At 39.6% G+C, this 288,358-nt stretch overlaps 13 protein-coding genes, 2 long non-coding RNA genes, 1 other non-coding gene and 1 pseudogene across 42 annotated transcripts in view; 9 read left to right on the forward strand and 8 right to left on the reverse strand.

Annotated features, from left to right (window-relative positions):
* Positions 1-12,862: 12,862 nt before the first annotated feature.
* On the reverse strand, positions 12,863-44,440 carry tbc1d4 (TBC1 domain family, member 4). Of its 7 annotated transcripts, none has more exons than XM_046844645.1 (21): positions 42,313-44,440; positions 34,927-35,472; positions 33,336-33,425; positions 32,878-32,982; positions 30,816-30,948; positions 30,585-30,676; positions 30,388-30,498; positions 29,749-29,859; positions 29,521-29,571; positions 27,801-28,006; positions 26,866-27,012; positions 21,775-21,923; positions 20,820-21,026; positions 20,147-20,149; positions 19,410-19,571; positions 19,134-19,292; positions 18,342-18,586; positions 17,686-17,845; positions 17,369-17,538; positions 16,811-17,017; positions 12,863-16,005 (listed from the first exon to the last, which is right to left on the reverse strand). In XM_046844645.1, the coding sequence occupies exons 1-21, from the start codon at positions 42,697-42,699 to the stop codon at positions 15,784-15,786; spliced, it is 3,663 nt and encodes a 1,220-aa protein (XP_046700601.1). In that variant the 5' UTR covers positions 42,700-44,440; the 3' UTR covers positions 12,863-15,783. The 7 variants fall into 7 exon arrangements, with proteins under 7 accessions (XP_046700601.1, XP_046700603.1, XP_046700605.1 ...); XM_046844647.1 differs by having other exon boundaries at positions 16,811-16,987; positions 42,313-44,436; XM_046844649.1 differs by lacking the exon at positions 26,866-27,012 and having other exon boundaries at positions 42,313-44,438.
* A 1,667-nt stretch (positions 44,441-46,107) lies between these two features.
* Positions 46,108-50,446, reverse strand: commd6 (COMM domain containing 6). The gene is made up of 7 exons (XM_046840729.1): positions 50,201-50,446; positions 49,712-49,767; positions 48,781-48,846; positions 48,614-48,690; positions 47,650-47,818; positions 46,451-46,603; positions 46,108-46,351 (listed from the first exon to the last, which is right to left on the reverse strand). Exons 1-7 carry the CDS (start codon positions 50,214-50,216, stop codon positions 46,301-46,303), a joined length of 588 nt encoding a protein of 195 aa, XP_046696685.1. The 5' UTR covers positions 50,217-50,446; the 3' UTR covers positions 46,108-46,300.
* A 975-nt stretch (positions 50,447-51,421) lies between these two features.
* grtp1b (growth hormone regulated TBC protein 1b) lies at positions 51,422-56,696 on the forward strand. The gene is made up of 8 exons (XM_046845668.1): positions 51,422-51,558; positions 52,242-52,393; positions 52,501-52,659; positions 52,757-52,881; positions 53,120-53,216; positions 55,513-55,685; positions 55,818-56,003; positions 56,170-56,696. Exons 1-8 carry the CDS (start codon positions 51,500-51,502, stop codon positions 56,263-56,265), a joined length of 1,047 nt encoding a protein of 348 aa, XP_046701624.1. The 5' UTR covers positions 51,422-51,499; the 3' UTR covers positions 56,266-56,696.
* Positions 56,697-57,713: 1,017 nt separating this feature from the next.
* lamp1b (lysosomal associated membrane protein 1b) lies at positions 57,714-61,434 on the reverse strand. The gene is made up of 6 exons (XM_046845669.1): positions 61,123-61,434; positions 60,439-60,623; positions 59,900-60,022; positions 59,706-59,772; positions 59,454-59,621; positions 57,714-59,370 (listed from the first exon to the last, which is right to left on the reverse strand). Exons 1-6 carry the CDS (start codon positions 61,178-61,180, stop codon positions 59,231-59,233), a joined length of 741 nt encoding a protein of 246 aa, XP_046701625.1. The 5' UTR covers positions 61,181-61,434; the 3' UTR covers positions 57,714-59,230.
* Positions 61,435-63,393: 1,959 nt separating this feature from the next.
* cd247l (CD247 antigen like) lies at positions 63,394-76,673 on the forward strand. The gene is made up of 7 exons (XM_046844867.1): positions 63,394-63,636; positions 66,934-67,031; positions 67,105-67,155; positions 67,325-67,354; positions 70,216-70,269; positions 70,356-70,385; positions 70,459-76,673. Exons 1-7 carry the CDS (start codon positions 63,573-63,575, stop codon positions 70,528-70,530), a joined length of 399 nt encoding a protein of 132 aa, XP_046700823.1. The 5' UTR covers positions 63,394-63,572; the 3' UTR covers positions 70,531-76,673.
* A 1,665-nt stretch (positions 76,674-78,338) lies between these two features.
* pou2f1b (POU class 2 homeobox 1b) lies at positions 78,339-92,203 on the reverse strand. Of its 12 annotated transcripts, none has more exons than XM_046844864.1 (14): positions 92,084-92,176; positions 87,435-87,500; positions 86,933-87,024; positions 85,085-85,267; positions 83,869-84,001; positions 83,693-83,784; positions 83,261-83,434; positions 83,015-83,156; positions 82,590-82,744; positions 82,262-82,444; positions 82,008-82,113; positions 81,510-81,852; positions 81,184-81,272; positions 78,339-79,189 (listed from the first exon to the last, which is right to left on the reverse strand). In XM_046844864.1, the coding sequence occupies exons 1-14, from the start codon at positions 92,127-92,129 to the stop codon at positions 78,909-78,911; spliced, it is 2,085 nt and encodes a 694-aa protein (XP_046700820.1). In that variant the 5' UTR covers positions 92,130-92,176; the 3' UTR covers positions 78,339-78,908. The 12 variants fall into 12 exon arrangements, with proteins under 12 accessions (XP_046700820.1, XP_046700810.1, XP_046700818.1 ...); XM_046844854.1 differs by having other exon boundaries at positions 81,172-81,272; XM_046844862.1 differs by lacking the exon at positions 92,084-92,176 and adding an exon at positions 87,757-89,518 and having other exon boundaries at positions 82,262-82,441; positions 82,590-82,735.
* A 2,666-nt stretch (positions 92,204-94,869) lies between these two features.
* On the forward strand, positions 94,870-101,228 carry gpa33b (glycoprotein A33 (transmembrane), paralog b). The gene is made up of 7 exons (XM_046845711.1): positions 94,870-94,992; positions 96,562-96,731; positions 96,875-97,091; positions 97,240-97,404; positions 99,334-99,450; positions 99,568-99,691; positions 100,006-101,228. The coding sequence occupies exons 1-7, from the start codon at positions 94,941-94,943 to the stop codon at positions 100,517-100,519; spliced, it is 1,359 nt and encodes a 452-aa protein (XP_046701667.1). The 5' UTR covers positions 94,870-94,940; the 3' UTR covers positions 100,520-101,228.
* A 90-nt stretch (positions 101,229-101,318) lies between these two features.
* ildr2 (immunoglobulin-like domain containing receptor 2) lies at positions 101,319-112,632 on the forward strand. 3 transcript variants are annotated; one of them, XM_046845709.1, is made up of 10 exons: positions 101,334-101,477; positions 101,688-101,803; positions 103,308-103,637; positions 104,478-104,597; positions 107,855-107,911; positions 108,394-108,540; positions 108,664-108,822; positions 110,512-110,710; positions 110,808-111,462; positions 111,920-112,632. In XM_046845709.1, exons 2-10 carry the CDS (start codon positions 101,782-101,784, stop codon positions 111,953-111,955), a joined length of 1,725 nt encoding a protein of 574 aa, XP_046701665.1. In that variant the 5' UTR covers positions 101,334-101,477; positions 101,688-101,781; the 3' UTR covers positions 111,956-112,632. The 3 variants fall into 3 exon arrangements, with proteins under 3 accessions (XP_046701664.1, XP_046701666.1, XP_046701665.1); XM_046845708.1 differs by lacking the exon at positions 101,688-101,803 and having other exon boundaries at positions 101,319-101,477; XM_046845710.1 differs by lacking the exons at positions 101,688-101,803; positions 107,855-107,911 and having other exon boundaries at positions 101,319-101,477.
* Positions 112,633-113,894: 1,262 nt separating this feature from the next.
* On the forward strand, positions 113,895-119,849 carry ildr1b (immunoglobulin-like domain containing receptor 1b). The gene is made up of 8 exons (XM_046839477.1): positions 113,895-114,183; positions 115,062-115,229; positions 115,389-115,538; positions 115,718-115,837; positions 116,240-116,386; positions 117,614-117,739; positions 117,843-118,726; positions 118,853-119,849. The coding sequence occupies exons 1-8, from the start codon at positions 114,078-114,080 to the stop codon at positions 118,889-118,891; spliced, it is 1,740 nt and encodes a 579-aa protein (XP_046695433.1). The 5' UTR covers positions 113,895-114,077; the 3' UTR covers positions 118,892-119,849.
* A 1,123-nt stretch (positions 119,850-120,972) lies between these two features.
* me3 (malic enzyme 3, NADP(+)-dependent, mitochondrial) lies at positions 120,973-131,007 on the forward strand. The gene is made up of 15 exons (XM_046845743.1): positions 120,973-121,091; positions 121,709-121,941; positions 123,198-123,331; positions 124,592-124,741; positions 124,847-124,922; positions 125,026-125,187; positions 125,357-125,460; positions 125,540-125,649; positions 125,731-125,828; positions 125,973-126,086; positions 126,321-126,426; positions 126,579-126,721; positions 126,891-127,064; positions 127,152-127,250; positions 129,986-131,007. The coding sequence occupies exons 2-15, from the start codon at positions 121,714-121,716 to the stop codon at positions 130,145-130,147; spliced, it is 1,860 nt and encodes a 619-aa protein (XP_046701699.1). The 5' UTR covers positions 120,973-121,091; positions 121,709-121,713; the 3' UTR covers positions 130,148-131,007.
* Positions 131,008-134,125: 3,118 nt separating this feature from the next.
* On the forward strand, positions 134,126-135,684 carry LOC124383302. Its single transcript, XR_006925251.1, has 3 exons — positions 134,126-134,312; positions 135,214-135,301; positions 135,420-135,684. It is a non-coding gene; the product is annotated as an uncharacterized LOC124383302 (long non-coding RNA).
* A 4,950-nt stretch (positions 135,685-140,634) lies between these two features.
* Positions 140,635-157,276, reverse strand: LOC124383305 (NXPE family member 3-like). 3 transcript variants are annotated; one of them, XM_046845841.1, is made up of 7 exons: positions 157,213-157,276; positions 155,527-155,693; positions 150,515-151,284; positions 150,195-150,265; positions 143,772-143,969; positions 143,479-143,672; positions 140,635-140,989 (listed from the first exon to the last, which is right to left on the reverse strand). In XM_046845841.1, exons 2-7 carry the CDS (start codon positions 155,617-155,619, stop codon positions 140,966-140,968), a joined length of 1,350 nt encoding a protein of 449 aa, XP_046701797.1. In that variant the 5' UTR covers positions 155,620-155,693; positions 157,213-157,276; the 3' UTR covers positions 140,635-140,965. The 3 variants fall into 3 exon arrangements, with proteins under 3 accessions (XP_046701797.1, XP_046701795.1, XP_046701796.1); XM_046845839.1 differs by lacking the exon at positions 140,635-140,989 and having other exon boundaries at positions 142,895-143,672; XM_046845840.1 differs by lacking the exons at positions 140,635-140,989; positions 143,772-143,969 and having other exon boundaries at positions 142,895-143,672.
* A 43,458-nt stretch (positions 157,277-200,734) lies between these two features.
* LOC124383307 lies at positions 200,735-224,538 on the forward strand. 5 transcript variants are annotated; one of them, XR_006925255.1, is made up of 5 exons: positions 200,735-201,929; positions 221,573-221,793; positions 223,275-223,419; positions 223,505-223,633; positions 223,950-224,538. It is a non-coding gene; the product is annotated as an uncharacterized LOC124383307 (long non-coding RNA). The 5 variants fall into 5 exon arrangements; XR_006925256.1 differs by having other exon boundaries at positions 223,505-223,629; XR_006925254.1 differs by having other exon boundaries at positions 200,735-201,677; positions 201,847-201,929; positions 223,505-224,538.
* Positions 202,865-215,300, reverse strand: LOC124383306 (NXPE family member 3-like). Its single transcript, XM_046845843.1, has 5 exons — positions 215,124-215,300; positions 211,948-212,717; positions 211,684-211,754; positions 203,760-203,957; positions 202,865-203,658 (listed from the first exon to the last, which is right to left on the reverse strand). Exons 1-5 carry the CDS (start codon positions 215,214-215,216, stop codon positions 203,105-203,107), a joined length of 1,686 nt encoding a protein of 561 aa, XP_046701799.1. The 5' UTR covers positions 215,217-215,300; the 3' UTR covers positions 202,865-203,104.
* On the forward strand, positions 212,780-212,851 carry trnae-uuc. The gene has a single exon. It is a non-coding gene; the product is annotated as a tRNA-Glu (tRNA).
* A 22,980-nt stretch (positions 224,539-247,518) lies between the features above and the next one.
* LOC124378986 lies at positions 247,519-263,377 on the reverse strand (annotated as a pseudogene).
* Positions 263,378-277,504: 14,127 nt separating this feature from the next.
* The window catches only part of LOC124382817 (NXPE family member 3-like), a 12,697-nt gene continuing 1,843 nt past the window's right edge, over positions 277,505-288,358 (reverse strand). Inside the window, exons 1-6 of one of the 2 annotated variants that reach the window (XM_046845086.1) lie at positions 285,780-286,165; positions 281,311-281,464; positions 279,656-280,425; positions 279,250-279,320; positions 278,234-278,428; positions 277,505-278,111 (exon numbers count right to left, since the gene is read on the reverse strand). In XM_046845086.1, coding sequence (XP_046701042.1) covers positions 277,558-278,111; positions 278,234-278,428; positions 279,250-279,320; positions 279,656-280,425; positions 281,311-281,400 — 1,680 coding nt within the window. In that variant the 5' untranslated portion in view covers positions 281,401-281,464; positions 285,780-286,165 and the 3' untranslated portion in view covers positions 277,505-277,557. Of the gene's footprint in view, positions 278,112-278,233; positions 278,429-279,249; positions 279,321-279,655; positions 280,426-281,310; positions 281,465-285,779; positions 286,166-288,358 lie in introns of those variants that run through there. The other variant, XM_046845087.1, reaches the window with a different exon arrangement.

Raw genomic sequence — 288,358 nt, forward strand, 5'->3', positions numbered from 1 at the left:
TTGTCCTTGTATCAGTTATAAGCATTTGTTGCTTCTGTGAGAAACATTTACTGCATTGAAGACTGCTGACTGATGCAGAAAAGTTACAGTGAATTTACTAAACTCAAATATTTGTGAGTTTGTAGGTTTAGTATGCACTAAACTAAAGATGTGATTGATCATTGTCAAATTGTATGAAATGCTGTCGACTAAAAGTCTACTTTGTGGGTGCAGGAAGGCCTGGGTGTCCCTCAGAACCTTCAGTGAGGCAACAACTAAAAACACAGCGGTTAGTTAAATACTTGAACAATGAGAACATGTGGTGGCCTGGGCTCAAGGCAGACTGGACTGCCGGGGGCCAGAACTCAAGTACAAACTAGCTAACAATAGAAAATTAGTAAGAAACACATAGCACACACAAACACACACACGCATACATACTGACCTGGTTTTAATCACCAAGGATTTTATGTAGCTTGTGTGGAAAAAGTAAAACAGCACTGTAATAATAATGTTTCATTTGGCTCGCTGCAGGGCAGAAGTATGTAGCCACTACGTCTGAGTATTTGGGCAACCTTCTTGAGATGTTTGCTCATTTTGCATAACATCATTACTAACAGTGTCTGCACATATTTGCCAGTTAAGTTTGGTTCAACTCTCTAGCTAAAATTCTAATATATAAAGCACAGCATTAACTGTAGAGCTACATTATTGGTCACTGCGTACATACAGTATATAAACCATTCTGGTTTTTGCAGCTTGGCTAATTATTATACACAGGAAGTGGATAAGTACTAAACAGTCACACAAAAGATAGAAAGCACATGAGCGATGCATAAATCAGAGCCATATGTTATAATCTTTCTATTGTGACATCATTTGACCAAATGTGAAGAAGGAATCAGCTGTCTGGTTGTTGAGAGTGCTCCCTAGTTGTTTGCCTGCTTTAATAAAAACTCTGAGCTGTTGACTAAATTCCTTAACTACGTATAAGGCTTAATTTGGGAGCGTAAGTGTTTGGGCAATATCATAGTTCTAACATTTGGACTGGCCTGTGGACATCTTAATCCCTTCCTAGATTCCACAGTGACAAGACACTTAAAACGTTTTTCCTGGCCACACTTAGAGGTAAGCATAGGATCACTATTACTATGCGCTCTACACTAATAAAAACCATCACTGCTCCAATTTTACATACCTATTTATGCTTGTTTTCCCCCACACCTCTCTCAATCCTATTACTTTATATCAATCTGAAAAATTTAGAGGTGGCATCAGATCAGCAGGTCTGAAACCCATCTTATGTTTTATACCATATTACTGTACAAAGGATTACTGGGGACTAGGAAAATAACCATTTTTACAGCTTCAGTGGCTTCATGCAGAGACTGAGCTATTTATTTTATTACTTTGGAGGTCCTTTAAGTCCTCTGGGGGAAGGTAGAACTGGAGGACAACGTCCATGTCTCGATCTCCCAAGTGTAAGGTAAGCCAAGACATCTGCACAGCTAGAGAGGAGGGTATTTTGGTAAACACTATAAAGAATCCAAGCAAGTGAAACAACAAGTTGGCAGATGGACCATATACTGTAGTTGACCTGTTTTTATTTTTAGGAACTTAAGACAGTTAAGTAAATATTATGATGCTATATTGATGAGGGACTCCTTTTCCTTAAGTTCTCCTACAGCCTGCGATAAAGTCTATAGCCAGGTGACATTGCTGAAACTGCCACATTAGACATAATCAATAAAATTGTGCTACATCACTTTTTACTATTTTTATTCTATTGTTTCTATTAGCAGAGTCCTTTGGCTTGCTAGTAATTTGTGACCATAAACATATATAGTACTAAATGTTTCTTTTTTTCTTTAAGTGGCAAAAACACATGCCAACACCAACAAAAAAACCTGTGTCTAAATATCTGTGTTGCCTTACCATTGGTATTCACTCTGTTATATTTGTATATTGATAATCAGTTTCTGAAATTAAATTAATTACTTTCCATTTTTTGTCATTTGTGCATAATTGAAGTGAATAAGTAATTTAAAAAAAAGTAGCTTTAAAATGGATACCTTTTCATTTTACAGCAATTGTCATGCTTGCATATGTGTTAGCAGTCAAATGATTACCAAACATAAAAAGAGGGTTAATGATCTTCCTGCATTCCTTGTATGTGAGACATGAGTGAAGATTGGAACAGCATTGTCTGTATTTGCAGCCTAATATATATTTCTTTGTCTGTGTGTGTGTGTGTGTGTGTGTGTGTGTGTGTGTGTGTGTGTATGTGTGTGTGTGCATGTGTGACCTCCCCTATCCTAGAGAGCTTGCCACCACACCCCCAAGCACTCACTGTGTATATTCGGCCTTACACTGAGCCAGGTTGCCAGAGCTACACAACTCCCACCCATTAGCTGCAGGAATCCAACATAACCATGGTAACCAGTCTCTCACCCCCAGGGAGACGAGCAGCAGAACTGAAAGGCTCCATTCAATTTCCACATCCTCAGCCCACTAGGGCTGACAGGCTCACAGTTGCTCTTGTTGCACTGGACAGGGATATGTGCTCATTAAAAAGCCAAAACACTCTCCCTCTTCCCTGCATACATGGGCACACATGCACTGATATACAGCCATGTGCACACATACATCAGGTAATCACTATATCTTATGTCCCACTTACCTTTCTGCCTTTCATGCATTCATAAGCTGCATCAGGTACACTTAGATACCCTCACAGTCAACATGCTTGATGTTTGATGTCTGACCTCATACACTAACAACCCTATATTGTGTCTTTGCCACTGGAATTTTCTGGCCCATTCTTCCATTTTTCTTCTAACAGAGAGCAGTCAAATAGCTGCATCATTGGTAGTGGCAGAGCAGCAAAGAATCAATATATGTTTTTCCATCAATTGGATGTCTTCTCTTCAAAAACCCTGCCCTGCATTCAGATATTATTTGTATTATTCTGTATGTGAAAATACATGCTTGTTGCTGTCTATTTCATGTGTAAAAGGATAAAACAAGATGGCTAACTAAGGGACAGAAAGAAGTACACCTGAGGCACACCAGTCTACTTTAAGTACACAAGACGGTATAATTGCAGGGCACATTATCAATCTGCAATTTGCATGTCCGCAATTAGTCACAGCGATATATCAAGAGGCTCCATCTCCTCCCTCATGTGGTGACGCGGTCTGAACCCTCGCCTCGACGCCACCATGATGAATCTGGTCTGATGAGCACCAGAAAAGGTTAATGAAGCACAATGGGAAATCAGTTCTCCTCCACCCATGTGCTGGAGAGATGCTGGAAGAGTGGGTGGAGTGGGAGACAACAGAGCCTGGCTCTCTTCAGCGAGTATAGGCAGTTCTGCCCACACAGGCAGCATTAAAGCCTGACCAAACCTCCTGGTGAAGCTCCAGAAATGGGAGAATCATTAGGCAAAACAGATCACTAAAGACGGTAGGCAAAAGATGGGCAGGAGCTGGTTATAGCTAGAAAATTACTCAGCTGATTAGATCACCTTTACCATAAGTACAGGAAACAATATCTAAAAGTCGAAGCCTGAATAAGACCCAGGTTTTTAATGGTCCTAGAGGGACACATTGTTTTTCAGACACACAAGGTGTTTCAAGACAACATTGAGTATCTTTAAAAACATATTTCTCCATATTACAGTGGAACCCGGTTATGTCGATGTCCTAGGGGGTTGCCAAAAAGCATCGAGATAACCGATGATCGAGATAAACGAAAATCAATATGGCGGCAGTATATTAACTAGCTTGAAATTTATGTACATGTTATGTGCGTTAATAAATGAGAATGTGCATGCACGTGTTTTTGGAGGGGTTTTTTACACAACGGCGTTGCCGCGATTTGTTTAATGAAGGCATGCTATAAAAATGTACATACAGTACATGTTTGTTAACTGTCAGGAAACCACCTGCCACGCCCCTTTCAGCGTGTCAGGTGCTTTCTCGGTTGCTTTCTCTGAAGCTCCCGGCTTCAATCACGTACATATGGTGCTCGTTTATCATCATCACCAGCTCCTATTTAAACTTCCACACTCTCACTGTCCGTTATTGTTGGTATATGTTGGTTCACGGTGGTTGTTGTTATCGCTCATGCGTATCCCGGTACGTGCCTTCCCACTAGCACTAAATAACAGCGGAGATTCACCAGTATACAATACAACACCTGTAGCAGCTGTAAGGCTTGATTTTTCTGCCACTTTCACAAGTTCTTCTGCGGCTGCACAGTACCGATCGACTTAACTGACGTTAAATGGCAAAATTTTCCCCCCTTGTGCTCGAGATATTAGGGTACGGCGACATAAAAAAGTCGACATAACTGATTAAAAAATGCTTAAATGCTTAGACAAAGCGAGAATTTGGCGGTTCCACTTCAAAAATGTCGACTTAATAGTGTTGTCGAGTTAACCGAGGTCAAGATAAGTGGGTTCCACTGTATTTCATTTTGGTATTTTTATACACATTTGCTCCAAACATATATTTATAAATAGACCCTTACAATGTATTGGTTTTAGTCACAATGACACATTTGTCCACATCCAATATTCATTTAACTTTTTCAAACCTCCATCCTAAGCAGTACTCCTCAGTGAACGATTCTGTTGTCTCACTTATAAATAGCTCTGAATTGCACTGGCCCTTTCTTCTGATAGAGGAATCGGTGGTATAGTGAGATGAGATGAGAGAGGAAGAGAGAATGAAAGACTGGGCCCCCAGCCAGATGCCTGAAACCTGAGGGAGCTTAAGCACCATTTCACATTGCCTCTTATAATCAGGTGTAGTTCACTCTCTCTCTCTTTTTTTCTCATTTCAGCAACTCCAATTGGTCTATCCAGAGAGGGCATTCATTCATTTCACTCTCTCCTAGTGCATCTAGTCACTTCAGACAACTGCAACAGGGAAAGGAGGCACTTTTCTTGCAAGTAAAGCAGGCTACACAATGGAGATGCTGGGGGCTGGGATGTGTGTTTTTTGTTTGAGGGAGGGCGTAGGCTGCATGTTTCTAGTTTAGAGGGTGTGATGGCCGTGGTCTAAGATGGAAGAAGGTTGTGAAATAAACTGTGGGTGTGCCCACAGTAGAAACACTGTGTGTGTGTGTGTGTGTGTGTGTGTGTGTGTGTGTGTGTGTGTGTGTGTGTGTGTGTGTGTTTCGTGTGCACGCCCTTGTTACAAGTAGCACAGTACATGCTGAATACTGTCAGAGTGAGTCTGTAAAGCAGCTCCACTCCTCCCAAAACAAAGTTCACTGAAGACTTGCAGCATAGGAGATGAGCAACAGTACATCGATGGTGCCACAGGCACCACTGCCAGGAATGAGGCAGAACAACAAATATTTGCCAGCAGCCTCCACCCCCACCCCCTATCCCCCCAAAAGCCCACAGGAGGGCCCCTTCCATCACTGGGTGTTTGCACTGCTTGTGTGGAATACTCACACCCATCACACTCTTTTCATTAAATTGCAATGTGTACATCTCACATCAGACCACCAAAGAGTCCCCCTGCTCTCACTCCACCACACCTAATCAGTGGCCATGAAGTAGCACCAGTGACTATAAGAAGTGCTGATGATCTCACATCCATAAACTTCTTTCACTGATAACCAACCTAATCCTGTGAGATGAGTCCTAGAAATGGCCTTCTCTGCTTTTCCTTTCTGTAAGTAATTGTGTTAATAATCCAATGTGGCCAAAGAATCACTTCATTATTAGAGGAGAATACCAAATTTACAATGATGTTTGTATCGATTAGGTCCCTTAAGTCAAGGAAGCTTACCTGAAGGGAAAAAAATAAGGTTTTGATCTGATGATGCCATTGTGCTGTAAATGCAATATTATGACTGGGAAGCTTAGTTATCAGCAGTTTGAGAGTACAATGTTGTGGAAATAATGTTACTTTATTGAATGTATATTCTTTCTTGTAAAAAGATGTGCTGTCTTGGTAAGAACTTAGTACAAAAACAATTACATTCTTAATAATAATAATCCTTATAAATCATAATCCTGTAAAATACAGTATATGGACAACATTTTGCGACAACCATTACCACAATATTGGAGGAACACAGGTGTATGGTTTATGTGGGTTGGAGTAAAATATCTTGAGTGGCCTGCTAATAGAGCTTTGACCTCAAATTATTTGAACACATTTGTTATAAATTGGACTCTGGCGGCACCCCAGGCCTCCTAACCCTACTAAATTCCTTGTGGTGATATGAACACAAACCTAAACACGCACAGTACAGAATCCAGTGGAACATCTTCTCGAAAGAGTGGTTATTATAACAGAAAACAGGGACTTAATTGTGGAATGAGTTTTTTTAAATATTCGGGCGGGCAGGCAGGTAGGTAGGTAGGTAGGTAGGTAGGTAGGTAGGTAGGTAGGTAGGTATGTATGTATGTCTATGTATACACCCTTTTTAGTCAAAGACTATCTGGCGCTATAACAATTATTCCACACATGTTCCAAAACAATATACTGTACTGGTTTGTATGAAATACAGTAAGTATGTCTAGTATATTGGTTTACTCTGAGCACTTGACATCCAGATCATACCAAACAATGGGATATGATCTGTACCTTTGCAGAGCACTATTTCTTAGAAGATCTTGGATTGTTTATAAGGTAATGAGTGGACAACTGGGGAGTAGTCTGGATGCCCCCACTAACCCCAGACCAAGATGTGCTTTGTCTTGGCCCCCAAAAGGGAAGCAGGTTAATTTAGTGCCAGATCAGGTAAAGCCAGTGATTTTTCCAGCTATGCTGTAGCCGGTCCTGTGGGATTAGTGCCGAGCTTGCCAGGCAGTTGGGGGATGTGAGAAGTATAGCTTGCAAATGGCCTCCAGGCAGGAGAGGAGCCTTGACAGGTACACCAGCACGAAGCACTGATTGCATTCAAAAATCTGCCTCTGGCCGCAAACCATATCAAGAAACATCTCTTGTTTGTGTGTCTTCCACGTCCATCCAATTTCCCTAGTGCCAGCTGTGACACAATGAACTGGACTGTTATTGTTAAATAGGTTAGACACTTTGTGTTCTTTATCCATTTGCCTTTTTCTTGCCTCTTGCTTCGATTGTTGCCTTCATGTGTTTGGAATAGTACCACTATACATAATTCATTCGCATTGTCCGTGTATATTAGTACATGAACTATCGATGGAGAAAGAGCTGAAGGCAATTGGGGGAAACCAGGATGGGAGGTTAGGCAGCCCCTCTGGGATGTAAGCAAACTTAACTAGTTGTTCTAGGTGAACAATTCACACCTGGGTCTCATGAATGCCAGTTCCCTACAGTCTGTGTCTATTACCTACCCTTTTTCAGTTCACCTATACTATGATGCAACTGTTAAACAAACAGGTCATTTAGTACCATGCACAGAAAATCTCGATCTAGAGCTCATTAATAAGCTTCTCCCTCTGAAACAACTCCCTCTTCTATATAGAACACCACAACAAAGTCAGATATAGCTAAGAAATATTAAAATGAAAAGCTCTGCACATTTAATAGGTTGATATTGATCTGTTTGTGAGGTGCATAGGAAACGTGTGTCATGTTGACATCATTGGGAGACATGCTAGGTCAGTTACAGTGTTGATTAGTAAGAGAACAATTTTGAATGATCTATGGAAACATATGCTGTTAGCGCCTAAAAACAATAGCAAGAGCTTCTTGGTTGCAATGATTTCATATCACTCAGAGATGCATAATTAAGACATCCAATGTAGACATAGGAGAGATATCTACATTTGTGCTGATTTATTGCAAAGACTCTTAGTTTGTTGACAAGTCTGGTAATGAATGATGATTGTAATATTGGTGTGAAGCTTTTGAACCAGGCTAAAACACAAAAGAGGTGCTGGATGGATTTCCCACTTGTGCCACAATTAGCAAGCATTTAACAGGCATTGTGGGTAATGTAGAAAACAATAATTTAAGTGAAACAAAAAAGTAATCTCGGAATGTAATAAATGTGTATCAAATCTGGTCTGATATTAATGCACTTATCATTAAATGGATAACTAAAGACCCACTGGAAAAATTGCCTTTTTGCAATATATTTGTTTCTTAGACACCCACAGAGCACTTTATCAGGACCACATTTGTACATCTACACATTAATCTAATGATCTAATCAGCCTATTATGTGACAGAAGTGCAATGCATTTTACAAACCATCAGAATGGAGGAAAATCTCTCAAGTGATTTGACCACAATATCATAGGCTGATTTGAGTATCTCTATAACTGCTGATCTGGAATTCTCACACACAACAGTCTCAAGTTAAATGGTGCAATAAAGAAAAATAAATCCAGCAAGCACCATGATGCCTACAATAACTCAGAGAGCCACTATGTACAAGGGTTTTGAGCAGAAAACCAACTCATAATTCACGTCAAAACAGGCTGATGATCTACAACAGCAGAAGACCATGTCCAAGATCACTCCTGTCAATCAAAAACAGTAAGCTAACACTGCAGTGGTCACAGGCTCATCACTCAACTTGACAAACATAGCCTAGTCTGATGCTGTTCTTTTTCTGCTGAGTCATGCAGATGATAGGGTCTGATTTTGGCACCAGTGGAATTAATCCATGGAACCGATTTCCCTCAATAGACCAGACTGGTGAAGGTGATGCAATTGGGTAGAGAATTTGTTTTTTGACACAGTTTGGACCTGTTAATATCATTCATTGCTTAAATTTCACAGGTTATTACTGTTGAAGTTGAATATCACCTGCATGATAATGCATCATATCACAAAGCAAAATTCATCTCAGACTGGTTTCATGATCATGACAATGAGTTCAATGTGGCCTTTCCAGTTACCAGATCTGAATCCAGTAGAACACCTTTGGAGTGTGGTAGAAGAGGAAATTCACAGCTTGAAATTGCATCTGAAAAATCTGCAGGAATTGCGTGATGCAACCCTGTCAACATGGAGCAGAAACACAAAACTATGCTTCCATCATCTTGTGGAAGATGCCCTGTGGAATCCATGGCACGAAGACCTGAGGATGTTTTGAGCGCAATTGGAGGTCCTACCCAGATTTAGCTTAGTGTTTCCAATAAACTGCTTTTTTTTTAAAGCATAGAAAGAAAGCAGCTATTCTCTAGTTCTTAAAAAGTACAAAAGCTCATGCTTTTTCAAATATTTATTATTTGAGTATTACTTTAAACAAAATTATAAAACGCACCACTTTTGTTTTTGCCCACATTTTTCATGAGCTGAACTCAAATATCTAAGACTTTTTCTATGTACACAAAAGGCCTATTTCTCTCAAATATTGTTCACAAATCGGTCTAAATCTGTGTTAGTGAGCACGTCTCCTTTGCCAAGATAATCCATCCACCTCACAGGTGTGGCGTATCAAGATGCTGATTAGACAGCATGATTATTGCACAGGTGTGCCTTAAACTGGCCACAATAAAAGGTCACTCTAAAATGTGTATTACTGTATTGGGGGGTCCGGAAAACCAGTCAGTATCTGGTGTGACCACCATTTGCCTCACACAGTGCAACACATCTCCTTCGCATAGAGTTGATCAGGTTGTTGATTGTGGCCTGTAAAATGTTGGTCCACTCCTCTTCAATGGCTGTGCAAAGTTGCTGGATATTGGCAGGAACTGGAACATGCTGTAGTATATGCCGATCCAGAGCATCCCAAACATGCTCAATAGGTGACATGTCTGCTGAGTATGCTGGCTATGCAAGAACTGGGATGTTTTCAGCCTCCCGGAATTGTGTACAGATCCTTGCAACATGGGGCCGTGCATTATCATGCTGCAACACGTGGATGAATGGCAGAACAATTGGCCTCAGGATCTCGTCACGGTATCTCTGTGCATTTAAAATGCCATCAATAAAATGCACCTGTTTTTGTTGTCCATAATATATGCCTGCCCATACCAGAACCCCTCCGCTGTCCAGGTGGCTGGTCTCAGACCATTTTGGAGGTGAAGATGCTGGATGTGGAGGTCCAGGGCTGGTGTGGTTACACGTGGTCTGTGGTTGTAAAGCCGGTTGGATGTACTGCCAAATTCTTTGAAACACCTTTGGAGACAATTTATGGTAGAGAAATAAACAGTCAACTCATGAGCAACAGCTCTGGTGGACATTCCTGCATTCAGCATGCCAATTGCACGTTCCCTCAAAACTTGCAACATCTGTGGCATTGTGCTGTGTGACAAAACTGCACATTGTACAGTGGTCTTTTATTGTGGCCAGTTTAAGGCACACCTGTGCAATAATCATGCTGTCTAATCAACATCTTGATATGCACACCTGTGAGGTGGATGGATTATCTGGGCAAAGGAGAAGTGCTCACTAACAGATTTAGACAGATTAGTAAACAATATTTGAGAGAATCTTTTTTTGTACATAGAAAAAGTTTTAGATTTTTGAGATCAGCTCATGAAAAATAGGGGCAAATACAAAAGTGTTGCGTTTATAATTGTGTTCAGTGTAAAATCAAGTCTTTAAGCTTGGAAGTTCAAGAAGCAAGAGAGTCATGTTAAGGCCTCACAACTCTTCTAAATGGGTGTGCAATTTTCCTTTTTTTCCATTTTTGCTTGCTGCTACCAGTCTGCCTTAACCCATGTAGTGCGAGTTGCCTTATAAGGCAGAAGAAAAACTTCTATTTCTCCTTCTCAGACACAGAACCGCCTCCCCAACACAGGCTGCTAGTTTCTAACTCTACTCTCATGACCATGACCTTGAGCTGGCTCTGCTCACAGGCACAGATTTACTGCTGGGGAGAAACCTGGCCCAGAACAAAACCTGAGATTAAAATGTATAGAATGTATCTCGCTTTTTTTCCTTTGTATAAAATGGAAGTAAATGTGTTTCCACATCATTCCTCCAGAAAATCATTGAAAACAATCACACAAGTCCCCCTCAATGTTCCTTATAAACAGGACAAACAGAAAAACCTCATCTAAATCAAAAGCACAGGTTTCTACTTTTATGCAATCAACCACATATAATTGCAGCTAATGTCACTTTTACTCTTTTAAAAAAAAAAAAGCATCCTTGTAAAGAAATCTCACTTCTCACAAGCCTGGATGATCCAACATGTTCCCAAGCACTCAACTGGCCTTTGACATCAGCCCTTATGCTGTATAACTTTAGGGTAGGGAGTGCAGACATGGTACCAAATAAACAGCAATGATAAGGCTGTGTAAAGGAAGTGCTGTGTACGGTAATTATTTGCTGCCTTGCAGCATCCGTCCAGGCATTTCCCCTCCGCAGGGAGCGCCGTCGATCAGGAATATGCTCGGAATGTGACCTTTTGTTTCTAGTAGGATATTCGTTAGGATTCTGCCCTAAGAGTAACGCTTTGAGAACTTTTAAATTCTTTAAAAAAGGGGTTTTGGAGTAGAAAAGCAGTCTTTATAAGGTGGCTGAATAGTGTAATGCCTTGATATATCAGGGCTGGTCTAATAACTCACACTGCGCTATTGGCAACCATAGATTTTGGTGGCAGAGGACACTATTACAAATGACAAAGCCTTGAATTATTCTTATGCTATAGACCATCTAATAAAAATGTAAATGTGTTGTTGAAAGTCATTAGCATACAGCAGCATGTTGAGCAGTGTTAGATGTACCTTGGTTTTACTTATCTTCAAGGTAATACCATTAACCAAAGTTGTCACATTTCAACCTTACTACTAAAAAGAAACACACTATAAAGTAACCACAAATGTGATCATTGAAAAAATCATTTATCTTTATTTATATATTTATCTATATTTGTTTACAGATATTATCCACTCCATAATCCCCATTTCCTTTCCCCCGTCTTTCCAATAAACCCAGCAAAAATAGCCCTGTACATCATAGACACACTGTCTGCACTTACACTTTGGCTTTTTTCAGAAATGTATATTCCAATGATTTTCCTTACACAAGATCTTGACAGACTGTCTTAAGCTAACCCAACCTAGCAACATTACCAGTCATTTAAATCATTAACTATTCTGTCCTTTGTTATTCCCACAATCAGGAGGCAGTGAGAGTTCTGCCCCAACTGGTCTCTATTAACTCTTGTTACAATTTCTATTTTTTAACAATAGGCGCATTAATACTTCAAGGGAAGTAGAAAGGTGAGCACATCATTGTCCATTAGGATTTATGTAGAATATATAAAATATATACATATATACATTATATATACATTATATATATATATATATATATATATTTCAATGTTTAGACGTGAACAAGAATCTTTTGATCATTGCCATTTGTAGTTAATTAACAATTAGTTAACTAACTAATAACCACAATTAGTTAATTAACTAATCTCATTATAGATTCCATGATGGAATAAGGAGCTCACTAAAATAAATAACTTTAATAGAAAAAAGCTAAAAGCAGCCTCACTTGTAGCTTAAAATGTTCTTTGCAAGAAACAGCAGCATATTAGAGGTTTTTGGGAATTGTTTTTGCCCAGAGTGAAAATCATCAGTCTATTTCCGAGCTTACATTGGTTTTAATCCAAAGTGGCTGGGTGATTATTAATAATAGCTTCATTTTAAATTGATTTTCATGCCTTTATTGAAATACTTGTATCAGTTCTGCAAGGAATTCACAGTATACTGGGGAGCCCATCATCACCCTGGGCATGTTTTTTAATTAATGTGTGTAGCAATGCAAATTACCCATGTGCAAATTATTTTCCAGTCTTACATGATCAAAAATGCATATACATTTTATATATATATATATATATATATATATATATATATATATATATATATATATATATATATATATATATATATATATATATATATAAAAATTCAAAATGTATCCACAGATTTAATAAAAATAGTCAAAAACTCAATGTATTAAAAAGCCAGTGAAGAATGTTTTAATAAGACATAGGCTCTTGATTTACATACAAGTGGACAAAAAGTCCAGACTTTTCTGCATTATTCAATAGAATTTAAATTCAAATTTAATTTAAATTTAAATTCTATTGAATAATGCACAATTTACAAAGCAATAATAATTAAACAGTGCGGACAGTACGGCAAGTCCCCAAGCATGATGGTAAAATATTCAAAATGTAACCTGGTGTTAAGTTTAATAAAAGACAACGATTGCTTTCTGGCATCTTCTTTAAAATACAAAAAAACAACAACAAAAAAATAAAGTTGTCATCATGTGCACCTTCATTGATATAGATTACTTTTATATGAATTTTAGATTTTATCTCCCATCTCATTTTGCATATTTCACTTCTTAAAGAGCACAAAGGTGTGACCTGATTAAAAACACAACGGAAAGTTGTGTACTCCACCCATAACAGCCTGACACAAGCACTACATGCATTTACTGAATGCTCAATGATTAAAGTCAAACCTAACAGACGAAATGGCATTGTGGATATTGTGCTTTGTGTAAAGAGTACACACAAATATGATATATTACATAACACTTCGACATAAAGGTGGTCGGTATATAGCGATGAAAATGTATTTCCAGCTGTTTAGAACAGCAGATAAAGAGACCAGAGTCATGAACAAGGTACAATAAGATGTTTCTACATTGGAATCATTTGCTGTTTGTATTTTCTTCATTTATTCAAATGTTGTTACGTTCTTTCTTATTGCTAGTCTCGAGATCTTTTACCAGCACGGTGGCATCGCACGCCAAAACCCTTTCTTTAAAAACTGACCCGAGTGCTTACATACACATGGACATGATTTAACACCAGCATAAGAGGCAATTTCTGTTCCAAGCTACCAAACAATAAAACAAAGCTGTTTTTGGCCTTTAGCCGTGCACAATTATCAGACCAATATAACCCACTTAACACCTACAGTGTCTGTCTGCATTTGACGTAGAAATGAAACACTGTCAAAATGTCACTGCTGGCCAGCACACCACTTTAAGACCAAACAAAAACAAATGGACTAAAAAAATAAGAGAAATCTGCTATGTTGAGCCAGAGAGTTTCGAAAGCCTAAAACAGTTAAATGCATTGATAAATGACTTGCTAAAAATTGGAAAGCAAATAAAACAGAACCACATCAGAACAGCAATCAGTAAACCCCCTGCAGGATTTCAGCTTTCTGGAAACAAGAGTAGGAGTAAGTTGCCCTTTGAGAGATGACCAGGAGGGAAAAAAGTTTGTCAAAAAGTAGACAGTGTAGTATCTGGCACATGGCCTGGAGAGCTTCTGCTTATTGTTCTGAAACGGAGAATACAGAAGTTTGCATTCATAAGTTCACTCATAAAAGTTATAATGAATAGTCATATATAGATTTTTATTTTTTTGGATTCTTGTTTTTATTTCTATTTTTTTTTTTTTTTTTTTTACATTTTGTTCATTATTTCAGGTTCTCTGCACTTTACATATCCAGTAAAGCACGTTAAAAATATCAGTAAAAAAACTGCACACTGCACCAGTCCACCACTGCAGACATTAACCAGCTCACGCTCCAGCATCTGAATCAATAAATCACTCTTTATATTTAATATAAGTGATATTCATTGCTCTTAAAATGGTATGAATTTTTTGTATCATGGAGCGCTGTTTATGCTGTCCTTTAAAGCATAATGAATGAGAAGCTTTACACACATTCGCTCGATTCATATCGTGTGAAATAGCAGCTTTTTACTGGTGGAAGATGTTTTTGTGTGACAGACTTTATACCGAATCACTTCTTCAACAGATGCAACGTCAGGTGCAACAACATTCTGCATAGCTGCAACAGTTACTGGGTGTTCTTTAGAAACGTGTGACATAAAACATTCATAAGGCTTCATTAATGCGCTATGTCTTATGGAAGGCTTTCCAGAAATTACTCAAATGGAGAGCTTGAGTGAGGGTTTGGGAGTTGGTTGTTTTTTGTTTTTCAAAATTTGTATAGGCCTATAAAACCTGCATGGCATACTTTTTAAACATTAAATGCCCTGTGCAACAAACTTTTCAGTGTGTAGCTTGCATAACTCATGAGCGTACGTTGCAGCATTGTGGTAGACAGTGTGTTACGCTCTTCCTGTCTTCAGCAAGCCTGATTTGGCTTGAAGCGCATTCGGTATCTGATGAACTGCCAGAGAGGTGTGGGAGTTTGGAGAGTAGGTTAAATTTGGACGGTGCTGCAAAGTCAGAGGAAATTTCAGAGAGAGTTTCATTTCCTGCTTGAACTTTGGGTTAAGCTCTTTGAGCAGAGTGTCGATCTGATAAGCTAAATATTTTGGTTTTTGGCGCTCGATGGCGTCACTGCCGCTTTTGTTGTGTTCCTTTAGGAAAAGTTCTCCGGCGAGCTCAAACATCACACTGCCTGCCGGTCTTAAAGCGTACGCTGACATCAATGCAGCAAACCTCCTTGCACAGCCATGAGTCATGCTGCACTTTGGAGGGGAAAAAAAAATACATTCATCTTGTTTTCAAGTGTTTTCAACACCGCTGACACAGAAGCAAAGTTTCTGTTCTATGCAGGAGCCATAATCTTTAAACCTGAAGTGAAGTTAGTACAATAGAGTAAAGCAAGACTGGCAGGATTTTCGGGGGACTTTTTCTTTGTAGGAATGGGAGCTCAGAGTAAATGGATGTGACCAGCAAGGTGAATTTTGCAGAAAGACAAATGTTTGTTATATTCCCCCCTGCCAGAATCTACCCTTGATCTTAGTCATGGTCAGTTTGACATGTGCCTAAAGTTCAACAGCAACTTGAATGCGATGCTAGAGGAAAATAAAATCCACAACCTCTTCATACTCCACCATGCACCGATGTAGGGACACGCTTGCTAACTCATTGTTATTTGTTGACTGCTTTGGTTTTGCTGTTGCTGGTCATCTTCAGCTGGGTCATCTCCACAGCAGCTGCGTCTGCAGGGAGGCTGCTGCGCATGCGCTCGATGGTCTTCTGGTAGTTGGCCTTCTCCTGCTCCAGCGAGCGGATCATGTGCTTCATTTGGCTCTCGCGTGCCAGGAAGCTCTCTACGCTGTTCTCCAGACTCTGGATTTTCACCCGTGCTGCCTACCCCACACACACACACACACACACACACACACACACAAAGTGTATATGCAGGTTACTGTATGCCTTAAAGTGTATTATTGCAGTATCCATCAAAAGGACAATGTGAGAGACTTTTTGATAGCCGTTAGCTACCACAGGGGGGACAGCACGAAATATCAAGATAGATGATGCCTGGCTGAAGAATGATTACCAGTCCTGAGCTTTTCTTTTACAGGAGACAAATCAAGCCTCACTCTCTTAATGGACACTGTTAGTTTTACATTTTTTAATACAAAATATACTATTTCTATCAAGTCTATTACAAATTCTATCCAAAAGATTTTTTATAGGTTTTTTTTTTTTTTAGTTCTTTTACAATTTACTGTCTAAGCACAAAATCCAAGCAGTGTATTAAGATAAAGAAAAATCTCCTGGTGCTACTTCCAGCATGGCAAAAGCAATAAAACACAAATAGACTACTATATCTGCAAGTGTTCTCAAAAGTCTAGTTAGAGTCTTGAAGCTAGAATCTTTGGCAAAGGCTTTTGCACAGCTGTTAAAAAGTTGTATTATTTTGCCATTTCAGATCTGAGTAAGGAAGTGAGATTATGGTGCCACCTACTGGCAGCCACCAAACTCAACCATAGGCATTTTCTAATGTGGTCTTTAAAAACACCTTTTCTTTTCAATTGCATAGGTTAACTACATCATAAAAGCTATATCCTAAAATGGTTGATAAGAACATGTAAATCATTTTGTAAAAACAAACAAACAAACAAACAAACAAAAACAAAACAAAACAAAACAAAAAAAAAAAAAACACCTGTAGTTTCTCTAGCAGATCCATATTTTGCTTCTTGAGCTGGGCATTGGTCTTCTCAAGTTTGTCCAGCCTGTCTGATTCCTCTGAAAGTGGAGCGGCATCCACCATCTCGTCCTGTAGGACGTGGTACTCCACCTCATAAGCGTGCAGTTGCTTGGAGATGTCCATCTCTAAAGCCTGCCGGACAAGAGTGCACTTCAGCCATTTCTAGAAATTATAAAATACCAGTAATATATGAACAGAACAAACGCGGAAATCCGAAGGTGTTTAAGACAAACTAATCCTCCTCTGCTGTAGGAGTAAGCTTAAACATATAGAGAATTGTGGTTGGTTCCTGTTATCAGCTCAGGCATGACTAACGTAACACAGGGCAGTAAAAAAAAAATAGGAAATGCCTGTGAATAACTGTTAAATGCCCTGTGTAGTGTAGTTCTCTATTTGTTCTGCAAAGTCACATGATATTGTATTGCCTCTCTGACTAAACCTCATGTTAACAGGGTGTGGCTTTCTGACTTATTCTTCTACTAAAATGCACAGAAATAAGATTTCTCTTTGTACCTTGGTGATTGTCTCTTCCATTTGGTTTTGTGTGAGGGACGGTATGGTCGTCTTAAGGTAGTCTACAATGGTCTCAAAACTGTCACACTCCAGTATCTCTTCCTCATGGCTGCTCAGCAAACACAAGGCCACCTTAAAAATCACCTCTGTGCCCTGGACAAATAGCAGGTCTGCCAAACACAATGCGCATACATTCAGAAAATGTACAGACAAAATCAATTAAGTGACTGCAAACAGAAGTAGCACCATAATTTCCACAAATCTATCTACAGTGTTAGTGAGTTAAACAGCACCATACACACAGAATGGACTCGTACCAAAGATGCGGGAGACAAAGCCGAGGGGGAACTGAGAGGCGAAGAGAGTGAGGAACCAAGGTGCAGCATACAGGCTGGGGCTGATCTCATGCTCCTCCAGGTGCGAATACAGACCACGGTGGTAGTCGTGCAGCAGCCGGGATAACTGGTACATCTGAATCTACACGGATACAAAAAAAAAGGAGGGTCAGGTGGGTGAACTCTGATCAGGAAGAAAGGCTTCACAGCATGTTGTGGCGGACAATTTTTTTCCCAGTTTGAAGGATTAAACATTAGCACAGCTGATGATGAATAACCAGAAAACAGGTAGGAGGTGTGGTCTAACGTACAAGCATATAAAACCTGAGAAAACACAGCCGAGAAGTAAACCCGGCATACCTAATGGATTAAACACAATACACCATTTGTGAGAATATATGTATATAAGCCGTTTACTAGAACACATCACATTAGAACGTTCTACAATCCTCAAATCATTTCTGCATTTTAGAGATCTGTGGTTCAGCTGAGGCAAATCAGTAACTAAGTAATCTATTGTACTATTGTTTAAGAAAAAAACCCTGTACTGCTGCATTCTTCCTGCACATGGCAAACATACTTAAATATAGGGTTAAGAGGTGTGGCATTAAGTAGAAAAGAAAGTTCACTGCTTTCACCTGCAGAGAGATCATGTCAGGGCGGTACTGGCGTCGAAATCCTAGATCGTACATTAGAAACTTTAGTGTGTCGAAGGCCTGCTCTTCACTCATGTGTAGCAGCAGAACTCCAGCAACGAAGCTGATACCCTGGCAGTAGCCCACCTCCGTGTCTAGTAGAGAGTAGGCCTTCAGCAGGTTATATAGTGAAAGCTGACCTGCGCCCAGCTGTGCACTGAAGTACTGGTGCGTGGGGAATGTGCGACCTGCAGAACAGAAGAGAAGAGAATAACCTTGTCACGCTAGAAGGAAGACTAAATGGACAAGGCAGACATTTATTTTGGCTTCATCCACACTATACAGAGAAACATTGACTCGCACTCCATCTTAGGCAAAGTGTGTACACTCTTGTAATTCTCATTACTCATGTCATTGTAGAGGAAAAGCAGTACAACTCAGTATAACTGCAGGTCAATGTCTCGTGTTATTTAAAAAACATGTTTGGCGAGAAATATTATAAAAAAACTAAAAAAATGTATATATATATATATATATATATATATATATATATATATATATATATATATATATATATATATATATATATTAAAATTCACATATTTAGTATTTTTCACATATGTAGTAAAGCACAATTTTAGCTAAATATTAAATTTTCTTAAATATGTGAATTTTAAAGGATCACAAAACAGCTCCAAATTGTTCAACCATAAATATCTCATGTAATTTTAGCCACAACTTGATTTTTAGCTTTATACTTTTTAGCAGTCAGAGGCCATGAGGCATATACAGTACCCAGGTCCACCAGGATGGCATGCTGCTGTGTGGTAAGCTGCTTAAGGAGGTCCTGGTAGGACGTATCAGGAGGCTGCTGCCGCTGAGGTAGACGATGACGCAGGCGGTACTGCTGAGAGAGGAGCAGCCACACCTCACCTCGCCGACTTTTTGGGACACCTTAACACAAATGCATTTATTAATGTTGAATAGACCAGCAACATATCTGGTGTTAATAGATGTCATAGATATTAAAACAGCTTTGCTGTGATATGAGTAGAGGGATATTGCAATTACCCTGGCAGATAGCAGTGTGGATCTCGTCTTTGTCCCACTGCACTTTGGTCCTGCATGGCACATTAAGCTTTTTCTCCCATAGAGTCTGCACCTCTAGGGGACACTCGCCCACCTCCTGGTAGTCCAGCTTCAACTTTCGGATGTGTAGCTCATCTCGGCTGGCTGAATATGAAGCATACACAAACGTCATAACGTGCATGGTTGTGTATGTGACAATTAAAATATGTAAAAACTCTAAGCTGCAAATCTCTCAGCCTAATTTCAAAGCGATGCTGGATAAGATTGCAGTAATGTAGAAAAGTCACTGAATTGATTAAAGAAGCCGCTATCCGATTGTCCCTACTGTCCTAATTACCAATCCTACTAAGTCCCTATACCTAAGTACCAATTATTAAACCCCTTGTGCTCTTGCTCTGGTATAAGCATCTGTACTTCCAAAAATAGCCAACAAAAATTAACCCCACAGCACTTAAGCAGCTACTGCAGTTTTATCAGCATCTACGATATTTACTGCAATTAGTATGCAGTAAGCTTCAGCGTAAAAATTTCAAGAGATGAGAAAAGCAATTGACCAAAATGCACTCCTATTAGGGCAACTCACATTCAAATTTTGCAGTTGGTTAACCTGCTTAAATTTGCAGTCATTCTTGTATCTGTGAGTTAAAATATTGCCATGCCATGGATTAATGTCGCTGCAAAATGTTCATACGTAGCCAAGGCGTTCCTCCCTTTCTTACCTTCTGCTCAAAACAAGCATTTTCAGTTTCTCCCATCCTTGACAATAGGCGACTCGGAAACAAACGCATGATGTGAGGCATAGAGAAGAAAGGAATGGAAAAAAGTTTGGCTGTCACTTGAGAAAAAAATTCCTACTGTGACCTATTTTTAGCCAACAGAGGGCAATATTTTGCACACACATTTAAACCGAAAAAAAATTATTTAACCTGGAAACCATAAACCATTACTTTTAATACATTTTCAATACTAAATCGTATTCTGTGAAAACCCTTTACACAAACTATATGACAATGCAGGTGAGAGGTCAATGAAAATGCTTTCCTAGAGATACCCAAGCTTTCTAGGCTATATATATATATATAAATATCCTTGTGACAGAATCGCAAGCAGATGCCAAAGCACTCATGCCAAAAAGAAAAAAGCCAAACAGCTGGCTAATTGTATTTTGGCCCCTGTTGTGCTGCACCTCATGAGGAAAAACAGACACTATAGTTGACATTTAGGTGTGTGCATGTCATTTGTATATGTGTGTGTGTGTTTGAACAATACTGACAGGAAACAGTTGGAAATAGTCAAGCACAGCATTTCTAGGTGCATATGCCAGTGATTACTATATATAGTATTGTGTAAATATGTGAGAGGTAGGTTGGGATGTGGCTGGGTGACACTTACCCTCCAAGCGCTGGTTCTCCTTCTCCATACGAATAAGAAGAATCTGTTGGTGGATGGCCTTCTTCCACAGAGCTCTATAATCAGCAGTGGTACGGCGCCCGTTCTCTCCTCTCATGCTTTGAGCAGATGACAGCAGCCCAGATATAGGGTCTTGCTCCTGTTGTGAGGCACGGGGTGAAAGTGGCAGCAGCTCACTGCCATCCATATCTACACAAAACACAACCATTACAAAACACTAGTTCATTGTAAAGTTATTCAGCATTTAATCTACAGCATTTAGCATGTATTTGTGTTTAACACCAACATAATCTTTCACATTGCTTCTCCTTACTAAAAAAAGATCCCTTGTTGGGGCAGTTAATAGCTTTTTTTTTTCTCTAAAGAAAGGGTATTGCCGAGACTTTACAGCCACTTCACTTTTTCGTAGTAAAAGGTTTGTGGTAATTGTGTGGTTCTTGTGTGTCACCAAATTATAATTAGTCAAAATTGCTTTTCAACAAATTGGCCCAATACTAAAAAGTGACAAATAAAGCACATACATTCTTTTTGTGACTAATCAATAAATTTATGTTCCTTGGTCATGCACGTTCACTGATTTTACAGCAACTACCAAATAAATGCATTTGATTTTAAATTTTTCTTTTGTTGTTCTATTTCAATTCCTTGAAACTGTGTCCATGAAAGCCTTCCAGACAATGCAAAAGAGATTACAAACTAACGCTGAAAAACACTGGAGGTATTGCTTTAGGGCTGCTCTAATAATCCAGTGTGGCTACATTCCTGTCCTTGAAGGGCTGTGCAGTGTGTCTAAGTTGATGCACTACTTTGAGCAGTTATACAAAAACAAAAATTCAACTACGACATAACGAAGCAAAATGAGCTGGCTGTGTTGTCTCATCACATTCCAAAGGCACGTTACGCCTGTTCACGCATTTGTTTGTGTATATTTACACACCAGCCTTTTGCATCGAGGCAGAAGCTTTGTTCATAGGTGACGCGACTCTCAGAAAAATCTGCTGGCGCCAAGATACTCTGCGTGCAGTCACCACAGTCACTGAGTCGGTGCTGCAGCCGGACAGCCTCCTGTTTCTCTCCTCTCCATTACTGTTACCAACACACACAAACAGTTAGTGAGTACACATTTACTAATCCCATTTTCCACTTATGTGGAAATCTGATTTTAAAAACTGGACACTGATATGATAAAGAAAAAGCAATTTACACTTTGATACACTTTCCGAATATTCATTTTGAAATGAATCCACTAATATGATACATTTTCATTATCATTCATAAAGTAAGAAGCAAATATTTAATTTGGAGTGCTTATTAAAATACAAATTGCTTTTCCCACGTATTTTTTCTTTTTTTTTTTTTTTTTTTTTACAGCAGACAGAAATGAGATTTTGGATCTTAGTAGAAAATGTTACTAGTAAACATAAATCCCAGAAGTCATGCATTATTTAAATGCTGTAAAGAAGAAGATTATTTCTCCATAATGTATTAGAAAAATAACACAAAGCTCATAATGTCATTCTAAAAAACATACAGCAAACAACGGCAAAACGTCATATTAGTTATCAGAAAAGGAGAAACAATTCATTATATGGTTTCATGTGTGATTGCCCACAAAAAAGCCCATAGTGGAAAGGAATACTGTAAGGATATGCTGACTAAAGCACATATGAAAATTTAAAACACACTATACGGACAAAAGTATTGTTTCTCTTCCAGCCATATAAGGTTCTTTCCCAAACTGTTACCACAAAGTTAAAGGCACACAACTGTGTCTTTGAAAGTGGTAGCATTAAATGTTTTCCTTTACTTGAACTCGGAGATTCAAACCTTTTCCAAGGTTTTACAATGGCCCTGTGCACAAGGCCAGCTCCATGAACATGTAGCTTACATAGGTGTGTGTGAAAGATCTTGAGTGTCCAGCTAATGAGCTGACCCCAAAACTACCAAACACAGTTTGATGAACTGGGAGGCTGACTGCACCCCTACTCACCCTACATAGGTACCTGACTTTACTGATGCCTTTGTGGCTAAATGAGCATAAATCTCCACAAGCACACTCCACAAACCTTTGTCCGTATTGTGCAGACAATGTTTAAGATCTCTACAGACAAAACACGTCTACTGTAAAACATCTTTAAATAAAAACACTCGCTGTTCAATTGAACACCTGTACTAATGCACCTTTATGCAAATATCCAATCAGCCGGCAGCAACACATTGCATAAACTCATGCAGATACAAGCAAACAACTTCAGACAATCCTTATAACAAACATCTGAATAAAGAAAAAAGTCCATCTCCACACTGATGAGTTTGAACATTTCTGAATCTGCTGAACCTTGTGATTTTGCTGCTTGTGTTTACACAAAATGATGTGAAGAAAAAAATTATCTAGTGAGCTGTGGGATAAAATGCAACAATGTTAAAAGAGGTCAGAGGCCATAATGGCTAGACTGGTTTTAGCTGACTCAATGAACTGATTTTCACTATTGTGGTGTGAAGATCACACCAAGCAGAAGATCACATGAGGTTTCAATCCCATCAGCTGAGATTCTGGAATTACTCAAAACCACCTGTTGGACAACAACAACGGCCATGTGTATTAGATCACATTTTTCTGTATGTAAAGGTGATGTAAACATAAACTTAAGCTCTTGATCTGTGCCACTGGATAATTGCATGGATGGTTTATGGGGACAGGTGTGTAGCTGGTGAGTGTATGTGTGTATACAATACAATACAATACAATACAATCAACTAACTTCATAAAAAATATCAAATAAAATACCAATAACCAAGTGTTCATGCTCAGTTCAAACTCCTTTACATAAATGTTTGCAAACAGATAACAGATATGTCTTTAAAATGAACTGTCATCATATATGTGCTAATGTTTTTTTATCTGAAAGTTCCAACAGTTCCCTGGCTTTTCTCTTACGGTCTTCCACGTACATGCAACTGTCAAAAAGACCCGAACAATGATCATAAAATAGTTTATAATTCACAAATACTGCATTTATGATAAAGAAATAAAGAGATTTAATATCAAAAAGTTTTGTTATTTGCAATTAAAGTTTCATGTCAGATATGCGAATAGGTTTCTTCAAGCCTGGAAATGTTACCTATGACACAAATACATTCTGCATTAAGCCTCTTATTATTAATGTCTTATTACTATTCTCTGCTGTATAATGAACTCATTACTGATATTTATACCACAGCACCATTGAACTCTCTGATTGTGCAGAAGATGAATATAATTAATTTTCTATTTATAACAGCATGGCTTTGACTGCAATCCCAGCTGCAAGGAAAATCACAGGTTTATAGTAATGCACTTATTCTTATATATAAAATGACATCTATACTGAACACATACTTGTTTAATGTGTGTAATTGGTGCTATGATGATGTTTTCAAATGACATTCGTCTGCAATTTTCTGTGAAGGATTTTCCTGTCAGTGCTTTGCAATAAGAGATTATACCTAATGCCTCCAGAAGGCTTTTAGAAAGTCTTGGGACAGTCTAGATTCTCAGCAACATACAAGCTAAAATATATAAAATTTTCCTGTAGCTCTCTTAGATGGTTTAATCATCACAATATGTACAGTATCTCACAAATGTGAGTACACCCCTCACATTTTGGCAACCATTTCAGAACAGCTTCTCAAGGGACAATATTACAGAAATGTTTACTACAGATTATATTTCAGTGTGGTCACTGTGCCAATTATACAGCAGTACAGATTTACTGTCCTCTGAAAATAACTCATCATACAGTCATTATTGTCTAAATAACTGGCAACACAAGTGACTACACCCTATATTTTGTGTGAGCACCATTGTTATCCAGCACTGCCTTAATCCTCCTGGGCATGGAATTCACTAGCGCTGCACAGGTTGTTGCTGAGATCCTCTTCAGATAATCCCAGAGCTTCTCCACCTTCCGCTTGAGGGTGCCCTACGGGTGCTCAATAGTTTTCCGGTGTGCAGAAGTACTTAGCCACTCAATCACCTTCACCTTTACGCAAGGCAGTTGTCACCTTGGCGGTGTGTTTGGGGTTCTTTATTATGTTCAGCCCAGTTTCTGAAGGTAGGGCATCATGTTCTTCTTCAGAATGTTGCAGAACATGTTGGAAAAGCCACAATTTTCTTGGTAATCCTCACCAGGACATCACCACACATGCTGGACACCATCTGAGCCAAACAAGTTTTTCTTAGTCTCATCGGTCTGACTTGTGTGGTCTACAGGACATGATTACAGTAATTCATGCTCTTAGACAGGTTGTCTTCAAACTGTTTGTAGGCTTTGTTGTGAGCCAACTTCAGAAGAGGCATCCTTCAGGGTCTGAGCAAAGACAAGCAGACCTTCCGCTTCTGCAACCTCTAAAGCAATGCTGGCAGCACTTGTTTTTTGAAGCCAGCTTCCCCACTTGACGCACAGCACAAGGACTCAACTTCTTTGATTGACCAATTGCGAGGTCTGTTCCGAGTCTTGGAAAACCCCTGTATGACCCTGGCCACTGTACTGTAATTTACTATCAGGGTGTTATTGATCTTATAGCCTATACCATCTTTGTGGAGCGCAACAATTCTAATTTTTCAAATCCTCAGAGATTCTTGAGATGCCATGTTGAACATCCAGTGTGAGTCAGTATGAGAGAATTGTACTTAAAGCACAGAGATTTACCTGCTCTAATACAAGATTTGTCTGTTAAGCAAACTAAAACATGAACATGATGAATAAGACGTGGCTTTGCATGGTTACATGACACAGCTGTTATTTTCAGAGGACAGTAAATCTGTACTGCTATACAAGCTGCACATTGACTACTCTAAAAAAAAATATCCAAGTTTATTTTTATAGTACTGTCCCTTAAGAAAATGGAATGGTTGCTGATTTGCTAAAAGTCCTAATAGACACAATTTAAATAATGCATACTGTTATAAGTCAGTGTAAGTAAGACATAACTAACAATCAGTGAATTACAAAATATTAAAAAAAAAAAAAATTACAAACAGGAAAAAACATTAAAATGGTGACTGAAAATATAGACACATTTATTTGCCATTTACGATAGTGACACTTGGGTGTCAGCATTTTTTTTTTAACAACCAGTAAGATGTTATCTTTCTCTAATCTTTTTAACTTCAAGAGAGACAAGAAATAAAGAAATAAAAGCTAGAGAGGAAACAACTGTTTACAGCTGCTAAGACCTAAATAATTACAGAAACTACATGGTTTCTTATTTATTGCAAATGGCCATTGTTGGCAAATTTCTGTGATTTAAGTGGAATAATACATTTTGGGTCGTGCCTCATAGTATCACATCGCTCTGTTGTGGATTATCTTCCTACAGCATTAACTACATAAGACAAATCAACTTAACAGAATCAAGGACATTATACTGCATCAGCATTAATTCATTACCTCACCATTACCTTCTTTAACATGTACAACAGTTCTGTAGTTCAACAGTGAACAGCCTTAACACAAATATGACCAGATATCTGTAATAGCACAATGATCTTAATGTAAAGTGTTAAATGCATTATGTTATATTTCATATGTAATCAGGTTATGAAACGAAAATGTTCACTTTTAACTCTTTTCATCACTAATATTTGAGGACAATAAATGAGAAACTTAGATTAGTAGAAAGCTGGAGCAATTTGTAATCTGCTAGTAATATAGTGCTGGAGTTAGGTGTTAGTGTTATAGTTATACTTCATGTTTAGAGCTCTATACAGCAGACTGGAAAGCTTCATGCGGTTTAACAAAGAGAGGCTTTGCGCCATCAGGTATCCTGGTTCCCTGTAGATGCCAACATGTAGTCCAGCCATGAGGTGCAAGAAAACAAGAGTTTGAGAGAATAGCAATTCCTCTCAAGAGAAAACGGCGGAAGGCTGACAAGGGGTTAAAGGACAGACGCACACTGGTGCCAGCCCAGTGTTACTGCATGGCATCACTGCCTTGCTCCTGTCCCAGGAGCATGTGGGGGGCTTACAGGCACTGCCCCCTCTCACCTCTTGGGGCTGTCCGGCAGGGAGGCCAGTGAGCTGAAGGAGCCCAGGTTAAAACTTTTCAGGAAAGTGGGAGTGGAGAAGGAGGAGGGAAGGCTGAAGGAGGACTCGCCCTCTGAGACACTGCGTTTTCTTGGCACACGCACCGGGCTGAAGAGAGATTACAGGAAGACAAGAACACTGCTGTGGCAGAACAGTTAAGTACAAAAGACGGTATAAGCATCAAATGCTCCAATTCACAAAAAAGGGGGATTTAAGTTATTCGGTTGAATATTCTTTAAAAGAAAACAAGTGGTTTTGAAGGCAGAATTAGTAAAATACCTAATATTCACATTTAAACATCAATCATTTCAAGAATCTTGTGTTCTTTTTTTTTTATAATTAGAGGTAAAAACAATCAAACGTTGATGAATTTAGTTACGAATCAAAGAGAATTATTTTTGCCAATGATGTGATCTATTATATGAATTAGTATTCAAATTTAGCAATACACAGCAACATGCCTCGTCTTTCATTAACAGTGTTAGCATGCATGCTAGAGACAGTCTTCTTATCATCCTGATCGTTGTAAGCAGACAAGCTTATTCGTCCTCTAACCAAAAAAATAAGGCTCTGCATTTTAGTATTACTGTCCAACATACCTTCCTAATATCTTTTGCGTTTTCCCCAATGCAGACTGTACGATGTAAATCAACGCAATGTAAATCTAACGAATAAAAATCTTAAAATTATATTTTTACACTGATCTTTCAGTTCACTTTTAAACTAAGAAATGGTGAAGCCCCTGAAAAAGGTGACAAAATGTCAAGAATACACCACAACCACACAAATTCTGAGGAAATTTTCACTCTGTATTTCTGATTAGACCACAAGTGCTGACTAGACTTGAGATGAGGCAGCCATGAGTTGATCATGTGAGACAGGAAGTGTTGTGTTACCTGCTCAGCAGCAGCTCTGGAGCAAGAGAATATTGTCTGTGCAGAGGAGCCTTGCTCTGTGTCGGTAACTCTGTGAAAGAGATCCTCTTCTTGATTGGAGGGTGGCTGAAGGTGTGCGCTCGGCGACGGAACAGAGGGGCGTCAGGGTCCTCATCCAAGATGGCAGGGGGAGTCCCTGGAGGAGAATCACCGGGAGACTCGTCTTGCTGCGTAGCCAAAGATTTCACAGACAACTTAGTGACTGGTTTATAAAATACACATTGTTAGTTCTCAAGTGCAGGCAGATGAAAGACAAGGTCCTGAAACTTAACTGAAACTTTACTAAATACTCAGCACTAACGTCTTTGAGAAACTATAAAAAGTACACTAAAAATACCATTAGGCACAATATTTTTTGCACAATTTCTGTCGTATATAAAAAAATAGAATAACACACACTAATAAATCCTCTACAGCACCGCTGCGTCACAGCCAACTCACAATCACACTAAAGCCAAATACCACGTGTGCCGTTGTGAACAGTGCACACTCACCCACAGACGTCTCTCTGCGCTCTCAGTGTGTATCCCAGACCTTTATCCCACTCTGAAGTGGCAGAACTGGAGGCAGCATGAATGCTGCACACATGCTTTTGAATCTATTGTATGCTAATAACCCATGTCCTGTGACTACAATCATCACACATGCATGATCTGGACAGGTTTACTACCCTGCTTATAGCAAAGGCTCATTCTGGCTCACTTCCTTGCTCTGTTTCCTGTCCTTACACTCTGAGGCCTAACCTGGTGCTCTCCTTTTACACATCTTTCAGCTGAGCCAGGAAACCAGCAACGGCTGCACAGCGCTCTCCAACAGTCTATTTCTGTGAGTCAACCCCTCCTCCTCCCATAATTCCCCTCTTAGCCTGCCACTGCCAAGGCTAAATTAGGGAAAAACACTGATCGTCTACGTGATGAAGGAAAACGAACTTGCTACAGTAGCAGCTTTCTTTGCATTATCCTTAACCAGACGAGACGAGACGAGAAGAATCTCTATGAACATTTAGAAATTTGCTTCTGATCAATAACAACTTCATTATGCTCTCTGACGATCTGAGATCTTATATTGTGTGTAGACTTTGTCTTAGTAACTACGTTTTCAAAACAAAGCACATGACCCGAGACAAGCGTGTATATGAAACAATCACCCCCACCCTCGATTCCAGGCGTGGTGAGCAGGACACACTGTGTGGCAGGACAGTTAAGCAGCGGGCCTCATGTCTGTGTGACAGGATAGCAAAGATATATATTTTTTTAGCCTAATGCAGGGGCCTCACAGCGATAGCACTGCTCGAGACATGTTTTGGTTCTCTAGAAGAAAATCTCTGTAGATCAGCAAAACCAGTGCAGGCAGGATGCATAGCCAGGGACCATCATCATACACACTTCACATTTCACACTCAAGTGAAGCAATCATTATGAAACATTTGCTCTAGAAAGGGAATGCAAACATCTTAACACAAGCTTAAGCTTTTTTTTTTATGTGGATGCCAGAAAAATAAGTAACACATCACAGAGAGCATTCACACCACAGGGTCAGTAGGTGTGTGTGTGTGTGTGTGTGTGTGTGTGTGTGTGTGTGTGTGTGTGCGTGCATGTGTACTCATTCTAATGAAATTAGGAGCCTCTTGGAATCCAGAAGGATTATGTGAGGGGGAGTAGAGTTCAGAGAGGATACTCACTCGGTCAAAGCTGCCCATGCTTCCTAGACGCATCCGCATCCGGTTAGCACCCTGCAACAAAGACGAAAAGAGACTAAACTGAGTTTCAGTTTGGATACAGATGCCTAAGGGTATTATTAGCTAATATGCATGCACCTGAAGTAGGTCACAAACAAACATATGAGTGGAATAAAAGCAAACTTGAAAGTGTCATGATCAGGCCCTTGGTTAACACACTCGCACACACACCCGTGAAAAGATGTTCTCAAGGGAGCTGGTGAGGGAGCTGCGTGCTTTATTCTTCAGCACGTCCAGCTTATTCCGTCCAGCTGCACTTGAGCTCTCTGAGCTTACTGCATTCTACAACACACAAAGAAATGAATGTTTGGGCGAATATATCAGATGTAACTCATATTTAAACAACAACAAATAATGTCCACTTAGCTCGGCAAATAAATAAAAAGAACATTACTCCAGCAGAATGTGATTTTAATGCTAAATGTACACTGGCAGTCAGTGTCCAGGGATACAAACAGGCTTTCGAACATGAAATGTTAAAAGGTGAAGCCTTAAATAAGTGTTAATCTGTGAACGAAAGCCACCTCAGAGCCCGAGAGTGCTAGAGTTACTCTAAAAATGCACTTTGTCTCCCGTGGGTGGACTGGAGCATGACATCAATGCTATGTTTGGAAAAGCTCTGAGTGTTCTCGCTCTAACGCATAACGAGATTCATTTTTTTTCCCTAAACGCAGGCCCTACAATCAGAATCATAACTGCCTAGGACATAATTCTAATCCACGCAGATTACAAGCTTTCTTATCATATTAGATACAGCTCAAGTTGTCCCTCAGCATAAAAGGGGGGCATGCTACGGACTGTGTGTTATACCTGCGGAGCCTCTCCCATATGTACATGTGTCTTCTGTTTGGTTTCACATAGCTGCCTGAGGTGAAGAATGACCAGCTCATTCTCCTCCTGATCACTGCTTGGTTTCATCTTCTGCACAGCAGAAAACGATGGCATGTAAGGCGATTAGAACGAGCATTATATTTTATGGATGTTAGAATTTCCCTTTCTGTGATTACCTGCACGCGTTCAAAAATGTCTGCCTGCTCATTATCGCTCAGCAGGGAGAGGTATTTTTGAATGGCCAGCTTTGCTCTCGGAGGGTACAGACCTGTGTTTACAAAATAAACAAAGCATTTATTTACCAAAATAAAACCAATGTGCATATGAGAGAGAGAGAGAGAGAGAGAGAGAGAGAGAGAGAGAGAGAGAGAGAGAGAGAGAGAGAGGGAAAAAAAAAGTGTCGGCACCTTCGATCCGCTCGCACAGCTTGTGCAGCTCGTGCATTGGACAGGCCTCGCATAGCTTGATTTGGGTTTTGGAGCTCTGCAGTGTAGCAGCTGTACTAAAGGCCTGCTTCAGAGTCAGCATAACCTCATCCACCTGAGAGGAAGATAATGGTCCCAACATAACGCCACAATACAGCATTGTAGCACTCATAATAAACTTTTTAAACTACAGTGGTGCTTTGCTTCACCACTTTTATGCAAATAGACAGCAATGGGAATACAAATTGATATAAAATATAAATGCTCTACATTCCTGCTAGTTAAATTCCAAATTACTTATTATTTTGCTAAATAACTTTCTATAAAATGTCCACCATTAGTACATAGTTCTTAGGAAATGTTTTTGGACAGGCAGCATAGAATTAAGACTATCTTGCCAAAAGTATGTGGACAGCTACCATGATTTTATTTCAAAGCTAGTCCCCACTTTGTTACAAGGATTGTGTCCCCCTTTTTGGGAAGACAATGTCCCATAGCAGCTTTACAGAAATAAATAATTATGAATATAATTTTTCATAACTCAGTCCCTATAAGTTTGTCTCTGACACTCAATTCAAGCTTCATTATTTTTGAGGTTATCATCTGTTCACTGATGGTCACAATTAAAATTTTAATAAATCTAAATAGGGAAGTCTTGGCTTAGACCATTCGAATTCTTCCACATGCCTTTTACTTTGCCAAACTATGTCATTCTGGAATGTGTTTAAGTTCAACCACTTAGTTCTAGCAAATTAGAATTTTAAAGCTAGAGCATACATCTAGAATACTGTGTGCTTTCAACTTAATGGCAACAGTTTGGGTATGAGACACACACACACACACACACACACACACACACACACACACACACACACACACACACACACACACACACACACACACACACACACACACACACACACACACACACAAGGATGGCAAGTGTGTACATATTTTTGGCCAAATGGTGTAACTACAAGTTGTTGTGCTTGCTATATTATCAAAACGAGATCAGACCAGTCTTCCTGTCTCAGCTCGAAACAGTTCACTCCCAAAGCTGATAAAATACAAATGTGGCCTTCAAACTTCCAAGTAAGAATGAACTGTGATCTATCAGATCCAAAAGTCTCAAACATATGCAAATATTCACCTTGTTCACCACTCACTAGTCTCAATATAAATTGTGTGCACAAGAACTGTAGTGATGAACAGGAAAGACTTTATGTTTATTTATTCATTCCTATTTGGTAGCTGCTTTATGTGAATTACAGTTGCAGTAAACAAAGTCGATTCTAGAAACAGTGGATGCGATGATTTAATACATCCTGGACGATATGCTAGTCCACACAGGGCATCAGGCACATTCACTCACGTGCACACACACACACCCCTAAGACGATTTAACGTAGCCAATCCGTGTTTTTGGCATGTGAGAACCAGAGAACCATGAAAAACGACAGACATGGTAGTGAACGCACGGCATGTCAACACAGCCCGAAAACATGCTCAGGAAATCGAAAGCTGTGAAGCCAGCAACGATATTCTCTACAACTGTATACCATAACAGTTTTCTACAACATTGCATGTCAGTTTGATAATGGAAGGAAATAAAAAGAGGAAATTAAGAAAGGAAAAAACAAACTCTTTCACTCATATATCTGAGTAAGTAAAATCAGCAACGTTCTAAACACAATAGGGAGTTCTTCCTGCTCAACTAGGTTTATGATGACATCCAGTTTTGTCGTGATTTTTAATCGTTTTCATTATTTGCCATCTTCAGACACAAGTATGATGAAGCTGAAAACGATTTGCATTTTTCCTACAAACACTGCAAAACATCTCGATAGAAACATAACCTTATAATGTAACAATGGTCTCAGTTCACTTTTGTGGGCCAAATATTATGTTCACACCATTAGTATGGCACAGGTATTGTTCTTTCTCTACCTGGTAATGAATAATAGATCTGTGGTGCATGTGTGTGTGCGTGTGTGTACAACTGTGCGTTTGTGTGTGTGGCAGAATAAAAGATTGAACTGCTCACCAGAGACTCAGTGGCACACTGGAACACGTAGCACAAGTACTGGCTGGGCCCTGTCTCTGACACATCACGACAGATGAACCCAAAGTGGTCAGTCTGCTTCACTCCCTGTGTGTGCCACATGTTATAAATAAATTACAAGAAGCATTACTCTGCATGCATGCATACATAAAGGACAAACTTGCAATAAATCAATAACTGCACATTTTTTGTGCAATAGGTATGAATATGGTGAAAGGTTTACAGAATTTAACACAAATTGAACAGAAAAGCTAACTTCTATATGGTAACTGGTCACAAGCCTGCTAAATAAAGTGAAATAAACTCTTCTTCTCAGACTTAAGCCCTAACGAATTCCACAGTGTAAAAAAAATAAAAAAACATACACTGGGAAAGCAGCTTTTGCAATGAACCTGGGTTATATATAAGATCAACATAATCGTTAATTAAAGGCTACAAACCTGGGAGCAAAATGAGATATCTTTGAAATTCTTCTCCAGCACAACTGTCTTGCTGTCAGGGCTGATCAGATTCACTTCAAACCGTCCAACCTGAAGGCACAAAAAAATAAAAAATAAAATAAAAATAACTGTTACTGTTACTGCCACAAGTGACCTTTCCTTGGAATTGGCATCTGGCAGACATAAACCTTTGAACACAATGGCTTCTCATCTCATCTTATGACGGGCCTGCTGGCTTTTGTGAGCGTGAAAACATGCACACACACACACACACACACACACACACGCACGCGCACGCACGCACACACAAACACACGTGTATATACACACACACACACACACACACACACACATATACTTGTATACACACACACACACACACACACACACACACACACACACACACGCGCACACACACTCACGCGCACACACACTCACGCGCACACACTTGTACACGTGCACACGCGCGCACACACACGCACACACTTGTACACACACTTGTATGCACACACACTTGTACACACACACACTTGTACACACGTATACACACACGTACAGAAGCAAGATAATGTAACATAAGCAAATGAATTCTCAGACCTGGTTTCAGAGAAAAATAATTTTTAGCCTTGGGTGGCCATTTAAAGACCGGTTCAGTGACTGCTTAGCTGGCATGTGCAGTAATTACTGAGACATATTAACATACAAAAGCTTACAAAAGTACATACAAAAGCTTAATTTTTTTAAATTAGTCTCTGAAAACGAGTGGATTAGGTGCAACTGGCAACTTAATCACTTCAGAGTGATTTAACACAGACTTGATTTGTACCAGATGGCATCGCTGAAGGGAGGAAAGTTACAAGACATTAAGTCCGATCAGTAAATATTGTGTTTTACTTAATGTAGCTATTATGGGCTACAAGAGCATTTAGAAAGTTTTCCACATTTGAAACATTTGCAATATTTGACACAATTGGTACAAAGTGATCCATATGGAACTTTTCACTGCCATAGCCTTTATATCAGGGGTCACCAACCTTTTGAAACTGAGAGCTACTTCTTGGGTTTTGATTAATGTGCAGAGCAACCAATTTAATACACACAATTCAAAATAACATAAAAATTTGCTCAATTTACCTATAACTATATGTTATTATTAATAATTAATGATATTCATCTATATCTAGTCATCTATATTTTAATATTGTCATTTTCAAATTCACACTAATGCAAGTGTGATTTAAAAAAGAATAGCAACAAAAAATTAGATGCAGCTCACTGGTAAGTACCACTATGGTGAGCTATTTTTAGAAATGGCCCGCGGGCGACTCATGTGGTCCTTGCGGGCGACCTGGTGCCCACGGACACCATGTCGGTGACCCCTGCTTTATATCTATTTATTGCTGCACATTTTCATTGCTATAGCCTTTTAGATTTATTTACTGTACATATATTTACATAATTTTCTGCAATTTGCACAATTGCTACTATTTGCACTTCTGGTAGATGCTAAAAAAAGCATTTAATTGCAGTGTATCTGTACTTTGCAATGACAAAGTTGTATCTATCTATCTATTTTGTCAGTGTGTCATACCTGAAACAACATGGTGCGGTTCTTGTCTGCATCAGAGGGCTGAACGTTATTAGGTGCGCTGGCATGTCTCCTGCGTGTTGGCACGTTGGCTCCAGTTTCCCTAGGAATTTTCTGCAAGCCACCCGCCAAGCTGTTGCAGCGAGTGCGGAACTCCTGCTGCTCGAAGCCTGAATCCTCCTGAATGCATTCGGGGAAAGCAGTGCGTGTAATGCCTGCCTTTTCATTTATCTCTGAGGTTGCAGCTTCAGAGAGCGAAGCGCTGAGTGGGTCGTCTCCCATGGTGAACACCAGTGGCGTCTCCACAGCGCGCTGACCATTGAGCAGGCGCAGACGTCTGCGCTCTGACTCGTGCTGCCGAAACATGTCGATGCAGTCGTCTATCAGGGATGAGGGTGCTTTCTTGTGGTTCACAGTCACCTTGCCACAGTAAAGCACCTCAAACTTTTGCGAGTTGTAAAAGGACTCCTCGGCCTCTTGCTTCGGCTTGCTTTCCTCTTTGAGTGCACTTTTGGAGGCATGCCGGATGCTGCTGATGACCTCAGACACCTGAAGATGAAAAACAGCCTTTGCTCTTTATTGCTAATAAAAGAAATCTGTCCCAGTATGACCATGAATTTACCCCAACATGCAAGTTCAGTAGAGAGTAACAGGGTGAATTTAGGGTCATCTGTCTCTAGAGTGGCGTGGATAAAGTGACAAAAAAAACCTTGAAGCATTAACATAGAGATTGAAGTGGGAAAGATAATACTAGCATAAAGGGTTGGGCAACTACTAAGTCTCCACCGCGTAAACAATTTCAAACGCATGATCAAGATACAAATGTTTCTTAAGTTAAATGTGACCTGTCAGATCTGTGACCTTCCATCTAATATGACAAGTGGAAAAAAAAACCCATGTCAACAATATGTCCTCATGACAGAACAGAGTGTTTTTTCCCTTTAATCTGTCACCCATTTGTAGAAGACTGGAGTGTGATTGTTTTGCCATCTAAAACCAAATGTCAGGCATTGTTCACATAAACCAAAAAATGTCTTTAAAACACTTTAAAACACACAGCCTCAGTAAAGTCAGTTATTCTGAGTAATTGAATAAAGAATGACAGTGCCCAAATTAAATCACAATATTAAAAAAAGACTAGCGACTAACATCAGGCTGATTTACACCCTGTGTTCAATTTGTACCATTTTGAAGCAGTTCCAGGTTTAAGCATTCAGGCTTAAACCTGGAACTAAAAGCTTTAAAAAATATATATAAAATATAAAAGACCCTGGCTAACTTATATGGTGTTATATGGTGTCTAGGTTGCCAATAGTTAAGCATAAATGCAATATTCAGATACACCTTAGAGCAGGGAACCCAGACAGATTTTTCCATAAAGAGAAAGTAAAGAAGACAGGAACATTATAGTAAAAGTGATCGTGAAAACAGACTTTCAATTAACTGTCACTTCTTCCAACATGAAGCACAGACAAAGGTTTGCAGACAAATAAATCTGGTTTACATTAGCTAGACATCAAACAGCGCTCTGGTGACAGATTTGGGCCAGGCACTGACTATACTTGAATGTGATAACACAACATGCTAGAGGCACCAAACACCAGAACAGCCTTCACACACACTGTACAGATGTCCATTTCATGGTCCTAATAATGATCGATGTGCAGAGCTGCCTTCTAATGTGCCAAATCCAGTGACTGGTAAGTATATCACATTTCGTTAAAACAAATTAAATGAGACTCTGTGATTTTAAATCACTCAGTTAATTCAGCAGCCTCCTGGGTAAATGTCAGACAAAACATTCATATTCTACTGGACATGAAGTTCCTGGAGCTGAGAAACACAGGGCTCCGGTCAACACCAAGGTCAAATGGATTACTTGTTCAAGGCGGCAATCGAGAGTAAACCAAACACAACTCCACGCTGTGCACACTCTTATTATCACTGCTGAAGATAACAGGCTGCAGGTTTGTTTGCCAAATGTATTTAACTTCATAAAAACCACACACATTCAGCTGTTAAAGGTAAAGCAAATTTTCAACGGTTAAAGAGTGTTATTATGACTCTCAGCAGCGTGACTATGACAACCTCTTGATCCATAGAACCCTGTTAGAAGCCATGCAGTGCGAGAGCTGATAACTATTACACCACGCCTTAGCAAGAATATTCGAGGCTACACACATCATTTCTAGGCAGGAAAACAAGCAAAACATGGCCTAAGTTCAATGTTTTATGGAGGCTTTACTTCAAATCCAAGAAAACCCTGCTGAAAATCAACATGCCAGAACTCTCACTGACTTGCGAGAGCAAGAGAAAGGGCGTAGCTTCTCATATTTAACTGACAGATGGCTAATATCCAGATATTACATAAAGATTTTAAACAAATATCTGACATTTAAAGCTCGGTAAAAAATGTGAAGGATGAAATATGAGTAACAGAAACATTTATGCAAGCCTGAATACAAAAAAAAACAAAAATACAGTTTTCATGCTGACTATTACTGCTGTTTCCTGAAACTTCATTTCCTACATAAAGTCATCATTAGCTTGTTTTACCCAATTTCTCCCTATCTGGGCATTAGGTCTCCCCAATCACACAACAGCAGAAATCCAGGGTTCAGTACAAGCTCTTAAGACATACACAACTTTTTTTGCTGCTCATGTCATAAGCAGCTGAACACATTTGAAGGAGCGAAATGACTGCCTATTCTGTAATGTGAACAAACAGCTCTGATTAGCTACACAAGTCATGGATGGCTATAGAATTGTCAAGACCATATATTAGCTATAGTCCTGTCTTCTGTATTAGTTGCCCATTATGTTTGTCATTGTTTAGCTTGTTTTTCAACAAATCCACAATAATACTAATAAAAAAATATTCTTTCTTTGCATATCATGAGGCTGGGGTCAGTGATGACACCCACCCCTGGAGCAGAGACAGTTAAGGGCCTTGCTCAAGCACACAACAGTACAGTTTGGTTGTGCTGGGTGCTGGAACCCCTGCCCTTATGATCAGTAAACCAGAGCCTTACCCACTGAATCACCATTGCCCCCACATTCCCCCAATGTAGAAATAATCACATGCTGCCGATTGGCTGCATTTAACAGTCCCTTTATTGTAACCATTATAGCTATCAGAAAAGTCAAATCATATATCAGAACAGTTTATAAGAATACACACAGTTTACAAACCTACACACAATGTGCCACATTTTACAATGTGTGTGTGACCAACAGATGTTGTTTAGGTGTCTAGGGCAGGGTTTTGGCCAAGTTTATTTCATGCTCAGTTGCTGCTGCTCATTGTAGTGTGTATCTCAAGTTTCTGGGCTGAGCACAGGTCCCGACCACACTGCAGCCGAAACAGAAATCCATGCTAAGGGTAATTGTGTAGACATGACTCAGATGGACACAGCAGTCTATTTATGGACACCAGCACTCTATGGGAACTCTGTCTCTCTTGCACATAGGAAACTGACAAATGCATTTTTTTACCAGATTTCTTTTATTTATTAGTATTCTGTTTCTAAGAAACAGATTCCAACTTGTGTCCAACTATACAGAGTCATGACACAGGTAACCTGATGTGAGCAAAATTCTGAGTGCAGTTTTATTCTTTTAGAAGAATACCATCAACTAGAAAGCACTGAAATCTGGTTTACTGCACTGATACATCACAGATGCCACAGTTCACTTTTATTGAGTATTGGATGCCCTGCTTTCTCTTCAACCACTGTATTACCAGTGTAATAAATCATTTTTATTTGACTCATGCAAACGCATTTACAGTAGAATGCGACACGATTTATGCCGATGTCCGTCAGCTTTTTTGTTGCATCAAATTCTGTCCTTGTCATTAATTTTAGACATTAATTTCCCAGATTTCTTATACACCACTATTTAAATTTTCATTATAATATGCTATATGGACAAAAGTAATGGGACACCATAATTTTTCTTTTTTTAGCCAGACTTCCCAATCAGTTAACACAAAGTTAGAAGCACACACTTGTATAGGTTGTCTTTGGATGCAGTAGACATAAATGTTCCCCTTCATTTGAACTGGGAGACCAAAACTTTTCCAGCATGACAATACCAGCTACATGAAGATATGGTTTACATGTTTTGGGTAGAAGATCTTGAGCTAGAGCTCTGGATTCAACAAACAAATTTGGGATGCACTGTATCACTGACTGCACCCCAGGCCTCCTCACCCTACTTTAGTTACCTTGTTGTATTAAATGCCCTTGTGGCTGAATGAGCACAAGTCTCAACAACCACACTTCACAAACTAGTGGAACATTTTCACAGAGGAGTGGAGGTTATTAGTGTAGTAGATCTGTATGATTATATATTTATCTTATATCTATATATACTATATCTAAGAGCTGTTCAGGCCCAGGGCTGGTGGCCACTGACATTCAAGATAAAACCTGCAAATCTAAAATGTTTATTTAATCAAACATGTAAGGCTCGACAACTTTTGGAACTTGATGATAGTCCATTATTGGTCATTATGATTGACATCATCATCATGACTCTCCAATAATAATAATAATAATAATAATAATAATAATATCTACATCTATCGCATTCACTTTTTTTTATTCCTGAATTTTTAAAGGAGAATAAATGAAAAACGATTTCGACCATCAGTGTGAGCAGGTGCATTGCCGCTGTACAAGTAAACCGTGCCTGAATTCAGAATGTGAGTGGACACAGGAGACACATTCATTCCGCCAAGTGTGAACAGCTATGCGTCTTGGCTGTCCGATTGTGATTTAAGACGGATGTCAATACCATGTGTGAAAAGGGCCCGTTGTAACATTTTCATTTACATCTATGATCAATAGATCGAGAAGTAGGAATAGAAACGATGCTTGGAGGTGCTCATTCGATAAATGAAATGCTTGAGCTTTAGGAAAACAGGTAAAAAATTAAAATACAGAAAAACAAGGGTAGTGTCTGAGAATATCGTTTTTTCGTTTTCACGTGTATCCACCAGTCGTGCAATACAGTGACACAAAATGTGTCTCAAACACACAAACGCAGATGCTTTAGTAGTCATGTTATAAACCTTCCGGGTGAGATGACAGCCAGGTGAACAACAGCAGCAAATACAGTTTGAGGTCACTGCACTGATATTGCACAAATATTCACTCCGTGCCTAAGCTTTCCTTCATTCCTCAGTCATGTGTTTATCAGAAAGAAATGTCTTGTGTGATTCACTGGGATCGAGGTGAGCATTTTAAGAGTCAGCATTTCCAAAAATCCTGACTAGTCATAAACACCTAAAATATGGGCTATACCCTCTTGATTTGAAAGGTCAGATCAAATCTAATGGCCATCACAATGTCAAAAAATTCAGAAGTGTATGGGAAGACAAGATATACATATATATGCATGTAGAAGCAGGCATGTACGAGGTATTTATGTGCTGTACATAATTGCAGCTTACTTTCCTGGAATAGGAACATTTGCATGGTTGTGCTCTTTACCAGGAGCAGGTCTTACAAACACTGCTTGCTTTATTTGTACATTTAGGGAGTGTGTAATGATTGCAAGCTGTATTTGCAGCCATTGCACCCAACGTGAGCTAGCAGAGCAACCGCAGTCTATGCAGCTCATTGAGTAGCCCAAGGATCACATGTTTTGCCAAATTCTTAGTTTTCTAAGAAACACTCAATGTGCACCTATTCACACAGTGGACAAACCTAAACACAGATTAACTTCTATTCACATTTAATTTTCATGTGATAGAAACATTACAGAAAAATGCTGTGACTTTTTTTTTTTTTTTTTTACAGAAACCGAATGGAAAGTCTGAATATTCCTTTCTTAATGCAGCTCTAAGGCTTCGTTTCTAATATTAAAATTAGGCATGATTGAATTGAAGTGATAAACTCCTCTGGCCCATGCTAAATGAATTTGGAAAAGGAAAAACAGAACACACCTATCAAATTTGAGACAGTTCAGATTCTGGCCAAGAATTCCATAATCCTTGAGCTTATCTCATCTTTCCAGTCTGTTCGTATTGCATAAATGAAAGCTGAGATGTTGCTTTCCAGCTCATATCTGTGCTGCTTTTTGAAAGCTCATCGTTTTGTGTTGGTTCCTTAAAATCAGATACAACAGGTTTTCTCAGACAAGTTCTGGATTAAATGGTTTTAGCCGTTGTACATTCAAAGTGTTCTTGATGTTTGAAGGGTTTTGCTACAACATAAAAGGCTTCTGCATGGCCACATGTCCAGTAGAAGCTAGGAACAGGGAAATTCCTCAAAGTCTATCTGGCATACAGTGTTATCCAGCCAGTTTTTCTTGCACAACGACTCGAGTTAGGGTTAGGGTTCTTGTGTGGTGGTGGAGTTCTGCATGCACTAACATGAATTAATTTTTACCGATCCTCCTGGCTTATATTCACCTACCAAATCGCTTCATTCATTTTCAAATCAATTTACCTGGCCTGAGGAATCACTACTGTTTCGGTCATTTGACAGTTGGATGTATTTGTTTCATCATTTTGAACAGTTACATGTATGAACACCATGTAAACACACCCCATTCATTTTTACACCACACTTACACTACATGTCAGCCTGAAATGGACACAAATCAATAGAGCAGTTGATGACATAACAGGTTGCATTATAGGTTGGCAGGTCTATTATTAATTTTGCTGGACACAAATGTCCACTCATATTCAAACAAAGACAACCACCACATAAGAGAAGAGGTTTGTTTGTTCATTATTAAACTCTCAGGACACAATGTTGTCTCCCCTCAGAAAACACATTCTGGGTTCACTCAGGACCTGTTGCTGCATTTAGTTAATAAAATGCACGCTTTTAAAGTGCACCAATGCACAAAAAAAAGAAAAGAAAAGAAAGACAAGCATTGCTTTGTATACTGGGTAACATGTTTTGACCTCGGACAGCTATGAATTACTAATCAAATTATAAAACAATGCTTCTTTCAAAAAACATATGCATTCTTGATCATAACATCTTAACATTTCATACGGTCTGGGACAGCAACAACAGTCTAGCAATCCGTACAAAAACACCCACAAAATGTCGAACAACGTGCATAATAATAATAAAAAAGGCTTCGGGCCTTCGTCAAATCCTGTGCAACCTACAAGGGTGTGCGCGAGCGCGCGCACGCACGCGTATCAAAGTTGTTGACGCGTGAATGAGAAGTGAAGCGTCAGAAGCACTCGGGGCTGATTTGTGCTTATCTAAATGCCATGTGGAAACACTCGCACGTGCAACGACCATCGTTTTTATTCGCCCTGATTATTAGGAATATATCATTATATACATATATATGCATGCAATGAGGACACACAACGGACTGGGGTATGGACAGATGTGTTTGGGGAACACGCACCTGGTCTGGGTCGCACGCCTTGAACACATGGCAGGCCATTTCACACTCCGGGTCGTCCGGCTGGTTGCGGATGAGGTAGGCGAAGTAGGCGAGGTCATGGCTGTTGTGGATGAAGCGGGAGATGCACTGCGCCTTGTGCTCGAATATAAAGACGGACGCGATGCTGCTGTTTGCAGGCACGCAGCGGATCACCGGGGGGCTCAGGGAGAGGTGGACCTGCCGAGCCTGGACCGGTCCGGATTCACTCTTCCGGCGAATTTCGGCCACCAGCCACGGAAGCATGGGCAGCGTGGTGCGCCGGTCCAGCGCGCTGCAGCCCACATACCACAGCGAGAAGCTCCTCTCCTTCTTCCCTCTCCCTCTCCCTTTGTCCTCTGCCGCCTCCATGTCCACTTCAAGATTCAACCAGGTCAAAAGGGAACTCTAAAACCACGCGACTCGACACCTGGATCTCTTTCGTGCAACAAATCACATGGAGTGCGTCTGTACGTGTGAGTGCGCGTGTGTGTTGTAGATCGTCCTGCAAAATCTTAGGATGACGGAGCCCCCAGGCGTCCCGCATGGAGCTGTAGCAAACTCTAGTTTTTTTTTCCCTAAAGAAATGAGTCTGTACACCTGGAGATATTTTTCACGCATGCATTGAGAAAGTCAGGAGTGCGAGCTGAAGTTGATCAAGTTCAGAGTCCTGAAACGTGGCGCCTAAAAAGCGCGTGTAAACACAACACAACACAACCGAGCAGCAGAAGCGCAGGCACTGTGGAGTCTCCTCATACACACCTACGGCTCGGAGACACGCCGCTGACAACTCTTTCACTTCAATCTTCTGTAGTCCATACTTTCTGTAGCTTGTTTTGCTTTAGTGTTGTAGGCGTCGTTCTTTTATTTATTCTTCTACCTTCGGTGCCATTGACAGCAGAAACAGCAGAAGCGCCGTGTCGTCCTCTTCGGCCAGGCTGCAGCTCCAGGAGGCGTGGCTCTGACTGGGGTATAGGCGGTACCCATTTACAAACCCATGTCCCAAATCACACTCTTTCCTACACTCATATTCATTCCAGTTTGCTGTATACAGGCTCACGTTTTGCATACTCGTCACTTTTAAGTATAAAAAATTCATTATAATGCAGCTATGAACTAAAAGTAAAGGTTTATGACGTGATCTTGGAGGCGTGGCCGCCTTAGGGCTCTGTAGCCTCTGTGGGCGGAGTCACGACCCAACAGCATTTTAATCTCATAATGAACTAGTGAATTAAAACGAATAAAATAAATGAACAATAAAATTAGTGCACTATATTAATAATCCCCATTATCTGATTTTTAGAACACAATGGTTCCATTGTTTTTACATAAATATGATTGTTTATTATTAATAACTCCATGGAGGATTTTATGGCGAAACATATCAAACTGATTATCTTTTTTCTATTTTTTGAGTTATTATCCATTTTACATCAGATTTAAAGTTACACTTCATTACCTGTATCATATTTATTTAATGTATATTAGTTGTCATTTTTTTCCTTTAGTTTACATGTTTGTTTTGTTTTGCAATTCCATATTTTTTTCTTTCTCCTTGTTTTCCTTCTGTTATGGTTACATGTGTCTAAAGCCAATATAATATTTGGCACTATTTGCCTTTGAATCTAACCTTTTTTTTCAAATCAGTTTTGTACCCTGGCTTCACATTTACAGGAAGAATCATTGCCTTTGATATGAATGAAACTATTACCACACTCAAAGTTATTAAATCTGGTGCTCTACAGTCAGGACCAAGTATCAGTAAAGTCATTGCATTTTTAGACAACTTTCATGAGACATGAAGGCCTCCACTCCCTTCCTCCTGCTCCAGGATTATGCCTAGGGATTTTATTAGGGTCAGGGTCAGCTTTATTTCCATCTACCATCATTCTGTTGAACTCTACACTACACCACTAGGACACTGATGGCTCACTGATGCTTTACTGAGCCTACTGCCAGTAATCATTATGTAGTTCAACTCCACTCTGCAAATTCAGAATCATCTGATTCATCCACTGTCCCTTTGAAATATCTCTGGATCATTATAACTGTATACAATCATATATTCTTAGAATATCCTAGATTATCCTTTATATGTTTATATATCTGTGCATACACCATGTATAACTATTGTATAGTTGTACATACAATATACATATCAATAGGAAAATGTAATATTTATTAAAATATTTCTGCACACTTTTATATTTCTACTTCCCACAGTCTTTATATTAATGTTTTACCTCAACAGCTTCTGCACATTTTTCACTGCCATAGCCTTTATATTTATTTGATGTACATATATTTACATATTTATCTGCACGTCAGTTCGCACAATGCTATTTGCACTAACTGCATATTATTGCTGTGTACCTGTACTATGCAATGACAAAGTTGTATCTATCTTTCTATCCAGGATCCGTAGTTTGATCATGAGCTTTGGTTAGTGTCTGTCCATAACTCTACTTGATTTGTCCTTGTCCTCCTGGTTCCTCCCAAAACCCCTGGAATGTTGATAATGTCTAAAGTGTATGTTTGGGAGCACAGAGCCATAGTCCCATCTTCACATCAGGTATAGGTTACAGATCCACAATTAACTAGGATAAAGTAGGTGCTGAGGATGCATGACTGAATCATTGTTAGTCATACAACTAATACATATAACCAAGATAAACACACTTCACAAAACCTATTTTATTTTAATCCTTCAAAGAAAAGATGCAAAATATTAAAGTAGAAAAACATTACTGGATAATCACTGGAAAATCAAATGCATATAAACCAGTTGGAAGGTGCAGCTGAAAAGGTGCTCTGACAGAAGATAAGTAGTTATCTATTTATTTAGCCTGTTTCTCTGTTGTGCAAGCATGTGAAATGTAAAGCATGTTGTCATGAACAGCACAGTCAAATAAAAAGCAGGGTCATGGCAAACAATGATAATATTTGTTTTTGCATTGATCTTGCTTACTATCAGCAATTTATTACTATATTCCTTCATATAAGAAATATACATTTGTTTAAAACTTTTCTTTTCATTCATATGTGAATGAATTAAATGTGAATATTTAATGTATTGTAATGTAAAGCTTATATTTAATGTAAAAATCTTGATGTTGTTACATAAAACATAGAAAGCATACTACGCTCAGCCACTAGAGCCCTATTTGTAACAAGATGCCATGGATGCAAGCTCTCTTACTCCCAGAAATAGATAAAATATGCAAGACATGTAACCCCATCAAAGCCATTCTGTGGCTGTGTGGCTTACCACACCGCAGGAGCTGCTCTGTTGTGTGCCCTTTTTTTTGGGGTTAGGACAACACCAGAATAGAAACACAACCAATTTGTTTGTTTTAATGTCTTATTCACTTTACTCCAGTGGTAAAACAGTAGACTGGCAGCATCAACAACCAATACAGAAGCGTACTTTGCTAAGAAAAACGTATTCATAATTCATTATATTTCCGTTATTTCAAATCATAAATTGTAATTATTTAAAATTATTTAACTTCAGTGAAACCACTAGCAAATATATTTATTTACAAAAGCTGCTTGTTTGCGAATCTGACATTAATCTGTCATTTTTTTTTATTTATTATTCTTTTAGCACCTTACTTTTTAATTAATCGGACTATAAATAAATATTTAGTATATTAGTTCAGAGTGACCTTTTTGTGAACCATTTTCCTGTTCAGACTGGACATTTACATGGTTTCACAGCTCCATTTTCACAGTTTTTTTAAGGTATCATTAGATAAATGCTATTACTAATGCAAGCAATTATCTTTATTCAAGCTTTATTCAGTGTTTATAACAAATTATTTTGGAATGCACATACAAAATGCAAATAGAGCACTGTTAAAAACCCCACTATGGGTTAGTTACAGAGCACAAAGACATATCAAAAGAGGTGTAAACAGTCAGTAAATAGTGAAAGGCTACAGAGAGCAATAGAACAATTAAAGCTGAACTTTTACACAGTTTCCAAAACAGAAGCAATTTCTTTGAATTGTCTGTAGAAATTCTGTAAAAAAAAAAAAAAAAAGAGATAAAAAGACAGCTGTAAATCATGTAGTTTATTATTTAATGAATTGGATTAATTAATAGAAGTAATTCAGCACACCTGGAACTGAAGAACTGTCATCTCAAAAGACTTGTAGGAAATCTCTCCAGATGTGTCTGCGATTTTCATCAGGACAGAGATGTACGGGGAGTTGAGCGAGCGACATGTGTCGGAGCTTACTGCCATCCCCAGCTTCCACTGGATGTCTACCAGCTACAACAGAACAACATTTTTTCTTACACACAATTTGTGTTGGCCTGATTTTAACTGATTTTAACTGATTTTTCACTCTAGTTCAGCAATATCACACCTGACTCTAGTCTGAAAACTTGAATCAAAATCCTGGAAATGTATCCAGTAACGAGTCCTACAAACATGTGGAAACTGTTGGACTGTAAACATAAGTGAGACAAAAAAAAAAAAAAACGAAACTTGCCTTAACACATGCAATGACTCGCAACAACAAAGAAACCAGAATCTATTCATTGGTGAATTCCGGCGACATCAGTCACAGCGCCATTAGCAACTCAATGCAGGCATGTTCATTGACGCAACAAGGTTAAGAAATGTTTAACTTGATGTATTATGGAGTGATTAGGTGCACAGGATTAAAGACAGTAGACTGAACATGATTTGTGACAGAACACATGACAGTCTGGTGCACACACTGTTGCTACCTTATCCGGTATGACATGATGCACGTATACATTGGTGAATTATATACATAAACGCTCTTCCTCCAGAAATGATTTGTTGTCAAACGTGGAATGCTAGTTGCGCCACCTAGTGATAAAAGTTCCTATAGTAACCAATAGTAATAAGCATACTTATGACTTTATAATACAGTGTCTGGTGACTTGCATTGAATTTGTCTGAGTGCAGGATATGTACTGTATGTTCTTAGAAGAGATATGTCAGGTCCACATAAATCTCTTTCTTAAAATATTTATTTCTTAATTTTTTTTTAATATAAAATTAAATCACGATTGATTGCGACATTAACTGCCATATTAACTGCCATAATGAATAATAATAATAATTATTCCTATATATTCCCTATATATTCCCTTCATAATGAAGGCTTTATTTTCATAGAACTTGCAGAATATATGTTACACTGTATTAATCAATAAAGTAAACTATTAACATAACATTGGTTTATAGTGCTTGAAGGACTCACGGTGTGCTGATGTGGCCCAGGAAGAATTTGAGGTTGAGATCTAAAGGGAATTATTATGTGATTTAAACCAGAGATGTACCTGACCAATGCTGGCCACAGCCTGCAACTCCTGGTGTGCTTGTACAAGAGAGCCATGATCTGTCCACAGCTGGTGCACGACTTGTAAAGCAGATTTGGACCATTTCATATTACACTCTCCTAATTTAGCAACCAGACCATCTGCAGTGAGGTTAGTCTTCGCGGCAGACCTACGAGAATTTTTTTAAATACAGAAAAGTTTTGCAAACAGACATGCTGAGTATAAGCAGGCTTTCAATCTACAGGCAATCTATCAATTTGTTACAAGCACCAATAAGGTAATTGGTCATGTTTTATAATCATTATATAAAATCAATATGAAATTCTGCCAAACATTAAATTCAAGCAAACAAAAACTATGATCTGTTTACTTAGAAAATCAGAAACAAGTATATATTGTCCTACTATATACCATTTAATGCATGATCCATCTATCATACCTTTTTAGAGACCCCATGGTATTGCTTTGCAAGCAGATAATGGAATACATTTCGATAAGACCACCTGGCCAAACCAGAGTGGCTCTTCGGATCCCACAAGCTTTCAGACTGCTTAATGCAAGAATGCCCTTCTAAACTATCCCATAATTATCTTATGCTCAGTTCTCCCTGACAATCATAGTCATGTTCATTCTGCCTTTGCACACAGGACCTTTTATTGCCATTGTTACTGTTTTTGGTTCGTTTTTGTTATACCTCATTACAAATTGTACTTCCCTTTTGCACATCTAAAAATACTTTATCATTATCTCATACATGTTCACATATCCTCTCTTAATTTCTATAATTTTCTAAAATCTTCTCATATTTTCTCTTATTTTATATATAGACCCTTTTATCTAATGCACAAATTTCCAAGTAAACGACCAGGTTTATATTTCAATGCAAGCTGTATTCTGCATATAACTATGTTTGTGACCAAAAAATCTTAAATCTTGAATTTTAGGGGGAAAAAAAATACCTTACCTAAAATGAAATGACAGCAGCCTAATAATATCCTGAACAGCTTTACAGTCAAGTTGTATCCCAGCTTTTTGACATTTCTGCCGAATAATAATAGAAAGTATGAAGGAACATGTATCGTTGTTGCAAAACAGTGCAAAACAAAGACGTACATGTAGGGCTCAACTGACCTGGTAATTTTCAACCACATCTACTGCACTGCATTTTCCTTCAAGATGAAGCAGGATCTCATGACACTGAAACAATTAACAATGAGGTCAGATGTGTAGTCAAAACACAAGAGTCTTTGTGTAATACAATAAATGTTTATGGAAATCTGACCATCAAACTGTGGACAGATAATTGTATAGAATATTTTACTATCCTGTAGTATATATTATAATATTATAATATTTATTTACAGTACTGGTACATATGTCTACACATATATATGACATGCTGTACATATACTTATATATTTGTCAGTTTGCACAAGTGCTACTGTTTGCACTTCTGGTAGATGCAAATCTGCATTTCATTGCAGTGTACCTGTACTATGCAATGACAGATGATCGATCGATCGATCGATAGATTTTTATCTATCTATCTATCTATCTATCTATCTATCTATCTATCTATCTATCTATCTATCATTCTTTTTTCTATTGTGTGCAAATCTTCTTATACATAAACCTCCTCCTTGGTCTTCCTCTTTTCCTCCTTCCAGCATTCTCAGCATTCTCCTACTGATATACCCCATGTCCCTCCTCTGCACATGTCCAAACCATCTCAATCTCACCTCCCTCACCTTGTATCCAAAACATCCTACATGCGCTGTCCCTCTAATAAACTAATTTCTAATCCTGTCCATCCTCGTCACTCCCAACGAAAAACCTCAACATCTTCAGCTCTGCTACCTCCAGCTCCACCTCCTGTCTTTTACTCAATGCTACTGTCTCTAAACCATACAACATCTCAGGTCTCACCACAGTCCTATAAACTTTCCCTTTCACTCTTGCAGATATCCTTCTATGACCTATTTATTGTGTGCAAATATACAATAAATAATTCTGACACATTTGAATAAACTGAGGGAAAAAACACAAAACATTTGGTGCTTACTGTTTCTTCAAACACTTCTGATGGCAGTTTTGCAATGTTCTCAACCACAGCCACGTCTGAAAAAAATATATATAATCATAATTTAAACAAATTACTAAAATACCAACTTGTAATATACAGCATTTTTATTAAATCTTAAAATGCAATGCAAGTAGCTGAGAGACCCAAAGACTAATGACTCTGTACAGCTCATTGTGCTAATATGGAAAAAACTTTAAGTGTAATTACATTACAGGTTATATAACTGTGGACATTATACCATAGAAATAACATTATAATAATATATTATATAGATCGATATCAAGAAATTGCTGTACAGAGATAAAGATGTTATGAAGTTGGAATGTATACGTTTAGTGCATTTAGTTTACGTTCAGTAAATTATTAATAGTTGCTAGATTATAATCTGCGGACAATTTCTAATTTACAAAGTAAGGTATTATACTGAAGGTATATTTTTAATACAAACTATTTTCTATACAAACTCACCAGTTGACAGCTCCATCCTCAAGACTGTAGAGAGCTGGCTTCAGACGACTGCATTCAACAAATCGATTCAGGATTGTGACCTTATACAAGTGCTTAAGGTTCTTATAAGCAAATAGCACGTTTTCAATGTTTAATAATATACAACATTTAATAAACAAATGTTCAGTTTTCGAGGTCTTCTTCGCTAACCGAAAACAAAAACTACTTCCGTATACGTCATCGCCTCCCCGTCGTTGATTGGCTGAAATTATAAACGGTTCCTACCTGCGTTTTGTATCTTATAATAATGGTATGTAGGATGTTATATACACGTCCTCTGTCTAAGTACAAACATGTGTTTTTATAAATAATGGAAATTATGTCAATATAAATTGTACAAAATAAATATAAATATAAAACAACCATGAACGTGTATGCTTTATATTAGGTTTGGTGGGTATACAGCGTCATCTGCTGGTTATTCTAAAAAAAAAAAAAAAAAAAAAAAGCATGTGATATTTTGTCAAATAGTTTTTGGGACGTTTTAGATTTTTTATCCGACATGTCAAACTAAAGGCTCCCGAGCCACTTCCGGTGCGCGGATCCATTATATCCGCCCTATAAGATAATATCATCATTATTTTTATAATTGTCAAAGTTTGACTCTGCATAGTTTCTACACTTTCTTCCTGAAACACTGCCCCATCAATTCGAACCTCTGCTGCTCGAAAGCTCTGAATGTTTAAATGTACATATCTCTGAGAGCTACTTCTGTCCATTCTGAGGCACACACAGGAGTGTCATGTCAGGCAAATGTGCATAAGAACAGAATGTACTGCTTATACTTGTGGTTTTATATTCACATGTTATTCTACATCCTGTCTGTCTTGTTCATTAAATTTTGATAGTTTGGCCCTCTACTTAGACTCAGTATTTGATTTTGGGCCCCATCCATGATTGATTTTTGAAGACACAGCTAAATTGTAATACTGAAATTCTGGTCTACATGAAAAAGTTCAAACTTATAGTACACCTAATCATAACAAAATAAGTTTTACATACTTTATATGGGTTAAACCCAGATCTGCTTTCCCATATATATTTAGAAACACAAAGTACTAAATGATGGCCTTGTCCTCTTCTGGAACAGTGTAAATCCAACATGAGATGAACCGTGAGTGTTATAGCAAGGCTGATTTTCTTATTTACATAATGGGTGGGGCTTTTTGTGTAATTATATACCAGGCATTGACAGGTAAAGGTTTATTATCATGAAGTGCTCGAGCTTGGAGAAGTATAATTCAGATAAAGTGACCGGAGATGAATCTCCAGGTGGATTATGACTCTACTGAAGGTGACATTTCCAATGGCAACCTGAGGTATATTTTTTATATATTTTTAGATCATTTATTTGAACGTTAATGTTTATATAGTCTTTCAAAGAGATAAGAGTCAGTATCACCTGTGCATCAGGTGATCATGAGTGACCATGGCTCGAGTGTTTCTCCCTATCAATTTTTTGTATTGATAATAAATGTTTGACATCTCAGTTGTTCATTATAATTTAGCACATCCTGGTGTTGTAGAAGTAGCAGTAGGTAAACACTACATTTACATAAGCTGAATAGTGTCATATGTGTGATTTGTCCTGAATAAACAAGATGGAAGAAATAATTTTAATTATTACACATGGTTTATGTCAGACCTTTTCTTTTTTCTTTTTTATTATAATTATTTTTTAAAGGAACTCTAATGAAAATGTCTATTCTAGCATGAAAATTTGTGTTGTGTTAAATTCTCGGTTGACTATGCGGGGAAAAAAAACACATTTAAGCCTTTATTTGTTTCCTTCTCTCTTTTTTTGCATTGCTTCTCTTTTTTTTATTATCCTTCCCTATTTGCATTTCTGTTTTGTTATACAGTATTTACTACAGTTTTGGCTTGTATAAAATAATTTATTATGATACATTCAATTATGCTTTCCAATCTTTGATTAAAACATGGGTATCAAATTAACTGGCATGACTGATTTTTTGTTTGTTTGTTTGTTTCACATCTGTAGTGTCGACAAGTATGGATTTGAGCATTCTGAAGATTTTAACCCTGAATCCTATGAGATAATTATGTCTGAGTATTTACCTGTGCTCACCAGAAGATCAGAAAAGTGGTCACAGCTTTTAAAAGAGAACACTAAAGTGCAAAAGAATCTGAAAGGTAGGCTTGGCACACCACCACAATAAGCTCTAATTTACAGTCCACACAGTTGACACATTATCTCTCATTATCGAATAACATGTTGCATGCATGTTCACTATTAACAGTAAAGAGGTATGTGAGGAAAGGTATCCCAAACAAACACCGTACTATGATCTGGATGGCTTCCAGTGGCGCACAGGAGCATCTGCAGATGAACCCTGGTTATTACCACTCTCTTTTGAAAATTCAACATGACCCTATGCTGGAGGAGTCAATACGCACTGGTCAGTCTTATCCTTTCCTCATTTAGACGTGTTACATTGTTGTACTTTTTTTTTTTTTTTTTTAAGTCTTCACTGACACACTCATGTCACCTGCCAGACTTACACAGAACTTTCCCAGACAACATTCAGTTCCATGACTCCTCCCAGCCTTGTTTACTGACGGCTCTGTTTAATGTTCTTTTGGCATACGGACACCACAACAAGGATGTAGGATACTGTCAGGTATAGTCCGAGTACACTAATGCATTTTTACATTTATTACCACAGGACATATATTCCTGATTCTTTGTTTAGTTGATGCATTTAAGAAAGTATTTACATAATTTACATCGATGTTAAACGGCTTCTAGACATGTATTCAGCTAGCTGACATAGTGTTTGCTCAGTCAATAATCTGGCTAAACGTGCTCCACTGCAAATAATTGCAGTGTCAATTCACCGTTTTATTTCTGTTTTCAAGGGAATGAACTTCATTGCAGGATACCTCCTTATTATAACTAAAGATGAGGAAAAGTCTTTCTGGTTAATGGATGCTTTGCTGGGAAAAATCTTACCTGGTCAGTCACTTTTTGCAATCCCTTAAACCAAAAGTTAAAATAACACAACAGTATTTTTTGACCATATTCAATCAATCACATCAGTCAAATTAAATATGAGTGACTATAAAAAGACAATTGCCAGACATTTCTGTTTGAAAAAAGAAGACATTTCTACCACAATTCCCCTTTTAAACCAAGTCTAAGGGCACTTATTCACTAATATAAATTACATTAATTAAAGTTTTTCTGTGGAACTTTATTTTTGCTACTCGTTGATTTTCTGGTCATTCTGTTCATGTTAACTGCACTGCTAAAAAAGTGTATCGTGGCCCACCTTGGGTGAAGTTATTAGTGTTTGGCATTACTATTCTTAGCACAGCTGCCTGTGTTTTTAGAACAGACCTATTGTTTGTGCAAACATATAGCTGCATGGGCTTTGACAACTGGGCAGTTCGATATGATTGGCCATATGCCTCTTAATACAAAGGAGCACATCAGACAGACTATGCAACCAGTGTATTGATAGTTCCATTTTGGCTAGAGCTCATGGTTATACTTTATGCTATTTTTAGTGATAGGTTCTCTGTCCTCACACTAGAGTGTCAGTGCCAAAACGATGGGTCACTGTGGCACAGAAACCACATATGTATTTTATGTAATTATGGGTCTGAACATTCAAGTATATCTGGCATGTTAACACTTTGGAGTACACATGCTGCAGTTGTATTCCGCATGTATAAAAGCAAGCATAGATCTTATTACACCAGTGTGCATAATCGTGGTACAGTGGTGCACCGCATGTTTTTGTGTAGCGTTCCTCATGTTCCCTCTTTGTTTCATCCTTCCATAAATATGGCAGAAAAAAGATTGGCCTTAATGTATGGCTCGTAGGTGTGAGTGAGTGTGTAAATGTGTAATCCATCCACAATGTGTTTCCACTTCATGCCCAGGGTTCCCAGTATAGATCCAGATCCATTGCTACACTTGTGATAACACAGTTACTAAAGGTCACAGAGTAATCAACATACAGTATATTTTAATATAGTGAATCTGATTTTGCAGAATAAAAAAATTGCCAAGGCCAGTTCTTTGATCAGGGCGCTTAAATGCTATATGTAAGTGACTGTAAGCTGATGACACACTGATTTACTGAAAAGAAAGTGGTAGATTAGTGGTTAAGGCATTAGATGTTTTCTCAGAAGGTTGTGAGTTCAAATCCAAGCCTCACCTGAGCAAGAACGAGCTGCTCGGTTGTATGAATGAGATAAATGAAGTTTACTCTGGATAAAGGTGTCATCAAATGCTGAACATGTAAATGACCATGTAAAAAAACCTGATTGCACAACTCTATACTATACTAGAACAAGTTAAGGGATGCCTTCTTGTACCAAAGGCCAATGAACATGCTTTTGGCTTCTTCCTGGGCGGCACAACGAGGAGTCACCTGTGGAGAAATGGCAGTATGGCTCATATTATTGTTTTTATAATCCCTAGATAACAGTGTAAGAATATTTCTTTCAGAAAGCAGTATAAGCACTTTGAACAACTGTCATCCTCAATAAAATATCTGCGCTATTGAGTGCTATACAAGTCTTTGTTCTTGTCTGGCAAGCTCCTTCCAGCAGTGCCTCTCAAATGGACCTCATTTGCCCTGTCCTTGAAAACTTCCTAGGGGACCCATTGAGGCTACAGTTTAAGGTCCCTGGATACAAAACAGGTTTTTGTTATCGCATGATAAATAAGTTCTAGTGCATTAGCGCCAGAAGAAAGTGGCCTGGCAGTCTGACATGTAAAATGGATGATGAAGAATGATAGAAGAATCAAAGAGATTACATTTGTAGTTGTGGTTTTAAGTGAAGGACATTTGGGTCAATCAGGCTGAAAAGAATGAAGAGAGGATCAATGAGGACATCTCTCACCCGCTACTAGGTCAGGTTTTCCTGGTTTCCGCATATTCTTAGAACCATATTCACATTTACATTCATTCAGCAGACTAGTGCTTTGAGCCTCTATTGCTGAATAAATCTACACAATACGTTCTCACTCCCAATGATCTACACTGGCACGCTAGATTAAGATAAATCAGCCCACAACAAAGAAAACCTGGAAACATGCTAGTTTAAATGTTTCAGGAAAAGGTAGGTAAAGGTATTTAAAATTTTATTTGCAATTAGAATCTTGAATCTTTTCTGTCACTACCAAGATTTGCTTATTTGGTTCATCTTGTTATTTTTTTTTTTTCAGGTTCAAAATATTGTAATATTTCAAAAAAAAAATTTGACTGAAATGCAAAATACTCTTGTCTGTAACTCAGATTACTACACACCCACAATGCTGGGCTTAAAGACAGACCAGGATGTTCTTGGGGAGCTGGTGAAGGCTAAAGTGCCTGCAGTGTGGCAAGCCATGACTCAGCACAATGTGATGTGGGGTCTGGTGGTGTCAAGGTGGTTTATTTGCCTTTACATTGACGTCCTTCCCATGGAGGTGAGGAAAAATCTGCAGATATACCTTGAATACTCATTAGCAAAAAGTAACTAATCATTTAAAACAAAACCGTCACTGAATATTGCTAAAATGAATCAAAATACCTGTGGACACTATGCTATGTCTTGCCAGACAGTGCTACGAATATGGGATTGCCTGTTCTATGAGGGCTCCAAGATCCTCTTCCGTGTGGCCCTCACTTTGATTCGTCATCATCAGAAACTTATTTTAGAGGGGCAAAATTTTCCAGACATTTGTGAGTGTTTCAAACGGATCACACATGGGGAGTTTGTAGAGAACTGCCATGCATTCATGCAGGTAACCATCCATAGATATTCTACAACCATATCCATGTGTAATATTTAGACTAATAACATGTTCTGAATGGTATAATCTTTTTCATGGCTATGCCTTCAATTAGCAGTCATATTCATAACATAAGCTGAGAATACATTAGTGGTGATGTGATCTTTTTTTACTTCAGAATATCTTTAAGGAGCCTGGAAGTCTTTCTACAGCAACAGTAACTAAACTCAGAGAAATATGTCGAGAACGCATACAAGCTCAGGATTCTGGATGATAGTGATGATAAGACTATTTCACATTCACTCCTCAGTGTGAATGCGGACAGCGTTCAGGACCGAATGCAACATGAGAAGGTCTTTTTTTTTTTTCTTTCCTTTGCTTTAAACTCGTATAGTTGTTTAGAATGTACTTCTCACTATGAAGAATGATTACCGCTGTGATTTTATGTCCTTATATCCCAGTCACTTGATAAGTACTTGCATTTTGTCACGTTTTGTAGCATTATAACCTGTGAAATTGGTCTCATAATTAAGGACATTAACTAGCCACAATTAGCGCTTTTATTATTTGTGATTGTTTAAGATCTTTCTCTTATTTTAAAAAGTTTGTTTATGGTGAAACCGATTGCAATCATATAATTAGTTGAAAACTGTTGGCCCTTGTGCAGTTTCGCATGGATGCAATATAAATATACCTTTTCTTAGATTTCTGATTCTGTTTCTGTTCCTCAGAATTTGCTAGAAAGCACACCAAAGCAAACAGCATCATGAAGACTAATATTTAAAAACATCTAGGACAAGGTTCTAGTAAATAATCAAAGTTTTGTTATAAAAATATCCCAAATTTTAAACATGACACAGCACACAATAAAATTTTTCACAGCACATCTATGATTCTACCAAGAGAAGGTAATCCAGCACAAGTCAGCATCCAAAGCCATAAGTCACAGAAGTAACAACGGAGGGTAACGATCAACAAGATGCTACCATGCGTCGCTATGTTATTTTCTCAGCCTAATGAGTAATATCAAACCTTAAATTTGTCTTATCAGACCAGCACCTCTTGCACACTCTTCCCAGTCATGTGAGGTGTCCATACAATGGTTGTCTCTCTTTTTTTTACTGTCTTTAGTTTTTAAAAATGGGTTAAATCTTTTTCCCTGGATGTCAAAGCATTTTTAATTGTATAAGGGTAGATGCTGTTCAACCAATTATATGATTTCTAATATCAGCTTAGTGCACCAGAACCAATATAAAGATTTCAGAGAAAACTGGCTAAATATTTATAGTAGGTGGCTGCTTTATGCGTCGCATGTACATTACAGAACAGTGAAATTCTTTCTTTGAATATCCCAGAGATGTTAGACGCTGGGGTCAGAGTGCAGGGTAAGCCATGAGGAATTAAGAGCCTCACTCAGGGGCCCTCTTGGTTATACCACGGCTTGAACTGCCAACCTTCCGATCAGTAAACCAGAACCTTAACCAGTGAGCTACCACCTCACCTAGTTTGATTCCTGCAAACTAGAAATCTAAATTACTTTGCAAATAATATTAATTCCCCACTAAAATACTACCACAGATTGTGTAGCTTCATGTCATATAATGTGATTAAGTCTATTTCAGTTATTGGCTGTACCATTATAAAATTGTGGAAAAGTTCAAGGAGAGTGAACACATATGCGAATGCACTGTACACGAGAAAGAGATGCCATTACACCAGTCAAACAATTTTTTCCCTTTTTATTTGTCACTGCATTTATGAAGATGCATATTCTCTACGGCTATACAACACCTGATAGATATGGATTGCAACCCATCATCCTCAGTCAAAACACATTATTCCAAAGCATTTCACATTAAGGAGAAACATCTTAACTGCATGAGCAAAAGCAGATAACATACATCTGTTCAGTCCACTGTATGTAAGAGTTCATTATAACACTCACTTACTCACTCAGTTGCTTATTTACTCACTCACTCACTCACTCTCCTTCTATAAAGCATTAAATGCTGCTTAGTCCCACACGCAGAATGAAGATCAGACTGGTAAATATCAAAAAGTCACCTTTGCAGTATGAAAATGATATCAGATCATCATTGTTATCATATTGTGAACAGTACTTTCATAGTGTGATATTAGTAATATATAAGAAATCCTCACTTGGCCACTGATTTCTTGCATTCCAAAACATGCTAACTGAGGGAAAGCAGCATTGATGTTTAACACTAAATGGTTTAAAGATTGCTAATAACAGTTGAGCTATGTGTATTGATGATTGGAAACTTGTTACAGATGAACTTCACTGTTGTCAGCTATCATGTCAAATACATCTATAAATATCAGGAAAATAAGCAACCGTGTTTCCGTACAGACTCTTCCATGCTACAAATAGAAGCTTGTTAGCTTTATAAATAAAGATAGATTGGAAAGAAAAGTACCAGTTTACTCATGTTTAATGGAACACCTTCAAGTGGAGGATAATAAGGTCTAAGAGTAGGTACTGAGAAAAATCTCAACGAAATGGATGCAGCCTTTTTCAGCAACTGCATATAAGCACACATCTTGCTTCAGCTGCTTCTCACTGGGTGGATATACAGTATATTTAGATTATTTACAGCAACCTGTGCAATTTCATACTGTTCCAAATAGGGGGCTAATATATAGGCTGACTACAATGCAGATTTAATCGTTCTGGATTTTCCATGGATCTGAATCTGACAAAATCCTTACAATCCTGATTTACAGTCTGAATCATTTCAGATGCAGGGGAAGTGTTATGTACTTCCTTTTATAGGTGACTAATAACTCATTTATACCAGCTAAGCAGTGCTCCTACTTGTGTGCTCAATTATGGCCATGCATTGCGGTAAGTTCTTTATTAAGTTTTCCAAACTTCGGGTTTGTTTAAGGAAACTCTTTCTTTCTAAAAGGAATTTCGTGTCAGTTTGAGAACTAGTCTGTGCTTTATCTGAGACCTAAGTCTTCCAGTGGCAGTGTTGCCAAGTGTAACCCACACCAAAAACAATGCCTAGAGTGGTGCAAGATTAAATATTTTTGTAACTATTTCCCAGTTCTAATTAAACTTAATGTCCATAAGTCATAGGATCACCTTAGGCAATGGGCATAATGGCATCATGAGAATAGCGCAGGGCAGGTAAAAACATGTGGCTTTAATGGACTAGAATCCACTGATTTAGCACTGACTGCATATTCTGGCTTGAAAGCTTACATGAGCAGGTTTAGATCGTCTGATAGCCAGCATGGCTCCTCTTCCTGCCAATCAGGTAGGCCAAAAACACAACTAACACAAGACCTGCTAGAGCAGCACCCACAGCGATAGGGATCAGCATGTCATCTTTATCCATGTCACACTCCTCAGCTGGGAAAGAGAGCATATTTATAAAGGATTTTTAAAAAGGTATACATGTTGGTAGTCAGAGTGTTAAGAGAAAAGAAAACTACCTGCTCCAAACTCATTTCCACTGACACCGAAAGGCTGCACCTGCAGATGGAACGTGTTCAGGGAGAAATTCTGCTCAATGGCCAAGATTAGCTCTTGACGGCACATGTAAGAGTAGCCCAAAGTACCCTGAAGGTAGCTTAGATTATGGTTAGTGATGATCAGGGGCTCTGGGAGGATAGAAAGTCAATTTTAATACATTTAACTCAACCTTAACGATACAAATATCATTCAGCCATATAATAATAACTTACGAGCCATATCTGGCAAGTTGATCGACAGCGCCAGTTCACTAAGGTGATACTTGTTAGTTGTAGAATTCTAGAGGGAAACAAGCACCATTTGAAATGCTATTCGACTGAGTAAAGGATGAGAATATATATTTTAGATGGTAAGTTAGGGTGTTGGGTAACTAATGGAAAGTGAGAGAGTTGAGGAATTAACTGACCAAAAAGAAGGTGAAAGTCAGGTTTGTGTTCCCCTCCAGGAGTACAAGCTTTGAATTGTCAGCCTCACAAGATCCAGAGGTTCTGGTCAGGTTTGGTTGCAGGTTTATGGTCTCCTGAACAGCCTTCAAGAAGAGCATTTGTAACATATCACAATTACCAAACAGCTACTGGGCACAATATATTTTTACAGAAAAGTCATGCATCGGTTACACTGAAATTCAGGAGGCCAACATTTCAGCACACCTGGCCAAAATGTGCAGTTACGAAATGTTAAGATGCGCTAAAGAACAACAAATAAAACCAGAAAAGCAACTTTGCTGCTAATTCTCGCATTACATATTCAAGTCAGCCCTTCAGTTTGATGACACAACAAAGTAGAAGGAAGGCAAGCTCACATTCTGCACCTGCTTCATGCATGTGTTTTTGCCTAACTGATGTGCTAAAGCAAAAAAAACAGCCAGCTAAACCTATACTCCCAGATAGACTTACTGGTTTTATACTGTTCTGTGTCAGCACAAGGTTTAGCATGTGTGAATACCTTTCCCTGTGAGCGAGAGTTGTAAGTAATGTTGAGCTGCAGTCCCATGCTGGCCAACAAGCACACAGTGCCATTGTTGGTGATGTTGTAGGACCCTCTTTCGGGGACACTGGTGGGTAAAGGGGGACTCGGAGCTGAAGTGGTGGACGTTACATCACTGGACAAACTCTGGGATAATGTTACAGCTGTAATGACACAAAAAATGTATAAACATATTTTTTATAATACTCAGTAGACCAAATTTTGGAGCGGACAAGCAGCAGGGTGAGATGTCAAGCAATGGACTAATTAGTTAGATTAATGTTTGAGGGAAATTGCAGAGCTGTGTTTTCTCCTAATGCACATAGAAATGGATAAACAAAAACAGGACAAAAAGAAAAACGGTTTAAAGGATTAAAAAGCAAAATCAAATACAACAATGATAACAATAGTTCTAAATAATAATATATATAATAGAATCATTCTAAAAAATAAACCTTAAAATAGTATGCCCTTTTTTTAATATATATTTTATTAATAGTAGCAGTGTATGAACATGAAAGTCAGCCTGTGAATAGATTTGTTGGTCTGCATTTGTTTAGTGTCAACTATAATAGGTTAATATAACAATAAAATCGTTTGCTATTTTGAAATAATGTTATTCTCTATTTTCCTACAGTGTTGGAGGTTATAATCTAACCTTACCCAGCAGCAGAAGAGTAAATCCAGAAGGCAGAAGGTGTTGTGGTGTGTGAGGTTTCATGTTTCCAGGCCAATGCACAATCCAAATCTCTCTATTCCCTTAGTGATGACACTCTAACCAACTAAACACTCGTTTGCAAAAAAAAAAATAAGGCATTTAATTCCGTAGTTTAAAACCTGATTATAGACTCCTTTTCCCGCATTCGTTTTGTTTTGCTAATCCTCTACACCCTGCTCGGATAAACACGCCAGCCCTGGTGTTTTTGTCTCATTGCCCGAACCGCCGGGTCTCCTGATCGCACCAGGAAGAAACAACCCACGTGTCATGTGATTTGCGAGCACTCACGGGCCGTATCCCAAATACCAACATTCTCTAATATAGTCCACTACACAGAGCATGTAAGCCACTGTTTCCTGCCACATGTAGTGCGCGTATATAGTGAGAATAAGAGCTTTTAGACATGCACCATGCGCATGCGCAATTCAACTCAATCGTAACTGGGCATGATGCAAAATAGGTTAATAACAATCTGTAATTTTTTTCAGCCGATTTTCCAATTCGGGATTTGTGCAGAGGATCAAGTGCTTAAACCTTGCATGCTTTAGGTTTAGGCTGAAATGCCATGATGCTTCAGATGTAACAGTCAGGCTTGGTTTTATGTCTGAAACATTTTATTCATTGCTACACCCTTGACAGGTCTCTTTGAGTCTCATGTCTACTCATAGAATCATCTCTGCCTTTCCTAGTTTATATCTCACAGGCACCCTATGTAACCCTATCCCAACTCAAATGGTTGCCTAAACCCTTTCTAGCCATACTGGTATGATGAACCTATTGAACAGGACTCATTACTGCAGACAAACCAAAAACACGAAGGTATGAAGCTGTATCAGATCGCATGAACAATTTACAAGAAGGTGCCAAAGGTTTGAGGTAGAATCTCCTTGAGCTCCTAATGCTCTTCACAGGATTGTGCCATATAACCTTTCACTTTATGAGGTTGGTGGAGTAGAATGAAGCTGCAAATATTGACTATGGGGCTCCTCAGCCTTTACGGTAGCATACCAGCCCTGTGGAGCACGTGTGGTAAACAGACCATTTCAGAAACCACTATATACACACTTACTTTCAAACACAGCTTTGCTGAGTTTAAGGGAAATGAAGAATGATGGAAAAAAAATAATAAATTGTTACCGAAAGCATTTACATATTTCATTAGTATGAGCACCTGGCAAATGGGAGAATGTGAATTGTTACTCTTATCAGATTTTCTTCATCAGATAGTGTTATATTAGAATATATTTACTGCACATGGTTTAACCATACATTTTTCATAGCCTGCTGCATTATGAATATGCTGGGGTTTAGATGCATGTTGGAGCTAATGTTCCAACATTCCAGATCATTACCACCTCCTTTATTACATCATCCTGCATGCTTGGTGTGTTATGAACACTGGTGCACTACTTACATTAAACAACTATTAAACATGGTCAAGAAAGCTAACTGGAATTGCATTTTGTTGGTTTGTTTTATATGTTTAAAAGTAAATGTGGCTGTTGTTAAAATGTAAACACGGCTGTTTTTTATGCATTCATTTTTACCACAGGGTGGTGTGTGATACTCGTAAACAAACAGTGGTGTTTACTGTGCTGTTTATCAAACCTTGTGATATTTACATAAACAGCATGTGTTCGTTAACTCTAGATTTTAGCATTATATTTGATGATACTGTTTCTTTAGGCAAAGTCATCTATTTTTTCTTTTATGTTGTATGCATCATTATCTGAGTAGAAAATATTTCAATACATTATATTTTCAACGCATTAACATTTTTAAAAGATCATTTCCAAGTATCGTGTTAATTATTAGATCGTGCTATATAAATATTAGACCACACACACAAACACACACAACACAAGTTATGTTTGAACAACCTACTAGCCAATTTCTTTATTTAAACTGCATAACTGTCAAAGGCTGATCACACCAAAATTGTATCTGTTAGTTTCTATATTTAGTATATATTTTCATATATATATATATATATATATATATATATATATATATATATATATATATATATATATATATATATACACACACACACACACAATAAGATAAACAATAGCTATGTCAAGATGCATACAGTATTTAAATGACATGGTACAATACCTTTCAGAGAGTCACAGCTTTTATGTGTATGGTGGTCTAAAAATAAACAGGATGTGCTTGTGAAAAAGGTGTTGAGATGAGAGGACAAAAGATGCTGAGAGTGAAGCTTTAAGATCACCAGACAGATCTGAGCACTGGGGCCATTTCCTGTTAGAAGGGGGCTTCTAGAGACAGGCAAATGTGCAAAGTATAGTGCTACACAACTTTTTGGTGAAGCTAAGAGAATTACAAACAAGAAATAAGGCTTCGACAAAAAAAAATTTCTGGAGTCTCACCGATGGAAATGGCAGTGTTGAAGAAGGATACCCTGCTTGTCCTGGCCCTAATGTTTTCCTCTGCAGGTGAGTTCTATTTTCTCTCCATTTCTATTTTTATATAAAGAGTTATCTTGTCTAAATTTAAGTCATATAAACCAAAGCTTACTCATTCGTTAAAAGAGATAAATTATCATGATTGAATTGAATATAATGACGGAATTTATAATTAAGTACAAATGTATAATTTGGGATTATACATCATAAATTTTTTTATACATTTTATAGATGACTGTCAAAGCTTCTCAGTTTAACCTGCGAAATAAAGAGGCAGTGCATAACACACATTTGTTTCAATTTAGCACTTGCACTTATCTCTTTTCACCCGTTTCACTGATAGCATAGACTTGCATTCTTACATGTGCCTTTTTGTTTTTATGTTGTCATTTTGTTACAACCATGTTGCATCAGTGATGTATTTATTTTTTTCACAATGAAGTCAGGAACGTTAAGTCTGACTGTTTGCGTAAATCTTAAATCATCACACGGTGGATGCTTGATTGGTGAAGTTACATGCAGTTTTCATACTCTGAAAACATAATTCTTTTTAAAATCACATACTTTCTTAATTACTTCATCACATTTTATCAGCAATATAATTCTACTATTATTATTAATATTATTATTATTATTGGTTCACAAACTTGTAGTAGGGCGATTAAAACCCATAATGTGTTTATAAATATTTTATAATATAAAAAATATTTTTTTGTCTACATGATGAATCCATTGGTACACATAATATATATGTATGTAATATATATATATATATATATATATATATATATATATATATATATATATATATATATATATATATATATATATAAAAAAAAAAAGACACATATATATGTGTGTGTGTGTGTGTGTGTGTGTGTAAAATATCTTTGTGCTTCGTATTTTGCTTTTAAGTGTAAAACCTATTGTGTTTACACTACTAGGCTCAAATTTACAAATGATATTGTTTATATTATTAAACTTCTAAAGTTATCTACCAAACTAAAGGTTGCAATCTCACCATTTATCCCTTTTTCCACAAGACAACAACATTTTTTAAAAATAAATTAATGAAACATGCTCAACATAAGACCAACAGAAATGATCTTTCTATACATATTTATGTAGCGTTTCATTTAGATACTCTAGAAGCAAAACCGTTATTCTAAATAAAACATTAATAAAACATAATTTAGAAGACATAATAGCCAAAACCAAAATTGTTTTTGTGTGCATTCAAACAAATACAATGTGAATTAGTGACAAACGGTTTCGTGTATTAATGTTATATTCGATAATTATTTATATGTTAGGACGTTCTTGACATATGATTTACAGTTAGCAACTGAGAAACACATTTAATCCTGAGTTAATTGGGCAAAAGATGCTTGAAATGATAAACACTGTTCTATTCATTTTATAAAATACATTTTGTATTCAAAGAACTCTCTTTTCTAACACAATCAAAATAAAATTTCATACATTATGTTTAAATTAGTTACAACACTAGTTGTAGTTGTTTTTTTTCACTGCAACTAGATGCTTTATCACTTAATATAAAATAAATACAAAATGCTAACTTATTTTAACATATATATTGTATTTAACATGTATGTTAATACAAATAATACTCAGCTAAGAAATGTTGCTCTGCTTTTGTCCTCCTTATTTTCCTGTTCATTACCAATTGTATTGCTGGCTAATATAGTTGTTAATTAGAATCCTTCTACTATAAATAACCTTTACTGTAGTATCTGAATCACTTTCTCCAACGTATATGTGCAATTTTAATTAATTATGGTGCATGAGAAAATGTACTTAAATGCGTGTGGGTTCTACCGTATTACTAACCACTAACCCCAAGCCCTCATTAGCACTTACTTCGAAAGGCAGTGATGCACAGAAACTATCAGCATCTATCTTTCACCTATTTATGAGAAACCATTCTACATTCTAAATTGCACACCATAGCGTGTAAATACTCCAGCCACATCTCTGACAGGAAGACTGAGTCAAGTCTTTAGTTCATAGTAACACCAAGTGAAATTAAACCACCTGGCAGTCAGTGTCCTTGGAGTTGCGCTACAATACTATTATTTTCAGTAAAATGTTAGTAGATATTCTCTCTACGATCACTTTTTACTAATGGTACATGCCCATTTATTCTTGACCTGTAAGAAAATATATTAATCATTATTTCTTCCTGGGAAGAATTCAATATTTTGATTCAAAACAGCAGACAAGTGGTGGATTTGACTCTACAGTCCAGCGCAGTATCTCATGCCACGAGCTCAAGGGCAAACCCTCAATTAACAATTACCTCTATAGTGTTGTTTTCATAATTCTGTTGCTAAGAAAAAATGTTGATCTCTTTTTGAATTAAATAATTTTGTCTTCACAAAGGAAAAAGCAATACTGATTTGAATACTACATATACTTCTTATCATCACAGAGGCCATTAGCGAGAAAAGAAGTTGTAATCCTTGATTGCTACAGATAGAGTGCCAGAGATTGCAAAATGAGGTGGAACAAATCAAGACCTTTAATAATTTAATACATTTTTCTACATAATCTCAATGAACACAAATGTTGTAAACAGTCTGAAAGTTACCGATTCTGATTAATAACACTAATGCTGAAAACTTTGGAAACGTTTCAGCGCAGTGTAATATTAACGATTTCTAACAGCTTGGATGGCTTTCTTTATAAATGCCTCTGCCTCTAATCCTCTCACCAACTTTTAGATATTCATTCTTTAAAAATTCACCCTCTCGCATTGTTCTTGATATATTGTACCTGCCGTAACTCAGCTCGATGCCATACACTGGAGACTAAGAGAATTGTAGCAGTTTAAGATTTTTTGTTTGATTTTAGATCATGTTGCAGGAAATATACTGCATCTTTGATGTCGAAAGAAAGAAAGAAAGAAAGAAAGAAAGAAAGAAAGAAAGAAAGAAAGAAAGAAAGAAAGAAAGAAAGAAAGAAAGAAAGAAATGGTCCTAGTTTGTTTGTTAATAAATACATTTCCTATTTCCATTCAGAGCTATTAGAACGCAGACTAATAAAAGATTCTAATAAAATATTGTAATAAAAGATTAAAACAAAGAATAAGAGAATAACAAATTATAAAAAAAAATAGCTTTTTTATCATTTGTTATTCTTCCTTATAGTTTAATGTCACACTGTTTTACTGTTTTTTTACGCTTGGTTTATGCTGCAACCTTTATTGTTGCTTAAAAATTTATTTTTTTAATTATTTATTTATTCTTGATTCATGCATTCTTGTTCTTCCACCACCTGTAATAGCTTCCTCTTCATTCTTTGCAGAGGCCACAAACTTTAGTGACCCCATCATCTGCTACGTGCTGGATGCAGTTCTGCTGTTTTATTGCATTATATTTACGGCACTGTATTTTAAACTTAAGGTAAGATTATTAATTCATTAATTCATTTATTTGAAGTGCTTTTGTTTAAACCATCTCCTAATTGACTTTTTAGTTTGAAAAGGTGAAGACCTTTGCCATTGTACATGACAAGCCTTCTAATGGGGTAAGTTACTTTGTTGTATTCTATTTCTAAGTGTATTTGGGCAACATTTCTGGAAGAAAAAAAGTATCAGTGTTTATGCAAGCACAATTATTAATTAATAAATAAATTAGTAATTAATTACTATAATCTTTTACAATATCTGGTCCTGGTCTGGTCTTTTCAAATTTAGGCTCAAGCACCGGAGGAGGGGCAATATGAGGTATGTTTAATTTAATGCAGATGTGACAGATGTAAGAGAGAAAATTATTTGAATGAGTACACACACAACATTACGGTACATGGTCTAAGATAATAACAGTAATATAATAATAACAGTTGGGCGAAGAACAGAGTTAGGTTTTCTTTACATGAAGAGTCTTACATTACAGTGGAAATGCTGGAGGTGATGTGGAGTAATATCAAAGTGTTAGACAACATAGCAAAATAAGTGCATTTTTAAAATAAATAGCCTTAAATTTAATACCAAGCTTTTGTTGACTAGATGAATTCCATGACTAGAGTTTAACTGAATATATGCAGTTTTAATGCACTTTACTTATATTATTATGAGAATGGCATTATTTATATAATACATTAAGTACCTTTCATTTTACTCTATGAACAGCACTAAAATACTACTACTACTACTACTACTAATAATAATAATAATAATAATCATCATCATTATCATCATTATTATTATTATTATTATTATTATTATTATTAACCATGCTTTTAAGAATTAAAACAATTGAAAATTGTCTTATTATTATTACTATTACTATTATTATTACTATTATTATTATTATTATTATTATTATTATTATTATTATTATTATTATTATTAACCATGCTCTTAAGAATTAAAACAAATGAAAATTGTCTTATTATTATTACTATTACTATTATTATTATTATTATTATTATTATTATTATTATTATTATTAACCATGCTCTTAAGAATTAAAACAAATGAAAATTGTCTTATTATTATTATTACTATTATTATTATTATTATTATTATTATTATTATTATTATTATTATTAACCATGCTCTTAAGAATTAAAACAAATGAAAATTGTCTTATTATTATTACTATTACTATTATTATTATTATTATTATTATTATTATCATTATTATCATTATTATTATTATTATTATCATTATTATTATTATTATTATTATTATTATTATTATTATTATTATTACTACTACTACGATGTTACAGAATTTTGCCTCACCACTTTTACCACTTGTTCGATAGGCAGCGGGTGTGAGCAGCAAACATTTTTTATCTGAAATCTTTTTTTGAGCATATCCAACAATCAGTTTACCGTGGAAACTGTTGTAAGAGCATAAAGGCATTTGAAAATCTATATTTTATTGAATCCTAAAAATCACATCACAACATGATTTATTGTTGAAATCTTTAAATAGGTGACTAAAGTACAACTTATTATGTATTATTTGAGTAAAAATATTATTTAAATACCTTTTATTTATCACATGTACACCATAATAATAATATTAATAATAATAATAAATCTTGAATTTAACATATACAGTATAGAACATGTCTATGTATATAAGTCTATACAAGTACAAACCATTAATGCATTTGAAAATCATTCAAAGAGATTTTTTAAACCAATAGTTAAACATAACCAATGCAGTTGTTTAAGGGCATGTTTATTGTGATCTCGCATTCTACTGCATGCAAAGAACTGTGCAACAGCATATTGCACTCTGTAACGTTGGGTTAGAGCTCCTGGCATCTATACATTTCTCACAATCAGAAGCTGAGAAAACTTCATCAACTTGCATTTTTCTAAGATGTTAAAATGCTGTCAATGAACAAACTACAAACTTGTTTAATTATTCAATTCTACTTGTTGCGTTATTGGAATAATGATCATTATACATTATCATGTTACATTTTCATTACAATTTCAAACAGTTTATTTCAAGTAGATTCCTTTTAACTGTCAAAGCATGGATTCTGCACTGGTGTGGCTTGATTGCCTTATTCATGACTAATTTATGTCTAATTCTTTCTCCTAGATAAAATAACAAATGGTAAATGGTAAATGGGTCTAGCAAGCCTCATTACTTTTATTGGATGAGCCCTTGTGTTTGTTTTTGGATTCCCCTACTGCACTATTAGGCTGTAAAGAAACAAGTTACCCACTGATGTCTCATATAGCCAGATGGTGCTCTCTCTCATGATTACCTGCTCTCTGGCAAATTACCTAAACTACTGAGAAATTTTACAGAGCACAAAGCATATAAAGGTTCCAATCATAATTATGCCAAGACTGCCATATACTCTTCCCTGTCAATCAGAGCGACACCAGCCAATCATGGTCATCTGTGATTTCACATATGCAGAAAAGGGTGGATAGCACTTAACCCTACCCTGTCACACTGAGTGTACAATAAAAGATGATGTTGGCTGACTTCATGTGTTTCAGAGGGTACACGTGTACATTTATTGAATTGGATTAATTCATGTATAAAGTGTGAATCAAACACAAACAGAGGCATTAAACCTGGTCATTAAACATTAGTAGTTAGTTACAATTAGTTATGAATATTTTAACTATAAATAAGGTTTTCTTAATTTGGCAAAAGACATTTTTACTTGGAAACAGTTACTGCGCCGAATGTGTCACGGGACATCTGGTTTAGGAGTTGAATAATGTTATGTTCTGAGGATTTTAATTGCTTATAAAGTCTGTGGTTAATGCAAAAGAAAATAGCTTCTCTTTTACTTTTTCACCGTTTTCCAGTGTTTCCAGGGCAGGGCATACTGGTTTGGTTCACATTTAAAGAAAAAAAGCTTCCGGGTTTTTTTACCACAACCACTTCCGTTTTTTTTTTTTTTTTTAGTACTAAACACACATAGGCAGGTTGCATTACACCCTGGTTAAAAAGGCGAATGGTGTAGGCCCAGCTGTAGACCCAGATGTAGACCCGAGGCCCTCTGGTGGAGGTCTCTTTAAGCAAACTTAGAGTAAGTTATTTAAGCACATCTGGGATGTTTTATTAGTGAAATCAGCTTGGTTGTTTTTATCTGCAGGTACTGGTGGGCCAGTCAAATGACGATTACCAGGAAATCCAAAAGAAAAGCGAGGTATGCGGTCAGAGTTGCTATTCTTAGTCTTTCGTCATTAGTGTTTGGAAGAGACTTTTATAATTATGTCTGTTATGTTCCCACAGCCTCGCAAGAAAAAGAGAAAAGCCAAAGAGGTAAGTGTCTCTCTCTCTCTGCCCTGCATTACGCATAAAGTCTTCATTAACTGTTGCCTTCATTTTATTAAAGCCTAAAAGCAAGAGAAATGCAGCAGAAGCCATTGAGATGAAACCTACCCCTCCTGTACCAACACGTGACTGAACCAGTACACACAAGACTGCTGTAAAATGTTTAATTTTTTTTTCCTACATCACTTCATGAAAACATCTGCGTAATGAACCGGAGATCTGTACATTTTTTGCACATTTCACCCAGACGAAAATGCGCAATCTGTCTTTTTTCTTACCTAATAACCCTATATATTGTAGCTTTAAAAAAGTTTATAGTAGCTAAAAAAATGGATTTCATAAATATTTATATATTGATTGGTCAGAAGGTGTTAAGTTTTCTAAATGAGCACACCTCTGGGAGTAGTGGCAGTGAAAAGAGAAACAATGGGTTTCTTTTATTTATATTAATACATTATAGTGTGCGTAGTAACAATTAATTTGCAGGGATGTAAATGACATATGACGGATACTCCGCATAATAACCCATAAGATCCCATGTGTAATATAATAAATAAGACATCTAATTCTTGATGTGGTGACGTGTTCTGCAAGGAGTGTTGAGTATCAGTGCTTTATCAGATTTTTCCAGCATGGCAAAGTAATTGGGCCAACTGCAATTTCTGCATTTCTTGGTGACATAGCCTTTGCTTTTTTTCTTCTTCTCTTTAATTTAATTATTTACACGAATGTTCAGGTATAAATCAAACAGTTTTAGAGCTATTTATAATTAATCGACATGAAGGAAATGACTTATTTATGGCCCTTTCAGACATATAATTATACATTTTAATAAATGCCCCTACTTTGTATAAATGTAACAGTTAAAAAGAACAATACATTGTTCATTAATACATTACAAATTGTAATCACTGGCATATATCAGTTGTTTAAAAAATAAAACATTTCATTTACAAGAATGTAAGTAAAAAATGGCACGGTGTGCTGCAATAGGAAATGAAACAACAGCAGAAAGGTACGAGGCCATCCAGATGTTGAATATTTTCGTTATTTTTAACACATTCTTGCCATTGTTTTCAATTTTATTATATTAAGATTGGTGCTTAACAGTTAAGTTACATAGATGGTTTCATAGTAAAGAGGACTGCATGGTAGAAAAAGTGAAAATGCTTCTGGTTGTTAATCATGGTACTTACCTACCATCTATTATAATATATATGAATTAGATTTTTTTTTGCCCAACAAATGGTACTGTAATTCAGAAAGCATGTCCTGAGGGATTTTTTGGCGTGATATAGAAATATTAATCACCACTTTTTGTGTCTGCAAATGTGCTTTTCATGGTCATTTGCAGTAGATTTCTAGTACAGTACAGCTAATGTATATGCAGTAGAATAGTGGATTTTCATGTAATGATGAAAAAAAGGAAACCCATGTCTCAGACACTGTAGATTATCATATAATTAAAACAAGAGAAACAGCTTCTTATGCCAAAGCGTGAACATGAGACACATTAAACACAGTTGTGTCCAGCAGGCCTCAGGACAGGAGTGTCGTCCTATTGGCTTTCCCAAATAAAGAAGTATACTGAGTAACAACTGTCAATTCAGTGCATTATATTATATATATATTTTTTTTACCTGTACAGTAAAGTCTACATGCATAGATTTTTCCATACCATAAAAAACTGTATGTTCTAAACCTAACTGGCAGAAAAGTAGGCTATATTTTGCTAATAAACATGCCCCCCCGATCTTTGTTATTAATCCATCTTGATTTTATGTCATGCTGATAAAATCAAAGACTGAATTAATGCAGTAAGAGCTTATCATTGAATGGATAAGATCGTAATCTGTAATACTTTCTCACAGAGTTGGTGTTTGTACATCAGTAAAAAAAGGCACCCAAACCACGACTCAAGACTTCTTACAATATGAAAACACTTGGAAAATGGTTTAATGATGTTTACAACAAAAGAGATCTGTACAGTTACAGTAAAGATTATCTTTATATATTAAAAAAAAATAAAATACAGCAGACGAAAAAAAAAGAAAAGGTAATCTAATCTACCATATATCCTGATTCACATACTTATATTTCTACACAATCAGTTCTAAGCTACCGTGATGTAGCCGTTGCAGAGTCCAGTTAAAAGCTTGTGTTGAGCGTGAGAGCCATTGAAGCCCTGCTAATAGTGATACCCAAGGAACAAGAAATGAGCCTCACTATTACAACAGTGGCTTAGAGTTCTGATAAGACACACAGAAATACAATCTACTTTGACACTGGTGAAGGAAAAAAAAAAAGATTTAGCTGTAGGAAATGATAATGACCATTTACAGTCCTCGACTGAAACACTATGTACATTTTCCTATTTTTTTTTTTTTTTCTCATTTGTTAAAAAGAAGAAAAAAAAAGAAAAGCAATGGTAATTTGGGCAGTGAAACTGATAATCACATACACAGACAGACCCAAAACGTATAAAAATACTATTTGTTTAACCTACTAATAGTAAGACAGTTCTTCAGTTAACTCCATGCTGTGAGAAAAAAAAGAGCAATACATCCACAAATCAGAATTTTAAAATGCCACTTTTTTTTTTTTTTTTTTTTTTTCTTTTTTCTTCCCATAAGTATTTCAGAAAAATACCAAAATATACATCTAAGCTTTGGAATTACTGAGGTTAAAATTAATGTCAGAGCTGGGATCTGTTGTTTAATACACACGCTGAAGGGCTTGGAGAGGAAGAGAGAGAAACAGGACAAAAGAAAGTGTCATCTTTGGTATCTGCATGTGTCAAACATTTCATATTTGGATTTTTGCTTTGGGATAGAGCTTGGAGTGTCTGTCGACCTTACACTCCATAAAAAGCTGCTGAGTGAAGAGTCGAAGACCCATTTGGTTAAGAGCGGTGTTGCAGAGACACTGCTCCAGCGGCAAACAGGATAACAATGCATAGTTGCACAGGGAAATCAAGATGGCGGAAAACAGCAGAGACAAATTTGAAGGAGAGAAGTTAAAAACAGCACAAACGAAATAACGAGACATCAGTACAGAGCAAGTAACCTTAGAGAGGTCAGATGTGTGGTTTTTTTGGTTAGAGACACTCATAGAAACAGATTTACTTGGTTACATCTATAAAGACAAAAGGCATTGAGTCCAGAGAGCAGACAGTTCATCCTGAGCCAGTTGCAGTGTGCACAGGATGTCCTTCAGTGTGTAATAACTAACATCACCCAGTCAAAGAAGGGTTAATTTTTCAGAGTCCCTTGGAGAAGCCTGCCCTCTGTCCTTATCGTCATCTTATGATATCAGGAGGGTACAAAGGAATTACAGCTGAGTCCATATCTCCAATATCTCCAATCACTTTGTAAGTCTTTGGTTACCACGGAAAGGATGAGGGCTGGTGACTGTGAGGGCCATGAAGAGGACACACACACACACACACACACATACACACCAAATAAGCCCTGCAGTTACATTCATACAAATGAGGGACATTAAGGAGACGATTGTCAAATCATAAAAATAAACTTCAAGGTGAACTACAAAGACAAAGGTGCAAAATAAATATGCCTATAATATGCGTTCACTATATTTAAAAGTAAAATATAAAAAAATCAAAAATCAAACCACGAGTCATACTCTACAAGTTTGGCATTAACAAGTGTATGTGTGTGTTGTGTGTCTCTGGAGCAGCTGCTAGACCCTCGCCCCATAGACATCTGCAGGCTCCTCTTTCAGGACATTTTTTATTAGGTTTTATGTTTTCTTTGCTTGTTTGCTTTTCAAAATAGATTAAAGTAGGTTTTTTACTCTGTCTCGAGTTAGAAATGAGGTATACAACAGCTCCTTTACCCAGTCCAGCAAGCTCAGCCATCGGGTCCATGACTGCGACCACCGTTATCCTTTTCCAGCAATGGACTGAAAGCCTTCTGCGGCAATCTACAGGCCAGAAACTATATGACTACTGCTGTTCCACAAAAACCAAAATCTCTACCGGAGCACTTATCTACATTAACACTACAACAGAGTCTGCTGCAGAAATGCAAAGTCCCCATTCTATCAGTTGCATTTGGCTCTGGAACACCATTTAATCCAATCACAGGTTAAAAGCATAAAGCCAAGTGGTCAACATTGCCTAAATCAGTCATAAATGCTTTCGGAAATGGTGGACATCAAGATTATTAATATTTCCTATGTTTCCCAACTGATCATTAGCTAGAAGTCTTACTTCTAATCAGTTTAATCAAATTCAGAGAAATATTTTTTCCTACAATATGACCTCTGAAGTAGAATGCACAGCTACCAAGAAGAAGGACAACCCCGTTTACCTAAACAACAGCTGGAGTTTGGTTATTAGTAAAGCTTTTTGCAGCAGGTTTCACAACCTGGAAAGTCACACCAAAATAGCAACATTTTGTATGTTTTTAAAAATAAAACATAAAAAAGTCTAATACTCACAGCGTTATTTCAACGATCAATATGTGATTTAGACACAAAAACATGCGGGAATGCGTCCTCTCACTCATCAAAACACTAATATGCACTCGCCGACGCGCATACCATAGTTTGCTACAAAGCGTCAATCATCTAAAATAATAGTATAAAAGGCATAAATGATAATTTAATTTAGTCAAACTAAGAAAGCCAGTGATGTTGCTCCCTTACGCTATATATATATATATATATATATATATATATATATATGTGTGTGTGTGTGTGTGTGTGTGTGTGTGTGTGTGTGTGTGTGTGTGTGTGTAAAAAAGTTGAAATATTTTTTTATTGACTTGATATTCTTTTAACAATAAATTACAAATCAATAATCAACTGAAAGTATGGAGCAGGTGCTTTGTGGGTCCATTTCCCCAGGCAACTGTAAAAGCTAGGAGCACCATGGCAAGCCCCCTTATTCAACAAACTATAATTGTGAAGAGTGTAAATGACAGCTTGTTCCACATTTAAACGGTGTGGCATTACATTTTTGGTTTTGAGGGTTTTCAGTTTCAGTTCAATTGCTAGCATAAAAAGTAAGGTATTATTATTATTATTTTTTTTTGGTCGTTTTTCTTTTTGTGAATAAGCATGACAAACACTACATTCAAATCTTCAGAATAGTTGAATTATAAAATATGAGTATATTACATATGTATATTTATATATCTATATATAGAATTTAGGGAAAACAGTTCTTTCTAATTATTTAAGTCGTTCCTCAGATAAATATCTCAGTAACTCCCCACACGTCCCGGCACCACACCAACTGCACTAAAACAACAGAGATACACAACCATACATAAAACTACTACAGTCCAATAAGGCCATGTGGTAGCCTCAGGACAGAACCGGCTGAGTGAGCAGCAACAAGCCACAAAGACAAAGGCTTTTCACTTTGGCAAGTAGGACAAAAAAAAAAAATAAAATTGGAGGTACCCTATAAGTAGTTGTACATGAAACAGCAGTAGTAGTTCGGCTTAATGTTTTTTTGTTTGTTTGTTTGTTTGTTTTTATGCAGTATTGAAATTATTTAAAAAGACGATTCGAACATTAAAAGCTCTTGTCTGTTGGTGCCATTTTGCTTAAAGCGAACCTTCCATTTAAGTGCTGATGAGGTAATATAAAACAAAAAAATGAATAAAAAAAAATACAAGCATGGCTGTATTGGATAGCAGACTGAGACACAGAAAACGTTTGACAGTTATCCTCCAGCCCGTACATATGGGGTTAAGTGAAAACACATGAAAAAAGAATGATAACTGAGGCATTGAGCATTAGTGTTACACGATACATGTTTTTATAGCTAATGTGACCTGATGTCTGGTTGACAGAGCACGAACGCTTTAAATCAGACATTCTAAAAGTAAAGCAACTATTATTAATGAGCTGAAAGACCAGAATCATGGTTAAACCAAACATAAATTTAGATTTAAAACAATAAATGAATCCTGACTGCATATTAACTCTCTACATGTAAAAGTGGTTTTGGTATACCACAATATGTACCGTTAAAGCCTAATAAGTTTGTGTGTACCAGTGCTGCGCCAGGCTTAGAGGACAGTCAAACAGTGGAGTGGTTTCGGATTTTTCCACAGTCCACACAGTCTTATACACTACAGTCGCAAAAGTGTAAAAGCTAATGCCGCACAGTAGATTCCAGTGAACTCTACGGAGGATGGGAACTGATTTAGGAAGCCTCTAGGATGACAAGTAAATGACTGAAATGTAAAACAGTGGAGGAATATTCGGCACTTGAGGCCATTAACTACACTCAAACATTAAAAAAAAAAAACATATTTAAAAAGAAGTGAGCAGAACACAAGCGGTATTACACTTTTAAAGCTAAACAAGTCATTTAAGTATCTTTTTCTATGCGTTGTATTTAGTAAAAAATAAAAGAAGTAAGACATGAGGAAGCTTGTCAGTAGTGTAGAGTGGTGAGTGTGGCCAGCATTTAGCTGATCCCCACAGGCACAGCAGCTAGCAAGAAAACGACTTTGGTTCAAGCTTTACATCATGGCTGAATTACATTGGAAAGGGGAGAATAACAGATCAATCTGCTAAAGCTCCTAAATATTGACCCAAACCTGCCTAGCTAGTGAATATTTCAGTCTATTAAGAAACAAAACACTCTGGTACCTTAAAAGCACACAGAAAACAAGAACCAGTACAACAAAAAGCACCTTGTTTCCTTCTGCACACAGCAAGTCTTTGAAATATATTAGATTTATGGGTGGGGGAAGGGGGGGCTGCATAAAGCCTACCCTCTTTCACCTCTCACTCACAAAGTCCTCTCAACAACAATCTGGAAGGGGTCAGGTTACTTTGGGGTGTTTATGCTGCAGTGCATGGTCCTGACCACCTCCACCCTTTTGTCAAACCTCCACCCTCCCCATCTACTCGGGTTATTTGGTTAGCTGCACAAACAAGACGAAGCAGAGCAGGGAAAGCCATCTCAACCAAAATAAAAAATAGTTTCGTCTTTGGAAATGATCTTCAAAATATTGCATTATAATATTTCCTGTGGTTTACCAAGAGCTTCCACTCATAAATATTTTAACTTACCGCTACAATGGTAATATACAGCAACATGTTTTAACAAAGATTTTTGGTATATCATAAAGAGAGGCCAGCCAAAGACCTTGAAGAAAAAAAAACAAAAAAACAACCTCTTACTCACAACATGACATTTTTTTTCCCCGCTAAACAACCAGGCAGACCACAGTTCTCAAATCCAGTTTTTTGGTACAGGTACTGTGCACAAGTAGAAAAACAAACACCTTAAAACTCTCCTGGACAGAGGACAACCAGGCCATTCTCCCCAGGGCCAAGTTGTGTCTTGAAATGTTACATTTGCCACCAGATATCAGGTGGCATCCTCCTCACACACACACACACACACACACACATAAACAAAGCAAACTCCTATAACCTAACTATGGACACTACAGACAGCACACCCTGTGATGGGAAGACCTTAAGAGGCTGACAGACTTTGGGACAAATACAGGTCACAGTCTAGGCATCAAATGGTTATACCACTAAGCAGTAGCATAACAGTATCAGGAGCTCTCAGTGCACCATCTCCACATTCTTTAAAAGTGACTGAGGTCTATACTGCCCAGATATTGCAGCCTAAGACCTGTCACCTTTGTAAAGACTGCTCGTGCAATCATTTAAAGCTATTTGTCTTATGTAAATAAGCTCATATCGGGGTCCACACTTTAGACCCAGACTAGAAAGCGTTTAAAAACATTTGCTACCAGGTATTGAGAGTTTTTTCTGTTAAATCAGTGTTTCGAGACAGCGACCATACAAACGATTCCTTAAAGCAATGAAACCGTATCACAGCCACATATTACTCCTTTAAAGCCTTGAAACCACATGTGAGAATTATAAAGGATCAAAACTGCATTAGATCAAAGAAAACGTAAGCCAAAGAAATAAAAAAAGAAAGTGGATATGAAGGTTCCGAAGGCCTGCAAGGCAGCACCTCTGGCAAAAACAGTTGAAATCAAAAGGTGTTGTAAAAGTTCCTCAGTAACAACAATCACAGTAAAGGCTAATATGCTATTAATAAGGAGTAAGTCAACAGTTAAAATATAAACATAGGTATGTGTTTTGGTTAGGAGTGTTTTAGGATCAAATAAGAACGTATACATGAAAACGTAGAGTGAGTTAAAATCACTCAGTTAAAGCTGTCTTTGCATTACCAATTGAGCAAGCGCACAGCCCAAACACAGTTCATTTTTGGCCATCTTAACGCTTGACTCTCTTGTAACGCCAACATTCATGGAGTTTGTTGCTGAAAAATCAAAGCAGGCAACAAGGTCAAAAAACAATGTTTAAAAGAAAAGAAATGAAGGTATGAAAAATAAAACAAAAATATTAACATAGTAGAAAACTTCATTTTAGTAAGTTTCTTTTTGGTGGTAGCAGAGGGATTAAATAATGATTGATGAAAAGGAAAAGAGAAGGAAGAAGAAAAGAGGAGGACCAAGATGGGTGGGGCTTTCACTGGGCCTTGGAGGCGGTGCTGATGGTGGAGGCGGGCACTGTTGCCGTGGTGACGGCATTGTGGTCTGCAGCGACATGCAGATTAAGGGCTCCGCCAGCCCCTGCAGCTCCTCCGGCCGAGACCAGGCTCACCGGGTTGCTGGTGAGCAGTGACAGGTTCTGCGGGTTGAGGAAGAGTGGTGCTGTCACCAGGTTCGGCGTGCTGCCAGCGTTGGCAAAAAGCAAGTTCCCACTGCCATCCAGAGAGGTGATGGGTAGAGTACCGCTTGAAGCCAGAGCTACGGAGAATGCAAAGTCAACAGAATTATCTGACTAATTAGAGGTTACCTTTTACATGGAATTTTTAATTTACCAAATGGCAAGCATAGTGCAATGGAAAGCATTTAAGCTTTACAGAGATTAAATAAAAAGCAAAGTTCTGTGGCTCCGTGGCATTTGTCCCTTGAAATGAACAGTTATGCTCATACCTACTTAGAAATAACATGTTCTAAATGTATCAGTCAGATTAAGGCCTCATCATAGCACAGAGACGGTGCTGGTTAAAGTGATAAATAACCTGCTATTGGCCTCTGATCAGAGTTGTGTCTCCCCTTACTTGTTTTGCTCGACCTTAATGCAGCTTTTGACACCATTAATCATAATATCCTCCTTGCTAGGAAATGTTGTTGAAAAAAGGGAGCAGCTCTCTCCTGGCATAGGTCTTATCTGACTGAATGCTATCATTTTGTTGATGTATGGTGAGTTCTCCACACTCTCTGAGGTAAAGTTTGGTGTTCCGCAAGAATCTGTCTTTTATGACTGAAATTATATGTAAACATTATATTAGCTTCCATTGCTATGCTGATGATACACAATTTAAGCAAAGCCAAATGAGAGATCAGCTTAAAAATGTTGAGAAGTGTATAAAGCGCATTAGACAGTGGATGCTTTTTAACTTCCTTCTGCTCAACTCGGATAAGATGGAAGACACTTTTACTAGGACTACATGCAGCTAGGAGTAAACTTTCTGATTACGTTGCATCTCTGGATGGTGTTTCTGTCTCAGTGTGTACAGCAAAGACCGTGGTGTGATTATTGACCCTAGGCTTTCCTTTAAGGCTAATGTGAATAATATTACCAGGATAGGCTTGTTTCACCTTAGAAATATTGCTGAAAATATGCCGTCGTTACAGGATGCAGAAAAAATAGTTTATGCTTTTGTTGCATCTAAATTAGACTATTGTAACGCGTTACTGTCTGGGTGTTCCGGTAAGTGCATAAACAAGTTTCAGTTAGTCTGGAATGCAGCAGCAAGAGTCCTTACTAGATCTAGAAAATATGACATCACTCCTGTTTTAATCAAAATACACTGACTCCCTATTAAATCTCGCATTGACTAAAATACTACTACTGAGGTATAAAGCACTTAACGGTCTTGCGCCACAGTATCTGAGTGAACTTCTGTACTATTTCGATCCCCATGCCTACTTAGTTTAAAAGGTACAGGCTATTTGTTGGTACCTCAAATAATAAAGACTACAGCAGGCGGCAGAGCTTTCTTTTATAAAGCCCCTCAGTTATGGAATTTCCGATTGTGTTCGGGACTCAGACACAGTCTCAGTGCTCAAGTTAAGGCTGATAACATTTATTTAGTCAAGCCTTTTATCAGTAGGTTTTTCTTAGGTTAAAGAGCAGATCTGTATGAGTGAGTGTGTCCTGTGAACTGGGATATTTGTATGCTGTCATCCCCTCACTCTAAAGCGTTCACTCAGGTTTGTTGATGGTGGTGTGGTGGGTCGTCTCTTATCCCAGAGTTCCCTCATGTCTGTGTTAACTTCTGGCTCTCCCTTTTAGTTATGCTGCCATAGTGAGTCTTGCACAGTGCAGTGGACTTTAATTAATGTCAACAGTCTGCTACACTGACTCAGGACTACAGTTTGCATTTGATCATTATCACTGCACACATCAACATCGTTTAGCTGTTATAAATGGACATCCTGTGCCTCCCAGATCAGGATGCATTTCCTCTTGAGTCTGGTTCCTCTCAAGGTTTCTTCCTTATGCTATCTTAGGGAGATTTTCCTTGCCACAGTCAACACTGACTTGCTCATTAGGGACAAACTTACACACTTATAAAGAACAAACATTCATTCTTTCTTACCACATTATCTGTGTAAAGATGCTTTTAGGCAATCCATTGTTAAAGCACTATACAAATAAAACATAATTGAACAGAATTATATGTGATGAAGAGTAATAATAAAATATCAGGTGTACTTGCCATTCCACACACCTTGGATAGTGGCTAGAGTACTGTTGCTCATCAGTGCTGGACTCAATGCACTGCCCAGACCACCAGGACCCAGACTCAGCAGAGCCCCACTAATTAGCACACACATAATAGAAAAAAACCTTTTTGGATGACTGACAGAATCATTCGGCTTTATGTGTAAATTGTAAATTTAAAGAAATACTTTTCTATGCAGTACCTCCTAACGTTAACTAACTTCTGCTACGTAACAAAAGACAAATAAATTAGTCAGTATGACTTAAATGCACTTACTAATCTAGATGCAATCTAGAAGACATTATGTCAAAATATTTCATAATTCCACATACCCAGGAGTGAACTGTGAAGAGGCCATGAGGCCTGGGTTGAGGCCGGCGGCTGCAGCCATGGCGGCAAGGCTGGCGCTGGTAGGCAGCTGTGCAGGTCCCTGTAGTGCAGCAGACAGGCTTGACGCAGCCACCATTACCTGGCCCGTGCCCAGTGTGTTCACCAGCGTAGTGGGTGCCTGGGTAATGGTGCTTGCTGACTCCTGAGTCACCACCGACTCAGCCGACATGGCCTGTGGCACACTGGGGGAGGGGCTAAGCGAGGGCGAAGAGGTTGCCGTGGTCATCGCGGGCATGGTGTAGATAGCGGATGCGGTTTTAGTAGTTGCCGAGCCCACAGTCGTGCCTGGATAAAGAACAGGACAGTGAGCTAATGATAGCACCAAACATGACAACATAAACCTAAACAAGAAACAGAACAGAAAAACAGACATGCCTTTCTGTGTCCTATAACTTCAAACACAGATCTTTAGCCATTACCAGTGGTTTGGTAAAGCTTACCAGCGAGTCCAATGCTGGAAATGCTTGTGCTGGTGAGAGGCAGAACAGGATTTACAGTCAGTGGGGTCGAGGTGCTACTAGTCACAAGACTGGCTGTGCTAGTCACCTATTAAAAAAAACAAAGGCAAAAACAAGACTTAGGAATGTTTAAAAACTTCTTAGTTACTAAAAACATAATATTTCATGCATACTTTAAATATCAACTTTTTTTTTTAATTAGCAACTCTGATCATTTAATGTACAATTCAGCGCACCAGGGGTGTGGATGGGGAAAAGATTGCTTTAATAGGGGTGCTGGCAGCACTGCCACTGCTGGGTGGGTTGATCCTCTTCTCTTTCTGCCGACGGTTGCAGAACCACACACGGATCACCTCCTTCTCCATGTTCAGCTGATCAGCGATCATGGTGATCTCCTCAGAGGTAGGTTTTTGGTTCTGCTTGAAGAGGACAAAAAGACGCCCTTTCAGCATAAGATAGCCACTGAAACTTTAAACACTCTTCCCACATCTCCCCTATTATTAAAAATAATAACAATAATTAAACTAAGAAAAAGCAGTGCTGACCAATTCAAACATTCCTCACCTCTAGAAAGCTCTTTTCTAAGGCCACTCTGATGTTGGTCTCGATGCTGGTTCTCTTCTTGCGACGGCGGTTGAGACCCTCCATGCCCAGCCCAGGGGAGCCAATAGAACTGGGGCTGGACAGGCCTTGGTCCGACGTCTGGTTCTCTGCACACACAGCACGTACAAACACACACAGACGGATATAAGTATCTGAAGCTACTGTAGCTCTAAAGTCCCAAACAAGTTCTTTATTCACCATGAACAGTTAAACGATAAGTGACCTTTGGGATTATTGTATAAATTGTCACAAGATGCTGTTAAAATTTCACTAAGTATTATTTAAAAATGCTCAACAGTTCAAGCTAAACAATGCATTAACTACAATGTAATTCCTCCATACTCTATTCAACCAGAGCAAAAGGGGATGCCAGAGTAGAGAAATACCTGCATCATTTAGCCACTTCTCCAACAGAGGCTTCAGCTTGCACATGTTTTTAAAGCTTAGGTTCAAGGCCTCAAAACGTGAAATGGTAGTTTGGCTGAAGTCATTTCCATAAAGCTTTCCCATAGCAAGGCCGACATCCCCCTTTAAATGTGTAGCACAAATGATCATGAAGACATGTTTCATACAAGTAGTTCAAGAACCTCACGTACACAAAATGTAAAATGTATATTTATAAAGCGGTTTACCTGAGTGAAGCCTAGTTTGATCCTCCTTTGTTTGAAGGTTTTGGCAAACTGCTCAAGTTCCTCCAGGTCACTGGGTTCCTCCAGACTGGGTGTTTCCAATCGCTTTGGTGTCGTCTGGTTGTGAGAGAGGGTCTGGATGGGGGTAGCTGCTATCGTTCGGGTCGGTGTTGCTGGCTAAACAGTAGAGATCAAGAAGGATATATATATATATATATATATATATATATATATATATATATATATATATATATATATGGCAAGAGAAACACAACCAGTATGTCATGTGACTACTCTAGCTTTACTGTGACCCTCTTTTCTCATAGTTTAAAACCGGGCCCTATTAGTTGTACATTGGCTATAGGTATGTCAAAACCCTTTTAAACTTCCATAAGTGCTTGCAACATTATTTTTCAAGGTTTGGAATTTTCTGACCTGTGTGGTAAGAGTGATGCTTGGCTGACTCTGCAGGAGGTTGGCTTGACTTTGAGGTAGTTGAGTAAGAAGATTCTGGGCTTGCAAGAGGCCTGTTAAAAATAGTAGTAAAAATAATAACTGTAATGTCCAGATGAAGAGGGCAGGTTCAGAGGTTAAAATGGGTGAGCACTTACTTTGCTGGCCCTGTGGTGTCTGTGAGATGATAAACTGCGCTGGCTGCAACTGGGCGGCAATTGGATGGCCTGGCTGGACAAGCACAAACTGCTGCAAGTTGAGGTTCTGCTGCTGGTGCAGCTGCTGCAACTGCTGTGACACACAAACAAAGGGAAAAAAAAACTGAGAGACAAAACACTTAGTCACTAGGATTAATGCCTGGGCTACAAGACCAATGTAACTTTTTCAATGGGATTGCACAGAACAATACATGGTTATCTGCATATTTTAGGAACAGCTGGCTATAATATTAGAAAAAAATAAATTCAATCTAACAAATAATAGATTGACAATGAATCATTATTATATCATATTACAAGGCCACAGCAATAGCATATTAATAACGATCCAAATTAAAATCTTCTTGGTCCTCTACACGCCAAATATTGTGTAAGTCCCCCTTGTGCTACCAAAACAGCTCTGTTCCATTGAGGCATGGATTTGACAATAACACTCAAAGTGACACTAAAACATTAGTAGCAGATCTAGAAGTCCTGCAAGTTGTAAGGTGGGGTGGCTTGTATTCTGAGGAATATGGAGGACCAGACAACACCTTAAACTCTTGGTAATGTTCCTCACATCATTTCTGAAGATTTTTTTTTCAGTGTAGCAGAAAGCATTATCCTACTGAAAGACTAGGGCATATTGCTGTCATGGTGGGTGTTTTTGTTTGAGAAGGTGTTATATGTCACTCTTTCCAAATAATTCACTGGACCCAAAGTTTTTAGAGCATCAGAGTGCCCCTTGCCTTGCCTTCTTGCCCATAGTGTACCCTAGCGCCAAATCTTAAATGCACAAAACTGTATTTATAGAAGCTTTCACCCAGGTGTCTACCCTTCACAATTTGGTCCTGGTCGCTTAGATACTTTCACATTTTTTTCTGTTTCTAAAACATTAACTTTAAAAACTGTACACTTGATATTCAAATGAATAAATATTCAATGTATCACTGTAATTCACTGCACCGGTCAGTGGTTGTAATTCTACAGCTGACTGATTTAGTACGACAAAATTTCATATTCATAAATTGAATTTATATATTTCAATATTGAGAACCATGGTTTAACAACTTTTACACATCTTCACATCATGTTGGTCAAATCAATACACTTAAAAAATTGATTAAGAAAAATAACAGTACTATAGATTATTGTAGAGTGCTTTGGTTGTTCTTACAGGTGTGATCTGAATGGGCTGAGAAAGTGGGATCTGTGTGATCGGAGTAGCAGCGGAGGCAGAGATACTCGCTCCTGTGGTGCTGCTCTGCTGGCTGGCCGAGTGCTGCTGCACAGCTGCGGCTAAAAGCTGCGCCTGAGCCTGCTGCAGCAACAACTGCTGTTGAGCTGGAGTCAGAGTCAACTGTAGAATGAGAGAAAGGGCGAGATGAATATAGTCAAGGAATTTTAGCAGAAGTTAGCAAAAAAAAGCTAGAGCACTCGAATGTGCATAAGATCTGACCTAAAAATAAATCAGTTTATTCCACCTTTAAAGTTATTCATCTACTATTTTAGCAGAGGGAAGAATTAATACTATGTTCTTAAGTAAAACATTCTGAATGCCTAACCTGACTTAATCGCCCAATCTTACCCATCAACCTGCCTGAGCCTGACTGTATAGAAAAACTTGGTGGATCAACTAAGAATTAGGACACGATCATAACATCAGTATGTTGATGACTGTTCACTGAATTACTATGCATCGTATCATTCAGATATGATTTAGATTTTTTAATTATTATTAAATTTTAATTTAAATAGATTTTATTAAATACTGACTAATTGAACTTTAGCCCAAAAAGCCGCATCTGTCACATGTACGCACTATACAAATGACGAAACACAGACTTTTCTATAGGGAATAGAGGGAAACAACTATGTGTAAACAATAGCTCCTTGGGCAGCATGCCACTAATGCCAGCTAGCTAACACCGTCCCACCCCAACAACCTGGCAATTGGAGCTAGGTCTGGGGTAGTGTACCCTGCTGGCTAAAGGCTAGATGCTTGAAGTACCCTCTGAATTACAATAAAGTCAAAACTCTCAATGTGGTCAGAGCTTACATTATTTACCTGTACTTCGGTAACTACAAAATGTACAAAAATGTTTCACAATCCTTTAATAACGTAGACAAGACTTCAGAATATTGTCCACATAGTCAAGATACTAAATGAGTATATGATGTAAGGAATCTGTATAAAATCCAGAAAGAGAAAAAGGGTTGTTTTTTTTGCATTAGAAAAAGAGACACAAAACAGACCCTAGACAGGGGGGTAGGGGCAAAGTATTAGCTTAAAACTTTTCATATTAGTTTGCATTAATGATGATTAAAAATACACTGCAGCCCTCTGAGACTTGAAGGGAAAAAGGAGGTGGGGTATGTTAATTAAAGAAACAGTTATGCAGTGCATGCAAATTCTGCACTAATTTGCATATTCACCACCATCTGTTTCCGAGCAACTGCAGAGCAGCTAATTAGCATATAGGCACAATTAATTTCCCTTATAAAAAAAAAAAAAAAAAGAGATAAAATCTTTTTTCTACTTGCATGTCTGTGAAGTGCTAATTTTGCATTTTCAACAAATCAAACATAATGTACTGCAAGACTGCTTGCCCACAACCACACACGCTCACACTTATTGACATGTGACAATCATATTAGATGTGTGAGCAGAGAGTCTAAAGCAGTCATTGACACATAGGATAATAATAGAGTCGGGCAGAAAGCTGTTTAGTCACTCAGAAAGGATATATCATGTCAGCAGAGAACAATGACCCTGGGGACATCTTGACATTCCTATGAGTTTGTATGCCTGTGGTCTGTGTGACTTAAATGCTTCTTTAGTTAGCTTTCATCAGACACAATTTTAATGTTTTATGCATGCATGTGATTTTTAAGAGAGAGAGAGAGAGAGAGAGAGAGAGAGAGAGAGCAAGGGCGGGAGAAAGACAAGTCAAAGTGTGATAAATAAATAGAGCTTGATAAAGAGAGAGAGAGCAAGAGTGAGAAAATGAGAGAAAGACTTTACCTGTTGAAGCAAGGCTTGTGCTTGTGCATTGGTGATTGCATTTGTTGTTTGCACCGTCTGCCTCTGAAAGTCCAGTCCGTTTGTTTGGGCACCTGGAGAGAGAGAAATGGGCGTCTGCTGAATAGATCAAAGCCACAAAATCCCCTTTCAACTGACATGACTTGTGCTCTCTCTTTCTGGAACGAAAGGTTTTCTGTGATAAATATGCAAAGGCATTCACTACTCTTCCTATGTTAGTTGTAATAAGAGGAGCAACACGACCATAAAACCAAAATATTTCACTCTGACTTTACTGCATAGGAAGCAAAAATATGTTAAAGATAGATTTGCATATAAAGAGTACAGAAGCATGAAAGCTTCTCCAAATGACAAATATCAATAAGTCCAAGCAGTGCATTTTCAAACATAGTCAAATGAATAATAATTCATTAAAACATAAATACAAAAATAAATTTAGAGGCAAACCAATTGAGCCTTTAACTAGTTTGGGCAGGTAACTTACCTGTGTTTCCGTCCCCACTCTCCATTGCACATTTATTTGTTTCTGACGGATTACTCATTCTAGAATCTGAAAGAAACAGAGACAGGCTTGACTAAACCTTCCCCCTGTGTCATCAGCTCTGACCTCGAACTAAACATGCCATGATGTCATCATAAGTAGGTTCATCGTTGCAAACCCTTTCCGCATTTTATTATATAAAATTCAACACAGGGCTGTATTTAGTCGCCAGTTAAATGACATAAAGAACACTTAGTGTTGTGCATGACCTCCTCATATTGATTATTGCAGCACACACGTGCACACACACACACATCGCACTCACCAGAAACAGCTGCACCTGTTCTCTCAAGCATGGTCTCTGTAAGCATCCACAACTGTCTCACACGTCCCACGAAAGCAGAATACAACCCAGAACAGCACAGACTTCTCTTCCTGAGATACTTATACACCAGTAAAACCACCAAAAAGAATACCAACAGACAATTACAGACTACAGCTGTATAATGCACAGTCGAGTTCAGCTAAGCCTAAAGAGAAGACTGCACTTCCTCTCCTGATCTCTTTCTCTCACTTATCCCTCCTCACTCCCTCTCTCACTTACTGCCATGATCGTCACAACCAGACTGTGAAAAAAGTTTTTTTTTCCCCCAGAATATAGAGCAGAAACAAAGAGTGCAGCTGGCAGTGCCCATAATGAAGCGTAATCAGTATTCAGCTGATTAAAGTCGTATGCAAATTCGCCCCTGCCTCGTTAGCACAGCAACACTTTGAAGTCCTGCAAGCAATTCATTCCACACAGCACTCTGAAAGCTTTCTGCATAATTTACATTTTTCATAAATATTTATCATCTCATTAGCATATTAATTGGATGGCTTTTGGAGGGGAAAAGAAGGGGAAAGAAATAACCTCTACACATCAGCACAATAGCTCACTGGAACCCACACAGGTCCAATTACCAGCAGTGAGCTGCGTTTAGAATCGATACATGGCACATGGACTCACAAAATTAAAAGTGAGGCATTTTAATTATTTTTATATATAAAAAAAAATATACTACATATAGCTTAATTATAATTTACATTGATTTCCTTTTTCCCCCAACTGTCGTGCTCCAAGACAGAGAGCCTGCCTTAAGATCCTTCTTCATCATCATCACATTCCCCTTATAACTTTAACACACTTGACTGATCAAATCCCACCAATTCTGCAGCCTTAATTCTATCATGGGGCACTATGATTAGCATACCCAGATTAGCTTCAGCTCTCATTAGCAGTTCTTTTAAGAACTTAATTCACTTTTGTAAATTACTTTGCCAGAAGACTTAGTGAATGTTAATTCATATACTTTATTAAGCAAATGTAAGTGCTGAAAGTATGAAATGGTGTACCTGCAACTACTCCGATAACGCATCATTCCAATGCTGTGTTTGATTTGTACGGTCTAAATTAGATAACACGCCGAAGGTTAACAAATCCCACACTGCTTTACTTTGTCTGTAGTACTCACTTCAAAGTAATGGTGCCAAACTTCAGTCTGAAAAACATTGTTAAAAACAAGCGGAAAATAGCTCTCTCTCATCTTTACAAGCTGTCAGAGCACTGATATTATGCAAATATCTTAATTTGCAGAATTCAGAATTATGGAATTTTTAATATGGAACTCATTAGTCGTGTTTTATTGAAAGGCAGACTGAATGCCACAAAGAAGATAAACAGTGTTGAGAATTTCAGTATGAGTAACCATGGACACAGAATATTAATTGCATGCAAATGATCCATTTGAATTCAATTACAGAGACTTTCTAGTCGAAAAAATAGGGTGGGCACATCATAGCCATCAAGGACGTTCAAGCGTAATATGCATAAAATAATTAATATTGCAGAGTTTTTGTTGCACTTCACATGGCTCAAAAACACTATGGGTTGTACAAGGCGGTGTGACATTTGGTAACTGTAAATCCTACATTACATATAAAAACTTAAGATTGGAGCTTAAAAATAGGGGTAAATCTATAATTGGTGACTGTAATCACTACATTAACAGCAAGTTAGATTATCAACTTTAGATGTCAAGATTTGCAACGAGCTGTAGAATTACAAGACTATATGAAAATACAGAAACAATAAAAACGTGACTCATATCTTCATCTTTTCACTGCTTTTTAAACCCTATAAAAGAGAGCTAATATGCATTACATAGAATTACTGTGTAATTACAACAACTGGAAAATTAATAATTAAAATGATTGCCGTTTTAATTATAGAGCATTCCATTTGGCACCAAAAAACCCCCCAAAACTTTAATCTGTTTATCTGTGGAACACTTACAAACTTACAACTAAGTATTTTTCCACTTTGGAACAATAACATAGTCCAAACATACAATTATTACACTATCTAGCACAGTCTAATTATTAGCTTAAGATTTATGGTTTCTCTATTTGATAAACATATAACAATCTTTAATTAGTCTTGACAGCAAACTGTTTACCAGAAAATGAACAGAAATGAAATGAACGCACTCATAAGACATCCGTAATTTGATAATTTATTTTTGTTTGAGGGGGGGGACGACTCAAAAATATGCTTCGGAAATATTTGGATTGACTTTTTTCTTCTTCTTAAGGGATAAGTCTTTATTTGTTTTTTTTTTACCATATGGCCACACCTGATGCAGCTAATGAATGGCCTGATAAGCTCATACATTGAGGAAAGAGGATACAGCAAAAAAGAGATCCCAAGTATATGTATTTAATTCTTCCATATATCAACCTTATATATAAATCAAACCTTATATACATAATCATATCAATCAACACCTCATGCAAAAAGATTGCATTTTTATTTCTCAGTCCTGCCAGTGTTACAAAATGATCCTTCACACCAGAGCCCCATTATATCCCACTCTATAGTAAATTCATAATGGCAGCACAATTACCTGCTTTCACTCGACACTCATTCTACATGTCACAGCCTGCTTTTCACATTTTGGGGGAAAAAAAATATTTTTTATGGAATACACATTTTCCAACCCACCCCCAAAACACTGAGTGCCACTTGTTTCAAAGATCCTACAATGTGTCTCCTAAAACCAATCCTTCACAAAAGCCGTGTGTGAACACCAACGTGTTGTAGCACGTTCAAGCCAGAACTCGGCTCTGTAAAAAGAACAACTGTAAACCAGCGTCTCTCTCTCTCTCTCCTTCCTTTTCTACATTTTCGTGACACCTCCAGCAAATTAGACTTTCTAATGAGAACCCAGTTGCTAATCAAGTCGAGGTTTATGCATTTATTCGGGCCAATGGTAAACAAACGCCTCCCCTCCGGCAACCACACAACAGCCGACCGCTTTCCACAGCAGCGACTCTGGAGGGGGGAATAAACCTGTACCGGGGGAAGGGAGGGAGGAAGGGGGCATTTATGGTGACTATTGTTATTATTTAGATGCATTTTAGGGTTAATGGAACCAAACAAGCACTCAGTGTCGTGTCTGAAGAAAAATAAAAGAAATGCACAAACAGAGTGTCGGAGGCCTGATTGAAATCCTGGGCACTGGAAGGCGCTAGCTGGCCTGCTACATATGCAGCAGGAACAACAGCTGCGCATTATGCAGGCCAGCCGATGAGGGTTCAATGTCCACGGAGAGAACCCAGTGTCTGGAAAACGCCAAGGAAAAAAAATGGCTGAAATGTGCAACCAAACACTGAAACATTGTCATGCCTTCTGGATCGCGTTATAAGCTCGCAGTTATAGAGCGATCATAATAATAATATTATAACGCAGGATCAGAGGAACGTGAATAGGAGTGCTGGTTATCAGGCTTGCATTGTTCTTGTATTGTTGTGTGCGTGTATATGTAACATGCGATAATGCGTTTTGTACCACGGTGTGTGTGCGCGCGTGCGTGTGCGCGCTCTTATAGAATATGCTGAAGAGCGCATTCTCCTCCGGCAGGCCCGCATGAATAACGCACAAGACGGGTTTGCACAAAGGCACCCAAAAAAAAATCACAACCACACACACACACACACACACACACACACTGACTGCACTGACACGGCGCACGTTTTGACTAAACACATTACGCACAGTCGCCGGCTCATTGCGGCTGAATGAATATGCAAAGCTACAGTACAAAAACACACACACACACTCGCGCACACGCACACAAAGCGGCTGTATTAGCATTTAGCCTGCTAGCTACTCATAACATTGGATATGATCCTGACACAAGATGCATCCGATCGACCCATGCCGCCGATTGACTATTAATAAAATATGCTAAACTGTGGCGCTTTTGCACGCAGGCGCTATGAATATGTATAGTGCACCAGCAAACACGGCTCTAAATCATACACAATTTTTTTTTTTTTTTTTGGCAACGCAAAAAAACCCCGTCTCAGAGCTCTCGCACTCTCACACACATATGCAGGCGCGCACACACACACACACACACACGCTCACACACACACACACTGAATTAATCCGCCGGACGGGATAAAAAGCCGCCGCGGGTTTGGTCGTGAAGGCGCGGCGGCGGCGGATCCCCGACACGCTCGTTTTTGCGCGCCGGCTTTCGTGCTCGTGTGGCCCGCGAGAAAGAGCGTTTGAATACGAATATGAATATGTAAAATGCAGTAATGATTACCTGGTGCTGAACTCTCATCTTGACTCGCTGCTCCTCCGTCCGCCATTTTGAATATTTAAGGTGAAATCCCAACCCTACACAAACACAGTCCCGGTAGAGCGCCCCATTGAAGCGCAGAGACTCGACTCGCGTTTTCTCTCATTACATTCAAACAGCGCCGGGAATTTCCTTCCGCCTGATCCGAGCGCAGTATTTCAGCGACTTTCATCAACTTTCAGCTCGGCTTTTTTATTCCCCTCCTATTAGGATACATGAACAACAAATGCGTCCATTAAAAGTTGCCAGTTTATGCTGGATACAAATCTCCATTAAACTAGTCCATAGTCTATTAGAAATATTCATCTTTCAGAAATAATCAATATATTTTACATGATTTATTTTTAAACTAATAATAAAGCAGAATGAGTGCCTGTATTTAACCTCATTTACTTTAAGACAGGAAGCTGAATGTGCTTAACATCTATATTCAGTTATATAGATAGATAGATAGATAGATAGATAGATAGATAGATAGATAGATAGATAGATAGATAGATAGATAGATAGATAGATAGATAGATAGATAGATAATTCAGTTGAATATATATATTCAACTGAAATATATTCATATATATATATATATATATATATATATATATATATATATATATATATATATATATATATATATATATAGTGAGAGAGAGATAGATAGATAGATAGATAGATAGATAGATAGATAGATAGATAGATAGATAGATAGATAGATAGATAGATAATAATTCAGTTGAATATATATATATATATATATATATATATATATATATATATATAGAGAGAGAGAGAGAGAGAGAGAGAGAGAGAGAGAGAGGTAGAGAGATAGATAGATAGATAGATAGATAGATAGATAGATAGATAGATAGATAGAAATAGAAAGATAGATAGATAGAGTACCTTATTAATCCCAATTGTAATTTTTTACAGCAGCCAGTTCACAGACATGCAAAAAAGTAGAAGCAACCATGTATTGAAAATGTATTGATAGAAAATGTATTATTTAAAAAACGGAATTAACAAGGTAAAGCACTGCACATTAATAATATACTGTATCTAGGTAAAAGTTTCTATTTTAAATGTAAACACAAGATTTCCAGTCGCATGTGTGGATTCTGTGAAAGCTCTCCCCATCCCCTCCCCATGGGTTTTCTCTGGGTTCTTTGGTTTCCTCCAACCTCCCAAAACATGCCAGTAATCAAACTGGATAAGATAAACTGCGAAGGATTGTACACGTGTGGGAGTGCATGGTGCCCTGTGAAGGCCTGGCATCTCATCAGGTTATCTTATAACTGTTAAAATTAGGGACTATGTTGTTTGTTTGTTTAGTGGTATATGCAATTTCATCTTGTAAAATCCATCATGACCCCAGACACTCATTAGTGTACAGTATACACTCTAAATCTAATAAGCTGTATATAACTTCATTAAATATATTTTACCTGGAAATATATGTACATAGTTAAACCTTGAGAAAAGAACTCGACATGCACCTTTAAGTAATAAAGAGTTGCAGCCTGGTGGTACAACTCATAGTCAACTTTATACTATATCCTAATCTGGGTCATACTCTTTTGGGTAGCATAGGTTTATGACCATTAGCATTCCAATATACACTGTAAAGCAATCAAAAATATATATATTTTAAATCTCTCGTTGATTTCAGTGTTTGAGTCTGCTTTGATTGCCTTATTATTGTGATCAAGGACTGGATATTATCAATTTACAGTCTTAGAAATGCCAGTTTAAATCATGCCTGATTTTATTAATTAAGTAAGGACCAGTGTGCAGCAGAAGAGTAAAAAATCCCTCCTTAAACTTAATTTAAACTTCTCATTGTTAAAGATTTGTCCTTAGTCACACTAAGTAAGTCACACTTGCTTTATTAATTACAAAGAACACAAGTAATTATGGAAGTTTTTATTATTAAACAGTGCACACAGGATTAATTCCTTTTTTTTTTCTTTTAATAAACTTTTTAATTAAGTTTTTTCAACAGTATATGCCTGAGTCACAGCCACAGTGCTTCTTCATTATATTATAATTATATATACAATTATAATACAGTCCTACTCCGTTTCTACTGCATAGAATTTGTGCATTTAATGGTATTTTAAATGCAACTATATATTCATTGAAGACCAGTTCTATAAACAGAGATTAAGTCTGGTTTTATCATTTGGTTTATTATAATTATAATATTGATGAGAACCAGTAAAGCAAATCTCGTTGATGCTAAAGCTATATTGCCATCTGCTGGTTAGAAATGGAAATGCCACAATTTATTCAAACAATAGCTCCGACAGTGGCCTAACATTTAATACTGGACTGATTTCACCACTTTCTGGGATACCAAAACTACAAAGAAAAAAATCATTAATGAAACTGACAAAGTCAACTAATAATATGATATCCTCAGGAGCAAGCCTGTTAATTTATTTGATTAAAGACAATACTACTTTGGTGACTAATGATGACTAATTATAGTCTAATGTTTTGGTACCTTGACACAGAGCAGATGCAGCTCTAAAGCAACTGTGTATTTGTACATACCTACAACTCTGTAATGCCTACTTCCATATTTAAGTAAGATATGTTATCTTTATTTTTTCGATATCTTTGGTAAGATAAAACAGAAGAGCATAGATATGTTTGTTGACTAAAAGTCCAAAGGGTGAAAAAGGTGTGGTTAGAGTGCGGATGGAGCCGTTTAAATTAATGTAAATGTCACCTGCCGGTCATAAGGAAGTGAGCAGACAACAAAAAGGCATCTGTTCTGATAATAACTGTGAAAAAATCTACTTGATTGGAATATACAATTAAAATGGACACATGGAAATCAATATTTTGTGGCAATGGAGTACTACTGCTGTCAGGTACTTTGTAATATCATCATGTTATTCTTAAAATCTGTAAAGCTGCTTTGAGACAATGTCAATTGTGAAAAGCACTATAGAAATAAACTAGACTTGACATGTATCAGAAAAAGAATTAGCACTTTATTACTGGATATAAATATTATTATCATATATTTACCTTAATCCAATTTTTTATGGAGCCCTTAACCCTTTTATGAAGAATTAACAAGTATAACAACTATTGAAATGGTAGTAAATATTACATTATTCTTTATGGTAATATATTATTATTATTATTATTATTATTATTATTATTATTATTATTATTATTATATTAAATACATAATATTATATTATTTAATTAATTGTACTTTGGGTATGACTGGTTATTGTGATAGTTGAGAGACAACAGAAAATTCACTCATTCAAATGCATACAAAAAAATACTTTACTTAGGAGGTATACTATATTGCTTTGTAACACTCAGGACATGAACGACACAGGTAAATACACTCAGTGCATTATGAATATATTGTTATAAATATATTTTATATATCTCATATTAATGGATTAATTTTGTACATGATAATATATTCATTACAAATAATATATTTGTTATGAATTATATTGAATTTATATTGAACTTCTCTCTGTGCTGCACACCTTAATTAGCTTCAAAGACTTTTATAAGGATAATATTATTTATATATGCTATTTATTAAAATGCAGGAGTGACTGTGTAATGTGTGGGTGTTGCACTTGTATAGGTGTATTAGGTTTGTATTAACACTTTGTGCCTACTTAATAACTTTATTAGTTATGCATACTATGTTACCTTGGTATAATGGTATACCCTGATATATAATTCTGCATAGATATAAATATGCAAAAACAATATTTAAGGCAGTGTGTGTGTGTTGATCATCATCTAACCATTCAGCAGTAGGCCCTTTCTAACTACAGGACCAGTGCTGAAATTATAATATTAGTTGATGGATTGTTTCTCAACCAAGCAGTGACATATTGAATCCCCAACAACAATGTTGTTTTCTCATACAAGTGCCACATACTCTACTATAATAGAAGCCAAAGAAATTGTGGAGTGTTATAGATGGGATACAGTCAGTTATTAGATAACTGACTGCAACCTATGTTTGGTAGACATTTTAAATTATGTAAAATAAGAATGATAGAATGATATTATTGTACAATATATTTTAAAAGAAGTACATAAAAATATTTTTATATATTGCTGGTTTTATCTTGTTACGAATGCTACAGATGTGCGTTTGTTTAAATAACAGCTGATCGAATAGGATCACAAAATAAAATGTTGGTTGTTATACTGAAATTTTATACAAAAGCACTAGTAGACATATGCAAAAAAAAAGAAAGACAGTAAGAAACACCATGTGTCCTGTTATTTCCCATTTTCTGAAAAAAGGTCACCTTTTCTATTAAGAACATAAAATATAGTGGAGACTGATTCAGTAGATAATTTACATTTTTATAAACATATTTTCTGATAATCTGGCTACTGAAAATAAATGAGTCAATTTTTTTGCTGTGTGTTTGTGTTTTGTATAGTGATTTGTGCTACTCTTGGATTGCAAGTGACTATTCCACAGTCCATGTATGAAGCCGCTCGAGGCGATGAAGTGATCATAACGTGCAGTTTTCAGCCTAAAAATCCTGTGAACCGACTCATTATAATCTCATGGACTGGTGAAGCTGATGGGTCATTTGATGATGAAGGGGTATGAAACATCCTCTATATCTGTACAAGAATATAGAGGCAATTGCATTAATTAGAAAACAATTAGGCCTTTTCTTTTAGGCATACAGGGTGACATAAATGTACTTTTAAAATAAGACACATTTTTCTTTCTTTCTACTACAGATTTCTTTTGGGACTTTCTATTCTGATGATGGTCATGTAGATATCAATGCAATGTATGAAGGCAAAGTCCAGATTGAAAGTGATGTCAGCAAAAAAGTGTCAAATTTAATATTGAAGCAAGTCACTTTGCGAGAAAGCAGACGCATCAAATGTATTGTCCAGATTCCTGGTGACACAGAGGGACGAACGTCAGATTCCACCTCACTTGTGGTTCTGGGTGAGAAAGCTTTAATCATATTTGCCTAGTTTCTTTTTACAGCATTCATAAAGAGGGTATAAGAGCATACATGTTAAAATAAAAACACCGTAGCTATGAGCATGATGTGTTTTCCCTCATGTGCACTGTTGTTTTTTCTGTTCGACAGTTGCACCATCAAATCCTGTCTGTAAGATTAAAGGCACTGCAGAATATGGACAGAATATCAGCTTGAGCTGTGTCTCTGAAGAGGGATCCCCAACTCCCACCTACCAGTGGCAGAGCTATGATGTCAAAAACATCCCTAGATTATTTCCACCCAAAACCACTGAAAGTACGTGTTTGTTTTTACAAATTATCATGCCCTAGTTACTGCAACTCTCATACAGTGAATGTTTTAATCTACTTTTTATGTGATATAAAATGCCAGTTTTTGTGATGCAAAAAAAAAAAAATTAAACAAGATAAACCATATAATATATTTTTACCTTAAATGTAATATAACAAGCAACAAAATTCAAATAAAAACAAAAAACAAATAGAAACATTTTAAGGTAGAATAAAGAAAGAAAAATAATTTATAATCAATAATCTGTTTGCATAATCCATTCTTCTTCTTCTTCTTTCGCCTTCTCCCATTAGGGGTCGCCACAGTGGATCATTCGTCTACATACCCCCCTGTCCTCTACATCTGCCTCTTTCACCCCAACTACCTGCATGTCTTCCCTCACCACATCCATAAACCTCCTCCTTGGCCTTCCTCTTTTCCTCCTTCTTAGTGGCTCCATCCTCAGCATTCTCCTACCGATATACCTCATGTCCCTCCTCTGCACATGTCCAAACCATCTCAATCGCTCCTCTCTCACTTTGTTTTCAAAACATCCTACATGCGCTGTCCCTCTAATAAACTAATAAACAAAAACCTCAACATCTTCAGCTTTGCTACCTCCAGCTCCACCTCCTGTCTTTTACTCAATACCACTGTCTCTAAACCATACAACATCGCAGGTCTCACCACAGTCCTATAAACTTTCTTGCAGACACTCTTCTATCACAAATCACTCCTGCCACTCTTCTCCACCCACTCCACCCTGCCTGCACTCTTTTCTTCACTTCTCTAAAACACTCTCCATTACTTTGCATGTTTGCATAATCCACAATTCTAAAAATATATTTGGCACAAAACAGCTTTTCACCCAAAGAACACCATGTACATGAAGATAAATGGTGTTGGTTGCATCATACTGTGGAGCTGCTTCTCTTCAGCTGGGCCTAGGGCTATAATCAAAAGGGAATAATGGATAGTTCCAACCAGCTATTTTGGCATAAAACCTGCAGGCGTCTGTTAGACAGGGAAAGATGAAGAAAAATGCTTACCTTCCAGAACATAACAACCCAAACCACAAATCCGATTCAACACTGGAAAGGTCTTAACAGGAAATTATTGTTTTGGAACCGTCCAGTCAGAGCTCAAGTTCTCAAACCTGTGACTTGGGGGAAATAAATGGGAGATTTCCTCACAATGTAGCAAATCTGGAATGTGAAAAACGTCAAATCAAGATGTGCTACATTGATAGACTCTAACCCCAATAGACTGAGTGCTGTATCACAAACAAAATAGGTGTTAACAAAGTACTTTTTAAAAATAATCTCCACCTTCTGGGAAATATTTTTTTACTAGATTTTAGAGATATTAAAGGAGCATTAATGAGGTCAGGCAGTGATATTGGGTAAAGCATGTGGTTAGTGTTCCAGTTTATCCCAAAGGCATTCATTAGGGTAGAGGTCAGGGATCAGCACACACACCGCTTGAGTTCTTCTACTCCATCCATGGCAAACTATGTGTTCATAAATTTTACTTTATGCATAGTTCAATTGTCATATTTAAACAAGTTTGGGCTTGACCACTTAATTTAAGTAAAGGAAATTGAAATGCTACAACATACAAAGACATCCTATACAATTGTGCAGTCCCAACTGCAGGATCATTTTGGGGATGATCTATATATAAGTGTGATAGTGAAGTGTGTACAAACATTTGCCCCTTTAGTGCATTGGGTTATGATCACTAATCCAACCTGGTTACTGTACACATTTTCTTTTTCATCTGACTTTTGTTGCTGTATCCCATTTAAAAAAACAAATAGATAATTTGGATTCATTTTCATGCATCACAAAAACATATACTTTTTGCAGGAGTGTGTACATTGATATCATCCTCTGTACAATGTATACAGTTGTGAAATACTTTTATTTCCTCCAGAGGATGGAGTGCTTTCCCTGTTCAATGTATCCATGGACACATCAGGTTACTACATTTGCACGTCAACCAATAAGATTAATTCCGCAAAGTGCAACCTCACCTTGTCAGTCATGCCATGTGAGTGCTTTATGACTTCATAGATCTTTTCAGAGCTGCGTTTCCCAAAAGCATAAAACATACACATTTGTATGAAATTTGTTCACACTTACTATTAATGTTTATCTAATTCTGCAGCTACAATGAAAATTGGAGCTACAGCAGGAATTATTGGAGGCTGTATTGCTGGAGTCGCAGTGCTTGTACTCATAATTTACTGTGCCTGTAAAGACAAGCAGAAGCCAGAGGAGTTTGCTATGGAGTAAGTAAAATATTTAACTGCTTAACCAGTTATGTTTTTATCCACTCAAAAAAAAAAAAAAAAGAAACGACTGATTTCACAAAGTGTAGTTGAGTAAAAAATAAGATATTTGACTTTGAAATGTAATTAAGATAAAGTAAAAGTCTCCCCAAATGGAAATACTTTAGTAAAGAACAGATATGCGAAAAAGCTACTTAAGAACAGCAACAAATTACACTTAATTTGTTACTGTTCACCACTGCTGTTTTTTTTTTTTTTTTTTACAGGAACAAAGTTATGTGCTATTTTCACTTAAATATATCTCTTTTATTTAGACCACCAATGGTAGAATACCATGGCATTCCAGCAGAAGAGAAGAAAGGACATGAAAGGAAAACTAGTATTGAAGGTCACATTGACCAAAGAGAGAGGTATGAGATGAAGGCAGAAAAGGACAGCGATCGTGATTCTAATCATCGGTTTGATGATGATGATCAACCTCCTGAGATGCATGATGATCACAGGGAAAACTACAGTAGAGATTATAATGGAGACCGCAGAGATTATTATGATGACCGCAAACATCAATACAATGACCAGCATAATAACTATGATGATCGCAGAGGTCAATATGATGATTGTCAATATCGCTCCGATGGCCGAGGTCACTACCGCCAGAACCGATATGATGACCGAAATAGTTTTGATGACCGAAGAGAAGTTTATGATGATCGCCAGGGTCGCTATGACAATCATAGATACCGTTATGCCGATCGTGAGGATCACTATAATGACCACAGAGAGCGTTATGAGCGCCAAGGCCAATATACTGATTGCGATGAACGTTAGAAAGATCATCAGACTTGTGATCGTGACAACGACCAGAGAAATGTACGTCGAGACCTACAATAGATAGCACATAGGAAAATCGTTTACTATTTTCATAAATGGCAGTTTTTATTAGTTATTAATCACTGTAAAATATGAAATTACATTCATATAAAATTACAGGTCAAACTTCATTTGCATGTACTTATTATTGCGATATTAAAAAAGAGGTTTGAAATGTAGCTTTATATGAATAAACTTTTTGGGCTAATTGTTATTTTTGTTTAATTATTACATTAATCATTACTAAGCATTCATAGCTCTCCTCTCATTTTAATGCCTTTGTTGTACCCCAGAATAAAGCACAATATAGTTATAATATGATTATGATCATATCTTTATCTTTGAATTCATTTAGAAATCGTTCCAGTTAAATAGAGTAGATAGCAAGTTAAAAAATAAATAAATTATGCAATCATGCATAGCGTTGTAGATAACAATATAGCAGTACCTTTTCACATTGTTAGAATAATTATAAAGTATTTCATATACTTTATCTAAATGTATCAGCCTAATGATTCTTTGTAGTTGGGTGCGCCTATTTTAGAAGATGGGTGTTCATACCGTGATGTTTAAATATATCTTTTTTTTTTTTACAACGTTTCCCATATAATGTATGTCAATCAAATAAAGTGTGAAACTCTTTAAAGTGTGTAAACAGTCATATTTTATTTATAATCGTTTTCATTTAAGATTATTAGTAATCCCTATTTCTTTCCATGTTTACCCCGTTTGTAAAAATGGTACACTCCACTCTCTACTCAAACGTTAATCCATCTGCCTGGAGGACACGAGTATGAGGGGAACCACGGTGTGAGGAAAAAAGTCAGATCAGATCTATTAGCGGGATATTTATTTGTTTTTATTTGAACAATGAGATTTGTTTTAAATCACTGGATTCCAGTCGTGTTTATTTCGGGTAAGTCTTTCAAACTATTTACTGAAGAAGAGGTACAAGTTGAGAAGTGAGCAACAGGTTGATCCCAGATTTTACTGAGTGTTTTTATACTCATGGGTTATGTGTGTTTCTGAGATCAAGTCACAGATTTTGTGCTTAAGTTGGCTTATAATGTAATTGTAAAAACAACAATAACAACAAACTTTTTTTTGGTACACATTTCCATACCAGACACTCCTGTGCTGACCCTAAAGTCAATATGCTTTAGTGAGAATAGAGGAAGCAATAATGCCCCAGGCTGAGAGACTGCAGGAATGTGTCTCCAATGTATCACATCTGTCTTAGAGGTGATAAATGCAACACATGATACAATGTTTGATTTTGATTTCCTGTGTCTCTTGATAAATACATGACTTGCTTTCAAAAGAATGGAAAAATCTCACCTATGGGATATGGCTAGTACCCTGACCTACTTTGTTGATTTCAGTAGCCTGGTCAGATTATTAAAAAAAAGGGTGGATTTGAGTGTCATGCTGTTAGAGATTTAAAATGGTTATTTAATTTTTTTGAAGGTTATTATTATTTTTTGCTTGTATTAACAAGTGAAGCAAATCTGCTCGTTCTTTACTTAACTATTCTTTAAGTAACGGTTTTGTTCAAATCTCTTTTTTTCTTTCCCGGGTGCTCCCTGGGCGAGTTGGTTTATCTTATTGGTGGGTTTTAAATACCCCCCTTCCTTTTGCTTTCGGGGCTTATTGGGTGGGGGTTCTTCGTACTGATGAACAATGAATCAGGCTGACAACAAAAGGACAGGGAGATGGTCTTTACAGCCCTGGCTAGGAGTCTCTGAGAATGGTGGTTACTTCAGAGGTCAGCTGTAGTCTGATGAATGTTGAGTGGGGTTTTGACCGGTTCTTTTAAATGCAACAGAGCATTAAAAAAGACTGTAATCTTTATTCCAGGGTGCACCTTTTTTAATTGTGAAATATGGCTTCAGAGTTATGTAGAGACTGAGTGTAAGTGCCTTGCCCCTGTTATTTCCTCTTGTTTAGGAATGTTTAGATCTCAACAGCACCACTACACCCAGATGAACAGCAGACCGTGAACTCTTTTTAGATTGACAAACCCCCTACCTTACTCTCCCCCTACACACACACACACTCACACTCACACTCACACACACACACACACACACACACACACACACACAGGGTCAGGAATTTTACCGAATTTTACAGACAGGAAAAAACTGACATTCTCTCTCTCTCTCTCTCTCTCTCTCTCTCTCTCTCACACACACACACACACACACACACACACACACACACACACAGACCACCAAACAGATCCTCTTTTTTATTTTGTCCAGCTTGCTATAAGGTAGTCTCCCACACAGCTGGGCAAATACATGTACAGTTTCTCATGGTCTACACACACACACACAGTGGATGACTAGACCGAAATGTTATTAGGTATTTGTGCTTTCATGTTATCTTTTTTCATTTCTTTTGAAAAGAGGATTTAGTTTGAAATAAAGATAGAAGCCAAGCTTCTGTCTTATTTCAGCATAATGTATGGACAAGAGCAGAATCAGAGCACAGGATTCCCAGTTTAGTAGGTAATAGTTTATTATAGTAGTTTAAAAGATGATACAGGTCAAAAGTGTAAACTGAAAAGCTGATATTAAATATACTGGATATTTAAAATACATTCTCTTGAATTGTCGCTGTTTTTTTTATTTAAAGCAGTAAGCTTTTTTTTTTTTTACCATTCTTATGAATCCCAAACTACTTTATTTTGTTGTATTAAACTGCTACTAAATTTGACACTTCCACTCTTTTTTTTTTCCAGTGTTGACTTGCGACTGTGTTCATGTGACCATAAAGGATGATAAGAAGTTTGCCATGCTGTTTTCCTCTGTGGTCCTGCAGTGCCATTACAATACCCACTCCATCAATCCACCTGTGGTGCAGTGGTTATATAAGTCCTACTGTACAGACCGAACTAGAGAGTCATTTACCTTCTCTGAGACTCTGGGAGTCCATGGCTCTAAGCTGGGGCCCAAAAGCCACTTAGATTGCTCTGATGAAAGTCGCACTGTCCAAATCATGGCTTCCAAACAAGGAAACTCCTTGAACCTGGCCAAGCAATATCAAGGCAGAGATATCACCATTATCAACAGTAATGTATCCTAATCTTGCTATTTGCATCATATTATATTCGCAGCAAATATTTATAAATCAATAGCATTTTGGTGTTTCTATCATTTTAAAAAGGTTAATTTATACACAATGGCAGGTAAAGATGCGTGTTTAGTACCCAGGTATGGGTTTAAATTGAATAAGAATAAAACAGCAATTCTTACTATGTTCCAGACAGGATGTAATTTGTAGGGCAGTACTAAATTTAATGACTTTAAAGGAGAGGGCTGGCCTAGTCAGTGACTAATCATTGACATCCTGAAAGGGGAACTAATCAGCTAGAGGAGTTTTGGTTTAAATTCATTTTAGCTAGAATTGTGTACTATTAGCGAAATCTTTTGGTGAATCACATTTAATTTTCTATAAGTTTCAATATAAATATAATTCAAAACACATGTAGTGTCTTTGTCTTGATTGGGGTTGTGTGCGTAATCTGTCTTTGCAGGAAACACAGGCAATTGTGTTGTACTTTTCCTGTTCCCTAAATAGGGCACAGTTTTTTTCTGGGCTACACAATGGTCAGATGCTGGCCTCAATGAGGAATACTTCAGCTCTCCTGTTCCTCACAAAACAACCCCCACATAACTCCTTATCAAAAAACAAACACAATCCCCCATGCTCTTACTAAACAAGCATTTGTGCCACCTTCACCTAGCAGCAAAGCACAGGTCAAGTTATGCATAGGTCATGAGTTGAATTTGTACATTATAGCGTATAATAATATTTATATTTCAATTGAAAAATAAATATCAAAAATGGTGTATAAAGGATTTCCTCAGGGCTACAGACTAAAGTTTACCAAAATGCTCTTGTTGTTCAGAAGCAGACCTGCGTATTGGAGAGCTGCATTGGGGTGACAGCGGCGTGTATGTATGTCAGGTGTTCAGTGGTGATGACCTGGAAGGCAGGAATGAAGGCCAGGTGGAGCTTCTGGTGCTGGGTGAGTCATATCCTCCACAAAACTCACCAAAGCTGCAAATCCACATATTAAAAGTGCTACAGATTTAAATAGTTAGGTATTTACTGTAGGTATTTAAAATAGCTATGTAGCTTTGTTGCTACACCACAGAGCTGATGAATTCTCTAATTTTGTTGGTATAATAGTAAGAACTTGTTTTGCAGATGTTTCTGAAAGTCATCTATTAATGGTTAAATATAAGATATGGTGTTCTTGGTACATAAAATATTTTTCTATTATTATTTTTTTCATTTTCATAAACATATCACTGTGGTATAAAACAGCCTCTGTCATGTTTTATAATTTATATACCTTGGATTCAGCACAATAACAATTAGGTTATTATAAACTTAATATAGCTTACAAATATGTAATAAATGCATATGATGCTGCTGTTTTACTGTTGACTGTAATACACATGAAGATAAAAGTTACTAGGATCTCAACAGAAAAGCATTAGTCCTTTTATCTGAGTGAGCAAAATTCCTGCAAGAGTGGGAGGGTTATTCTCTACACTCTTTCAAAATCACAGTGATACTAACCAATAGTGGCTCCTGTATGCAGAACAAGGTAGATAGCACTGTACTGACTCTAGCACAATAAGCACATTTTGAAAGATGTGGTTAGTGGATTTTACACGCCAGAGGAAGCACCATAATAACCTCCACCCTCCTTTGTCAGCAAGTGTGGTTGAGTTGACTGGTGAGCAAAATGTACATAATGTTTGTGCAGTGTTACATAATAATCAATATTAAATATGGCATAGGTTTTTTTATTGGCCTTTTTAAACTTGAAATTGACAGAACATAGTATGTCTAACAGTATGACTCGGTAATTATGAGTCATGGTAAGCAATGATGGTTGAGAACAGCTATAATGAAGACCTTTGGGAACAACATTTTGCTAAATTAAATCTTGGGTTTCAGGCATAGCTTGTAAGCTTGTGTATTTTGGTAGTGTGTGTTTGTTGTGTCTAGATGTGTGTATAATGAAAACTGCTTGTTTATGCCAGGGTTTGAATTCCTAAGTGCTTTTTCAAGGGCTTCCATGGTAACGGCTGAATGGCGCATGCCTCTCAACAGGGATCTGTTTCTTAATAAGAGACTCCTTTGTTCATCTCTTTCCTCTAAGGTCACTCGTATCTTAAGTGCAAGACCATGTGCCAAAAAAATGAAAAACTGCAGGGATGCTTTGGTTGTTTGGTGCTATGTGACTGCAGAGGTTAAAATTCTGCCTGCTAAACAAAGGAAGGGTTCCAGCCCCCTTGCCAGACAACATACATATAATTTATAGGCATGAGTATTATAAGCCACTCTTAACTGTTGCTTTTTTTTTTTTTTTTTATGTGCAATGGGCATGTCATAACCTCTTGTTTATTGGCAAATGAAGAAGGAGATGATGGAGAAAAAGACTTACAGATAAACAGATAGAAAAAATAGAGCACAATGTAGTCTGCGGAGAATGCAATGAGTCTATTGTGGACGCTAAGTAAGATGATTGTAATGGGGTTTGGTAGAGGAGGGGAAATTGAAATATGTATCCAAGGAACGTTTCATTTGTAGTGTACAGATTAAGTCCAAACCTCAATAACTCAGAAACAACTAGGCTTATATACAATGTGTGGAAAAGGTTTATTTCTTACAGAAATAAAAAGCTATGTTGCCTCAATAAATATTCAAATTTAAATAGCTGGACCATGTTCAGAAATAAATCTTCATAAAATATTTTCCAGTAAAGGGAGTCTCATTAGTGAACTGCTGGACTAAAAGATTGGTCTGAATTACAGTCATTTGCAATGTGGTATCCCTGAGGATTCAACTTTGGACCTGACACTCCCTCATTCTTATCTGCCTACTTGTTTCATGCTTCCCCCTTTCTGTTCTGCTGCTTTTCTCTGACTCTTAAATCACTCTTCTGTGTGTTGGTTTTATAAAAGTGCCTGTACAAGAGAAATCCTAGTGCCTGAGTACTCCTTCAACGCTTCCTAACTTTGCTAAGTCAGCACAGCCAGTTTAACGGATTAAAATCTGTCCACCTACAGAGTCTTTGCATGCTCAATGAAGTTGTAATTACTTCTGCAACTGCATCATTTAAAGCAATATACTTGAAACATAATGGTTTATGTATATTTTACTGATGACATTTTCTTCTGTAATGTACAGTATATTAACCCAATTTTATTTTAAGTTGAGATTGAAACTTTGGCTACTTCAGTACGCCCCACATTTTTTAATCTATGCTTGTTGTAAACATGTTCTCATGCAGTAAGTTTGCATAATTTCCATGGTGCTAATTAGACAGTGATTCAAAAACCTTCTACCACCAAACCTAGCTTGCACTGTTACTGTGGCATTGGTGTACCCAAACCTCTTTTTTGTCTGATAGCTGCTAAGTCAGAATGGTTTATTAAATTAAACTTTGTTAAACTTTGCTAAGTTTTAATAAACTTAGCAAAGTTTATTAAATTAAACTTTGGCTTTAATTTTATAAATTTCTATTTCTAGTATGTTGTGATTTCTCTTACTAGTAATTGTACTTATGCCAGCTAAGAAAGTTTTACACATCTTATCATTTTTTGTATGCATATAATGTACTGTTCTGTATAAAAAAAAAAAAGAAAAATAATTATAGCCAAAGAAATTATATTCGTGTAAACTATTTTGAGTTTATGTTGTTAATGTCTAACAAACTTGTCATATAAGACACTCACGTGCATGTTTTGCTTAGCTGCATTCACTCCTGCATGTAATTATGTTTAAACTGTAAGGTAGCTGTAATATTGCGTCGTGCTATAATTAGCCACCTTAACAGAGAGTAGTGTCTGCCTCCTAACCTCCATTACATGACTACATTACACAATGAGCTTCCAAAATGGCATTAAAAGCATACTTTATTCACCTGACTGCCTTGCACTGCTTAAATACATGGATAATTGCAAACATTAATCGATCTCTCTTTATACCTACTTACTTTCTTTTGATTTCTGTTCACACATTTTTGATCCTATTCGTTTTTCCAAGCTTACATTCTTATTTTAGATGAAAAAAAATCAGATCTTGCATCCATATGATTGTAAATAGTTACAATAAAAAAAAAAACAGCTTTGCCTTAATTTTCCGCATTAGTAATCTCTGATCCTTACTCTTTCTTTAATCGCATTCCTTGCATGTATCTTAGCCTTTTGCCTAGACGTCTGAGCTTTCAGCTGCTGCTCACCTGTGCGCCTCTCATCTCTGCAGGTAAGACAGGTGTGCAGAATGACGTCCTACCTGAGTTTGAGCTGGAGATTATGCCAGGTAGGGTGGCTTTGTTGCTCTCTGTTCGTCTGCCATCTAAAACTCTATTTCCTTTTCTCTCTGGCACTGGTTCTGTTAGAACAATGTTTTCATTATTTCCTCTACTTTCAAATTGTTCAAATAATTGTACATTAGGCTGCATGCTCAATCAACCTGTAATGAACTGTCCTTAATCTAACTGATTGATCTGATTCGTCAATTGATTGCTTTCAGCTAAAGTCCAAAAACACTCCACATTACTTGTACCTAAGATACCAAAGCAGAAATGCTCCATTATTCACCAGTATGTGATCTGTGCAGAGCTTTTGCTCATGCCCAAAGGAAGTACATCATTAGTCCAGAGGCAGAGACAGACATTCGAGATAAGGGTCTGAAAGAGACAGTACACAGTCTAAATCATCTGCACTCGTTACAGATTAAAGTGGTAGCATTTGATAGCAATGTCTGAATGATTATACACATGCTTCTTTCTCTTTTTGCAGAGTGGGTGTTTGTGGCATCTGTAGGCTTAGGTAGCATTCTGTTTCTAGTTCTACTGGGAGTATGCTGGTGCCAGTGCTGTCCTCACTCCTGCTGCTGTTATTTACGTTGCTGCTGCTGCCCTGATACATGCTGTTGTCCGAAGCACTGTGAGTACCCAAACCCAGATCCCCCAAAACCCACACACACTTATGTACATGTACCATATACTTACTGTACATTTGCACAGCTGTGATTTTTAATACTCAAGACTATCTAATATATCTTTTCAGTATATGAAGCTGGCAAAAAGGCCAAAAGTGGACAGCCTCCTCAGATTGCCATATATCCACCATACTATGGTATTCCCATGCTTCCTCAAGCAGCACCATCTCTGATCGAGCCCAAGATGCTTTCAGTTCTCTCTTCTGTGGAGAACAATACAGCTAGAGGTCAGTGAATTTCAGCACCAATTCGGCTCCCTGAACATACCTAATAATAAGATGCATCAAAATGTTTGACTCTGACTCAGATCATTAAATTCAATTATGCATTCAGTGCTTGAAAGTTGTCAATGAACTCTCAATGATCCCATTACATTTTGGCCTATAATTGTTTCATAACTACTGTACATAAAGGAATGACAAGCATTTTGTAAATTTTATAATTTTTCTTCAAAGCGAAATGCAAAATAAAAGATAAAGATGACAATACATGAAGTAGATATACAAATATTTAGAATATACACCAGCAAGCAGAAATAAAGAAGATTAATAGGATAAAACTTGAGAGAGGAATAGGAATGGGATAAGGTGTAGGAATACTTTAGAGGGCTTGTTTCGTATGAATTGACCCTGGTAGTAATCAAGGTGTAAGCTCATCACACAGGGTGTTCATAGTGGGTGGTGACTTTTTGTCTCAAATTTAGCCCAAATCAGGATGCAAGGAATGTTGTATCATACATAGAAAGGGACTTAGGAAAGTTCCATAAGGCAAAGTAGGCAGGTCACACATGCAAGTCAGTGTGTTTTTAGCCATCTGTACAACCCCAATTTCTAACCAGTTGGGAAGCTGTGTAAAAAAGCACATAAAACATAATGCAATGATTTGCAAATCTCATAAACCCATATTTTATTCCCACTTGATCATAGAAAACATCAAATGCTTAAACTGTAAAAAATGTACCATTTACAATGTATTCGTTTTAAAACTAATGGCATCAGCACATCCCGAAAAACATTGGGACAGACCCATGTTTACCACATTGTAGCATTCCTTCTTCTTTTAACAACAGTCTGTAAATGTCTGGGAACTGAGGAAACCAGTTGCTGGGCGAGGAATGTTGTCCCATGTTGTTTTTGCAATTTTACGTTGAGGAACAGTATTCTGAAATTGTTTGACGATTTGTAGACGCAGCTTTTAACAGATTGGTAAACCTCTGCTCATCTTCTTTACTTCTGAGAGTCTCTGACTCTTTAGATGCCCTTTTTAGACCCAGTCATCTTCCTGACCTGTTGCAAATTAACCTAATTAGTTGTGAAACGTTCTTTCTTGTTAGTACCATTTACTTTTCCAGGCTTTGTTGTTTTGAGACGTGATTCCGCCATCAATTTAAAAATGATCTTTTTTTTTTTTCCCTAAAATGGTTAATTTTCTCACTTCGAACATTTGATATGTTTTCTATGTTCTATTGTGATTTGCAAAACAATGCATTCTATATTATTTACAATTTACACAGTGTCCCAACTGTTTTGGAATCAGGCTATCTGTTTCTGGGAGAAACAACAAGTGTCTATAAGTGTAACGTGTTATCATTAGAAATCTGGGCTATCCTATATTTCCTATATTGCCATCATCATGGCAATATGAATTGCAGTGACAGTGGCCTTGTAGCTTGCACATTTGCCCATATATTTACCATACATTTTCTGACCTTAGTATTATAAGTCCGGTTTTCAATTCATTCTTAACCCAGATTTTGATATTCTGCCTACCTGTGCCTTTTTTGCAACTGCCTTTTGCAGAATCACTCTACAGTACATTAGAAAACATTACAAGGAAATAGACATTTTTATTTGTTAATTGACTAAATAGTTTGTGATATTATTAGTGTGTTCTTACTAATCTTATATTGTTTACAGCTGCCAGTGTATCAGAGCTAAGTTCCTTGCATGATGGCGATGTGGACTTCAGGCAGACCTATAGGCAGGTGCAAAAGAAAGCTCTGCCACCAATCAGTGACCCCAGCAATGAGCCAAAGATCCACACAGCTTCCACAGCTCACAGACACCGGCCCACGCACTATCAAAGAAATAACACTGAAGATCAACATGATAGCCGGTATAAGTTTAATATAAGTGCAAGTGCTTGTGGTTATATTAATACTCTGTCATGTATTGAACTATGTATGCTAATTCTAATGACCACATTTATGCAGATGGAGCTGCCGCTCAGAGCACCTGCCCAGGAAGGCTTTTGACACCCGGGGTCGCACAGGATCTTTGGATGAACTGGAGGAGTTTGCAAGTAATTACGGTCACCGAGCTGGACGGAGGAGTGACTTTCATGATCTTCGTGATCCTGAGCGAGATTTTGACATGGAAATGAGGCGCCACAATCAGTACAGGCCGCGCGGTTTTCGAGGTGATGATTATGATGACGATGATGGCAACTGGCAGCGTCATAGCCCCACTTTGTCTCCACAAAGGAGAAATGAGACCAGCAGTGAACGGTATGCTACTCGTAGAAAGTCGTACAATGATGCCTACTTGACCGCTGTGCTGGAGCGCAAGACAAGGGGGCTGGGAGAATGCAGTGGGAGGGCTGATGAGGACAGTGACACACCATCAAAAAGCTCCAAGAAGAGCAGTGACTGTTACTACAGCAGAGCACCAACCAACCGGCCAGAGGAGGACGACTCCTTACCTCCCTACTGTGAGGTAGCTCATAGCCGGACCGAGAATTCTATGGAACAAGATCGCTGTCGGACCATGGACCCAGCCACAAGGCCATTTTCTTATACTCGTCCTAATCAAAACATGGCCCACACTCTACAGGAGCTCAGGGAGGATAAGAACAGACCCAGAAAACTGGTGAGTTATCTGTAAGGGTCTCTGCTTATGATGCCACTTAAGCTTTCACCGCTGAGAGCTTAAAAATAAATAGCACAATATGAAAGATGGTGTGTCAAAGTGATTTCAGTGAAATGTTTTCTATTAATTTTTGTAGGAACAAGATCCATAAAATCTCTAGTGTAATTATTAAGTCCAGATATTCACAAAGAGGTATCTCAGAAACAGGACATGATTACAATATAAAATGTTGTTTATTTGACATGTGCTTTCTCTGAGAAAAGATATACTGTAGTAAGTTTTGCGTAATAAAACGTACACATTTGAAGCCACTGTTTATAAGAAATGCTTTCTGAATTGTACTGCCATACTGTGCACTGTGCATATCACTAACAATGCATGCAATCACCCGCAGAGCCTCATACTAACTATCTTCTTTATGTGGTCTTTAATATGTGGCTATTGGTGTTTTCAACAGACCACTCATCTAAGCAGAGACTCCCTCATTGTCTGAAGCCCTTGAGTATCTACTGTGTTGAATCACACTGGACTCACATCGTACTATTGACATGAATCCACAGGGACATGCACAAGGCAGCAGGAATACATACCAAATAAAGAGAAATAATGAAGCTGGATCTTGAAATTAATCATGAAGAGACATATTTGCATTGGTGACCTGTACGTGTAAATGAAAATGCATGCAGGTTTTATTTGTGCCTGTATACGTGCTTCTGTCATGTCACTCATCTTTTTTTGACCTACCAGTGTTAATCTATTATTGCCCTTATAAGGGGCAATGAATCCTCTTAACTTTACAAAACATTGTAGACTGAAAAAACACCTCATAAAACCATTTAATTTCTTTCAAAATCCTTGTTATAAAGTACTGTATTTGTTTACCTTTTTGTTGATGGTCATTGTTTTAATATATGTTTTTGCACTATACATTGAGTTTGAATTTCAGTGTTAATCAATTCTTCCATGTGTGCAGTGTGGTTAAATTTTTTATGAGACCTTTTTTTGCATTTTACTTGTTTGAATTAAAACTTCTTTTGATGTAAACACTGCACCATGTCATGTGATGTTTGTTTAAATAATATGAATGATAACGTGTGTTATTGATAAAATATAAATGCTCTTTATCTCATATCATTGTAAAGCACTAAACACACACTTCTTATGTACACATACCGGAATGACAAGATTAATTAATTAATTAACACAACATGAATTATCTGTAATAGTACTCATTGTGTACTGAATCACTGCTCGGATTTGTACTGTGCAGTTGAAGGTCATATATTCAGCAATGCTTACTCAAAGCCAAGCAGGAAGCAGGACAGGACCTGCAAAGGAAAGGATGCTTCTTTTCCAGGAAATGAAATGACAATGGCAGGAAGCTATATCAAACCAGTGCTCACAGGTGTTCTGGAATGACACATTTATATACTCCTTAGTGGGACTTTGTAATGGTAAACACCACAACTCAAAAAATTAGGTTTAAACTTATTGGCTATTTTCTTTCGTCTGCATTTTTTAAACATTCATTTAATCTAACACATTACCAAAGTTATACTTTGCAGGCTTTATAAGACTTCTTGCATCAATACATATCACAGAGGCACTGCAATATGCATGCAAGAAAAATGATCAAGTAATTCCACAAAGCAATTCTTATTTAATCTGTCAACTTGAATGCATAAAACAGAGATAGGCCCATAGACCATTGAACTTATTGGACTATAAATTTTTATTGCTTCTGTAACTTTTTTGTACTATAAATTTACACTGAACAGAAAGGTTTTATAACTATAACTGCATTAGTTTACCAGATTACATATTTAAACTATATAGTTAAATATAGTTAAACAGTAGCAGATCTATTTATTTATTTTTGAAATCATAAAATAAGGGGAATCTGGCAACTTTAATTTGAATATAATACATTTGGGTATAATGCAGCATTTACTTTAAACATAATTTAACCCTGACAAGGGCCTAAAAAAAAGGTCTTTCATATGAAAAAGTTTAGCCACCTCAGGTATAGAGTATATTCAAATAGTATGAAAATTCATGTTCTTTTATGTTATCTTTTACAGAGATTAAAATAAACAGATCCATTGTCTCAGGAAAACTAAACCTGGGTCAGACTGGACTGTCCTGTGTGTAACCAGACTCAAACTTTATTATCTTCCAACAGCTGAGCGCCACCTTGTGGTGAGCATTCAAAGCAATTGCTTCATTGAACTTATATCAAAACAAACAGCGGTTACGGTGCCCAAAACTAAATAAATGGTGCCGTGATTTTTGACATTACACACGACAAATAGTATAGAGTTGGTTATATAGTATCCTAGATATAGCTTTAATGTAAGGAGTAAGTAGTTAATGTGTAACAGGGTTGCGGCCATGTTGTATGTGTGTACAGATGCACCTGTGCAGTGAAGGTGAGTGATGTCACTGTCTGGGGGAGGGGAAAGGAGGTATTCCGAAAGTCCAGCTTGACTTCCAGGGATCACTACTATACACATGGAAACCGAGGAAAACTAAATACAACATATTTAAAGAAAGAGTAATAAACTGTAAAATATGCGTAGTTCAGATGATTCACTGAAGCGGACTAATCGACTTGTATGATATTGTTTTGTGTGGAAAAACCCGGAGAAAACTTGTTGCGTGGAAAAACCATGGAGAGGCCGAAAATGACAGCGGCGCTATTTTGCTGTCTCTTATCTACAGGTAAACATGGCTGCTATGTTTATTGTTCAGTAGCAAAACAAACAAACAAGCAAACTCACTGGTCTGGTTTTGTCGAGTTTTGGGCAATTTGTTACGTTTGCGTATATTCATACGTTAAGTGCGTCAAAATGGACAAAGCTGATCACGTGACGCGTTGCACTAGAGTTGAGTTTTGTTACTTGTATGTGCATTTGGACCAATTAGGGTTTTATTCATTACAAATAAACACAGGCTATTTTATTTTGCCTTTACTTACAGAAACTCAGTTAGGCCTATTAGGTTTTTGTCGTGTTCACGAGCAGCAGTAACATAACATACAATAATGTATCATTGCATGCCATATTATAACATGGAATAGCATACCATCTTATACCATACCACGCCATGTTATAAAATACAACATTATACCATGCAATGCCATGTTATAAAATACAATATTATACCATGCAATGCCATGTTATAGAATACAATATTATACCATGCAATGCCATGCCATACCATGTATTTTTCTTTTTCTTTTTTTTTTCTTTATATTTAATAGTTTCTTTAACAATGATTATAGAGGTAACATTTCTGTACACGAAAAAGTCCACAAATTAAACCAAGCAATATTATACCATACCATGTATTTAGTTTTCTTGTTGTTGTCTTGTTCTTCCTCAAAAGTTTCATTTAAACTAATTATAGTGGAACTCTTTTGCCAAAAAAAAAAGAACAGACATGCCAATATTGCCAAATGATAACCTCCGATAGTTAATATCCTAATAGAATTGATGGTCCATTGGATGTACCTTTCCACTGATGGTATTCAATGAAGTGAGCATGTTTGTTATATAGGCTTAAGTGTTTTTAAAGGTTATTTCCTTTCCGTTTTAAAGGGCTTGCCATCCAAGTGACCGTTCCTCAGACAGAACGGAGCACCACTCTGTTTGCGTCAGTCATCTTACGCTGTGACTACTCTACTTCAGTCAACCAGCAAGAAGTGCTGGTTACGTGGCGCTACAAGTCCTTCTGCTTGGACCCTGTGCTGCAGTACTACTCAGCAGGTACGCTTACTTGTTGCAGTGAAAAAACTTTTGTGTTTTTGTTTATTTTTTCTTTATATATATATATATATATATATATATATATATATATATATATATATATATTTTTTAATAAGCAGAATAAGAGGTAGTTATATTTTTTTTATTCTGTGTTTCCAGCATACCAGGCAGCTCTGAGTCTGGGGCAAGACCCAGCAAATGACTGTCCTGACCGACAGCGCACTGTTCGTGTAGTTATCCAGAAGAGAGGGACCAATGAGCCCACACTGGGTTCAGAATACCGTGAACGCAAGATCACTATCCAAAACAGTGAGCAGTGCACTAGACAACACTCTAAGACAGACTCAGGACATGTATACATGCATTTACTGTACACACATATATTACACATATGGTCTTTGATTTAATCAGTAATCCAATGTAGCCCTCTACAGATTTATCTTTAGGTGAACTGTTATTAATTTGATTTTATTGTGCTTCTTTTGCAGAAGCTGATCTAGTCATCAATGAGGTCATGTGGTGGGATAATGGTATGTATTTCTGCTCCATTGATGCAGCTGGAGATACCATCGGAGACTCTGATAAGGAAATCAGGCTCATTGTGTACAGTAAGTAATATTGGCTCAAGTTCTTTGATAACATTTTATATAAAGTGGTGAAAGATAAACCAGTACAAATATAGAATTACAGTAATCCCCCGTTTATCTCGTACATAGTACGTTCAAAACCCGCTTGCTATAAACGGACGCCACCACAAAAATGCTTTTTTTTATTGTTTAAGCTGTAAAACATCCTTCCACACACTTTAAACACGCACAGAAAACATTTGCAAGAATATACCAAGATGAATTTTGTGCACATTTGTAGAAATACATATATATATATATATATATATATATATATATATATATATATATATATATATATATATATATACTGAGTGTGTCTAACACAAAGCTTTAAAAGATTTTTATTAATGAAATCCAATGTGTTGTCTATTACTTTCTCAGACTGGCTGACTGTGCTGTTGATCATTCTTGGGGCTTTTCTTCTGATCACACTTTTCTGTATCTGCTGCTGTCAGTGCTGCCCTCAGAACTGCTGTTGCTATGTTCGCTGCCCATGTTGTCCAGAAACATGCTGCTGCCCAGAGAAAGGTACAAACTACACACTCAACATCAGTGCTAAAGCTATTCAGACACTTCTTGGCAGACTACAACAAAGTACTGTATCACAGAAGTAAATGTAAATTAAAATACAGTGAAACCCGGTTATGTCGATGTCCTAGGGGCTCGCCAAAAAGCATCGAGGTAACCGATGATCGAGATAAACGAAAATCAAAATGGCGGCAATATATTAACGTGCTTGAAATTTCTTTATGTACATGATGTGCGTTAATAAATGAGAATGTGCATGCACGTGTTTTGAAGGGTTTTTACACAACAGCGTTGCCGCGATTTGTTTGATGAAGGCATGCTATAAAAATACATACAGTACATGTTTATCTGTCAAGAATCCACCTGCCACGCCCCCTTCGGCCCCCTTCAGCGTGTCAGGTGCTTTTCTCGGCCGCTTTCTCCGAAGCTCCCGGCTTCAATCGCGCACATATTGTGCTCATTTATCATCATCACCAGCTCCTATTTAATCTTCCACACTCTCACTGTCCATTATTGTTGGTTCACGGCGGTCGTTGTTATCGTGCATGCGTATCCCGGTACGTGCCTTCCAACCGGCACTCTCTCAACGGCTGCTCTTTTCTTCCCAAAGCGCACCGCGGATTCCCCCCAATCCTGCCGGTGTTCATTCTATGCTTTTGCTCATCCCACGTTCCGCGCCGCCAAGCGCGGCTTTCGCCTCCCGTTCATCGCATAACATTTAACAACAAAAGGCATATGTGCACTAACTAACAGCAGAGATTCACCAGTATACAATACAACACTTGTAGCAGCTGTAAGGCTTGATTTTTCCGCCACTTCCGCGAGTTCTTCTGCGGCTGCACCGAGATAACCGACGTTAAATGGCAAATTTTTCCCCCTTGTGCTCGAGATATTAGGGTTCGGCGACATAAAAAAAGTCGACATAACCGATAAAAAATGCTTAGAAAAAGCGAGAATTTGGCGGTTCCACTTCAAAAACGTCGACTTAATAGGGTTGTCGAGGTAACCAAGGGCGAGAAAACCGGGTTCCACTGTATACTGTATTTAAAATTGTTTGTTTGTTGCACACACTATATAGACCGAAGTTCATTGCTTTTTGAACATCCTATTACACATTTAGTTACACTATTCTTGGAAGATTTTCCAATAGATTTTGGAGTGTGGTTGTGTTAAGAGTGTTGAATCGTGGTAAAAAATAATGACAAATCTTATTGGCCCTCTCTGTAGTGGTGATGCAACACAAGATGATGCGCGAGGCCCAGAAAGCTATGGCTCCCTGGCTCCATGGCCAACCTGTTTATACCCACATTGGGTCTAATGGATCATCTCAGGCAAACCCTCTGCTCTATTCAGGTGTGCAAAGCAACTTGTTAAAAATTTGTCATGCACTTAAAAATTAGGCTTCCAATTATTCTAATTATGATACACATGATTTATTTAAATCTGTCACTCACAGGTTCCTTCTCAGACCATTCTTCAAAACACACTATACCAATGGCACAGATGGCTGGTCCTCCTCTGCAACCTGTCCCCCCTATGATGCTTTCAAATCATGTGCAAGCCAATGGGAGTGTGCATGGTAGTGTCTATAACAACAATCAGATTCTAGACTTTCTGGAGAATCAGGTGAGGGGAATAAATGGGGAAGCCCCAGTTCTCCAGCCTGCAACTCATTATGTGGCGACACATCTGCCTCCTCAACAAGTGGCCCATCAACCCCAGCATATGCATAATGTTCCACCCATGCAGCCAATAACACAATCTGTGCCTTTCTCCACCAGACCCCCTAGTATGCTTTCAGCTTTAGATGAAATGGGTGTGCATGGTGTAGAGCGTAGGGTTATCCAGTTGCCTCCCATTGTGGGCCGTGCACCGAGCTTAACCTCTCGCAGGGGCCCAAGGGAAACCCGTGCGGTACCCCGACACTCTAGTCAATCAAGTGGTAGCTCAAACCGCACAGGTCGTAACCGTGACAATTCCCGGTATCCCGGGACATCACAGCATGGGATCTTGCGCAGTTACAGTGATGAGTCTGACTGGAATGACAGACGGTTGGGCCGAAGCTCAGGAGAACACAGGGGGGATAGAGACTCGCAGAGGTCTCGCTCATATGTTCGCAGCAAAGCGGAGTTAATTAAGGAACTTGAAAGGCAAAACCCTCAACGAGAAAGGAGCTACTCGCCCACACCCGAGGGTGACTTCTGGAGCTCAGAGGAGGAGGATGATGGTAACAGAAGGGTGTCAAGATCACGAGACCGTGCATGGCCTGACAAACCACCTAGTTACTCTTCCATTGAAATCCAACCAAGACATAGCAAGAGGACTAGTGAGCGTAACTCGGTAAGAATTTTTGTCTAATGGTTGGATCTCTTTCTTCTTGTCTTTCATGTCCCTGTGCCACACCCGGAATGTATTTTTTTGTCTTTGTCCAACCATTATGCTCTTCTTACTTTCTCTTTGTCTTAGGACAAGAGCTCTCGAAGTGGTGCCAGCGTTATCATCTGAAACCTCTATGTAATGTATTTTTACAATGAGTGCCTAAGTTAGTGTATTTCTGTAATAGCGAGTGTTACAATATCATTATGAAGATTATTCTAAGATCATACAATAATAACTTTCACTAGGACAGTGGGGCTAGAAAAAAATATAAGTGAATCTTTGTAATTTTAAGATTCATATCTTACATTTTTTATATGGTTTTATATATTGTCTGTATTTTCAAATGTCTGTTTTTTTACACTTCAATAGGCTGCACTTTTTTTTTGACTAAATATTTGTAATTTTATAAGCTGATATAATTTTTTATTTTATTTTAGATTGCATTATTTAAATCCTATTTGTTATACATTAGGCTTTGTCTCATTTTTGGTGCTGTTTGTATATGTACAAAATGAAGGAAATCTTGTTACACACAGTTTATTTTAATTATACCCTTGTTGAGAATCTTTACAGTTCTACTTGCTGTACATACTTTTCCTCATAGAACACTCGGCTAGTTTATTTTAACGTTTTCTGGAACGTAATATTTAGTTTATTTGTTACTTGTACATACACTTTTAAAGAAATGCTCTTTTTCTATTGCTTATTCGGTAATAAAAAAAAAGGAATCACATGAGGCATGTTAAAGAAAGTTCAGAAGGTGTGCCACTAAGTAACCACATATTATATAGTTATCAAATTTGTTTACTTCTGTTAACAAAACTAATCAAACCTGTTCAGATTAGCATCTGCATCAGCATAATTATTTTTTTTTTTCATAAACAAATCCAGCAAAATGAACTATGTTATGCATAATTTACAATTGAACTAATTTTGTTCTTATTACATTGTAGGACACAGCCACATGAAATATGGTTGTGAGAGTTCTGGTATTTCATTTCTGTCTTTTGAAGATGGATTTTAATTGTCATAATGACAATGTCTGTAATTGCACATGGGTATATAATAAATCAATTTCAAATTACATATTGAGTGCACAGGTCATGTTGGTCTGGTTAAACACATTTCTCATCATGCGCATGTGGGTTTATCTTTCGTTTCTGCAAAAATGCCTAAATGTCGATTGCCCCCATGTCTAAATATGTGATTTTCTGTTACTCAAGTGTCCCATTCAGAGTGTATTTATTGATTCCACCAAGCTTTGTGTTTCTGAGATAGGCTCCAGATAAACAGGGTGAATATGCTGTATGTACAAATTTTTCTTATACAGTTTGTCCTACAAGGTAAAATAATTATATGATAAACAGTCTGGAGAAGTGGTCTTCAAGAAAGCAGTGGAGCCAAAAAGCCATACTGAACTATACAGTATGAAAAAGTAGGAAATGTGGTGCAGAACAAATGGCAGTAGGTGCACTGGACTGGCCAAAGCATGAGTTGTTTGCTGAAGGGCTGGAGAGGGGTACAACATTCTCCAGTGTCTGCAGGCAGCAGTGAAGCATGGTGGATGTGCCTTTTCAAGCAAATGGAGTTGGAGATTTGGTCAGGATTGATTAGGTCCTCAATGATGAGAAATAAATTCAGATACTTATCCATCATGCAATACCATCATGGAGACATCTGATTGGCCACAAATGTATTCTGCAAAAGGGCAATGACCCCAACATACAGCCAATGTCATTCAGTACTAGCTTTAGTTTCTTCAAAAATGGTGTGCAAGTGTACCTAAAAGAATTGGTGCTGTTTTGTGGTCACACCCAATATTGATTTGATTTGGATTTAATTTCCATTTCGTTGAGTGATAAAATAAATAAACTATTAAATAATAAAAATCGTCCTTTCTTTGCAGCATTTTCCACACCTGCCTGAAACAGTATTCTATTTTTGCATTATAGTTGTGCGAAAAAAAAACCTATGAAGTGGCTTAAGCATAATATTGTGTGTGTTTTCTTTGACTCGACCCCCATTTCTAAGAGGGTAAGGCTACAAATAATAGACTGTGTCCCAAACATGTGTTACCGTAGGAAATAAAAGGGCCTAATATTCTTGCATACTATGTAGTCCACTAGTATGCGCTTGAAGACGCACCATTCTATTTGGATATGCAGCCTTGTCAGCTTGCGTCCCTTGTCCTGATTGGCTGGCTTAAAGGGAAAGGGGGCGGGGCCAGATATTGGAGCTGTAGGAAGTAAAAGCGTCAATGTCAAGTCTGCAGTTTGAGCCGCTGCATCTTTGAGCAGTAAACAACAACAACAGCATCAGACCGGAGGTAATATCTATCTTAAATCTTATGTACAGTAATTGTAAGCTGTTTTGTACGATAGAAGACAGGATGATGGAGATTTCTCAGTTATTTTCTATTGTTCATTGTGTTTTTTTTGTATGGGCGTGTTTATAGTATCTAGACAAGAAAAGCCCAACGGCCATCTCGATGCAGGTCTGATATTTGATACACCGTTTTGTGTTCATTCTTTGTATTTTGATACATTATACCACATGTACTACTAAAAATGATCGTGTGTATAGCAATTTTCTTAAACCCAAGGTTGTTTTAAAAGACACCTCTAAACTGCATATTGTAGTGTCTTTATTGTTTAGGCAACGCCGGTGTTGTTTTCCAAAAACATACACACAAAGACACACTCATCATCTCTGCATTTGCGGTGGTTTTTTATTACAGGACAAGATTGCTGACATCACCTAAATGTTTTTATACTTCCTACATAGGTGGACTACATTGCATAAGAATAATGGTTTCAATCCCCCCAATGAGGTGCTTTATTGTGTCCAAAGGAAAGCACACTGGCATGCAGCTCTAATCAAAGTGCCGTGTAATGATCTATGGCCCTATGTCAACCCCAAATGTTTTCCACTATCTTCCTTTAGGAAACATGAGCGCTCTCTCTGGAAAGAGTGTGCTGTCTTTGTGCAGACGGACCTCCAGCTCCATCCGTGTGCTGACCAACAACACTCCTTCAGTTTTTCCTTCAGCTCATGGACTCGCCGGGTCATTGTTAGTTACACAGAGAGTGTGCCACTCAGCCACAAGCTCCAACCCTGGCAGCATCAAGACCAAAAAACGGGGTTATGACATTACAAGAAACCCCCACCTTAATAAGGTAATGGCTTAAATGCCAAGGAAAGTGCCCTAGACCCGTGTGTTAAGGCCAAGCAGGGTGCTGATGCTCTGATCCAAGTCATTTTTTCAGTTGTGCTTTGAAGAACGAGAAAACATTTCTAAGGAAATAGAATATGCGAGACAAAGTGCAATATAATGCGCTTTATCAAAGCACTGATAAGCTTTTGAGTGTTTACAAAAGAGAAAGCAGACTTTGCATAACACAGATCTGCAAAATCCGGATAATAATACATGAAGACTTAAGATCAAAAAAGCATTTTTGATTTTTATTTAGATACATCATCTGGATAAACATAGTCTGGTACACGATGTGGTGCGATGTACATTAATATGTACACATTAATACGCGTTAATATTATCAATAATGGTCAGTCAATTTGAAGAAACCTCTTTTCAAGGACAACTTGAAAAAAGTGCAAACAACTAAAGTTGCAACAATATGAAAGTACATAACATAATATAATAGTTCTTAGAGAGACTGCAAGGAATCATAATCTAAAAGAACAGATGCAATATTCAAAGCTTACTCAAACTCCAAGCCATAGTGCTAAAAGATAAAAAAAAGGATGCTTTATCCTAGATTTGGTATAAAAGCAGGTTTTTAGATCTTATATAAAACCATGATTAGAGCTTTGAAATGCACATGCTCAAGCACTCTGAAGCACTGAACTACAGAAATTCAGAGTTTTGGAGAATTTCCTTAATCCAGTATGGAGAAGTGAGAGTTATGCTGCAGGACATGACTCAGTGTTTTTGTGTGTGTGTGTGTGTGTGTGTGTGTGTGTGTGTGTGTGTGTGTGTGTGTGTGTCGTGAACAAATTTTTTAGAACCCTTTGTTTGTGCTGACTTTTTTAGTTTATGAAGCAGGATGATTTTTTATTTATTTTATTTTTTTTTGAGAGAACACATGAGTATAATACAAGCACAGTTAGATTCATTTGCGGCATTCACACAGGCGAGAGAAGGAGAGTGAGTGAGTGAGAGTGTAGGCAGTGTAACAGGGGTGGGGTGCTGAGACATAATTTCCATTGGTTAGGAATAAATAGACTCAATATGTGGTGTGTGTTTCCCTGCTGGTGGAAGCTTGCCCAGACTTAGAAACAGACTGTAAAGCAATGAGAGGGTTTAATTTGAAGCAGATAATTGGATGAATTATTTTATGTTGTGTAGAAGCAACATTTTTAGTTGTTTAGTTAAGTTTTTTAAATTAATTATGGTGTGGTTCTGGATGTGCAGGGCATGGCGTTTACTCTGGAGGAGAGGCAGCAGATGGGCATCCATGGCCTTCTGCCTCCATGCTTTCTCTCCCAAGATGTTCAGGTGCTTCGTGTCATGAAGAGCTACGAGACACGTACCAACCCACTTGACAAGTAATATTTAAATAACCCTATAGTTCTGAATTAAACATTGTTCCCATTGTAATAAAAATTTGGTGTGTTTCTACTTGAGTTCCTAAAACCTTTGAACTAAAAGTTCCTGGACATATTCCTGGTTTGTGTTTTGTTCACACTGCAGAAACTATAATTGTTAAATAACCTAAATGTATATCAACAAGGTGAGCTTAGAGGACATTGTGGTTGTGTCATGTCATTTTTATTTTTATTTTTAACCAAGTATTAAAAATGCATATAATAACATAAGATTTCCTTATTGTATTTGTTTCACTTGTATAAAGTAGGAAATTCTAAAAGTAATTACATTGCATCTGGAAAGTATTCACAGCGCTTCCCTTTTTCCACATTTTGTTATATTACTGCCTTATTCCAAAATGGTTTATATGAATTATTTTCCTTAAAAAATATACCCCATAATAACAATGTGAAAAAAGTTTGTTTGAAATCTTTGCAAATTTATTAAAAAGAAAAATCAATCATGCCTGAATGGTAGAGTGGCCAGACGGAAGCCACTCCTCCGTAAAAGGCACATGACCGGCCGCCTGGAGTTAACTAAAGCCACCTGAAGGACTCCCAGACCATGAGAAACAAAGTTTGCCTGATTTGGCCTGAAGCCTAAGTGTCGTGTCTGGAGGAAACCAGGCACTGCACATCTCCTGGCCAATACCATCCCGACAGCGAAACATGGTTTTGACAGCATCATGCTGTGGGGATGTTTTTCAGCGGCAGGGACTGGGAGTAATTGGTGCCAAAAGTGTTCTACAAAGTATTGAGCAAAGGCTTTGAATACTTATGTACGTGATTTTTTTTATTTGTTTTGTTTTTTGTCATAAATTTGCGAAGATTTGAAACACACTTCTTTTACGTTGTCATTATGACGTATCGTTTGTAGAATTTTTTGGAAAACAATGAATTAAATACATTTTTCGATTAAGGCTTTATAAAAAAAAAAAATCTGGAAAATAGTGAAGTGAAGTGAAAAGTTCTGGATGCACTGTATGTATTAGATTTTAAAAAATTGTGCATTAATTGCGTTATTGCTTATGTATAGCCAGTGTGTTCAATAGTAATGGTATGCAGAGTATGGTATTCACACAGAAATGTAAATAAAACTCCCACCTGGGCATACCTATATACAAATGGAAAAATTTAATAGATTATGTAGTTTTATCAATTGTGCACAAATGTAATTGTTTATAATTTCCTCCTTTCCTTGTTTTTTCCTTTAATATTCAGATACATTTTGCTGATGACCCTGCAGGACAGGAATGAAAAGCTCTTTTATCGTTTGTTGACCTCTGACATTGAAGAATTTATGCCTATAGTTTACACTCCCACTGTGGGACTGGCCTGCCAGCAGTATGGCCTGGCATTCAGAAGACCACGGTTAGACACATAACAATCATAACTCTATGTACATTAACAAACATTTTGCATTTGAAAAGAATAGTGTTTATAAAGATAATTCACAAAAATGTTTGTGTTTTCCAGAGGACTTTTTATTACCATACATGACAAAGGCCACATAGCCACCATGCTAAACTCATGGCCAGAAGACGACATCAAGGTATTTTATAAATAAAAATGATGTGTAAAGATCTAATAGGACATTTTCAATTATTTTATGTGTATATATGTGTGTTCACATGTGCATGTGTGTGCTTTATTAGGCCATTGTGGTAACTGATGGTGAACGGATCCTGGGGCTTGGAGACCTGGGTAGCTATGGAATGGGTATTCCAGTGGGGAAACTGGCTCTGTATACAGCTTGTGGAGGAGTGCCCCCTCAGCAGTGCCTACCTGTACTGCTGGATGTGGGTACTGACAACCAGGTATACAGTGCTTTTGCTTTTGTAATTGTATTTATCTAGCTTTACTGTCACTGTGCTGGTTCAGTTTAATAATTTCCGGCAAATGAAAATAAACATCACATTGGATAATATCTGATGCATCTCAGAACAAACTAGAACGTGTCTGGTTAAATGTATCTATTCTTGTCAGACTCTTTTGAATGATCCCCTGTACATTGGACTGAAGCACAAACGAGTGAGAGGAAAAGAATATGATGACCTTATTGAAGAGTTCATGCAGGCTGTCACAGACAAGTGAGTACTATGTCTATCAGAGTGCCAGTTCTAAAAGCTGATAGCTTAGAAAATGATTAACACTGGTCCTGGGTTACAGGTATGGGATGAACTGCCTGATTCAGTTTGAAGATTTTGCCAATAGCAATGCCTTCCGCATTCTTAACAAGTACCGTCACCGTTACTGCACCTTCAATGATGACATCCAAGGTAGATTAAAAACCCAAATTTAAACATCATTACATTTCAAAAAAACACTAAATGTCACTAAATAAAACATTACTCCTTCAGGAACAGCATCAGTGGCTGTTGCTGGCATTCTTGCTGCTTTGAAGATCACTAAAAACAAACTGTCTGATCACACTTTCGTGTTTCAAGGAGCAGGAGAGGTACAGTTTTAGACTAAATTCAATGTTGCATTTTTATAGATACAGTATAGAACACATCTTAACTTAATAGTCTATGTTAGAATGAGAATGTAATTAGTTGGATTCAGCGACTTTTGATTGGTTATTGTTAATCAATATGGCCAGGCTGCTATGGGGATTGCTCATCTGCTCACCATGGCCATGGCTAAAGAAGGAGTGTCCCATGCTGATGCTGTTAAGAAGATCTGGATGGTAGACTCTAAAGGACTGATTGTTAAGGTAACTCTTATTTAGGCAACCCTCTAAATAGTCTCTACACGCGTTCCTATTATCATTACGCTAAGATGTGGCTGTCCTCCTACACCAGACTTGGAAAATTATATTTATGGTGACTTAATTAAGGTGTAGAATTTAATTACATGACTCAAATTATATGGCACATCTAGTGACGACATTCATTCCTGCAATGTACAGAACATGCTTAACAATTATTTTATGGGTTGTGTCTTTTAGGGTAGAAGTCATCTGAATCATGAAAAGGAGGAGTTTGCCAATGAGCATCCTCACATAAAGACCTTGGAGGAGGTGGTGAAGACCATTAAGCCTACAGCCATTATTGGTAATTTTGCATTGTACAGTACTGCATTTAGACAACTGAACAGGATTTATACATTTTTGGTGAAGAGAAGGCCAGTCACAAGTTACATCCTATTACACAAATGGAACTATGACAGTGCGTTATTTGCAGTATGTTCGATTTTCTTTGTGCAGGTGTTGCTGCCATTGGTGGAGCTTTCACAGAGACTATTATAAAGGACATGGCATCCTTTAACGAGAGGCCCATCATATTTGCACTCAGCAATCCCACCAGTAAAGCAGAGTGCACTGCAGAGCAGTGTTACACACTCACAGAGGTAGCACTGGCCTGCCAGGTCTCGCACTATGTTAAAGAGTCAAAGAGTACATCCCTGATTAAATGCAGAGATAAAGGTCATATTGATCATATCATGCTTTATGACAGGAGTATGATAGCCTACGCTTTATAATGTTGCACTTCCTGATATAAAACTTGACTGTTGTCAGGGCCGTGGAATCTTTGCCAGCGGTAGCCCTTTCCAGAAGGTGACGCTTGCAGATGGGCGCACATTTTACCCAGGCCAGGGGAACAATGCGTACGTGTTCCCTGGTGTTGCACTTGGTGTCATGGCCTGCGGTGTGCGTCATATATCCGATGACATTTTCCTCACCACAGCCGAGGTAAATTAGAATTTTAAATAAAATGGTCAGACACATACCACTGTAAAGAAATTAGACTGAATATATCTTTTGATATGTGTGTGGCAGGCAATAGCTGGCATGGTTTCAGAGGAAAATCTGGCTGAAGGCAGATTATATCCCCCTCTCAGCACCATCAGAGAAGTGTCCTTCAAGATTGCTGTTAAGGTTAGTGACACTATCTAATCTTGCAAATTTCATGGCTGCTATCAACACCATTCCTCCTTTTGCTATCTCTTACATTACAGTGCTACATTACAGAATTACATTGGATATGAATAGTCTACATAGCCCTGTTAAAAATGCAGGCTTTTGTGATCTCCTATACATATACATATACAGTGCAACCTCTATACCCGTGGGGGTTACGTTCTCTGACGTTCTTAGGTTTTGACTCTCTCCTTTTTATGGTTCCTTTTTCAAGGGGAATTGTACATGTACTGTACTGTAAACTCAACAGAAATTATGAATTACTTGTCATAAATGTTTTATTTACTACTTTAAATGAATAATACAATAATAAAACAGTTTTTCAACTATTTTTATGTAATTTATTAGTACAAGCTCTGTTTTGACCTTTCAAGCCACTCGCGGCTTCTTGCGAACTATCAGATTTTTCGCGAGTTACACTTAGTCTGGTTCCAAATGAAAACTCGCAAACAAACGAGGTCGCAAGTGTCAAGGTCACAAGTATCGAGGTTCCACTGTACCTCTTCATGTCTTGTTTTAATAGGATTTAGATCTGGGCTCAGACTAGGCCATTGCAAATATTGATCTTTTTCTGAAGCCTGAATATTTGTTTACATGGCCCATTATTGTGCCTGAAGGTCATCTGTATCTGTTTGAGAGTGACCTACTGGGGTTTATGATCAAATAGATTGGTTTTTAGAATCCTGTTTCATTCTATTTATTAGGGATGCACCGAAATAAAAATTCTTGGCAGAAACCGAAAAAGAAGAAAGCAAGGCCGAAAACCGAAACACCGAAAGAAATTATGCCAATTATTATTACCATTGCATTTATGGCTATGACTGTGTACTAACCTTACTAAAATCAAGGCATTTCAATTGCATAAATTGATATTAAAGTTTCAAAGAATAAATAAATTACAAATTATGAAAATATTTATTTATAGCACATTGCAACAATGCACAGGATAAAATAAATTAAAATTCTAACTTAAATGTTTAACTTAAATGCACTCGTGTACATTAAATAATAATGTACAGGCCCTCTGGCCTGCTGAAAGGTTGTAAAATTAAATATGTTCTTTCATAAAAACAAAGTGCATTCAGAACCAGTGCAACTGCTTAAAGATACAACAATACAACAACATCACTGGGAAACTTCCTGCCTTTTCAAAAACGTCCGCCACAGACGGAGTGCGCATGCTCGGAGGGGTTTTGCTTTTCTGTGCCGCGTTTCTCTCATATTCAGCATAGCGATCAGGATGTTTGGATTCCAGGTGATAAATTAAACCCGACATGGAAAAAGTCCTTGCAGACGAAATTTCGGCATTACATGTTTTGCAAATCACTATCCGTGGGTCTTTCTCAGATATACTGAAACACGTCCACACCGCATACATGTTGCTTTAGACATGCACGTGCAGGCCGCGGTTTCTGTTTGCGTCATCACAACAAACTGTTTCGGCCGTGTTTTTTCGGTAATCAAAGTCTTTCAGTGAAAATTTTCGGTGGCCGAATATTCGGTGCATCCCTAATATTTATATTTTCATTTTGTTTAGAACCTTAGTGCCAGCTAATGCCAAGCAGCACCACAGCACGATTCTGCCACCGCCACGCTTCGTGCACCAAGCATTTTAGTATTATGTCTAAAAACTTCTACCTTGAGGTTATTAAACCATAACAAATTCTGCCACATTGCATCTGTTTAGTCACCTACCCCATATCCCAGAAATGTGAAGAATATGACACATTGTTTTTACATGGAGGGAATGGTCTGTATTTTATTGTTGCCATGTGTCTGTTGGAAGTATCATTTTGATGCTTTTATTCTTCTATTTGTTGTTCATGGCATCAGCAACCAGATGAAACCAAGAAGGTGTTAAGAAAATCCTAAAGAAACACCTAATATTCAATTGGGGTTAATCAGAATCATGTAATTGATGACATGCAGTCGCATGGCTCATTAAAAAAAAGCGTATAACACTGGTGCAAGCAGGATAGTGCTCTTATTTATTTTCCCCTAATCTCTTTCTATATGTTTTAATTTGGATTTTGTTAGTTGTTATATCACATCAAAAGTTATTTATTTTTGGTCATTTTTATGGGTATGTTATTTTTTTTAATATCAACTATATATTATATAATAGTGGTTATATGTGTAATATTAGATGTGGTTCTAAAGGGTTTTTTTTTTTGCTGATCCATGAGCACCCTGAGCTAGCACAGTGGTCTAAAGTGGTCTAATTTTATCCTGACTTACATCTGAGCAGTGGGGGGTTAAAGGCCTTGCTCATCAAGTCCCAACAGTTAGACTTTGACAAAGCTGGGATTTGAACTCATAACATTCTAATCAGTGACCCAAAGTCCTTACCAGTTCCTGACTATTTCTAAATGTTCAGTTAGGATGAATAAAGTATCTCTTTATCTACAGTATGGGCATTAATGAATAAAAAGAAAAGATGCATTTTGCCATTTCCTTTAATTTCCCCTTTAGATCAGTACAGTTGTTATCTCGAGAGTGTTCAGTTGCTTATGCAGCAATGCTTAAGCGATATGTTAGTATGTTAGCTGGTACTTCTTTGTAGGAACTGGACTGAAATTTTTAAAATAGAAATTAAGGAAGAAAAACCACTATGTGAGCAGTAAACTATGCATCTTGTAATATCTCAGCATTTATTACACCTAATGTCCTGCTCTTGTGCTTCTCTCTTTCAGATTGTGGATTATGCTTATAAACATGATATTGCTTCATGGTATCCTGAGCCCAAGGATAAAGAAGCCTTTGTGTTGTCACATGTCTACAACTCTGACTATGACTCCTTTACACTGGACTCCTACACATGGCCAAAGGAAGCCATGACAGTTCAGGATGTGTAGTTTCTCTGGCTCTTAGCTATTCCCTCATACCTCTCAAAGGGAGTGAAGTTCCAGCACCAGGCCTCAGCTTTTATATTCTTAAGATATATATTTTCTTTCTCTATATTTACACATTTGGCTAGTTAAAATGAAAACACCTGACTCATAGAACATTGCCCCTGGTTGCAGGTGCCAAAGGGACGGCCTGTGTTATGCTAAAGCTTGGAATTTGGCATCACAGCCCCCTAAAACAAGGGCACAATTATAATAAAATAGTTTTAAATAGCTAAGTATACATTTTATGTCACTCCATGATTAGCTCCTGACTGTTTTGTTTGAGCACTCCAGTTTATTGTGTACAAGACCCCTCTTTTTAAAAGCGCTCCCTTCTTAATATGATTTTCCTCAAGTATTATCTCCTGTTAATTTGCTGGTATCTCTTTAGGGCTGTCTTGTTTGTATATGGTTACTGCCAATAGAACAAACTAAATGCTGATATAATGAATTGAAGATTTCAATCAATAGAAATGTATTTTTGTTTGGATCAAAGATCAAAACTTTGATTCTGTTCGACTTTGTTGCTTTAATTGTAAAATCCATGTTCTATATTGTCTTATCAATATTACCAAATATCGGCTATATTTAAGAATGACTTATGTGCTGACATCAAACAGATTTCTGTTTATGCTATGATGTACCACATAAGTCCTTAATGGATAGTTCAGAAGTTTTAGTACTGTTCTGAGTTCAATTTAAAGGATTGTTGCAGTTTATTATAATTTTCTAAACATTAGTTATTAGCGGCACACTACAAAATAATTCTATTTTCAGATATTAAAGGAAAGGGCAAACAACTGTTTTGAATAAATAATAAAATCACACTTATTTTGTGTTGTAGTGATGGATGATCTTGAGAAAGGTGAGCAGGGCTAAAGCTAATGTTTTGGTTATTTAAAAAAAATTTAATTATTAATTGAATATTTTAAATCTTTAATTTATCACATATCTAAGGAATTGTTTATTTTACTGATACTATTACATAACTAAACTAGGCATAAATTAATAACAGGTCACTAACTACATTACCTATATTGTATTACAAAATGAGAATGTACTTATTCTAGCAATTGAGAAACACAAAGTAACACAACTATGTGTCCTGCCTGAATTTCAAGCTTCTGTGCTGTTTTGTTGTTGTAACCCTAAACATAAGCAGTAAGCAAGCAGTACTGAACGTGCAATGAGCATAAAAATTGAGCATTAACATCACTAATGGCTACTAAAGTCTACATGGTTTGCTTCAGCCCCCTCAGGTGGAAGAATATATAACTGCATCTATAAATTCTGCTCAAATGGGTTTCTCTATACATTACTTAGAGAAACGCTTGTGAAGACTTGTGAAGTGCTTTATAAACAAATCATTTTACATCTATTTCCTATTTGCTTCTATAATAACCTCCACTCGTCTGGAAAGATGTTCCACTAGATTTTGGAGTGTGCTTGTGGAGATTTTTGCTATGGTACTGATGAAGATTGAGGAGACCTGGGGTGCAGTCAGCGTTCCCATTCATCCCAAAGATGATCAGTTGAGTTGAATTCTGAGCTCTTTAGCAGGTCACTCGCACAGATCTTCCACTCTAACCTGTGTAAACCCTATCTTAATGGAGCTAATTTTGTGCACAGTAGCAATGTCATGCTAGAACAGGTGTGGTCTTATAGTTCAGTTGAAGGGAAAATTTGGTGCTACTGCATCCAAAGACATCCTATACAATTGTGTACTTCTAACTTTGTGCTTTGTGGTAACAGTTTGGGGAAGAAGAAATGTCAGATGTCCAAATACTTTTGTCCACATAATGCAACTATCTTCTTTTATTTATATATATTAGCAGTAACCAAAAACAACTTAATAAAATTTAATTTTACATAAATATGAACAGTGTAGGAATGACAGTACTTTATAAATGTGGTTGCTTCTTTTTATAAGGGACCAAAACTAAAAAGTTACTTGGCTGCTCAGGTATTCCATTGCCAGGTGTGTGTTACTCCCTTTTATTTCACATCACATTAGTAAAAAGCAGTTGGACTTACCTAAGGTTCAAGTGACTGACCACAGGAAATTGAAAACTAATTTCAGAATGTAAAGGCATACTAAACAGGTATGCAATTTGTGTATATACTCCTCTGGTGTATAAACAGTGTGACAACCTACACAACATTAACATAACCTTATTCTATGTTTAAGTAACTACAATGTATCAATTAGAATTGTGAAATTTATAGTTTATAGTTTTTGTTCTTGACACCAATTGTTCTATGAAGCTGCTTAATCTGCTTAAAACCATCATTTGTAAAACAGATTAGAAAAAGAAAAAAGAAAAAAAATGGTTGTTTCCGCCAGGGGGCGCAGCTGACTAGTGACATGACTCACTGATGAGAGTTGTTGAAGCATAATTTCTTAGGTGCTATAGAGAAATAATTTAATCAGCACCCATTCTTTTTTATTTTATACACTTTGCTTGTTAGGTGAGACAGACAGACAGACAGACAGACAGACAGACAGACATCTGGTGGATGAGTTAATGAGATTGATAGCAACACATATAAAACACATTTAGATCCATGGATTCATCAGTCTGAAGTTAAAGGTGCTCTACATTTCAATTCTAGGCAGTCTTTCAGTGTATCTTTCTATAGATTTAAAGACCTGGAGTCTCATTTATAAAACTGTGTGTAGGATCCTTACAAAAAGTGTGTGTACCCGAAAGCCAAAATGACATAGGCCAAAAATATTCAGACTTTTAACACACCTATAAGTAATGTTCCCCTTATAAATCACAGATCACCTGCAAGTGTCTGTACACTGTTGTCTTCAGCAAATCGTTTGTAAGCTTTCTTGAGCCATGCAAACCAACTGGTTGCAGTGTGTGCATTTAAATTTACATTTACATTTGCCGCATTTAGCAGACGTCCTTATCCAGAGCGACATACAAAAGTGCTTTGAGTCTCTAGTAATGAATAAATCTACAGTGGTATGCCAGATTACAAACTTAATATAAATATAACTCTCGAATTCTACAAAGCAAAATTGGAAAGTGCTAATTTAAGTGTTTCAGGAAGAGGTAGGTCTTCAATCGTCGCTTGAAGATAGTCAGGGACTCCGCTGTTCAGACATCTAGGGAAAGTTCATTCCACCTCGGTGCCAGAACAGAGAAGAGCCTTGAAGTATACTTACCTCTCATTCTGAGAGAAGGTGGTACCAGTCGAGCAAGCAGTGCTGGAGGATCTCAGACAGCGTGATGCAGTGCGAGATGTGATGAGGTCTCTGAGGTAAGATGGCGCTGGTCCATTTTTGGCCTTGTAGCAAGCATCAGTGTTTTGAATCTGATACGTGCATCTACTGGAAGCCAAAGGGAGCGCAGCAGTGGGGTGGTGTGGGACAACTTGGGGAGATTGAACATAAGTCGTGCAGCATTCAGGGGGAAGACCTGCCAGCAGAGAGTTGCAGTAGTCGAGTCTTGAAATGACAAGAGACTGAACAAGCACCTGGGCAGCCTGTGTGGACAGAAATTGTCAAATCCTTTGGATGTTGTAGAGAAGAAATCGACAGGAGCATGCCACATTAGCGACGTGGGAAGAAGGACAGTTCATTGTCCATAGTTACCCCAAGGTAACGAGCAGTGGCTGAAGGGGAGAGCAGAGAGTCATGAAGTGTTATTTGGAGATCTTGACCTGGAGATGAATCACCTGGGATGACCAGCAGTTCTGTTTTGCTGGGGTTGAGTTTTAGTTGGTGAGCACTCATCCATGAAGATGAAGATATGCAGTTGTAGCACTTGTCCTACAGTCTTAAGCATAAACGACTTTTTAATATCCTGGACCAGATCAGAAAACTATGTCTGCCCGTGAACCAGTTTAGCAGCAAGGCATATTATTATTGAAAGATACGTGTTTTCTCTATCTTTATTTATCTATATCTCTATGTTAAGTTGTATTTCCTGTTCATTAATTTTAGCTACCCATTATTAATTAATTATCTTGCCATTTAATGTACGTCACTCCCAGTTCACATTCAAAGGACAGGATTTCAATTGTTTAACTCAATAACCTCTGTATTGTTACTTTACAGAACAATTTCAACAAGGTGCAAAAAATCTAAATGAAACAGTATGGTGACAATAAACATCAGGTAAGCTACTCAATGACACACCAAATAAAAATGTCTTTCAATGAATTGTCCTTGGATAGAAATAACTTAGGTAAATATGTGGTAAAATCCAGGAAGAGAGAGGAAAAAAAGTAGACAAATGGTACACGTATGGTCCTAACACACAGATGAAGCACGAAAACTTATCCAGGTTTACGGTGGCTCGCCGATTTCCACCAATGTTGAGCACTCCTAGCTGATTGTAGAAAGTATTCTAATTCCAGAGCTCCAAGAATTCCTCATCCAGCATCAAAGAGAGATGTCAACCAAATTGGGAAGGGGGAATACGGAAAAAAATGTAATAAAAACCTTGCGAAGACAAGGCAGGAAAATAATTTATTGCAGTAAATTCTCATTTACCCACATTAGTATTCCAAATAATAATTTTCAATGTTAAAAATATTCAAAATGCATCAACACATTTACTGACACTCAATTCCTTTTTTTCACATTTTCCTAATTGAACATAACTATAACAATAATTACTTCTCTAATTTATCTGTGGAAATTCAATTTGCTGATAACTCATAACAGAGCATGAGACTGCATGGTTAGCAGAACTCCACGTGAGCTATGTTACACACACCACACCAATACAATTGGCAATGTACATGAACACTTAAGCAGTAAATCAACTGTTAATTTATCACTATCACTTCACATATTTCAGAGTAATTATCCACTACAGTATTATTTTAAAATGCCTGACTTCACAAAAGACTGAACAACTTACCAAGAAAGAGAAATGTTATGAAATAATCCGTTTCACAAAGATATCAAATCAGCTTGGGTTTTTATTTAGTTCTTTTGTCTTTTTCGTACTGCTAAAAGCATGTATCTGTGCTCTGACAGGCATCTTTTTTCCCCCTTTTTTTTGTTTAAGATTGCCATCTGATCAGCACCAGTGATGATGCAGAGCAGTGATTAAGGGCTAAGCTACTCTTAATTATTCAATTTCATAAAATGTTCTGGTTTGTAACATTTACTAATGACTTTTTCCAATATTTAATTCCCAAGACCTTAAAATAATACATAAAAAATATTATTTTAAATTATTGTGCATTTGAATAATTATTTTCTTTTTTTTAGGTTTTGATACAGCTCTTATGACCTTGGTGAAAGTCATAGGTGAAAAGAGAGTATAGAAGAGAAGACAATACACATCCATGAGGAACCCCAGTGCTAAGGGTGAGACTGGAGGAGGTGGCTGAGTTCAGTCAGACAGACTGTGGTCTGTTCATAAGGAAGTCCAGGGTCCAGTTGCAGAGATGTGTGCAAACTGTTGCACAGTCTGGGTGTGAAGGCCCAAATGCTTCGAAACCTCTTACCTGATGGTAGAAGAGTGAAGAGTGTGTGTGAGGGTCGTCCACAATGCTGTATGGCTTTATGGATGCAGCGTGTGTTGTAAATGCCCGTTATAGAGGGGAGAAACTCCAATGATCTTCTCGGCTGTCCTTAGAATCCTCTGTAGGGTCTTGCGATCCAAGACGGTGCAGTTCCCAAACCAGGCAGTGATGCAGCTGCTCAGGGTGTATCAATGGTCCCTATGTAGAACATGGTTAGAAATTAAGGGATGGAGAGGGAGGGAGATGGGCTTTCCTCAAAAAGTGCTGCTGGGTTTTCTTGGTGATGGTGCTGGTGTTGAGTGACCAGGTTAAGTTCTCTGCCAGATGAACACCAAGGAATTTGGTGCTTTTGACGATCTCCACAGAGGATCCATTGACGATCAGTGGAGAATGGCTGCTCTGTGCTCTTCTAAAGTCAACAACCATCTCTTTAGTTTTGTAAGTGTTCAGAGACAGACTGTTGACTCCACACCAGGCTGTTAATTGTTGTACCTACTCTCTGTATGCTGATTCGACGATCTTGCTGATGAGACCCACCATGGTCGTGTCATCAGAGAACTTAATGTGATTGGAGCTGTGAATTGCTACACAGTCGTGAGTCAGCACAGTGAACAGCAGTGGGCAGGGCACACAGCCCCGAGGGGCCCTAGTGCTCAGTGTGGTGGTGCTGGAGATACTGTTCGAGATTGGGACTGACTGAGGTCTCCCAGTCAAGAAGTTCATGATCCAGTTGCAGAGGGAGGTGTTCAGGCCCAGTAGGCTCAGTTTCTCAACCAGGTGCTAAAGGATGATTGTGTTGAATACTGAACTGAAGTTTACACTGAACTGAACAGCATTCGTACCTATGTGTCCTTATTGTCCATGTGTGTGAGGGCCAGATGGAAGGTTGTGGCGATGGCATCGTCCCTGAAACGGTTTAAACAATAGTCAAACTGCATGGGGTTCAGTGAGGGTGGTAGCTGGGTCCTGATGTGCCTCATGACCAGCCTCTCAAAGCATTTTATTATGATGGGTGTGATTTCAACAGGGACGATAGTCATTAAGGCAGGAGACTGTAGACTTCTTTGGCACTGTGATGATGATCGCTGTCTTGAGGCATGTAGGAACAATGGTGCTGCTCAGAGAGAGGTTGAAGATGTCAGCTAAGGTGTCTGGTGCAGCAGACTTCCGTTGATTGCACAAGGTTTTCCTCACTTCAGACAGAGCACCTGGTCGTTGAGAGGAAGGGTGGTCTTCTTTGCCACCATGTTGTTCTGCACCTCAAACCTGGTGTAGAAGTTGGTTAGTGCATCTGGGAAAGCTTCATGGTCACAAGCTGGTAAAATTGTCTTGTAGTTCATAATCATCTGGATGCCCTGCCACATGCACTGTGTGTCTCCGCTGTCCTGAAAGTGGCTGGGGACCGGGCTCAGCACGTTGCAAAGTCCACATACTGATGAAGTTTAGGGAGCACAGTCCTGAGATTTGCATAATTGAAATTTCTTCCGATAATAAACAGTCTTTCAGGTTGAGCAGGTCGCTAATAGCCCCATAAAGCTCACACAGTGCCTCCTTAGTATTAGTGATGGGGAAATGTACACTCCTTACAATCCACATTAGGCCATGTCCACAATAATACATTTTTGATTGAAAAGGCACATTTCTCTCTCGGTTTTGGCCCTCTGTACACACTGAGAAAGTGTTTTCAGTCAATGAAAATCTAGCCTTTTGAAAATCCCCTTAAAAGTTGCTAAATTTAAAAATGCCATTTCACAGTTCACAATGCGAGAGGAAAACAGCGCTTTCAGATGTATTATTAGTGTGGACATGGCATAATGTGGCCAAAACCAATGTCATAATGGTATACTAAGGACTTTGAAAGAGGCTTTCAAAAATGATGACACATTTTTAGTCATTGTTGCGACGTTTCAAATAATAATAATTATTATAATAAAAAAATTTTATTTAAAAAAGGATAAAATAAACAGGGCTATGGTTTATTCTGTAAATCATATTTTTCTATAAAGGACAAAAGATTCATTGCATTTTTCTTTTTAATTACTTTTGTGTGCTTTTGTGAATGTAATAAACTCATTATACTTCATGCAAAAAACGTTGGTTTCACTTTCAAGTATTTTCGATTTGTGTATTTAAAATCAGAAGTCTATATATTATTAACAAAAATAAAAATCATCTTTGTTATTCTTCATTACAAGTCCAAAGATAATGTCCTTCAATGTCAAATTTCTTAGATAGGGAACCTTTGGGCAAAACCATAAAGCATCAGTCTGTGGCAGGAAAGAGTTGGAACGTATATGTAAAAGTGTACAAACTAATCGTTATGTCATGATATACTGCAGCATCTCCAACATCAGTGCATATGAATGTCCTTTCTCAAAGTAGCTTTGAATTAATTACATTTTCTTCTTGATGGTCAATGTTTACTTCTGTTATTTTCTTATATTTAAAGGTGCACTAATCGAAATAAAAATGTTTAAAGTAAATGGAGAACTTTAGACATGTACAAGAAATAAAGTTTTAAGATTTCATACTTCCTGTATATCTTGACTGACAGGTGTCTCGTCCAATGATCGGTAAGTGTTCCATTCACAAACTATACCTACCTTTTCCAGTTTGTCTGAACTGTCGTTGTGTTTTCGGATTTGTTATTTTGTTTTCGGATTTGTTACTTTGCTTTCGCATTTCTTATTTTGTTTTCGGATTTGTTAACGCGTTTTGCACTTCTCGACCACCGTAGCTTTTAATTTATTTAGCACATTAAATTTCACATATGTGATTACCATTCTCTATGACCATTAATCTGAACTTGAGAACAATTACTCAACCCTCCCCCACCCATCATTTGAGAAGACAGATTATACCTCTGCTGTTCTCCTCCCTGCATACAAATATAAGATATAAACAGGATAATCTGGTTTGTCAAGGCAAGTCAATTCAAGTCAAGTTTATTTCCATAATACTTTTTACAACAGACATTGTCTCAAAGCAGCTTTACAGAATTTAAGAGTTACGGTGAATGATGTACATTTATCCCTGATGAGCAGCCATGGTGACTATGGCAAGGAAAAACTCCCTTAGATGTGATGAGGAAGAAACCTTAAGAGGAAACAGACTTGAAATTAATTAGGAATCCATCCACATTTGGGTGACATCAAGAGTGTGATTATAATCATACTCTTAATCACACATTTCATATTTTCTTTTTCATATTTTTTTCTTTTTCTTTTTCATATTTTTTTATATTCTTATTTTTATACCACACCATTCCGCACAAGGACACTTTACACCACACCTTACTGCACACGGACACTCATGGACAATCAAAAACCATGCCTAACTTGTTTACTGTTGTTTACTGGTTAACTGCACACTGCCATAAACATTTTCTGTGTACATTTTCTGTGTATGTGTGTATATATATATATATATATATATATATATATATATATATATATATATATATATATATATATATGTATATGTATGTATATATACATATATATTTATATATCTTTATATCTTTATTTATCTGCCTTCTTTTTCTTATTACATTTTTCTTTAAATTTTGTTATTATATTTATATTCTCCTTTTTACCCTATTTTATTCCCTCATGCTGGACCGTCGTTAAAAGCATTTCACTACATGTCGTACCCTGTATGTATGTGTATGTGACAAATAAAATTTGATTTGATTTGATTTGATAATCTTTAAACAATACAGAACACTGTTGAGTGAGAACTAACATGAGCACTGGAATGTAAGATTGTGAGTAACGTCCTTTCTACAGTCTTATACAGTCATTTGAGATTATGGTACCAGGAGCTAATGAGCAACTCATTAAATAGCTCAACATTTGAGATCATCATAGATCCAACACCAGCTTCTCCATGCCAGAGCCTTTAAACACACAAAGAGGTCTGATGTCCAACCTCCACATGTCCAAATGGTGCTGGTACATCTCCAGATTTTTCGGGAAGTTTGCGGGGTCGGCATCTATTTCTTTTAAGGTCCACAATCTTCATGAGGTGGGACGTGACTGGAGCCAAACAACCTCAGGATGCCTCAGGATTTGTAAAGAAAGAGAAGCAGTGGAGAGGAATTAGCGTAGCTGCTGTTCATAATATTAACAAGCACAAGTTAATAACGTGCATGTGATCAGATGTTCTGGAGCACAAGGTTATGATATGTGATGTGTTTTATGTGTAGGCTTTGCTAAAAAGATACATTTTTAAATCTGCACTTAAACTGGGAGAGTGTGTCTAAACCACGAACACTGTCAGGAAGACTATTCCAAAGTTTTGGATGTAATGTGAGAATGCTCTACCACCTTTAGTGGACTTTGCTATTCTAGGAACTACTAGAAGTTCAGAGTTTTGAGATCTCAAGGAGCGTGATGGATTGTAGCATGTTAGAAGACTGGACAGATAAATAAGAACTAAACCATTTATACCTATTCTATACATACTTTGTAGGTAAGTAGCAGTAGTTTGTAGTCGATTCGGGTTATATGGTCATATTTTCTCGACCTTGTGAGAACTCTGGCTGCTGCATTCTGGACTAACTGTAGCTTTTTTATTAATGATACAGGACAACCACCTAGTAATGCATTACAATAGTCGAGTCTGGAGGTCATGAATGTATGGTTGAGCTTCTCTGAATCAGATATAGACAACATGTTTCTTAGCTTACAAATATTTCTAAGGTGGAAGAAGACTGTTTTTTGTAATATGGTTGATATGATTTTTCAAAGACAAGTTGCTGTCTTAAATAACTCCCAGGTCTTTTACTGTTAAACTAGTAGTTATAGAACATCCTTCCAAATACAGGTTGAAATGCTCGAGCTTCTGTGTACTGGTTTTTGGGCTGAGGAGGAAAATCTCTGTCTTATCAGAATTTAATAATAGAAAGTTATGCATCATCCAATTACGATCAGACAGGTAGGATTTAAGCCAGTTTAATGCCTGTCCCCGAATGCCGATGTAATTTTGTAAGCGATCTAGGGGATCATGATCTATAGTGTTGAATGCAGCACTAAGATCGAGCAAAACTAACAGAGAGATGTAGTTTTGGTCTGAAGCTAAAAAACAGTTTACCAATGGAGCAAATATATCAGTAAACTGATCTAAACTGTACTGAAACTACAAAACAGAGATGTTCCAGATAGGAACATAAATGACTACCAGATTTTGTTAAAGCAAACATTAGTAAGCTTACCAATGGTATTGTTCCAAAAATCATAGATCACAGATGCCCTGGATGAATAATGGTGTCCCAGCCAAACTAAATTCTCAAAACTTTAGGAACCTTGTGGCCTACAAGAAGGCAGAATATGACTCTATACATTTAAAGCAGTTAAAATAGATAACAGTACTTTGCTGCTTATAAAGAGATCTAGACAGAGTCTAAACTAGACAGCAGAGGCAAAAATCATGAAAGTCACTTGTAAAGACTGCTCATTATTTTCATTCACTTTAGATTTCATCGAGTGATTTTTATACTCTGCATTAGTGATTAGACAAAGAGGCCATGGTGTTTACATACTGTTTGAGCAGCTGCTGTTTATAAAAGAGAGAACACCTACTCTATTGTAAATATTGTAGCTAGTTGATAGCTGTATTTATGATGTTATTGCCAATGGAAGAACAATGTTTAGACACAGCTGCCAGAGTTTTGAATTAGAAAATCTAGTTTGAACTTGTGGTTGTGCTTTTTGTGTAAAATGCCCTAAAAATATGTTATCAGTTTTTCAAACTTTCAGTCCTGGAGCAAGTGGAAATTTCTGTGTCTGAGCTAAAAAAAAAAAAAAAAAAAAACACCTCCCTCTTTGCATATGGACTCCTAGGCCAGGATATGAGGCAGCTATCCTGCGCCACTGAATCACATTGTAAAGTCCAGCACATGGATGGTCAAATGTATTGCAACAGTTCAGTGTTTTAACACTCATAAGGAAACAGAGAACAAGCCTTTCATAGTCAGGACCTCATGTAGGACTCAGTTGCTCATCTTGATCAGATCCAAACAAATAATGTTCTGTCTGACCAAATAATTTTGTTCTCTTATACAGAGGTTTGAATGACACCCTGCAGTTCAAAACAAGTAATTTACAGAACCTATGTTCTTGCTCAGAACAGAAGGTTTTCATCCAATTTTAGATAAGTTTGTCTGATTGTATTTTCATCCATGCAACATGACTAATGCACAGTGGTGAACCTTTGCAATATTTATTATTCCCATTAATCAGATGGGCCATGTAATTAACTGACATCTTTTGACTATGTTAAAATGGATGCCAACAGGTGAGTGAATCATAAGCCAACAGCTGGACCAGAAATATTACAAATATAAACATGCCCATGCCTCAAGAGGGACTAAGGCAGATTTACTTGCTAGAGATTTTTGATTTAAACTCCTGTAGAGGCTAGGAAGAATTATATAATGACAGGGGAAAAGGGGACCCGTTTATAATAGTACATATTCAGTCGAATATGCTGGTGTATTCAGACTTAATAACCATCAGTTACATTAGCTTTGAGTGCCTTCAAATGCATTTCTCTACAGTGATTATTTTTTGCTTTGTTGAAACAATTCTAAATGGATTTTTTCATGGATAGGTAGTAACAAAGAATTTAAATTAATATACTTCCAAAACTACAAATGATCCCACTTTAAATCACAAAGAAAGTTATTGACATGGTTAGGTATTTTTGTAGATTTCTTTTGAACAATGGAAAGTCAAAAATCAAAATATTAAAGCTTTGTGAGTTGTCAGTTCAAATCGCATTACCAAGATGCCATTATCCTTAACTGCTCAGTGGTATAAATTATATAACTGTAACTCACTCTGGATAAGGGTGTCTGCATTGCTGTAAATGTAAAATGTTATGTAAATTATTTGGTGCTGTATGTATAAATCATTGTTGAGCAGTTATTGCAATAACTGGATCTAGGTTTAGAATATTGGTTTGTTTAAAGTTTAAAAACCTGAAAAGATATCAATGCCACATATTATGAATAAGACAAAATAGCTTTTTCATTAGTAGTGGAATTCATGTGTATGGTTGCTAAACTATATCAGAACAGTATTTTAATGTCATTACAACAGCTCCAATAAATATTTAATTTGCCTTTCAAACAATTCTACAGATACCTCCCAATTAGACATTATACACAAAACTATTTAAATCTCTATATTATATATTAAAGACTTCATCTCTCGATTTCTTGTTAGGATTGCTGTTTATTTATTAAACAAATAAAAGTGAATGCTGCATAAAAAAGTTAAAGCCTAATCAAGTAAAAACATGTGCCCCATATTTTCGAACATGGCAATAAACTATATAAGGTTAACATTTCTTGATCCCCTTGAATATATAAAATGTGTATATGTTGCTGTGAAACTGATATACAATGAAACATATGTTAAACAACTTTTTAAACAGTTCTATGTTTTTTCAAAGTGGCAGATTTGGGAGAGGATCAGATCAATCATATTTCTGACAATGGGGCGGGGTGGATGTAAGTCATGAGGTAGATTGTGAGCCAGCGTCATCTCCCAGGCATCTAGTATGTGTATGTTAAGTCCATGGAACATAGCACGAAGTACAGTATCCTGCTGCTGAGAGAACCAGTCACTGTTTGACAGGCTTATCTGTAAGTTCAGTTTCCTCATGTTGGCAGAACGGATCACCACTAAAGTAGTAGGCTCACGTTTCAGCAACTGCAACAAGGCCCTGCGGATGTGCCGGAGGCGCCGTATATATATATCAATAGGGTACATGTTAAAGTGGGCCCCAATACTTACAAGAATTACAGTGTTTGGTCCACCCTCAATCCGATCAAGCTCATTTGCTACATAGCGCAGCTCAGAAGTGAACAATGTAGTAAAAAAGATGGGTGGTCCATGGCAACGGAAACTGATCATAATGTTGTTCTTGCTGTCCACAGCCACATATGGTCCTGCACTTTTAGGAATGTAAAGATTCCCCTGTTTCAGGTCTGTGAAAGTTGGACCGTGGAGAGAAAAAAAACTTAATGCTTTGAATGGAAAAAGATTATAAAAAACAAATCATTGACATTTCAATAATTTTCTCTTACTTGGAACAACTGCAGTGAGGTATTCAAACCACTGCCGTATAGTTGAGTCTCCAAACATGTATACAACCTTCCCTCTAAGACACTTTGTTATGGCTGTTGCGTTATTAAACTGGTGCATATCCTGGCCTTTTAAAGGTCTCCAAGTATTTTTATAGTAATATCCAGAAGCAGTTTGATTATTTTTTACCTGGATTTGTCCTTTGAGGGAAGAAAAATGATATAATGTAATAATATTACAATCATAATAATATAATAATATAATAGAATTTGTTCATATCCAATATTTTTTTGAAAATGTGCATTTACTTAATAGACTCATTCTTTTGGAAAATGCATTCTCAACCGACTGCATTTTAATTTTCACCACTGTTTACCTTTGAGTCACATGTCAATTGTGACTTTCAGTAGAGCCAATTCTTTCACTTGAGGCAAGAAATTGCCCCAAACCCCCAAAACAACAGTCACTGACATTATCAACAACCTCCTCTGGGCAGGATAAAGGTGTCACAATTTGAGGTCAACCTATAGTGGATTTTACTAATACTTGTATCTTGGTTTGATTGTAGTTGCCGATAACCAATTAATCAACCAATAGTTTTAAAAATGGAAAATGGATAAAAAAAACAAACATAACTCTCCATTTAAAATTTAACTGTATTACGGAAATAAAAAATAAAACAGTGCTGAATCATGAGCGTGATAAATGAAATAAATATAAATATATCTTAATGAATAAATATAGTGATATAATTAATTAATGATGAATTTTAAATAATAAATATAATATAGTGCTCTCTGTGCATTGAGTGCTCTCTGTGTAGCATGCAGTCTCTTGTGTAAAAACAAACAGCATGGGGTGTCCTTAATTGCTCTCATAATGACACCTTCTCAGCCGCTCCAGCAATGGATGCAAGCTGGAAAAACTATCAATGTTCTTTTTTCCCCGATAGCCAATAGTCCAGCAATCAACAGATGAATCGGTCTAGTCACAATTCCCTATTCAAAGAAAACATTAGGAACAGAAATATAGAGGCCATAACACAAGATGCATAACCAATCAGTAGCAGTAAGAATTGCCAGATTGGAATACAAACAGAAATACAAAAATGAGCCCCAAAAATTCTAAAACCAAAATTAACCTCTGATATTGATTAACATCAGTAGGGAAACATCTTTCTGACAACTTATTGAAAAGTCCAAAAAACAGCCGGCACTACAACAAAAACACCACCCCAACCAAATACCCACACAAACAAAAAAGAATGCAACAGTTTGATTGTCAGTGGATTACTGCCTTGCTGCCAAAAATAAAAGTGTTTATAATTAAAAAATGGAAAGTAAATGAAGATGAATTACATTTTATTAGTATTTAGTGTGGCCAACATTTGGCTTACAGTGTGAGGTTGTGGAAGACAATTCCTGCCATAGGCCAAAAGGTAATTATACTGCATCAGCAAAGTCTCTCCCAGGAAAAAATTTCTAAAACAGACTGTGGTTTAAAATTGTGCTGTTCAAGCTATTTTCAAAAAGTACAAATAAACTAGCAATGTTCTGGATTGTAGATGCAGCGATCGCCAAACTTTTTTGCGCCACAGACCAGATTAATGTCGGACAATATTTTCACATACCGGTTTAATGTCACACAATATTTTCACGGACTGGCCTTTAAGGTGTGGCGGATAAATACAACAAATAAACTTATACAACCGGCATAAAAACTGGTATTTTTTTAAATATAATGAGAGAATCCGGTAATATTCCAAAATAAAACATTGTTTAGAATCAGAGAATAAATAAAATGGAAATAATGTAAGTTATGTATTCTTTCTGTGTGTCCCGGTACCGATTGACCCACGGACCGGTGCCGGTCCACGGCCCGGGGGCTGGGGACCACTGATGTAGTGGATAAAGAATATATTAAGCTTACTTCCCTTTGACACTAAGATATCATGCAGTGCTATAAACATTGAACTGGTAGAAACCAGAGGGATCCAGGTAAACTAATTTACTGTCAGGAAAAATGTCTGGGCAGAAGTGGTTTTCATAGAAGAATTGCATTCATAAAGCCATACCTCCAACATGGAAACAGGGCTAAGTGACTCAACTATAAACAAAAACATAGGAACAGAAAAATGGCAGCAGTTACACTGGACAGAGTCAAAATCTGAAATATTTGGCCGTAACAAAAAACAAGTTTCCTAAAGGGCTAAAGAGAAGTACAATAATGAGTGTCTACAGGCAATATTGAAGCATAGTGGAGGTTCCTTGCAAGTCTGAGGCTGCTTTTCTGCAGATGGAGTTGGAGATTTGGCCAGAGGCAGATATTTATCCATCATGCAACACCATCATTAAGGCATCTGACCTTTCCAAAATGTATTCTGCACCAGGACAATGATCACAAACATACAGCTAATGGCATTAAGATCTATCTAACTTCAGCATATAGAACAACAGGTAATCCTGGAAGTAATAGCTTTGACACCCACAGAGTTCTTATCTCAACATTATTGAGTCTGTCTGAGATTAAATGAAGAGACAGAAGAATTTCAGGTAGCCTACATTCATAGAAGATCTGTGGTTAGTTCTCCAAAATGTTTGGAACAACCTCCCTGCCAAGTTCCTTCAAAAACTGTACATAGACATTCAAGCATACCTACACACATCGACAAAATTGTTGGTACCCTTTGGTCAATGAAAGAAAAACTCACAATGGTCACAGAAAAAACGTACTAATCTGACAAAAGTAATAATAAATGAAAAATTATATGAATGTTAACCAATGAAAGTCAAACACTGCTTTTCAACCATGCTTTAACGGAATTATTAAAAAAAATAAACTCATGGAACAGGCCTGGACAAAAATAATGGTACCTCTAACTTAATATTTTGTTGCACAAACTTTTGAGGCAACCACTGCAATCAGATGATTCCTGTAACTGTCAATGAGACTTCTACACCTCTCAGCAGGTATTTTGGCCCACTCCTCTTGAGCAAACTGCTCCAGTTGTTTCCGGTTTGAAGGGTGTCTTTTCCAGACGGCATGTTTCAGCTCCTTCCAAAGATGCTCAATAGGATTAAGGTCAGGGCTCATAGTAGGCCACTTTAAAATAGTCCAGTGTTTTCCTCTTAGCCATTCTTGGGTGTTTTTGCTGTGTGTTTTGGGTCATTGTCCTGTTGCAAGACCCATGACCTGCGACTGAGACCAAGCTTTCTGACACTGGCCAGCACATTTCTCTCTAGAATCCCTTGATAGTCTTCAGATTTCATTGTACCCTGCACAGATTCAAGACACCCTGTGAGAGATGCAGCAAAGCAGCCCCAGAACATAACAGAGCCCCTTCCATGTTTCACAGTAGGGACAGTGTTCTTTTCTTGATATGCTTCATTTTTTTGTCTGTGAAAATAGAGCTGATGTGCCTTGGCAAAAGGTTCAATTTTTGTCTCATCTGTCCATAGGACATTCTCCCAGAAGCTTTGGCATATTCCAGTCTAGCTTTTTAATTATTTGTTTTCAACAATGGTGTCCTCCTTGGTCGTCTCTCATGTAGTCCAAGTCAAGTCAAGTCAAGTCAAGTTTATTTGTATAGCGCTTTTCACAACAGACATTGTCTCAAAGCAGCTTTACAGAAATCAACAGTCAAGGTGAATGGTGTGCATTTATCCCTGATGAGCAAGCCATGGCGACTGTGGCAAGGAAAAACTCCTTTAGATGTTATGAGGAAGAAACCTTGAGAGGAACCAGACTCAAAAGGGGAACCCATCCTCATTTGGGTGACATCAAGAGTTTGATCAATACAGAACACTGGAGAGTGAGAACTAACATGAGCACTGAAGTATAAGATAAATAAGTAAATGTTCTTTCAACAGTCTTTGGTATAAAAGAAGGAGCTACTGAGCTCAACATTTGTGATCATCACAGATCCAGCATCAGCTTCTCCATGCCAGAGCCTTTAAACACTCCAGGAGGTCCAATGTCAAACTCCACACATGCAGTGGGATCCAATTGGCACTGGTACGTCCCTAGATGGTTCAAGATGTTTGCGAGTTTGGCATTTACTTCTTTAAAGTCCATAATCTTCATGAGGTGGGACGTGACTGGAGCTGGCCAAACCTCAGGAAGCCTCGGGATGGGGAGAGAAGGAGAAGCAGTAGAGAGGAATTAGCGTAGCTGCTGTTCATGATATTACAGCACAAGTTGATAATGTGCATGTGATCAGATGTTCTGGAGCACAAGGTTATGATGTGAGACGTATGTTATGTGTAGGCTTTGCTAAAAAGATATGTTTTTAATCTACACTTAAACTGGGTGAGTGTGTCTGAGCCCCGAACACTGTCAGGAAGACTATTCCAGAGGTTAGGAGCTAAATGTGAAAATGCTCTACCACCTTTAGTGGACTTTGCTATTCTCGGAACTACTAGAAGCCCAGAGTTTTGAGATCTCAGGGAGCGTGACGGATTGTAGCGTGATAAAAGACTGGAGAGATACATGGGGGCCAATCCATTTAGTGCTTTATAAGTGAGTAGCAGTAGTTTGTAGTCTATTCGAAACTTAACTGGAAGCCAATGTAGGGACGATAAGATTGGGGTTATGTGGTCATATTTTCTTGACCTAGTAATAACACTTGCTGCCGCATTCTGAACTAACTGTCCACTGAACTAACTAGTAAAAAACTGATCTAGTGTGGACATGCTGTGCTAGTTATGCTGTTGGTGATTTAGTCTAAATTGACACTTAACCAGCTTTACTGCCACAGCATTTCCAGGCGACATGCTTTCTTTTCTGTTTTGCCCTAAGACCATAATTTGTTTTCTAACAGGATCATGACCCCAAACATACAGGGTCATCTTAATAAATTTTAAAATCATGATAAAGTTGATTTATTTTAGTAATTCAATACAAAAAGTCAAACTTGTATATTATATAGATTCATCAAACACAGACTGATATATTTCAAGTGTTTATTTTTATTTTTTTTTATTATTATGGCTTACAGCTAATGAAAACTCAAAATTCAGTATCTCATACTCTCCTCGGAGGGCCATAGCAGAAGAACGGCTGCTCCAACTTCCTCCACAGTTCTGTGGGCATATATGTCCATTGCAAGCACTGGACACAGTCAGTTAAGCTTCTCCTTCTTCTCCTTCTTGGGGAGAGGAGATGACCAAGAGAAAGACAGTCTTAACTGTGAGGAACCTCACAGTACCTCCGTCAGAGGCTCAAAGAGAGGCAACCGAGCAACTTTAAATTCCGAGCAACTTTAAGTTTCGCATGCCTTATTGTGCTCTTGTCCACAATCAAAGCAGATGTTATGTTGCTAGATTGCTCAGAAAATATAATTCCAGCTTGTAAAGATGCGTGAAGCTGCGTGAAGTTATATGTGCCGCAGCCCTCTCGCTTACATTGTTATCTCTGAGCAATCATAACAGTTTCAGTCAAGTCTAGTTTGGGCTTAGATGTTCTTTCTCTGGGTTTGGTAAATACCTCATCCTTAGCAGAAATGTCAAGTCAAGTCAAGTTTATTCACAACAGACATTGTCTCAAAGCAGCTTTACAGAAATCAACAGTCAAGGTAAACAGTGTGCATTTATCCCTGATGAGCAAGCCGTGGCGACTATGGCAAGGAAAAACTCTCTTAGATGTAATGAAACTGGCAAACAAAAGAAGCAAAATTAGATGTGTGTGATCTGTAGCAATGCAAAAAGCTAAAGCTAAAGCGAAAATATCAGGGGTGCAAGTCAAAGTTTGTCCTTCTCGTCTCTGCCTGCCAGGCTGAGTGAGAGGGTGCTGGTGTAGTGTAGAGGTGGACGGGTGGGGGGGGTTATGGTGCAACGCAACAATGCTCCACCACTGCTACAACCCACCAAGTGAAGGAAAAGACAAGGACAGAAAGGGCTACAAAACCACTTAGTTGTACTGAATTTGCCCCCTTTTCCAGCCCCAAATGAGGCATCCCTGGCCCCCCAGGGGCATATAACTGGTATTTTTGAGGCTAGAATGTCAGTTTTCATCACAAGTGACATTAGCCAAAAATATGGTAGCTTTAACCAAACTAAAATTAATGACAAATTTGTCATTTTCAGTCGAAATTTCGAAAATTTTATTAAAAAATTCTTATAATGGTATTATCTGATTTGAAAAAAAAATCTAAAATCTTTAATGGCCATGTGGGTGGGCCACTTTTGCTGGGTATTACATTTCGTTCCAAAAATAAAAGTGGCAAAACGATGCACCCTGTTCTTAAGGGACAGTACTATAGGATTTAAACTTGAAAATATTTTAGAATAGTCAAAGTGCAGATACTGTATATTTTAGATAGATAGATAGATAGATAGATAGATAGATAGATAGATAGATAGATAGATAGATAGATAGATAGATAGATAGCATTACATTGGGACTGAAAAAAATAATTCACAACTTACCTTCTTCTGCAGGTATTACTGTTACATTGCCCATCCCTGATGAATGTATAGGAACTTTAAGATTTATACCACTAAAACAAATATTTAAGTGTTATTCTTATATAAGGATGGCAAATCTGTCTCATTAGTCATCAAAATAAAATTGTTGTATTTTCTTTTATAATTGCACTCTTTTTTGAACAAAACTAATTTCTCAAGTATTCACTATTTGACTATTTTTTTTCTTTTATTTAACTTATTTTCTTTTTCATTTACCTTTACTCTTAACAAAATGTGTATAAAACTAATTTATCTGTAAAAATACAGAAATGCTCTCTCACCTCTGAAAGAACTGTGCATCATAATTTGTTATAAGGTTTCCCTTCATGTCAGCTTTAAAATGTGTAACTCGTGCATCACAGCCTAGTGTTTTTGGCTTATAGCAGTACCAGGGTTCTCCAGTTAAAATGTCAGTGTAGTTGCAAAGTGGATCCTGGTTGAGCGGTAAGCACAAGTTGCACACAGTGGTCTCTGAGGCAGCACCAGCGCGGAACATACTCTTAAAAACCCCCCTATCAGGTTTCTCTTCTTGCAGCCGCTTAAGCACAACCACTGCTTCACTTGAGTGCACCATGGTGATTTGTACCCACACTACACCAACCCACAGCAGTGGGAAAATAACTATATAGTTACCATCTTGGTGGTCATGCACCTTCCCTGCAACTCCAGCACCCAGCTCTGGTGAATGGAGTCGAGCTATCAGAAAATCTCCACCATGCTTCTTAGGCAGGCCCAGAAAGTTCTGCATATGGACACTGACCACAAGCTGGCCACCTATGTGTTGCCTTGGTGGGCCATGAATCATAAAGTAGCTCTTGGCAGGGTCGCTGCTAACCTCCAAAGGCAGGCCTTGTACCGCTGGACCTGGCCATGCAATGGAATTGAGCAGATCTCTTTCTTCTTTGGCCTCTTCCGCTGTGGGTTCCTGGCCGAACTGTGCACAGTAGGGGTGGTTTACTTTCGCTGGCAATAGGATTTTGGGATGCTTAAAGGCTGAGTGAATGCTGCTCTGTATTTTGTAGAAGTTGGATGTTAGTTGATCATTCAAATCCTGCAAACATCAAAAAGAGTTTTTTCAATACACAAGAATAATCCAATACACAATTAAAGCAATGGACATTGTCCTCAGTATATTTTAGTATGGTTGCAGGCATACAAGTTGAGGGTGGAGCCAGAGGAAACGAGCTGATGTGAGTAATCAGTGTGCTCGGTTTCAGTGTCTGGTGACGTGGATAAAAAGGAGAAAGACACCAAGCAGAGCTGTCTGTGTATGCATGGGTGTAGAGATGTGTATGTGAAACTGGGTAGTCTACTAAAAAGTATGGTTGAACCATGGGAGTGTGTGTGCCTGGTGTGATTACTGAAAAGGAAAGTGCAGAGGCAAAAATTTATGTACACTTTTTTGGACATTGTGATTACAATCCTTCTGATTGAAAGATTTGGTGGACTGCTTTCATGAGACGTTCTCTAATCCGATATGGTGTTTACATGTGCTGGCGCTTTTAATTGGAAGGACTTTGTGATATGCGCACATTAGCCTATGTCCTGTCGACATGAAGTTCTGTTTTTCTTATGCACCTTATTTGTGTCTGAAGTGTTGCTCTTAATCAAGCAACAGGGTGAATTTGTAGACATACTACTGCTGGAAGGTACAAGCAAAAGACGGACACAGGGAGCTGAGCTTTTTCGTGGCTGTGCATCTCTAAGGATCATCTTAATTTTACCCCTCCCTCCTCCAAAAAGCATGTGGATGAAGGTCCGTAGCAAGGCTTGGTGGGAGTGGGTTGTATTGCTGGAATTTAGTGAACTGGATGAAAACTAAAGTTTTGCATGAGTCACCCGTCATTCACACGTTTGTGTGGACTAATAGAGGGATTTAAGGCCCCAAAAGAAGAGACCATCAGAAATCCAATTCCCCTAATTATGTGTGTCCCGGGTTTTTATACAAACTTGAAAGCTGTGCAAAATTCCGTGTTGTGGAAAATCAAGTGTTCATCAGAGCACAGTAAAAAAGTTTGTGTATATCTTCTATTTTCTGACATGGATGCCAGGTGAAGTGATTTAAGGAAGAGTATTTTGTCCCTCAAGTAATGGGTCTTATCAACTGCAGTAAACAGTTTAAAGAATTTAAATGGCAGAATCTTTATTCTGTTCAGTTTATAGAAAGGTTTATACCACCCCTCTTAAACCGATTGCAATTTAATTCGGTTTGGGCATATTTTTTTCGACTGAGGTCAAGTCAAGTCAAGTCAAGTCAAGAAGCTTTTATTGTCATTTTAACCATATATAGATGACGTATATAATGTTCCACCTGAACCCTGGTGTTACATACAACAACATTCACTGTAAGATATCCTTTATCACTAGTCCTAGATTAGGTTGACCCAGAACACTCAGTTCTTGTCTTTATCCTCTCTTCATACGCTAATGCTGTGAGAAAACCCAAACTGTCGCCTTTTGGTATGGCTAATCCTCGTTTTGTTGCTTCTGCTAAACAAATAACATGACCAGATGTGGAGTTATTATCATCAACCGTTTTATGTTCTTACAATATGTTAATATGTATCTTGTTGTCATTAGTAGTTATAGTAATTTTGTTGTATGCTTCTAGAATAACCTTTTTGTATGCTTCTGTTGACCATACCCTGAACTATCCTTTTGTGGCATGTGTTACTTTGCTCGTACACACAGTGGTTCCTGTATTTCTGTTTTAGGCTTATCTTTTGCAGGCTCAGCATAACCTTGTGGAGTTGTCTCTTCTAACTTTCTCTTCTGTTCACACACACACACACACACACACACACACACACACACACACACACACACACACACACCTGGCAGCCCACCCCCTTTCTTTCCATCTCTTTGGAAGTATATCTTCATGTGTGAGACAATAAACTTTGGAACTTGTGTGTTTCATTGAGATTTCCCCGAGCGCTTGTAAGAGAGTAAAGATCGAGAGGAAAGGCTAAATTCGAGGGTATCCTGTCCACGCGACAGATGGGAATCCTGTCCATGGGACAGAGGGTAAAACACTTCCTTACAATCACCCAGTAGGCATGAACAGTAGGCGTGATCGTGTTGAATGCTGAGCTGAAGTCTATGTGAACTGCATGGAGTCTATTGTGGGTGAAAGTTGGGTCTTGACGTGCCTCATGACAAGTGTCTCGAAGCACTTCATTACGTGTGAGCACGATGGGACAATATACATTGAGGCAGGAGACAGTAGACTTCTTCGGCACGGGAAGGATGGTCGTTGTCTTGAGGCACGTAGGAACATTGGCGCTGCTCAGTGAGATGTTGAAGATGTCGGTGAAGACATCCGCTATCTGTTGTGCACATTTCCTGAGCCAGGAATGTTGTCTGGTCCAGCAGACCTCCGTGGGTTAACTCTGCATAGAGTTTTCCTTACTTCAGCTGTGGTTAGACAGAGCACCTGGTCACTGGGAGGAGTGGTCTTCCTTGCCGCAATGTTGTTCTGCACCTCGAACCGGGCGTAGAAGTCATTCAGCGCATCTGGGAGGGAGGCGTCACAGTCACAAGCATGTGATGTCGTCTTGTAGTTCGTGATCGCCTGGATGCCCTGCCACATGCGCTGGGTGTCTCCGCTGTCCTGGAAGTGGCCGTGAATTCTCTTTGCGTGTGCGCACTTGGCCTCTATGATGGCACAGGACAGTTGTCGCGATCGCTGCGAGTCTTAGATCGCCGCGAGTCTTAGATCGCCACGAGTCTTACCGCCGCAAGTCTTACCGCACAGAGCTGCATTTCCTTCAGTATGAAACCTGGCTAGCCCGTCCAGCTGAATGGCAGAGTCCAGAACTCTGTCGCTCAGCCACGTCTCAGTGAACATGAAGACGCAACAGTGTCTTTACTCACGCCTAATAGCTTGTTGGAGTCTGATGTAGTCCAATTTATTCTCCAGGGAGCAGACATTTGCCAGCAGTAGAGATGGTAGAGCAGGACGGCTAGGGTTAGCTTTTAGACTAGCACTAGCCCCTGCTCACTTTCCCTGCTTCCTCGTGCAGCGCTTTTGATTCCCCCTCCTCCGTCCTTTCGCTGCAGGCGACGATGAGATCTGGATGCCTGGTTCTCGAAGCACACCGAGTTTGCGTAGCTTCTGCCACAGATCATCATTTATTGTGTTGTTGGGGTTGTTTTTGAGTTCCTTGAGTGTTCGGCGGTGGTACACAGGGACAGGGTTGCGTAAGGCAGGCAAAGTGAAAGTAGCACCATTTTGGGTCCGGAGCGACCGCTGCGAGCTACTGCCGTGCCGCCTTTTAGGATCCGTGTGTGACTCCATGTACAGTATGTGATACTTTGTGTTTGTCCATCACATAAAATCCCAATTAAATACATTTAAGTTTGTGGTTATAACGTGACAAAATGCATAAATATTATGGTATGAATACTTTTCGCAATGCACTGTAAATTGAGCAGTGAATGAGTGAAAGAAAGTTCAGTGGAAAGAACTTTTCAAATTCTACATTTTTGGCTCTAACCGAATAGATAAAGAAGACTGCCTCACACACACAGGTGATCTTTCTAGGTGGGATATTAATTTTTTACCCTGCAATCAAGTTAAACCCAGAGCAATTCAATACGATTTAATTCTGGGTAGTCCTCAAAAACAATAAATGTCTAGGTACTGTAAGTTACATGAAGTTATTAGCTTCTAAAGCAAAATTCTGAAGTTAAAAAATGTATGCAATTTCTAATTGTGTATAGAACATGCAGACTGCTTTTAATTGCATCCCATGTATGTTGTTCATACATTTATTTATTAAAATAAGCAATAGATAAGTAATGTCACAATAAAGATGTATCCTCTCTTGTACTCTTGAAAAAAATAGACTTAAAGGGGATGAGTAATTAATAAGGTCATCATTTTATGTATTTATAAAATCCAAAAATCATAGCATGACAAATTGTGGTTAGATCAAATAGTTGTATAACAACAGCAAGGTCTTTGCTTGTGTTGCGCTTTGCTTATGCTGATATCACTTAAAAATTGGCTCAATAACCATATGTCTGTTTTAAATAGTCCATGTTTATTCTAAGAAGATCTTACAGCTGTATGCAGTTGCATGCATTGTAAATATTATTCTAAATACTCACTCTCTTCACTTATCTCAACTCTGAATATTAACCCCATAGTTTTCTGAGAATACATTTGTTCAGTTTAGGTTCATTCACAAATCACTCACTTGAGACATCCTATTAAAGTAAGTAACTTATAAGAAACAAATCAGCTGCCTCTATAGACATATTGGGCTCTGAATGAAGTTGTACTCACCTCCAAAGATGTGATTTTTCCAATGAGCACTATAAATCCTGATAGTGCCAATAGAGTAAACACAAGTAGGTATCTGGGTATCTGGCCTTCCATGAATGGGTGCCCTGATCACACTGTACAATACCAGTAAGTTATCAGCAAATCTCACTGTGAACAACTTTACCAACCTGACAAAGAGAAACTTATATGAAACACACTGAAATATGCTGAATTGTAAACCTAGTCTTATTAGATATATGGTGAATAACGCATTACTCATTTTATTTATTAACTATATTTTATACAATAATAATGCTTCTGAATGATGTTAATGAGGGGGAGTATGAGTAAGTTATAACTTTATCATACTCATTAACTCACGACCAGAGGTGGCAAAAGTACACACATCCATTACTTAAGTAGAAGTACAGATACTCATGTTTTAAAATACTCGGGTAAAAGTTGAAGTACTGATTATACCTTTTTACTTAAGTGAAAGTAAAGAAGTCTTGGCTCTGACATGTACTTAAGTAAAAAGTAGTTATTAATTCTACCCATTTTAGCTGTTAAGTGGACCTTACGTCATATTAATATTGTTAAGTGGACCTCACATCATATTAATATTTGATAGACAGACAGACAGACAGACAGACAGACAGACAGACAGACAGATAGATAGATAGACAAAAAGTAGCAATCGTTCAAATAGTGCAGATAAATATGTAGCATATTTACAGCATGTGATATATATGTAAGCATATGTACAGTGATTAAATATAAAGGCTATAACAGTGCAGAGATGTGTGGACATCATTAAGAGCCTTTGCTATGTTTCCACACGGACAGCTAATGAGGTGATACCAGTCAAGAAGTCAAGAAGCTTTTATATATATACAGTACAGACCAAAAGTTTATATATATTATATATACAGTACAGACCAAAAGTTTATATATATTATATATACAGTACAGACCAAAAGTTTGGACACACCTGCTTATTCAAAGAGTTTTCTTTATTTTCATGACTATTAAAATTGTAGAGTCACACTGAAGGCATCAAAACTATGAATTAACACATGTGGAATTATATACATAACAAAAAAGTGAACTGAAAATATGTCATATTGTAGGTTCTTCAAAGTAGGCATCAAGAGAATGCCAAGAGTGTGCAAAGCAGTAATCTAAGCAAAAGGTGGCTACTTTGAAGAACCTACAATATATATATATATATATATATATATATATATATAGTTATTTATTTATTTATTTATCAGACATTTTACAGATTTGAATGATTTATTGTTTTTATCCGTACGATCAATAAAGACAGTCATTTATGTTCGTGTCGCCATTATGAGGGAAAAAACCCAAAACGCCACCAGAGGGTTAATTGTGTAAAACATGGTGGATTTGGTGTTTGACTTGAGACTTTGTGCAAAAATAATCCAAAAGTTTACTGATTAAAAATATTTTTATTGTATATCTAAGTAAAGAAGGGACGTTGTGAATAAGTGTATGTTTTGCTGCAGGTTTTATACTATAAAAATGGTAAAAACAGAAATGCGCGCTGAACTGATAACGTGTTAATAGCATCGAGTGCCGTTTACAATCATTTTAATTTTGACAGCCATATATATATATATATATTTGGCTGTAAAAATATTGTAATATATATATTAATACAAAACGAATTAAAAATGTTGTTACCTAATGAAGGTATCCAGGCTGAACATCCACATATAAAACACAAGCAGAGAAAAGATGATGTTCAGGAACTCTAGCTGCGTCAAAACGCTATGGGAACGCCCCTGCGTGACCACGCTCTGAACCACGTGTGAACTCTTAGTCAATAGGCAAGCCGTGACGTCATAGACAGGCGACGTCGCGTAAACCAGGAAGCTACAAGATGGCTGTGCGGTGGTAGCGACATTAGCTTCTGCTCGTTCAGGTAAGCGCTTTGAGTGTGTTATCTGTGCAGTCATGAGCTTATATGCAGGCAAAATTCCGTCTGTTGATGTGTTGTTTGCTTAGCTTAGGAGCGTGCTTAGTCGGCTCTCGAGGGTATCGGTTGTTAGCATTTAGCCGTGTGGCTATGCGCTCCCGGCTGCTAGCCGAGCTCCCGTTCCCCGGGGAAAGCGCTCGTTTGGTATCGGTTCTTTTCCCGGTGTGTGTGTGACGCGGTGCTCCGTATTTCTTCCTCCGCGGTGGATAAAATTTCGGGAAATTAGGGGAAGCATGCCTGGCGGCTGCTTCTTCTCCCGGTGCGGGCGGCGCAGCATTACATGCCTCTCTCTCCAAGGAGGATGAGCTGGTGGATGCTAGCGGGCCTGCGGACTCCTCACAGTCTGTGCTGTATATGGAGCTCCTTGAGGTCGTGGCACGGGCCGGGTCAGAGCTGGATTTAGCTTGGCCGGTCGTGTGGCAGAAGCAGCGCGCACCCAGTGAGCTGGTTGTGCGTTTCCTGCGCTGTGTCACAGCCTCAGCGCCTCCCCTGATCTGCACACCGAGGTGTCTGGGTCCTGGGAGGCCCGTGAGTGCGCATGCTTTTCCGATGTTCTTTCGCTGTGCGTGAATGTTATTGGAGCTAAGTGGCGAGGCTACGGGACGATGCCGCTTGTGGTAGAGACGCTAGCTAGTTATCTCTCCCCGAGTGTTGCGGCTGTGACGGCTATCGGTTTGCCTACAAAGAGCCGCTTGGCTCTGGTGGGTAGCGCTGCGCGGCAGGTCGTTGCACCCATGCAGCCGTCCTTCACCGCGCACGGGCGGTTCCTGAGGTTGCTTTTGGAGCAAAGCTTACCAAAATCGGTCCTTAGCCGAGCCCTAGCGCTCTCACCCCATGCCTTCACGGGGTGGGGAGCGGTCATGAGTGGCCACTCCGCCCAGGGTCTGTGGAGCGGCCCACGTCTCTTGTGGCACATAGGTTGCCGGGAGATGCTGGCAGTGTTGTTGGGGTTACGACACTTCCTCCCAGTCCTTAGAGATCGCTATGTGTTGATCCGCACGGACAATACTGCGGTGGTCTCGTACATCAACCACCTGGGGGGCCTCCGGTCTCGCCCTTGCGAGCAACTGGCACGGGAGGTCCTCTTGTGGTCCCAGGACGAACTCCTCTCATTTAGAGCCGGTTACATCCCGGGACGGTTGGATGTCTGAGCAGACGCCCTGTCGAGACAGTGGCTGCCGTGGGACGGTCTTGGCCGAGGCTACGCCTGTACGCATTTCCTCTGATTGCGCTGCTCTCGGGAGTTCTGGGATGGGTTTGCCGGTAGGGAGTCTGTCTCCTCCGGGTAGCACCTTGTTGGCGGGCGGGACACTGGTTCACCCCCGCCCGGTGTTGTGGAGACTGTGGCCCTTGAGGGGGCACGGTTTGTAGCGGCTGTTCTCTCTACCGAGGTAGTAGAGGCCCTTCTCCACTCCAGAGCTCCCTCCATGAGGAGGTCGTACGCCGCACGATGGCGACTGTTCACGTCACGGTGTGAGCACCATGACTTGGATTCAGTTAAACTGCCCGGTCGGTTCAGTTCTGGTGTTTTTGCAGGTACAGTTTGCCGCAGGGTTAACCCCTTCGACCCTGAGGGTTTCCGTGTTCATTTAGTAGGTCCCATTGGTGACACGTTTCCTCCGCGGTGCCTGGAGGCTTGATTTGGACACTCGTTCCCATAGCGTTTCGACGCAGCTCGAGTTCCTGAAGGGGAACATCTCAAGGTTACGAACGTAACTCTAGTTCCCCGAAGGAACGAGACGCTGCGTCTCCGTCTCACTCCTGCATCCCTGCGGCGCTTACCTTCTCTCTTTGCAGAAGCTAATGTCGCTACCACCGCACAGCCATCTTGTAGCTTCCTGGTTTACGCGATGTCGCCTGTCTATGACGTCACGGCTTGCCCATTGGCTAAGATTTCACCCGTGGTTCAGAGCGTGGTCACGCAGGGGCGTTCCCATAGGGTTTCGACGCAGCATCTTGTTCCTTCGGGGAACTAGGGTTACGTTCGTAACCTTGAGACGATCATCATGAATGTGTCTGTCTCATCCACATTAACCCCAAACTTCTTACTGCCTTCTGCCTGCTGATTCTTAGCTTCGTAAAGAGTGAGAGTCAGGACTTTTTACACCAGCGGATTGAAAAAGACGCGCAGTAACAGGAAATCGGTTGTTCGGCTGAAATCGGCGCGCAGTGAAAATAAAAAATATATATTTCACCAAAATCAATGGATTAAAACTAAAGTAACGAGCCGATTTTGAAAATGTAAGAAGTAAAAAGTACAGATATTTGTGTAAAAGTAAAAAGTTGTCTGAAAAATAAATAGTGGAGTAAAGTACTGATACCAGAAAAATCTACTTAAGTACAGTAACAAAGTATTTGTACTCCGTTACTTCCCACATCTGCTCACGACCTTAATAAGGAGAAATTAGGTTACAATATATAGTCAAAATGTAAAAATAAATAGTGGCATGTGTATTTTAAGAAAATATTACTGCTTGTCGATTATTTCTGTTTTTAAATTTATTAAACAATTAATCCTTAAATAATAGGCTCAAATGAAATACCTAATGGTTAAAAGCAACATATATATATAGGGTATGTTATTATCTCAAAAGGATCTACAGAAACCCTCCAATAACAATTTCCCTCATTTTAAATGTGTTCATCCACTCTTAAAATAATTAAAATTAACCTAATGCAAAATTAACAGCTGTTTATTAGAAATCTGTTTATCTATTTCTTTTATTTGTTTAAAGGAACATGTTCAGGGAAGCTGCAAACAATGGCGATTTCATCAACTTGAAGGAGTACACGTCAACAGTGACCAGTTACATCGGCAAGTGCATTGATGACGTGACTACCTCCAAGACCATCACTATACGCTCCAACCAGAAGCCATGGATGACCGCCAAGGTTCGTGCGCTGCTAAAAACAAGAGCCTCTGCCTTCAGAGCAGGGGACAAGACGGCCTTAAAAACAGCAAGGGCCAAACTGTCCCGTGCTATCAGAGAGGCAAAGCGCGCACACACCAAGAGAATCCATGGCCACTTCCAGGACAGCGGAGACACCCGGCGCATGTGGCAGGGCATCCAGGCGATCACGAATTACAAGACCACATCACCTGCTTGTGACCGTGACGCCTCCCTTCCAGATGCGCTGAACGATTTCTACGCCCGGTTCGAGGTGCAGAACAACGTGGTGGCGAGGAAGACAATCCCTCCTCCCAGTGACCAGGTGCTCTGTCTAACCACAGCTGAAGCGAGGAAAATTCTATGCAGTGTCAACCCACGGAAGTCTGCTGGACCTGACAACATTTCTGGCAGAGTGCTCAGGGAATGTGCAGAACAACTAGCAGATGTCTTCACTGACATCTTCAACATCTCCCTGAGCAGCGCCACTGTTCCTTCGTGCCTCAAGACGACGACCATCATTCCTGTGCCGAAGAAGTCTTCTGTGTCCTGCCTCAATGACTATCGTCCCGTTGCACTCACACCCATCATGATGAAGTGCTTCGAGAGGCTTGTCATGAGGCACATAAAGACCCAGCTTCACACTGAGCACTGGGGCCCCTCAGGGCTGTGTGCTCAGTCCACTGCTGTTCACTCTGCTGACTCACGACTGTGCACCAAGGCACCGCTCGAATCATGTCATCAAGTTTGCTGATGACTCGACCGTGGTGGGTCTAATCAGCAAGAACGACGAGTCAGCATACAGAGAGGAGGTGCAACGGCTAACAGCCTGGTGTGGAGCCAACAACCTGTCTCTGAACGTGGACAAAACCAAAGAGATGGTTGTTGACTTCAGAAGAGCACGGAGTGACCATTCTCCACTGATTATCGATGGATATTCAGTGGAGATCGTCAAGAGCACCAAATTCCTTGGTGTTCATCTGGCGGATAACCTCACCTGGTCACTTAACACCAGCTCCATCACCAAGAAGCAGCGTCTCTACTTCCTGAGAAGGCTGAGGAAAGCCCATCTCCCTCCCCCCATCCTGACCATGTTCTATAGAGGGACCATCGAGAGCATCGTGAGCAGCTGCATCACTGCCTGGTTTGGGAATTGCACCGTCTCGGATCGCAAGACCCTACAGAGGATAGTGAGAACAGCTGAGAAGATCATCGGAGTCTCTCTCCCCTCTATCATGGACATTTACACCACACACTGCATCCGCAAAGCAAACAGCATTGTGGACGACCACACACACCCGTCACACACATACTTCACCCTCCTACCATCAGGAAAATGGTTCCGAAGCATTCGGGCCGTCACATCAAGACTGTGCAACAGTTTTTTCCCGCAAGCCGTCAGGCTCCTGAACAAACATCTGGACTGAACTCTCTCTCTCTCTCACACACACACACACACACACACACACACACACACACACACAACTGAGTGACTGATCTGTACAACGGACTCAACACACATACACTTCACACACCCAGGTTTCAGCACCATTCACACCTCTCATTATAGCATAATGTTTACATGCCGTTTGTTGCTGATCTCCGGGACTTGCTCTATTTGCACAATATTCTGTTAATCCCTTGGTCACTGATCACTTTATCTTGATTGCTGCTACCATATTTTTTGCACTATTATAGAATTGCAAAATTCTGTTTATTTGTTTACATTTCTGCTACTGTGCACCTTATCCTGTCATGACAGGTTTTACTGGCAGAGCTACTGCTGCTTTTATTTTTATATTTTGTGTATTGTCCTGCACTGTCTTGTGTTGTCTCTTGCACTGTTTGCACCAGTTGCACACATGCACTTTATGTGGCGAGGATCTTAGTTCCTGGCCCAGTGTTCTTCTGTTCTGTGACTGTTGTTTTATGTCGTTTTATGTAGCACCTGGGTTCAGGAGAAACGTTGTTTCATTTCACTGTATACTGCATCAGCTATATATGGTTGAAATGACAATAAAAGCTTCTTGACTTGACTTGGAATGTAATTTTAATTATACACTGATCAGGCAAAAGATTATGCCTAATATTGTGTTTGTCCCCTTTTGCTGCCAAAACATTTTTAACCTGTCGAGCATTAACAGCATTATCTTCTTCCTCAATTTGAGCTACAGTAGGCATAAATGTGCCTTGGCCACCAATGACCCTGTTGCCGGTTCACCACTGTTCTTTCCTTTGACCACTTTTGATAGATACTGACCACTACAGACTGGGAACACCCTAAAAGAGCTGCAGTTTTGCAGATGCTCTGACAGTCATCTAGCCATCACGATTTGGCCCTAGTCAAACTTGCTCAAATGTTTATGCTTGCCCATTTTTCTGCTGATTTTCTAATGCATTGCCTTTAACATGTGCCATGATGTAGAGAAAATCAGCGTTATTCACTCACCAGTCATAATGATGGTGATGGTTGATGCATAATTTACCTACTTTGGGAAAGACATTAAATTACTTTATTTTGCATAGCTGTTAGCTTGATAACGATTGAAATTAAATCTCAATTGTATGTTCATTTTGTTTTCATGTTAAAACATAGATGTCTTGAAATCCTGTTTATTTATCCAGAATAGCTGATGCAAATCCATATTGAAAAAGGTATCTATGGGGTGGATCAATTTAAACACTTGGTCATGGTCAACTCAGCTTGCTCAGATCTGTAAGGTATATTAATGTGTCTGTTTTAACACAACATACTGTTTATTTCTACTATTGTACCTTCTATAGGTGCATGCACCTATATACAGTACAAAAGCCTTCCTTAAATTAAAAAAATAAAGTTAATAATATTATGAAACTCTAGATTTAGAGTAAATACTAATCAGCCAATATAGTATGTAGATTAACAATGACATTCTGTGTATATGACCCACATACACCCTTATTCTACCATAAAATACTGAATTGTAAGCCGACTTGCAAAACATTTCACTCTGCCACACAGTTCAGATGACTGGAGTGTTGCAATGATGGTTGATGATCTGTACATTTCTCCCAATTCCACACATGATCTCTGTGGCTCACCTCTCCCAATAAGGCCCTTCCCTCAACAATTGCTCAGTTTGGTTGTGTGGCTATCTTTGGGAAGAGTCCACATTGTTCCAAACTTCTTTTATTTAAGATTCTGAAGGCCACTGTGGTCTTGTGAACCTTCATTTTAGCAGATTTTTTATAGCATTCTCCAGATCTGTTCCTCAAAACAAAACAATCTTGTCTTTAAGCTTTGAAGACAGATTCTTTGACATTACTTGCTTCTTTTTGTTTATGCATTCAGAAATTTAAAAAAGTAACAATCAACAATTAAAATGTTAATTTTTACATCCCTAATAATAATATATGTTTGTCAAACATTTTATGAACTTTCTTTTTTCTTAGCTCATCAGCCACCCTGATTCTCAGCAGCATTTTATGGTTATAATGTAAAAGAGAAGTGAATGACTTACTGGATCTGTCAAACTTGTAAAATCCAGTAAAAGAGTTTTACTACTCAATATAATAACTGTATGTTGTATATGTATGCTGTTCAAAGAAAGTTAAATCAGCTAAATGAATGGGTTTGCAAGTGGAGGTCAACTTAAATTACCTATTGTTCTGTGATCAAAGCTTAAATACCAACATAGTCTTACAGGCATTTCTTGATATAGTCACGAATTGTAATCTCACAGCATTTTGTGACATATTCATGAATCTGAATCTATTGATTTGTGTTCATGGACACAAATTCCTTCTTTTTCACATCACTCCGCACAACTGCCTCCGTCTGGTTAAAGCTGAAAGAAATGCCAAAAGCAAACTTTTCCTCACATTTTCATCGGAGAATACAGCAGAAAGTTTATGGTAAGTGTTAGGGTTATACTGTAATAAATGTGTCTTTCAACAATTAAGACACTCTCCTTAATTTACCCGGGAGAACATATTTATTGTATTTTGATTAGAATAAACCACTGACGATGGTTTATTATAGAGTAGCTTACTGAATATGAAGCAATAAAAACAAGGATAAAATCACTTGCTTGATGTTTAGAAAATCAATACAACAAAAAAAATAATACCGTGTCTGTGGTATCAAGTGGCAGAAAGAAAACTTTGGTGGAGGCCCCAAAATTCTGTCTGTCTGTCTGTCTGTCTGTCTGTCTGTCTATCTATCTATCTATCTATCTATCTATCTATCTATCTATCTATCTATCTATCTATCTATCTATCTATCTATCTATCTATCTATCTATCTATCGCAAACACAATGACTACAGTTTTAATTTAAAACACCGAAAGAGTGATAAAACTATGAGTGCTGTCTTACAGAGTGCAGGACAAACTTAAGATTTTGATTTAACTTTGTATAACACTGGTATTTTATAAATATCATATTTATATCAGATCTAATTCTCACATCCAAAATTATAATTTTTTATTGTCTGTTATCTTACAAAAGATGTTTTACATTACATTTACAGGGTTAGGAAAATGATAATACAGAAAGAATTATGACAGTGAATATAGTAAAAAGAATTTGGGAAATCCCATCTTTATCGCTGTAATTTAAAGTTATTAAAAATAGTCTGGTGGCAGGTCTTGATCAACACATTGTTGCATTTAGCTAAGATTATTCTCTAAAACATATTTACTTAAACTTAACTAACAATTTTCTGAATGTATAAGTACATTTCAGTTAAAAATCAGAATCAATGACTTACGTTTTAATATAGTTTTGTTCCTAAATATGTATTCAATATTCCCAGTTTCTCTCGAATGTGCTGTGTCATGGAGCAGTGCATTGAAGTGTAATTTTCGGTTTATTTTTCTATCCAATCAAATTTCGGCGGTCACGTCTTGCCGCTGTCAAAGGTAATTGCCTTAAGGCGGAGGTCGGCCACCCGCAGCTCTTCAGCCCCTCTAAAACATAAATAAATAAAATAAAAAGAAATGACACTAGTGCTACCTAGTGGTGCATCTAGGCAAATACCTTACATTTGCATAAAACACCAAATTGTGTTTTAATAATTTAAAGGTCAAATGTGTTTTGCGGATACAGGCAAATTTTATTTAGTGGGAGAGGGGCCAAAATGGCTCTTTTTAGTCGTAAAGGTGTCCTGCAGGCGTCCTGTTGATTCTAATCTATGTTGCTTAAAGCTGATGCTTTAAACAATCAGACTGCATGTTTATCAAATTACGTGAAAGAAATTAGAGAGGAGGATTTCTATCTGAGTAAAGAAAAGATGTCATGAATGTGTGTTGCCTTGAAGGTTTTAATTTCAACTCTTTATATTTATTTATTTGTTTTTGTGATAAAAATGGTCAAACAGAAATGTGCACCGCATTATTAACGCAGTCATTAACGCGTTCATTTTGACAACACTAAGCTAAACAATATGAAACAGTAACATGTTTAAGGTCTAACATGGATATAAAGTCTAATTGGAGCTCAAGCTGCAGCACTAATTTGTACATGTTTCATATGTTTTATGTTCATGGTTTAAGTATTTTCAGAGCATAATCTAGACACCTTCACAATTCTCAGTACAAGCTGCAATTGATATAATTGAAGCCTGTAAGTTGGCCAGAAGAAATTCTGCAGCAGACCCACCTGTAAAAGCAGCTGCTGTTTCCAGTTCTTCTTTTTCTGTTTGCTGTCTGATGTTGTCTGTCTCCCCAGAAATCAATTCATTTGTTGATTTTAATTCCCCATACCTCCATGCCAAGAATGCATTGTTGGGTTAAAATCTGATGCCAAGTTTACTGATTCTGTATGGATTGATCCTGATGTTAAACCATGTTTGCCATGAGTACGCTTGCACTGTTATTCTAAATTCATGCATGCAAGCAATCACATAGGCAAAAGGGAAATATTTGTTGCTATTAATACTCCACGATACACATGCAGGCTTTCAATGTTTTCACAAGATATCTAGTGACATATCATTTGTGCAGCTAACACCTTTTGAAATGTCACCTTCCGGTTATTCACCACCTGACAAACCATATAATAATTTAATGGTGGATTTCATAGAACTAACACAAAGTGAGGGAAATTACTGTCTTGTTGACATGTTAGCCATTTCACATTTGACACCGTAATTGGGATAAAGATTTAAATTTCTCCAAACTGGATGCTTGAGCTGTGGCGAAAGCACTCAAATTATTACTAGGTGGGGATTTCCAGCAGTCAGCAGTGACAATGGACCAGGATTTGTATGCTTCTAATGGAGGGCACATTACAGGTACTGTTAACCACTGCAACAGCTGTAAAGATTGAGGGAAAAGCCCCCTGGGTTCATGCCAGCCATTGCAAGAAGGTTCCAGAGATCTGCACTAAAATAACATAAGGAAAGGGGTAAATCAGCAGAAATAAGGTGGTGCTAAATGGACACAAAAATACTATCACAATTTTTTTTACACACTTTACATTAAGAAATGCTTTTGCATGTTTTTGAATTTGAATCATATTTTACAAAGAAACTAAATAGAGCTTTATCAAAAAGCTGTAACATGTTTTTAAAACAGACAAAGCAAAATAATAGGTAAACCTGACACATGAATGAGATTAATAAAACCATTAAAACAATAAAAAAAACTACCCAGACTGAAAAGCCTTTTAAAAAACAGAATTTCCCTTTTAGGAATTCGAGCTGCGTCGAAACGCTTTGGGAATGTCTCGCGTTGTCCACTCTCTGAATCACGTGTGAAATCTGGCCAATAAGCAAGTCATGACGTCATTGGCGGGCAACGTCACGCAAACCAGGAAGCTACAAAATGGGTGAGGGATGGTAGCGACATTAGCTTGTGTTTATTCAGGTAAACGTTTTGTGTGTGAATCTGTGCCAGGAATGGCTCAAAGCAAACAAAAATGTCCACATGTGTGTCCCTTCTTGCCCCCGTTTCATTGCGGTTCATGAGTTATGCGTTGTTTGCTCCCGGAAAGTGCTCATTGAGGAAAGTGCTCTTCATTGCGGCTCAGGCGCCGAAAGTCATGGGGCTCGCAGGCCAACCTAGCAGAAGGCATGGAGACAGTAGTTGTAGAACGTAGTTGGGTTTAAGTTGTGCGGCTATAAGGAGATGCCCAGGGTCAAAGAGACGTTAGCTGGCTTCTCTCCCCAGATGTTGCGTTGCTGAAGGCTCTGGTATTGCCTACTAGGCCGTTGAAAGCCACTTCAGCCTTAGTAGGCAAGGCGCCGCAGTAGGTCAGGCCGCAGGTTGCCTCCACACGATGAGTGTGTTGCAGGCATACCAGGCCAACCTGCTCCAAGAGTTGGCCAAGGGTTTCAGCTCTGGGGCTAACGATATTAAGGATTTACATCGTGCAGCCAACCTAACCATTCTCCATTCCAGAGCTTCCTCCACAAGGAGGTTGTATGCCGCTAGATGGCATCTGTTCACCACATGGTGTGAGCACGACCAGTTAGACCCAGTCAACTGCCCGGTTGGTTCAGTTCTGGAGTTCTTGCAAGAACAGTTTTCCACAGGGGTGGCTCTGTCAATTCTGAAGGTTGACGTGTCCGCTATTGCGGCTTATTGTACCCCGCCTGCGGGGCAGTCACTGGGGAAACACCCCTGTGTGGGATTTGGCCATTGTGTTGGCGGCTCTATCTGAGCCCCCCTTCGAGCCTTTGGCCGAGGTGGCCCTTAGGTACCTCACGGTAAAGACCCTTTCTGACAATATCCTCCCTTAAAATGGTTGGAGACCTACAGGCTCTTTCCATGGGTCCTTCTGTCCTGAAGTTTACCCTTGGCATGGCCAGTGCTTTTCTCTACTCTCTACTCTAGTTCTCACTCTCCAGTGTTCTGTATTGTTGAAAGATTTATGTTCAAACTCTTGATGTCACCGAAATGAGGATTGGTTCCCCTTTTGAGTCTCGTTCCTCTCAAGGTTTCTTCCTTATAACATCTAAGGGAGTTTTTCCACAGTCGTCATGGCTTGCTCATCAGGGATAAATGCACACTATTCACATTGACTGTTGATTTCTGTAAAGCTGCTTTGAGACAATGTCTGTTGTGAAAAGCGCTATAGAAATAAACTTGACTTGACTTGACTAAACCTGGATATGTGCTTAAGGTGCCTACGGCTCCCTCACAACCTGTTGTACTGCAGGCATTCTGCCCTCCTCCTTTCCTAGCCCCCGACTAGGAGTAGCAAAAAAAAAAAAAAATGTGCGAGCACTGGACACATATTTCCACAGGACGAGTTTGTGGAGAAAGTCGGAGCAGCTGTTTGTCTGCTATGGCCCTCATAGTAAAGGTTTTCCTGCCAATAAGCAAACTCTCAGCAGATGGATAGTAGGTGCCATTTCCTCTGGTTATGAGTCCTCTGGTCTTCCCACTCCTTTCTAAATCATGGCTCATACCACCCGGAGTATGGCGGCCTTTACAGCCTGGTCCGCTGGAGTTTCTCTCCAGGACATATGCAACGCTGCGGGCTGGTCCACCCCTTTCACCTTTGTCAGGTTCTATGACCTTTACATCAGAGCCACTCTCGGCTCCTCTGTTCTGCAGGTTGGTGCTCAGACACTCTAGGCAGGGACTGGTCAGTATGTCGTGATTGGACACTCGTTCCCAAAGCATTTTGATGCAGCTCGAGTTCCTGAAAAGGGAATATCTCTAGGTTACCTATGTAACCCTCATTCCCTAAGGGAACAAGACGCTGCGTCAACACTCCATACTCACTGCATCCCGGCAGCGCTTCCCTTCCTTTTTTCAGAAGCTAATGTTGCTACCATCTCTCACCCGATTTGTAGCTTCCTGGTTTTGCGTGATGTCACCCGCCGATGACATCATGACTTACCTATTGGCCTTAAAGTTATTAATGAATAAATGTGCTTTATGTCTTAAACAGGGTCAAGCACCTGCTCTGAGACCTGTGATTTCAATCCCACCCCTTTTCCCTCTTCCTCCAGCTCCCTCTCCTCTTAACCCACCCACCCTCTCCATCTCCTGAGCCTTCTCCAAACCCAAGAGATCAACATAGTGCCAACATGACTGTACAACTTTGTCTGCCCACAGAATGTCATATACACAGACACAGAGTTGGAACAATAAAAAGCAATATATATATATATATATATATATATATATATATATATATATATATATATATATATATATATATGCATGTATGTATGTATGTATATATATATATATATATATATATATATATATATATATATATATATATATATATATATATATATGTATGTATGTATATATATATATATATATATATATATATATATATATATATATATATATATATATATATATATATATATATATATATATATATATATATATATATATATATATATATATATATATATATATATATATATATATATATATATATATGTAACGGCGTTTGTGTAGGTGTTTTACTTTATATTGAGTAAAAACAATAAACGAGATTATCCAAACTCTTTAACACTTTATTAAACAGCATAACCTTCAGCCCGAGGTCACCGACCCTTTAGCACCCCCAAGTGCGCATGTCCCTTACCTATCTATGGCAAGCCCCGAGGGGAAAAATGGATTACACACACAATGAGCACCAGTCAATCCAGAATTAGAACAGCATAACAAAATTCAATAAAGTCTGTTACATACGTCCCCCCCCTCACAAAATAAACGTCCCCGTTTATATGCAAAAAACATCAGGGAGAATACGTGAAAAACAAAAATCACAGACCATAAACAGCAATGTATGATGAACATAAAACAAAGCACAGAACCATATGACAACATCACACTTAAACTGAGGAAAACAGTCATATTAATACAGAACAAAATCCTGCAAATGGCCAGGAGGTCTACAAACTCTCCCAGTCCTACTAAAGTTAGGCTCTAGCCTTCCAACCGAACACTGTGAGTCCGCCAAAGCACCCAGATCTTTTTGGGAAGGAACACAGTCCCCCCTACCGGAGACATCAGATTCCATGGGAAATTGTCCAGGCTGTGACAAGGGGGAAATGGGCAATGTGTACGGCCGTACCCTGTCGTAATGCACTACTTGCGCCCTCTCAGCATTGTCAAAGGGGTTAACAATCCGGTAAATTAGTCCAGGTTCACCACCTGAATCCATGACCTGCACCACTTTATAAGGTCCCTTCCAATGGGGTGCCAGCTTCATGCGACTCTCCACTGGGTTGTGGAGCCACACCATGGCACCTACACCATAAGGTTGGTGATGCAAGGAAACTTGCAAGGAAATTTCTGACGGTCATAAGCTGCCTCACTATGCATCCGCACACTGCTAAAGGCAGAGTTCAGTTTCATCAGCAGTGAAAGAACAAACTCGCCATGTGTCACTTCTATCTGTGAGTCAAGAGCAGGGGTGGGTAACAGTACATTGACGGAAACTCATGCTTCCCCACCGTGGGTCAAGAAGAAAGGAGTGAAATGAGTGCTGGAGTGAGCCGTGGTATTGTAAGCAAAAGCTACATGTTTTACATAATCGTCCCACTCCCCCCATAAGTCAAAAGTGTCTTAGCCAGCTGAACAATCAGAGTCCTATTAAAGCGCTCAACCATGCCGTCTGATTTCGGGTGGTAAGGTGTGGTGCGAGTCTTTTTAATGTTCCAAAGACGGCAGAGTGTCTGAACCACTTCCGCCTCAAACTGACGACCTTGATCTGAGTGCAAAATCTCTGGTACGCCACCCGCAATCAACCACTACCACATGGGTAAGTGTTAAATTATGTTTATTTGCGGTGTATTTGTTTGTTAAAATAGGCTACAAATACTTTTTAAGTGCAGAAATAAGCAATTGCATGAGGTCTCAGAACGGATTAAATCGCTTTTACATGAATTCTTATGGGGAAAATTATTTCGAACGTACGAGCAAATGGACCTACGAGCAATTTTCACGAACGAATTATGCTCGTCCAACAGGGTTTTACTGTAGCCAGAAACACTGTAAATACTTTTAATTTTATTATGTCCTATGAGGGGAAAAATTAGCAGTCAATCACAAAAAAGATATACTTTATAGACATTTCATAGTGTAAACTGTGTTTACATGTAAAGTGAGACATGAACAATGAACAAAAACCCAAGGAGCATGACCAAGGAATGGAAAGACAAACTTGAGACAATAATTGCTGATTGCTGGGTGAAGCTATATAAACAAGTGCTAATCAAGGTGACAAAGACAGTTGTGAGTGACATGTGAGGACAAGAAAGTACAGTAATGGAGTCTCTAGACATAATCCTGTCAACGTGCTGGAGGCATACTCATTGGTGCACGGAGGAATGGGGATAAATAGAAACTATTCATCTTTTGCACCTGACTACTATATTGTTTACATTGTTTACATTGTTTACATGCCTTTGCACCTTCAACTTTATTATATTATACTACACTGTTTACATGCTGTCTTCTGCACATCTTGACTGCTGCTGTATTTTTGCACTACATTGTGTTCTTATATTCACTCCCGGGTATAGTTTTTACAGTTCACAGTACTGTATAACCAAGTATACAGTAGGTTTACTAGTCGGCGCTATCTTGGTTTTGTGTCTTGTCTTGTGTTGTCTGACTTGACTTGACTAAGAGTGTCAGCCTCAGCCAAACAGGGAAGCAGAGTGACGTCTTTAGCCAAGCCGGCTGGTGGAGTGACACCCTCAGCCAAGCAGGAAGTTAGAGTGACACATCAGTCTAGGGTTCATTTGTTTTTTGTTTTTGTGTCTTTTATTTAATGTCAAATATTACCTGCACTTGTCTTTGCTTGCTTTATGTGACATTAATGTACAGTACATTGTAACCAAGCAAATAATAATAATAGCTACAAATATTACATAAAGACAAACAAACAAAGGTAATTAGCTCTGACTACCTGTATTGTATTGTTTTTTACAAAACTTTGCGATACTATATATGTGTAGTAAACACAAACTTGTTCAGACATAATTATTTATAGGGACGGGGTAGCTGGGTGTTAAAAATGTTGGATTTCTGATCAAAAGACCAAGTGTTTAAATCACAGCACTGCCAAGCTGCCACTAACAGGCCCTTGAGCAAGGCTTTTAACCCCCAACTGTTCAATTGTATAAATGTAAGTTTCCTCAGGATAAGAGTTTCTGCCAAATGTATATCTATACTGTTGAACTGTCTTATCGGTGCTTAGACTGGCTAAATCCCCTACAAATCCTAACATCGCCCACAACGCTAAACACTCCCACCCTAGTCATATGACTACTAATGTCGGCTCTGGAGAAACTGGCGTCTTCTTGTAATTCATGACTCTTGAAGGGGTGGCTGAATCAGAATGCTGATTCATAATCATTGTAGCTTACTTAAGCTACAGTGGTTTGGGAGAAAAAAAAAACATGCATGGTCCAGTAGTGTTTTAACATGTTTTTAATTAAACACATTCTGCCAACTTAGATGAATCTTTGTAACCTTAAATCTCTGATTGACTTTGCTGTTCATCTAGATCATCTGCTTTACAGTAAGCTTTGAACCCATACAACTTCAATTTGGGAGGAGAAAGGAGAAAAGTGATGTTGCTCTTTACAACAAGGTGCTTATTTCTAACAGTGTCCATTGTAGAAGAACATCTAGAATATACACCAACAGGGGTACATTAGGCAATCCAGATAACCTGCTTTGCCTCTTTGTTAAAAAAGCAGGTTGACTTGGATACCATACTGTGGGCTTAACCAGTTGACCGAGTTCCAGGGCCATTGTCACTGAAGCTACAAACCACTTACAAACCACTTACAGACTAAATTTTTAATATAGTTACAAATATATTTTTTCTAAACTCCAGTAAAATTATTGCTAAAAGGACTGCACAATTAAAGTAAAACGTACTATTTTCTTCAGGCAGTACATTAACATTGTCCAGCACTGATGCAGGTGTAGGAAGGTATAGCATATATTTATGCTGCTGAAAAAAATATTGTTTTTGTTAGTTTAATGTTTTGTTAAATTCATGTTTTGTATCCTCCCCTGTGTTGTTACTGGTCATATCCAGTGGCAGGCCGTGCAATTCATGTCTAGGGCTTCAGTGATGTTCTGCCTGAACCAATCAACCTTTTAATACCATCATAATTACAGGTATAGAAACCATCAATATTATACAAAATTGCAGAATAACAGAGCACTGCATCAGTAAAGCAAGAAACCTAATTAACACAATTCAGCACATCTATTTTCACTGCAGCCACAGCTGCACTGCTCACATACCTCATCACATACAGCACCCCAGCACCGCCGGTTTTTGTCCATTTCTGTGCATTTTTTCTGGGCATTTCGGATTTCCTGGGTATTTGAAATTAAGTCAAATTGTGTGTTTTATGCTAACGCTAATGCTAATTCTACAGGAAAAAAACTAAAGTATAACTAGTTTATGGAAAAAAAAAAGGCTAACAAAATGTTTTAAACAGTTTTGGCTGATCTCTCATGATCTCCAGCTTAATTTGAAAAGTTTTGTAAATGTCCTTTAAAGTATTTGTGTGACCAAATCAATTTCTTACCTTCTATCAGCCATTGTGTAATGAAAAAAACAGCTATTAAATCCACAATAATATATCTGAGCTTGTGCAGATTGCTACAGATGCTTTTTGCAAGCTCAGACTTGTGCACTCTCCATCTGACCATCTATTTAAAGGATGTGAAACTGGCTTTATTATTAGATGCCGAGTAGATGGTCCTAGAGTCGTCAACTCGCAATCTGATTGGTTAAAGCAACAGCTTCATTCTTATGTATTTTATGCTAGCAGGTGCCCACAGCACTGATTTATGAAGTCCCTATGGCAGGTACCTTTGACATCTGATTGGATGAAAACACAAACATATACAGACACTTCTTGCAGCGGAAAGAAAAACCTGTTTCATCTGTAAAAGACTTGTCTAGAAATTGTGAAACAATTTCAGAATAATACTTGTCAACATAAAATTGTAAAATAGTTGAATATCTCAATTTACAGTACATAATATAAAACTCTCTGTCATAAATAAATAAAGTTATAAATCTTTGTGCACAAGGGACAAGGGGAAAAATCTACATTAGATGCCTGTGATCTTCAGGGCCTCAGGCAGCACTGCATTTAAAACAGTCATGATCCTGTAAAGAAAATCACTGCATGGGCTCATTACCACCTCCACCTCAATGTCTGTGAACACAGTTTGCCATGTCATCCACAAATGCTAGTTAAATCTCTACCCTGCAAAGAAGAAGGATTTTTTATGAAGGACACTTTTGTACGTTGCTCTGGACAATGGGTGTGTGCTAAATGCCACAAATGTAAATGTAAATGTAAATGCATGAACATGATCCAGAAATGCTGTAATCCTCTTTGGGCCAAAGGTTATTTAAAATGTACTGAGGCAAAGTGGAAAACTGTTCTATAGATAGACTAATAGGAATTTTTTTTCTTTTTGCAAACTATAAACACACATCCTCCAAAATAAAGAGGAAAAGGATTATCTAGCTTTTTATCTGTGCTCAGTTACAAAAGCTGCTAGGTGCTGAACTAGCCTGCCTGCAGTCTTTCAGCATTAAAAAACATAAAAAACTGGCACATCATGAAACATCATGTATCAGAGATATCTGGGACAACATTCCTCTCCCAAAACTTTAGCAACTGGTTTCCACAGTTCCCACATTTATACAGATATTATGTATATATATATTTTTTAAATGGTATATCTAGTCAGTTTAAACATTTTATATGTTTTATTGTAAATAGAATATGGATTTATGAGATTTGTAAATCATTACATTCTGTTTTGTTTACATTTTACACATTTTGCATATTAAAACGTATATTAAAAAAGCAATTCTCGTTACCGATTCAGCTATAAATGCCTCTGTTCCCATCTCACTCGTGTTGGACCTACTTAATGGCTACAGACACCGACTATACATGAGGCTGCCAGCATTCCCTGCTGGTTCTGTGAATTACTTTCCCTTCCGTGGATTACGCCTGCGTTCTGGAATCCTCATGCATCACGGTTTGTTTTTTTACATGTTTGCCTTTTCAAATAACATGCTGAAACTGTAATTGCCTCTGTCTCAGCTGATATGTGACACTATCTAAAACGATCTGAACAAATAGACCCCAGCTACATCCTCACCTCTTAAAGAATTGTGCTTTATATTCACTAATAAGGTTCTTTTTGTAGCCCTCTTTAGAATGATTTATTCGTGTGTCACAGCCCAGTTTTGGGGGTTTGTAGCAGTACCTGGGTTCTCCAGTCTCAGTGTAGTTGCAGAGTGGTTTCTTATTTAGGGGCAGACACAAGTTGCACACAGTGGTCTCAGAGATGGTACTAGAGCCGAACAGGCTTTTAAAAAACACTCTGTTTGGTTGCTCCTCCTGCAACCTCTTAAGCACCACCACTGCCTCACTTGGGTGCACCCTGGTGATTTGCACCTGCACTACACCAGTCCTCAACAATGGAAAAAGCACTGTATAATTCCCATCTTGGTGATCATGTACCTTCCCTGCAACTCCAGCACCCAGCTCAGGTGAATGCAGCCGGGCTATCAGAAAATCTCCATCTTGTTTCTCAGGCAGGCCCAGGAAGTTATGCATATGAACATCAACAACAAGCTGGTCACCTACGTGGTGCATTGGTGGACCCTGAATCACAAAATAGCTTTTGGCAGGTTTATGTCCAGCGGCAAAAAGATTTCAGGAGGTTTAAAGGCTGAGTTGATGCTGCTCTGTATTTTGTAGAAGGTTGACATTAACTAAACATTCAAATCCTGCAAACAGTAAAATACAATGAAAGCAGCACTCAGAAATCAAAAGAATGGTTTAGGTTATTTATTATTATATACTTAACTAAAACTTTCTAAAATAAATAAACATATAATAACAAACAAATAAATAGTCTTGTGTCATTTAATTTATCTTGATTTAAATACCCTCTAGGTAAGGCTGAACTATCTTCTTCTTGCCCATGTTACATTTAAATGAATAAAATAATTGCAGTTTCTGTATAAAATGCATATAGTATATATGTATCAACAGGAATTTCATAATGTGCTCCCCTTCAGGAATGAGACGCTGCATCAACAATGCTTTGGGAATGCTTCTTCATTGTCCATTGGATCAGTCGAATGGAAAGTGCGGCATCACTGGCGGGGTGACATCATGACCATGAAGCTATAAAAACAAGACAAATTAAAGCAAGCTGAAAGAGTAAGCACTGCATGTTGCCTGTTTGGGCGCGGAGCACGTTAGGTCTATTCTCGAGAGAGCCGATTGCGCAGATTTCGCTTGCATGTCTATGCCAATGCTCTGCTGGTGTCCACTGAAAGGCACAGCCCCAACCTCATCCCAGCACCTCTGGGCACCGAGAGCTGGAAAGACAGAGCCAAAGCCACAGGACGTATTTGACGTATTTGAGGACCGTTATCTTCAAAAGAAGAGCTTTGGCCAAGTAGTCCTGATACGGGCCATCTGGGGACCCCGCTAGGAAACTATACGCTGCCTCTGCACCCTCAGGGAGCTGGTCTGTTAACCCTGCCACTATCAGTGCTTCAGGGCATAGACAGCTCTAGTACTTTAGACAGAGGCCATAAGGATTCAGTTCGGGTCTCATCCGCCCCGGTTCAACTGTCGGGCGCAAAGAACGTAGTGGAAACCGAAGTGAATTCAGTGAAGGCCTGTTAATGAGAAACAAAAAGGGCAAGGCAGAAAGCACGAAAAATAGCACCAAACCAGGGTAAACTAAACCAGGTGAAAACTGTGACAGAGTGAAAGCAAATAACACACAGAAGCTTGCACGCTAAGAGAAACCAAACGGAGTGTCTTGGGTAGTCCGAAATGTTCATAAGCCTAAGCTGTAGAACGGACAATGAGCTTGTGGATTAATGGGGGTATTATAGTGTGGTGAATGAGTTGGACCAGGTGTGGATGATTTAGTAAGTAGGTGAACTGCTTGGAGTGATTGGAGGGTTTGGCGAGTGTGTGGCTGGTGGATCCCTGACATCAACATGCCCCACCCTCGTGGGGTCCGAGCAGGCTCTGTTCACAGAACAAGAAGTAAATACTCTCTTGAGGAAGGAGGCGGTCCCTCCATCAGACAGAAAATTCGGGTTCTACAGCTGGTACTTCTTAGTTCCCAAAAAAGACGGAGAGTTGCGTCCTATATTGGGCTTACGTGAGCTGAACTGCTCACTTTTGAGGCTCAGGTTCAGAATGCTGACCCTGAAGCAGGCCGCGTCAAAAATCAGGTTGGAGGACTGGTTTTTCAAGGTAGATTTGAAGGATGTATACTCTCATGTCATATTTCAGCGATTACAGCATGTGTTTTCAGGGTCAAAATCAGCAGTGCAGCTGTCTGTAGAGTAAAGTACATGCTGCTTGAAGCCGTTGCTTTAACCAATCATATTTTAACTTGGGTAAACCGGGGCCATCAAGCAGGGGTCCTAATGTCAGCATTTTTTTATTTCGTTTGATTGGATAGTCAATCATATTTGTTTCAATTCAATAGCTTTTTTTTTCTTCCACAATGCCTGACAGAGGAGAAGAAATTGATTTGTCTGTGGATATACTTACAAAGCCATTTTCAAGATGGACTTTACAAGAAAAGTTGGGCATCGTGAGAAAAGGTCAGCCAAAACAGTTTAAAACATTTGTTAAGGTTGGTCTGGGTGCTCTGGTTGGAAACGAGAAATGAGGTCGGGATCCCAAATGTGACGTGCAGGTACCCATGAGCGTTCCTTAGGACTGTAGCCTTTCCAGTCCACAAGGTATTGCAAGCCTCTTCTTTGACGTCTTGAGTGCAGAAGATGGTGCACAGTGAAAGCGGGGCCACCGTCAATGACCCGTCACTGCCACAGGGTTGAGGACCTTGAATGTGGTAAAAAGGTCAACTAAAGCGAGGTGATAGCTTTCTGTATGCGACCTTCAGGGGCAGGTCCTTGGTAGAGAGCCAGACCCTCTGGCTGGGGTGGTAAGCGGGTGCTGGTCTTCGCAGCCCGGGTCTTCTTCCAGGCACGGTGGCAGTGACTGACCAGGGCACCTGCTGAGGGTACTAAGGCCTCAACTTCTTGGTAGAAAAAAAAGGCTGGGTGGTAACCATAAGCAGCCTGGAAAGGGAAGAGGCCGGTGACTTAGGATGGCAGAGTATTATGGGCAGCCCATATCAATTGTAAAGCTCACGAGGCATTGTCATTAGTGCAAAGCATGCAAAGGGCCGTCTCCAGGTCTTGGTTTAGCCTTTCTGCTTGCCCGTTGGTCTGCGGGTGAAACCTGGAAAATAAGCTGACTGAAACACCCAGAAGGCGATATTAACAGTAAACTGTGAGCCCCGATTCGAGACTATATTACTTGGGAGTCCACTGACCCGGAAAATATGCTGTAGCAAGAGCTGGGCAGTCTCCTTGGCCGAGGGCAATTTGGTAAGAGGTATGAAGTGGGCCATCTTGGAAAACCAATATATTACTGAGAAAATCGTGGTATGGCCAATTGAGGGGGGTAGGCAAGTAACAAAATTAAAGCTATATGGGACCATGGTCGATGAGGGATGGGAGGTTTCGGAGGAGACCTGCCAGGGAGTTTCTGGGCCTCTTGTGCTGAGCGCAAATGGGACAAAAGCCCACAAACTACCTTGATAGTGGGCCACCAAAAACATGCTGCATGAGGGTCAAGGTGCAAGGGGTACCCGGGTGGCAGAAAAGTTAAGAGCTTTGGCACTACTGGAGGACCTGGGAACAGAGCTGATCGCAAACATAGAGTCTTCTCTCCGGACAGCCATCCAGGGTGGGCAGCCCCGAAGTAGCTCTGTGCGCCTTGCGTTCAATGTCCAAGCGAAGGGCTTGGATGGAAACAGATGGAGGAAGGATGAGACAGGATGGCCCCATGCCCTTGTTGGAGCCATCAACCTCCACGATAAATTGCCGGGAAGGGTCGGGCAGAGTAAGGATAGGTGCAGAGGTGAACCGGGTCTTGAGTCCCAGAAAGGCCTGTTCTGCCTCAGGATTCCAAGAAAATGGCTGATGAGTTTAGGTAAGTCGTGTAGGGGGGCAGCGATGGTACTAAAACCGCGGATAAACTTGCGGTAGAAGTTTGCAAAGCTGAGGAACCTCTGCAGTTGTTTGCGGTTTTCAGGTTTGGGCCACTCCTCCACAGCGAGGCAGATAAGATACAGATAAGATGAAACCCAGAAAAGATGTGCTGGACATGTGAAACGTAGATTTCTCAGCCTTAATATACAACTGGTTCTGAAGCAGACGGGTGAGCACAGCACGTACATGGCAGTGGTGTTCCTCCAGGGAGTGGGAGTAGATTAATATGTCATCCAGGTAGGCAAACACAAAACGATGGAGCATGTCCCGAAGGACATCATTGACCACCTGAAAGACTGCTGGGGCATTAGTGAGCCTAAACGGCATGACCAAGTACTCATACTGGCCTTGGGGACATTCTTCCATTCGTCGCCCTACCGGATGGGTACAAGGTGGTAGGCGGTGCGGAGGTCTAGCGTGGTAAAGACAGTGGCCACCTAGAGGAGCTCGAAGGCTGAAGACATCAAGGGCAAGGGGTACCGCATCTTAAAGATGATGGAGTTGAGTACCCGGTAGTCAATGCAAGGGTGTAGGATCTTGTCCTTCTTTTCAACAAAAAAGAAACCCGCCCCAGCCGGGAAGGAGGAAGGGTGGATGATACCAGAAGCAAAGAACTCCCGGATGTAATCAGTCATGGCCTCTCTTTCAGGACCCATCAGGTGGTAGAGATGTTCTTTCCTGGCATTAGATCAATAGCGCAATTGTACGGATGGTGGGGAGGTAGTGATAAAGCCCTGGCTTTACTGAAAACGGTGCCCAGACATGGTACTCTGCAGGAGGAGAACAGAGATTGGAGGGAGAGGGAGAGGGGCTTGGTGCGGTGGGTGACCCGATGGAGAACGTGGCTGTTGAAGGCTCGGACCAGGAGTGGTGCAGGGAGTGGTTCGGACTCAATGCCCAGTTGGCGAGCAAGTTCCTCATCCAGAAATTCAACGTCTGCCCCAGGGTCGACAAACACTGCTAATTCATGGCTGTTGCCCTTGACTTCGATCCAGACCTTGAGCTAATTAGGGCGTCCAGGCCCTCTGGAAGATCTCAGCATTGAGTGCCCGGATAAAGGCATTATGGAAAGCTGTGGAATCCCACCTACTCTCTGCCACGGCAGTGTGAAAGTCTGTGGCGTATTCTGCTTTGAATCGCCTATCTTGGGGGGTCTGGAACAAGGACCAGGTGGCATCCTGCCAGGGGGGTGGCTGAGTTGAAAATCATAGCTCCTCGGAAAATGCATGGTCGGAGGCACAGGCCGAGGACTGACGTTCCCAGTCTGCCATGGCCCACCGTGTGGCCTTACCCGAAAGTAGGAAGATCACATGGGCCACCTTTGTGACTTCATCCTTAAAAGATGATGGTTGATGCTGAAAAGTTATTTCACAGTTCAACAGGAACAGCCTGCAATCCCCCGGTTGTCCCCCAAAGTGCTCAGGGGTCGGTAGATGAACCCTACAACAATGTGCCAGTGGCGGGACGGGCACCAGGGTTGCTGATGTAGGGACATGAGCAGTAGGAGTTTCTGAAGCAGAGGCCTGGGCTACAGGAGCTTGGTTGCTCTGAAGAGCCAATTCATGAATTGCATTTGCCAGTTCCTGTATCTGTTGATGATGGGAGCTGGTGATTTGCACCAGAGAGAAAAGCTGAGTCTGGAAATCATCCGCTGGGTCCATGTCTGGCCAGATCGTACTGTCAGGGTGGGACCGTACTGTCAGTAGGACCCAAATGCAGGACGCCAGCAAGGTATATATTTAAACTCTTTAATAACCGAAAAACAATTTCAGGCAAACACTATGTACTTGCAGAACAAAAGGCACAAAACCAAACTTATGACCACCAGGCTGAATTAGTCCACATATGCAAAAAACACAAAAACAAAGGGCCGAAAACGTATGGACTGGAAAGTCTTAAATGGAACAGGAAGAGGTAGAAATCCACGTCCAATTTATGCAGCGGGAAGATGGCGGACGGAATGGTTGCGGAAGCGGGTTTTACTAAGCAAATGAATAAAATAATATTACCTAATACCATTAGGTAATTACTGCAGTGATTATTATGTTTTAGTTGACAGCAAGTTATTCAACCCTACCTAATGCAGTGAGTAGCTTCTCATTTATTAAATAATTATGACAGCAGGCTGTGGAAAATATGTTAAAATAGTAAAATTATTGGCCAGCATCAAGCAAAGAAAACCACTTAGAAGATTGTTGAAGCTCCTTGAATTTGGTTTAGAATGGTCCAAACATTATTAACTCTTGTGTTATGTCAGGGGTCAAATTGACCCATTTTAAAGTTAAAACATAAAAAAATTTAAAAAATGTATTTTTTCAGTATACTTTTTCTGCTTGGCTAATTAGCATAATTAACATATAAAATGAAAGTCATTAATTTTACATATTTGCAACCCCTGCCACGATTTTTAGATTACATAGCAATGCAAGTGTGATTTAAAAAAGAATAGCAACAAAAAAGATTATATGCAGCTCACTGGTAAGTGGCGCTATGTTGAGCTATTTTTAGAAAAGGCACGCGGGTGACTCATGTGGTCCTTGCGGACCCCTGTTCTACATGGTTTGCTTCAGCCCCCTCAGGTGGCAGAATATATAACTGCATTTATAAATTCTGCTCAAACTGGTTTCTCTATACACAACTTGGAGAAAGGCTTGTGAAGACTTTGTGAAGTGCTTTATAAACAAATAATTCGACATCTATTCCCTATTTGCTTCTATAATAACCTCCATTGGTCTGGAAAGATGTTTCACTAGATTTTGGAGTGTGCTTGTGGAGATTTTTGCTATGGTACTGATGTAGATTGAGGAAACCCGGGGTGTAGTCACCATTCCATTTCATCCCAAAGATGTTCAGTTCTATAGCAGGTCACTCACACAGATCTTCCACTCCAACCTGTGTAAACCATATCTTTATGGAGCTAATTTTGTGCACAGTTGCAATGCCTGCTAGAACAGGTGTGGTCTTATAGTTCAGGTAAAGGAACATTTGATGCTACTGCATCCAAAAACATCCTATACAATTGTGTACCCTTTAACTTTGTGGTAACAGTTTGAGGAAGAAGAAATTTCAGATGTCCAAATCCTTTTATATATATATATATATATATATATATATATATATATATATATATATATATATATATACAGTTGTGTTCAAAATTATTCAACCCCACTGAAATTGATTGTTTTGGTCGGTTTGACATTGATTATGATCATTCAGCCATCCTGCTTACAATTAAATCAAAGAGGCACGTGTAGGTCAGACAAATATAACATAACATTTATAATGAAATAACCACAAATGTCTTTTCAGAGCTCACATCATTATCAGTTTTATTCAACCCCCAAGTGACATTCAATCTTAGTACTTAGTACAACATCCTTTTACAGTTATAACAGCTTTTAAACGTGAAGCATAGCTTGACACAAGTGTCTTGCAGCGATCTACGGGTATCTTCGCCCATTCATCATGGGCAAAAGCCTCCAGTTCAGTCACATTCTTAGGCTTGCGCACTGCAACTGCTTTCTTTAAGTCCCACCAGAGGTTCTCAATCGGATTTAAGTCTGGTGACTGCGATGGCCACTTCAAAATGTTCCAGCCTTTAATCTGCAACCATGCTCTAGTGGACTTGGAGGTATGCTTGGGATCATTGTCCTGTTGAAAGGTCCAACGTCTTCCAAGCCTCAGGTTTGTGACGGACTGCATCACATTGTCATCCAATATCTCCTGGTACTGAAGAGAATTCATGGTACCTTGCACACGCTGAAGCTTCCCAGTACCTGCAGAAGCAAAACAGCCCCAAAGCATGATTGACCCCCCGCCATGCTTCACAGTAGGCAAGGTGTTCTTTTCTTCATAGGCCTTGTTCTTCCTCCTCCAAACATAGCGTTGATCCATGGGCCCAAACAGTTCTAATTTTGTTTCATCAGTCCACAGAACACTATCCCAAAACTTCTGTGGTTTGTCCACATGACTTTTGGCATACTGCAGTCGACTCTTCTTATTCTTTGGGGACAGCAAGGGGGTGCGCCTGGGAGTTCTGGCATGGAGGCCTTCATTACGCAGGGTGCGCCGTATTGTCTGAGCAGAAACTTCAGTACCCACATCTGACAAATCTTTTCTCAGTTCCTCAGCAGTCACACGGGGACTTTTCTCCACTCTACGCTTCAGGTAGCGCACAGCAGTCGAAGTCAGCATCTTCTTTCTGCCACGACCAGGTAGCGTTTCAACAGTGCCCTTTGCCTTGAATTTGCGAATGATGCTTCCTATGGTGTCTCTTGGTATGTTTAACATCTTTGCAATCTTCTTATAGCCATTGCCCTTCCTGTGAAGAGTAATCACCTGTTCTCTTGTCTTCCTGGACCATTCTCTTGACCTCACCATGTTTGTAACCACACCAGTAAATGTCTAGAAGGAGCTGAGTATCACAGTCATTTTAAAGCTGCCTAATTGGTGCTTATTAGGCTTTATTGCTGCTCCCTGATATCCACAGGTTTTTTCAATACCTGATTGAAAACACTTCATTGAACCTCTGTTCTTCAGAGTGGTAGTCTTTAAGGGGTTGAATAATTATGTCAATGAAGAATTCACAAAAGAAACATTTACTACTGTATTACAAAACTAATTGATGTCATTTTAGTTGCATATGGTTCTTTAAGAAGTCCTTGTAGGATTTCATTCTGAATACAATTACAAATGTACACTAAATTCCCTAAAACCATTTACAGCATTGGGGGTTGAATAATTTTGAACACAACTGTATATCTATAGACACACACACGTCCATCTTTTTTAAGGATTATTTTATGTTTAACAAAAATAAAATTACATTTTACATAAATATGAACAGTGTAGGTGTCAGCCGTGTAGTGTAGGTGTCAGGCAGATCCACCTGCCACGCCCCCTTTGGTGGCTCTCTATGCCTCCGCTCTCCCTGGAGCTCCAGGCATAACCACGCACACCTGTAGCTCGTTGTCACTCATGCCTCCGCTCTCTCTGGAGCTCCAGGCGTAACTATGCACACCAGAAGCTCATCATCACTCCACCCCGCTCCTACATAAACCCCTCTCTCATATTCACTCCCCGTTCATTATTAAATGTGTTAGAGGTTATGTACTGCTGTATGGTTTCTCTATTGCATGTAGTACTCTACATTGTCCGTCCGTTCGGACTCTACTAGCCGGACTGCCGTGAAAAAGGAAAATGATCGGATTACCGCCGTGGTCCCGGCACGAACCGAACATTGGAGGTAGGATCCGCTCCCGAGAGCACGGATCCAGTCCAGTGTTTCCCGGAGAGCTCAGTTCCGCACCAGATTATCCCGGAGCGATCAGCTCCGTCCCAGGACCCCCAGGGGATCACCACTCTGCTCCAGACCATGCAGGATGGCTCTGCTCTGCCCCAGGGCCTCCAGGAGATCCTCACCCTGCTCCAGGACCTCCAAGAGAGCACAGCTCCACTCCAGGGTTTCCAGGAGAGCTCCTTTCCACTCCAGGGTTTCTGGGACAGCTCTGTTCCGCTCCAGGGTTTCCAGGACAGCTCCTTCCCGCTCCAGGGTTTCCAGGACAGCTCCTTTCTGCCCCAGGGTTTTCAGGAGAGCTCCTTTTGGCTCCAGGACCTCCAGGAGAGCTCCTTTCCGTTTCAGGAACTCCAGGAGAGCTCAGCTCCACTCCAGGGCCTTTAGAAGAGATTAGCTCTGCTCCAGGACTCCACAGAACGCTCCTCTCTGTCCCAGAGCATCCCAGAGAGCTCCTCTCCGCTCCACAGAGTTTCCGAGAGATCCTCTCCGCTCCACAGAGAATCCGAGAGCTCCTCTCAGCTCCAGCATGTCCCCGAGAGCTCCTCTCAGCTCCAAGGTCTCCAGGCGAGCTCAGTTCCGCTCCAAGATCTTCAAGCGAGCTCAGTTCCGCTCCAGGACCTCCAGGACAGCTCCGTTCCGGCCGGAGCTCCCCAGTACACTCAGCTCAGCCCCAAGGCCAGAAAAGGGGCGTCGTACTGCTGCCTGGCTGCAAAGGGAAGGTCGTGCCGCCGGCTGGCCGCAAAGGGGACGTCGTGCTGCCGCCTGGCCGTAAAAGGAACGTCGTGCCGACGCCTGGCCGAGAAAGGAACGTCGAACAGCCGCCTGGTCGCAAGAGGGTTGTCGCACCCCCGCCTGGATGGAAGAAGGAGGTCATATCGCCTCCGACCGCCTATGACAGTGGCATGGCAACCCACGGTTCCTCTGACAGCCCCAGGTTGCTTCCAGAGCCATCCAGCAGTGATGTCGCGGTCCCAGACACTTCTGAGGGCGACACCATAGCCCCAAGCTCCTCCGATGGCGACGTCACGTCTCTGAGCTCCTCTGATGGCAACTTCACGCCTCTGAGCTCCTCTGATGGCGACGTCACGCCTCCAAACTCCTACGAGGGCGACGTCTCGCCCCAGAGCTCCCCTAAAGGCGACGTCTCGCCCCAGAGCTCCCCTGATGGTGACATCTCGCCTCCGAGCTCCTCCGATGGCGACGTCCCGCCTCCAAGCTCCTCCGATGGCAACGTCTCACCTCCGAGCTACTCCGATGGCGACGTCTCGACTCCAAGCTCCTCCGATGACGACGTCTCGCCTCCGAGCTCCTCCGATGGCAGCGTCACTCCTCTGAGCTCTTTTGATGAAAACGTCTCGCCTCCAAGCTCCTCCGTTGACGACGGCTTGCCCCCGTGCTCCTCCGTCGGCGACGTCTCGCCCCCGTGCTCCTCCGTCGACGACGTCTCGCCTAAGAGCTCCTCCGAAGGCAGCATCTTGCCTAAGAGCTCCTCTGACAAAGACGTCTCGGCCCCAAGTCTCCCAAAAGGCAAAGCCACACCTCCTAGATCATCTAAAGGCGAAGTCACACCTCAGCGTTCCGCTCCAAGCAACGTTTCGCCTCCGGGTTACTTTCTGGCTTACATAACACCTCCGTGTCCCTTTCGGGGCGACGTCTCTCCTCCAAGTCCCTCGGAGAATGACAAAGCACTCCCGAGTTCCTCTGAAGGCGTCGTCACTGCTCACAGCCCCGGCGAAGGTGTCACTGCGTTCCTAATCTCTGCCTTGGGGGTCACTCGGTTTTTGGACACCCCCGAGGACGTGTTTCTGCTCCCGGTCGACACCGAGTGCATCACTCATTCCCCGATCTCCGCTATGGACATAGCTCCGCTCCTGACCTCCATGGTTGGCACCCCTTCGGTCCAGGTCTCTGGTCTCTCCTGGGGAAGTCGCTTAGCCTCTGGGCTCCGCTAAGGGCGCAACTTGGTCCCTGTCCTACACCGGAGCCGTCTCTCCGCCTCCAGCCTCCGCTGAAGATGTCTCTCTGTCCCCAGTCTCTGCTACAGGCGGTTCTAAACTGGGTCTCTTTCGACCCTGGACGGACACCGGAGCCCTCCTCCGAGTGCCCTGGCCCTCCGGGCATAGGTGGGTTTGTAGTGTCAGGTGCCACCCTCTGGGGGTGGGGGGTTTATGTCAGGGATCCACCTGCCATGCCCCCTTTGGTGGCTCTCTATGCCTCCGCTCTCTCTGGAGCTCCAGGCGTAACTATGCACATCAAAAGCTCATCATCACTCCACCCCGCTCCTACATAAACCCCTCTCTCATATTTACTCCCCGTTCGTTATTGAATGTGTTAGATGTTATGTACTACTGTATGGTTTCTCTATTGCACGCAGTACTCTACGTTGTCCGTCCTATTCGGACTCTACTATCCGGTACCGGCTGTGCTTCTCCTCCCTGCGCATCTCGGATCAGCTACACTTTTCACCTAGCGCACCTCCGACTCTTTCAACCTAAGTAATGCTGTGTGTGTGTGTATGAGTGCGTGAGTGCATGCGTGTGAGTGTGCTCGGTTGTATCTCTCTCCCTCATCTTATCATTAAACCTGAGCAAGCTGTATTCCGGCGTCTGCCTCCTGTTTCACTCGCACCCTGACAGTAGGAATGACAGTACTTTATAAATGTGGTTGTTTCTTTTTATAAGGGACCAAAACTAATCATTTACTTGGCTGCTCAGGTATTCCATTGCCAGGTGTGTGTTATTCCCTTTTTATGTTACATCACATTAGTAAAAAGCAGAACCCAGCCATTAGGGAGGCACAAGCCAGTCCCAAGCCCGGATAAATGGGGAGGGTTGCTTTAGAAAAGGCATCCAGCGTAAAACGTGCCAAATCGAATATGCGGGTCACGATTAAGAAATTCATACCGAATCGGTCGAGGCCCGGGTTAACAACAACCGCCACAGGTATCGTTAGCCAACAGGGTACCGGTGAAAATTGGGCCACTGTTGGCCGAAGGAGGAGAAGGAGAAGAGGAAGATGTCTACAGAGACGGCAGGGAAAGGAGAAGTGTAGGAGAGTGGAGGTTAGGGTTGGTACTTTAAATGTTGGCACTATGACTGGTAAAGGGAGAGAGGTAGCTGATATGATGGAGAGGAGGAAGGTAGATATGTTGTGTGTTCAGGAGACCAAGTGCAAACGGAGTAAGACCAGGAACACTGAAGGTGGGTTTAAACTGTACTATCATGGTGTGGATGGAAAGAGAAATGGTATAGGGGTGATTCTGAAGGAGTGGTACAGCGGTGCATCATAGACATTTGGTGTATGAGTTAATGAGACTGATGGCAACACATATAAAACACATTTAGATCCATGGATTAATCAGTCTGAAGTTAAAGGTGCTCTACATACCAATTCTATGCAGTCTTTCAGTGTATCTTTCTATAGATTTAAAGACCTGTAGTCTTATTTATAAAACTGTGTGTAGGATCCTTACTTAAAGTGTATGTGTGCCTGAAAGCCAAAAATGACATAGACCAAAAAATATTCAGACTTTTAAAACCGTGCATACACACACCTGTAAGTAATGTTCCCTTTATAAATCACAGATCACCTGCAAGTGTGCGTACACCGTTGTCTTCAGCAAACTGTTTGCAAGCTTTCTTGTGAGCCAGCTCCAGAAGAGGCTTTCTTCTGGGATGATGGCCATGCAAACCGACTGGTTGCAGTATGTGCGTATGGTCTGCGCACTGACAAGCAGACCTTCCACTTCTGCAACCTCTAAAGCAATGCTGGCAGCACTCGTGTGTTTTTTAAGCCAGCTTCTCCACCTGAGGCACAGCACGAGGACTCAACGTCTTTGATCAACCCTTGCCGAGTAAAGCCCGTCTTAGAAAACCTCTGTCTAAAACCCTGGCCACTGTACTGTAACTCAGTTTCAGAGTGTTAATGATCTTATAGCCCTGACCATCTTCTTGGAGAGCAACAATTCTAATTTTCAAATCCTCAGAGAGTTCTTTGCCATGAGGTGCCATGTTAAAAATCCTGTCTAAGAGAATTGTATTCAAAGCATTACATTTTGAGACACATGTTTGTATGGTCCTGTCAATCAGACCAAAACATGAACATAATTAATAGGATATTTGGTTTGGCATGGTTACACAATGTACAGCTGTTATCACTTAAGGTCTACTCACTTTTATGCAATCTACTTTGACATTAATGGCTGTATTTTGTGATTTTTAGAGGACACTAAATCTTTAATTCTATACAAGCTGCACATTGACTACTCTAAAATATATATTTTTTTCTTTTATCTTAAGTTTTATTTCTATAGTATTGTTTATTTTGAAGATACACTAACATGGTTGCTGAAATGTGAGGGGTGTACTCACTTTTGTGTGAAACTGTGTTAGTTAGGGTGATCAATAACACCTTGCTAAAATTATGAACACCATTTTAGTTAGGACTGAAAACGAGGACATACAGCAGAGAGCTTAATGGCTGTATTTCCAGACTTTGACATTGTTAAATTAGATTAGATTAGATTAAATAAAATGCAACTTTGTGCATGGTACTTGTACAGAGCAAATTAAATGTAGTTAGCATCTTACCAGAAGTGCAAAGTGGCCTATTTACAATAGATAACAGTAGATATCATATAAGGTACGAGGTCCATATTAGATTAGATTAGATTAGATTCAACTTTATTGTCATTACACATGTACAAGTACAAGGCAACGAAATGCAGTTTGGGTCTAACCAGAGTGCAATAACAGCAAGTGCAGGATATATAGTTTTACATGATTTACATAGTTAAATAAAATGAAATATAGACTATAAACAGTAATTTAAAGATGTATATGTACTATAAATGTAGTATACAGATGAATATATATGTACTAAGAACATAATATACAGATTAATATATATATATATATATATATATATATATATATATATATATATATATATATATATATATGTACTATGAATATAATTACAGATGAATATGAATATATATGTACTATGAACAATAATATACAGATGAATATATATATATATATATATATATATATATATATATATATATATATATATATACGTATATATATATATACGTATATATATACGTATATATATATATATATATATATATATATATATATATATATATATATATATATATATATATATATATATATTGTGAACATGATATACAGATGCCTATTACTATACACAGAGATTTACAGAAGGATGTGAACGTGAACATAATAAATTGCTATAACTATAAACAGAGAACAGGTATATGTACAGTGGTGATAAGTTTATGGTGAGCAGCAATAAAAAAAGAGCAGTGTGCAAATGAGCAAGGTTTGTGTAAACAGTCCATGCAATAACAAAGTGTAAGGTGAGAAATGATCAGTGTCTTGGTGAGCATAAGTTTTGAGTAGACAGTTTATTAGCGAAATAACGAAGTGTGAGGTGTGGGGGGAAATGTGGTAGTGTATCAGTGAGTGTCAGAGTTCAGTAAAGAGACAGCTCTAGGAAAAAAGCTGTTCTTTAGTCTGCTGGTCCTGGTCCGGAGGCACCTGAAACGCCTGCCAGAGGGCAGAAGAGTGAACAGTCTGTGGGCGGGATGAGAGGAGTCCTTAAGAATGCTGCGAGCTCGACGCAGACAGCGTTTCTTTTGGATGTCCTCCATGGCTGGGAGTGGAGTCCCTGTGATGCGCTGGGCAGTTTTCACCACCCGCTGCAGTGCCTTCGCTCTGCAGCAGAGCAGCTCCCATACCAGACTGTGACACAGCTGGTCAGCATGCTTTCTATTGCGCCGCGGTAGAAGTTCACAAGGATATCCGAGGAGAGCTGATTTTTCTTAAGTGTCCTCAAGAAAAAGAGGCGCTGGTGAGCCTTCTTGACTAGGCTGGAGGTGTTGATATTCCAGGACAGGTCTGCCGAGATGTGGATCCCCAGGAACTTGAAAATGGAGATGCGCTCAACAGCCATCCCATTGATGTGGGTGGTGTCATGTGTGCCTCTTGCCTCCTTCCTGAAGTCCACAATAAGCTCCTTTGTCTTGAAGGTGTTAAGGAGCAGGTTATTGTTATTGCACCATGTGGCTAGGTGCTGGATCTCCTCCCTGTAGGCAGTCTCATCGTTGTTGGTAATGAGACCGATCACGGTAGTGTCATCTGCAAACTTGATGATGGAGTTAGATCCATTCACAGGCCTGCAGTGGGAGGTGAAGAGGGAGTAGAGGAAGGGGCTCAGCACACAGCCCTGTGGTACAGGGATAAGGGAGATTAATGTACAGAAGGTGCAGTAAGTAATAACATTTGGTATATATAATAATATACAATATACTGTGCAAAGATTATGCATAGATAGACATGTCAGAAAATAATATACTCAAATGACATGATATAGTTATGTACATATATGAATGTATGTATGATACACTATACAGACGTTCCCCACTTTAGGAACATTCACGTTACGAACTTTCGCGAATACGAACAAACCTGAAAATTTTAAGTAAAAAAAAATTTAAACGGGGGAGAGCTGCCGCTAGCTAGTTGTCAACTGTAACGAGTCTACACGATGCGCACTGGACTAGGGCGAATGAATTTTTTTAAGTTAATTTTTTTTTTAATTATCATTAATTGAGATTTTTTTTACTTACTTAATACGAAATATTGTATACAGTATTTCAAATTATTTCAATTTGTTTTAGTGTATTTAAATTTTTATTTGATAGTATTTATAATTTCTACATCATTAGGAGATATGCATATTCAATAACAAACACAGTAACAGTTTAAATAAATTCATGCTACGAGCGGTCGTCGGAACGTAACTCGTTCGTAAGGTGGGGAGCGTCTGTATACAGTATAAATATGGGTGGAATGTATAGTAGTGCAAATGTGAGTTAAGGATGGTACAAAAATAAATTTGTAGTGGATAAGCAGTGCAAAATACACAGAAAGTGACAATGGAGAATGAATTCAGCTGTTCAGTGCAGTAACAGCCACAGAAAAAATGCTATTCTTCAGTCTGTTTGTGCGGGCACTGAGGCACCTGTAGTGTCTGCCCGATGAGAGAAGGGTGAATTTAATAGGGGTGAGAGGTATCTTTAATAATGCCCCTCGCCCTTTTGAAGACAGCGTTTATTGCAAATGTTCTCCAAGGTGGGAAGCTGAGTAATGATGATTCGTTGGGCAGTTTTCACCACCCTTTAAAGTGCTTTTAAGGTCCAAAGCAGTACAGTGGTAAAGTTCTCTAGTAGTTCTCTATCCTGTAGCACAGACGGGACTTTTTAAGTCTCCTCAGAAAAAACAGGTGCTGTGCTACGTTCGTGATCAGGATAGAGAGAGTTTAGAGACCAGGTGAGATCCTCAGAGATGTGGACTCCAGGGAACTTAAAGCTGGGTATATGCTCAACAGCAGCGCAGTTGATGTGAATGGGAATGCCAGTGTGATTGCCGGCTCGTCTATAATCCACAATGATCTCTTTCGTCTTCTTGTTGTTGAGTTCCAGGTTATTGTCCTTACAACATGCTAATAGGTGCTGGATCTCCTCTCTGTAAGCCGTCTCATCTTTACCTCTGATCAGACCTACCACCGTGGTGTCATCTGCAAACTTAACAATGCTGTTTAAGACATAGGCAGGTATGCAGTTGTAGCACTTGTCCTACAGTCTAAGCATAAACTACTTTCTAATATCTTGGACCAGATCAGAAGACTATGTCTGCCCTTGAAACCAGTTTAGCAGCAAGGCAGAGGAAACAATTACAAACCTATATTATAATTGAAAGATAAGTATTTTCTCTATCTCTCTATCTCTATGTTAACTTGTATTTCCTGTTTATTTATTTTAGCTACCCATTATTAATTAATTATCTTGCAATTTTATGTACATCACCCCAGTTAACATTCAAAGGACAGGATTTCAATTATTCAACTCAATAACCTCTGTATTGTTACTTTACAGAACAATTTTAACAAGGTGCAAAAAATTTAAATAAATCAGTATGGTGACAATAAACATCAGGTAAGCTACCCAAGGACACACTAAATAAAAATGTCTTCCAATTAATTGTCCTTGGATAGAAATAACTCAGGTAAATATGTGGTAAAATCCAGGAAGAGAGAGGAAAAAAAAGGAAAATGGTACACGTATGAAGCACGAAAAATTATCCCGGTTTACGGGAAAAACAAGGGTGGCTCGCCATTTTCCACCAATGTTGAGCACTCCTAGCTGATTGTAGAAAGTATTCTAATTCCAGAGCTCCAAGAATTCCTCATCCAGCATCAAAGAGAGATGTCAACCAAATTGGGAAGGGGGAACACGGAAAATCTTTTGATAAAAACCTTGCGAAGACAATGCAGGAAAATAATTTATTGCAGTAAATTCTCATTTACCCACATTAGTATTTCAAATAATAATTTTCAATGTAATAAATGTTCAAAATGCATCAACACATTTACTGACAATCAATTCTTTTTTTCACATTTTCCTAATTGAACATAACTATAACAATAATTACTTCTCTAATTTATCTGCGGACACTCAATTTGCTGATAGCTCATAACAGAGCATGAGACTGCATGGTTAGCAGAACTCCACGTGAGCTATGTTACACACACAACACTAATACAATTGGCAATGTACATGAAGACTTAAGCAGTAAATCAACTGTTAATTTATCACTTTACTTAGATTTTTAAGCATATTTCAGAGTAATCATCCACTACAGTAGTATTTTAAAATGCCTGACTTCACAAAAGACTGAAAAACCAAGAAAGAGAAATGGTATGAAATAATCCGTTTCACAAAGATATCAAATCAGCTTGGGTTTTTATTTAGTTCTTTTGTCTTTTTCGTACTGCTAAAAGCATGTATCTGTGCTCTGACAGGCATCTTTTTTCCCCCTTTTTTTTGTTTAAGATTGCCATCTGATCAGCACCAGTGATGATGCAGAGCAGTGATTAAGGGCTAAGCTACTCTTAATTATCAATTTCATAAAATTTTCTGGTTTGTAACATTTACTAATTTCGTTTTCCAATATTTGATTCCCAAAACCTTAAAATAATACATTTAAAATATTACATTAAATTATTGTGCATTTGAATATTTTATTTCTTTTTTTAGGTTTTGATACAGCTCTTATGACCTTGGTGAAAGTCATAGGTGAAAAGAGAGTATAGAAGAGAAGACAATACACATCCATGAGGAACCCCAGTGCTAAGGGTGAGACTGGAGGAGGTGGCTGAGTTCAGTCAGACAGACTGTGGTCTGTTCATAAGGAAGTCCAGGGTCCAGTTGCAGAGATGTGTGCAAACTGTTGCACAGTCTGGGTGTGAAGGCCCAAATGCTTCGAAACCTCTTACCTGATGGTAGAAGAGTGAAGAGTGTGTGTGAGGGTCGTCCACAATGCTGTATGGCTTTGCGGATGCAGCGTGTGTTGTAAATGCCCGTTATAGAGGGGAGAAACTCCAATGATCTTCTCGGCTGTCCTTAGAATCCTCTGTAGGGTCTTGCGATCCAAGACGGTGCAGTTCCCAAACCAGGCAGTGATGCAGCTGCTCAGGGTGTATCAATGGTCCCTATGTAGAACATGGTTAGAAATTAAGGGATGGAGAGGGAGGGAGATGGGCTTTCCTCAAAAAGTGCTGCTGGGTTTTCTTGGTGATGGTGCTGGTGTTGAGTGACCAGGTTAAGTTCTCTGCCAGATGAACACCAAGGAATTTGGTGCATTTGACGATCTCCACAGAGGATCCATTGACGATCAGTGGAGAATGGCTGCTCTGTGCTCTTCTAAAGTCAACAACCATCTCTTTAGTTTTGTAAGTGTTCAGAGACAGACTGTTGACTCCACATTAGGCTGTTAATTGTTGTACCTATTCTCTGTATGCTGACTTGACATTCTTGCTGATGAGACCCACCATGGTTGGCTCATCAGAGAACTAAATGTGATTGAAACTGTGAATTGCTACACAGTCGTGAGTCAGCAGAGTGAACAGCAGTGGGCAGAGCACACAGCCCTCAGGGGCCCCAGTGCTCAGTGTGGTGGTGCTGGAGATGGTGTTCAAGATTGGGACTGACTGAGGTCTCGCAGTCAAGAAGTTCATAATTCAGTTGCAGAGGGAGGTGTTCAGGCCCAGTAAGCTCAGCTTCTCCACCAAGTGCTAAGCGATGATTGTGTTGAATACTGAACTGAAGTTTACACTGAACTAAACAGCATTCACACCTATGTGCCCTTATTGTCCAGGTGTGTCAGGGCCAGATGGAAGGTTGTGGCGATGGCATCGCCCCTGAAACGGTTTAAACAATAGTCAAACTGCATGGGGTTCAGTGAGGGTGGTAGCTGGGTCCTGATGTGCCTCATGACCAGCCTCTCAAAGCACTTTATTATGATGGGTGTGATTTCGACAGGGACAATAGTCATCGAGGCAGAAGACTGTAAACTTCTTTGGCAATGTGATGATGATCGATGTCTTGAGGCATGTAGGAAAATGGCGCTGCTCAGAGAGAGGTTAAAGATGTCAGCTAAGGTGTCTGGTGCAGCAGACTTCGTTGATTGCACAAGGTTTTCCTCACTTCAGACAGAGCAATTGGTCGTTGATAGAAAGGTTGGTGTTCTTCACCACCATGTTGTTCTGCACCCCAAACCTGGTGTAGAAGTTGTTCAGTGCATCTGAGAGGGAAGCTTCATGGTCACAAGCCGGTAAAATTGTCTTGTAGTCTTGTAGTCATCCACGGCTTCTGGGTGGAGCGTGTAGTGATAGTCTTGGAGATGGTCATCGCACTTGCACTTAATGTAGTCGGTCACTGATGATGTCCTCCAAGTTGATGGAAACGCCATTGGATGCAGCCTCCCTAAACATTTCCCAGTCAGTGCACTCAAAACAGTCCTGAAGAGCAGAGGTGGTTCCTGCTGACCAGGTTTTTCAGAACCAGTTAAGAGCATCTGACAAGCAGTCTGTATGCTGGAATTAGCATAATAGAGATGTGGTCTGAGTAGCACGTCACATACTGAGGAGCACAGTCCTGAAATTTGCATAATTTAAATTTCTGGTGATAATAAACAGTCTTTCAGGTTGAGCAGGTCGCTAATAGTCCCATAAAGTTCACACAGTGCCTCCTTAGTATTAGTGCTGGGGGAATGTACACTCCACATTAGGCCATGTCCACACATTTTCGATTGAAAAGGCACATTTCTCTCTCGGTTTTGGCCCTCTGTCCACACTGAGAAAGTGTTTTCAGTCAATGAAAATCTAGCTTTTTGAAAATGCCCTCCAAAGTGTATCAATTTGAAAACGCCATTTCGCAATACGAGAGGAAAACAGCTCTTACAGAGGTATTATTAGTATGGACATGGGATAATGTGGCCAAAACTAACATCATAATGGTGTACTAAGGACTTTGAAAGAGGCTTTCGAAAATTATGACACATTTTTAGTCATTGCTGCAACATTTCAAAGTGCCAGTAGGTATATACACATCAGGTGGAAATAATACAAGTTGAAATGTCTTACTTTTTGCCTGTGTGCAGTACAGAAATGTAAGAGTTTTCAGACATTTCGTTGTTTATGAGCAACTTTTGTGAACAAATTCAAAAGTGTGGACACAGGGTGTTTTTAGATGAAAACACAGTTTTTACTATTTATTCATATTATTGGAAAGCTGAAGTTTTTTTTACAACACCTAACAAAACTGTCAATCATGGCCTAGTCTCCTGTACATCAGAGACACATCCAACAACAGCACTGTCATCAATGAGTTTGTGCAGGTGAAACGGTGTTGTGAGTGAGCTGTACTAAAGCTGTACTAAAGATCAGCAAAGCTTTTGTAAGCTGTGTAAAATCCATTTTACGAATGTTAAAACAATGGACAAGAAGGCAGTTTTTAAAATAATGTCCAGTAAGCAGAGCTGGCAAAAGTACACACATCCTTCACTTAAGTAGAGGTACAGATAATAATTTTTTTTAAATACTCTGGTCAAAATTTAAGTATGGACTATACTTTTTTTACTTAAGTTAAAGTAAAGATGTTTGGGCTCTAAAATGTACTTAAGTAAAAAGTAGCCATTACTACTACCTGTTCTAGTGTCATGCTAACTGGACCTCACATCATATTAATATTAGAGCTGTCAACCAATACAATATTTAATCGTGATTAATTACATGACTGTCATGAGTTAACTCATGATTAATTGTAGGGTTAGGGTTAGGGTTAGATCCTGATCTCGTAATTATGACTAATTAACTCATAATTATGATTTAGTATCTCATAATTACGACTTATTAACTCATAATTATGACTAAATATCTCATAATTATGAGATCCAGTCTGTGGCAGGGGAGCATTTTAGCGCGTAACAACAGATCTGACGTTATTCTTTGCTCGGATGGAAATGTAGCAGCTATCATATGGTTTAGCTTAATGACTGTATATGTCAGTGTTAAGATGGTTCTCACACTGGTTCTCTAAACACATTCCTATGTTATCTGTTCAGTGTAGGAACAGGATCTTTACAAAGTGAGTATGTGATATATACAGGAAGTCTTTGTCTGATGACATTTCCTCTTTGACTGCCCCTCCTGCTAATTAATTTAGTTACGGTAAGTCTTGCTTCCATTAACAGATATGGGGCATTAATTATTATTATTATTATTATTATTATTATTATTATTATTATCATTATTATTATTATATTTTAACATCTGAGGATTCAATTATTATTATTATTATTATTATTATTATTATTATTATTATTATTATTATATTTTAACATCTGATAATTTTATTATTATTATATTTTAACATTGACTAATAATATATGTTACACATTCTGACTGTCCACTGTCCACTTGATAAAAGAAGACTATACCTTCCTTTTCCGATTTGTCTGAATTGTTGCAGGAAAACACATGAACAAATCCGCAAACACAACAACAATTTAGACAAACCGGAAAAGGAAGGTATATTTTGAGAATGAAACACTTACGATCAATTGACAAGACACCTGTCATTCAAGATATACAGATAGCACAACAGTCTTTTTTTTTCGTGATATTTTTATTAAGCAATATTTAGCCATATACAAACAATGTGGCAATAACAAGTACAATTTACATTACAATACACAGAACAGGTGCATGAAAATACAAATATAGTCAAGTCAAGTCAAGTCAAGTTTTTTCTATAGTACTTTTCACAACAGACATTGTCTCAAAGCAGATATACAGAAATCAACAGTTAAGGTGAATGTGTGCATTTATCCCTGATAAGCAAGCCGTGGCGACTGTGGCAAGAAAAAACTCCCTTAGATGTTATGAGGAAGAAACCTTGAGAGGAACCAGACTCAAAAGGGGAAACCATCTTCATTTGGGTGACATCAAAAGTTTGATCATCAATCTTTCAACAATACAGAACACTAGAGAGTGAGAACTAACATGAGTACTGGAGTATAAGATTATAAGTAATGTTCTTTCTACAGTCTTATACAGTCTTTATGGTTATAAAACTAGGAGCTACTGAGCTTAACATTTGCGATCATCACAGATCCAGCACCAGCTTCTCCATGCCAGAGCCTTTTAACACTCCAGGAGGTCCAATGTCAAAACTCCACACATGTAGTGGGATCCAATTGGCACTGGTACGTCCCTAGATGGTACGCGATGTTTGGGAGTTGGGCATCTACTTCTGAAAAGGTCCATAATCTTCATGAGGTGGGACGTGACTGGAGCTGGCCAAATCTCAGGATGCCTCGGGATGGGGAGAAAAAGAGAAGATAATATTGTCATGATATTAACAGCACAAGTTGATAATGTGCATGTGAATCAGATATTCTGGAGCACAAGGTTATGATGTGAGACGTATGTTATGTGTAGGCTTTGCTAAAAAGCTAAGTTTTTAATCTACACTTAAACTGGGAGAGTGTGTCTGAGCCACAAACACTGTCAGGAAGACTATTCCAAAGTTTAGGAGCTAAATGTGAGAATGATCTACCACCTTTAGTGGACTTTGCTATTCTAGGAACTAGTAAAAGTCCAGAGTTTGAGATCTCAGGGAGCGTGACGGATTGTAGCGTGTTAAAAGACTGGATAGATACATGGGAGCCAAACCATTTAGGGCTTTATAAGTAATATATTCACATATATTTAGGGTAAAGAGGGGAAAAAATATTTATAAATAAATCAAATTTATAATAATAATAATAATAATAAAAATTATTATTATTATTATTAATAATAATAATAATAAAATTTAATTTAAAAAAAGATACAAATGAACAGGGCTATGGTTTATTCTGTAAATCATATTTTTCTATAAAGCACAAAAGTTTCAATGCATTTTTCTTTTTAATCACTTTAAGGGCTTTTGTGAAAGAAATAAACTCATTATAAAATGCAAAAAACGTTGGTTTGACTTTTAAGTATTTCGATTTGTGTATATAAAATTTTCCCATCAGAAGTAGATTATTAACAAGAAAGTTGTCTTTGTTATTGTTCATTACAAGACCAAAGATAATGTCCTTCACAGTCAAAGTTCTTAGATGGGGAACCTTTGGGTAAAGCCAGTTATGGATATCAGACCATAAAGTATCAGTCTGCGGCAGGAGAAAGTTGGAACGTATGTGTAAAAGTGTACAAACTAATTTTTATGTCATGATATACTGCAGCATCTTCAACATTACTGCATATGAATGTCCTTTCTCAAAGTAGCTTTGAATTAATTACATTTTCTTTTTGCTTGTCAATGTTTACTTCTGTTATTTTCTTATATTTAAAAGTGCACTAATCGAAATAAAAAAAAAATAGTTTAAAGTAATCTGAGAACTTTACACATGTACAAGAAACAAAGTTATAAGATTTCATACTTCCTGTGTTTTCACATTTGTTTTTTTGTTTTCGGATTTGTTAGTGTTTTCTAATCGGTTAATTTGTTTTCTGATTTGTTAATGTGTTTTGAACATCTTGGCCACCGTAGCTTTTATATTTAATTATGTGATAATCATTCTCTATGACCATTATTCTGAACTTTTAAGAACTATTACTAAACCCTCCCCCACCCAGCATTTGAGAAGGCAGATTAAACCTCTGCTGTTCTCCTGCCTAAAAACAAATATAAGATATAAACAGGATAATCTGGTTTGTCAAGTCAAGTTTATTTCCATAGCACTTATCACAACAGACATTGTCTTAAAGCAGCTTTACAGAATTTAACAGTTAAGGTGAACAATGTGCATTTGTCCCTGATGAGCAAGCCATGGTGTCTATGGCAAGAAAAAAACCCCTTAGATGTTATGAGGAAGAAACCTTGAGAGGAACCCGACTCAAAAGGAATGAGGAATCCATCCTCATTTGGGTGACATCAAAAATGTGATTATAATCTTTAAACAATAAAGAACACTGTTGAGTGAGAACTAACATGAGCACTGGAATGTAAGATTATGAGTAAAGTCCTTTCTACAGTCTTATACAGTCATTTAAGGGTATGGAACCACGAGCTAAATAGAAACTTATAAAATAGCTCAAAATTTGCGTTTATCATGTTTCGCTGGTGGTCTAGTGGTTAGGATGCGGCGCTCTCAACGCTGCGGCCCAGGTTCAATCCCTGTTCAGGGAACCAACCCTAGCCACTCTTAGTGCCAGTCCCAAGCCCAGATAAATGGGGAGGGTTGTGTTAGGAAGGGCATCCAGCGTAAAAACGTGCCAAATCAAACATGTAGACGGTCCGCTGTGGTGACCCCTGATGGGAGAAGCCAAAAGGAAGTTTTTTATAGATCCAACACCAGCTTCTCTATGCCAGAGCCTTTAAACACTCAAAGATGTCCAATCTCCAACTTCCACATGAAGTGGGATCCAAATGGCACTGGTACATCTACAGATTTTTCAGGAAGTTTGCAGGGTCGGCATCTATTTCTTTAAAGGTCCACAATCTTCATGAGGTGGGATGTGACTGGAGCTGCAAGACAGGATGCCTTGGGATGGGTAGAGATGGAGAAGCATGGAGAGAAATGAGCATAGCTGCTGTTCATAATATTAACAAGCACAAGTTGATAATGTGCATGTGATCAGATGTGTAGGTAATGGAGGTAGATTGTGGTAGTGGGAACAGTCACTTGGTTGGGTGGAGCAATTGGAATGATGGCTAGGTCTTGTTTGTCAAATTATTGGGTCTATAAAAGGAACAGCCGGTGTCTGGTGGGAGTGCGTTTTCCTGAACACTGGTGACGTCACCAGATACCCGACGCAGCTGGGAGAGGTTTGTGTGGTAAGGATTTAGTTGTCATGCCTGTTTGGTAGCCTGATTGTCTGGAATGGGTTTTAAGGGTGGTTTGGTTTCTTCTTTTAGTGTGGATTGAGGAATCCAGCCCTTATCAGGTTAAAATCATCCCACTTCCTCGTTAAGAGTTTTGCGGCACATCGCGACCTGGTTGAACCAGTAAGTTGATTAACTGTCGGGTATTAATATTTGATGTTAAAAGATGCTAATTTTGTGCATATTTCTCTGTAATTATGAAGTGTGGAACTGAGAGCCGTTGTAGTGGGCTTTCTTACCAGGGCTGTTTTACCAGGTCTGTCTTACCAGGGCTGGCTTACCTGGGTGTCTTCGTACTGGGCTGCTGTCTTATCGGGCTGTCTACTTGCTTGCCTACCTTTGGGTTGCTTCGCTGCCTGGCTGCCATGTGGTCTGCGGGTCACTAAAGCGTGGAAGGAGCGACATATTGCATGGATTACTGGATTAGCCACAGAGCTAAGTGCTGGCGCTTTTGCGAACTGTGTGCTATTGTTAGTGTGTCTGTTTCAGTGCTCCACACTGTGACAGTCTGCTGAGAGGTGGCCTGAGAAACTGCTGCTATACATATCTGTTTATCGGAGGAGTTTGAAGATCTGGATGGTACCCAACAGTTAGTGGAATGCTAAGAGGTCATGTGCTTATTTGATGAGTTTATTGAATGGAATTGACTGTTTTATTATTCCTGTTGTACTTCTCTTGCTTTTTGTTCTTGTTATTGTACTTTTATGATCGTTTTGTGTGTGTGTGTTTGTGTGTGTGGGTAAATTAAGTTGACCATACTGTGGTTTGCTTCTCCAGGTGTCTGGGAGACCAGTTTTAGTGTGAGGGACAAGTTCCTCTTTGCTTGGTGGTGGTTTCCTTCAGTGTGCAGTGGTCGACAGGTAAGGTTGTGGTGTCGTATGAGTGTACGTGTTTGCTGTGGATAGGAGATCATTAGAGTAAGGTCCTCAGCCCTGGAGTCCAAGCATTCTTGTGTGGTATAATGTGTGGTGTTTGATGTATTTTTAAGAGTTCTTAATAAACTGTGTGTGTTGTACCGCTGTAGACGAACCTGAGTGCCTTGTGCATTTCTTTATAAAGGGTTATCCCTGGTAACTGAGCCCCTGGGGTGGCGTAGTCGGTTTCTACTAGTAACATTCTTAAATCTAGTTCTTACATTTTATTGTTAAAGTCTTTTATGTCCTAAATTTCTAGATTTTCGTGAACAAATTGGACGTGCCCGAATGCCACATTATGACAGGGGAAAAGGGGACCCCTTTATAATAGTACATATTCACTCGAATATGCTCATGTATTCAGACTTAATAACCACTAGTTACATTAGCTTTGAGTGCATTCAAATGCATTTCTTTACATTGATTATTTTTTGCTGTGTTAAAACAATTCTGATTTTTTTTTTTTCTGATCTTTTCAAGGATAGGTAGTAACAAAACCTAAATTAATATACTTCTAAAACTACAGATGATCCCACTTCAAATCACAAAAAAGTTATTGACATGGTTAGGTATTCTTGTAGATTTCTCTTGAACAAGGGAAAGTCCAAAATCAAAAAATTCAAGCTTTGTGAGATGTCAGTTTAAATCGCATTACCAAGCAATTACCCGTAACTGCCCAGTGGTATACATTATATAACTGTAACTCACTCTGTATAAGGGCTTGCCTTGCTGTAAATGTAAAATGTTATGTAAAATATTTATGTATAAATCATTGTTGAGTGGTTATTGCAAACCTGGATCCAGGATTAGAATATTGGTTTGTTTAAAGTGTAAAAACTTGAAAATATATCATATTATGAATAAGACAAAATAACTTCATCAGTAGTGGAATTTTTATTTTTTCATGTTTATGGTTACTGTCTGAACTATATCAGAACAGTATTTTAATGTAATTACAACAGCTCCAAGAAATATTTAATTTGCCATCCAAACAATTTTACAGATACCTCCAAATTAGACATTATACACAAAACTATTAAAAGCTCTCTCTCTCTCTCTCTCTCTCTCTCTCTCTCTCTCTAATGAAACGTACAGTATGTAAAACAACTTTTTAAACGGTTTTATGTTTTTTCAAAGTGGCAGATTTTGGAGAGGATCAGATCAATCATATTTTTGACAATGGGGCGGGGTGGATGTATGTTATGAGGTAGATTGTGAGCCAGCGTCATCTCCCAGGCATCTAGTATGTGTATGTTAAGTCCATGGAACATAGCACGAAGTACAGTATCCTGCTGCTGAGAGAACCAGTCACTGTTTGACAGGCTGATCTGTAAGTTCAGTTTCCTCATGTTGGCAGAACGGATCACCACTAAAGTAGTAGGCTCACGTTTCAGCAGCTGCAACAAGGCCCTGCGGATGTGCCGGAGGCGCCGTATATATATCTCAACAGGGTACGTGTTAAAGTGGGCCCCAATACTTACAAGAATTACAGTGTTTGGTCCACCCTCAATCCGATCAAGCTCATTTGCTACATAGCGCAGCTCAGAAGAGAACAATGTAGTAAAAAAGATGGGTGGTCCATGGCAACGGAAGCTGATCATAATGTTGTTCTTGCTGTCCACAGCCATAAACGGTCCTGCTTTTTTAGGACTGTAAAGATTCACCTGTTTCAGGTCTTTGAAAGTTGAACAGTGAAGAGAAAAAAAAACCAAATGCTTGAATGGAAAAAGATTATAAAAAAACAAATTATTGATATTTTTAATAATTTTCTCTTACTTGGAACAACTGCAGTGAGGTATTCAAACCACTGTCGTATAGTTGAGTCTCCAAACATGTATACAACCTTCCCTCTAAGACACTTTGTTATGGCTGTTGGGTTATTGAACTGGTGCATATCCTGGCCTTTTAATGGTCTCCAAGTATTTTTATAGTAATATCCAGAGGCAGTTTGATTATTTTTTACCTGGATTTGTCCTTTCAGGGAAGAAAAATGATATAATGTAATTATATATTATAATAATGTAATAATAAAATAATATAATTAAATATTTTGTTCATATCCAATAAAAAAAACTGTACATACAACTGTACCTCCTTAAAAAAAAAACTGTACATAGACGTTCAAGCATACCTAAAGATATATATATATATATATATATATATATATATATATATATATATATATATATATATATATATATACAGTGTTGTGCTCGTTACTATTTTTCAGTAACTAGTTACAGTTAATCGTTACTTCATTCAAAAAGTAACTCTTTACTTTGTTGATTACTTACACCAAAAAGTAATGCGTTACTGTTAAAAGTAACTTTTTAGTTCCTTTTTTAAAGAACCTTCTTTAATGTTCCCATTAATGCCCTTTTATGTGTTATGATCTATACAAACACAAAACTGACTTAAACACAAAGTTTGATGAATCTATATAATATACAAGTTTCACTTTTTGTATTGAAATACTAAAATTAATCAACCTTTGAATGATATTCAAAATTTTTGAGATGCATCTGTACATACACACAGCATCTTGCAAAACTGAGAATGGCATTCACTAAATTCCAGGGATTTTAATACTGTGACGTAAAATGGCCATTTCTGGAGGTCTTTTAAAACAACCCCTTACTAAAAAATAAATAAGAGAGCACCAATCATGCACAGAATACTAGGAATAGCTCCAATAGATAAAACAGAAAAAAAGCATACCTGTGATGGATAATAAAGGACAAACCTTTCTCTGTAATGTGACATTTCACTCCAGAAAAATTATGGTTTGGACATGAGAAAATTCTGTAATAGTTTTTTATAAACATCTTATGTCTCTTGTTCTTTTTGTGTAAATTAAGTAATGTATGAAATTATGGATAAATGTGATCGTTTTTACAGGCAATGGTTGTGGAAAAAACTGAGATTAATAAAAACTGATCTTTAACTGAAGATTAGATACGATGGGACTGATGTAAAGCTTATTAAAGTGAAATAGGTATTCCATACCTAAATAGGACAGGAGTCTGGACTTACAACAATACGAATGTAATTGTAACAGCGCACAGTGTTAACATGAAACACCCATAATCACAGGTATCGTCTCAGAGTGGCTTCGTAAGAAGCATTTCAAGGTCCTGGAGTGGCCTAGGAAGTCTCCAGATCTCAACCCCATAGAAAATCTTTGGAGGGAGTTGAAAATCCGTGTTGCCCAGGGACAGCCCCGAAACATCACTGCTCTAGAGAAGATCTGAATGGAGGAATGGGCCAAACTACCAGCAACAGTGTGTAAAAACCTTGTGGAGACTTACAGAATACTTTTCTGTTCTGTAAATCTCTGTCATTCCCATCAAAGGGTATATACAAGTATTGAGATGAACTTTTGTTATTGACCAAATACAGTACTTATTTACCACCATAATTTGCAAATAAATTCTTTAAAAATCAGACAATGTGATTTTCGTTAACAAACAGTTTTGTATTTATTTCTTTTTTTGCTATATAAAATAGATTGAGATAAATTAATTATATATATATATATATATATATATATATATATATATATATATATATATATATAAGTAAATAAGTTGACATATGAATAACAATAGTCAATAGGTATTATAACAAAATAAAATTACTGTCCAATCCACTTACTGAATAAAAAACGTAAACAGTTCAAATGTAATACACAAATACACAGCAATGAATATGCACTCAAAGGAAAATCCTTAAACACTCTTACTGTTAACTATTTCTGTAACAGTGCAACTGCAATTCTAAATCAACACTTATATCACACCAAAGTATAAATCTCAACATAAAACAGTAGTGGGCCCACTCACACAAGTTTAAACTGGCCTCTTCACTCAAATGAGCCTAAACAAAACCAATAACATGTACCTGTGCTCCGGTGATCACTCACAGTCTAAGCGGAGACCTCACACACGATCCTCTGCGAATAGTGCTACGTTTCCCGCGATCCAAGGCAAACCGAACAGTCTTGATGAATGCACGTGTTCTCCACCGAGTGCTTTTCACTTGCCCGATCACAACCTGAACTCAAACTGATCTCTCTAAGTGTCCAACTCAAGGTATTAAATAGCGCAACGCCACTGTAATACGCAAAATGCAGTATATCAGTCCCGTAACGTTACGTAGAGAAACTCCGTATCAACACAACGGGCAGTTTCTACTCAAAGGCAAAAAGTCTCACCAACAGTTGATAAGACAAAACCAGTCCGTTAACACATCTCCTGGGTTAACATTTATGCATAAACAAACAAACAAAACACTTTTACAAAGAAAACCAAACCAATATAACACGCGTTTAGCGGTTATTTTACTTTTTCCCAGCACGAGCGATTCTGCTTCAGAACTCTCTCGAACGTGACTCGTCTCTCTTTCTCTCATTTGATTGACTCATTAACCACCAATCACATTACACTCTCATATGCATGGGTGGGTATAAAATAATTAACCTCCAATCACAAAAAAAGATAAAACTAGGTAGTAACCAGCACATGTCTTCCAGGTGCATTTAAACCAAACTTTAGTGAATACAAGTTCCCCTTCAGGAACTCGAGCTGCGTCGAAACGCTATGGGAACGCCCTGCGTGACCACGCCTGAACCACGTGTGAAATCAGCCAATAGGCAAGCCGTGACGCCATAGACAGGCGACGTCGCGTAAACCAGGAAGCTACAAGATGGGTGTGCGGTGGTAGCGACATTAGCTTCTGCTAGTTCAGGTAAGCGCTTTGAGTGTGTTATCTGTGCAGTCATGAGCTTATATGCAGGCAAAATTCTGTCTGCGTGTCTCCTGCTTGCCCGATTCATTTCGGGGTGACACGCAGCCGATGTGTTGTTTGCTTAGCTTAGGAGCGTGCTTAGTCGGCTCTCGAGGGTATCGGTTGTTAGCATTTTAGCCGTGCGGCTATGCGCTCCCGGCTGCGAGGCGAGCTCCTGCCCCGGGATTACGCCGCTTGGCGGTTCATTCTCCGGTGCGTGTGACGCGGTGCTCCGTATTCTTCCTCCGAGGTGGGTGACGGGAGCGCCTCCGAGGTGAGCGCCTCGCGGCTTTGGCTCGATGGTATCGGCTGTTAGCATTTAGCCGTGTGGCTATGCGCCCGGCTGCTAGCCGAGCCCTGCCCCGGGATTGCGCTCGTTTGGTGGCGGTTCTTCCCGGTGCGTTCGCGGTGCTCCGTATTCTTCCTCCGAGGTGGAGAATTTCAGAGCGCTCTCGAGGTGAGCGCCTCCCCGAGGCTTTGGCTCGATGGTATCGGCTGTTAGCTTTAGCCGTGGCTATGCGCCCGGCTGCTAGCCGAGCTCCTGCCCCCGGGAGAGCGCCGCTTGGTATCGGTTCTTTTCCGTGTGTGTGACGCGGTGCTCTGTATTTCTTCCTCCGAGGTGGATGAAATTTCGATATTAGGGAAGCATGCCTGGCGGCTGCTTCTTCTCCCGGTGCGGGCGGCGCAGCATTACATGTCTCTCTCTCCGAGGAGGTTGAGCTGGTGGATGCTGGCGAGCCTGCGGACCTCACAGCCTGTGCTGTATATGGAGCTCCTTGTGGTCGTGGCACGGGCCGGTCCGAGCTGGATTAGCTTGGCCGGTCGTGGTGGCGGGAGCAGCGCGCCAGTGAGCTGGTTGTGCGCTTCCTGCACTGTGTCACAGCCTCAGCGCCCCTGATCTGCGCACCGAGGTGTCTGGGTCCTGGGAGGCCCGTGGACGCCGCATGCTTTTCCGATGTTCTTCGCCAGCGCGAATGTTATTGATCTGCGTGGCGCGGCTACGGGGCGTTGCCGCTTGTGGTGGAGATGCTAGCTAGCTATCTCTCCCGAGTGTTGCGCCTGTGACGGCCATCGGTTTGCCTCTGAGCGCCGCTTGGCTCTGGTGGGTAGCGCTGCGCGGCAGGTCAGGCTACAGGTTGCTTCCACACGATGAGTGTGTTGCAGGCATACCAGGCTGGCCTGCTATGGGGGATGATGCGAGCTTCCTTCTGAGCATCATGGTGTCCCTCCTGGCCTGACCTGGTGACGCTGTGGGTAAGGGTGATTGCTGGCGGGTTCAGGAGGCGCGGTGGCGTTTCAGTGGTAGTGCCTCGCTGCTCGATGGAGCTGCTCAGCGGCAGCCGCGCCTGGTACGTCCAGGCACAGCGAGATGGCCCGGTGCATTTTGGAGGGCGGTGCGCACCTCATGCTACGGTGCTCGTCCCTCCTGGCACCGCCGGAGGCCGGTCTGTCGGCCCTGCCACAGGGTGTTCGGGACGCTGCCTCCTCTAGCGGTTAACTCCCTTATTTCCGCCGACAGTTCGTTGCGGATGGGTGTCATCCGCCGCCTCTCAGGGGCTTCGGCGGCGCAGCACGCTGCTCCTGCCGCTCGGGTTCAGGAGGTCTGTCTGTTGGCCCTGCCACGGTCGTGTTCAGGCGCAGCTTCTCAGCGGTTTGCTCCCAGTATTCCGCCCGTATGATCGCTGCGGACGGGGTTCCGCCGCCTCTCAGGAGGCTTCAACGGCCGCAGTACGCTGCTCCTGCCGTTTGGGTTCAGGAGGACTGTCTGTTAGCCCTGCCACGGGTCGTGTTCAGGCGCAGCTTCCAGCGGTTTGCTCCCGTATTCCGCCCGGCGTGATCGCTGCGGACGGGGTTCCGCCACCTCTCAGGAGGTGTGGTCGGCTGCAGAGCACCGCCCAGCCGCTCTGAGTGGGTCGGGGCCAGCCCCGAGGGGTTGGTTCTCCTGTGGAGACTTTCTGTCAGTCTTAGGGCTGCCTGAGTCTCTCGGGGTCCTGCGTACTGTGAAGAAGGGTTGCGCGATTCGGTTCGCATCTTCTCCTCCCGGCTCGACGGGTGTGTCCCGCCTGGCGGGACCTGCAGGCCCTGGTCCTGGAACAGGAGTGCGCACACTCCTGGGGAAAGGGGCCATCGAGGTGGTTCCTCTCAGTTTGCGAGTCAGGCTGCTACGGCCCGTGCTTCGTTGTTCAAGAAGGACGGTGGGTTGCGCCCCATTCTGGATCTCTGCTACTTGAACCACTCACTTTTGGGGCTCGGGTTCAGGTTTCTCGCTTAGAGAGGTCGTGTCTCAGGTCATGTCCAAGGACTGATTTGTCATACGCTAGATCTGGAGGTTGCATGCTCCCATGCAGCCGTCCTTCACCGCGCACGGGAGGTTCCTGAGGTTGCTTTCGGGGCGAAGCTTACCAATATCGGTCCTTCCGTGCGGCCTAGCGCCCTCACCCCGTGCCTTCACAGAGTGCGTGAACGCAGCACTGACCCCGCTGCGGCTTCAGGGCATCCGCGTTCTGTATTATATCAACGATTGGTTGATGGTGGCTCGTTAGACCACCTGGCGGTTTGGCATTGAGGTGCTGTTCCCGCCTGCATGAAGGTACTGGGGTTCGGACTGGGACGCCGGGTTGTGTGTACTTTCCCAGCGCGGAGGGCCACTTTCTCGGCGTGGTGTGGGACTCGGCCGAGTTGCGGGCACGGTTGTCTCCGCCCGGTTTGTAGTCATCCTCACTGCAGTCAGGAGGGTAGGGGCAGGCCGCCTGGTCACTGTGAGGCAGTTCCAGAGGCTGCTGGGTCTCATGTCGGCAGTGTCCGCATGTGGCCCCTCCAGTGGTGGCTCCGGGGCGGTAGGTTCTCCCCCTGAGGGAGTCTGTGTCATCACATCAAGGTCTTACGGTGTGCCCACGAGCCTTGGTTGCATGGTAGAACCTTACGTTCTGTCCCGAGGCCCCGTTTAGGGACTCCTTGTCGCCGCGTAACGCTAACGACGGGCGCCCATCACGGGGTGGGAGCGGTCATGAGTGGCCACTCCTCTCAGGGTCTGTGGAGCGCCCGCCTCTTGTGGCACATAGGTTGCCGGAGGTGCTGGCAGTGTTGTTGAGTTACAACTCTTTCTCCCAGTCCTTAGAGATCGCTATGTGTTGGTCCGCCGACAATGCTGCGGTGGTCTCGCACATCGCCCACCGGGGACCTCGGTCTCGCCTTGCGAGCAACGGGCGAGGGGTCTCTTGTGGTCCCGGACGAACTCCTCTCATTTAGAGCCGGTTACATCCCGGACGGTTGGATGCCTGAGCAGACGCCTGTCGAGACAGTGGCTGCCGTGGACGGTCTTGGCCGAGGCTACGCCTGTCGCCTTTCCCGATTGCGCTGCTCGGGAGTTCTGGGAAAGTTTTGCCGGTAGGGAGTCTGTCTCCTCCGGTAGCACCTGGTTGGCGGGCGGAACCCTGGTTCACCCCTGCCCGGTGTTGTGGAGCCTGTGGCCCCTGAGGGGACACAGTTTGTAGCGGCTGTTCTCTACCGAGGTAGTAGAGGCCCCTCTCCACTCCAGAGCTCCCTCCATGAGGAGGTCGTATGCCGCACGATGGCGACTGTTCGCCACGGTGTGAGCACCATGACTTGGACCCAGATGACTGCCCGGTCGGTTCAGTTCTGGTGTTTTGCAGGTACAGTTTGCCGCAGGGTTAACCCTTCGACCCTGAGGGTTTCCGTGTTCGCTGGGTAGGTCCCATTGGTGACACGCTTCCTCCGCGGGCGCCCGGAGGCTGTGGCCCGGGACACGACTGGAGTGCCTGTCTGGGACTTGGCAGTTGCCTCGTCCCACCTGGAGTTGCCCCTGGCATGCCCAGAGTGTTCTTACACGGGCCAGGTGCTCCCACACGATGTGTCGTGTTACAGGCATTCTGCCCTCCTCTATTATAGCCCCGACCAGGGGTTACGAGACCGGCTGTGTCCAGTGCGAGCACTGGGTGCTTATCTCCACAGGACGAGTCCTTGGGGTGGTTGGTGCAGTTGTTCGCTGCGAGTCCTGGTCCCCGCCCGATCGCGGTCAGGGCTCGCCCGCCGGAGTGTGGCGGCCTCTGCGGCCGGGTGCACATGAGTGTCACTCCGGGACGCCTGTGACGCTGCGGGTTGGTCCACCCGCTGGCCTTTGTCAGGTTCTATGGCCTCGACCTCAGAGCCACCCCGGCTCCTCTGTCCCACGTGCTGGTGCCGAGGCCCTCACTCTTGGCAGGGTCTGGTCAGTGTGGCGTGATTGGACACTGCTCCCATAGCGCCGACGCAGCTCGAGTTCCTGAAGGGGAACGCCTCAAGGTTACGAACGTAACCCTAGTTCCCCGAGGAACGAGACGCCGCGCTCCGTGCCACACTCCCTGCATCCCGCGGCGCTACCTTCTCTTTGCAGAAGCTAATGTCGCTACCACCGCACAGCCATCTTGTAGCTTCCTGGTTTACGCGACGCCGCCTGTCTATGACGCCACGGCTTGCCTATTGGCCAGATTTCACACGTGGTTCAGAGCGTGGTCACGCAGGGGCGTTCCCATAGCGTTCGATGCAGCGTCTCGTTCCTCGGGAACTAGGGTTACGTCGTAACCTTGAGACGGAGTTTCCTAACTCTTTCGCCGCCATTGACGAATTTAAGGGATACACACTAATTTTCAGATCACATAAAAAATGTTAATCTCTTTAAACACAAATTATCTGAATAGTGCAGTTATTTAAAATGAGCTTTTAAATAATTATGACTATAGCTTTTATATACACATATGTTTAATAAAAGAAACCTAACTAGTAAGAGGGTTACATACCTATGATGAAAATTAGATAGATAGATAGATAGATAGATAGATAGATAGATAGATAGATAGATAGATAGATAGATAGATAGATAGCATTACATTGGGACAAAAAAAAATTCACAACTTACCTTCTTCTGCAGGTATTACTGTTACATTGCCCATCCCCGATGAAGGTATAGGAACTTTGAGATTTATACCACTAAAACACATTTTTAAGTGTTATTTTTATATGAGGATGGCAAAACTGTCTCATTAGTCATTAAAATAAAATAGTTGTATTTTCTTTTATAATTGTACTCTCATTTGAACAAAACAAATTTCTAAAGTATTGACTATTCTTTTTTCTTTCATTTAACTTATTTTATTTTCCATTTACAGAAATGCCGTCTTACCTCTGAAAAAACTGTGCATCATAATTTGTTATAAGGTTTCCCTTCATGTCAGCTCTAAAATGTGTAACTCGTGCATCACAGCCTAGTGTTTTTGGCTTATAGCAGTACCAGGGTTCTCCAGTTAAAATGTCAGTGTAGTTGCAAAGTGGATCCTGGTTGAGCGGTAAGCACAAGTTGCACACAGTGGTCTCTGAGGCAGCACCAGAGCGAAACATACTCTTAAAAAAAACCCTATCAGGTTTCTCTTCTTGCAGCCGCTTAAGCACAACCACTGCTTCACTTGAGTGCACCATGGTGATTTGTACCCACACTACACCAACCCACAGCAGTGGGAAAATCACTGTATAGTTACCATCTTTGTGGTCATGCACCTTCCCTGCAACTCCAGCACCCAGCTCTGGTGAATGGAGTCGAGCTATCAGAAAATCTCCACCATGCTTCTTAGGCAGGCCCAGAAAGTTCTGCATATGGACACTGACCACAAGCTGGCCACCTATGTGTTGCCGTGGTGGGCCATGGATCATAAAGTAGCTCTTGGCAGGGTCGCTGCTAACCTCCAAAGGCAGGCCTTGCACCACTGGACCTGGCCATGCAATGGAACTGAGCAGATCTCTTTCTTCTTTGGCCTCTTCTGCTGTGGGTTCCTGGCCAAATTGTGCACAGTAGGTGTGGTTTACTTTCAGTGGCAATAGGATTTTAGGATGCTTAAAGGCTGAGTGAATGCTGCTCTGTATTTTGTAGACAGTGGATGTTATTTGATCATTAAAACCCTGCAAGCATAAAAAATAGTTTTTTCAATACACAAGAATAATCCAATACACATTTAAGCGGTTCCCTGGTGGTCTAGTGGTTAGGATGCGGTGCTTTCACCGCTGCGGCCCGGGTTCGATCCCCAGTCAGGGAACCAACCCCAGCCATTAGGGTTGCAAAAGCCAGTGCACTCTTAGCGCTAGTCCCAAGCCCGGATAAATGAGTAGGGTTGGGTTAGGAAGGGCATGCAGCGTAAAAACATTTGCCCAATCGAACATGTGGATCACGAACACGGATGATCCGCTGTGGCGACCCCCTAATGGAAGAAGCCGAAAGAAAGTTTAATCCTATACACAATCAAAGCAGTGGGCATTAATCTTGAAGACACACCAATCAGTAATCACTAGCAATGGACTTTGTCCTCAGTATATTTGGAGGTTGAGGTTGAGGTTGGAGCCAGAGGAAGCAGACCTGGGGCTGATGTGAGTAATCAGAGTGCTCGGTTTCAGTGGTGACGTGGATAAAAAGGAGAAAGACAAAAGCCTCAGGGGAGAGACACATCAAGCAGAGCTGTCTGTGTATGCATTGGTGTAGAGATGTGTATTTCAAACTGGGTACTTTACTAAAAAGTAGGGCTGAACCATGGGAGTGTGTGTGCCTGGCATGAATACTGAAAAGGAAAGTGACGAGGCAAACATTTATGTGGAAAAAAAAAAATGTTCTGCTTGGTGAACCATCAGCTGTCACCTCGTTCCACATTTACATGTACACTTTTTTTGTCATTCTGATTAAAATCCTTCTGATTGAAAGATTTGGTGGACTGTTTCCATGAGATGTTCTCTAATCCAATATGGTGTTTACATGTGCTGGCGCTTTCAATTGGAATGACTTTGTGATATGCTCACATTAGCCTATGTCCTGTCAACATAAGGTTCCATTTTTCTTATGCACATTATTTGTATCTAAAGTGTTGCTCTTAATCAAGCAACAGCCTGAATTTGTAGACATACTACTGCTGGAAGATAGAAGGAAAAGACGGACACAGGAAGCTGAGCTTTTTCATGGCTGTGCATCTCTAAGGATCATTTCAACATTACCCCTCCCTCCTCCGAAAAGCATGTGGATGAAGGTCCATAGTAAGGCCTGGTGGGAGTGGTTTTCCCTTTGACCGATACAAAACCTGACATGGATGCCAGGTGAAGAGATTTAAGAAAGTGTATTTTGTCCCTCAAGTAATGGGTCTTATCAACTGCAGTAATCACTTTAACGCGTTTAAATGGCAGAATCTTTATTCTGTTCAGTTTATAGAAAGGTTTATACCACCCCTCTCAAACAGATTGCAATATAATTCTGTTTTGGTATTTTTATTCCGACTGAGGTGTATATATGGAGCATTTTCATTCGAATTGGACTCTTTAACCAATTACAATGCTCCATGTACAGTTTGTGTTTGTCTATTACAAAATAAAAAAAATCCCAATTAAATACATTTAAGTTTGTGGTTATAATGTGACAAAATGCAGAAATATTAAAGGGATATGAATACTTTTGCAATGCTCTGTAAATTGAGCAGTGAATGAGTGGAAGAAAGGTTTGTGGATGTCCATTTTCGACATTTCTGGCTCTAACGAATAGATAAAGAAAAGAGGATGTTAAGGCTGGCTCACACACACAGGTGATCTTTTTAGTTGGGATATTAATTTTTACCCTGCAATCAAGTTAAACCCAGAGCAATTCAATACATTTTAGTTCTGGGTAGTCCTCAAAAACAATAAATGTCTAGGTACTGTAAGTTACATGAAGTTATTAGCTTCTAAAGCAAAATTTTGAAGTTAAAAAATGTATGCAATTTCTAATTGTGTATAGAACATGCAGACTGCCTTTAATTGCATACCATGTATGTTGTTCATACATTTATTTATTGAAATAAGCAATAGATGAGCAATGTCACAATAAAGATGTATCCTTTCTTGTACTCTTGAAAAAACTAGGGGATGAGTAATTAATAAGGTCATCGTTGTATGTATTTATAAAACCCAAAAATCATAGCATGACAAATTGTGGTTAGATCAAATGGTTGTATAACAACAGCCAGGTCTTTGCTTGTGTTACGCTTTGCTTGTGCTGATATCACTCAAAAATTGGCTCAATAGCCATGTGTCTGTTTTAAATAGTCCATGTTTATTCCAAGAAGATCTTACAACTGTATGCAGTTGCATGCATTGTAAATATTATTCTAAATACTCACTCTCTTTACTTATCTCAACTCTGAATATTAACCCCATAGTTTTCTGAGAATACAATTGTTAAGTTTAGGTTAATTCACAAATCACTCACTTGAGACATCCTATTAAAGTAAGTAACTTATAAGAAACAAATCAGCTGCCTCTATAGACATACTGGGCTCTAAATGAAGTTGTACTCACCTCCAAAGATGTGATGTTTCCAATGAGCACTATAAATCCTGATAGTGCCAATAGAGTAAACACAAGTAGGTATCTGGGTATCTTGCCTTCCATGAATGGGTGCCCTGATCACACCATACAATACCAGTAAGTTATCAGCAAATCTCACTGTGAACAACTTTACCAACCTGACAAAGAGAAACTTATATGGAACACACTGAAATATGCTGAATTGTAAACCTAATCTTATTAGATATATGGTGAGAAATGCATTACTCATTTTATTTATTAACTATATTTTATAAAAAAAAAAAAATAAATGCTTCTGAATGATGTTAATGAGGGGGAGTATGAGTAAGTTATAACTTTATCATACTCATTAAATCATGACCTTAATAAGGAGAAATTAAGTAACATTATATAGTCAAAATGTAAAAATAAATAAAGAGTGGCATGTGTATTTTTTTATTAATTCTTTTTATTGAAAAATCAACAATCACAGATACAAAAATGTAAACAGAAATTCTCCATTTTTCCTTTTCAAACAACAAAGAGCAAACACCCCCACCCCCAAAACACAAACAAACCCCAGACAAAGACACACACACACACACACACACACACACACACACACACACACATCCCCTGTTTAAACAACTGAAGAAACAAAAGAAAGGTCATGCATACAGTCCAATTTTGACCGATTTAGATCTTTAATCAGGTAACACCCGTAGTCTCCTAAAATAAGAAATAACAGGTTGCCACTTGCAAAAAAAGTGTCAGTAGAACCCCTCAGTGTATATTTTATTTTCTCCAAACATCAAATCTTTAAGCCACCGAGAGATGGAAGGACATCCTAATGCTTTCCAGTGCAGAAGTATGCAACGTCTGGCCAACAAAGATGAGAAAGCTAACACATCCTTGTGTACAGAACTCAGTGACACTGACTCATTGGTAACCCCAAATATATCGATCAGTGGGCATGGCGTCAATTGCACCCCAAATATGGAGGACATAATGTTGAATATGTAATTTCAGGCACAGGAAAAACATATGACTTAAATGACAGGGGGAAGCATGAAATCTGTCTCATCTGTCTTCAACCCCAGGATAGATTTTTGCCTGTTTCGATTTAGAAAGATGAATTCTGTACAAAACCTTAAACTGAATTAGACTGAGGCGGGCACAGGAAGTGGTGGGCCGTATCCTATCTACGGCCTTCTCCCACCGTTCATCGCCAAACTGCAGCCCCAACTCCTCCTCCCAAGCGGTCCTGGTTTTATCTGTATTACAGCTATTGAGAGATAAAATGAAACTGTATATCTGGGAAATCAAACTACGCTGGTGTGGAGTAAACATTAATTAACACTCCCAAGGTTGCTTGGGGGGTACAGAGGGAAAATTGGGAAGGCATTTAGATACAAAGCTGCGGACCTGGAGATATCGAAAAAAATGAGCTGTAGGCAGCCCATACTCCAAGGATAGGCTGGTAAAAAAGATGCCATCTTTGTACAAATTATAAAGTTGCTTGATGCCTTTTTCGTGCCATAGTGAGAAAGCTGAATCTAAAAGTGACGGGGGAAACAAATTATTTTTATCCAAGGGACTCAGTGCTGATAAAGCCCTAAATTTAAAGTGACGCCTAAACTGAAACCAAATCTTAATTGTGTTCAGTACGACTGGATTGTCAGTATATCGAGATGGTTTGATCGGAAAATTTATTGAACTACAAGACAGTAGCTTTAGATTGCACCAAGTAGATTCTCTTGAATTGGTCCGGAAGTTCAGTTTTTGGATATGTGCAGCCCAGTAGTATATTTGAAAATTGGGCAAAGCAAGGCCACCACTGAGCCTACATCTCTGCAGTAAAGTCTTACAGATTCTGGGCGGTTTTCCACCCCAAAGATAAGAATTACTTTAATTTCTTTAATATTGCAAACAGGTATTCCCACTCGACTCTATCAAACGCTTTCTCAGCATCCAATGAGACTACCACCTCAGGCAAAGGAGATGACTGCTTAAAGAGTAAATTATATTGAAAAGTGTACGAGTGTTAAAAAATGAATGTCGCCCTTTTATGAATCCAGTCTGCTCCATAGATATGACGTGGTAGTACATTTTCTAACCGGGATGCAATCACTTTTGCCAGCACTTTTACGTCGGCATTCAGCAGCGACAGAGGTCTGTACGACCCGCACAGGTTGGGATGCTTGCCCTACTTCAAGAGAAGGGCTTTTGAAGCCTGATTGAAAGTGGGTGGTAGCACACCCCGATCCAGAGATTCATTGAACACACCAAGGAGCAGCGGCGCCAATTTATCGACAAACTTCTTTTAAAAACTCAACTGGAAAACCATCTGAGCCTGGGGCTTTATTAGACTGCATCACCTTTATTGAAGCTCTGACTTCGTCAAGAGATAGTGGAGAGTCCAAGTCCCTTACAGAGACCGTATCAATAACAGGAAAATCGACACTTTGAAGGAGATCACCCAGTCTCTTATTATCAGTAAGGCATTCAGATTTATAAAGAGCAGAGTAATATGACTTAAATACTGCATTGATCCCTATGGGATCGGTAATGGTAACATTTGAGTCATTATTAATCTGCGGTATTAGGCGTGATGCAGCCTGCCGTCTTAGCTGATGAGCTAACAATCTGCTTGGTTTGTCACCGTATTCATAATACAATCCACGAGTTTGTAGTAACATGCATTCAGTTTCCTTAGTGGAAAGGAAATCGAATTCTGCTTGCAACTCAACACGTTCTTTGTATAGCTCTGAAGAAGGGTTGGACGCGTAGCTCTGATCGAGTTGGCTGATAGCCGATGAAATTTCCCTGAGTTTAGCTCTGTGCTCCTGATATATGAAAGCAGAGTACGCAACGATTTGCCCCCTGAGATCAGCTTTCAGAGTCTCCCATAATAATGAGCATGGAGTAGAGTCAAGACGATTAAACAACAAGAATTCATGAATAGCTTTAGAAATAGTCGCACAGAAATCCTTGTCTGCTAAGAGATGCGAATTAAACCGCCAAGGATATTGTGTAGGTCTATGGGTTAAGAATTGGATATCCAACACTAGAGGAGCATGATCAGAGATTACAATGCCCAAATAATCTGTAGATACAACGGAGCGTTTAAGACGGCTATCGATAAAAAAATAATCAATTCTGGAATATGAATGATGCACCGGGGAGAAAAATTAGAATTTTTTTATCCCGGGATTGCGACATCTCCATGGGTCTACCAAGCCGTTTTGTGACACGAAATCGTAAAAAGATTTAGACATTGCAGATTGGGATACAGCAAGAGAACTAGAACGATCCAAAACAGGGTTCAAAACAATTAAAATCACCACCAAAAATGATCAAATAGGTATTTATAAAGGGAAGACTGCTCAGTAACCTATTCGCAAAATCAGGATCATCAAAGTTTGGAGCGTAAATATTAACCAGCAGAACCTTGGTCTGTATCAGTGTACCAGCCACAATGACATATCTGGCATTCCTATCTGCAATTGTAGGTAAAAACCGTATGCTTCTATTTACTAGGATGGCCACCCCTCGCGCCTTAGAATTGAAATTTGAGTGGAAAGTTTGACCCACCCAAGGACGGTGAAGCCTATGATGATCTCTGACTCGGAGGTGTGTTTCCTGTAAGAATACAATGTCAGCGCGTAAGCGTTTCAGGTGGGTAAAAACCCTAGACCGTTTAATAGAATTACTCATGCCCCTAATATTCCAGCTAAGAAACCGGACAGATGCACCACTGCCAGCTAAACGTGAGTCTGTATTATTGTCAGCCATTCATTCAAAAACAACGACACAAAATCTATCTAACAAAATCTACGACACTAAGATCTATCTATCTATCTATCTATCTATCTATCTATCTATCTATCTATCTATCTATCTATCTATCTATCTATCTATCGCAAACACAATGACTCTGCAGTTTTAATTTAAAACACCAAAAGAGTATGAGTGCTGTCTCACAGAGTGCGGGACAAATAAGATTTGATTTAACTTTGTATAACACTGGTGCTTTATAAATATCATATTTATCTCAGATCTAATTCTCACATCCAAAATTATCAGTAAGAAGTAAGCTCTTGTCTGTGTTATAATACCTTATAAAATATGTTTTTACATTACATTTACAGGGTTAGGAATATGCTAATACAGAAAGAATTATGACAGTGAATGTATTAAAAGGAATTTGGGAAATCCCATCTTTATCGCTGTAATTTAAAGTTATTAAAAATAGTCTGGTGGCAGGTCTTGATCAACACATTGTTGCATTCAGCTAAGATTATTCTCTAAAACATATTTACTTAAACTTAACTAACAATTTTCTGATTGTATAAGTACATTTCAGTTAAAAATCAGAATCAATGACTTACGTTTTAATATAGTTTTGTTCCTAAATATGTATTCAATATTCCCAGTAGTTCATTTCACAATGTTTCTCTCGAATGTGCTGCATCATGGAGCAGTGCATTGAAGTGTAATTTTCGGTTTATTTTTCTATCCAATCAAATTTCGGCGGTCACGTCTTGCCGCTGTCAAAGGGAATTGCCTTAAGGCGGAGGTCGGCAACCCGCAGCTCTTCAGCCCCTTTAAAACAGAAATACAGAAATGACACTAGCGCTGCCTAGTGGTGCATCTAGGCAACTACCTTACATTTGCATAAAACACCAAATTGTGTTTTAATAATTTAAAGGTCAAATGTGTTTTGCGGATACAGGCAAATTTTATTTGGTGGGAGAGGGGCCAGAATGGCTCTTTTTAGTCGTTAAGGTGTCCTGCAGGCGTCCTGTTGATTCTAATCTATGTAGCTTAAAGCTGATGCTTTAAACAATCAGATTGCATGTTTTTCAAATTACGTGAAAGAAATTAGAGAGGAGAATTTATATCTAAGTAAAGAAAAGATGTCATGAATGTGTGTATTGCCTTGAAGGTTTTAATTTAAACTCTTTATATTTATTTATTTGTTTTTGTGATAAAAATGGTCAAACAGAAATGTGCACCGCATTATTAACGCAGTCATTAACGCGTTCATTTTGACAACACTAAGCTAAACAATATGAAACAGTAACATGTTTAAGGTCTAACATGGATATAAAGTCTAATTGGAGCTCAAGCTGCAGCACTAATTTGTACATGTTTCATATGTTTTATGTTTATGGTTTAAGTATTTTCAGAGCATAATCTAGACACCTTCACAATTCTCAGTACAAGCTGCAATTGATATAATTTAAGCCTGTAAGTTGGCCAGAAGAAATTCTGCAGCAGACCCACCTGTAAAAGCAGCTGCTGTTTCCAGTTCTTCTTTTTCTGTTTGCTGTCTGATGTTGTCTGTCTCCCCAGAAATCAATTCATTTGTTGATTTTAATTCTCCATACCTCCATGCCAAGAATGCATTGTTGGGTTAAAATCTAAAGCCAAGTTTACTGATTCTGTATGGATTGATCCTGAGCAATCACAAAGGCAAAAGGGAAATATTTGTTTCTATTAATATTCCACGATACACATGCAGGTTTTCAATGTTTTCAAAAGATATCTAGTGACATATCATTTGTGCAGCTAACACCTTTTGAAATGTCACCTTCCGGTTATTCACCACCTGACAAACCCTATAATAATTTAATGGTGGATTTCATAGAACTAACACCAAGTGACGGGAAATTACTGTCTTGTTGACATGTTAGCCATTTCACATTTGACACCATAATTGGGAAAAAGTTTTTAATTTCTCTAAACAGGATGCTTGAGCTGTGTCGAAAGCACTCAAATTATTACTAGGTGGGGATTTCCAGCAGTCAGCAGTGACAATGGACCAGGATTTGTATGCTTTCATTGAAAGCATATTACAGGTACTATTAACCACTGCAACAGCTGTAAAGATCGGGGAAAAAGCCCCCTGGGTTCATGCCAGCCATTGCAAGAAGGTTCCAGAGATCTGCACTGAAATAACATAAGGAAAGGGGTAAAACAGCTCTGTTTTCTAACAGTAACATGCCAAGCTGCAACCGGTAATGTGCAGAGTGAAATAAAGCGGTGCTGTATGGACACAAAAATACTATCACAATTTTTTGAATCAAAATACATTTTGGTTTTAATCATGATTTTGACAATATTATAACACACTTTATATTAATAAATGCTTTTGCATGTTTTTAAATTTGAATCATATTTTACAAAGTAACCAAATAGAGCTTTATCAAAAAGCTGTAACATGTCTCTAGAACAGACAAAGTAAAATAATAAGTAAACCTGACACATGAATGACATTAATAAAACCATTAAAACAATAAAAAAAACTACCCAGACTGAAAAGCCTCTTGAAAAACAGAAATTCCCTTTCAGGAACTCGAGCTGCGTCGAAATGCTTTAGGACTGTTTTGCATTGTCCACACTTTGAATTTAATTTAATGTGCTTTGTAACACACAATGTTTGTGTGTCTTTTTAGGAACCTGTAAAGAAGCAGCTTTTAAAAAGGCTTCAGAATGTGACAACCCTCAAAAAAGAAACAGAGAGCGAGCCCTTCAAGGAAGAGGCCATAAAGCCTTAGCTTTCAAATCATCCAGGAGAAGTCTACTGATGAGACTGATGAGTCCAATTCCTCAACTTTGATCTTGGAGTGATCACCACATTCTAGATGCAGTACCTTAGAGGTTGAAGATTTGGATGGTAAGTACAGAGATTCCAATAGTAGTTAATGTTTATGTATAAATGTAGCTTTTGCTGCAACTCTAAAGAAGAGATTACAAACAAAGTGACAGTTTAGACTGTTTCCTATAAAACAACCGGTTGCTATTGGGGAAATGATGTACATATCTGTATCTTTAAAAAGTTCACTAAAGTCATCATGCTATTTTATTAATTATTTTTTAGGAAAATTATATAATAGGTCAATAATAAATAATAATAGGAAAATAACACTTTAGACGAGTGAGCTAGAAAAATAGTCACTGCAGGTGTATGTGTAATAAAGCCAAAGTCTTTTGCTGTACCACAAAATTATTTGGAATTGTGCAAGTCCGATTTTTTTCTTTGCATTTCTGCAAGTATTTTACAATAAAAGTTTGTTAGGAAATAAAATGCTTAAAGATGTTTGATTCAAAACATAGAAAGTTTTAAAGGATAGGTGGTGAATACCTGGCTAGTGACACCCATTTATTTCCAGTGTTTTTTTGTCTTTCCCACCTAATGCTGTAACAAAACTTTACCAGGAACCACACCAGAAACTACTGACAGACAGAATTAGATACTTTATACAATGCACAAAACCAAGGCCAAGCCCAACAAGAAGAATGTTTTTCCGGCTCCTGGAACTTGAATTCCAAGCAACACTGGCCGTTATTGACTCTGAAACAGGGATAAGCTTGAAATATCTCTGTAGGCTTGTCCTGCTCCTTAATCGCGTCAGAGAACTAGATTATGTAAGAAAATGTATTTATTTTAAGTAGACTAATGCCTAGTTAGTACCAGATGGAATATCCAATGGGATATGGTGTGGGAATATGGAATCAGATTAGTCTCAGTATTAATGATTTATATATAAATTACTATCTAAAATGTTTTATTTTTTCTGCATAAACATATTTATTATTGTATGTCAGTATAAAAATCCACATACACTACATTGTATGTAATAGAAATCCACCATACACAATCCATAATTTTTTAATTTATTAGCAGTTTTTATTAAAAATACATTATGTTGTTATATTTATATACAGACCATTGAACTTGTATTTTCAAACTTCTTGTCATTTGTGAAATTTACACTGCAGATATCTTTTTGTAAAAATGCATTTTTATTTTTTATCAAACCTTGGAAAGACATCTACACACAAATTCAGTGAAGGTCACATAGGAGATTCACAAAATGTATAAATCAAAAATATGTCCTTCTGTACACATTCATAATATTGAGACTCATCTGATACCAAATGGGTGTTAAAAGCCATAGCAGGTACTAAGATAAACTGCTTTGGACAAATGTAAAAGAGTTAACAGGCTAATGCTTTATAGGCCTCCAGGTAGGTTGTGTAAGATTTACAGTGTTTAACAAAATCCATGATTGATTATATCACTTTTATGTAACTCCATTGCTCTCTTTCTCTGTTTCTCTCACTCCTCACTGGCTATTTGTATGTCCATTTCAGATCATGGATGAACTGCATCGGATTCTTGATGGAGGGAACTCTCACTTCATACTTGACCTAAAGACACGCTGGGGGACCTTTTATGAGAAAGCATTGTTTTATAGAGTATTCAAAAGGGTCATGAAAGCACCACAGCAGGACAAAGGTATTTACTGGTGGTTTTGACAATGTAGAATCCCATAAACATATACATTTTTGTTTTTATCAGTGAAGCACTTACTTTCTGTCAGGAATCCACCTGCCACACCCCTTCGGCGGCTGTCAAACCTCCTCTTTCCCCGAAGCTCCCAGCTTCAATTGTGCACACCATGGCGTACCACGGATATCTCTCTTGGGATTTATGCTGGATTGCTGTGTGTGTATGTTTGTGTGTTTTGCGTGCAAATCTTCACTTTCATTAAACCATAGCAAACTGTGCTCCGGCTTCCGCCTACGCTTCGTTCGCCACATGACACTTTCCTTGATAAAGGCTTTACCAGAAATGTTCCCTTCACCTGTGGCTCCACCCAAGAATTTAGGACATGCAAGTGAAGCTATGTTTCAGCATGGCATTTGAGCATTTTTAAAAGCATTTGAGCATGAATGAAAATCTTAATATTACTTACTTCACAATAAGATACAACCAGTGTGAATTGTCTTTGTGGTGATATTTGTTTTTCTCTGTGTTTGTATCAGTCTGCAGAAGATCCAAACACCTTTCTTTAGACAAGACCACTCTTCAGCTGTGTCTTGATTGTCTGTGAAACCAATTGTTTACTGGCCATTGGAACCATGCCTGTGGTGACCGTCCCAAAAAAGGACACCTGTGCTAGAGTGATGTATCTCATGGTATTATTATGCCGTTCACCTTATATATTCTAAATGCATTGCTCCAGAGTCCTCTGGATGCCTTCCATGACAAGGACATGACTTTGTCATATAAAAAGTCTATGTTTAAGTGTAAAAAGTTCCTTACTGACTAGGGCTGCACAACACTATTTTTTTCATTTCTAGTCCCCATAACAGAACTTTGTGTATCAGCCAATTTTATATCCTGTAATACATAGCAATATCATTTGCTTTTTATAATAATAATCTTTGCAGCACGGTTACATTGGTGATCTTGCCATAGATGTTTTTTGGCATCTGAAACTACTAAGAGCCTTTAGAACCAGGCAAGATATAAAACTGTACAGGTGATGGAAAAAAAAACATGTCCAGAAATGACCCTGTGTTGTTTTGTTGCATTCTTTGTTTTGCCCATGTGCAGCTCATAGAATTCATAATAAAGAGGTGACAAAAATGTATTACAATGTATTTATATATTTATTAATAAGCACAATATTTTGATTTTATTTTAGGGTATAAAGATAGTTGTCAACTATTTAATAATATAGGCATATTTTACTTCAAATTGAAAATAGAACTCTTAAAATACTTCTTAGTATTTCGATAAATGTGCTTGTTTTTAGTCTAGCTTTACTGGTTTTAATTCCTACATATATAGCCTTATTTAAAGACATAACATTAGCATTTGCTAAATTTAAGTAATTTTCCTATATATTTGAAAAATAATTCTTAAATCTTTAATTTGTATTAAGAAAATGTACTTGTTTTCAGCCTGGTTGCTAGTTTTAAGACATCTGTGGGTTATTTGAGACTAGGTACTTGTTTTAAAAATCTTGGCAAGTTAAAATTTCCTGTTCTGTTGGCAGATAATTTTGCTTATTTTAAAGTCAAATTTACCCTGTTTTATAAATGTTAATATTGGAAAGTTTTTCTAATGGATTTTCTATTGATCCAGAGGATCTAACTCACTATAATTAGACTGAGTAAGCAGGTAGTTATTTACCTAAGAGGCAATGGATACAGGCAAGGCTGAGGCAACTTTGAAGAAGGTTGGCAAAAAATAATTTGTTCCCTTTCAGGAATTCGAGCTGTGTCGGACTGCGTTGTCCATGCTCTGAGTGGAGAACGCCCCCACTCCTCACGGTTCCGATCCCGGTGCTCCGGTTACTGGGGTTCGCTTATGGATCTCGCTGAATGTTTGGAGATGGGTTTGTCCCTTTCTTCTTCCTTCTTTGCTTGGTCCGACTCCGGTTCGGCTTCCACAAGTCTGTACATTTTAAGAGTGACAAGCAGCTCGTAAAAATACTCTTGTAAATGTTACATTTACAAAGTTACATTACATAAATCATCAGGACACCAAATTGAAACTTTTGCCATGTTTCCACACAGACGATATTAGTTGACAGATGTGTGCATCATGGTGGCTTTTGGTGCTTGATGGGACTTGGCGTGTCATTAAAACAAATGTTTAATAATTAAAAATGATTTTTCGGTTGAGTTTAATAAATTTTTTTAATATCTGAGTAACGAAACGACACTGTGAATAAATGTGTGTTGCATTAAAGGTTTTAATTTTTGCTCTTTTATACTTTTTTTTTAATAACAATTATGTGCGCTGCATAAATCGCACGTTAATTAAAATCAGTGCCATTAAAATGAATTAACATTCGTGCTCTATATTTCTTATCCCTATTGCTCCTGTACCTAAAAATCTAATGACAAAATGAAAAGGCTTGATTAAACAAATGTGATTTTAACACTGATACTTTAGCCCTATTCGGACGGGACTAGTTTTCCAAATGAAGTTTGAGTTAGAATTTTTTTCAGCCGACGTCTGTCATTTCTTGTATGGATTCGGACGGGACTAACATCTCCGTGTTTATTGCGTAGGTAGAAGTGTCTGTGTTTTACATGTGGGCGTTACACAAGACCTCTACATGCATTATTGGTGCGCAGAAAGCAGAAATTTGAATACCGGCACGCTAGGGTTAGTACGGTAGTTCATGTTCACCAAAACACACAAGTAAACGCGTTTTGGAAAAAAACTTTTTCACCAATCACAGACTTTCGCATTCGGACGGGATTAGATTTCTCAGAGGAGCGCCGAGTTTGCTGAAATACAGTAGGTAATTTGCTCTGGAATTTTTACAGAGGTCGTGTGAGAAAAAGACAGACATGGCAGATTCGGACGGGATCAAAATCACAAAGTACCTCTGTGAAACAGAAATTTCTCTAATGACCCCCTGTAAAACTAGTCACATCCGAATAGGACTTTCATTACTTTCATAATTGTGGAGCTTTGTAAAAGAAAAATCTGCCCCCTGCTATTTTTTTTATTATTTGATGTAACAACAAATAGTCGGCCCCCTCAGATACTGTGGCTTGAGACCATTCAGTGCTTTATATGTCAGTAGTGTTATTTTGAGTAGTGTTATTTTGTAATCAATGCAAGAGCTAATTGGAAGAGGAGCTCCGCAATGCCTCTCGCCGTGAACTAGTTCCCGGTGCCCAGAGGGCCGCACGTACGTCCCTACCATCTGTCGGCAGTTCCTCCCCAAGAACGTTCACGAGGGACCCGGGTCGGGCCATCCAGGGAGAAAACGGACTATCCGGCTGATTCAGGCACGTTACTGGTGGCCCGGAATGGCTCAGGAAATAACTGGATATGTGCGAGAATGTCCCACCTGTGCTATTACCAAGGTGCCCAGACACCTTCCTGTAGGTAAGCTGGTACCCTTACCAACACCGCACCGTCCCTGGTCCCACCTCGGGATCGACTTTGTGACAGACTTATCTCGGTCAGAGGGTCACACATGCATCCTGGTAGCGATGGATCGTTTCTCCAAGGTGTATCGCTTCATCCCGCTGAAAGGCCTGCCCTCTGCTCTCGAAACCGCTAAAGCCCTCTTTCATCATGTGTTCAGGATAGGACGGGCCTCACTCCCTTCCGGTGCGTTTTGGGATTTCAGCCACCCCTCTTCCCATGGTCGGATGAGCCTTCCCAGGAGAGTAACCGGGTGTGGGAGTCCGCTCACATCCGACTGCAGAGAGCCCTTCGTTAGTCATGTGTGTATCGATACCAAATATCGATACTATCGATACTGGGGATGGTATCGAAAAGTATCGATCCAAAAGTCAAAGTATCGATATTTTTCGATACTTCAGTTTCGTTTCCCTCCCGTCACGCCAGCTGCAGAAGGAGCGCGACTCGCGAGTGCGTGGTATCATGGAGCCAGCAGACAAAAAACGGAGCGCTGTGTGGAGGTATTTTACTGCTGTAGATGAGACCAGAGCGAATTGCGACGTGTGTAAAAAGTGTATTCGCTACTGTGGTAACACCACAAATTTACATAAGCACATGAAACAACATGACAAAGAGCGTAGCGAACTACAAAAAGAACGAGAGGAGGCCAAATTTTCAGCCCCGCCGGCAGCAAGACAGAAGACACTGGCAGAGTCCTTTCAAGAGAGATATTATCCAGGTAGCTAAATGCATATGTTAATGTATACAGGGAGTGCAGAATTATTAGGCAAATGAGTATTTTGACCACATCATCCTCGTTATGCATGTTGTCTTACTCCAAGCTGTATAGGCTGGAAAGCCTACTACCAATTAAGCATATTAGGTGATGTGCATCTCTGTAATGAGAAGGGGTGTGGTCTAATGACATCAACACCCTATATCAGGTGTGCATAATTATTAGGCAACTTCCTTTCCTTTGGCAAAATGGGTCAAAAGAAGGACTTGACAGGCTCAGAAAAGTCAAAAATAGTGAGATATATTGCAGAGGGATGCAGCAGTCTTAAAATAGCCAAGCTTCTGAAGCGTGATCATCGAACAATCAAGCGTTTCATTCAAAATAGTCGACAGGGTCGCAAGAAGCGTGTGGAAAAACCAAGGCGCAAAATAACTGCCCGTGAACTGAGAAAAGTCAAGCGTGCAGCTGCCAAGATGCCACTTGCCACCAGTTTGGCCATATTTCAGAGCTGCAACATCACTGAGTGCCCAAAAGCACAAGGTGTGCAATACTCAGAGACATGGCCAAGGTAAGAAAGGCAGAAAGTCGACCACCACTGAACAAGACACACAAGCTGAAACGTCAAGACTGGGCCAAGAAATATCTCAAGACTGATTTTTCTAAGGTTTTATGGACTGATGAAATGAGAGTGAGTCTTGATGGGCCAGATGGATGGGCCCGTGGCTGGATTGGTAAAGGGCAGAGAGCTCCAGTCCGACTCAGACGCCAGCAAGGTGGAGGTGGAGTACTGGTTTGGGCTGGTATCATCAAAGATGAGCTTGTGGGGCCTTTTCGGGTTGAGGATGGAGTCAAGCTGAACTCCCAGTCCTACTGCCAGTTTCTGGAAGACACCTTCTTCAAGCAGTGGTACAGGAAGAAGTCTGCATCCTTCAAGAAAAACATGATTTTCATGCAGGACAATGCTCCATCACACACGCCCAAGTACTCCACAGCGTGGCTGGCAAGAAAGGGTATAAAAGAAGAAAATCTAATGATATGGCCTCCTTGTTCACCTGATCTGAACCCCATTGAGAACCTGTGGTCCATCATCAAATGTGCGATTTACAAGGAGGGAAAACAGTACACCTCTGAACAGTGTCTGGGAGGTTGTGGTTGCTGCTGCACGCAATGTTGATGGTGAACAGATCAAAACACTGACAGAATCCATGGATGGCAGGCTTTTGAGTGTCCTTGCAAAGAAAGGTGGCTATATTGGTCACTGATTTGTTTTTGTTTGGTTTTGAATGTCAGAAATGTATATTTGTGAATGTTGAGATGTTATATTGGTTTCACTGGTAAAAATAAATAATTGAAATGGGTATGAATTTGTTTTTGTTGTTGCCTAATAATTATGCACAGTAATAGTCACCTGCACACACAGATATCCCCTAAAATAGCTAAAACTAAAACTACTTCCAAAAATATTCAGCTTTGATATTAATGAGTTTTTGTGTTCATTGAGAACATGGTTGTTGTTCAAATTAAATCCTCAAATAAAATTAATCCTCAAAAATACAACTTGCCTAATAATTCTGCACTCCCTGTATATTTATTACATGTATATGTTTAATATGTATTACCTTAGATGTAAAACTGCGGTTTACATCTAAAGGGATTGTTTTGCTTTATGAATATAGTGTCATTTGTACTAACCAACAACTAAAAATTAATAATACATATTATTGTTACAATATTCATGAATTTTTGTTAATGTTTTTTAATGAAAACTAAGATTAACAAAGTGTGTGTGTGTGTGTGTGTGTGTGTTTAATTTAACCATGAGAGGGAGACTATAGGATTGCTTTTTTAAGCTACAAGTGGATAGGCTATAAACTAAAACTAATAATTTTGTTATTTCACCTAGGTGATTCCCCACGAGCGACCAATATTACAAGAAGCCTTGCTAAAATGATTGCAAAGGACCTGCAGCCTGTCTCCATTGTTGAAGATGAGGGTTTTAGGAATTTTGTGAAAATACTTGACCCATGTTACAGAATTCCAAGTAGGAAACAAATGATGGGGGAGAAAATACCAACACTGTATAAAGAGTGCCACTCAAGTGTGAAAAAGGCTATAGATACTGCAAATAGTGTTGTACTTACAACAGACATGTGGACATCAAGGGCGAATGCAAGCATATGTTCTAGAAACCTGTAGTTTTGAAGGACAACACAGTGCTGAAAACATTTGTTCAGAATTAAAAAGAGTCACTGAGGAATGGGGCATAACAGACAAACTTCAGACTGTAATCACAGATAATGCTGCAAACTTTGTTGCGGCTGTGCGCAAAGCAGGTTGGGCACATTATCCATGTTTTGCACATACCCTAAATCTGGTGGTGAAAGACTCCATGAAGGCGCTCCCAGATCATCTTCACATGCAGCAGAAATGCAGTGCTATTGTATCTTTCTTTCATCACAGCACAAGAGCAGCAGAGAAGCTCAAGGAAATTCAGAACCAACTTAAATGTCCAGAACACAAACTGAAACAGTCAATCGAAACCAGGTGGAACTCCGTGTTCTATATGTTTGAGAGACTGTTAGAGCAAAAGGAAGCTGTGACTACTGTCCTCTGTCTTCTTGGAAAGCCATCCCTTTGCTTAAGTGAGGAGGAGTGGTCCATGATCACTCGTTCCATTGAAGCTTTGAAACCATTCGAAGAAGTTACAAAAGAGATATCAACTGAAACACATGTTTCAGTTTCAAAACTAATTCCCCTGGTGTCACTACTTCTGAGATCAACAGCATCTAATGTTTGCAAAGGTAGCAATTTAGCTGCTGAGCTGTCAGCACAATGTCAACGTCGTTTTAGAAGTACTGAGACGTTTTATCGTTATGCTGTCAGTACCTACCTGGACCCAAGATTTAAAGACCTGGGGTTCCGTGACATGGCAAATGCTGAATCTATGAAAAAGCGACTCATCACAGAAATTCAGCCATTGAGTCAGAGCCCTACCTCTTCAGTGTCAGCTGCTGATTTAACCTCAAGCCCAGCTACCAGCTCGACCACAGCAATGGCTACTGCATCTACCTCAAGCTCCCCTGCAGAAGCAGCAGCTTGCCCTCCTGCAGCAAAAAGTGGGATATGGGCAGAATTTGACTCTCAAGTCCTTGCATCTCAGCAGCATCGTTCTACTAGCACTGATGCCATAATTGAAATGCGCCGTTACTCAGAGGAGAAGCCTATTCCACGAGACCAAGATCCACTACTTTGGTGGAAAATGAATCAGGCAACATTTCCCTCTCTGAGTAAGCTTGCCAAGAAACACCTGGGAGTCATTGCTTCCTCTGTGCCTGCAGAAAGAATTTTTTCAAAGGCCGGACAGTTAATAAGCCACAAAAGACATTTATTGAAAGGAAAACATGTAAATATGTTATTGTTTCTCAACAAAAATCTGTAGCTTAGTAGTTCTCAACTTTTGTTTAGGTATTAGATATGGTGTGTACTTTGTTCATAAGATAAGGCAGTATTCTAAATAGGAAATTATTTAATTTGTTATTAAAACAGCTGCTTTATTTTCTAGTAATAATTTTGTGCACTTTATTTTTTGTTAACGCGAAAAAAGTACAGTTAAAGAGAGAAATAATTGTTACTGTATTGTTGTTTAATGTATATTTAATAGTATTGTTCAGTTTTTCTGCTAATTTTATTACTGTTATTGTAATTTCCTTGCTGTTGTGATGTTTGCATAGTTTATTACAATAATATACTTTTTTCATTTGAAAATCTTGTCTTGTTTTTTGTTAACCTCACACATGACCAATTACAGAGCAAATCACATCACAAAACACAGATGTATTCAGATTAACAAAATTATGCAATCACTTTATAGTGATACAATGATATTCGCTACGCAAGAAAGTAAAGGTAATTTAGATTGTGCGCTAAAAATAAAAAAAAGTATCGGTATCGGTATCGATATCGGCGATATTGGCCTGTATTTACTTGGTATCAGATCGATACTAAATTTTGCAGTATCGCCCATGACTACCCTTCGTGCTACCCAGGGACATGCCGATGCACGCCAGCTGGACGCACCCTCTTACTGCCCGGGGGATCAGGTCTGGCTGTCTACGAGGGACTTGAGGCTGAGGCTGCCATGTTGGAAGTTGAGTCCCCAGTACATTGGCCCTTTCCGTGTGGTGAGCCAGATCAACGAGGTGTCCTATCGGCTAGAATTACCTGCCAGGTACCGCCTTCATCGCATCTTTCACGTGTCTTTATTAAAACCCTTTGTCTCGCCTGTCTCTCATCTCCAAGACATGTTAGGAGGGCTTCATCAACCGGAGGTGCATGGACAGCCCACAGTCGATGCTGTGTGGGAGATCCTGGACTCCCACTGTATGGGTGGACGGCTGGAGTACTTCGTGGACTGGGAAGGCTATGGTCCGGAGGAGCGTTCCTGGGTGGCCCAGGTGGACGTGCTAGATCCTGCTCTCCTAGGGGAGTGCCACACGGCCCACCCGCTATGTCCTGCACCCAGGCCCAGGGGAGGCCCAGGCGCAGAGTTCGGGCGTCGGGTGCCGCCCCTGGGGGAGGGGGTGATGTCAGGGTGCCACCGGCTTCGCCTCTCCTCGGCACCCTGCCCGCACAGAGTGATTCTCCATCCCATTAACCACCAACACCTGAGCCTCATCTACCTGGTCTACTTAAGGACCTTGGCTCTGCTCTCACATTGTCTGTTATTGCACGTTGTGCTAGGAGAGCTAGACGTACTCTGAAACTACGTGTGGACCTCGCCTCTTCCAGGCACTTTGTGAGCTTTCCCTTCTTACTACGTCTTTCCAATATTTTCTTCTTTTTTTTTAATCAATTATTAATTAATTAATTTATCTATTTTTTTCGGGCATATAAAAATTATCGTGGATTCTTTTGGATACTTCAGACAATATCACCTATATTAGACAGGCCATAAAAAAAGAATAATCTTGCATCTTCTAATCTTGCATTTTCTAATCTTGCATCTTAACGTCTAAAAAAAATTTTCGCAAAGGACTCATCCCACCAAAGGAAATTGTTATCATTAATTAAACAATTAATGCATAACCAAAACACATGAACACACATGCAGCCCTATTGGCTGGCAAATGGGAGATGTATGAGCCCAGATAAAGACCTGTATGCCTTACATACTCACATCGCAAATATTCTATAGACACTGAACATACAAAGGAATGTGTGTCAATCATTGTGAGAACCATCTTAACATTAACAATTATATGTAAAAGAACATGAAATCAGACCTGGAGCAATCCAGAAAAGTACTGGGTACTTTATATTTCAAATTTTATAAAGATTAGATGCCTACAAACATTGATGTAAGACTAATCCACAAAAAATGCAATAATACCCATCACCTTGCAGTAATCATCCAGCCAGTAAAATACTGATGGATCTACCTTTAAAACTGTAGCTCCCAGTTGTTGCATAGTGTCTTTCACCCTATTATACCAGAACAAAGAAGCATCTGTTAAGCATCTGTCGTTACCTTTTAAAAAAGGCTGCTTTAATGTCATATGCATAGCAGTCAATAACATATCAAGTCAAGTCAAGAGTCAAGTCAAGAAGCTTTTATTGTCATTTCAACCATATATAGCTGATGCAGTATACAGTGAAATGAAACAATGTTTCTCCTGAACCCAGGTGCTACATAAAACAACATAAAACAACAGTCACAGAACAGAAGAACACAGGGCCAGGAACTAAGATCCTCGCCACATAAAGTGCAAGTGCAAGACAACACAAGACAGTGCAAGACAACACAGGACAGTGCAGGACAATACACAATACACAAAATATAAAAATAAAAGCAGCAGTAGCTCCGCCAGTAAAACCTGTCGTGACAGGATAAGGTGCACAGTAGCAGAAATGTAAACAAATATAAACAGAATTTTGCAATTCTATAATAGTGTAAAAAATATGGTATCAGCAATCAAGATAAAGTGATCAGTGACCAAGGGATTAACAGAATATTGTGCAAATAGAGCAAGTCCCGGAGATCAGCAACAAACGGCATGTAAACATTATGCTATAATGAGAGGTGTGAATGGTGCTGAAACCTGGGTGTGTGAAGTGTATGTGTGTTGAGTCCGGTTGTACAGATCAGTCACTCAGTTGTGTGTAAGTGTGTGTGTGTGTGTGTGTGTGTGTGTGTGTGTGTGTGTGTGTGTGTGTGTGTGTGAGAGAGAGTTCAGTCCAGATGTTTGTTCAGGAGCCTGACGGTTATGGAAAAACTGTTGCACAGTCTTGATGTGACGGCCCGAATGCTTGAACCGTTTTCCTGATGGTAGGAGGGTGAAGTATGTGTGTGACGGTGTGTGTGGTCGTCCACAATGCTGTTTGCTTTGCGGATGCAGTGTGTGGTGTAAATGTCCATGATAGAGGGGAGAGAGACTCCGATGATCTTCTCAGCTGTTCTCACTATCCTCTGTAGGGTCTTGCGATCCGAGACGGTGCAATTCCCAAACCAGGCAGTGATGCAGCTGCTCACGATGCTCTCGATGGTCCCTCTATAGAACATGGTCAGGATGGGGGAGGAGATGGGCTTTCCTCAGCCTTCTCAGGAAGTAGAGACGCTGCTGGGCTTTCTTGGTGATGGAGCTGGTGTTAAGTGACCAGGTGAGGTTATCCGCCAGATGAACACCAAGGAATTTGGTGCTCTTGACGATCTCCACTGAAGATCCATCGATGATCAGTGGAGAATGGTCACTCTGTGCTCTTCTGAAGTCAACAACCATCTCTTTGGTTTTGTCCACGTTCAGAGACAGGTTGTTGGCTCCACACCAGGCTGTTAGCCGTTGCACCTCCTCTCTGTATGCTGACTCGTCGTTCTTGCTGATTAGACCCACCACGGTCGTGTCATCAGCAAACTTGATGATATGATTCGAGCTGTGCATTGGTGCACAGTCGTGAGTCAGCAGAGTGAACAGCAGTGGACTGAGCACACAGCCCTGAGGGGCCCCAGTGCTCAGTGTGGTGGTGCTGGAGATGCTGTTCCCGATCCGGACTGACTGAGGTCTCTCGGTCAGGAAGTCCAGGATCCAGTTGCAGAGAGGTGTTCAGGCCCAGTAGGCTCAGCTTCTCGATCAGGTGCTGGGGAATGATTGTGTTGAATGCTGAACTGAAGTCTATGAACAGCATCCTTACATAAGAGTCCTTGTTATCCAGATGGGTGAGGGCCAGATGGAGGGTTGTGGAGATGGCATCGTCCGTGGAGCGGTTTGGACGATCGCAAACTGCATGGGGTCCAGTGCGGGTGGGAGCTGGGTCTTTATGTGCCTCATGACAAGCCTCTCGAAGCACTTCATCATGATGGGTGTGAGTGCAACGGACGATAGTCATTGAGGCAGGACACAGAAGACTTCTTCGGCACAGGAATGATGGTCGCCGCCTTGAGGCACGAAGGAACAGTGGCGCTGCTCAGGAGATGTTGAAGATGTCAGTGAAGACATCTGCTAGTTGTTCTGCACATTCCTGAGCACTCTGCCAGGAATGTTGTCAGGTCCAGCAGACTTCCGTGGGTTAACTCTGCATAGAGTTTTCCTCACTTCAGCTGTGGTTAGACAGAGCACCTGGTCACTGGGAGGAGGATTGTCTTCCTCGCCACCACGTTGTTCTGCACCTCGAACCGGGCGTAGAAGTCGTTCAGCGCATCTGGAAGGGAGGCGTCATGGTCACAAGCAGGTGATGTGGTCTTGTAATTCGTGATCGCCTGGATGCCCTGCCACATGCGCCGGGTGTCTCCGCTGTCCTGGAAGTGGCCATGGATTCTCTTGGCGTGTGCGCTCTTTGCCGGCTGAGTTTCTGAGTTCTTTCAATGTTTTGCGGTTGTACACAAGGACACCGGTTGCTCCGATGTCCATGTGTTGCGTAGGGCGGGCTACAGAATAACGTTAGCACCATTTTGGGTCCGGAGCGGCCGCTGCGAGCTACTGCCGCGCCGCCATCTTGGTTTCTATGAATGCTATGATCATTTTTAAAGACTCTGAGGCACATGTAGGCAAGTCTTTGGCAAGGTCTTAAATGTTTATTTCTTCAAAGCTTCTCACAACTAGTGCAGCCTTCTAAAGGGCTCTTCTAATTCGCTCTTAGCATTCTGTGAATGTTTTTCTTATTCCATGTAGTGTGGCCATTTGTTTAGTTATCCAGGTACTCATACTTGTTTCCAGAGCTGGGGGCTTATCAGTGAGAACTGAGGGCAGATTTGGGTTTTGCCTAAACACAAACTACTGCCATGGCACTGTCCAAATAGAGCTGTTTTCCCGTCACAGTTGTTGCCTCTCCTCAGTTTTAGCAAAATTTCAGTTAGGATCAGATTGTCCATTGCTCCATGGACTGTACAATGCAGTTATTGTTCTAACTTTAATGTAAAAATTTTCAGTATTGTTCCTCATTTCGTCATTATTAAATTCACCTCTATTATCACTAAACACTTTGCATGGAGGACCATAAACATGTATCCGGCAGTGAATAAAGGGCTTCACTATTTTATTTTTGGTTTTTTGTGGTGACGATACTCCCTGCACTGAAGCGTGTGAAGTGGTCGGTAGCATGCAAATACCATATTCCCAACTCAAGCTAATGTAAGTTCACAGCCACAGTTTTATTATAGGCCAATGTCATAGGCAAACTCACTACAGGCTTATGTTTTGGCTTGCTGTATCTGCTATGCATATGACAGTTTTTAACAATGTTCTCAAGAATTCTGTTGCTTTTATCATCGTGATTACTTAAGCAACCCAGTAATCTTTTTAGTCTATTAGCTGAAGCATGGTCTTCTTTTCTTTTGTTGTGATGTTTTGTCACAACAATAATTTCATTTTCATTTTGTGTCTTGCTTTCGATTTTCTCCTTATCATCTAGATGATTGTCATCTCTCAAGTTCACACAATAATGTCCTGGAGAGGTTAGTTCAAGTTTAACAGTTTTTTTAAAATGTTGTTTTCAGTGGTGGGTGGTCAGGGCCAGCAAAGCCTTCTCTGCTGTCCTTAACACTATCAGAAGCACTGATCTACATTTACAACCTAAATTCTAACATTTGTTCCATGAAATTGTATTAGTTAATTCCTAACAGTTTATTCTTTTCATTTTGTAGCATTTCTATTGGCTGCACTGCTTCCAGTACATGTATGTAAATGTTAGATTTTTTTGTCCAATCAGATTTCAGCCTCTATTTGCTGCCATGTCAATCTAATCTGCCCAGGGCCTTTAAAGTCTGTACTGCTGGACTTTTTACCTTAGTCTCAATGAGAAATTTGTCTGTTTTTAACCAAATTCACCTCACAGGGCCAGCTAGCTGTCCCAAAATAGCATCAGCATTTTTCTGTGCTCTAATTGGTTGGTCAGAGGAAATCTGTTACAGCCATGTTCGACTGGCAAAACACATCTGTAGCACGCTGCACACAATAATACATCTAAGTTAGACTTTTTTACACCTACAGAGGAAGAGAAATTGATTTGGTTTCAGACATACTTAAAAATCCATTTTCAAGAAAAGCTAGACATCATGAGGAGAAGTCGGCCAACCCCGAAGCTAGCTAGCTTGTCTCAGCCAGGGAAAGGGCTTGTTCTTTCAGAAAAGTGAATTTGAGCGTACCACTGGCTTACAGCCTCTGAGGATCGGTGCAAATTATGAGTATGCATCTCTTTTTAGTAGGTTTTTTTTTTATTTACATTTTTACGTTTTTGTCATGCTTGCTGGAATATTAACTTTCCTTTGTGTGCATTAAATCTGAAAGGTCTTGAACTTTGTTTGTGATCTATTTTCACTAACTCGCTCTGTGGGAGCCCACGTGTGATCACCAACACACAGTTACACCTAGTCTTAGACAAGGATTTATTTGAAAGCAAAGTGATTCTGATTCTTCAATGTCATCTTTTAATTCTTCATCTTCTGTCAGTCTTAAAGGTTACTTTTTATTTGGACAGTCTTTTGCCCAGTGGTACGTGCTTTGGCAAATTTTACATTTCGTTCTTCTTCCATATTTATTAAGGGGGTTGTGCCTTGAGCTATGGTTTTGGGTTGCTGTGTTGAGTTTAGGTTATGTCTCTGTTTGCCTGAGTATCTCATGTTATAGGCAGTGTCAGTATTTGTCTTCTGCAGTGCACCGATGCCCTCTCGTGGTGAAGTAACATTATCTCCAAAGATGCTTTTCAAGGCTGATTTCATATCAGTGAAAGAAATGCTGGAGCATGCTGTAAGGGCTTAATGTTTATCTTTAACATTAAGTCCGGCAGTATCGAGTAGCTTAAAGGCTAGTACAGCATCAGAGAGGATTTTTTTATCTCTTAAACTTATGGAGCCTGTTGTATCAACGGTCGAACTCGACGATGTATGCCACCATAGAAATACAGCTCTCTCTAGTGATCCAGACAAACTCCATGTATTGTATACTGTTCTTTTTTTTTTTTTTTTAAAAACCATTTTCCATTTTCACTATAAGTGTTTGCATACCAGTGTCAGCATTTAAATCCTCAGCGTAAATTTCCAGAGCACTGTTTCCTTTGCCCTGCCTGTTAGTGACAAGGTAATTGCTAGGGCTTGTTTTTTACTATTAAGCAGGAGCAGTTATCCGAGCAGCAGCCATCCTCTGCTACCAATGTTGACTCAATAACTACAGAAGTTGTAGCAGTAAATCCACTTTATTTGCTCATCACTTTCAACATACACCTAGAAAAATGTGCTTACCCATTAACTCCTACCTCTGCACATGCACAGTAGATGAAACATAACTTAACAGAATAGACCAGACATGAATAGACATGTTGCTGAAGAAAATAGAGGTGATGAGGTGGTGGGTAGGTATGGCCTCAAGGAGAGAAATTTGGAAGGGCATACGGTGGTTGATTTTTTTAAAAGGATGGACATTACATTGGTGAATACATATTTTAAGAAGAAGAAGGAGCATAGGATTATATATAAGCGTGGAGGAAGGTGCACACAGAAGGACTATATTCTATGCAGGGATGCAACCTGAAAGAGAGTGGAGATTGTTTAACAAATTTTGGAAGGTGAGGGAATGTCTGAGAAATGGAGAAGGAGTGGGCATGTATCCATTTTTAAGAATAAGGGAGATGTGCAGACCTGCAGTAACTTCAGAAGTTATGGAAAAGAGAAATTTGCTTTGACAAAATATTTGTTTTTGAGAAGTATAGAGGTCAGAAGTAGTTGCATTGTGTGTTTGTGAATCTAGAAAATGCATACAACAGAGTGCTAAGAGAGGAGTTGTGGTATTGTATGAGAAAATGGAGTGTGGCAGAGAAGTATTTAAAACTGGTGCAGGACATGTATAAGGACAGTGGAATGACAGACTGGTTTAAGGTGGTTCAAGATGGCTCTGAGCCCTTTCCTGTTTGCATTAGATGGACAGGTTGAATGATGAGGTCAGACAGGACCTCCATGAACAATAATGATCAATGTGGCAAGAGCAGTGAACAAGTTAAGATGTGCCTGGAGAGGTGGAGGTAAGTTCTGGAGAGAAGGGAAATGAAAGTCAGTAGGAGCAAAACAGAGTACATTTGATTGAATGAAAGAGAGATTAGTGGAGTGATGCAGTTGCAAGGAGTAGAAGTGGTGAATGTGGACAAGTTACTAGGCAGGGTGAAGAGTGGGTGGAGAAGAGTGGTTGGGAGTAATTTGTGATAGAAGGGTATCTGAGTAAAATGGAAAGTTTTAAGACTGTAGTGATAGTTAACCCAGCCATTAGGGTTGAATAACCCAGTGCACTCTGTGCAATCCAGTGCCGATCCCAAGCCCAGATAAATGGGGAGGGTTGTGTTAAGAAGGGCATCCAGCATAAAATATGTGCCAAATCAAACATGTGGATCACGAACCAGAATTTCATACAGGTATTGTTAGCCAACAGGGCACCGATGGTAATTGGTCTACTTTTGGCCGAAGGAGGAGAAGGAGAGGAGGAAGGCGTCTACAGAGACAGCAGGGAAAGGAGAAGTGTAGGAGAGTGGAGATTTGGGTGGGCACTTTAAATGTTGGTTTTATGACTGGTAAAGGGAGCGAGTTAGCTGATATTATGGAGTGGAGAAAGTTGGTATAAGTTGAAGGGGTGATGATAAATATCATAAGTGCTGATGCTCCACAAGTGGGCTGTGAGAAAGAAAAATTCTGGAGTGAGTTAGATAAAGTGGTGGAGAGTTTACCAAGTAAAGAAAGATTAGTGATTGGGGCAGACTTTAATGGGCATGTTGGTGAAGGAAACAGAGGTGATAAGGAGGTGATGGTTAGGTATGGCCTTAAGGAGAGGAACGTGGATAAGCAGATGGTGGTAGATTTTGCCAAAAGGATGGATTTGCAGTGGTGAATATGTATTTTGAGAAGTAGGAAGGTGCACACAGGTGGACTATGTTCTATGTAGGAGATGCAACCTGAAGGAGACTGAAAGGTGTTGGCAGGGAATAGTGTAGTTAGACAGCATCGGATGGTGGTCTGTAGGATGGCTTTGGAAGTGAAGAAGCAGAGAAGGAGAGTGAGGACTGAAAGAAGAATAAGCTGTCAGGCTGAAAGAAGAGGTGACCATCTGTGAGCAACAGTCTGGTTTCATGGCGAGGAAGAGCAGGACATGTATGAGGACAGTGTGACAGCAGTAAAGTGTGCAGTGTTTTAAGGTGGAGGTTGGACTGCATCAAGGATCAGCTCTGAGCCCTTTTCTGTTTATAGTGGTGATGGACAGGTAGACAGACGTGGTCAGACAGTAGTCTCCACGGACTATGATGTTTACGATTGATATTGTGATTTGTGGTGAGACTAGGGTGCAGGTTGAGAAGAGCCTGGAGAGGTGGAGTTACATGCTGAGAGAAGGGGAATGAAAGTCAGTGGGAGTAAGAAAAAGTGCATGTGTGTGAATGAGAGGAAGGAAGTGGAGTGGTGTGGTTGCATAGAGAAGAGGTGGTGATGGTGGATGAGTTGAGGTACCTGGGTGAACAGTGCAAAGTAATGGAAAGTGTGTTAAAGAATTAAAGAGTGCAGACAGGGTGGAGTGGGTGGAGAAGAGTGTGGATCAGGAGTGATTTGTGATAGAAGGGTTTCTGCAAGAGTGAAAGGTAAAGTTTATAGGACTGTGGTGAGACCTGCGATGTTGTATGGTTTAGACACAGTGACATTGACTAAAAGACAGGAGGTGTAGCTGGCGGTGGTATGGCTGAAGGTGTTAAGATTTTCATTGGGAGTGATGAGAATGGACAGGATTAGAAACGAGACTATTAGAGGGACCGCGCATGTAGGTTGTTTTGGAGACAAGGTGTTGAAGGCGAGATTGAGATGGTTAGGACATGTGCAGAGGAGGGACATGGGGTACATTTGTAGAAGAATTCTGAGAATGGAGTCGCCAGGAAGAAGGAAAAGAGAAAGGCCAAGGAGGAGGTTTATGAATGTGGTGAGGTACGACATTAAATTAAATTAAATTAAATTGAATGTGGTGAGGTATGACATTCAATTAAATTTAATTACATTTTTATTTGTATATCGCTTTTAACAATAAACATTGTCTCAAAGCAGGCTTTACACAGATAATGTGGTGAAAGAGAATGAATAAGATGTTCTTTATAAGTGTAAGTTTGTCTCTGATGAGCAAGCCGGTGGCAACTGCTGCAAAGAAAATCTCCTCGAGATGGCATAAGCAAGAAACCTTTAGAGGAACCAGACTCAAGAGGGAACCCATCCTCATCTGTGTGGCACCAAATGCAGGAGGTTGGTTTGAAATAGGCAGATGTAGAGGACAGGAGGTTATGAAGAATGATGATCTGCTGTGGTGACCGCTAATGGAAGAAGCCGAAGAGAGAGAAGAAGAATGAGACTGTAGTGATCGTGTAGTGTTGTATGGTTTAAAGACAGTAACATTGATTAAAAAAGATGGGGGCAGAGCTGGATGTGGCAGAGTTAAAATCATGCGATTCACTGCGATATTAGGAGTGACAAGGATCGACAGGATTAAAAATTAGTTAATTAGACTGGTTGCTCAGTTAGGTTTTTTGGGAGACAAGTTGATAGCGACACGATTGAGATAGTTTGGCAACCCAGCAATCTCCTGAAAACGGGAGAGACACTGTATGAGAGATGCAATTCTCCTCTCTGTCAGCGTGACTTGATAGGAGAGGGAATCGATACTGAGCCCTAGATATTCTGCGCACTGTGCAGGTCTCAAGTGGCTTTCTTCCCCGTTTATTCTGAATCCCAAGTTGCATGCGTATTGAGGAGCACATCAGGAGCATATTAGATAATTGTTGATATAATACAAAATTCGTATTCCATTGTTTCTCAACGGTAAAAGAGTCACTTCCACACATTTGCTGAAAGTTCTCGGAGCAAGAGACATTCCGAATGGAATGGTTTGAAACTCGTAGGCAGTGCCTCTGTGTTAGATCTGATAGATCGATTGTCACAAACCACTTGTTTAGATGGATCGACCAACAGAGCACTTTGTGTGTCAACATTCTGAAAATTCTGAAAGACCAGGCCCCCAGCCCTCGGTGTTACCAGATCCCGGTGGCCGGGAGAGGAGACGTCAAAAGCGCTAGTTAAGGAAGCGGAAGCGCGGCAAGCGAGCGGGTGTCCTTGCTAGGCTAAATGCTAACCCTAGCCGGCCGGCTCTTCCGTCCATTCTTCTTTCCAACGTCTGCTCCCTGGATAATAAACTGGACTACATCCGACTCCAGGAAACACACGGCGAGAGTTTAGAGACTGTTGCGTCTTTGTTTTCATGCGACAGAGTTCCGGAAGCCGCCATCCAGCTAGACAGGCTAACCGTGTTTCGAGCCGACAGAAACGCAGCTCTGTGCGGTAAGACTCGCGGTGGTGGTGTGTGTGTTTATATCAACACGGAATGGTGTAAGAACTCTGTGCTTGTTTCACGCTACTGCTCATCGCTAGTGGAGTTTGTGACTGTTAGATGCAGACCTTTATATTTACCACGGGAATTCACCACTGTTTACATCGTCGGAGTGTACATTCCTCCCAGTGCTAATGCTAAGGAGGCACTGTGTGAACTCTATGGTGCTATTAGCGACTTGCAGAATGCTCACCCCGACGGATTGTTTATTATCGCCAGAGATTTCAACCATGCGAATCTCAAGACTGTGCTTCCTAAACTCCATCAGCATGTGGACTTTGCAACGAGAGGAGCGAACACGCTGGATCTTGTTTACACAAACATCCCCGGCGCGTATCGTGCGGAGCCCCGCACACATCTCGGATACTCAGACCACTGCTCTGTTATGTTAATTCCAGCATACAGACCGCTCATCAGGCGCTCTAAACTGGTTTTGAAACAGGTGAAAACCTGGCCAGAAGGAGCTACTTCTGCTCTTCAGGACTGTTTTGAGTGCACTGACTGGGACATGTTTAGAGAGGCTGCAACCAACGGCGATTCCATCAACTTGGAGGAGTACACATCATCAGTGACCTGCTACATCAGCAAGTGCGTTGACGATGTGACCATCTCCAAGACCATCACTACACGCCCAACCAGAAGCCGTGGATGACTGCAAATGCGTGCGCTGTTGAAACAAAGAGACTCTGCCTTCAGAACAGGGGACAAGGCGGCCTTAAAACAGCAAGGGCCAAACTGTCTCGTGCTATCAGAGAGGCAAAGCGCGCGCGAAGAAAATCCACAACCACTTCCAGGACAGTGGAGACACTGGCGCATGTGGCAGGGCATCCAGGCGATCACGAATTACAAGACCACATCACCTGCTTGTGACCGTGACGCCTCCCTCCCAGATGCGCTGAACGACTTCTACGCCCGGTTTGAGGTACAGAACAACGTGGTGGCGAGGAAGACCATCCTCCTCCCACTGACCAGGTGCTCTGTCTAACCACAGCTGAAGTGAGGAAAACTCTATGCAGAGTTAACCCACGGAAGTCTGCTGGACCTGACAACATTCCTGGCAGAGTGCTCAGGGAATGTGCAGAACAACTAGCAGATGTCTTCACTGACATCTTCAACATCTCCCTGAGCAGTAACGTTGTTCCCACGTGCCTCAAGACAACGACCATCGTTCCTGTGCCAAAGAAATCGACTGTCTCCTGCCTCAATGACTATCGTCCCGTCGCGCTCACTCCCATCGTGATGAAGTGCTTCGAGAGGCTTGTCATGAGGCACATCAAGACACAGCTTCCACCCTCCCTGGACCCCATGCAGTTTGCGTATCGTCCAAACCGTTCCACGGACGATGCCATCTCCACAACCCTCCATCTGGCCCTCACCCACCTGGATAACAAGGACTCATATGTACGAATGCTGTTCATTGATTTCAGCTCAGCATTCAACACAATCATTCCTCAGCACCTGATCGAGAAGTTGAACCTTCTGGGCCTGAACACCTCTCTGCAACTGGATCCTGGATTTCCTGACTGGGAGACCTCAGGCAGTCCGGATCGGGAACAGCATCTCCAGCACCACCACACTGAGCACTGGAGCCCCTCAGGCTGTGTGCTCAGTCCACTGCTGTTCACTCTGCTGACTCACGACTGTGCACCAACGCACAGCTCAAATCATATCATCAAGTTCGCTGATGACACGACCGTGGTGGGTCTAATCAGCAGAACGATGAGTCAGCATATAGAGAAGAGGTGCAACGGTTAACTGCCTGGTGTGGAGCAAACAACCTGTCTCTGAACGTGGACAAAACGAAAGAGATGGTTGTGGACTTCAGGAGAGCACAGAGCGACCAATCTCCACTGATTATCGATGGATCCTCTGTGGAGATCGTCAAGAGCACCAAATTCCTTGGTGTTCATCTGGCGGACAACCTCACCTGGTCACTTAACACCAGCTCCATCACCAAGAAAGCCCAGCAGCGTCTCTACTTCCTGAGAAGGCTGAGGAAAGCCCACCTCCTCCCCCATCCTGTCCATGTTCTACAGAGGGACCATTGAGAGCATCCTGAGCAGCTGCATCACTGCCTGGTTTGGGAATTGCACCGTCTCGGATCGCAAGACCCTACAGAGGATAGTGAGGACAGCTGAGAAGATCATCGGAGTCTCTCTCCCCTCTATCATGGACATTTACACCACACGCTGCATCCGCAAAGCACACAGCATTGTGGACGATCACACACACCCCTCACACACATACTTCACCCTCCTACCATCAGGAAAACGGTTCCGAAGCATTCGGGCCGTCACAACAAGACTGTGTAACAGTTTCTTTCCACAAGCCATCAGGCTTCTCAACACACAGAACTGAACAGAACTCACACACACACACACACACACACACACACACACACACTCACTGTGTGTTACTGTTACTGAACTGTACAACCTGGACTAAACACAATCATCACTCATCTCGATCCACTCCACCACCATTTATATATTTATTATTATTTATACTCGCACCTTGTATTCAGTATAATGTTTACATGCTGTCTTTGCACCTTTGTATTACAGTATAATGTTTACATGCTGTCTTTGCACCTCCTTGCTGCTGTTTTTTTGCACTACATTGCTCTGTTCTGTTTGTATTTTCTCCTGGGTATAGTTTTTACATTTCTCCTCACACAGTACTGTATATGTAAGTATACAGTAGGTTTACTAGTCGGCGCTATACTTGGTTTTTGTCTTTTGTCTTGTCTTGTGTTGTCTGTCTGCACTCTGTCTGTCTGTACTGTTCTTTTGTTTGCACTGTTTGCACCAGGCTGCACTCGATGCACTTTATGTTGTTTTGTTGTTTAGTGTAGCACCAGGGTTCCGGAGGAACGTTGTTTCAGTTTTACTGTGTACTGTGTACCACTGTGTATAGTAAAAATGACAATAAAAGCCTCTTGACTTGAGTATTTCCTCAGGTGCTTGTTTAACACATGCAAGTCGAAGATCGGACAAAGGGATGTGCTTCCTCTCTTCGGGATCACAAAGTACCGGAAGAAAAAGCCCTGACGGCTTTTCACCTCGGGAACAATTCTGATCACACTTTTGCTCAAAAAAGAGTTGATCTCAGCCATTAGGACACGGGCCAACTCCCCTTCGGCCACCGTGACCAACACACGGTTGAACCTGGGTGGTTTCATGAAGAATTGAAACCTGTACCCCCATGAAATTGTGCTTAACACCCACGGCTGTACAGCGCGTGCTCACCAATTGAGAAGGCACACAGAAAGGGAAACCCCCATGTACACAACTTTGGTCGCTTGTTGATGACGTCACGACCGTCGCTGCACTGGGCTCCGCCGTAAGATTCGTAAGTTAAGATTCAGTTAACGCATGCTTGCAGGTCTGCGAGCGACATTTGAGCATGCTTCGGGCACATTCACCCAATGCACATCGGAGGAGGGTCCCTGCCCGTGATGGTTGCTCCACATGATGAAGGACACGGGCAGGATGCAACCTCCCTGATCCTCGACTCATTGCCTTTGGTGGGGGGGATGACCGTCGACATGGCTGAGTACTGAGAAAATCGAGACTCGTCACAACACGTTAGTCTGCCGATGTTCACAGGGTAGTTAGCCCTCCGAAGGCTTCACCTGGACACATTAAGCCTGTAGTTAGCTTGATGCTCCTAAGTCCCTACCATGTAATTTAATACTTGGCAGGTCGGAAAAAGGAATAGCGCGCCTCAACACGAACACTGTACCGGGTTTCTCGATGTCATTCAACACAATCCTGTATGACTGATCTCGCGTTCGGTGGCGGAATCCAATAACGGCCCATATGATGAACAGTTTAGCAAAAACCAGCTGGGAACTGGATGTGCTGAGATAGCTTGATGTAGTCCCTCACGGGAAGAAAGCGTGAATGATATTGTAAGGGGTCGACCTGAGGAATAAAGGTGGGGCGGAGCCTGATCATAGGTCGACCTGTCTCTCAAGACAGACGTAGTGTCATAGGAGCTTCCGTAGTTGGTCATGCCCAAAGCGATTCCCATAGTGAAACACCGAGTGAAGTTAGAAAAAGAACTTGAAATTTTTCACAGGTGACACTGTCAGCCCGCTTGAGCACTTCAGGCATTACCGCCTCAATCACCGAGGAAACGCCCCCTCCCAACCAGCTGCACGGAAATGGCGTCTAATTTTCTGGCACTTATAAGGACGCCTGAATCCTCCAGACAGTGCCAGATTGTCTTTAGGCTTGCCCTGATCACTCTCCAGCATATTCTCTGTTTTGTTTGTTCTTTTGTTTCTGACCTGACCATTCTGTCCTCTGGGTTCCGGCTCGGCTCTGCTCTGCTCGCGCTGAACGCGCTCCAGTTTCCGACTCGGCTCTGCTCGGGCTGAACGCGCTCCGACTTCCGGCTCAGCATCCTCACCCTCCGCAGAAACGGCTCCCTGAATCGGCTCCCTGAATAGGCTCCCTAAATCGACTCCCTGAATCGGCTTCCCGATTCAGCTCTGCACAGCTTTTCTCCCCTGCTCTTTTTGCATCTGCCTTGGATCCTATAACCTGAACTTTCTGACAGACACAGGGCTGTTGGATATTGTGAGGTGGAGTCATTGCTGCTCATTGCCAAACAAAATTCAGCGGAAGTTCGCCAGGTGAATCAATGGTAGTGCAGTTCTAAATGCCCTCTGTTGTAGCTTGACTAGTGCACTAGCGCGATTCCCCTGCCAGCGTCTCATCCATGTACCATACAGAGCAGCTGCTCCTCCAACTAAGATTACCAAAAACTTTCCGGGTTTGTAAAAAATGGTGAAAAGTGTCTGGAGTGAACTACCCGATGTTAAGCAGTTATTCTCTAGTGTAAGTTATCAGGGTAGGGTAACAAAACACACAGACATTAAACAAAAAGAAAGAAATTACTAGAGATAGTCACGCCAAGGCTGCCATCACGCCGAGGCTGCCATCGGCGGTGCCATCTTGCATCATAATATAGGGTATACTATTACTACTACTGAATATTTGTAGTTTGTATTCACTGCTTACAAATGCTCTGATGGAATTCAAGATAAAATTTTATATCAACTTTAATTTTAAAATGATGAGTGTATTTTACAAAGTTATGTATAAAACATAAAGTGCATAAAATATGCAACAGATTTTATTCACAATTCTATTTTTTTTTTTTCAGACAGATTTGGGAGAGGATTAGATCAATCATGTTTTTGATGATGGGGTGAGATGGGTGTATGTCATGTGGGAGATGGTGAGCCAGTGTCATCTCCCAGGCATCTAGCAGCTGCACACGGATTCCCTGAACATGGCACGCAGCACAGCATCAATCTGCACACTGAACCAGTCACTGTTAAACAGACTGCTCTCTGAGCCCATTTTCTGCAGGTTTGCACTGCGGATCACCACGACCGTAGCTGGCTCTCGGTCCAGCAGCCGCATCACAGCCCTACGGATGTGCCATAGGCGCCTTATATATACTTCAGTAGGAAAAGTGCTGAAGTGAGCCCATACACTCACCAAAACAACTGTGTGTGGCCCCCTCTGAGTCTGTCCAGTTCATTTGCTACATAGCGCAGACCAGAGGCAAACACAGAGGTGGAGCGGATGGGTGGCCCATGTCCACGGAAGGTTACCAGTATATTGCTTTTGCTGTCCACAGCCATGAATGGGCCCAGTTGCTTAGAGCTGTAAATATTTAATTGTTTTAGGTCTGCAGGGAAGAGAAAGTTATGGGAAAAATTAGATAAACATAAAAGAATAGATACAAAAAGAATAAAGAAAATACAAAAAAAAAAGTTTGCTCTTACTAGGAACAAAAGCAGTCAGGTACTCAAACCATTGACGAATAGTGGAATCTCCAAACATGTAGACAGTCTTTCCTTTAAGACAACGTGTTATGGCCAATGAGTTACTAAACTGTTGGATAACCGCACCATTCAAAGGCTTCCAGGTGTTATTAAAATAGTAGCCAGCAGCATCGTAAATAGTTTTTTTTAGTTTGTCCTATGAGAGAAATATATCAACATTATGGTCATCACCACATAATATACTGTATAGACAATTCATAGTGTAACCTATGTTTTTAAAGGTGAAGTGAGGGACTGGCAATGAGCAGTTAAATGCAGATTAAACCTGGTAGTCTTCAAACCTATGCTTAGACATATGTGTATGTGTCATGTAACACAAGGGAAGTGGTACAGAATCTTCTTTTATTTTACAAACAAAAGCTCAAACACAAAATATCACAAAATATCCCTCTGCCTCCCTGCCCTGCTGGACATCTCTCTGATTCCCTGCAATGCAGATGGTACCACGGTGTAGTGTTATCTTACTATTGAATTGCTATTACCATTTATGTTCACTAGGTGGTATATGCATGTTAATGGATGTAAAGCCGTGTCATAGAATGCTAATGTGAGTTAAGTAAAAGAAGTATGGAGATACTAAGCTACAGCTTGTGTCCTGCCTGCTTAATTTTCTAATCCTCCTTTAACATAACAAGTGGCGCGAGGATATTACGATGGCCATGCTCTCTCTACATCAACCAGTAGCATTCCTGGAATGTCACACACACACACACACACACACACACACACACACACACACACACACACACACACACACACACACACACAAAGGTGTCTCTCACATGTTTTCACACTTACACTTTTAAGTGAAACTTGTAATATTCTTGTCATACACAGGAAAGAGACACATGCAGTTGTACATACCCACTACACAAACTGTGTGGGAGTGGCATAGGCTAAACCATTTATTGCATATACATCCCTCTTTTCAAGATTTAAACAAGTAATTAATCAAACCTGAATAGGGCAGTATGGTCTAACACTTACAAGTAAGTAAACATTTGCTTTGAACAAGCAACGTAAACATTACTCAAAAATACTTAAATGAGAACATAATCTAGCTGTACAGTTGTCTAATAGTACATCCAGCTCTTGTGTGTGTGAGAGAACTTTGTACTCCCTTCCACACCTTGGGGCAGGTCAGTTTGGACAGACTCAGAAACTGCTTTGTCACACAAGTCATTGTCAGTGTACATGGAGCAGCTGGGTTGTGTACTATGTGTGACTGACTTGTCAGTCCTGAGGTGGCATTTGTTTCTATGGTAGATGGTGCCAGATGAGGTGATTACATGTGCATTGGGATAATTTTTGATACTGACATCTGTTTAGATGTATTTTTGATCCTCACACATGCTCTCTGTCAATCCCTTGAGGGCTGGAAGCAGAGCTGCTGTTCTGTCATATCAACTCTTTTGCTGCGACTAAAGATGTTGCAGAGCTTATTCAAGTAGCTGTTTAGGTGTGTAAGGTCACAAAACAGCTCTGCTTGATGGTAAGGTGAAAAGTAAGACTCTGCCCAACAGGATTTGGGCTGAAGAGTATGTGAGCCCAGTGGGGAGTATGTGAGCCTAGCAATAGGAGTGTTGCAAAGAGTCAATAAGGCTAGGTGAGGGTCAGTGTGAAACTGCGAAACCGCTCGGTTTGGCTGACAGCTGTTAGAACTTCTGGATATTTAGAGAAATAGTCGTCTATTAGAAAAATGTTTGTCCTTGAAAGTAATTAATGTCATCAGCTATCTTCTGTCATGGTCCCTCTGAAACTGGATGGTAGATCAGTGTCTCCTAATTTTCGGAAGACTCTGTTGACAGGAAATACAGGCCTCCACTTTGCAATGTATAACTTCAGTGAGTCCTAGCCAGTAGAAACATGATTGGGTGTGTGCTAAAAAGCACTGTATACACTGGTGTGCCACATGAAGTCACATGCCACAAGGATCTGATTGTTTGTTTTGTTGGATCATGTGCTTTATGTTACCACAGAGTGATTATCTATTCACTGTGTAGATCACTATTGTAGATGCCCTGGACAGCATGTCTGTGATTAGCATTTGGTTACATGAGTAAAAACAATGTAAATGTTATACCTTGTAACTGGAGCAGCATTTTTTGAAGACATGCTGGCATTGCTCCAATGTGTTTGGAGAATATATAATGATCCAACTAGACTCTGATGGGAACACTATAAAGGCACTGGTGACATTTCTTCAAAGCAAACACTATAGCTAGCAGTTCTTTTCTATCTGAGCATAATTCTGCCTTAGTGGTGCAATGAGGGTAGCTTTGTTGGGTACAGTATGTATTGCGATAGGTAGAGGGTAATACCTAGCAGACTTTAAGGTGCTTTTCTGTCAGTAGGAGGGGGAAGCTGCACTATTACTAATATCTTTGATTCATTAGATTCACTCCATCTGATGTAATGACACAGCATGGGTCACCTTGTTGATTATGTATTGCGGCCACCATGAAGACACCTTCACTGTACCCAAGCACCGAAAGACTTCACTCACTGACTTGATGCCAAAAAAGCATATGATGAAAGCGATACCTGCCCCATGGCATGTTGAAAGCGCACAGGTATGCTGACTCCTCATCCAGTTTATTCTGCAAATAGACATCCTTCTCATCCAGGATACTAAACAGCTATTTTGCCAGCTAATTTACATTATTTGTCCTCCAGGGTGGGTATGTGGTAGTGTATGGTCCTGTAAACACTGATGCATGGCATCTAAGGAGCTCAGATTTTGTGGTGGATATTGAAGTTACTGTATGAGTGTCCGGCAGTGCTGTATCTGATGCTGTAGTCACAAAGAACATCATGTTCATTGTTTTTTTTTCTAGCCTGCACATGTATCTTAATTACACCTTCTAGTTTGATGCAGGTGCCTTCATATGATGCAAGGACTGTGTTTGTTTGTTTTTAGATGTTTACAGGGATCTGAAGCCGTTCAGTGATTTTGTTTTTGAATGACTGTCTGTGAATAGTCTGTGATTTTGTCAGCATACTGTAGTTTTACTGAACCACTGTAGCAATAAACCACTGTACCAATGAACAGCATGTCTACTTCAGATAGCTCAGTGTCAGGTCCAAGAGCGGGTCTCGAACCCAGGTCCCAGACATCTGCTGCCCAGTCCAGCGCCTTGCCTGTGAGGTGGAAGATTAAAACGGCTATTCTCCTCCACTCAGTCTGATATTCCTCTAATTGGGGTATTGCATTGGCAGAGGAACAGGTTGCAGTTGTCCGGATTCCCTGAAAAAATATGGAGTCCTGAAAGCAGCAGGCTTGAGCTAGAGTGATAAAGGATTTGTCTCTGATAATCAATGGTCCCCACTGGGTTCACAGTTGGTTGGTTCAATTTGTCAGGTCTGAGAGTAGGTCTCTAGAGCATGTAGCAGATTCTCTATCAGTCTGCCATGGGGAGGTGTTGGAACCCAACTGCAGAGACACACTCAAGATGAAAACTCGATAAAAATAGTCCAACAAACAAGCTTGAGAAGGAGAACCAGAATGAACATAGGCAGAGTGGGTTGTCAGTACAAAATAATGAAATAAGACTAATTTAAATTTAAGTAATTTCAAAATAGAACAAAGAAACTTGGAAAACAGGAGGTACCAGGAGACTCGAGAAAACCGGAGACTTGGGAAAACTTGGGAGACAGGAAAGGTCAGGAGACTTGGGAAGACAGGAAAAGACAGATGACTTGGGAGGACAGAAGACTCAGAAAGCCAGGAGATGCCAGGAGACTTGGGAAGACTGGAGGATAGGGAAAACTGGAGCAAAAGGACACTCATAGAAATCAAACAACCATAAATAGAAAGACACTAAAACAGAACAACAAACCAGATTCAAATACATATATAAAGAGAGACAAATACCAAGACCAATATAATGAACCAACAAGGACAAATATACCACGACAAAAATAATGATGAATATAATGAACCAACAAGGACAAATACCATGACAAAAATAATGACAAATATAATGAACCAACAAGGACAAAGGAGAAAGGGGTAACTTAAATACTCAACAATAACAAGGAGCAGGTGGGAGACATTAAACAGTTAGGGGCTAGAAAATAGGGGATAAAGGCCCAGTGGTGGCATCTGGTGGTCAAAGCAAAAACAAACAAACCAAAAATGTTCAGACCCTGACTGGACCCCCCTGTAATGCACGGCTCCTGATGCACACAATCCCTTCCCACCTTAGACAGGTGGGCCAGGGCACTCTGAGGAAGGCTCCCATCTATCTTTGAAGGTCAGAGGCTGGGCAACTACCTTTCTGGGGCTCGGTAAAACTCTGGAGCATAGCAGCGCCCTCTCTGGCACCCTCTGCATTGCTCGGGAATGAAGAAACCACCTTTTCGGTGCTCAGGAGCAGAGCAGGGCCCTCTCTGTCTCCCTCTGCAAAGCTCCAGAATGAAGAAACCACCTTTTCGGGTGCTCAGGAGCAGAGCAGGGCCCTCTCTGGTACCCTCTGCGAAGCTCGGGAATGAAGAAACCACCTTTTCAGTGCTCGGGAGCAAAGCGGCGCCCTCTCTGGCACCCTCTGCGAAGCTCGGGAATGAAGAAACCACCTTTTCAGTGCTCAGAAATGAAGCGGCTCCCTCTCTGCTGCCTTCTGCAAAGCTCGGGAACAAAGAATCCACCTTTTAGGTGCTTGGGAGCGGAGCAGCGCCCTCTCAGGCACCTTCTGCAAAGCTCGGGAACAAATAAACCAGCTTTTCAGTGCTCAGGAGTGGAGAAACGTCTTCTGTGGTGCTTGGGAGCATTGCAACTATTCCCGTGGATCTTGGAAACTGAGCAGCACCCCGTGAGGAACAAATGCTTGGCAACACCCCCAGTGGGGCTCGGAGACTGGGCAGTGCCCACAGTGAGGAACAAAGGCTCGGTGATGACCCCAGTGGGGTTGGAGAGTTGAAGAGTTTGGTTGGTTCATTCTGTCAGGTCTGAGAGTGGGTCTCAAAGCCAGGTCAATAGAGTGGGTAGTAGACACTCTAGCAGTCTGCCACGGGAGGCATTGAAACCCAACTGCAGAGACATACTCGAGATGTGCAATGGCATAATAAGGGAGTAGGGGACAAGGGCCCAGTGGTGGCATCTGGTGGCCAAAGCAAAAACAAACAACCCAAAAATGTCCAGACACTGAGCTGGTTATTTTTTGCTAAAATCTTTTACATTTTATATTAAAGGCAGGGCACTGTCTTTGAAGACACTGTCTTGCCACAATTTTTGCAAGCCGCAAGGATTTTTACGGATCTTTCGTTTTTTACATTGTGGATCCCTGTATACAATCTTGAGTGAGTTATAAACATTCAGCACCTCTTCTCCTATGCAATGCACCAGAAGAGTCAGTACGGTAGAAATGAAACCTTTGTTCTTATTTAAAGATAATGGCGGAGGTGAATGATGCATTTCCATTTTGTCTGTTGTACCGTTCCAGGCTCGTTCTGATCATCTGGTGGTGAAGTCTTGTCACTATTTGGTCACACAGTAGTGATCTTCAGTCACCCCTTATGGAGTGCAGTGTTAATAACTGGTTTGGGAGAGTGGTGTTAATAGCTCCACTTCTGATACCATTTTGTGTCAGGAATGGGGACACGAACACTAGTAGTGGGCCACGGGAGGAGAGCTTGGTTGAGGGAAGGACCCAATTGCAGAGACGAGATCAGAGACAGAGGGGTTCCAGACAGGATTTTTATTGGGGAAAAAAGAGAGAAAAGGCAGCATCAAAAACTCAGGTGGATGGCAAACACAAACAGAGAAACAACAAAAGAAAAAGAAAGCTTGTTCATCAGAAAATCAAATCTAAAAATAACTGGGAAAGCCTCAGTTAAAAATCACCCCAAAAACCCTGGTAAATAATAAACTAGAGACTTGAGAAATAACAGGCTTTAAGGAATAACTCTTACCCTTCAGGAGATTGCCTGGCTTAAGCATAAACTGAAAGAACTAGACAAGCAAATGACTGAAAGAATGTAAGGGATAAAAGAATCTAGGAAAATAACTTACAGTCGTGATCCTGGAGCTCCGAGAGGAGGAACAGGACTCGAGGAAAGCCACGAGAGAAAAAAGCCTTGGGAGAAGGAACTCCGGAACGCGAGCAGGGGTGGGAAACTTGGGACGAATCGCGAACTGGGTAAAGCCTCTGGAAAAAACTCCGGGACACGAGCAGGAACAGAAAACTCGAAAAGGCTCTGGAAAAAACTCCAGGACACAAGCAGGCAAGTGAAATTGAGAAGACTTGATGAATCGTGAACTGTGGAAAGCCACGGGAAATAACTACAGAGTGAAACTTGAGAAGAGTGAGAACTTGTGAAACCGCGTGTCGGGAAACGGAGAGAAACCTTCACTAGGGAAAAAGGGAATTTGTGAAGGCTCTAATGGCATAAAAGGGGGAGAAACCTAGTGTACAGGAACGCAAGCTATATGGTTAGGTAAACTAAACACCAAACAAGAAAATGAAAATGAACAAAAAGGTGAGACACCAGGGGCAAACAAGGGTAGGGTCCAACAGGACCCTAACAATTTTGTATCTTTTGTTAAACTCTTTGATAACAAGAGCACATGTGCACAGGAGTTTTCACATAGAGCTTTACTTTTACTCATCATTTGCACTCAGCACACACAGTAAAGGGACTCATGCAGTTCATTTTGCATAGCATACCCAGTAAACAAACTGTATGGGGATGACCTAGGTTAAACCATTTACTGCATATAATATAGGTAATATCATGTGGGCTCTCTAATACCTCCTCCATTTTCCAGTGTCTTGTTGAAGATTATGTTCTTTTCGAATGTTATTATATATATTGTTGATGTGATTTTTGCATGTAATCGAAACACTTAATTGACAAACCCACACAGTATACCTGATGCAAATGCAATGCATTTTTGGCTTGGAATCCTCAGTGTGCAACTCAACTAGTAAAAATAATTTAGAATCTTTACTATTCAATGATAAAACATTTTAAAGTGCAAAAAATGAAGAGGCTACAGCATTTGGATTGAACTAAGTTACATGTTTTTACAAAGCTTTAATACATTTTATAACTTTTCACTAAGCTACTTAGTGCAGTAACAAATATTCCTAATTTTAAAATACAGTAAAATGACTGCCAAAATGACTGTTCATTTAGAGTAAAACTTACCTTTTTTTGCAGGTAATACAGTAACATTGCCCAGCATTGATGCAGGTATAGAAACTTTGATATTTACCTTGCTGAAAGAAAATGTTTGGAAAATGTTTATTAATATTCATCTTTCATTAAAGATTTTAATCATACCAATACATTTGTTGCACGAGTTTACATCTTAATTTCTGCCTGGCCAATCGGTACAAATCCTTTTCTCCTTCCTTAGTGTTTAACTTCTCATACAGCTCATCGTATGCCTTTTTCCTATTTCCAGATGTTACACCAAGTACTTTTCTAGCTGCCTCCCTCAACACTCCTGCAGTAGTTTCCCAATCATTCAGCACCTCTTCACTACCACTGAGCCCCTGTCTGACCTCTTTCTTGAACCTCACACTCCACTCTTCCTCCTTCAGTTTCCACCATCTTATTCTTCTTTCAGTCCTCACTCTCCTCCTCTTCTTCTTCGCCTCAAAACCATCCTACAGACCACCATCCGATGCTGTCTAGCTACACTGTCCCCTGCCAACACCTTACAGTCTCCAGTCTCCTTCAGGTTGCATCTCCTACATAGAACATAATCCACCTGTGTGCACCTTCCTCCACTCTTATAGATCACCCTATGATCCTCCTTCTTCTTAAAATATGTATTCACCACTGCCATTTCCATCCTTTTAGCAAAATCTACCACCATCTGCCCTTCCACATTCCTCTCCTTAAGGCCATACCTACCCATGACCTCCTCATCACCTCTGTTCCCTTCACCTACATGTCCATTAAAGTCTGCCCCAATCACCAATCGTTCATTTCTAGGTACACCATCTACCACCTTATTTAATTCACTTCAGAATCTTTCCTTCTCCTCCATCTTACAGCCGACTTGTTGAGCATAGGCACTGATGACATTTATCATCATCCCTTCAACTTCCAGCTTCACGTTCATCATCCTATCAGAAACTCTCTTCACCTCCACTACACTCTTACTGTACTCTTCCTTCAGAATCACCCCTACACTTTCCATCCACACCATAATAGAACAATTTAAACCCACCTCCAATGTTCCTGGTCTTACTCCCTTTCCACTTGGTCTCCTGAACACACAGAATATCTACCTTTCTCCTCTCCATCATATCAGCTACCTCTCTCCCTTTACCAGTCATAGTGCCAACATTTAAAGTACCAACCCTAACCTCTACTCTCCTACACTTCTCCTTTCCCTGCCGTCTCTGTAGACGTCTTCCTCCTCTCCTTCTCCTCCTTTGGCCAACAGTAGCCCAATTTCCACCGGTACCCTGTTGGCTAACGATACCTGTGGCGGTTGTTGGTAACCCGGACCTCGACCGATCTAGTATGAAATTTTTAATCGTGACCCGCATATTTGATTTGGCACATGTTTTACGCTGGATGCCCTTCCTAATGTAACCCTACCCATTTACATTTACCCATTTATGCTTGGGACCGGCACTAAGAGTGCACTGGCTTGTGCCTCCCTAATGGCTGGGTTATTGAGTAGACTACTTATAGACTATTATTATTAAGTTTACGGTTATATACTCGGACTAAGATTTGGACTGGCGAATTTGTGGACTGGGAGCGTGTGTAGTTGGCCAAGTAACATAATGAATGATTAATTGTCAATACGGAATGCTTAGAATAATCTATTAAAATTAGAGAATAAATACAATCAATAAAGTGATCAGTTTTAATTTTATATATTGAAGTAATAATGTTTTATTATAAATTGGAGTCAGATTAGAGGGTAAAAATTGGATTCATGAAACAAATTGCAATAAATTTTAATATAACATTTAAGCCCGTGAAAGACTAACACGCCATATACATTCACTTACACCAGTGGATTCCATCATAGGGCCATTGGATGTACTGTACCTTACACTCTTAACCCTCAAATGCTTAGATATATGTCACCCTGGATAAGTGTGTCTGCCAAATGCCTTAAAATATAAATTACATTTATTATTACTCAAACTTACTCCCATTTTGCCCTTTAATTCATTTGTGTGTTTAAACCCTTTGTGTTTTTCTGTTCTGGATGAAATATGTTCAGTGTCTGACTTTTTCTGGTTTGTGTATTTTAAATCTCGTGAATATTGTGAATTGTAGATCTCCTGGCCCCTGCCCTTTTCCTTGTTTTTTTATGTCTGCATCTCAAATAAATAAATAAAACTGTAATTGCCTCTGTCTCACCTCATGATATGTTACACTATCTACAAAGATCTGTACAAATGGAGTCCAGCTACATCCTCACCTCTGAAAGAATTGTGCTTCATATTCAGTAATGAGGTTCTTTTTGTAGCCCCCAATAGAATGATCTATTCGTGTCTCACAGCTTAGATTTTGGGGTTTGTAGCAGTACCAGGGTTCTCCAGTCTTAAGATCAGTGTAGTTGCAGAGTGGTTTCTCATTCAGTGGCATACACAAGTTGCACACAGTGGCCTCTGAGATGTTACCAGAACGGAACATGCTTTTAAAAAACACTCTGTCAGGCTGCTCCTTCTGCAGCCTCTTAAGCACCTCCACTGCCTCACTTGGGTGCACCATGGTGATTTCCACATGCACCACACCAATCCACAACAGTGGGAAAAGCACTGTATAATTCCCATTTTGGTGGTCATGCACCTTTCCTGCAACTCCAGCACCCAGTTCAGGTGAATGCAGCCGGGCTATCAGAAAATCTCCACCATGCTTCTTAGGCTGGTCCAGGAAGTTATGCATATGAACATTAACCACAAGCTGGTCACCTATGTGTTGCACTGGTGGACCCTGAATCACAAAGTAGCTTTTGGCAGGGTCACTGCTGAGCTCCACGGGCAGGCCGTTCACTAAGGGGCCTGGCCATGTGATAGAATTGAGTAGATCTCTCTCTTCTTTGACTTCCTCTGCAGTGGGTTCCTGGGCAAAATGTTCACAGGTAGTGTGGTTTATGTTAAGCGGCAACGATTTTTCAGAATGCTTAAAGGCTGAGTGGATGGTGTTCTGTATTTTGTAGAAGGTAGACATTAGTTGAATATTCAAATTCTGCAAATGAAAAAAAATCAATCAAATCAGCACCCAGAAATCAGGAGAAATTCTTGAGGATTTCAGCTGTTTATTATTATATAACTATTTATTATTTAATACAGAATCAGTTATGTGTTTTTATGTTGACTACTTTTTCAGAAAGCATGTACTGAGCATGAATTGGATTCAAAATGCAGACTGAAGGAGTTATAATTAATAATATAAAGCCATAGAAGAAAGATATATTATTATTATTATTATTATTATTATTATTATTATTATTATTATTATTATTATTAATATTTCTGTTGTTATGCATTTTATAACATTTTTTGTTCAGACAACTTAATAAAGCTATGACATACCAAAAAAAGGACATATGAGGCGATATCAAAAAGTTTTAAGACTAGCTCTGAACTAGCAAAAAAAAATCTGATTTATATATATATATATATATATATATATATATATATATATATATATATATATATATGTATGTATACAGTGGAACCCGGTTATGTCACCGGCCTAGGGGATGCCAAAAAGCGTCGAGATAACCAATGATCGAGATAAACGGAAACCAATATGGCGGCAATATACGTGCTTGAAATTTCTTTATGTACATGATGTACCTGTAATGCAGATAAGGAGGTTGAAGCCGAAGTAAACACAAACAAAGTTTATTGAGAATACTCAGGAGATAATCCACCAATACTTGTAGCAAAGCAGTAATATCCAGTGGTGCGCTCCGGGAGCGCGGTCCACAAAGTTCTGTGAAAGCAGAGACAGTTAGTGTAGAGAATCCACGGATCCGCGTTATGGAAAGCGCAGCGCTGGGCAGCAACGGATAAACGTGTTGCAGACGTGAACATGGAAAACGGCAGGATTGGGGTAATCCGGGGTGCGCTTTGAAATGAAAGCGCAGCTGTTGAGAGAATGCGGAGTCCGAGAAGAAGGGTACATAGCGGGATACGTATACGCGATTACACAGACCGACATGAATAAACACATACGATCTTGCACAAACAATAACGGTCCGCAGGTGTGTGGAGGTGAGGGGCTTAAATAGGAGATGAGATGAGTGAGTGAATCAGAGTCAGGTGTGTGTGATCAGCATGACTGCGAGGAGCTCCGTGGGGACAGCACGCACAGGAGAACAAGCAGGGTGCTTCAGGGAATGCCGGGGTTTGACAGCCGCCGAAGGGGGAGATATTAGGGTCTGGCGACATAAAAGAATCGACATAACCGATTAGAAAATGCTAAGACAAAGCGAGAATTTGGCGGTTCCACTTCAAAAACGTTGACTTAATAGGGTTGGCGAGTTAATCGAGGTTGAGATAAGTGGGTTCAACTGTAAATACATACATACATACATACGCACTATCAACTTCAAAATAGTTCTCTTGCACAGCAATACTGTGCTCCTGTACTGTATTCCTGCCACTTCTGGAATGTGTCCTAGAGTCTTCTTTTCAAAGCGTGTCAACGACCGTCTGCGATTCGGCGCTGTATCTCCACAATGGTGTCAAAACGGCAACCTTCAGACTGAATCTTCATCTACGGCAGGGGTGTCAAACTCAGGCCCGCGGGCCAGATTTGGTGTAATTATATTTGGCCCGTGAGATCATATCAAATGTGTATTAGCGCTGGCCCGCCATTGTATAGTGCATACACCGCTAATACTACAGATCCCAGAATGCTTTGTTAGTGCGTTGGCGCGTCAGTCGAGACCGCTGAAAAACTCTGCGTACTCAGCACTGAATTTACCCGGTGATTTCCCGACTTTAAAGCCCAGAAATGCAGATTTGAACTGCTCAGTAATCCGTTTGTGGTTGACTTGGAAAGCCTCCAAATGGAGCTGATTGAACTCCAGTGTAGAGACACGCTCAAGTCAAAGTACGACTCTTTGTGTGCTGCACAGTTTCCATGTTTCCTCCCTGACACACTGCTCCAACTCCATACCCAAGCTGCTCAAATCCTCTCTCTGTTCACCAGCACATATCTGTGTGAGCAACTGTTCTCTTTAATCAAGATAAACAAAACACCACCCATGTCTCACTGATGAACATCTTCACTCAATCCTGAGGATTTCCTCAGCTCAGGGCCTAAACCCAGTCATGATGCAGGTATCTGTCTTCAACCAATCAGAGTAAATCAGTGTGTAAAAACTGAGCTTGAATAAATGTTGTCTTTAAGCAATTTTTTTCATTTGGAAATTATTATTATTTTTGGTTGTTTTGTTGTTGGCCTGTGAAAAAAAAGATTTACATTAAAAAGTAATTGAAAGAGAGAGAGAGAGAGAGAGATAATAAGAAACGAATACCACTGATGTGTTTTATTTCAAATTGAATTTCTCACGTTTATAATATTAAACTTTGGTTGTTCCAGATTCAATGCTTATGCTTAAAACTAAAGTTTGAAATATGAAATGGTTAAAAAATTACACATCTGGAGAGAGGGTAAAACATGCACAATTGCAGTAAATCTTTCAATAAATATTGAGTTTGGCCCACGACTTTGTCCCAGTTTTTAATTTTGGACCACGGTAAATTTGAGTTTGACCCCCCTGATCTACAGGAAGTGGGTGAAGTCCACAGGAGACAAATTTGGAGAGTAGGGTGGGTGCGAAGTAAAATCATGTGGCTTGTTTTCCGACAAACATCATGTACAATTTGCTGAATGGTTTCGAAATTTTGGGGGGTTGAGCTCAATGAAAGTTTTTCCTGATCTCTCGTCGTCTTCCAGTAAAGTTCTTCTGCTTTTGAAGCACATGTGCAACTCAGAACGACTCATTGCAATATTGCCGTATGTCAAACGTATTTCTTGTCAAACATCTCTGTGCCAGATTTTCACAGTTTCATGCAGCATGTTTGCTCTTTGTTCTAACTTGCTGTCCATGATGAAATCGCAGACATGGTAACGCACATGGTCAGAATAGCACCAGTTAGTAGCATTAAACGTAAAAAAAATTTACCACCTCGTACAAAAAAGATTTTTGACTATGAAACTCTAGACATGATGTGTGCAATTTCTGTATTCAATTCTGACTGTTTTCAACATTGCCCCATAGTCTATAAGTGCAAAAATGTCCAGTATGATCAATTATTACCTTGTAGTTACAAGGTTATTATTATGTTATATCTGATTAGCAGGGGAAAAAAACCTAGTTTAAATAAATTTGTACCAAATCACATCGGCTGTCTATGTGGACATTTTGGGCTTTGAATGGGTTGTACTCACCTCCAGAGATGTGATGTTGCTAATGAGCAGTATAAATCCTAATAATGCCAATAGCATAAAGATAAGTGATAATCTGGATATGTGCTTCTTCATGGTTGGGTGCCAGGTAGCCAACAGCAATTTCACTATAAACAACTTTACCAAACTGACAAAGAGAAAATGAAATGAAATACTGCCCTTTATGACTGTATGCTAATGTATACAAAACTATATCTTAGTTGATTAGGAAATTGGAAAGGAAACTCATTACTCATTACCCAAGTAGGTTATAATTTTTTTTATACCTTTTGAAAATAACAACAACCAAAATTTGATTTCTATATCACTTCATATCAATCATATTTGACTTGACTTTGAGTTCTTTGGAGTGCCATGTTTAAGAAGACTAATACTCTAAATACCATTGGATACCAGAGAATACATTGAGATAGTGGCAAATTGTTTTTACATTTCAGTGTAAATTTTCAAATTTTAAATGCAAACTTAATAATTATGCAAATTTAAATGAACTTAAATTGTTTGTTTATATTTTAAATGACTTTGCACTCACAGAGTTTGCAGCATCGGCCCTTAAAGAGTTCTTAGTTTTACACCATACTGTGCTAGTGTCATGTAATTGAACCAAAGTGAGAATATGCTTTTACTGTGTGAAAATAAAGCACTAGCACTGTTGGGAATTAAACCGATTCCTCTTAGCATATGGAATGGTAGAGGGACAATTTAGTAAAATTTTTCTTTCAATCTCAAGATGGTATTTACTCCTGATGTCATGAATTGGACATACATTTAAGAAACAGTAGCTTGTATGTAGGAATTGAAGTGACTTCAAAATTATTTAGTCTAACACTGTTAAAAAAAAAACATAGTATAGTTTAAAACATGGCAACCCACGACATACACCCTTAGACACAGGGGTCAATTAGCATATGAACAAAAAAGTTAAGTTCAGCATAAATTTAAGATTTTAATATTTAAATTATTTAATGTGTATTCTAACAAAAGTTAAAGTCAGTTGGCACTTCCACACATCCATGTAATAAATATGATCTGTAATCTCTGTAGTGTCCCCAAATGCACAAATACATTTTTATAACAGCATTGTATTCTTATTATTTTTAGAAACCCAAATGAAAAACACATCAATAACACTGACAGTCCCAGCGGCAATTAATAATATCCACATTAACTGTGAGCTTAGGCATGTTATAGTAATTTTGCCTTGTATTTTCCGATATAAGTAAGAGAGATAGCCAACTTTAACCCTTGTATGGTGTTCTGTGAGATCAATTTAAATTTTTACATTTTTGAGCCATTTTATTAAAGAAAAATGCTACACTGAGTTATTATTTTAATCTGACACTTACTGTCTTGGCTCAGCTAAACTAAACAACATGAACCATCCATTTTATTGATGTTCATCCGTACAACAAGTAATGAGTGTGTAAATTGTTGTGAGAAGAAACAGAAATAATAACTAAATTAAACAGGTAACCATGATAAAAAATGTTTTTAAAAAGTTATTTCTGACCTTTGCTCTGTATGGTCCTTGCACCTTTGTGTGTTTTGTCTGGTTTTATTAAACTCTCTTTCCTTTCTTGTACGTGAAACAACAAAAAGCATCAGGCAGCAGCTTAGACAGAGTCGAATTGGCAGGTTCTGTTTGTTCATGTTGACATGAATGCTTTGGCAGCAGTTACCCGTTTTGAAAACAGCATTGGACTGTGGACTGTGTAGGAGTTTTGGGAATTTGGGATATTAAATTATAAAAAAAAGTCCATGTAAGATTAAAATATGGTTTGAGTGAAACCTTGGAAAAAAGCACACATGCATGTAGTTTAGGATAAAATGCATATAAAACATGATAGAAGAGAAATACACATGCACTCATTTTGATTCATTGAGCACAGCTAACATGCACAATAGGGTAGAGAGTGATTTCCGTGTTTAACTAACACAGATCATATACACACACACACACACACACACACACACACACACACACACACACACACACAAAACAATCTGTGCAACATTTTCTCCCCGCAAGCAATCAGGCTCCTAAATACACAGAACTGAAATGAAGTCTCACACACACACACACACACACACACACACACACACACACACACACACACACACACACACACACTCTCACTGAAATGTGTGTTACCGAACTGTACAACCTGAACACATTCATTACTCATTACTCACCTCAATCCATTCCACCATCATTCATTTATTATTATTTATACTTGACTGGATTACACAGTTTACCTGCTGTTTTTTGACTGTATTATACTGTTTACATGCTGTTTGTTGCACTGCATTGTCTGTTTATATTTACTCTCTTTCAACAGTACTGTATAATCAGAGTATAAATTAGGTTTACTGTCGGTGCTATCTTGGGTTATGTATTTTGTCCTGTGTTGTCTGTCTGTACTGGTTGCACTCAATGCACTTTATGTAGCTTTGTGTTGTGTTGTAGCTCTATGTTGTTGTTTAGTGTAGCACCAGGGTTCTGGAGGAACGTTGTCTCGGTTTTACTGTGTACCACTGTGAATATGTCAGGAATCCAACTGCCACGCCCCCTCAGTGGCTCTCTCTCAGAAGGTTGCTCGGCCTCTGATCTACGGCGAAGTTGTCGCTCAGCCTCTGTTCTCTGTGGGGGGCGTTTCTCCGCTCCAGGCCTCCGCAGGGGGCGTCGCTTCCACTTTGTTCCTTCCCGACCTTCCCCTGTTCCTTGGCGATGCGGGCTGATCTGAGCCTTCCCTCTTCCGGGCCTCTTTCTTTGACCCTGGATGGATGGCGAGGCCCTCCTCGGATTCGGGGCGTTCAGCTCTGCTACCTCCAGCTCCACCTCCTGTCTTTTACTCAATGCCACTGTCTCTAATCCATACAACATCGAAGGTCTCACCACAGTCCTATAGACTTTCCCTTTCATTCTTGCAGATACCCTACTTTCACAAATCACTCCCGTCACTCTTCTCCCTCACTCCACCCTGCCTGCACTCTTTCTTCACTTCTCTAACACACTCTCCAATACTTTGCACTGTTGACCCCAGGTACCTGAACTCCTCCACCTTCTCCACTTCTTCTACCTGCAGCTGCACCACTCCCCTGCCCTTCCTCTCATCCACACCCACGTACTCTGTCATACTCCTACTGACTTTATTCCCCTTCTCTTCAATGCATACCTCCACCTCTCCAGGCTCTTCTCAACCTGCTCACTACTCTCACCACAAATCACAATATCATCTGCAAACATCATAGTCCAGGGAGACTCCTGTCTGACCTCGTCTGTCAACCTGTCCATCACCACTGCAAACAGGAAAGGGCTCAGGGCCAATCCTTGATGCAGTCTGACCTTCACCTTGAACCAGTCTGTCGTTCCTACTGCACACTTCACTGCTGTCACACTGTCCTCATACATGTCCTGCACCACCCTCACATACTTCTCTGACACACTTGACTTCCTCATACAATACCACAACTCCTCTCTTGGCACTCTGTCGTACGCTTTCTCTAAATCCACAAATACGCAATGCAATTTCTTCTGTCCTTCTCTAAACTTCTCCATCAACATTCTCAAAGCAAATAAGGCAACTGTGGTGCTCTTCTTTGGCATGAAACCATACTCACAGATGGTCACCTCTTCTCTCAGCCTGGCACTCCACTACTCTTTCCCATAACTTCATGGTGTGACTGATCAACTTAATTCCCCTGTAGTTACTGCAGGTCTGCACATCTCCCTTATTCTTAAAGATCGGTACCAGCACACTTCTTCTCCATTCCTCAGGCATCTTCTCACCTTCCAGAATCTTGTTAAACAATCTGGTTAAAAACTCCACTGCCATCTCTCCTAAACATCTCCACGCTTCTACCAATATGTCATCTGGTCCAACTGACTTGTGATAGAAGGGTATCTGCAAGCGTGGTCCCTCTAATAAACTCGTTTCTAATCCTGTCCATCCTCGATACTCCCAATGAAAATCTCAACATCTTCAGCTCTGCTACTTCCAGCTCTGCCTCCTGTCTTTTAGTCAATGCCACTGTCTCTAAACCATACAACATGGCAGCTCTCACAAACTTTACCCCATTTACTCTGGCAGATACCTTTCTATCACAATATTATATAAAATAATAATAACAGTAATAATAGTAGAAAAGTTGGTTTAATAGTAATAGTTTCCACAGCTCTTCATTCAGCTCTCACCCACCTGGATAAAAGCAACACATACATCAGAATGCTGTTCATTGACTTTAGCTCTGCGTTCAGTACAGTCCTCCCCACTGTACTGATCACTAAGCTCAGTAAACTGAGTATCTGCACCTCCACTTGCAGATGGATTCTGGACTTTCTCACCAACAGACCTTAATCTGTCAGGTTGGGAAACCAGGTATCCTCAACCCTCATTCTGAACACTGGCATTTCGCAGGGCTGTGTTCTGAGCCCACTACTCTACTCTCTGTTCACCCACGATTGTGCTCCTCTGTATAACTCCAACATCTTTATCAAGTATGCAGATGACACCACTGGGGTTGGCCAGATCGACAACAATGACAAATCGGCCTACAGGGAAGAGATCCGTAATCTGGCAGCATGGTGTGCCAACAACAACCTGACCCTCAACGCCACAAAGACCAAAGAGCTCATTGTGGACTTTCGGAAATCCAACAGCAGGGGACATCTACCAGTCAACATCAATGGAACTGAGGTAGAGCAAATCTCCAGCTTTAAGTTCCTGGGAGTTCACATCTCTGAGGATCTGTCCTGGCAGCAGAACATGTCAGCTCTGGAAAAAAAAAAGCACAACAGCGCCTGTACTTCTTTAAAGGAACAAGAAATCTGATCTGTCCCTGGGGATTTTAACGAATTTCTAACGCTGCATCATTGAGAGCATCCTGACCAACTCCATTAAAAAAAGGGTGCAAAGGGTGGTCAAAACTGTCCAACGCATCACTGGCACTCAACTACCTGCCATTGAACACCTTCACCACAGCAGATGTCTGCGCATAGCTCACAACATTATCAAGGACTCTTCACATCCCAGTCATAAACCGATTAACCTCCTTCCATCAAGAAGGAGATACAGGAATTTACGCACCAGAACCAGCAGGTTCAGGGACAGCTTTTTTCCATTAACCATTACACTACTGAACTCTACACTACACCGCTAAATGACTACAAAACAAGCACAAACAAAAGACTGTATATAACCTCTGTACTATATATGTACATACTACATAGTATATCTTTTTCACTCCTCATTTCATCTGCACTATTTTTATCTATATGTATCTTTATATCATTACTGTACATTCTGCCTAACATTTCACATTCATTTGTGTATATGACGTATGTGTATATATATTTATATATATATATATATATATATATATATATATATTTTTTATACAGTGAGGAAAATAAGTATTTGAACACCCTGCTATTTTGCAAGTTCTCCCACTTAGAATCATGGAGGGGTCTGAAATTGTCCTCGTAGTAGGTGCATGTCCACTGTGAGAGACATAATCTAAAAAAAAAAATCAAGAAATCACAATGTATGATTTTTAAACTATTTATTTGTATGATACGGCTGCAAATAAGTATTTGAACACCTGAGAAAGTCAATGTTAATATTTGGTACAGTAGCCTTTGTTTGGAATTACAGAGGTCAAACATTTCCTGTAGTTTTTCACCAGGCTGCACACACTGCAGGAGGGATTTTGGCCCACTCCTCCACACAGATCTTCTCTAGATCAGTCAGGTTTCTGGCCTGTCGCTGAGAAACACGGAGTTTGAGCTCCTCCAAAGATTCTCTATTGGGTTTAGGTCTGAGACTGGCTAGGTCACGCCAGAACCTTGATATGCTTCTTACAGAGCCACTCCTTGGTTATCCTGGCTGTGTGCTTCGGGTCATTGTCATGTTGGAAGACCCAGCCTCGACCTATCTTCAATGCTCTAACTGAGGGAAGGAGGTTGTTCCCCAAAATCTCGCAATACGTGGCCCCGGTCATCCTCTCCTTAATACAGTGCAGTCGCCCTGTCCTATGTGCAGAAAAACACCCTCAAAGAATGATGCTACCACCCCCATGCTTCACAGTAGGGATGGTGTTCTTGGGATGGTACTCATCATTCTTCTTCCTCAAAACACGTTTAGTGGAATTATGACCCAAAAGTTCTATTTTGGTCTCATCTGACCACATGACTTTCTCCCATGACTCCTCTGGATCATCCAAATGGTCATTGGCAAACTTAAGACGTGCCTGGACATATGCTGATTTAAGCAGGGGAACCTTCCGTGCCATGCATGATTTCAAACCATAACGTCTTAGTGTATTACCAACAGTAACCTTGGAAACGATGGTCCCAGCTCTTTTCAGGTCATTGACCAGCTCCTCCCGTGTAGTTCTGGGCTAATTTCTCACCTTCCTTAGGATCATTGAGACCCCAAGAGGTGAGATCTTGCATGGAGCCCCAGTCCGAGGGAGATTGACAGTCATGTTTAGCTTCTTCCATTTTCTAATGATTGCTCCAACAGTGGACCTTTTTTCACCAAGCTGCTTGGCAATTCCCCCATAGTCCTTTCCAGCCTTGTGGAGGTGTAGAATTTTGTCTCTAGTGTCTTTGGACAGATCTTGGCCATGTTAGTAGTTGGATTCTTACTGATTGTATGGGGTGGACAGGTGTCTTTATGCAGCTAACGACCTCAAACAGGTGCATCTAATTTAGGATAATAAATGTAGTGGAGGTGGACATTTTAAAGGCAGACTAACAGGTCTTTGAGGGTCAGAATTCTTGCTGATAGACAGGTGTTCAAATACTTATTTGCAGCTGTATCATACAAATAAATAGTTAAAAAAATCATACATTGTGATTTCTGGATTTTTTTTTTTTTAGATTCTGTCTCTCACAGTGGACATGCACCTACGATGACAATTTCAGACCCCTCCATGATTTCTAAGTGGGAGAACTTGCAAAATAGCGGAGTGTTCAAATACTTATTTTCCTCACTGTATATAGTAGACTCTTTATTCAGCTTGCTAACTCCTTAAATGCCATAATCTTGTGATCTTGTAACCTTTCATTTCTGCACATTCCTCTTCAATGCCATAGCCTCAGAAGCATTTCTGAACCTTTACATTTATTCACTGTACGCCTTTATATTTATTCACTGTACTCCTGTATGTCCACACATCTTTGCACTGTAATAGCCTTTATAATTATTCACTGTATATACTTTCATATATAAAACTTGCTGTAAATATGCTAGATATTTATTTGCACTTTTGCATGACTGCTACATTTTGCACTTCTGGTAGATGCCAAACTGCATTTTGTTGCTGTGTACCTGTACTATGCAATGACAATAAAGTTCTATCTATCTATCTATCTATCTATCTATCTATCTATCTATCTATCTATCTATCTATCTATCTATCTATCTATCTAATAGTAAGGTCGGTGTATTGGTGAGTGGCAGGTGCATTGTGCACAGTGTGCAAAACTTCAGTCAGAGTATGTGCGGAACATATTAGAAAATGTCAATAAATGTCAGACAAAGGTATTGATACACATCTGCTGCCTATGTGGTTAAACACCTTGGCTCTGTGGAGGAAACCGAGAGACCGCATGACGTCTTCACTCATCTTGCATAATAGGGTGCATAAAGTTCAGCTATTAATTAGAGTATATAATAACATTTAATATAATTTAGCAATATGCTTCAGTTAGCATATAACATTGCTTATATTAGTTTAAATCCAAGCTTAATACATATAACTATTATTCAGTATTAATATAGTATAATACTCAGCTTTGCAGAGAACTCTGTGTATAAAGAGAGTTCACAAAAATGAGAATTAAAAAAAATGCTATTATGACCCCTCATAATAGCATCTATATGTTTAGCATACAGCATATAATCAAAATGTTCGTATATGTTTGTGTATAATGTACATGTAAATTTACGTTATAAAGGCCAGTGAGCAGATATGGCTAATGGATTAGGTTAGGGGTTAGAAAAAAAACAGCAGTTGTAGAAAATAAGGGGAAAGTCCTGTGGAAAAGGATGGACCAGGATCGTCTCCAGTTGCCATGGGAGAAGTTGGGGTATAGTCAGTAGAGAAGGAGTTTGGGGCTCAATTAGTAGCTTAAGATCACTTTAAGTAGAAGTGTCACTAGTGGCTGATGGAAAAATAGATGAAAAATTGAGATGCATATGAGGACCACGGACACAATGGAAGTCCAACGAGGAGACAAAAATAGGAAAATATAATGGGAAATAGAAAATAGAATAAGCAAGCAACATGCAGGCAATACGCATTAACTATACGCAAACAGCATATATGCATATATATTCAAAGTACAAGTAGAAACTTAATCTGTTGCATTGTTATTCACAAAAGTGCACGATCAGGGGATTTTTTTTTTTTTAAAAAGATCACTATCAAGAGACTTTTTATACATTTATAATAAAATTGTATGCACATAAACGAGACTTCCAAGAAGGAGGATTAATTTACCAGAATGTGCGTAAGCAAATTGGTTGAGTATGCAAACCCTCGTAAAATTATTGGTGTATGTAAATTGTTACGGAGGAGATATTAGAAAAAATGTTAGTCACTAGGTGTGAGATATAAAAAGTGAGGATTTTTTCTATTAACTTTGCACTTGCATGTGAAAGCTGACGAGTGCCATTGCTGTCAAGATGTTTTTTTCCCCCCAAGAGCTTTATGGGACAGGGCTGAATTGACTGAAATAAAGCTGATTTGTTCCTCCTCATCCGCATCTCTATTTTCCATCTATTTTTTCCATCAGCTAAAACTGATTTGAATACAGAGCCACTTAACTGATATGTCTACTCGAACATAGGGTCTAAGTCCCGGCATGAGCAAGGCTATAGATACTGTCCAAGATGGCGGCGCGGCAGTAGCTTGCAGCGGCCGCTCCGGACCCAAAATGGTGCTACTTTCACTTTGTAGCCCGCCTTACGCAACATATGGACATCGGAGCAAATTGTGTCCCTGTGTACCACTGACAAACACAAGGAACTCAGCAACAACCGCAATAACACAATAAACTATGATGTTCTTACTTACAAAACACTAAATGGTTTAGCTTCCATGTATCTATCCAGTCTTTTAACATGCTACAATCCATCACATTCCGTGAGATCTCAAAACTCTGGACTTCTAGTAGTTCCTAGAATAGCAAACTCCACTAAAGGCGGAAGATCATTCTAAAATTTAGCTCCTAACCTTTGGAATAGTCTTCCTGACAGTGTTTGGGGCTCAGACACACTCTCCCACTCTAAAGATTAAAAACGTATCTTTTTAGCAAAGCCTACACATAACATACATCTCACATCTTTACATTGTGCTCCAGAACATCTGATTCACATGCACATTATCAACTTGTGCTGTTATTATCATGAACAGCAGTTACTCTAATTTCTCTCCACTGCTTCTCTTTCTCTCCCTATCCTGAGGCATCCTGAGGTTGCTCCAGCTCCAGTCACGTCCCACCTCATGAAGATTATGGACCTTTAAAGAAGTAGATTCCGAACTCGCAAACATCCCGAACCATCTAGGGACGTACCAGTGCCAATTGGATCCCACTACATGAGTGGAGTTTTGATATTGGACCTCCTGGAGTGTTTAAAGGCTCTGGCATAGAGAAGCTGGTGTTGGATCTGTGATGATCACAAATGTTGAGCTATTTTATGAGTTGCTCAGTAGCTCCTAGTTTTATATCCATAATGACTGTATAAGACTGTAGAAAGAACATTACTTATAATCACACACTCCAGTGCTCATATTAGTTTTCACTCTCCAGTGTTCTGTATTGTTTAAAGATTTATGATCCAACTCTTGATGAGTTAATGTAACCGCAGCGGTGGTCTGCGTGTTTACATCAACACGGAATAGTGTAAGAACTCTGTCTTTTCCACCTATTGCTCATCGCTGTTAGAGTTTGAGGCTGTGAGATGTAGACCTCTTTTATTTACCCCGGGAATTCACCACCGCTATTGTGCTCGGAGTGTACATACTACCTAGTGCTAATGCTAAGTAAGCGCTGTGCTTCCTAAATTTCATCAGAATGTGGACTTTGCAACCAGAGGAGAAAACACGCTGGATGTTGTTTACACAAACATCCGGGGTGCATACCGGGCGAAGCCCTGTCCCCACCTTGGGTACTCAGACCACATCTCTGTTTTGCTGATCCCAGCATACAGACCACTCAGCAGGCGTTCAAGACTAGCTCGAAAAGCAGGTGAGAATCTGGCCAGCAGGATCCATGTCTGCTCTCCAGGATTACTTTGAATGCACTGACTGAGACATGTTCAGGGAAGCTGCAACCAACGGTGATTTCATCAACTTGGAGAAGTACACGTCAACAGTGACCAGCTACATCGGCAAGTGCATTGATGATGTGACCATCTCCAAGACCATCACTACACGCTCCAACCAGAAGCTGTGGATGACCGCCAAGGTGCGTGTGCTGCTAAAAACAAAAGACTCCGCCTTCAGAGCAGGGGACAAGACAGCCTTAAAGACAGCAAGGGCCAAACTGTCCCGTGCCATCAGAGAGGCGAAGCGTGCACACGCCAAGTGGCCACTTTCAGGACAGCGGAGACACACGGCACATGTGGCAGGGCATCCAGGCGATTACAAAGTACAAGAGGACATCAGCTGCTTGTGACCGTGACGCCTCCCTCCCAGATGCGCTGAATGACTTCTACACCCGGTTCGAGATGCAGAACAACATGGTGGCGAGGAAGACCATCCCTCCTCCCAGTGACCATGTGCTCTGTCTAACCACAGCTGAAGTGAGGAAAACTCTATGCAGAGTTAACGTACGGAGGTCTGCTGGACCAGACAACATTGCTGGCAGAGTGCTCAGGAATGTGCAGAACAACTAGCAGATGTCTTCACTGACATCTCCAACACCTACCTGAGCAGCGCCATTGTTCCCACATGCCTCAAGATGACAACCATCGTTCCTGTGCCGAAGAAGTCTACTGTTTTCTGCCTCAATGACTATCTTCGCATCGCACTCACACCCATCGTGATGAAGTGCTTCAAAGGGCTTGTCATGAGGCACATCAAGACCCAGCTTCCACCCACACTGGACCACATGCCTTTCGCGTATTGTCCAAACCACTCCGCGGACGATGCCATCTCCACGACCCTTTATCTGGCCCTCACCCATCTGGATAACAAGGACTCTTATGTAAGGATGCTGTTCATAGACTTCAGTTCAGCATTCAACACAATCATTCCTCAGCACCTGATCGAGAAGCTGAGCCTACTGGGCCTGAACACCTCTCTGCAACTGGATCCTGGACTTCCTGACTGGGAGACCTCAGTCAGTCTGGATTGGAAACAGCATCTCCAGCACCACCACTGTTTGCACATGTTACAGGTACCGGGTTGTGGCGCCCGTAGACAGCTGTAAAAAACTGAAAAGTGGAGAACAAAAAGGATGACACAGAAACTGTGGCTTGCCTTCAATAAATCTTTTTCAGTTATGAGAGAAATTTCCGGCGATGCATAGGCAAACTAGACCCATTGCCCAAACTAGTCCCATATATGTGACTGGTGTATGGTGGGTATATGGTGGGTACGGTGTCTGAGTGTAGTGAGAAGGGAGATGGGTGATGGGTGTGTATGGGGTTAAGTGAGCAGAAACTAAGTTAAGATTGGTGTGTGTGTCTGGGACTTTAGGGATCCAGTCACTGTCTGTCCCCCAACACGGACTGGCTCCAGTTTTCCTGCTGCACCGTTTTCTTCAGACATCCCACTGCTCGATGACCGTCTTCGCCACAACGGAAACAGTGAGTGCAAGCGGAGTAGTTCTGTTCAATGCACTGGTGACATCCATATGGTTTCTCCCTCCTGTCGTTTGTCTTACCTCTCTGTGCATGCCTGACTTGTCCCGGTTTTTGTGTTTGTACTGACTGTTGCATAACCTCTACAAGGCTGGTCAGCTTCTCAACTTTGTCTGTCAACTGTTGGATCACATCTGGTTTTGATTTCTTTTCCACTTTTTCTTCCTTGACACCAGGAGACTGAATGACATTTGCTTCAGCCTGAGCACTATGCACAGTCGTGAGCCTTTGACGGGTGGCCGGACCTAAACGCCTCTGTCTTCCACTTTCATCGCTCATTATCTTTTGTATCTGCTTTAGGATTGTCTCATCAGTCACACTAGGATCTGCAAGCAATGGTTTGAGTTCTCGACGGATTTCATCATGTTTGTGCCCCAGGCCTTGATGTACAGTATGGAGGAAAACATCCTGAACTGTGCTTGGACTGTACCTCACATCTGTATCAGCATGTCTTGAGGCCAGCAAGATCTTTTGCTTAAGCCCTATTGCTCTATACAGGAATTGTTGAGGTGTCTCATTGTCCTTCTGTTTGGTGCACATGAGTTCCTGGAAAAGCTCCAAGGTGTTTTGCTCACCGAGGTGGGAGTAAAGGAAAACTTTGCACTCTTCAAAAGTCAGATCTTCCTTGTTCATAAGCATATCTTTGAAATTTCCAGGTTTTATTGCCCTGAGGACAGCTTTAACAATTTCTGCATCACTAAATTGCTCCTTTACCCCTTCTTCAATCTGGCGGCAAACATTGTTATAACTGATGTCTGAACCATGATCTCCAATCTGACCACCCTGAATCTTAAACTCTCTACGATGTAGATAGGACAACTCTCTTTTGAAGACCAACTTGTCATGAGCAACAGTTGTGGGATATTCACCCAAACGCCTAGTGTTCAATGTGTCCCTATTCTGTAATGTGAACTGTGACTTTGCAGTTGAATGGAGTGTGGACCGCAGAGTGGAGGTGGGTATGTACTGTGTGATCTTCTTACTAAGTCCCTCATAGCTAGCCAGTAATTTCTGTATTTCTGAGTTGTGTGTGTTTATAGCTGTGTTTGCTAAAGGGTTGCATTAGCATCAACTTCAACAGTCTCACCATCAACTGGATTTACATTACCATTAGCTTGAGTTTCCTCACCAGTAATATCAACTTGTAAGTTTGACAGTGGAACATGTGAGACAGCATTACCTTTTACACACATTTGTATGTCAGACACATGACTCTAAATAGTTACATCAACTACCTCTTTCAACTCTAACAGGTGAGCTAGGCCTTCATCCTCAGACTCTTGCAAGTGCTTACTGTGCATGAAACTGCTGATGTAGTCGAAACAAGCCTCCTCATCCATAGGTGCCAAACGAGACTGGTCCACCCCTGGCACAGGGCCCAGCGACTTTGCAATTTGGAACAGTTCATCTGCAGAAAGGGTGAGCAGGCCTTTCTTGATGGTCCACACCAAGCTTTTCCTCTCACTGTCTGCCATGAGTGCTTCCCTCTTTCACGCAATGGGTCACCCGGCCTGGAACCGTATCAAATCTCTCTCCCCAATGAGTGGCTAGTTCCCTGGCTGGTCACCTTTGGTCCCAGGTGTCTGTATCACTGGATCATCTTCCACCCTGACAGCGGAGAAGATCCCGGACGAGCCCCCAATAAACTGTTACAGGTACCGGGTTGTGGCACCCGTTGACAGCTGTAAAAACTGAAAAGTGGATAACAAAAGGATGACACAGAAACTGTGGCTTGCCTTCATTAAATCTTTCTCAGTTATGAGAGAAATTTCCGGCGATGCATAGGCAAACTAGTCCCATTGCCCCCCCCTACAGGTGCAGAGGTATAATTGCATGTATGTGTTACTGTTTTACATTACATGTTATACAAAAATAAATCTTGAAAAAAAAAGAGTATATAATAAAAGTAAACTACATAAAAACCAACTAATACACAATGTGGGCACACCTTCGTGGGCATCACACACACTTACGACTGTGTAGCAATGCACAGCTCAAATCACATTATTAAGTTCACGGATGACACGACCGTGGTGAGTCTCATCAGCAAAAATGATGAGTCAGCATAGAGAGAGGAGGTGCAACAGTTACCAGCCTGGTGTGGAGCCAACAACCTGTCTCTGAATGTTGACAAAACTAAAGAGATGGTTGTTGACTTCAGGAGAACACAGAGTGACCATTCTCCAATGATCATTGATGGATCCTCCGTGGAGATCGTCAAGAGCACCAAATTCATTGGTGTTCACTTGGCAGATACCCTCACCTGGTCACTATACACCAGCTCCATCACCAAGAAAGCCCAGCAGCATCTCTACTTCCTGAGAATGCTGAGGAAAGCCCATCTCCCTCCCCCCATCCTGACCACATTCTACAGAGGGATCATTGAGAGCATCTTGAGCAGCTGCATCACTGCCTGGTTTGGGAACTGCACCGTCTCGGATCAGGACCCTAGAGATATATAGTATAGTGAGGACAGCTAAAAAGATCATCGGAGTCTCTCTCCCCTCTATCACATTTAAACCACACGCTACATTCGCAAAGCCAACAGCATTGTGGATGACCCCACATTCGGGCAGTCACATCCAGACTGTGTAAACAGCTTCTTCCCTCAAGCCTTCAGGCTTCTTAACACAGATCTGAACTGAACTCACACACACACACACACACACACACACATGACTTCATTATCATAAACTGTTTACATGCTGTTTTTGCACATCTTTCCTGGACTGCTGCTATTTGCTCTTTTGCACAACATTTTGTTTACATTTTGGCTACTGTTTACTTTGTCTACAACAGGTTTACTGGCAGAGCTATTTTGTGTTTTGTCCTGCACTGTCTTGTGTTGTCTTTGCACTGTTCACACCAGGTTGCACACATGCACTTTATGTGGCGAGGACACTTACTAGTCCTTAGCCCTGTGTTTTCTGTTTCTGTGATTGTTGTTTAATGTAGCATCAAGGTTCTGGAGGAATGTTGTTTCATTTTACTGTGTACTGCGTTAGCTATATATGGTTGAAATGAAAATAAAAGCTTCTTGACTTGATATTGAGATAGTTTGGTCATGTGCAAAGGAGGGACATGGGGTTTATAGGTAAACAAATGCTGAGAATAGAGCAGCCAGGCAAGAGGAAAAGAGAAAGGCCAAGGAGGAGGTTTTGGGATGTGATGAGGGGAGACATGCAGGTGGTGAATTTAAAAGAGCAGATGTAGAGGACAGGATCATACGGAGACAGAGGATCCGCTGTGGCAACCCTTCATAAGAGCAGCTTTAAGAAGAAGATAGCATTTTTTTTCCCCAAATAAAAGTCCACAAAGGTTTCAGGCAACAGTGAGCCATCATTCATGTTTAATTTTGTTTTTAGATTAATTAAAATCTTGATGCCTGATATGATCCTCTAGTGGTCAAAAGGCGGCCTCTAGTGGTTAAAACAATATAGATCTTCTCAGCCTGGTGTGTGACAAATAAGAGTAGCCGAGGTACACAGCCTGGACAAAAATTTAAAGTTACAAATGTTTTTTTAACTTTAAACCTACTTGTTGGAAGACATATCCTGAAGTTGTGGAAAATATATTCTTTTTCATGAGAGTCAAATCATTTGTCTGCATCAAGCAAAGAAAACAACTAAGGAAATTGTTGAAACTATTGCCAAAAAATCTTCCCTATCATCTGTCTTTTCTTTATATCTGTTTGACAGAAAAAGAGGAAAAGAGGGAAAAAGCATCTAAGCATTGCATATATTTTTTAAGGGATAAAAAGGAGAATCTTTGTACAGGCAACAATGAATTCTAGTTATTAAATCATGCAAATTTGCCTTTCTACCATAATGGTTTATAGGAAACTTGGTGCTGATAAACTAATAATATGCCTAGATGGTAGAAAACAAGCTACTTCAAAATGATAAAATGTTTTTATTGACAGTTTTACAAGATGTTTTCATACATCTATATTTCTCTAACGGGACAGATGTGGGAGAGGATCAGATCAATCATGTTTTCGATGATGAGGAGGGGTGGATGTATGTCATGTGGGAGATGGTGAGCCAGTGTCATCTCCCAGGCATCTATCAGCTGCACATGGATTCCTTTAAACATGGCACGCAGCACAGCATCCCTTTGTAAAGAGAACCAGTCACTGTTGAACAGACTGCTCTCTGGGCCAATTTTCTGCAGGTTTGCAGTGCGTATCACCACCACTGTATCTGGCTCTTGGGCCAGCAGCTGCAGCACAGCCCTACGGATGTGCCGTAGGCGCCTTATATATACTTCAATAGGAAAAGTGCTGAAGTGAGACCATACACTCACAAGAACAACTGTGCGTGGCCCACCCTGGATCTTGTCTAGCTCATTTGCTACGTAGCCCAGTTCAGAGGAAAGCACAGAGGTGAAGCGTATGGGTGGTCCATGGCAGCGGTAGCTCACAAGAATATTGTCCCACCTGTCCACAGCCAAGTATGGTCCCGTTTTTTTAGGACTGTAAGGGATTAGATGTGTGAGGTCTGCAGAAGAAATCATAGTGGAAAAATGGATCAAACAAAAATGAATGCATGATTTAGATTTCAAGTAATAAATGGTAAAGGTTTCTTAAAAAAGCATCAATAATGTAATGGTTTGCTCTTACAAAGAACATCAGAAAGGTACTCGAACCATTGCCGCGCAGTGGAATCTCCAAACATGTAGACATTCTTCCCTCTAAGACAATGTGCTATGGCTGATGAGGTTTTAAACTGCCGGGTGACTGAACCATTCAAAGGCCTCCAGGTGTCATGAAAGTAGTAGCCAGCAGAAATGTAATCATTTTTTACTTTAGTTTGTCCTTAGAGGGTAAAAAAAGAATCAATAATGCTCACTATAACATAATACACTGCAAAAATCACTATAGGTCATTTGTGTCCATTGTCAAAATTGTGTTAGTTTAGGTATAGGATTTAGATTAGGGTCAGCCAATAATTTTGGAGGGCTTTTTACGTACGATATGAAGCAATGCCTATATACTACATGGTTAATAATCAATCTGGCCCGAGTTGCAGACATTTTGTGTTGATATTCAGATTATCTAATACCACAATACATTTGATCTTATCTTTGAGATAAACAATATAAACAATATATAAGACATAATAGATTAATTATTAGTTACATTTATGATTAAAATTTTTGCATCGAAATGCATTCGAAGGTGTGTATCTACTGCCAGATACACGTACGTAACAAAATGTAATTAGGATTTAGATCAGTACTATATATTTGGAAAAAATTATATTATAATAAATAATAAATTTTATTATTATTGTGTTCAATATTAATTTATCACGGTCCATAGTGTATGTACAAGAATTATGTAAAAGCTATAACTGAGCTGGCAGTGATGATAACTAATGGACTGGGTTTTACTGTTTATAGTAAAGAGGAAAACACATCTTCCAAATAAACTCAATAAAACAAGATTTTAATGACTGCAGCATTTTTCTGTGAACTGGTACTGTATGTAATACATTTATTAACTATTCACTAGGCTGACAACTAGATTTTCAGCATATTCACAAATAAAAACACAAATAATTTCATACTTATATTTATACTTAAAAATTAAAATTACTTTAAAATTGAAATAATTTAATTTAATATAAAACATACCTTTTTTTTCAGCCAATATAGTGACTTTGTCCATCGCTGCTGCAGGTATAGGAATTTTGAGATTTACACCACTGAAAAAAATATGAAATGCATAACTGCTTGGAACACTGTCTGGTAGCCACTGAAAATGTTAATCTTGATTTATGTTGTTTGTTTGTCCATTTAATGGCATTATTTAATCTCTTAAAATGTGGACAGTCAAACAACTGGTTGCAATGTTTCCTTTTAACTGAGCCTAAAGACTGGGTTAATACTAAAATCCAAGAGCCTTTTTTCCCCTCTGACTACACCTACAAATTCATTTACTAAAGGATATTTGCTGAATGGGACCACATAAAAATGTACACATATACACATGTATAAAGAAGCTGTTCATTGTCCAATTGGATCCTAGCTAATACCTCACCTCTGGAAGAATTGTGCTTCATATTCAGTAATGAGGTTCTTTTTGTATCCCCCTTTAGAATGATTTATTCGTGTATCACAGCCTAGATGTTGGGGTTTGTAGCAGTACCAGGGTTCTCCAGTTTCAGGATCAGTGTAGTTGCAGAGTGGTTTCTCATTCAGTGGTAGACACAAGTTGCACATGGTGGTCTCTGAGATGGTACCTGAGCTGAACACGCTTTTAAAAAACACTCTGTCAGGTTGCTCCTCCTGCAACCTCTTAAGCACCATCACTGCCTCACTCGGGTGCACCATGGTGATTTCAACCCACGCTACACCAGTCCATAACAGTGGGAACATCACTGTATAGGTGCCATCTTGATGGTCATGCACCTTCCCTGCAACCCCAGCACCCAACCTGGGTGAATGGAGTCGGGCTATCAGAAAATCTCCACCATGATCCTTGGGAAGGCCCAAAAAGTTCTGCATATGTACATTGACCAGAAGCTGACCACCTTTGTGTTTTTTTGACGAGCCCAGAATCACAAAGTAGCTCTTGGCAGGGTCACTGCTGAGCTCCACAGGCAAGCCTTGCACCAAGGGGCCTGGCCATGCAATGGAACTGAGCAGATCTCTTTCTTCTTTTGCCTCTTCTGCAGTGGGCTTCTTGCCAAAGTGTGCACAGTAAGTATGGTTTGCACCCAGAGGCCACAAGATTTCAGGAGGCTTAAAGGCTGAGTCGATGCTTCTCTGTATTTGGTGGAAGGTAAACATTAGCTGATCGTTCAGTTCCTACAATCAAAAGGGAAATTTTTAATCAGGCACACATTCAATGGAGCAGTCACAAATTCAGGGTCTAGTGGGCTCCAGTGTAAGGATATACAAATTTCTGGAAATTATATTTAATGCAAGTTAGTGCCAGTGACAATGACTTACTTACAATAAAAACTTTATTTGGGTATTTATATTTAACATGTTTATATATTACTAGCTTTGAGAATCTGTAAACTCTTTTTAGTACAAGAATACTTGGTAATTGTACATATAAAATGTAAGATGTCCAATCATCAAAGCCAAGGTGATGTGAAATTGCCTTGTTTAAAATCTTACCAGCGTAATGTGGATTATTTCTGTATAACAGTTATTACAAATTTGAATGTATTATATTATTACGTTCTTTGACCCCTCGCGAGTAACAAAAAAAACGCGAGGTTTTGACTCACCTTTTGGGACACAGTAACGCAATATTAAATTGATTTAAATGGGTACTGTCAAGGGGAATTGTACATGTACGGTATTGTAAACGCAACAACAATTGTGAATTACTTGTCATAAATGTATGTAAAGTAGTATTAACTACTTTAAATGAATAATACCATAATACATTTATTTTTCAAACATTATGTAATTTATTAGTACAAACTGTTTTGAAATGTTACTCCGAACATTTTTCAATGGAGTCATACTTAATATAAGCACCCTTGGATGAAGATAGTTCACTTTAACTACACATTGCGCATCATTTTACACAATAAAAATAATTCTTTATGATATCTTAACTGTGAATATGGCCCATTCTTTTGAGAACAAACATGTCCCATTCAATATGTGACATATTGAAGAAATGCATTCAGGTTACATGTAGAATGAATCATTGGAAACTCCTCCTTTACTCACTTCCATAAACATGATGAGAATCAACAGTAAAAATCCTGATACTGCCAATAGAATAAAGATGAACATAGATTTGGGTATTTGCCCATCCATGGCTGGGTTCCAAATTCATTGCATACAGTGCCTGTTAACCATCAGCAAATCTCACCGAGGACAGCTGGAACAAAATAAAAGAGCAAATGACATGAAACACAAATGAATGTTGCTGTGCCTTCATAACTGTTAATATGATTAGTAATTTGGCAGGGTTATTCACTACTTATTACATTTCAAAATGTCTGTATTACATAAATATTTAGCTACTACTAATATGGAGTCTCTATATAAATTTAAAACACCTCCGATTTGAAGCAGCTTCAAATGATTCTAACATTAAAAGTTTTTACACTTGGATTTTGGTTCTATATATTATTGAAGATTAAAGAGTTCAAGCTTTACATGCCATGATCACTTTACAAATAGACAATCTGTGCAAGCTAAATGCAACTTTAGCAGAGGTGTCAATTGTTTTTGAAGAAATATAAAGGATTAGGGATGTTTTCACTCTCTGTGATGCTGTGGATGGACCCAGATTACATTCTACAAAATAGGTTATGCCTAAACCTCACCCATTCTTCATTAGATGTTCTGAGATAGATTTAGTAAAACCGTACCGTGTATCAGAATATGATAATCCCACCATACAATGTCAAGCAAAAGTAAATGGGTTCCAACTTAAGTCTAATATCTGGTCACTGTATCTTTCTCGTTTCGTATGTGCGAGGTTTCCACTGCCACAGTCACACCTGACCGGCTCATTGTTGTTTTAAATATAAATTACATACAGATTTTTGTAACGGTGCTTTAGTTAATTATAAATGAATTGTGAGAGAGGTTAGTGCATATCAAGAGATAATTGCATAACTAATTATGAGCTTACTAAGGACCGCACTAATTACCAGTTCCTTATTTTTTATTATTATTTATTTGCAGAAAGAACAGACATGAGCTTGGCATCATATTCAGCAACAGCCTATATGCAAATAGTTGTATGCAAAAGTTTAGGCACCCCTGACCATGTCCATGATTTTCATTTATAAATATTTGGGTGTTTGGATCAGCAATTTCATTTTGATCTATCAAATAACTGAAGGACACAGTAATATTTCAGTAGTTTATTGGATTAACAGAACATGCGCAATATGCATCAAAACAATTTAAGACAGGTGCATAAATTTGGGCACCCCAACAGAAAAAAATCACATCAATATTTAGCAGAGCCTCCTTTAGCAGAAATAACAGCCTCTAGACGCTTCCTATAGCCTGTAATGAGTGTCTGAATACTGGATGAATGTATTTTCGACCATTCCTCCTTACAAAACATCTTCAGTTCAGTTAGGTTTGATGGTTGTTCAATGACATTCAGGTCTGGGGACTGGGATGGCCATTCCAGAACATTGTACTTGTTCCTCTGCATAAATGCCCAAGTAGTGTTTTGGGTCATTGTCTTGTTGAAATATCCAGCCCCAGCGTAACTTCAACTTTGTGACTGATTCCTCAACATTATTCTCAAGAATCTGCTGATATTAAGTGGAATCCATGTGACCCTTAACTTTAACCAGATTCCCAGTACCGGCACTGGCCACACAGCCCCATAGCATGATGGAACCTCACCCAAATTTGACTGTGGGTAGCACGTGTTTTTCTTGGAACGCTGCGTTGTTTTCCGCCATGCATAACGCCCCTTGTTATGACAAAATAAGTCAATCTTTGTTTCATCAGTCCACAGCACCTTATTCCAAAATAAAGCTGGCTTGTCCAAATGCGCATTTGCATACCTCAAGCGACTCCGTTTGTGGTGTGTGCAGAAAAGGCTTCTTTCGTATCACTCTCCCATACAGCTCCTCCTTGTGGTAAGTGCGCTGAATTGTTGAACGATGCACAGTGACACCATCTGCAGCAAGTTGATGTTGTAGGTCTTTGGAGGTGGTCTGTGGTCTGTTTTTGACCGTTCTCACCATCCTTTGCCTCTCCAATATTTTTTGTGCCCTGCCACTTCTGGCCTTAACAAGAACTGTGCCTGTGGTCTTCCATTTCCTCACTATGTTCCTCACAGTGGACACTGACAGCTTATATCTTTGCAATAACTTTTTGTAGCTTTCCCCTAAACCATAATGTTTAACAATCTTTGTTTTCAGGTCATTTGAGAGTTGTTTTGAGACCCCCATGTTGCCACTCTTCAAAGCAGAGTCAAAGAGAACAACAACTTGCAATTGGCCACCTTAAATACCTTTTCTCATGATGGGATGCACCTGTCTATGAAGTTCAAGGCTTAATGAGCTCACCAAACCAATTGTGTGTTCCAATTAATCAGTGCTATGTAGTTACAGGTATTCAAATCAACAAAATGACAAGGGTGCCCAAATTTATGCACCTGTCTAATTTCGTTTTGATGCATATTGGGAATTTTCTGTTAATCCAATAAACCTCATTTCACTACTGAAATATTACTGTGTCCTTCAGTTATTTGATAGATCAAAAAACGAAATTGCTGATCCAAACAATATTTAAAAATGAAAATCTTGGACATTGTCAGGGGTTCCTAAACTTTTGCATATAACTGTATATATTTTTGCCATATTAATAAATAATATTTTAATATTATTGATTTATCTAGTTATAAAAGAAACTTCATAAGAAAAAAAGCAAAATGGGCTGTAATGTGACGAATCAAAGCTTAGTCAGATTTTTATGCTATTCCTAGGTGTTACTGTCAGGTGGATTCATGTCCTTGAGATGATACCTTTGCCCTTACTGAGTGGTCATTTAATGGGGACAGCTGCCTAATGAGTGGGAACCGGCCATTATTCAACCGGGTACAAATTCGGGGGAACAATCCTTGTGTGTGGCCTTACAAAAAAAAAAAGTTTTTTTCTGTGTAACCAAATGCAAACAAGCTACCGTATTTTCCGGACTATAAGCCGCTACTTTTTTCCCGCGCTTTGAACCCCACGGCTTAAACAACGAAGCGGCTAATTTATGGATTTTCCTGGGTTTTTCCCGGTTTCACAAGCTTCAAAGCCAAAAAACTAAGACCCATAACATTAGACCAATGAAATTGCGGAATGGGTTCAGGTGAAACTCTTTATATTAAATCAGACGCGTAACCACTGAATCAGACCGCACCACATCATAAATATGGATGAGGTTCCTCTGACGTTTGACCTGCCTCACTCGTTAACTCCAGTTGCAACAGAAATCATATAAGCACAGACAGGTTTCCAAAACACGTGTTTTTTTATTTTTCTTGGCAACAGCGTTACAGGTTAGTCAAAGAAACTTAGAAATGAGCATCAGAAAATAATAAGGACATATTCCTCGGCCTTGCACACATGCAGTAATACCGGAAAAAAGCGGCGGCAGGCTATTCCCAAAATGCCGCTCTGCTATTAACAGAGCCACAACATATTTCACTCGTTACACCGTGTAACAGACACTGTCTTTCGTTAAAGCTTGGTAAAGTTCATTAGTTTCAATGTATGCGGCTTATATACAGGTGCGGCTTATTTATGTTCAAAATAAAAATCTTTGTCAAATTCAGTGGGTGCGGCTTATATATGGGTCGCTTTATAGTCCGGAAATTACAGTATATTGGAAACACAAATAAATGTAAAATAAAGGACCAATGAAAACAAGCCTTTTTGAAAGATTTGTTAAATTTTTGTTTATACACAACTTAACTAAAATATTAATGAATGAGGCCTACTGCAATGAATGAAAATTACTTTTTACACCTTTGATATTTAGTATAGTATTGCTTTCATTTCAGATTTATTTTGAGTTTTAACCAACACCAATCTGAATTTGATTAAACTTGTGTAAGAAATTACATCACAGCATCTCATCAATTGGTTTTTGCCTATGTAAGCAACCTGCCTTTCCACTGACTAGTCATTGTTTGCAGGAAACAAAGCATGGAGCTGATTAATTACTTGAATGAGAAAGACAGACAGGCAGACATACAGTCATATTGATAAAAAACATTATTAAACACAGAAAGAAATTCCCATGTTGGCCTGTGTTGTGGGGGAATTGCATGGCTGTGTCTCCGTGTGCCTATTTTACCCATCTGCCCTCTCTTGTCAAAGACACTAACACATAGAACCACAAATCTAGCCTTCACCTGTAGGTTAAATTGTCTTCCTAACAAGCCAGTAAGTTAGTTTATCTCTATTCCCAGTATCAATGAGTGACTTTTTAATTTTTTTTTAACCAATGTCACTTTGCTTTCATGACTTTGTCAACCTCCTCTTTCTTTTCCCACTCATGTTTTACTTTACTTTATTGCATTCTTTGTACAGAATATATTCTATATCTATTCAACCTTCTTTTATTTTAAACCATCCCTCAACCTTTTTAGCAGTTTGTCTGAAATGAAATATGGACTAAAAAACAAGAAAATCTTGATACAAAAAAGAAAATGAATGACTTACCAGATCAGAGAAGCTTGTAAAACCTGTTTGTGGAAGCTGCATGTAAGTAGATTTAAAACGTTGCTTCTTTACAGCACAGCTGACTTGTAGCAAACTATATAAGCGTTATATGCACACACGTTATACAATGTATATAAATTGTGAATGTTTACACAATTAAAGTAATGGACTCCTGAATGGCATATAAAAACTTTCGCCCCATCCTCCGTGGAATCCTGACCCTGACGCTGCCGCTGCCCCTCCCCTCCTAAACAACTACCTGACATCAGATCTCTTCCTTAGTTCCACCTGAGAAGACCCACTTCCTTGAATTCCAGGAAATGGCGTCATTTAGTTTGAGCAGTATGTAATATGGCCGGAGTTACACCAGATTCCGTGACCATCATATGTTGTGACCATAGAGGGCGCTGTTGCTAAAATGCATCTTAAAATAGATCGTCTAGAGCAGAGGTCACCAACCTTTTTGAAACTGAGAGCTACTTCTTGGTTTAATGTGAAGGGCTACCAGTTTGATACACACAGTTTTCAGTTTTGAAATAACAAATTTGCTCAATTGACCTTTTATTATATGTTATTATTAATAATTAATGATATTCATCTATGTGAAGACACTGATCATGTTAATGATTTCTCATTAGAAATATCAATAATGATTTAACAAAGTAGAATTTTTAGAAAAGGTCCGCAGGCTACTCATGTGGTCCTTGCGAGCTACCTCGTTGGTGACCCCTGGTCTAGACCCGCGGCTCTTTGCCTGGTTTTATGTGGCTTTTACGTTCATATCAAAGTTTGTGTTTTTTTTATGTGCGTGTTCGCTTCACTTGAGTTCAATACGGTATTTTTAAAACTTAAATAATCTTGCCCCTAATGGGAAACTTTGCGGTATTTTCATCTCACACACATGCGCATTTGACGAAAATACCGAATTAAACTCAAGCGAAGCGAACACGCACATAAAAAAAACCCACAAACTTCCATATGCAAATTGTTTACTTACATTTTAAGTAAACAGTTTGTATCAAGTTTGCTCTCAAAATGGCAGGAAAAAATGCACAGCAAAAGGAAAATATGAAGATGAACACAGGACGTTTTTTAACAGAGTGGGAGAATTTATGTTTATTATGTTAAATGTAATGGCAAGTCATCCTGCCTTATGTCAGGCGTCATTAGCGCATTTCAAATCTTCAGCGCCACTTTAGCTCACTCCATGCTAACATCAACCAGGAATTTCCAAAAGGGACTGAACTTCACAAGCTCAAGTTGGTCACTTTGAAAAGTCAGGCAGAAAAGCAGATACAGTTTTCCCAAAAAATTTAGCTTTCAATTTGGCTTGGAAAATTAAATTTGGCTTGGAACATTACACAAGCTAAAAAGCCATACAATAAAGGGGAGTTCGTTAAATAATGCCTCAGTGACGTTGTTGAAAACTTGTCTTTTGAAAACAACAAACTAAAACGTATTGTATCAGACGTCCAACTGCCCCGCCACACTGTTGAACACAGAATATCAGACATTAACACGGCTATTGAATCACAGTTGCACTCTGACCTGGAATGCCAGAAGTCCCACTAAGTAACATGCATAGTAAAAGAAAAACGCTATTGTAAATTATTATATTTTTGATTGTGGACTTGGTTGAACTGAGAGTTTGTGTGTGTGAGATAGTGTGTGTGCGCGTGTGTGTGTGTGTGTGTGTGTGTGTGTGTGTGTGTGTGTGTGTGTGTGTGTGTGTGTGTGTGTGTGCAAGCGGAAGGGATGGGTGATGTTCATGTGTGCCCATGTGTATGATGTGGCTCTTTGCGGTAACACAGTAAAAAATGTCTCTGACTGGTTGGCCACCCCTGACCTATAACATGCCTTTACTGGTGTTGAGCACAGTTTAACATGCCAGAAACGCTTTAATCATATATATATATGATTCTAATACAATTTTATAATTTAATATATTTTATATTATTAAACTTGTTTTAATGTTTTATCTGCACATTATATGGTACATCATATTTCCTGTACCAGAAGGAAGTTCACTTCAAAAAATAATAATTGAAATGTATAAATCTTGGCTTTGTGCATTTCAGAGATGCATTGGATGATAATGTTTGCATATTTTGCAATAAAAAATAAAATCACTTCTTGTGAATTTGTAACAGAGTTTTGGGATCCTGTCCACTAGTGGGTAGATCTCAACTGGTCTATATTTCACATCGTTTTATTTATGGGTTGACAATGACAGGCAAGAATTCTAAACTGTTTGTAAAATGTTATTTTATTTATTGATAAAATTTTCCTTTCAAAAAGTCGTTTACATTTCACAAGGCATCGTGTATTGAATTTTTAAAGATCTTAGCATTCATGAACTTATGCATGCATGTATTATGTATGCTGTATTTTTTCATTCACGTTATTCATTAATTTTTTTCTTCTGGAGTATGTAAAACTGTGGAGGAAAAATTTTCTTAATGAGTGTGCATTTCTTTGTGCAAACAGGTGATGATAAACCTTATCTCAAAACTTCCCTCATTTTTGCAATTACTTTAAAGCAGCCTCGTCTCATGATAATTTATTGTAATGTACGTATT

The sequence above is a fragment of the Silurus meridionalis genome, chromosome 3 (genome assembly GCF_014805685.1).
Source record: "Silurus meridionalis isolate SWU-2019-XX chromosome 3, ASM1480568v1, whole genome shotgun sequence".
NCBI lineage: Eukaryota > Metazoa > Chordata > Actinopteri > Siluriformes > Siluridae > Silurus > Silurus meridionalis.

What these genes read in the sequence shown, in the direction of transcription:
- tbc1d4 (XM_046844645.1), bottom strand. Translation starts at nt 42,699, where the DNA reads ATGGAGGCGGCAGAGGACAAAGGGAGAGGGAGAGGGAAGAAGGAGAGG. An exon ending in CCACACTGCTATCTGCCAGG is followed by an intron (nt 19,293 to 19,409) that starts GTAATTGCAATA and finishes ATTTGTGTTAAG; the next exon opens with GTGTCCCAAAAAGTCGGCGA. An exon ending in CTGACATGATCTCTCTGCAG is followed by an intron (nt 17,846 to 18,341) that starts GTGAAAGCAGTG and finishes GTATCCGTGTAG; the next exon opens with ATTCAGATGTACCAGTTATC.
- commd6 (XM_046840729.1), bottom strand. An exon ending in ATGTGGTTGAAAATTACCAG is followed by an intron (nt 48,691 to 48,780) that starts GTCAGTTGAGCC and finishes ATTATTCGGCAG; the next exon opens with AAATGTCAAAAAGCTGGGAT. An exon ending in CTGCTGTCATTTCATTTTAG is followed by an intron (nt 47,819 to 48,613) that starts GTAAGGTATTTT and finishes AAATTCTCGTAG; the next exon opens with GTCTGCCGCGAAGACTAACC.
- grtp1b (XM_046845668.1), top strand. Translation starts at nt 51,500, where the DNA reads ATGAATCTCCAGGTGGATTATGACTCTACTGAAGGTGACATTTCCAAT. An exon ending in GGAGGAGTCAATACGCACTG is followed by an intron (nt 52,660 to 52,756) that starts GTCAGTCTTATC and finishes GTCACCTGCCAG; the next exon opens with ACTTACACAGAACTTTCCCA. An exon ending in AGGATGTAGGATACTGTCAG is followed by an intron (nt 52,882 to 53,119) that starts GTATAGTCCGAG and finishes TCTGTTTTCAAG; the next exon opens with GGAATGAACTTCATTGCAGG.
- lamp1b (XM_046845669.1), bottom strand. Translation starts at nt 61,180, where the DNA reads ATGAAACCTCACACACCACAACACCTTCTGCCTTCTGGATTTACTCTT. An exon ending in CAACTTGCCAGATATGGCTC is followed by an intron (nt 59,622 to 59,705) that starts GTAAGTTATTAT and finishes CTATCCTCCCAG; the next exon opens with AGCCCCTGATCATCACTAAC. An exon ending in TGGAAATGAGTTTGGAGCAG is followed by an intron (nt 59,371 to 59,453) that starts GTAGTTTTCTTT and finishes TCTCTTTCCCAG; the next exon opens with CTGAGGAGTGTGACATGGAT.
- cd247l (XM_046844867.1), top strand. Translation starts at nt 63,573, where the DNA reads ATGGAAATGGCAGTGTTGAAGAAGGATACCCTGCTTGTCCTGGCCCTA. An exon ending in CCTAATGTTTTCCTCTGCAG is followed by an intron (nt 63,637 to 66,933) that starts GTGAGTTCTATT and finishes CATTCTTTGCAG; the next exon opens with AGGCCACAAACTTTAGTGAC. An exon ending in ATGACAAGCCTTCTAATGGG is followed by an intron (nt 67,156 to 67,324) that starts GTAAGTTACTTT and finishes TTTCAAATTTAG; the next exon opens with GCTCAAGCACCGGAGGAGGG.
- pou2f1b (XM_046844854.1), bottom strand. Translation starts at nt 92,129, where the DNA reads ATGGCGGACGGAGGAGCAGCGAGTCAAGATGAGAGTTCAGCACCAG. An exon ending in AGCCCATTCAGATCACACCT is followed by an intron (nt 84,002 to 85,084) that starts GTAAGAACAACC and finishes TGTGTGTCACAG; the next exon opens with CAGTTGCAGCAGCTGCACCA. An exon ending in TATCCAAGGTGTGTGGAATG is followed by an intron (nt 79,190 to 81,171) that starts GCAAGTACACCT and finishes CATTCTCCGTAG; the next exon opens with CTCTGGCTTCAAGCGGTACT.
- gpa33b (XM_046845711.1), top strand. Translation starts at nt 94,941, where the DNA reads ATGGACACATGGAAATCAATATTTTGTGGCAATGGAGTACTACTGCTG. An exon ending in CACCTCACTTGTGGTTCTGG is followed by an intron (nt 97,092 to 97,239) that starts GTGAGAAAGCTT and finishes TCTGTTCGACAG; the next exon opens with TTGCACCATCAAATCCTGTC. An exon ending in TCCACCCAAAACCACTGAAA is followed by an intron (nt 97,405 to 99,333) that starts GTACGTGTTTGT and finishes TATTTCCTCCAG; the next exon opens with AGGATGGAGTGCTTTCCCTG.
- ildr2 (XM_046845708.1), top strand. Translation starts at nt 101,432, where the DNA reads ATGAGATTTGTTTTAAATCACTGGATTCCAGTCGTGTTTATTTCGG. An exon ending in TCCAGTCGTGTTTATTTCGG is followed by an intron (nt 101,478 to 103,307) that starts GTAAGTCTTTCA and finishes TTTTTTTTCCAG; the next exon opens with TGTTGACTTGCGACTGTGTT. An exon ending in GGAGAACAATACAGCTAGAG is followed by an intron (nt 108,823 to 110,511) that starts GTCAGTGAATTT and finishes TATTGTTTACAG; the next exon opens with CTGCCAGTGTATCAGAGCTA.
- ildr1b (XM_046839477.1), top strand. Translation starts at nt 114,078, where the DNA reads ATGATATTGTTTTGTGTGGAAAAACCCGGAGAAAACTTGTTGCGTGGA. An exon ending in CAAGATCACTATCCAAAACA is followed by an intron (nt 115,539 to 115,717) that starts GTGAGCAGTGCA and finishes CTTCTTTTGCAG; the next exon opens with AAGCTGATCTAGTCATCAAT. An exon ending in AAACCCTCTGCTCTATTCAG is followed by an intron (nt 117,740 to 117,842) that starts GTGTGCAAAGCA and finishes TGTCACTCACAG; the next exon opens with GTTCCTTCTCAGACCATTCT.
- me3 (XM_046845743.1), top strand. Translation starts at nt 121,714, where the DNA reads ATGAGCGCTCTCTCTGGAAAGAGTGTGCTGTCTTTGTGCAGACGGACC. An exon ending in GGCCAGAAGACGACATCAAG is followed by an intron (nt 124,923 to 125,025) that starts GTATTTTATAAA and finishes GTGCTTTATTAG; the next exon opens with GCCATTGTGGTAACTGATGG. An exon ending in CCTTCAAGATTGCTGTTAAG is followed by an intron (nt 127,251 to 129,985) that starts GTTAGTGACACT and finishes TCTCTCTTTCAG; the next exon opens with ATTGTGGATTATGCTTATAA.
- LOC124383305 (XM_046845839.1), bottom strand. Translation starts at nt 155,619, where the DNA reads ATGGAAGGCCAGATACCCAGATACCTACTTGTGTTTACTCTATTGGCA. An exon ending in GATGCACAGTTCTTTCAGAG is followed by an intron (nt 150,266 to 150,514) that starts GTGAGAGAGCAT and finishes TATTTGTTTTAG; the next exon opens with TGGTATAAATCTTAAAGTTC. An exon ending in CCTCACTGCAGTTGTTCCAA is followed by an intron (nt 143,673 to 143,771) that starts GTAAGAGAAAAT and finishes CAACTTTCACAG; the next exon opens with ACCTGAAACAGGGGAATCTT.
- LOC124383306 (XM_046845843.1), bottom strand. Translation starts at nt 215,216, where the DNA reads ATGGAAGGCAAGATACCCAGATACCTACTTGTGTTTACTCTATTGGCA. An exon ending in GATGCACAGTTTTTTCAGAG is followed by an intron (nt 211,755 to 211,947) that starts GTAAGACGGCAT and finishes AATGTGTTTTAG; the next exon opens with TGGTATAAATCTCAAAGTTC. An exon ending in CCTCACTGCAGTTGTTCCAA is followed by an intron (nt 203,659 to 203,759) that starts GTAAGAGAAAAT and finishes CAACTTTCAAAG; the next exon opens with ACCTGAAACAGGTGAATCTT.